The sequence below is a fragment of the Capricornis sumatraensis genome, chromosome 22 (genome assembly GCF_032405125.1).
Source record: "Capricornis sumatraensis isolate serow.1 chromosome 22, serow.2, whole genome shotgun sequence".
NCBI classification, from domain to species: domain Eukaryota; kingdom Metazoa; phylum Chordata; class Mammalia; order Artiodactyla; family Bovidae; genus Capricornis; species Capricornis sumatraensis.
Window position 1 is genome coordinate 9,479,177 of NC_091090.1, and position 253,418 is coordinate 9,732,594.

Sequence of the window (253,418 nt, forward strand, 5' to 3'; positions counted from 1 at the left end):
TCCCTGTGCTGTGTGAGATGCGTGTCTATGAAATTGTGAAAATGGAGGCTTTTCTGGTAGCAAAGGGGTTAAGTTCTTTTTGCTTTACCAGTTTCAAATTACAATGAGAAGCCTCTTCTTTCCCAGCAGGGTTGTGCTTACATTACTCTTTAGATCTCCCTTGAAGAGGGCTGGTATATTTGTGTCTGCTGGAGGTGGAATTAACACTAAGAAGGAGAAAGAGAGTGAAGGGACTTACAGGAAGGTTTGCAAGTAAATTCAGGAAAACACATTGACTTGAATAGTACAACCTTGAGTCTTGTTTTACACTAAGACGACACAAAAGATGTTAAAGTTATCACCAAGCTGCCGGACAAATATATATTCCAACACCAAGGTGCAGATCAGCATAGATCTGTGATTCAGAAATCAGGATTTATCTTGGAAAGAGCTCAAGGGTTGAGAAGAACTCAAGAGCAAGTGAAGATCACTGTGGGAACTACAGTTTATTAGAAGATCAACTTTCGTTCATTCCAATACCAAAGGCCTGATTATCATATACTGATATAGGAATGCATAGGTCATCTGATCAAATAATATTAGTCGCCTTCTGCTCCATCCATGCAGCAAAAGCTCTTAACAACTGTGGATAATTGGAAATTCGAGTTTCAGCTTTCTTAGAAATAACTACTCTTGACATATTTCAAAATACTGAAAATAGAGCAGGAAAATCAGTGAGGATGTGTGTTCAGAAATGTCACTCTCACTTCAGAAATGAAGAATAGGTAAATTTGTTTTTCAGCTACTGGAAAAATATACCTCCTAAGAACTTAGAATTTTTTTTTTCTTCTTTCTGGTAAGAGGACAAGAAGGACTAAAAATATCAACTTTTGCTTTTGGACAAAAATGCATCTGACTGTATTTTTACTTAGGGGTATTGTGGGTTTCCTCTGGAGCTGCTGGGTTCTAGTGGGTTCTGCGAAAGGAAGTTTGGGAGACAATCATGTTCACTCCAGTTTTATTTATAGAAGACTACGGAACCACGAACGACGGGAAATACAGAGGGAAATTCTCTCTATCTTGGGTTTGCCTCACAGACCCAGACCATTTTCACCTGGAAAACAAGCTTCCTCTGCACCTCTCTTTATGCTGAACCTGTACAACGCCATGGCCAGTGAGGAGAACCCCGAGGAGCTGGAGTACTCCGTGACGGCGCCCCTGGCTGCAGACTCCCGGGGATCCAGGAAGGGCTCCCCAGCCTCTCCCAATGGGTACCCTCGCCGCATCCAGTTGTCTCGAGCGTCTCCCCTGACCACCCAGAGCCCTCCGCTAGCCAGCCTACACGATGCCAACTTTCTGAATGATGCTGACATGGTCATGAGCTTTGTCAATTTAGGTATGTTGTTCATTTATTTGTTAATCTATGTTATTGCAACGTGGACGTTTTCCTAATGGCTAAGTAGCTGCTTGGTAGGTGGTCATGTTTATGTAAAGTCATTTTCTGTAACTCTCCTCTCCAGCTTCTGTTTCCTTTTTTCCGTTGATGTAATATCAGATTTTGCTTTAGGCAACAGAGTCATATGTACAGATATATATTATTTTAATATAAATAGTTAAAATTAAACATGTGGTTTGGGTAGATTTGGGTCTTTTCACATCTTGTTAAAATTTCAATTTTGTTTAAATGTATGAATAAATAGGCAATAGTCTAAAGAATTTATGAGGACAGCTAATCTATGGGCCAAATAATAATGCAGGTAGTTACAGATGGAAAGGTAAAAGTGACATTCTGAGCCTTTTTTTTTTGTTTTGGTTAGTAATTTAAAAAGCTTCTAAATGTAACTTAAATGCCACTTAAGAACTCTCATTTCAGGGCAGAAACTACTGTGAAAATATTGATGTGAAACTAATTTAGATCAAATAATATTGTAAAAGATTACTATCAGAGACTTTCAGGGACAGATTCTGAAATTCTGTGAAAAATATTTTGGAAAAGAATTTTCAATCTAACATTTTTTTACTAGAATGATTAAAATACATCATACTTACTTGATTTTTTTCAGAGGCAAGAGAAATGTAAAACATGCTATGATGGTCTTTACCTATGTAAAACTTTCCTTGTCATTTAAGATAAAAATATGTCAATCAAAAAAATTATTTAATTAAAATAACTCAGAGAATAATTTTTAAATTATATTTTACTGAGTGCTGATACTGACAATACCAAAAAATTGATCTTGGCAATATCAAATGATAAATTAATGCCTTGTTTTCATCTTGCAATATTACTAAAGAGTCTTCACTTTAAAATGATTTTGCAAGGGCTGTGATTTTCCTTAAATTTTTTGGTAGCCACTGAAGGTAAAAGTTTGCTATCTTTAGACTCTAAAAAAAGGAACTAAATAGAATCAACAAATGTAATCAATTCTTAATGTTAGAGTGTTTAAAACTTTGTTTTAAAGTGCAATCTCCTTGGAGTTAAAGTTGACATATTCTATTAGACACTTAATTAAAAACTTCCTCATATATTAAAAAAATATTCTTTGAAAAGTCAGATAGCAACAAATCTTAATGACACATGAAGCTTTTATAATATGCGTTGCTTAATATGCCCCGTTCATGTGCTCTGAGCAATCCTAGTAGGAAAGATAAGGTGCCTGATAAATCATATGTTTCATGTTATAAGAGACAAAGCTCTCATTATAAGCTGTAGTAAGTCATTGGTGGTTGCCTTAATCAAGTGTCCTGGGGGCCTTTTCTTCTCTATGTAATTAACAGGTTCCGTTTGGAACTTTCAAGCCATCAAAATATGTCTTAATTCTAAATTAGTTTGATTGCTTTTTCCTCGTAAGAGTGACAAGCAAATATGACTCATGGTATATTTGACTTTGTAGCAATTTCTCAAGATTATTCAATAACTTAACTTTCTTTTTAACATTTTTATAGAAAAAGTACAATCTAGCATGATTTACATATTCATAAATCACTGAAAAAGCAGTGATTACTTTATTGATTTATAAAACAATAGCTAAGTCTTCAATCTGTCCTAGTAATATATTACAATTGAATACTTTGATCATTCACAAGAGAAGTGTATTTGCTTTTTTAGAAAGGAATGAAATACTATTTTTGAACCCTTGTTCCATTGCTTTTTATAAATTTACATAGAATAAGAAAGCCAACAATAATAATAAACAGTTTTATTCAGGGACTTCTGGGACCATTTTTATCATTAAAGCATATTTATATTTTTAGATCAATAAAATTTTCATTACTTGGATTATAATTACAGAGTAGTAAATTAATTATATTATGAAATATAAGTATTAATTTTACACTAAAGAAACAATACTGGGTATGAGTTTCAGAAAATGTTTATTTATTTATTTATTCATATCATGCTTAACTTGCTGAGTAGTGATTTATCTTAAATAATAAACTGTGTTGCTTTTTCTTTAAAAATTCCAAACTAAATGTCTCACATGAAATTATTGACTAATTAATTGTGATACTAAGTGAGTTTTTCCTAGGAGTCTCTGAGGAAAATTAAACCACAATTTTATTTTATTCTCTTTAGACCATGCCTTCTAATACAGCCAAAGCTTGCACTCAATCACTACTTAGTAAAAAGCTTTGACTCCTGTATTTCTTCCATAATAAAACAGGTCAAAGCATACTTATTCAGTGTTTCTTACGGTAACATTAATTAATAAAGACTCAAGAGGATTTTATTTTATTTTTTTAGTGTCTTTAAAGATATGTATAGAGTGGAGACTGAGGGCAAATGATCAAATTAGCAAGAGGCAAGGGATTTGTATTGAGGAAGCCACCTGATATTTAAATATGTGAAAAGAATCTGTTGACATTTCCCATAATAAGTTGAATTATATAAAAAGGCTCTAGTAGCATCCTTGTTATTCATGCCTGCCTGGGTCATTTTCAAGTTACATAATGGATTTTCTACAATTATCTTGTCATTTAGAAACACTTTTTTTTTTTCAACATAAGTTTTGCTCCCCAAGAACAATTAAATTTAATTCAAACTGTGATTAATTTTATGTTCATAAGCAGAAAACAGATTGGAAATTACTAGAAGGAAAACATAAAATGTGAATAAGTTGCCTCAAAGGCAATGTAATAACTAAATGTGAAATTAAACACGTTATTCTATTCTGACCTTTAAATTATTTTTTGTGATTTGTTCACTTTGAAGAAACAATATTAATTATTGATTGTGTGAAGAGAAACTTTCCACCTAATTTTATTCATTATTCTTAGGCCAACTTTTGTCAGTCTCCTAGTCAACAGCTTTTACAGATTGATTTCTTTGGTTTGTCCTTAAAGCTATTTAATATCAGTGGAATTTTGCTTATTCAATTCCACATTATTTTGTTAGTAACAAAAACATCATTCTGGTAATTTTCTTTTAGCTATCACTTTTTCAAAAATGTTATATATCAAATGTCTTTGCAAATGAAAGGAATATTAGGTAGCTTGTTTGCAATATTTGAGTACATCTCTAGTTCACATAAAGACAAACAAGCAGTGTATTTCTAAGACCTTTTAGTTAGAAACTAACTTCACTTGATTACTTGGTTACTGTATAATTAAAATGATGTAACATTTGTAGACATTTCAGAGTAAAGTACAGAAAACAGCAAACACAGGAAATTCACTTTAATATTACTCTTTATCCACACGTAGTTCCCTGATAAAGAACTTTAGGTTTATTAATGGGCTTTGATCAGTTGGCTTGGAGTCAAATTCTTAGGTACAATTCAAGAATGTAAACTCATTCTCATGCATAAAAGTATGAAAATGTGGTGCTTACATTTTTTTTGTTTGTATTTTATAACAACATGTTTAGCATGTTAAGGTATGAAATAGAAAAATAGTTTCACAATTTTAAATGAAAGCCTTCTCCCTTACTCTCCCCAATCATTAAACTCTCCTGGTACTGGAAGAAAAAAAATGTGCTTATACTCTCAGTTGACAGATTTGAAAGACATCATTGATATTTATTGTTGGTTTTGGCTGACTCAAGTGCCCAGCGGAGAGGACCTTATACACAGATCTACCTAAAGAAGCCTATCCATGTAGTCCCTCCAACAGGGTTATTAACACTTGTGTAACATAAACACACCTATAAACACACGCAAGGTTTTTTTTTTTTTTTGAGGAAGGGGGGATGGGAGGAAAAAACATCTAAAACCATTATAGTACATATTCAAGGTTTATGCCTGGAATGACAAACGCAAATATTGGGTGAAATAGTCATTGTTTCCCCACTTTTCACTTTTGAAAATAAGTTGCTGAGGGTGGAGACCTCTATCTTTCTTCTCCGTGAACTCTTGGCATTCTTGACCATGCCCCAGGGGGGAACCCTGTTCTTCTCTAATGCTATGCCCTTGTTGATGGACGACATGGCTGCAGAGATAATTATAACCATAGTTTAATTAGAAGTGTTTTGCAGGTTTGAATGGTCACTCACAAATTGCTAGTTTTAGAAGTTTGATCAGGAGTCCCTGCTGGAGAGAAGGTATTGACATGACGACACACTCTGGAAGGGCTTGGGGCGGCTCACCTGCCGCCTCCAGCTCCTTCCTTTGCATCCTTGCATTTCTGCAGTACCACCGCCCTCTCTTCTTTGCCTCCCCTCCCCCACCCCCGTCTTCCGGCCTTTCCCCTGGAGTTCTAGGGCCTCTCCAGCTCCAGGCTGTCTTGGCATCCCTCTCCTCACTGCCCCACCTCTCCTGGGATCTGCCTTTGGTCCTTCTTTCTTCATGGCTGGAGGCTTAGATGAGCTGAAAATCAATTTGTCACAGCTCCATAATTGAGGTGCAGTCTCCTGTTTTCTCTCTCCTCGACAAGGAAAAGGATACTAAGGGCCCATGGCAGCCTCCGTGCATCAGGAGCAAAGCTCCCCAGGGCATCGGAACCTCTCCAGCAGGCTGTTGAGGCCACTTTAATAGCTCTCTACCATCCCCATTCTTCCTTGCCTCCTCACCTCTCCGTGAAGATCTCCTGGACTATATTTAATTGTTTGTGCCTCTCCTAATTTATAACACGATTAAAATTTAAAAGGGGGAAATTCAAGGACAAGTGTTACAAAAGGGAAAAACCGCACCACTGAACAAAAATCACGCTCATCAAAAATGCAACTCGTTTTTGAGTTAGAAAACCCTTCGACTGATAGAATTTTTGTGGAATACTCGTCGCATGTCTGTGGAGAGTGATGGTTTCCTTTTTTAAGTTGAGGAGAGATGTTGAGAAAATATAAAGAGATCAGGAATAAACTGGTGGAGGCAGGGAATAGGGAGGATGAGACGGAGACAGAAAAAGTATTTTTCTAAAGCCCTGTAAAGGAGGAAAATGAATGGAATGAGTGTGAGGGGCCGTCTCTGGGCCTCGCAGGTGGAGGCTGTGGGGAAACCCTCTGTCCGCCTCATCCTGAGATGGCAGCTCACGCCACATCCCCAACCGCATCAGCTCCGGGGGAAGCCCTTTCATCCCTGCAGACTGAAAAATACTGAAATACCGGAGCGGGGCGGAGGGAGGGGGCACTCAGTGTGTGTGTAGAAGGAGCACACAGACGGGCCACTCACATTTGCAGTCATAAATAATGTAGTAACTCAGCTTGAAAAAGCCACAGGTTCAAGGAAGAGGCTTCCCTGACGCAGAGAGGGGCTGAGATCAGAGGAGCCACTGAAAGGGTGGGAGGGAGACAATGCGTCCCTTGTTCTAGGGAATATTTATGAGTGCTTCTTTGCACCTTCAGTTCATATTTTATTGGCCGGGCTGTGGGGTTTCCCCATTTGCTCATCCCTTAAAATAATACCCTTGGCTAAGATAGCCTTTAAAATACACCAGTTAGTCCTGACAACTGGCTCATTTATTCGGGGAGAGGGAAAGGGAGCTGCTGATCTGTCCATGCCTGATGGGGGTGTTTAGGATACAGTCGTGGATCTTAAAAATTATGACTCAGATAAAAATCGTAGTGGGAGTATTCACCTGCCATTTTCAGAGATGTTTACAAGAATCTATGGAACCAAATAGCAGCCCAGGTTTGTGAGAGTCTTGTTTTAATGGCTGTGACAAAATTGATAATATAATAAGGTATTATAGAAACAAAATCTGTTGAAAAGTACAATGTTCAAAATGAAAAAATAAAATCATTTGTAAGTTAGTAAAAAGTCTGCTTAGTGGTTTGAGGAGAAAAGGAAATAACAAACCTTCATAACCAAAGAGAACACATATATTATACTTGGAAAGCAGTGAACTACCTACCTATTGTAGAAAATGTAGAAACCCAGATCTTGTATAAAGTTGAATTGTTTGGTTGGTATAAAAATTAAACCAAGGTTTAATTATTTTATAATTTCTAAGATGATGAAGGTCCTTGGCTTCACAATGATGTGTCCTTTCACCCTATTTTCCCTAAACAAGGCAGTCTTGGAAATTGCATTACAAAAAGAATGCTGCGTTTTAGAAATAAATCCATCTAATTACATTATCTCTTACATATTGTGTTTATTTAACTTCTTTCTGGAAGTAAAGAACAACTTTTATTGTGCTTGTGGTTTAATTGCTTTCTTGAAGTTGTTTGCAATAAAGAAAATAGTTTAAAGAGGTCAGATGCAAATCTCATTTAGATTTTATGCAGGCCTAGAAGACATGTCAACATTAAAAGATTTATTAACATTTACAAACCCCTTCAGCTATGCTGTCTTGATATGAGAAATTCAGTATTATTTGTTGTGCACAGATTTCCTGTCCTTAGTGTAACTTTGCAATTAGCCTTCCTATGCAGGGAGATGGTGTCTATTTGCAGAATCCTAAAGTCCATGGTATATTACTGCTCAAACAGCTATTAGGTTTAATTATAAATGAAATCTAATTGCAGAATAGCAGAAAAGAAGCCAGAATGCCTGTATTAGAATCCCATAGGCTACACTTTCTTTTAGGGTGACCTCAGGGAAGTTATCAATACTTACATTCTTGAAGTGCCTCTGGTTCTTTGACTAAGAAGTTCTGAAGATAATAATAACACCTTCTCCTTGAGTGCTGAGAGAACTAAATGAGTTAATTACATACAATTTTAAGAAGAGTATTTGGAGCATGCTGCAGCTAAGTTGCTTCAGTCGTGTCCGACTCTGTACGACCCCATAGACGGCTGCCCACTAGGCTTCCCCATCCCTGGGATTCTCCAGGCAAGAATACTGGAGTGGGTTGTCATTTCCGTAGACCTCTTGAAATGGCAGTGATTGTTGTTGGAATTGTATTTGTAGCCAACATCTGTATTGCATTTGCAGGAGCAGCTAAGTAATTTGTGGAGCTCAATGTAAAATGAAAATGTGGGGCCACTTGTTTAAAAGTTATCAAGACTTCCAAGATGGTGGCTGCAGGGTATTAGACCCCACATAGGGCCCTCCTAAGTGCATATTTGATGACATGTAACACTAGCAGGAATCAAGCCCTATTCACCCATTTTTATCCCCAGTGGAAAGAGACAACTTGCACAAACTGAGGCATTTGTGGGGAATTTAATTAAGGTTATAATGTTTCTAATGTAGTGGGTGGGGCTTTCTGGAAAGACTAGAGATAATGCGGCACCTGGACTTGCAGGGGAGCCCTCCTCCCCAACTGCTGGGATGGGATGGGAGCAGAAACAGCTACCAGCACAAGAGCTGTAGGGGAAGGCACCCTAGTGGGACTCGTGGTCTTTGTGAGAGGGGTGACGGGCAGCCAACTCTAGGTGCTCAGCAGGGAGCGAGGCCTGGGAGTAAACAGCACGCTTCACTCCTCCGCTGTATCTCCTGTTGGCTGGTCATCACTGAAAGCCCAGGGTCATGGGGCCCATTGGATCGGCTCCCGAAAAATCAGCCTCTTGGTGCAGACAGCTGAGCAGAGAAATGTGGAGAGTGGATCTTGAGGCATAAGCTGAAGATCTCTGGGACAAATGGATAAATGCGTATTGAGTGTCTAGTTAACAAGAGTTCTAGAATCACATCAACTTCAGTGCAACTTACTGATATGTTCGTTAATCCGTGTACAGGTTAATTACAAAATTTAAGAGAGAATGATTTATTGTGAGAGCTGATTACATCACAGATTCGTTGAATGGTGAAAACAGGCATGGGATGCTGAAAAAAGTTCTTAAATTGTATCTGGATCTGTGATTTTATATTATATATTAAAAGTATTGTATAACAAACTAAAATTAAAACCAAAGACCCACAGGAACTTCCGTGGTAGTTGAGTGGTTAAGACTCCAAGTTTCCAGCACTGGGGGTGTGGGCCCTATCCATGCTGGGTAACTAAGATCCCATGTGACAGGTGACGTAGCCAAATTTCTTTTTTAATTAAAAAAAAAAACAAAAACAGAAAACAAACCCACAATATAAACAGTAGACTACCATTGCCAATCACAAAACTGTATAGAAAATGCTAGCATAAATGCAGGGAAAATATAAAGAGCAGTATATGTTTGCAATCTCAGGCCTGTTGATTCTCAATCCTATGTCATTCTTCCTCACATGGCCCATGAGTGTGTGACAGGTTTTTGAATTCTGAGTGGAATCACGTGATGCCATCTACAGTTCCTGTTGCAGGCAGAAATCATTTCAGGTGGAGGTAAATTGGAATAATTGTCTTTTTCTTTGCTACCTCTCTTCCCCTCTGGCAGAGTTCCTGTGACTCCCAGATGTGTAATTTCATGGGGGGACAGGTGTGTCTGCTGTTTAGTTCTCATAAGTAACCAACCTCTAAGCCTGGAGGCCAGAGCATCCCCTATCCTTTAATCCCAGATGAGCATCAAGTAGAAGTGCTTCTTCCCAGTATAGACCCTCAGTTCAGTTCAGTTCAGTCGCTCAGTCGTGTCTGACTCTTTGCGACCGCATGAATCGCAGCACGCCAGGCCTCCCTGTCCATCACCAACTCCCGGAGTTCACTCAGACTGATGTCCATCGAGTCCATGATGCCATCCAGCCATCTCATCCTCTGTCGTCCCCTTCTCCTCCTGCCCCCAATCCCTCCCAGCATCAGAGTCTTTTCCAATGAGTCAACTCTTCGTGTGAGGTGGCCAAAGTACTGGAGTTTCAGCTTTAGCGTTATTCCTTCCAAAGAAATCCCAGGACTGATCTCCTTCAGAATGGACTGGTTGGATCTCCTTGCAGTCCAAGGGACTCTCAAGAGTCTTCTCCAACACCACAGTTCAAAAGCATTAATTATAGACCCTGCTCCCCTTTAAATCGCCAAAGAATGGTTGATTCTAACCTGAGTTTACTTCTGTAGTTATCAAAAGCAGAGGAAGAGAGAGTTACATTTGGAAATGTTGTAGGCTTCTCAGCAGATAATCTTGATGTAGACATTGACAACTAATTTCATGAGGAAGAAGTACAGGTCATCATTTATATGGGCCTTATGGTTAATATTTTGCAGATGTTTTCTTTGCTGAGAGTGAGGACAGGTTACTTGGTCTCCTAACCATCTCAGTAAAACATTTTGGAGTCGGAATGGCTTGAATATCAACTTTGCATTAATACCTGCGTATGTTGCTTCCCTGGTGGCTCAGATGCTAAAGAATCTGCAGTGCAGGAGACCTGGGCTTGATTCCTGGTCAGGAAGATCCCCTGGAGAAGGGATTGGCAACCCACTCCAGTATTCTTGTCTGGAAAATCCCCCAGACAGAGGAGCCTGGTCGGCTACAGTCCACGGGGTTGCAAAGAGTCAGATATGACTGAACACTAACACACACACATCTTTGAACAAATTATTTCACATTGTTGGGACTGTTGCCTTGTCTGTAAAGTGGAGATCATGATACAGAATTGTATTAATAGTTAGAACTTAACAAGGTGGGGTTATAGCTCTTTGAGCCAACATGAGTTTAGCTAACAGCTGTTGTAACAACTTCTGCTCGAGTAAGGTCCACAGGGTTCTAATGCTGGAGTTGGTGTTTTAAGCCCAGTCCACCAGATCTCATCAGATCACTTTCTAACTGAAACTGTGGGACGTTATGCACATGAATTTTGCTCTATCCAAAAGAAAATGAACTTGAATTTTCAGGGACTCTGTTTTCAAGTTGGACAGTTGATGGACTCTGCTCGGTCCTTGGGGTGTCCAGGGAAATGTCAGTTCACAGCTGAACTTTTGGGTAACAGGAAAGTCTCCTGTGATCATCTAAAGGCAACACTTTCTGGGAGGGGCTACTGAAAGATGCTTTTTAATTACTTTTGGACCCATTCCTAGAAGGAACCCAACATTTTACTTTCATTCCAGATATTCCCTGTTCCATTTCCTTGCTTGTTATGGAGAAGGGGAAATTGCTGGTAGGCCAGTGTTGTAATGAAGATGTGGTCACTCTCTAAAAGACCCTTTGAAAGGATGGAAAAAAATCTTGAGTTTGAAAGTTTGTTTTCAGAAGCTAACATTTTTGTTTTGTTTTAATTTTGAAAAAAAGTTGACTCATGATGAAAATCTCAGTGAGTAAACTTCTGAACTCTAAAAAGGAAAACCACTCTGTTCAAATAATCATGCAATCCTGGTGTTTTGAGTGTTATCTGTTTCTCAGATCATGTTTGAATTTATGATTTTCTAATTTCTAGCTGTTCTCATTACTGTTTGTATCATTGTTGAAATTTTCTTTGTATTTTACACAATCCAGCCTGAAGCATTTTGACTTTTCTAGACTATGAGTTTGAATTTTGTTTTGTTTTCTTTTTTTCCTGATGACAGTTGGATCTTTTTATTAATTTTTCTTGAATTGTTTCTTGTTTTAATATTTTAAAGCAAGATGGGGATGCATGGATTTTATCCAAAAAAGTCACACAAAAGGCCTTGCATGAACTGTGGACCTCTTCTGTTTACACGATCCATATTGTAAAGTCATCACATGGACTTTTGTTATTTCCTGATATGTTGAGTGGAAAAATATGGATTTATTGTTTTTTCATTATTTGATAACATGCTGAAAAATAAGTCATCATGATGCTCTTTGCTAAAGTTTTCATTGTGATGAGTTAAGTTCTTATAATATGGATTCCGACATGTTCTGACATGTGCAAATCAACAATTAAGATTTTTTTTCTTCTACACTTTCATATCAAAAATGGTCAGCATTTTACAGTTGTTCACTTGGAGGAAGAACTTATCAGAATTACGCAAGCTTGTTATCATTGTTTTTTGTGTACGTGATATATATAAAGTATACATTTTCACATAATTTTATTTTACTTAAAAAAAATCATTTATGTATTTTGCTGCACCAGGTCTTAGTTGTGACATGTGGGATCTTCAGTTAAAGTAGCATGTGAACTCTTAGTTGTTGTAGCACTTGGGATCTGCTTCCCCAACCAGAGATCGAATCTGGGCCCCCTGCATTAGGAGCACTGAGTCTTAGTCACTGGACCAGCAGGGAAGTCCCTGTCACATAATTTTAAATGATAGTGTAGTTGTAGCAGTAGTCTTTAAATCAACAATAACAACAATTAAATATAATTCCTCTGCCTGGACTGGACTAAGTGATTCACATGCTTTTTTTCGGTTAATCTATGTCTGAAACCCACTGTTATGGGTAAATATCTTTCTGTTCCCCCTTTTTTTTTTTTTTTTTTTTGGTGTGAAGATTGAGACTCATTAGAAGTTAAATAACTAAGTTCACTCAGCTGATAAAGGCAGAATCGGTACGGGGCGCACAATCTGTCTGGCTATACATTTTTTGTTCTTTGCCACTACTCTAGATAGGTAACCTACTTTTGAAATATATAGACAGCAGTGCAACTTCTAACAACAACAATAATCATGGTTTGCACTTTTGTACATCATCCTTGCATCCAGCACTCAGGGAAGCAGATAGGACCACAATACGCATCTGTGGGCACTGGAGAGCTGAGATGTTTGTTACCCATTCAGTGACTGGGCCGATGCAGCTGACTACTGGCTGTTGGGTCAGGCACTGTGGAGAGGCTCTGCCTGTCCCACTGCCGAGATCACAGGGCAGGGGAATAGAGGTCCAGGCCCTTGATTCTTATGCCAGGATTTTTCTTTTTTCTTTTTTGCTTAATGTCACTTTTCAAAAAATCGCAAAAATTCCAGCACCAAGTTAAAAAAAAAAAGCATTAACAAACATTCTCTAAAACAATGTGTTCCTTTGTTATTGAACTAACCAGGTAGAATTAACCTCTTGTGTACAGAAAAAAGTTTCCAAAGCCCCATCCCTTTAAAGAAAATTTTTAAAAAGAAGAGGAAAAAAAAGCTATAATCTTATCAGCAAACAGAACCTAAGGAAGCCCGTTAGTCCAAAAAGCATAATGCAGGGGTAGACTGAGGCTTCAGCACAGCTTAGAGGCTGTCTCTGAAATCTGCTCTGTATCACATAGGACCTTACTATGTGAAAGTCCAATGATTTTAGGGGCGATATATTTTGCACCACATGCTTACTGTATGTTCCAGAGAAGTGTGGCTTAAACATTTATTATTTATTGTGCTGTGCTTGGAGAAGGAATTGTGCTGTGATTAGAAAACAGGGGTAAAGATCACACAGTTTTTCAACATTAGATTATTGGATCTGTCTGAATTTTCACCCCACACCCTACGTTACTTCTTCACATGTGTGCTAACAAGCTTGTGTTTGCTCTCTCCTCTGGTATTGTACATATTGCACGTAGTATGGATTCAAGATATAATCAGTCACTGAAGACACACTTTGTCATGTGCAGAATAACGGGAATTCAAAAAACTGGTATACAGAACTTTTGGATATGCAGCTTTGAATCTTCTCAGGATCCTGGTCAGTAGACCATTATTATTTCAACTTGATTATTGAGAAACATTGCTCAGTATTTTATCACTGCTTGACTCTTTCCTAGCAATCTTCTGTGATCATGAAATGAACATATACTGCAAAAAGTGAATCTAAGTCTCCTGGGACGCCATCCCTGTGATTGGTGCTTACCCAAGAATTCATATCAACACAACACCAGATCGTCAAAGTGAAATCATAGAGGAAGGACTTAAGACTTGCCCTGATTTCTGCTCTAGTGGAAGGCACTGTCTTCCTCGGCTAACACTTACTCGGTGCTGCTAAGGTGCCGGCCAGTGTGCCAATCGTATTTCAAGTGCTAACATTTAATTGCCACACAATGACCTTATTTTACAGATGAGGGAACTGAGATCCAAAGATGTCACTGGTCCAAAGCCCTGCATCCTGTAAGAGGAGGAAGTGGATTCAGAGTGCAAGCTGCCCCCTGCTCCGCTGTGTCTCTTTTGTAAATGCTGTCAGGAAGGCTGTTGCTTGGGACACGGTTTGAACTTTATCAACTTCTGTAAATTTTTCCAACATTTTTCATATTGGACTTGGGATAGTTTCACTTCATTAGCAATGCTTTAGATTTTAGAGGGGAAAAGTCCCTAGGAATGAGCTTACTAAAAGTCTTCTCCCTGGAGCTGGGCTCCTCTAAGCCTTCTCCTGAATGGGGAGGCATGGACTTTTGAAGAAGGCAGACCCTCATGACACTCGCAAGGCAGAGGGAAGCAAGTGCTCTGCAGACCCCATGGATGCTGACCTTTGTGACATTTGACCAGTTGGCCAGTAATGAATGAGGTAAAGGGGATCTGTGTTGAGTCCTACCTTCAAAAGTCAGACTTGAGAGGAACAGGAGTAATGTTTGGCCAGAAAGAAAAGAGGTAGAATAGCAAAGCTGTAAACACTAATAGGCCTCAAAAGCAGAGGTTGGAGGGTGGAATAAAATTCATTCATTTGGATGCTGGAAAACTACCAGATTGCTGGTCAATGTCGAAGGGCACGTAACAGGTCTGCCCTGCAGCTAGGATGAAGGCCTTGTCACAGCTTTTGTGACCCAATCTTGGCCTGGCTAGCAAATGTCATGAAGAACCTGTTAAACTAGAAGTTTCGGCTGCAGGACCACGTGAAACTACAAGTTAGGAAATCCCTGCTATTGCAGATGGGAGCCCTGGCAGCTAGCCTCTGCTCCATCCTGCTGGTTATGGCTGAGGTCTCCTCTGTGTTCTATATAACACTGAACACTCCACGTAGAAAGCACGTCTCCTGATTTTTAGCAGCTACAGCCCTAATCTCTTGCATGTGTAAAGTGAGTGCCTTTCACGCAATTCATTCATGGCCCCTGCATCACACCAAAGCTAAATCTATTGTTTCTGCTTTTCACATATCTTATGAATTTAAAGCTAAGGCCTTGGGATATTTAGGGCTTCCATCTGGTGGCTCAGATGGTAAAGAATCTGCTTACAGTATGGGAGACCCGGGTGAGATCCCTGTGTCGGAAAGATCCCCTGGAAAAGGGAATGGCTACCCACTCCAGTATTCTTGCCTGGAGCATTCCACAGACAGAGAAGCCTGGTGGGCTACAGTCCATGTAGTCGCAATGGGACATTTAAATAAATAAAATATTTGTTTATTTAAATAAATATTAAATGAATATTAAATAAATAAATATTTATTTATTTTCTCTTGTTTTCCAAGAGAAAATATTTTTGGGACAAGGTGCCTGGGGACTCTCAGCTGCCCCCAACCCTCAGTGGGCTTCCCTGGTGACTCAGATGGTAAAGAATCTGCTTGAAATGCAGGAGTCCTGGGTTCGATCCCTGGGTCTTAATACCAAGCCAAGAAATCAAAAAAGGACTTGTAAAAAGCAAGGATGTTTATTTATGTATCAAATTTCAGCAATAAACCTGAGGACTAATCTCTGCTTTGAAAGGCAAATCAAGAAGTAGCTGCAGCATAGAGGTGAACATTTAGGATGGAACCTGCTTATTTTTAAAGATTCTATTTTCTTTCTCTCTCTCTTCTTCCCTTTACCTGACCACTCCCACCCAATCAACCCACAGCCTGTTTGTAACGTAAGAGGAAGTATGAACAATCTCAGTATCTGATTTTGAATTATTTAGACTGAGATATACTTAGAAGGTCAGAAGATAAAATTATTGTTTATGACTGGGTCATAAATCATATTTAATTTTAATTCCACTAACTTCATTGATATACAATAACTCAGTTCAGTTCAGTCGCTCAGTCATGTCCTACTCTTTGCGACCCCATAAACCTGGGGTTTACCCAAACTCATGTCCATTGAGTCGGTGATGCCATCCAACCATCTCAGTCTGTCATCCCCTTCTCCTCCTGCCTTCCATAGTTCCCAGCATCAGGGTCTTTTCAAATGAGTCAGCTCTTTGCATCAGGTGGCCAAAATATTGGAGTTTCAGCTTCAACATCAGTCCTTCGAATGAACACCCAGGACTGATCTTCTTTAGGATGGACGGGCTGGATCTCCTTGCAGTCCAAGGGACTCTCAGGAGTCTTCTCCAACACCACAGTTCAAAAGCATCAATTCGTCTGCGCTCAGCTTTCTTTATAGCCCAACTCTCACATCCATACATGACTACTGGGAAAACCATAGCCTTGACTAGGTGGACCTCTGTTGACAAAGTAATGTCTCTGCTTTTTAATATGCTGTCTGGGTTGGTCATAACTTTCCTTCCAAGGAGCAAGTGTCTTAATTTCATGGCTGCAATCACCATCTGCAGTGACTTTGGAGCCCCCCAAAATAAAGTCAGCCACTGTTTCTGCTGTTTCCCTGTCTATTTACCATGAAGTCATGGGAGTGGATGCCATAATCTTAGTTTTCTGAATGCTGAGTTTTAAGACAAAATTTTCACTCTCCTCTTTCACTTTCATCAAGAGGCTTTTTAGTTCCTCTTCACTTTCTGCCATAAGGGTGGTGTCATCTGCATATCTGAGGTTATTAATATTTCTCACGGCAATCTTGATTACATCTTGTGCTTCATCCAGCCTAGTGCTTCTCATGATGTACTCTGCATAGAAGTTAAATAAGCAGGATGACAATATACAGCCTTGACGTACTCATTTTCCTATTTGGAACCAGTCTGTTGTTCCATGTCCAGTTCCAACTGTTGTTTCCTGACCTGCATATAGGTTTCTCAAGCGGCAGATCAGGTGGTCTGGTATTCCTGTCTCTTGCAGAGTTTCCAGAGTTTATTGTGATCCACACAGTCAAAGGCTTTGGCATAGTCAAGAAAGCAGAAATAGATGTTTTTCTGGAACTCTCTTGCTTTTTTGACGATCCAGCAGATGTTGGCAATTTGATCTCTGATTCCTCTGCCTTTTCTAAAACCAGCTTGAACATCAGGAAGTTCACGGTTCACATGTTGCTGAAGCCTGTCTTGGAGAATTTTGAGCATTACTTTACTAGTATGTGAGATGAGTGCAATTGTGAGGTAGTTTGAGCACTCTTTGGCATTGCCTTTCTTAGGGATTGGAATGAAAACTGACCTTTTCCAGTCCTGTGGCCACTGCTGAGTTTTCCAAATTTGCTGGAGTGGGTTGCTATTCCCTTCTATAGACTATTTTATTATACTGAAATCTAAATTAAATCTAATATATTTACATTCTTAACTATCTTAAACCTTTTTTTTTCTGAATTTGTATTTCTTCTGAATTAAAAAAAATTCAGAAAAACTGGAAAACACTTCCATTATTTAACAGTTTGGGAAATATTTCATCCACATCCCTCTCTAGAAATAACTGCTTGAAGGTGCCATGTAGCTGATTACTGGAATGGAAATCACTAAGAATGGAAAGTACATAGTCTTCAAGGAACTATATTTTAGAATAAAATTCAGCAGAAGGAATAAATTTTGGCCTAAATAAACTAACGCCCTAATAATCTCCTGTAATTTAATTATAAACCATGCATTTGTAGCTAACCTAAGAACAGGGGTGGCAGAGGGGTGTAAGTATCTCTTTGATTACACTATTTAAATGTGGCATTTGGGAACTGGACGGAGGAGCACTAAGTAAACACACAAATGAAAAAAAATATTGTTTTATTTTTGGCTGCACACGGGCTTTCTCGAGCTGCAGAGAGCAGGGGCTAGTCTTGCTTGACATGCACAGGCTTCTCAATGCAGTGGTTTCTCTTGTTGGGGCACACAGGCCTAGCTGCCCTGTGACAGGTGATATCTACCCGGACCAAGTATCAGACTCGTGTGGACCACCAAGGTGGTCTCTACACAAATTATTTTTAATTGATTATCCATTGCCTGCATTTACCCACAAATTACATACCTTCTAGTTTAGTATCAAGTTTGATTATTGGTCTAAATCTTTTTCACAGAATCGCAAGATGTTTTGGAATCACTTCTTGCCATCAGCTGTTGTTTAAATGATCATATTGATGAGGAACATTCATGACCCACTTTCCTCAACTTGGCCTCTTTAGCATTTTCTAGGCTGATCTGAGGTTAAGAAGGTATAGGATATGCCTACAGTTTTGTTTTGGCTAAATCTGGTCTCTAAATCATGATTTTTCATTACACATGTTCGTCATCTTATCAACATCTCTTAGCCCTGAAAAGTTCAATGCTATATCATAGTGTAGTTTTTAAAAAAGACATTTATGCAACAGTTAGAAATCTAAGTATTAGTACAATGGTGTCCTATCTGCAAAAATAACTCAGCTGAAGTGACAATATTAAATAATTAGATAAATTCTGAATCAAGAAATAAGGTATATCAGAAACATACAAGCAAAAGAAATCAGGGGTCATAATTTTATGTTAGTAAAGTTTAAGATGCAAGGGAAAATGAATGACATAAAACAGAGCAAGTCAGTATAACACAGACTGTATAGAACTTGACAGAGCTCCAGGTTTGCCAAATCTTTGTATGGGAAGTAATAAATCAAAATGCATGGAATAAAAATTGTTAGACATGTAAGTAAAAACTGAAGCAAAGTTATAGTATGAAAACTTACTATGCAGTTAAAACTACATAATAAAATACATACATATACAAATATAAAACAATGATGTACTTGAATAATACAGCCAATAAAGTTAAATTAATTGAATTACCTCAAGGACTGTACTTTGAAATATATTTAGTTGTATCAAGTTGTGTATATACTTTTTCTAAAATTTAGTGGACTGCGTACATAAATCACTAATTGGATAGCACATACATTCAAAATATTATAATACTTATTGGTAGATATAGGCACAAACCATGTTCACCATCATCAGTCATTAGGGAAATGCTAATTAAAAGCACAGTAAGATAGCACTACACATCTTAAAAAAAAGCTAAAATGGAGAAAGGGGAAAAAAACAACAGCAAAACCTCCCTGTGCCTGTACTGGTAAAGATATGGAACTCTCATAAATTGCTTATAGGAATGCAAAATGACACAGCCTCTTTGAAAAAAATATTGGTAGTTTCTCATAATATTACACATACACTAGCCCTGTGACCCAGATATATCACTTCTAGGTATTTATTATAGAGAAATGAAATCTGTACCTGAATTCACATACATAAATATCTGTACATGAATGTTTACAGAGACTCTCTTCATAATTGCCCCAAAGTACAAAGAATTTAAATGTTCTTCAATGGCTTAACCATCTGTTCAATGAAATTCTCAACAGTAGAACTATTTATACATGCCAAGATTAATTAATGGTAAAACATGTATTCAGTGGAATTCTCAATGATAGAACTATTTTACACATGCTAAGATAGAGGGTCTTCCAAGGTGGCGCTAATGTTAAAGAACCCACCTGTCAGTTCAAGAGACACAAGAGACCTGATTTTGACCCCTGAGTTGCGGAGATCCCCTGGAGGAGGGTGTGGCAACCCATTCCAGTATTCTTGCCTGGAGAATCCCATGGAAAAATACGACATGACTGAAGTGACTTTACATACTAAGATACAGGTAAACTTAAATTATATTTTTAAAGTGCAAAACCACCAGACCCAAAGGCTACATATTGTATGATTGTGTTTATATGTAATTCTAGGAAAAGCATGGGGAAGGAAATGGCAACCCACTCTGGTACTCTTGCCTGGAAAATCCCATGGACGGAGGAGCCTGGTAGGCTACAGTCCATGGAGTCACAAAAAGTCAGACATGATTGAATGCCTTCACTTCACCAGGAAAAGCAAAACTATGGAGATGGGGAATAGATGAGTTTTTGCCCGGAATTAAAGATAGGAAGTGTTTGATTACAGAGAAGCTACAGTACTGAAGGGACTTCTGTGAATCTAGATTGTGGGGGTGGTTACAACCTCTGCATCTGTCAAAAGCCACAGAGCTAGTGGCAGCTTATTTGTGAAAATAAATTGCCAACAGGCAGATAGTTTACATGTCATATTTATAACTGAATATTCACAGACCATATAATAACTATATAAATTTCATGACTAAATTAAGAAGAAATTAGATGTTTAAGGAATCAGTTCAGTTCAGTTCATTTCAGTCGCTCAGTGGTGTCCGACTCCTTGCGACCCCATGAATCGCAGCATGCCAGGCCTCCCTGTCTATCACCAATTCCCGGAGTCCACCCAAACTCATATGCTTCCAGTCGGTGATGCCATCCAGCCATCTCATCCTCTGTCTTTCCCTCCTCTTCCTGCCCCCAATCCCTCCCAGCATCAGGGTCTTTTCCAATGGGTCAACTCTTGACATGAGGGGGCCAAAGTATTGGGGTTTCAGCCTCAGCATTAGTCCTTCCAGTGAACACCCAGGACTGGTCTCCTTTAGGATGGACTGGTTGAATCTCCTTACAGTCCAATCTCAAGAGTCTTCTCCAACACCACAGTTCAAAAGCATCAATTCTTCGGCGCTCAGCTTTCTTCACAGTCCAACTCTCACATCCATACATGACCACTGGAAAAACCATAGCCTTGACTAGATGGACCTTTGTTGGCAAGTAATGTCTCTGCTTTTGAATATGCTATCTAGGTCAGTCATAACTTTCCTTCCAAGGAGTAAGCGTCTGTTTATTTCATGGCTGCAGTCACCATCTGCAGTGATTTTGGGGCCCCCTAAAATAAAGTCTGACACTGTTTCCACTGTTTCCCCATCTATTTCTCATGAAGTGATGGGACCAGATGCCATGACCTTAGTTTTCTGAATGTTGAGCTTTAAGCCAACTTTTTCACTCTCCTCTTTCACTTTCATCAAGAGGCTCTTTAGCTCCTTTTCACTTTCTGCCATAAGGGTGGTGTCATCTGCATATCTGAGGTTATTGATATTTCTCCTGGCAATCTTGATTCCAGCTTGTGCTTCCTCCAGCCCAGTGTTTCTCATGATGTACTCTGCATATAAGTTAAATAAGCAGGGTGACAATATACAGCCTTTATGAACTCCTTTTCCTGTTTGGAACCAGTCTGTTGTTCCATGTCCAGTTATAACTATTGCTTCCTGACCTGCATATAGGTTTCTCAAGAGGCAGGTCAGGTGGTCTGGTATTGGTCATAAGTTTTAATAAAAACACCATTTAAGAAAATTTATCAAAACATAACAGTGGTTGCCATAGCTATACTCTAGGATAAATTCATGCCTTTAAAGCTTTAACACTAAAAGGAAAAGAATAGAAATGAAGGTAGATTAATGAATTAAGCATTTTATTGAACATGCCCCATTAAGTCCTAATAGGATAACATATAAAAATTTAAAAAAATCACTGAACAGAAGACAAAGTATGAATTGATTAATTTAAAACTATTAATTTGAAAGATGAAGTAATCAGTGAACTTCTGATAAATATAATTAAAATGGAAATAAAATAGATAAATGACATATAATTATTTATAAAATTTAACACTTTATGGAGTCTACATTAATTCTATGCCAATAAGTTGAAAATGAAATACCTTAACAATGAGAAGTATGAATAGGTAAGCATTGGTAATTATTGAAAATTTGATCAAAATATTTTTTCAGAGAATTGAAACTCTGTCATTTGGGGCAGAGGAGTGAAAAAATTAAGAAACAGAGAAGCGAATGCTAATAAACTGGTCCAGAATACTAAACAAAGAAGTCATCGAGTAATTTTTAATAATTTAACAAACATAGATATAAAATATGAAACAGGTTTTTTTTAAATTTCAATTAAAATTACTTGCAAATCAAAATAAGAATCCTGTGGCAAAATTTTAATTAAAATATGTGCAAATTGAAATTAATTTAAAATAGCCATGTATCTTTACAAAATGTTTAATTCTAAAAATGAATTGATATTTAATATCAGGAAATCTGTCAATTCAAAGAATTACATAATCTTGATTGATGGCACACATAAAATGCTCACACTCAGAGTACATGATACCTAGCTCCTCTGACAAAATATATTCAATAATAATCATGAAATGAATTCAGCAAAATAAGACCACAAAGAAAATACAGTGAACAATTTCCTTATTGAATGATACATGTGTATATATACATCTATGTCACTAAAATAATAAAAATATATAAAAATAATAAGAAAAGAGGTACTGGATTAACACTTTTAAGTTGCATTAAAGAGTTTGTTGAAATAAAGTGAAGTGAAGTCGCTCAGTCGTGTCCGACTCTTTGCAACCCCATGGACTGTAGCCTACCGGGCTTCTCCGTCCATGGGATTTTCCAGGCAAGAATACTGGAGTGGGTTACCATTTCCTTCTCCAGGGGATCTTCCCGACCCAGGGATCGAACCCAGGTCTCCCACACTGGAGGCAGGCGCTTTAACCTCTGAACCACAAGGAAAATAAAAATACTGACCAATATCAGTATTATATTTGGTAAAATCTTCTCAAATTCATAATGGTTCAGAATTTTTCAACCTCGATCTAGGTTTTATTTATGTCTCCAAGTCATGTGGCGCTATATAGTCTCCATTTAAATAGTGGATTTGGTATAAATGTACAGTGAATGTAAAGAAAGATATGTACTTGAACTTAATTTCTTACTCATGTGCATTAGGGCTCACTGTATAAACAGTAGTTCTCCACGTTAACATCCACAGAATAAAATGTTTATTTAAGGATACATAATAAAATGTGCTAATTTGAGGCTTACATATGTATTATGAAAATACAACAGTAGTAATAGCAACTTTTTGAACACTGATCAATACAACATTTTTTCTATGAGGAGTATTCTGTCACTGACACTGTTTAGAATTGTGAAGCGTGGTGATAATAAAAAGCAGAATGACTTATAGTTGGTTTTATTATTATCCTTAATTAATACCTTTCTTTCCTAGACCCACTGTAGATTGCTCTAACCGCCTGCTCTTGGTACACCAATGATCTTCATAAAATTAATGGTGTACAATAAAATTCAATTCCCAATCCTATTAGAGAGCAAGAGGAAGAGAGAGAGAGCTGAGAATAGAAAGATATTTTACTCACATGATAAAATCTATCACAAATCAAGAACAACATTTTAATACTTTAGTCCTTTTTTTTTTATGAACAAACTAAACAAGAAAACCACAACAGCAACAACAAACATTGTGCTGGTTATGATCATGAATAATAAACAGAAGTCTGGGAGTTCTGGAAAAGCAAAGTCTAACTATACACCATTAACATTATTGCTCACTTTAGAAATCAGCTGAAAAGGTACCAGGATAAATTGCTTCGGCTAAATGAACAGAAATAAAATGAAAAATATGCATACTTCTTGAAAATAACAGCAGCCAGTTAGAATCTATAATGAAAAATTATATCCCAATTACGGGAGAAGTAACACCACACACCAACACAATGAGGTAAAAAGTTCAGTGGCACCCTCAACTGAAACATGTGCAACCTTTGTGAATAAAAGGCTTTACATAAATTAAAAAATAGTATTAAAAAAGATATAAATCAATTTAGGGACAAGCTGTTCCCTGAATGAGAAGAGATATAAAGAATTGTCTTTTACATACACATAGGTTTATTATTAACTGTACTCACCATGCTGTACACATTAATGTTTACTTTGAAGGAAGAAGTTCTGCTCTTAGTGGGAGTGAAAAAAAACTTGGAAAAAAGTAAGATTTAACTATATCACAAATAAGCAATTTCTCCACCTAAGAAAAGGGAAATAGAAAAAGAAGATCAACAACCAGTTGGATTAAAAAACATTGGAATCAATATAAAATATAAATTTTGCATGCTAGCTATATAATGAGCTTATATAAATAAAAATAAACACCAAGACTCTAACTGAAAAAAGAGGCAATATATTATAGATATGGCTCAAACTACTGTTATGGAATATATAACTACTTATTAATAGGTTTTAAAAATATATCACAGAATGCCTGAAAAAAATGAACCAAGATGTTAAATAGATTAATCTCTGGAAATTAAATCAGTGATCTTCTAATTTTATTCTTTATATACCTTGTTACTGTTTTTTCAAAATATAATGAGGTTGTATTTTTATCATTACAAATAATTTTTTTTTAATACCTACACCAAAATCTCTTTCAGTCCAGTTCAGTCACTCAGTCATGTCCAACTCTTTGTGACCCAAAGGACTGTAGCACACCAGGCTTTCCTGTCCATCACCAACTCCCAGAGCTTGCTCAAACTCATGTCCATCGAGTTGGGGATGCCATCCAACCATCTCATCCTCTGTCATCCCCTTCTCCTGCCTTCACTCTTTCCCAGTATCAGAGTCTTTTCCAGTGAGTCAGTTCTTTGCACCAGGTGGCCAAAGTATTGGAGCTCCAGCTTCAGCATCAGTCTTTCCAATGAATATTCAGCACTGATTTCCATTAGGATTGATTGGTTTGATCTCCTTACAGTCCAAGGGACTCTGAAGAGTCTTCTCCAACACTACAGTTCAAACTCATCATTTCTCTGGCATTCAATTTCTTTATGGTCCAACTCTCACATCCATACATGACTACTGGAAAAACCATAGCTTTGACTAGATGGACTTTTATTTTACTTTATTCTAGAAAAATCTCTTTACTTTCTCTATTTTATATAAATTCCAGAGTTTACTCCATATCTTTTTCCTTCTATTTTTTTCTTCTTTAATGATCACTTATTATTTGCAACTGTATAGTAATTTCAACAATCTTTGGCATTGCCTTTCTTTGGGATTGGAATGAAAACTGATCTTTGCCAGTGGTGGGGCCACCACTGAGTTTTCCAAGCTTGCTGGCATAATGAGTGTAGCTCTTTAACAGCATCATCATTTAGGGTTTGAAATAGTTCAGTTAGAATTCCACCGCTTCCACTAGCTTTGTTTGTAGTAATGCTTCCTAAGGTCCACTGGACTTCACACTCAAGGATACCTGGCTCTGAGTGAGTGACCACACCATTGTAGTTATCTGGGTCATTAAGATCTTTTTTGTGTAGTTCTTCTGTGTATTCTTGCCACTTCTTCTTAATGTCTTCTGCTTCTGTTAGGTCCATAATGTTTCTGTGCTTTACTGTGCCCAGCTTTGCATGAAATTTTCCCTTGATAGCTCTAATTTTCTTGAAGAGATCTCTAGACTTCCCCCATCTATTGTTTTCCTCTATTTCTTTGCATTGTTCACTTAAGGCTTTCTTATCTCTCCTTGCTATTCTCTGGAATTCTGCATTCAGTTGGGTATATCTTCTCCTTTTTCCCTGACTTTCCCGTCTCTTCTTTTCTCAGTTATTTGTAAGATCTCCTCAGACAACCACTTTGCCTCCATTTTTGCATTTCTTTTTTTGTAGGATGGTTTTGGTCATCACCTCCTGTATAATGTCATAAAACTCTGTCCATAGTTCTTCAGGCACTCTGTCTCTAATCCTTCAAGCTAGGCTTCAGCAGTACATGAACTGAGAATTTTCAGGTGTACAAGCTGGATTTAGAAAAGACAGAGGAACCAGAGATAAAATTGTCAACATCCATTGGATCATAGAAAAAGCAAGGGGATTCCAAAGAAAATCTAAATTCTTTTACTGTGTGGAACACAACAGACTGTGGAATATTGTTGAAGAGATAAAAGCATCAGACCACCTTACCTTCCTCCTGAGAAACATCTATGCAGGACAAGAAGCAACAGAGAGAACTGAACATGGAACAATGGACAGATTCCAAATTGGGCAAGGAGAACATCAAGGCTGTATATTATCACTCTGTTTATTTATTTTATATGCAGAGGACATCATATGAAGTGATGGGCTGGATGACTCACAAGCAATAATGAAGATTCCTGGAAAAATATCAACAACTTCAGATATGCAGATGATATCACTTTAATGGCAGAGAGTGAAGAAGAGCTAAAGAGTCTCTTGATGAAGGTAAAAGGGGAGTTTGAAAAAGCTGGCTTAAAACTCAACATTCAAAAAACAAAGATCATGGCATCCGGTCCCATCACTTCATGGCAAATAGATGGGGAAACAGTGGCAACAGTGACAGACTTTATTGTCTTAGGCTCCAAAATCACTACAGATGGTGATTCAACCATGAAATTAAAAGACAGTTTCTCCTTGGAAAAGAAGTTATGACCAACCTAGATGGGATATTAAAAAGAAGAGACATCACTTTGCTGACCAAGGTCCTTACAGTCAAGGCTGTGATTTTTCCAGTAGTCATGTATGGATGTGAGAGTTGGACCATAAAGAAGGCTGAGTGCTGAAGAATTGATGGTTTCGTATGTGGTGTTGGAGAAGACTCTTGAGGGTCCCTTGGACAACAAGGAGATTAAACCAGTCAATCCTAAAGGAAATCAACACTGAATACTGATTATAAGGACTGATGCTGAAGCTGAAGCTCCAATATTCTGGCCACCTGATGCAATAAGCCAAAAGACCTTGATGCTGGGAAAGATTTAAGGAAAGAGGAGAAGGGGACAATAGAGGATGAGATGGTTGGTGTAACACTGACTCAGTGGACATGAGTTTCAGCAAACTAAGGGAGACAGTGAAGGACAGGGAAGCCCGGTGGGCTGGAGTTCATGGGGTCGCAAAAAGTTGGACATGACAGCTACTGAACAACAAATTATTTCAAAGCAAGATTTTATACATTATATTTACTGAATTGGATCAGTTTCAATATAGTGAGGGCAGATATATAAACATACATTTTTTCTTTTTTATCTTTTTTTACCAAAGATGTCTAGTACTTAAATTTATTTTTAAAAATTTGATAAAGAGATATGAAATTTTAAGTGTCTTTTTTTCTGAATTTATTGGGAAATCAATAGAATCTTCAACTTTTTTGTAAATTTATGCTCACAGGATATCTTTGCAATAAAATATGCCTCTTAAAAATATGACAAAGCCCAATCTTAAAGGTTTTTATAATTTTAAAGTCACTTTTAAATTTACTATAGGAAACAGGTAGACGAACTCTTTTTAGATGCTTTCTATGACATCTGATCAGTGTCATAACACTATAGACATGATTAGTGCTTAAAATGAACAAGTACCTTTGGAATTCTTAATCCTTCTAGGTTGATTTTGATTTTTACCAAAATTATACATGCACGTTTTAAACCATGATGCAAAGTCCTGTTAAAACCAAAAACATGCTCTATTTTCCAAGCCCACAGGTTCCTATAAAGTGCAATGTCCCTGTGCCAATCTGTCTCTTGAGAAAGATTCCAAGAACATTCCCTGGGATTGAAAGCCCACTTTCCATACCCTTTTCAGTGATGTTACCACCTACTGGCTCTAAGAAGGACCTGGCTCTGGACTCCTTCCACTGTCTTGGGGAATCTTTCTGCTCTGTCTGTGGTGCCTGTCCATCTCCACTCAGAAGCATTTTTTTAGCCTCTGTGTCCTCATATCTGACATACTTAGCATAGTCCCATCAATAACATTAAGTTGTAAGCCTAAAAAAGCCAGGAAAGGATTTTTGTTTGTCTGTCATGAAACACAATCATTCCCTGAAAGAGAAGTTTGCATAAAGCCCTACATAGCTTCTTGGAATGGGGAGAGGAAAATTAAGAGAAGAAAATTATGAACGGCTTTATTTTTTTCTTTATTAAAACAGAAAAATATGCAAGCAAAACACAACAGAAAGATAAAAACTATAACTTTGGTAATAACTACCTGTTAACATGCCCCTGGCTTTGCAATCCACAAAGTGACTGATGCTGCAGGTACATTTTATCCTTTGAACCAGTTCCCATCCTGTTGTGTAAGTCCTGGTGCTTATGCGATATTTGCAGATGAAGGAGTTGAGGCTTGAAAAGGCCAGGTAAACTGCCCAAAGTCATACTACTCATAGATTAAGAAGATGGGATTGGAAATTATTCTACCCATTCCCATGGCAGACAGCCTCGAGATAGATACATTGAGTCGATGCTAAATAAATATTTAATGAAAGAATTTATGATAATAAACACATAGCTGATAGCATATGACAGTGCTGCTGTCAAATAATTGTGAGTGCTTTTGTTGGAAAAGAGCATCTCCTGTGAGTAGACAGAGGAGATGGTGGAAAACACACACTGAATAAGGCTTACGTGAGGTCAGGTTTAAGGTGGATGGGAATAGCAGAGCTCTGTGGGGTAGAGTGGCGTGGAAATAAAGGAGTGTTGCATGTGTGATTGGGGGCAGCACCCCTGCTTAGGGATTTACACGGGGGAGTGATAGATTTTGATATAAAAAATCTGAAATGCAGATGTTGTCTATAAGGGCTTCCCAAGTGGTGTTAGTGGTAAAGAATCCACATGCCAGTGCAGTTACCAGAGATGTGGGTTAGATCCTGGGGTCAGAAAGATTCTCTGGAGTAGGAAATGGCAACCCACTCCAGTGTTCTTGCCTGGAGAATTCCATGGGCATAGGAGCCTGGTGGACTACAGTCCATGAGGCTGCAAATGTTGGACATGATTGAGCAACTGAGCACATTATCTATTCAGTTCAGCTGAGTCACTCAGTCGTGTCTGACCCTTTGAGACCCCAAGAATTGCAGCATGCCAAGCCTCCCTGTCCGTCACCAACTCCCAGAGTTCAATCAAACTCGCATCCATCAAGTCAGTAATGCCATCCAGCCATCTCATCCTCCGTTGTCCCCTTCTCCTACTGCCCCCAATGCCTCCCAGCATCAGAGATTTTCCAGTGAGTCAACTCTTCGCATGAGGTGGCCAATGTACTGGAATTTCAGCTTTAGCGTCATTCTTTCCAAAGAACACCCAGGACTGGTCTTCTTTAGGATGGACTGGTTGGATCTCCTTGCAGTCTAACGGACTATCAAGAGTCTTTCCCAACACCAGAGTTCAAAAGCATCAATTCTTCAGAGTTCAGATTTCTTCACAGTCCAACTCATACATCCATACATGACTACTGGAATAACCATAGCCTTGACCAGATGGACCTTTGTTGGCAAAGTAATGTCTCTGCTTTTGAATATGCTATCTAGGTTGGTCATAACTTTTCTTCCAAGGAGTAAGCGTCTTTTAATTTCATGGCTGCAATCACCATCTGCAGTGATTTTGGAGCCCCCCAAAATAAAGTCTGACACTGTTTCCACTGTTTCCCCATCTATTTCCCATGAAGTGATGGGACCAGATGCCATGGCCTTAGTTTTCTGAATGCTGAGCTTTAAGCCAACTTTTTCACTCTCCTCTTTCACTTTTATCAAGAGGCTTTTTAGTTCTTCTTCACTTTCTGCCATAAGGGTGGTGTCATCTGCATATCTGAGGTTATTGATGTTTCTCCCGGCAATCTTGATTCCAGCTTGTGCTTCCTCCAGCCCAGTGTTTCTCATGATGTACTCTGCATATAAGTTAAATAAGCAGGGTGACAATATACAGCCTTGATGTATTCCTTTTCCTATTTGGAATCAGTCTGTTGTTCCATGTCCAGTTATAACTATTGCTTCCTGACCTGCACACAGGTTTCTCAAGAGGCAGGTCAGGTGGTCTGGTATTCTCATCTCTTTCAGAATTTTCCACAGTTTATTGTGATCCACACAGTCAAAGGCTTTGGCATAGTCAATAAAGCAGAAATAGATGTTTTTTGGAACTCTCTTGCTTTTTCCATGATCCAGCAGATGTTGGGAATTTGATCTCCGGTTCCTCTGCCTTTTCTAAAACCAGCTTGAACATCTGGAACTTCATGGTTCACGTATTGCTGAAGTCTGGCTTGGAGAATTTTGAGCATTACTTTACTAGCGTGTGAGATTAGGGCAGTTGTGTGGTAGTTGGAGCCTTCTTTGGCATTGCCTTTCTTTGGGATTGGAATGAAAACTTACCTTTTCAAGTCCTGTGGCCACTGCTGAATTTCCCAAAATTGCTGGCATATTGAGTGCAACACTTTCACAGCATCATCTTTCAGGATTTGAAACAGCTCCCCTGGAATTCCATCACCTCCACTAGCTTTGTTTGTAAGTGATGCTTTCTAAGGCCCACTTGACTTCACATTCCAGGATGTCTGGCTCTAGGTGAGTGATCACACCATTGTGATTATCTTGGTTGTGAAGATCCTTTTTGTACAGTTCTTTTGTGTATTTTTGCCACCTCTTCTTAATATCATCTGCTTCTGTTAAGTCCATACCGTTTCTGTCCTTTATTGAGCCCATCTTTGCATGAAATGTTCGCTTGGTATCTGTAATTTTTTTTGAAGAGATCTCTAGTCTTTCCCATTCTGTTGTTTTCCTCTATTTCTTTTTGCATTGATCACTGAGGAAGGCTTTCTTATCTCTCCTTGCTATTCTTTGGAACTCTGCATTCAGATGCTTATATCTTTCCTTTTCTCCTTTGCATTTCACTTCTCTTCTTTTCACAGCTATTTGTAAGGCCTCCCCAGACAGCCATTTTGCTTTTTTGCATTTCTTGTCCATGGGGATGGTCTTGATCCCTGTCTCCTGTCCAATGTCACAAACCTCCATCCATAGTTCACCAGGCACTCTATCTATCAGATCTAGTCCCTTAAATCTACTTCTCACTTCCATGTATAATAATCATAAGGGATTTGATTTAGGTCAGACCTGAATGGTTTAGTGGTTTTCCCTACTTTTTTCAATTTAAGTCTGAATTTGGCAATAAGGAGTTCATGATCTGAGCCACAGTCAGCTCCCGGTCTAGTTTTTGCTGACTGTATAGAGCTTCTCCATCTTTGGCTGCGAAGAATATAATCAATCTGATTTCGGTGTTGACCATCTGGTGATGTCCATGTATAGAATCTTCTCTTGTGTTGTTGGAAGAGGGTGTTTACTATGACCAGTGCATTTTCTTGGCAAAACTCTATTAGCCTTTGCCCTGCTTCATTCCGTGTTCGAAGGCCAAATTTGCCTGTTACTCCAGGTGTTTCTTGACTTCCTACTTTTGCATTCCAGTCTCCTATAATGAAAAGGACATCTTTTATGGGTGTTAGTTCTAAAAGGTCTTGTAGGTGTACATAGACCCGTTCAACCTCAGCTTCTTCAGCATTACTGGTTGGGGCATAGACTTGGATTACTGTGATACTGAATGATTTGCCTTGGAAACAAACAGAAATCATTCTGTTGTTTTTGAGATTGCATCCAAGTACTGCATTTCGGACTCTTCCTTTGACCATGATGGCTACTCCATTTCGTGTAAGGGATTCCTGCCCACAGTAGTAGATATAATGGTCATCTGAGTTAAATTCTCCCATTCAGTCCATTTTAGTTCGCTGATTCCTAGAATGTCGATGTTCACTCTTGCCATCTCTTGTTTGACCACTTCCAATTTGCCTTGATTCATGGACCTGACATTCCAGGTTCCTATGCAATATTGCTCTTTACAGCATCAGACCTTGCTTCTGTCACCAGTCACATCCACAACTGGGTATTGTTTTTGCTTTGGCTCCATCCCTTCATTCTTTCTGGAGTTATTTCTGTACTGATCTCCAGTAGCATATTGGGCCCATACCAACCTGGGGAGTTCCTCTTTCAGTATCCTATCATTTTGCCTTTTCATACTGTTCATGGGGTTCTCAAGGCAAGAATACTGAAGTGGTTTGCCATTCCCTTCTCCAGTGGACCACATTTTGTCAGACCTCTCCACCATGACCCTCCTGTCTTGGGTGGCCCCACACGGCGTGGCTTGGTTTCATTGAGTTAGACAAGGCTGTGGTCCATGTGATTAGACTGACTAGTTTTCTGTGATTATGGTTTCAGTGCACCTGCCCTCTGATGCCCTCTTGCAACACTTAGCATCTTACTTGGGTTTCTCTTACCCTGGACGTGGGGTATCTCTTCACGGCTGCTCCAGCAAAGTGCTGCCGCTGCTCCTTACCTTGGACGAGGGATATCTCTATAAATGTACATAAATCCATCCCTATATATGTATAGGCTTCATGTTAGGTGAAAAGAGTTAACTTTTATCTACTTCTTATCATTCATTCACTAGGCATGTTCTAAGCAATTTATATCTACCATCTAAATCCTCAAGAGCATCATTATTATATAAATACAATTGTTAATCTTCATCTTACTGATAATCAAAATGAGATTGGAAAAGTTAAGTTATGGGAAATGCTAACTAGTAAATGTCAGCTCTGATTTGAATCCAAGTCCTCCAAGACAAGGAGATATATTCAAGAGAAACTGAAAGCTTCACTCTAGGTTGAAAACAAGAAGCAAAATGCAGCACTGACAGATCTTGACAATTACCATGTGTGTTTCAAAAGACTCCAGAATGTTCTTTCTCTCTAAGCTCAGTAAAAAAAAACACTTGTTAGAAAGTAAATGTGATTTAATGGAATACAATTTAAACTTTATTTATAGAGTAGATTATCAAAACTTGGGTGGAAATAGTCCTATTCTATGCGCTTCCCAGGTAGTGCAGTGGTAAAAAATATCTGCCTGACAATGCAGGAGATGTGAGATGTGGATTTTATTCCTGAATGGGGAAGATCCCCTGGAGTAGGAAATGCAATCTACTTGAGTATTCTTGCCTGGGATATTCCATTGACAGAGGAACCTGGTGGGTTACAGTCCATGGGGTCACAAGTCAAATATGACTGAGTGACTGAGCACACAAGTCCTATTATAATTTTTGATCAGAGAAATTAGTTTTATTTTCATTACCTTCCAGTCCCCATGATTTAAAAGACATGTAGAGATAGTTCAGTAAATTCATTGGAGATCACTGCTGGATGTGAGCCTGTTCTAAGCCATTTTGTTAGTTCAGGAGCATTTGAAAGAAATCAAAAAGCTTTCCATTACAAAGAATAAAATTTAAACTCCTCATTTGTTCAAAAAGACTTTAAGTAATTCAGTTTCTGGCTTGTTTTCTTACATTTCCCTTTGACTCTTCCTGCAGTTCACTTGACCCTTGTCTGATTGCCCTTGAGTGAGTCAAACACCATCGTGCCTCAGGACCTTTGCACCTGTCATTCACACCACCTAAATATTCTTCCCCAAATGTATGTATGTGGCTTATGTTCACCTTACTAAATTGCCACTTCTACAGAGAGCCCTTCTTTTACCAGAAAAAAAAAAATAGTACCTGTATTGCTGACTATTCACTTATTCTTTGTGAATGTATGCATATATACATGTATGTATATGTACACCCATAAATTGCATTTATCACCATCTGATGTTATTTCTGTATTCATCAATTCTTAGTCAATGTCATTGCTGCTTTCACTAGTGGAATATGAACTTGAACCCCATAAAAACTGGGATTTTTCATTGTTCCACCCACTAAAGCTATTTTTCCAATAATCATGTATGGATGTGAGAGTTGGACTATAAAGAAAGGTGAATGTTGAAGAATTGATACTTTGGAACTGTGGTGTTGGAGAAGACTCTTGAGAGTCCCTTGAACTGCAAGGAGATCCAACCAGTCAATCCCAGAGGAAATTAGTCCTGAACATTCATTGGAAGGACTCATGCTGAAGCTGAAACTCCAATATTTTGGCCACCTGAAAGAAGAACCAACTCAATGGAAAAACACAAAAAAACTTGATGCTGGGCAAGATTGAAGGCTGGAAGAGAAAGGGATGATAGAGGATGAGATGGCTGGATGGCATCACTGACTCAATGGACATGAATTTGACCAAGCTCGGGGGGTTAGTGATGGACAGGGAAGCCTGGCATGCTGCAGTCCATGGGGTCTCAAAGAGTTGGACATGACTGAGTGACTGAACTGAAACTGAATCACCCCTCCAACCCCCAGAACTGAGTGTGGCACACAGTAAAGCGAAAGTGAAAGTGAAGTTGCTCAATCGTGTCCGACTCTTTGCGACCCCGTGGACTGTAGGCTACCAGGCTTCTCTGTCCATGGGATTCTCCAGGCAAGAATACTGGAGTGGGTTACCATTTCCTTCTCCAGGAAATCTTCCTGACCCAGGGATCGAACCCAGGTCTCCCACATTGGAGGCAGACGCTTTAACCTCTGAACCACCAGGGAAGCCCTACTGTGTGGGACACAGTAGGCTCACAATAAATATTTCCTGGAGGAATAAATGACTGATCAAATGATCAGGCTGGAGTAGGTAAAATGCAGCATTATCCTCAAATATTTGAATTGCTTTTGTACAGATGTATAATCTGACATAATCAGATTATATAGTTGAGCTCAAGATGAGGAAGCACTCTAACAGTCCCAGCTGTCAAAGATGAAATGCACTGTTAGGGGAGTGTTCGTTCCCTGTTACCAAAGATATTCAAGCAGTGTCTGCCTAATTTCTTAATTAAAATTTACACACGATCCTGCTCAGACTAGAGGAACATCAAAAGCTCATTTAATCACCAGTCTTTTATGACTGGGTAGAAGAGGAAAATGCCTTCCACAGCACAGTCAGAACCATAACAGTTTAGGGCTGACAGACAAGAGAGATCTTATAGAAAATTAAGTTGCAATCCCTCTCTGCCCATCCACCAACCACAGATAAAGTCCTGGCTCCTCACTCAACAACAAACATTTATTAAGCTCCAATTACACCAGGCGTTGCTTTCAATCCTGGGGTTACAGCAGGGAATGAGATAAACAAGAACTTTCTTCTCATTGAAATTCCATCCAAGTTTGGTAGCCAGACTTACATATGTGTGCAAAATGTATGTGTATAATTATATTGAGTTTATCAATTGGATGAATATATCAGACTATAAGTGGTAGACAATTCAACTCAACTTTGTGTGTTATGATAAAACAAAAGATAGAGAATAGAATGTAGTGACTGGGATGCAGCATTTTCTCTGTTTACAGATTTGCATTCTTTTGGCCTTTGAATGATTACACCAAAGTGACAGCAATTGGTCAACCAGAAACCAGGAGTCAGCTGAATTTTCACAGGATATTTATTCTTACATTAGGGTGGTCTTCCAGGAAACAGAACAACAAACAGAACATTTTACAAGCAGCATTATAGAAGTATATACAAAGAAGCCTTCTGGTTGGAAAGCTGAAACTTGGTTTCACACTGGGAAGTCTAAATGGAATTTAGGCTACCCCAGAAATTTTGACTAAGAAAGTAAATAGATTCAGTTCAGTTCAGTTGCTCAGTCGTGTTCAACTCTTTGCGAAAAGTTATGACCAACCTAGATAGCATATTCAAAAGCAGAGACATTACTTTGCCAACTAAGGTCCATCTAGTCAAGACTATGGTATTTCCTGTGGTCATGTATGGATGTGAGAGTTGGACTGTGAAGAAAGCTGAGTGCCGAAGGATTGATGCTTTTGAACTGTGGTGTTGGAGAAGACTCTTGAGAGTCCCTTGGACTGCAAGGAGATCCAACCAGTCCATCCTAAAGGAGATCAGCCCTGGGATTTCTTTGGAAGGAATGATGCTAAAGCTGAAACTCCAGTACTTTGGCCACCTCATGAGAAGAGTTGACTCATTGGAAAAGACTCTGATGCTGGGAGGGATTGAGGGCAGAAGGAGAAGGGAACAAGAGAGGATGAGATGGCTGGATGGCATCACTAACTCGAAGGTTGTGAATCTGAGTGAACTCTGGGAGCTGGTGATGGACAGGGAGGCCTGGCATGCTGCGATTCATGGGGTCACAAAGCGTTGGACACGGCTGAACGACTGAACTGAACTGAACTGAATCGCAGCACACCAGGCCTCCCTGTCCATCACCAGCTCCCAGAGTTCACTCAAACTCACGTCCATCGAGTCGGTGATGCCATCCAGCCATCTCATCCTCGGTCGTCCCCTTCTCTTCCTGCCCCCAATCCCTCCCAGCATCAGAGTCTTTTCCAATGAGTCAACTCTTCGCATGAGGTGGCCAAAGTACTGGAATTTCAGCTTTAGCATCATTTCTTCCAAAGAACACTCAGGGCTGATCTCCTTTATTTATTTATTTATTTGCTTGTTTGTTTATATTTTAATTTTTTAAAAAAATTATTTATTTTAACTGGAGGTGAATTACTTTACAATATTGTATTGGTTTTTGCCATACATCAACATAAATCCGCCACAGGTATACACGTGTTCCCCATCCTGAACCCCCCTCTCTCCTCCCTCCCCGTACCATCCCTCTGGATCATCTCAGTGCACCAGCCCCAAGCATCCAGTATCATGCATCGAATCCGGACTGGCAATTCATTTCATATATGATATTATACATGTTTCAATGTCATTCTCCCAAATCATCCCACCCTTGCCCTGTCCCACAGAGTCCAAAAGACTTTCTATACCTCTGTGTCTCTTTTGCTGTCTCACATACAGGGTTATCATTACCATCTTTCTAAATTCCACATATATGTGTTAGTATACTGTGTTGGTGTTTAGAATGGACTGGTTGGATCTCCTTGCAGTCTAAGGGACTCTCAAGAGTCTTCTCCAACACCACAGTTCAAAAGCAAATTGGAGTATTTAAGAAATTGTTTTAAAAATAATGGTTTAAGAATCAAACCTCACATGTTAGAATCATTTATCCTTCTAAGGAAAATTAATTGGAATAGCATTAAAAGTACTCTTTATTGAGAATATTGGTGATCTCTATGAGAAAACTATCAGTTCAGTCAGTTCAGTCGCTCAGTCATCTCCAACTCTTTGTGACCCCATGGAAGGCAACATGCCAGGCCTCCCTATCCATCACCAACTCCTGGATCCTGCTTAAAATCATGTCCATCGCATCAGTGATGCCATCCAACAATCTCATCCTCTGTCTTCCCCTTCTCCTCCCACCTTCAATCTTTCCCAGCATCAGAGTCTTTTCAAATGAGTCAGTTGTTCGCATCAGGTGGCCAAAGTTTTGGAGTTTCAGCATCAGTCCTTCCAATGAATATTCAGGACAGATTTCCTTTAGGGTTGATTGTTTGGATTTCCTAGCAGTCCAAGGGACTCTCAAGAGTCTTCTTCAACACCACAGTTCAAAAGCATCAATTCTTTGGTGTTCAGATTTTTTTATGGTCCAACTTTCACATACATACATGACCAGTGGAAAAACCATAGCCTTGACTAGATGGACATTTGTTGGTAAAATAATGTCTCTGCTTTTTAGTGAGTTGTCTAGGTTGGTCATTTTGAGCATTACTTTACTAGCATGTGAGATGAGTACAATTGTATGGTAGTTTGAGCATTCTTTGGCATTGCCTTTCTTTGGGATTGGAAAGAAAACAGACCTTTTCCAGTCCTGTGGCCACTGCTGAGTTTTCCAAATTTGCTGGCATATTGAGTTCAGCACTTTCACAGCATCATCTTTCAGGATTTGAAATAGCTCAACTGAAATTCCATCCCCTCCACTAGCTTTGTTCGTAGTGATGCTTCCTACGGCCCACTTGACTTCACATTCCAGATTTCCCTAGGTCAGTGATCACACCATCATGGTTATCTGGGTCATGAAGATCTTTTTTGTACAGTTCTTCTGTGTATTCTTGCCAACTCTTCTTAGTATCTTCTGCTTCTGTTAGGTCCATACCATTTCTGTCCTTTATTTTGTTCATCTTTGCATGAAAAGTTCCCTTGGTATCTCTAATTTTATTGAGTAGATCTCTTGTATTTCCCTTTTTATTGTTTTCCTCTATTTTTTTGCATTGATCACTGAGGAAGGCTTTCTTATCTCTCCTTGCTGTTCTTTGGAACTCTGCATTCAAATGGATATATCTTTCCTTTTCTCCTTTGCCTTTAGCTTCTCTTCATTTCGCAGCTATTTGCAAGGCCTCGTCAGACAACCATTTTGCCTTTTTGCATTTCTTTTTCTTGGGAATGGTCTTAATCACTGCCTCCTATACAATGTCATGAAACTCTACCCATAGTTCTTCAGGCACTCTATCAGATTTAATCCCTTGAATCTATTTGCCACTTCCACTGTATAATTGTAAGGGAATTGATTTATGTCATACCTGAATAGTCTAGTGGTTTTCTCTACTTTCTTCAATTTAAGTCTGAAACTTGCAGGATCTTAGTTTGCCAACCGTGGATTGAACCTTTACCCATGACAGTGAAAGTGCAGAGTCCTAACTGCTGTATCACCGTGGGTGAACTTTAGAATGCATTGACTTTGCATCCAAGCTTCAGAACTTTCTAGTGCAAACCTGGACAAATAAATCCCTTGGAACCTCAGATTCTACACTTATAAAATAGAAATGTAATTCTCACTATAGGAGATAATGGAGTTGTGGTTACACAAGGCTGGGGACATGCCTGGTCCATAGTTAGCCATCAGGGGTCACTTCTTCTCCCTACTTTAGACTAGAGATTTCATCTTGAAATTACCTTTTAACTCTAAATATTTACTTTTCTGGAATGAAAAGCATCTCAAAACATAATCTGCTGCTACTGCTAAGTCACTTCAGTCGTGTCCAACTCTGTGAGACCCCATAGATGGCAGTCCACCAGGCTCCTCTGTCCCTGGGACTCTCCAGGCAAGAATACTGGAATGGGTTGCCATGTCCTTCTCCAATGCATGCATGCATGCCAAGTCGCTTCAGTCATCTCCGACTCTGTGTGACCCTATGGACAGCAGCCCACCATGCTCCTCTGTCCACAGGATTCTCTAGGCAAGAATACTGGAGTGGGTTGCCATTTCCTTCTCCCATAACATAATATACCTACACCTAATTATAAAATGTCAGCAGATGTTTAAATGTGGTTGATATATAGGAATAATAAAATGAAAACTTTCAAAATATTATATATTTAGATATATAAAACTTGAGTCTTGCTTCAGTAGATGAAGCAATAAAATAGTTGCTTGAACTTACTAGAAATGAAAATATTGAAATTGAAGAGACATGATGTCAGAAGCTATTCCATGGGGAAAAAAATAACCACGTTGAAATAAAAGAAGATATTCAGGGAAAGAGGAGCTGGTTAAGTAGTGTAAAGGGACACAAAACGGAACCATGTGCACAAGATAAGAGGAGGAGGATGGTCATAAGTGTGTGGCTCAGAGTTCAAGTTTAACTGAAGACAGAATACACACAAAACAATTACCAACTGTTGATAGGGAGAAAATGAGGGGCTATTAAAATCTTCCCAGTGAGAACGTAAACAATGCTCCTGTGAGCCTCTTGTGGTGCCGTCTGTTCTAGCCTGCCTAAGGTGGTCAGCATTTCTCTCTAATAATGTAGTGAGGATCCTCCCAAACAACTATCATGTGGCCTCATAATAATAAGCAAAATATGAACAAAGCAAAATTTATCCAATTAACACTTGCATTTTCCTTTCTATTTTATTTTACCATCAATGCATAGCAATTTAGATTATACGTTGGCTACAGTATAGAGTAGCAAGTCCATACTTCACCAATTTCAAGATATTGCCTTTATTCCACTTAGACTTCCCTTTCTGTGTTGAACTTTTGCTGAATTACTGGTGTTTTTTGTGTAAGTAGGACTTCCCTTGTGGCTCAGATGGTAAAGCATCTGCCTACAATGCAGGAGACCCGGATTCGATCCCTGGGTTGGGAAGATCCTCTGGAGAAGGAAATGGCAATCCACTCCAGTACTCTTGCCTGGAAAATCCCATGGATGGTGGAGCGTGGTAGGCTACAGTCCATGGAGTCGCAAAGAGTTGGACACGATTGAGTGACTTCAATGTCAATGTCAATGTCAATGTCAATGAAGATAATGGTGACCTTTTCCCATGGATTGAGCTATGGATCTACGCTGACTTGCTTTAGCATCATCTGTGTGCACAAGTTCCCTGAGGGCAGTAGCAGCTATGAATATAAACTTGTATGTTTTAGAATGATCTCCATAGTGTTACTGTGGCTAATATTTACCAATCTTAACTTCAGTATTAACTTTACAAATTTATGAGTCAGATAGGACTGAAGGAACTTAGCACACAAGCAATGAAACAATATACGCTTTCCAAGAAGACTGACCCTGGGAAATCCAATACATTGAGCGAAAAGGGTACGTAGTTTTCCCTCCAAATTACAGAAGGATGGAAGCAACATAGCCTTGTCCCTGTATGAGAGAAAAACCAATTCTCACTTTACATGAGTTTTTCTGAAAGGCTTCTTACTGTGGTTTTGTGATATATGTGTTAGTCACTCAGTCGTATCCAATTCTTTGTGACCTATGGACTATAGCCTGCCATGCCCCAGGCTCCTCTATCTGTGGGATTCTCCAGGCAGGAATACTGGAGTGGGTTGCCACTACCTTCTCCAGGTTTGTGATATGAGCAACCTCATATTTTAATCCAAATAAGTATTTTGGCTATTTAAGTACTTTTCAAGTAGCAGTACACTATTGCTATCATCTGTAGCTTTGCTCAGTAAGTGAAAATCATCTTAAGCTGGTAGAAGGCACTCATCTTCATAGTAAATGAAGTATTGCGTATCCACACATTCATGGAAATCCCTCCATATTCTGATTGCATCTCTCCATCAAACCATCCCGACCATAACTTGGATTCAAGAGTTGCTTTACAGACTCATTTAACTTTTCAGGTGAACTTGCTGCAGGATGACTCAGTTACTTACAGATGGCAACTTGTATGGTAAAATTTTATCTTGGAATAATTTATAAGGTTTCATGTTTATTTTTCATTGTCTCAACCTATCTCACTTGTTGTGAAACTTGGATTTCTTGGCAAAAACAGAAATCTCATTATAAATGTCCATTGAAGTAAATATGACAGCTCTGTTTCTCATTACTAGCATGTGCAGTGTAAAGACATTAGCCGTAAAATTTGGTGAATGCCCTCTAGGGATTTCAAATTTTACTGTGTTTCAAATAACTTGCAGAATAGCGTTTGTTTATAGTTTTTCATGTGTATAGGAAATAATAAATACAACTGACAGTCATGTACATGGTGAATTAAACTGAAGCTATGTGATATATACAAGGTGTTATGCTTTGGCTTTTGGAATAAACTTAAAATGAAATTAGCATGTCAAAATCAATATTTCAAAATGTACCTTTTTAGCTAAACATTTAAGTCTTTTGGAAAATATTTTGGTAGGTGTTAAACAGCGTTATTGCCTTTTTTTCTTAGATGTTTCATGCCAAATATTATTTGGTATGAAATCATAAGTATTTATCTGTATAATTTCAAAATTGCTTATAGGAAGAGTTAGACTGTACATTTACTAGATTTTAAAGGGCAAGAAAACAAAATTTCAAGGGATCACATAATTAATAAAATTGTTAACAAAAAGTATTATTATTACATTTATTGACAAGCAATTGAATTATAACAATATGCTGTGAGCTTTTTTGGAGTTTGAAGTTTGGAAAACAATGTAATCTCCAATTTGAAGAACTAAAAATATCACTCTCAAGGAAAAAGGTGATCATAAAAAGGACACTGCTTCTAGTTTTAATACATAACCTTAAAAATGAATTCAGAAATACACATAATCTGTGGCAGGTATAAAATTACATAACTTCATGATACTGTGTCTTCCCTCATCTGATAGTTTTGTTTGAATTTTGAAAAAGTTTGCACTTTTTAGATTGATGTCACAGAGAAGGAAACCTGAGGATGTTTTTATTCAGTTATCTAAATCAAAATTAGATTGATGAGTCATGGTGATAGCAGTGCAGTGGAAAGAACTGATAAATTATCAGTGGACTGTCTTCCAAACTCTGGTTGCAAAACTTATGAACGCAAAATCTTAGTGGGGAAAGTAACTTAATGGAGAAGACAGAGCAATCAACTCCTTGGCTCCTGCTGTGCAGATAAGTAATAAGATGCTTTATCCAAGGGCGGATGGAAACTTCATTAAACTAAAAGCAACTTATCCTGTAGTGTAAATACTGATTCCGCTAAAGACTCCCCCCCTGCCCTTTCCCTCAGTGTATGTGTTGGTAGAGACATGAAAAGAGCTACTGAGGGTCAAGTTTGGCTTTCATTAAAAACCTGGTCACTAAGACCTAAGTAAATTTAAGGATTTCCTTTTTTACTTAAACACAAAAGTACAATAATCTGAATTTTAAAACTATTCAGATAATTCAAGCTTCTTGCAGGATATTATTCATGCAGGATTTTGAGTCATGCAAACCTCCATTTGAATCTTGGCTCAGGCAGTATTGAAAAGTCTTGTCAGTTTATTCAAAATTCATTCATTAAGTGAATGCCATGTATCAAAGATTGCACTTGGTATGACAGAACACCAAACAAATCATTTCTATTCGAAATTAGTTATTTTTTTCTGAATATCAGATTAATCCACTGTATACTGTGAATACTAATTCCTCCATTTTATTAAATAAATACTAATTCCTCTATTTTATTAAATAAAATAATTATATAAAGCCTTAGCTCAAAACTAGTGCCTAATTTTTATTATTATTGGAATTAAAAAAATTCACCAAAGTAGATACTTGTCTAGTATCCATTTGTGTTTTTCAATTAGTGATGCTGAAATAACAAAACCTAGAAAATAAATGTATCAAATTCATATAGTGCTCAAATTATCTTCAGCTGTAACTTGACTTATTACAAACACTTTTATCCAAATATATTTATATCTATTTAAATTTTATAGCTTTTAATATTTTTAAATGATTGAACTTAGGAATCATGTCATTCTTTAAAGCAGTCTAAATGTGAAATAAAGGACATATATATTACAGTCATGCAGAAAAAATATAAATTCTGCACTTGGGAGAAAAACATTACATCAAGCATGATCAAACAGTTATGCCAGTATGCAAGTAATTGAAGTTTTTGCTCCAAATGTCATTATAGAGATGTACACTTATGCTTTAGTTGGCTATATTTCTTGACTGCAGACATGTATTTATTTATACAGTTTATAACATGCTTAAATGCTTAACTATTTAAAAGAAACTTAAAAAAAATTATACTTGTACCAAGCAATCCAGTGAATCAGCCAGTCTGCTTTCAAAGCTAATCTTTTATCAGTAAGTCTTAAAATCATGTATTTGAACTGAGGATACTTAGAGAAAAAAATGAAAAGGTGTTTTTACATGATGGAATGTTTTGTTGTTCTTGTTGTTCAGTTGCTAAGTCATGTCTGACTCTCTGTGGCCCCATGGACTGTAGCACACCAGGCTCTCCTGTCTTCCACTATCTCATGGAATTTGCTCAAATTCTTGTTCATTGATTCGGTCAATGATACTATTTAACTATCTCATCCTCTGCTGCCCCCAGTTCCTTTTGCCTACAATATTTTCCAATCAATTGGTTCTTCACATCAGGTTGACACAATATTGGAACTTTAACTTCAGCATCAGTCCTTCTAATCAATATTCAGGGTTGAGTTCCTTTAGGATTGACTGGTTTGATCTCCTTGCTGTCCAAAAGATTCTTAAGAGTCTTCTCCAACATCACAATTCAAAAGCATCAATTCTTTGGCACTCAGTCTTCTTTATGGTCCAACTCTCACTTCTGTATCTGACTATTAGAAAAACAGTAGCTTTGACTCTAGGGACATTTGTCAGCAGAATGATATGTCTGCTTTTTAATATGCTGTCTAGGTTTGTCATAGCTTTCCTCCAAAGGAGCAAGCGTCTTTTAATTTCATGGCTGCAGTCACCGTTTGCAATGATTCTGTAGCCCAAGAAAATAAAATGCATGACTGCTTCTACTTTTTCCTCTTCTGCTTGCCATGAAGTGATGGGATTAGATGCCATGATCTTAGTTTGTCGAATGTTGAGTTCAAGCCAGCTTTTTCACTCTTCTCTTTCACCATCATGAAGATCTTTAGTTCCTCTTTGGTTTCTGACATTAGAATGGTATCATATAAAAAGCCTCTTGATGAAAGTGAAAGAGGAGAGTGAAAAAGTTGGCTTGAAACTCAACATTCAGAAAACTAAGATCATGGCATCCAGTCCAATCACTTCATGGCTAATAGATGGGGAGATGATGGAAACAGCAAAAGACTTTATTTTGGAGCTCCAAAATTACAGGCAGATGGTGACTGCAGCCATGAAATTAAAAGACACTTGTTCCTTGGAAGGAAAGCTATGATCAACCTAGACAGCATATTAAAAAGCAGAGACATTACTTTGCCAACAAAGGTCCGTCTGGTCAAAGCCATTGTTTTTCCAGTGGTCATGTATGGATGTGAGCATTGGACTGTAAATAAAACTGAGTGCAGAAGAATTGATTCTTTTAAACTGTGGTGTTGGAGAAGACTCTTGAGAGTCCCTTGGACTGCAAGGAGATCCAACCAGTCCATCCTAAAGGAGATCAGTCCTGGGTGTTCATTGGAAGGACTGGTCCTGAAGCTCCAATACTTTGGCCACCTGATGTGAAGACCTGACTCATTTGAAAAGACCCTGATGCTGGGAAAGATTGAGGGCAGGAGGAGAAGAGGATGACAGAGGATGACATGGTTGGATGGCATCACTGACTCAATGGACATGGGTTTGGGTAGACTCCAGGAGTTGGTGATGGATAGGGAGGCCTGGTGTGCTGCAGTCCATGGGGTCACCAAGAGACGGACATAACTGAGCGACTGAACTAAACTGATCTGCATATTTGAAGTTGATATTTCTCCCCGACAATCTTGATTCCAGCTTGTGATTCATCCAGCCTGGCCTTTTGCATGATGTACTTTGCATATAAGTTAAATAAGTAGGGTGACAATATATGACCTTGTTGTACTCACAAAAATCACTTTCTTTTTTAATTTAATAAGTTTATGGAGAAAGAAAATTTTGAAAAATATTACTTTAATTTAATTTTTTGGCTTTAAAGCTTTCATAAGAAGCAATATCAATGTCCAGGGGATAGATTTAATGATATGTTTTCTTTTTTTTTTAATTTTGTTTATGATATGTATTCTTAAGAGACTACATCTGGTACAGGCAAGCAGTTAGGTTCTTTTCAGTCTCATAGCAAAGAAGTGAGTGGATGAGTGAAGAAAATAACTCTTTAATGTGATATATATTATTTTAGCTGGCCATTTGAAAAGCACATAAGTAATATATTTTTTCTTTAACTATAACATACTAACTGCTATTAGATCTAGAGCTTTAATGTTGAGAAACAAAATATAACCAAACAAAGTAACCTATAAAACTGGGAAAAATACATATAAGGCAACTTTTCCTAGCACTAGACATCAGGTGGTGGAAACTTATGATCACCAGTTGAACAGGGAATACGTAAGGGAAACTCACACCTGGTTCTCTGTGTGGAGCATCGTGGGGGCCTGATGCAGGAAGATGGAGTTCAGGCCGAGAGCAGCAGCCTGGGCACAGAGGGGGGAGCTTGGAGTCTGGGGCCCCTAGGGCAGCTGCAGTTTTCAGGGAAAAGCTGGGTAAATAACTGAGCTTTGTGGAGGTGCTGAGCTCCCCTCCAGAACTTGGTCAAATGTTGGCCTCTACATGTGCAGGTTGAGGCTCTGGTTAGACAGCTGAAAGCAGCTGCCACCGTTGAACCAGACACTAAGTCCTGGGCAGCTCAGGAGATCCAGCCCAGCCAGTGTGGAGAGACCTTGTTAGGACCCCAAATAAGCCATACCTTAGGAGTAAGGATGCTTAAAGTAGGGCTCACATCCTAGAACTAAGGACAAACTAAGATCTACTCTAAGAGATCATGATTTCTTAATCATGAAGTCTGATGAGTCTATCAGATTTATCAGAAATTTAATTTTCTATGGAAACAAAACTCAACAGCTTTTGAAGAATGAAAATGTACAGGCTCTTTATAATGCATCATTCACAATGATGGCTAAAATAATGATATATTTTAAATAAATGAAAGAGGAGATAGTTCAAAGCAAGGGAACTGCATCTTAAGAAATACTAGAAGAAAATATCCAGGGTCAGGCAAATGATATCACTCTTATGAAGGACATCTGCATAAAAGCTGCAGTTAATATTACAGGAGAAGGTGAAATTCTGAGTGATTTCTAAGTTAGGAAACAAGAATGCTTCCACTGTCTATTCAACATTGTTACTGTAGTTCATAGCCAGGAAATAAGCCAGGAAAAATAAAAGAAACAAAAGATTAAAAAAGAAGGAGTAAAACATCCATTATTTGCAGACAACATCACATTGGACAAAATTCCTTTAAAAATTCTACACCATCACTAACAAAAAAATGAGTGGGATTAATAGTCACAGAATACAAAGTCCGTATAAAGTGATAATTGTAAATTCATATCCTGGCATCAAATAATTGAAAAATTAAAATTTAAAACAGGATTTGCTGTAACATCAAAAATAAATTTAGCAAGATATATGACCTCTATACTGTTTTTGTTCTTGTTCAGTCGCTCAGTCATGTCTGACTCTTTGTGACCCCATGAACTGCAGCAGGCTAGTTTTCCCTGTCTCACCATCTCCTGGAGCTTGTTCAAACTTACGTTTGAGTCAGTGATGCCATCCAACCATTTTGACCTCTGTCATCTCCTCCTCCGCCTGCATTCAATCTTTCCCAACATCAGATTCTTTTCTAATGAGTCAGCTCTTCCCATCCGGTGGCTAAAGTATTGGAGCTTCAGCTTTAGCATTCATCCTTCCAATGGATATTGAGGGTTGATTTCCTTTAGCATTGACTGGTTTGATCTCTTTGATGTTCAAGGGACCCTCAAGAGTCTTCTCCAACACCACAGTTTAAAAGCATCAATCTCTCGGTGCTCAGCCTTCTTTATGGTCCAACTCTCACATCCATACATGACTACTAGAAAAACCATAGCTTTGACTGTAAGGACCTTTGTCAGCAAAGCAATGCCTCTGCTTTTTAATATGTTGTCTAGGTTGGTCATAACTTTTCTTCCAAGGAGGAAGCATCTTTTAATTTCATGGCTGCAGTCACCATCTGCAGTGATTTTGGAGCCCAAGAAATAAAGTCTATCACTGTTTCCACGTTTCCTCATCTATTTGCCATGAAGTGATGGGACTGGATGCCATGATCCTCATTTTTTGAACATTGAGTTTTAAGCCAGCTTTTTCACTTTCTTCTTTCACCTCCAGCAAGAGACTCTTTAGTTTCTGTTCACTTTCTGCCATAAGGGTGGTGTGTCTGCATATTTGAGGTTATGGATATTTCTTCCGGCAGTCTTGATTCCAGCTTGTGCTTCATTCAGCCCAGTACATCCATCATGTACTCTTCATATAAGTTAAAAAAGCAGGCTGGCAATACACAGCCTTGATGTACTCCTTTCCCAATTCAGAACCAGTCCATTGTTCCATGTCCAGTTCTAACGTTGATTCTTGACCTGCATACAGGTTTCTCAGGAGGCTCATAAGGTGGTCTGGTTTCCCATCTCTTTAAGAATTTTCCTTAGTTTGTTGTGATCCACACAGACAAAGATTTAGCGTAGTCAATGAAACATAAGTAAAAGTTTTTCTGGAATCGTCTTGCTTTTTCAAGGGTCCAACAGCTGATGGTAATTTGAACTCTGGCTCCTTTGCCTTTTCTAAATCTGTCTTGAACATCTGGAATTTCTTGGTTCACGTACTGTTGAAGCCTCACTTGGAGAATGTTGAGCATTACTTTCCTAGCATGTGAAATGATTGAAATTGTGAAGTAGTTTGAACATTCTTTGGCATTGCCCTTCTTTGAGACTGGAATGAAAACTGACCTTTTCCAGTCCTGTGGCCACTGCTGAGTTTTCCAAATTTGCTAGTATACTGAGTGCAACACTTGCACAGCATCATCTTTTAGGATTTGAAATAGCCCTACTGGAATTCCATCCCCTCCACTAGCTTTGTTTGTAAAGATGCGTCCTAAGGCCACTTGACTCTGCACTTCAGGATATTAGGCTCTAGGTGAGTGATCACACCATAGTGGCTATCTGGGTCATTAAGATCTTTTATATAGTTCTTCTGTGTATACTTGCTACCTCTTCTTAATATGTTCTGCTTCTTTTAGGTCCATACTGTTTCTGTCCTTTATTGTGCTCATCTTTGCATGAAATGTTCCCTTGGTATCTCTAATTTTCTTGAAGAAAGAGATCTTTCTAATATTTTCCTTTGTTTCTTTGCATTGTTCAATTAGGTAGTTTTTTTTTTTTTTTTAATCTTTCCTTGCTATGCTTTGGAACTCTGCATTCAGATGGGTATATTTTTCCTTTTCTTCTTTGCCTTTGCTTCTCTTCCTTTCTCACCTATTTGTAAGGCTTCCTCAGACAACTATTTGGCCTTTTTGCATTTCTTTTTCTGGAGATGATTTTGATCATTGCCTACTATACTCTTTCACAATTTCACACTTTCCAATGTTACAAATGTCCATCCACAGTTCTTCAGGCACTCTGTCTATCAGATCTAATCTTTTATTATTGTATCTATTAAGTATAAATCGGGAGTTCCCAGGTGGTGCAAACGATAAGAATTTGTCCGACAGTGCAGGGGACACAGGTTCGATCTCTGGTCTGGGACGAGTAAACACGCTGCAGAGCAGCTGAGCCCCTGTGTCCCAACCACTGAGCTAGCTCTCTGCCGCCTGCGAGTCACAGCCAGTGGAGCCCCAGAACCTACAGCCCGTGCCCCACAAGACAAGCCACCAAAGGAAGAAGCCTGTGCACCGCAAAGAAGAGTAGCCACGGCTTGCCACAACTGAAGAAAACTCATGCAAAGCAGCAAAGACCCAGTGCAGCCAAAAAGAAATTGATTTAAAAAAATCTGTTTAAGTACATAGCTGGAATAAACAAATGAAGGCCTAGACCTCACCAAAATCTCAATATTGTTAAGATGACAATCTCCCCCTACTTGAATTATATAGTCAACGTTACAACAAATGGAATACCAATGGTCTTAAAAAATATAAAATGACGAACTGTTTCTGAAATGTATATGGAAGCAGAAAAGACCTAGCATGGCCAAAATGATCTTGGGAAAAGGAGAAACAAAGATGGAAAGCTTCTATTAGTCAATTCAGGCTTTAGTGTGAAGTTACAATGATCAGGGCTATGTGGTATTGGAATAAGAAACTAACAAACAGAGTAAAGGAACAACAGATGCTGAAGCAAACCCACGGGATTACATTAAAGAGTGTTTGACAAAGGTGCCAAGGAGAGAAGGAAATTCAATGAAAAAGGATAGTCTTCTGGACAACAGGACTAAGACAGTTGGGAAACATTTAGGGAAAATGAGCTTCAATTCCTGTCTCACGCCATATAATACTAACTGGTAATTAAAAATGGATCCTAGAATTAAAAGAAGTTGAGTTATCTTGCTTCTAGCCAAAAATAGGACAGCATCTTTATGACTCTGAAAGAACTATGTAATTAAACCCCTTATCTCTCTTTCTATAGATTATGTGAATGGGTGGCTAAATCCCCCTCTACCATTGATGAAAACAAGCATGTTGTTAAGAGTGAGACTACTCATGTACTCAGAACAAAATGTTTTGAATGAAGTTATCAATATGTAGACTTTGGAATAAGTTTTTCTACAAAGAGATTTCCTTTCTAACTCACACACACATGTGTGTGTGTATATACATATAAATATATATGTGTGTGTATGTATATATATATATATATATATATACACAGAGAGAGAGAGAGAGAGAGAGGGAGAGAGGGAAAGATGGGAGGGTGGAAGGAAGAGGAGTGGAGAGACGGCAAGAGGGAAGGAAAGAGGGAGTTATTTTGAGGGTGGATGGCCTATAGTAGCTTTTGAACGAGTGAATAAGAATGAGTGTTAGTCTCTTAGTCATGTTGACTCTGCGACACCATGGACTATAGCCTGCCAGGCTCCTCTGTTTATGGAATTCTTCAGGAAAGAAAATTGGAGTGGGTAGCCATTCCTTTCTCCAGGGGATCTTCTTGACTCGGGGATCAAACCCGGGTCTCCTGCTTTGCAGGTTGATTCTTTACCATTTGAGCCTCCAGGGAAGCCCCATAGTAGCCTCTGCTGCTGCTGCTAAGTCACTTCAGTCGTGTCCAACTCTGTGCAACCCATAGATAGCAGCCCACTAGGCTCCCCCATCCCTGGGATTCTCCAGGCAAGAATACTGGAGTGGGTTGCCATTTCCTTCTCTAATGCATGAAAGTGAAAAGTGAAAGTGAAGTCGCTCAGTCGTGTCTGACTCTTAGCGACCCCACGGACTGCAGCCTTCCAGGCTCCTCCGTCCATGGGATTTTCCAGGCAAGAGTACTGGAGTGGGGTGCCATCACCTCCAAAATAGCCCCTAGTAGGTGTCGTTTTATTATATTCTGTTTGTTGAACTAACAGCAACTTTTATGTCTTTATATCCCCTATCCATTTCTTGACCTCTCTTAACATTTCAATTCATTACAAAGCTTTATAACAATACTGACACAAAAAATATAAAACTAAAAGTATTTTTACACAATAGATGATACTCAGCTTGCCAGTACTCTTGCCTGGAAAATCCCATGGACAGAGGAGTCTGGTGGGCTGCAGTCCATGGGGTCGCAAAGAGTCAGACACGACTGAGTGACTTCACTTTCATTTTTCACTTCCATGCATTGGAGAAGGAAATGGCAACCCACTCCAGTGTTCTTGCCTGGAGAATCCCAGGGACAGGGGAGCTGGGTGGGCTGCTGTCTATGGGGTCGCACAGAGTTGGACACGACTGAAGCGACTTAGCAGCAGCAGCAATAGTGTGTCCTAAAAGTCATAGAAAGAAAATGGAATATGTATCGGTGATGAGGATGAAAACAAATACTGTTGTCTTCATCATTTCAGGTTTTCCCTCTTTTTCGTGTTAGAAAATATTTAAGGCAGTCTAATCAAAGAGACAGGTTCAAACATCAAATGGAATAATAACTGGTAAAGAAGCTATGGTGAACATGTTACATTGGGAAAATCAGTCAATAGTCCCATAAATACCATAGTACACTTCAAACGCTGAAGGATCTTTTTTTCAAAGTAACTCAATCTAATGGTACTATTCTAAATTTATCCTTGCTGTCATTTCTATACATATATTTTTTAAAGCTTTCTTTATTTTTTTTGAGTTGTATGAAATTACAAAATGCAATTAAAAGGAAAAGAGATATGGAACATGTTGTTATTTATAATTTATAAAATTCCACAGAAATGCAGCAGGAAAAGCATCATGAAATATGTGATTTATTGATATTTCTTTGAGAAATAGTGAGACAAAGAAATCTATTTTTAAAAATATGAATAACTTGGAGTTATAGATCTGGAGAACATCTCCAGAATTTCTTAAAACATTATTTAATGTGACAGCTTAAAAAGGTTGGACTGATTTTAGTTCAAAATAACTACCTATCTTATCTATATTTCCATCTTCTATTTATCCATTCATCTATCTAACATCTATCTATTCATTTACATGTCTAAATTAGTTATAAGATGTAAATGACTAAAAATGTTTTGCAGTTACATAATTTTCAGTATTTCTTCCCATACTCTCAATACCAAAAAAAGCACATTTTGCTCTATTAAAGAATTTTGCTTATAGTGTATTTATTCTAGTCTTCTACGATATTTTTTTCTGATTTGAATTTTTGTAAACATCAAGTACAATGGAAAAAGTGTTTTTTAAATTGTGCTGTAAAATGGTACTTAAGGTAGGTCTGTGAACATCCTAACACTGATGTTTCATACTGAAATAAGAAATCACAAAGTCCAGCCACATGAGTCCAGAATTGACAGTGCTTTCTGAAATGTTGGGGTTTCCATGGTAAAGAATCTGCCCGCAAAGTGGGCGACCAAGTTTGATCCCTGGGTTGGGAAGATCCCCTGGAGAAGAGAATGTCAACCCACTCCGGTTTGCTTGCCTGGGGAATTCCATGGCAGAGGAGCCTGACAGGCTATAGTCCATGGGGTCACAAAGAGTAGGACACAGCTGAGCCACTAACACTTTCACTTTTCTGGAATGTTAGTTGGCACCAGGCTGAAGGAAGGAGGGCAGGCTAGATAATCTAGGAGGTCTTCCAATGAGTGATACCTACTTGTGTGTGTTTGCGGGGAGAGAGGTTACATCTCTACAGCCTAGAGCCTGTCAACAGGGAATCTGGTGTCAGTGGACAAAAGTCTCATTCTTATTATTGATTCATCATAAAACTTCATTCGCCAAGATTAGATTAGATTTTCAGTCTGGTGATTGGTACTCTGAGTTTAAGACCAAGACCCCGCTACAAGGATGGAGAAAGGTGCTTATTTGTTTTGCTTTCGAAATATGCACTCCAGTCCTTGCAGAAAGTTCTATGTGTGTAGAAGGTCCAGAATGTGGTTAATGTTTACTCTTTATTGTTAACAGTTTTGCTGCAAAAATGTCATAGCAATCACTTTTAAGGTTATTTTTAATTTTATAGATTTTATACAGTATTTAACAAAAAGGCATTTATAACCTTTAATTCATGGCATAGTTTACTTTAAATGCTGAATAAACACTTGTAATTATAATAATTATTCATTCCTTGATTTTTATGAACTTTTCTAGATATCAAAATCAACTTCACAGAGTGTCAATTTGACATTTGTTTTTGCTTTCTTTTGTTTTCGTTGGGAATACTGAGCTCTGTAGGCTATACTTAAATAATTAACATTGCAGTGTTATTACTCCACTTACTACTGAAGGAAGAAAGAACAGAATCAGTACTTTATTTGTGTAAAATCAAAATGTATTGCAAACATACCAAGAGTGATGTAGATGATATGTCTATGTTTTTTTTAATTTCTAAACTAGTGCCATTTACCTTTAAATTCAGCTCTCACTTTGGCTTTAAATTTAAATTGAAAACTGTTTGTAACACTTTTCCCCAAATAGTTTCTGACAGAAAATTCCTTTCTCAGTCCCTTGCCACCGAAGTGGTTTTCAAGTGTTGCAACTCTGCTCTCTCTGCTGCCTTTACTCTTGAACACAATGAAGGCTGGAGCTGGCATTCTGGAAGGGAAAAACAGGTTCCTGAAAACTGGACGGAAGCCGAGACTCAGACAGAGGGAGGCGGGAAAATAGAACTGTATACCCTTGAGCCCTGAACAATGTAATTTAGTCTCAAACCCAAAAGCAGTGTTTATAACACTTATTCCACTGCCCCTTCTGCAACTTCAAGTTGAGGAACTGATACAAAATAGGTGCTAAGTAAATATGAGTGAAATTCACTTTGCCACTTATTTTCAAGGTAGTAAGTAAAGCAAAAGGTAAAACAGCATCACTTAGCCAAATCCAAGTTGTCCTGTACACGTGCATTTACAGTCAAAGAGATCACCCCTGTTCAATTAGGAAGTTTTGCCCCAATCCATGTTACACTTGTTTTTGATGAAATCTTGCATTCTCTTATGTATTCATTGTTTGGAATTCAGTGGAGGGAATTTGGAATAGGGTCTTGGTTCTCATACAACTATTTTTTTAGATGGTAAATTAAGTAAACGGTGACTATTTCCCTGTCAATTAGGGAAATTGTCCTAATCATCCCTGTGTCAGAAACAGGAGACTAATTAGGTTAAACACAGGAGGCCTTAGGCTTCACTTACCCATCTAATCTCCATAACATCAAGTATATTTACTTTTATTGAATTCTTTTCTCCGAATATAACTAGGAGGGAAAGAAAAGCAGGATTCTAGGACAAAGAAGAGGCAGTGTTTGGGCATGAAATCTAACTGAAAGTAGCCCTAAGTGAACACACAATTTCATGTTTCAGTAATCAAGGGATTCATCACAGATGGAAAAAGTGCTCTGATTTAATTAACAGGAATTTCCTGTTTATCTCTGTGATCTTTATTTCTTCTGGACTTCCCTGGTGGCTCAGACGGTAAAGTGTCTGTTTACAATGCAGGAGACCAGGGTTCAATCCCTGGTTTGGGAAGATCCCCTGGAGAAGGAAATGGCAATCCACTCCAGTACTATTGCCTGGAAAATCCCATGGACAGAGGAGCCTGGTAGGGTACAGTCTGTGGGGTCGCAAAGAGTCGGACACGTCTGAGCGACTTCACTTCATTTATTTCTTCTAGTCAAAACAACGTTGGAGTATAAGTAGACACTTACAGGCAGATAACATTTAAAAAGCTTTATTTTATTGGCGGACAGTTGGTAAACAATGTTGTGTTCATTTCTGTTGTGCAACAAGGTGACCCAGTTTATACATATGTACGTATACACACATATGCATATGTGTTCTTTTTCATATGCTTTTCTGTTACAGTCTATAACTGGTTACTGAGTATAATTCTCTGTGCTCTACAGTGGGACCTTGGTGCTCATCCATTCTGTATATGATAGTTTGCATCTACTAATCCCCAACTCCCACTCCATCTCTCTCCCACTTCCTGTCCCCTTGATATCTACAAGTCTTTTTCCGTTGATAATTTTTTGTTTCTACCTTCTCCTTTCTGTCTGTTCTCCTTTCTGTTCCCTAACCGTCTCTGCTGAAAATGGTGACTGAATAACAAGCATTCAATTAATGTTAGCTGAATTTCTCTCTTCTCTCACTAAATACATATTGCATTAAATAAGATTATGTGCATTGGGTATAAAGTCTCATAAATGTTAGTTATAAGTTTATAATCATTATTATTACTCCTTAGTCTGAATAGTCTAAGGCTTTGAAGCTAATCTTCATAAGTTCATCACGATTGCATGACTGAATACAGAGTGTCCTGTATCATTTGAGTGAGAAGAAAGACGATCCTGACACAGACACTGCTTTATTTTTTCTATGTTGCTGTTGATTGACATATTCTTTTGACATCCTTGCTTGAAAGTATCAAGTCGTGAATATTAATAACCCTTATTAACCTCTTACTCTCTCACATGCAATTTCTCTTTCAAATGGGTTCCTCAACCATTTCCATGACCATTGTCAGCTCTCTTTAGGTGAATGATTCTTTCCATGGTTATTTTCAATTTTAGCTGGTTTCCTTCAGAAGCAAAAAAAAAAAAAAAAAGTAGGTAGTTTAACTGGAAATGCGTGAAACATCTTAGCTGTGGGATTGCTTTTGTTTTCAGTGTGTTAAGAGCAGTGCAGAATAAAACTGCTTGGTGATATTCCTATGCTTTCAGAATTATGCTTTGGTTGCCCTTGTGAATGTGCATCTAAGGATGAGAAGACAAAACAGAACTTCAAGTGTATTTTCTGTTTGCATGTAAGAGCCACTCTTGGTGTACTTAAGTGTAATTTAGAAATAACACTTGCATTTTGCAGAGTCTAAATATTCTGTGCTGGGATCAGTACATGAGGATGGCTGAAAATCCTTCCTAGTGTCGGATATTCCAAATCACACTATGGTTCCTTTATAAAGGAAATATGTCCAAAGGAAAAGTGAGGAAAAGTAGAGTTTTGGAATTAATATAAATACTGGTGCAGAGGATAAAGAGAAAAGTTCAAAAAAAAAATTCTGTAGCCTCTTGGAACTTTTCTTAAGAGGTGCTGATGTGGTTCAACCTGCCTTTGAATCCATGCTTTAAGAATCACTGTATATGTGAACTTGAATGAATATTTTTCTCTACCTCAATGAGAGTTTCTATTTTAATTGGATATATGTCACATAATAGCAAATATGAAACCAATTATTATTAAAACTGGTAGGAAACACAAGCTCCTTATTTAAGTGGAAGCGTTTGGTGAATGTTGACAGAAGATGAGCTAAGCACGCCTGCAAGTAACTTATGGTTCATTTGCTTGGCGGTTTTTAAATGCCCTTCCTAGGGAGTGGTGTCCTGGGAATCTGGGCAGCTGTAAGGTGGGGAGGCCGGGTATGACCCAGTCCACTGAAGCCAAGAGGGAGTATGGGCTGTGATGTCATCTCAGCTTCCAGGTTTAGTGTCAACCACCAATTTGGAGGAATATGGCAAAAGAAAAAAGGAAAACTCAAAATATTTTTATGGGAAAAGTGAGTATTCTCACGTGACTTGGGCAGCAGGACTTTGAAGAGAGAGCAGGAACTTCATAAATACATGTCAGGAAGGCTACGTCTGTGTCCAAGTGTGACTCAGGCTCACTCAGACTTTGTTAAGGTCAAAGGCTGGCACCAATGGGAAAAGAGATCTTTAGCCCTAAAGTGTCTTTCTGTGGAGTCACACTGCTTCAATTCGGACTGTTTGCCTCTGTACCCAGAGCACAGCTGTCATCCTGGGATTTCCTTCATCGTCATTCTGGGAATTATCTTTGCTTCTCCCACATCAAGCCTCCTTTTTTCCTGTAGCCTATGCCTTCACCTACTTTCTGTCTGATACTTTTGTTTGTTTGTTTTTAAGATTTTTTTTTTACTTGCAAAGAACTTTTTATTTAAATTTGTTTTTATTTTATTCAAGGACAGTAGATCTTTGTTGGTTATCTGTTTTATTTATTTTTTAATATAAATTTATTTATTTTAATTGGAGGCTAATTACTTTACAATATTGTATTGGTTTTGCCATACATCAACATGAATCTGCCACAGGTGTACACATGTTCCCCATCCTGAGTCCCCCTCCCACCTCCCTCCCCATACCATCCCTCTGGGTCATCCCAGTGCACCAGCCCCAAGCATAGCAGTATATACACGGCAATCCCAAACTCCAAATCTGTCCCTCCCTTCTCACTCTTCCCCCGGTAACCACAAGGTTTTTTTTTTTTTTTATGTGTCTCTGTGTCTGTTTCTGTTTTTAAGTAGATTCATTTCTATCTTTTTTTTTGTCTTTTAGATTCCACATGTAAGTGATATCATATGATATTTGTCTTTCTCTGTCCAACTTCACTTAGTGTGATGCTTTTGATGGACCAAAGTCTTCAGGTAATTCCTAAGAAATGTTTTATGGGAATCAAATTTTGGATACCCTGCACATCAGGAGGTATCCTTGTTATACCGTCATTTCAGTGGGTACTTGAGTGGAAATATACTTTCATCATGATTTTGAAGTCATTGTCTCCTTGTCTTGTAGATGGCGATGTTGTTTTTGAAAAGTCTAAATCCTTTTTGATTCCTGATCCCCATGTATGGAGCTTATATTTTGTGTCTGGAAACATGTAGAAACTTCTCTTTGTTGACAGAGCAGACATTTTCAATGTTGAAACTTTTGCATTTGGCTCAGTGAACTGAATTATTTCTTTTGTGATTTCATCACTTCATAATCTCTCTTTCTGGAACCACTATTATTAGGGCTCATTCTGAACTACTCCCCTTGTTTTCCCTTTCTTAATGTCTTCCTTCTTTCCTTTCTTTCTCTTCTATTTTGCATTCTTTTGACTAATTGCTCTGCTTTTTGAAAATTTCTTCAACTCAGTCTTTCAAGCTGAGACTGATTTTCAGCTTCATTTTCAAGAGATGTTTTAGCATTGAATATTTGTCTTTCATAGCATCTTGTTTCATGGATGTGACAGCATCTCTTAACTCTCAAAGGCTGTTTGGTATTTTTTAGTATTTTTTTTTTTAATTGAAATACCTCCAAGTTTATTTTTAAAAAAATCTCCTCATCTCTATATTTCAAGGGAGAGAATTTTCTCAGCTATCTAGTGATCCTTGCTTGTTAGCTCTTACTTAATTTCAAGAGATTAAAAGCTGATGAGAGAGTGGGTGGCTGAGTCCCTGATGTCTCAAACAGTGAAGTATCCACCTGCAATGTGAGAGACCTGGGTTGGGAAGATCCCCTGGAAGGGGGCGCGACAACCCACTTCAGTATTCTTGCCTGGAGAATCCCCATGGACAGAGGAGCCTGGCGGGCTACAGTCCTTGGGGTCGCAAAGAGTCAGACACAACTGAGGGACTAAGTACATCTTAGAGACTCTTAGCATAAGGGTGGAACTTGGTATTATTTTCCAAGGTATTTTTGCATTGCCATTTTGTGGAGACATTTTTTTCTTCTAGGAATGGTCAGATTTCAGTAAGAGGGCTCTTTTATTCTCTTGTTTGGTAGGCATGGGCCTGGTTGTCAACATTCTGGAAACTGAGTGGGGAAAGAAGCCCAGGACTCAGCATCAGTCTGCATGGGTTGGTCTAATTCCTCTGTTTGCAGAATACTACATTCTCAACTGTGCTGGTGATGCCAGTTCTCCAGAAAACTTCCGAACTTCTCCCCATGTGGCCAGAGCACGAAGTACCACAGGTGTGGAGGGTGATCTAGAGCCCACCAGCTTCTTAAACGTCTAATACTCAACCATTCTTGCTTTAGCCTCATTCTCACACCTGTTCTGTGCACTCACTTCCAGGTACTAGGTCTCACCAAGTGCTGCCATTTGGAGGAATATGTAGGTTAAATGAGGTTGATATCCAGCTTTTCTCATAGCTGAATTTGGTTCTTTATGTGACAGCATATATGGGTAGTTGGATGGATTATGAAATAACATTAAGAACAAATCAAACTATTAGCAATAAAAGCATCAGAAAACAGTTCATCTGATAATTAATATAAAATTGAATTGGAGACTCAGGAAGTTATTAAATTTGAATCTAAAATGGGATCATCAGAGCTGGATCTCAGAAGACTTATTTTCTCTCCAGGTGTGCGTCTGAAGAATCTTGGAGGCTTTGTATAGTTTGAACTCAAAACCAGATACTGCTCAATGATTCTTCACTGAATTTTGCTCTGGGTTTTGTGGTTGACCTGAAATCCCAAAACAAAGGAAAAACCCAGGAGTGTGAAACCAGATCAACCAAAATATGAAACTGTTCATATGAAAACTCCGTGACCTGAGACCACTAAGAATCTCTTGACTCTAATTACAATGTGGTCTCATTCCATAAATGTGGGAAGGTCATGTGATTTCTTTATTGATTCTGGCACCTGTTACATCTTTATTAAATCTAGCACATGTTCTTAAGTAGGTCTCCAATTATAAAAAGCATTTTTAATACAATGTATTGATTCATCTAACACTATTTTAATAATGTGTTGCAAAGAAATGTTTAAACAAGTCATGTATTATGTATTCCAGTTCCTATCTTTAAACACTCAGACTGATGAAATGAACTTTCACTTTCAAGGATGATACTAGAAAAACATACCAAATAAAAACAGTTCTAATAATTTTTATAATGAAAAAGAAACTAAAAAAACAAAGCATATTTCTGAAAGAAGCAACTATTTTCATTATTTTTGGTTATGAACATGTTACCAAATATTTGTTTATATTACATATTGCAGAGGAGAAATTCATGTTTTTATAGAAATAGAGAAAAATTAACAGAATATATAAATTATTATATTAAAATACATAAATACTCTTTTCTACAGCATATGATTCATTTTGCAAATTATTTTAAGTATAATTTTATTGATAACCATAAAATATACCAATGTTAATTTTTCTATTACCTTTTTCTTCTTTCATAAGAGTAATATATATCCATTGAAGAATAAGAGATTCTATTATTTCAGCATTTGTCTTTAAGTATCATTCTAGTTGGTGGAAACAAAATAAATATAAAATATTAGGGTTTTAAGTTATCCTTATTTATGTGAATCCCTTTCAAAGAAGAAAGGGAAAAGAAATATACCATTAGGAAGAATACTATTTTGAAACACGAGCAAGACTCATTTAAGAATAAATGGTTAAATTGTAAATCAACCAGACTTCAATTTTTTGAAAAAGAACAAATGGTTGAGGGGCTTTTGGCTTAGTTGGGTCAATGGAAAAGTGAAAGTGAAAGTCGATCAGTCATGTCCGACTCTTTGAGACCCCATGGATTATATAGTCCATGGAATTCTCCAGGCCAAAATACCAGAGTGGGCAGCCTTTCCATGTTCCAGGGGATCTTCCCAACCCAGGGATCGAACCAAGGTCTCCCGAGTTGCAGGCAGATTCTTTGCCAGCTGAGCCACAAAAGGAAGCCCAGTTGGTTCATTTATTGGAGTTTGTATTTATTCTCCCTCCTGAAACAAACAAAAAGAAACAGAATCAGACATAAATGCCTATATTCTCATATTTATTCTCTTCCCATATATATTCCCACCTACTATGTATCAGAGGTTGAAGAAGGAATGGAGTACACAGCAAGGAGACAAGCAGAACGATTGCTGTCAAGCTTAAAATCTGGTGCCAGGGGCAGCAATAGCAACTATAGGAAATCAACTTGGGCCCCCGTGACCACGTATGGGCTTTGCCTAAGCAGAACAGATGAATTAGTTATGGAGCATATAGGTAATACATTCATATACACCATTTTATTCCTTTATTAAAAACCTATAAAACCACATAATTGTGTTTCTGATAACTTGATATGGCTTTAAGTCCAATCACATTTCTCTGTGTCCTCCTTCCTATACCAGACTTCATTGGTGCAACCCATTAGGCAGAAAAAATATAGTTCGGCTTGAACCACAGATTGAACTTGAGCGAACTCTGTAAAAGTTATCATATTGATTTCAAATTTAAAGCCGCTCACTCGAGAAACACATTTATTTGTTCAGCTACAGAAATTCTCATATCCTTTAAACAATGCAAATGTCTTAAACTTCCTTCATTTCCCCCCATAGAGAAATTTTGAACACACTTAATGGCAAGTTTTCTAGTTTTCCTTTTTTTCCACTAAGGATGATTATTATTCTTTTCCTGGACAAGATGTTTCTGAAATTCTCCAAAATGAACAATTGAGTACACTAAAAATGTGATATGAAAACAGTATTTCTTTATTGTATAAATAAAAACTTGCAAACCCTAACGATTGATACACTAGGGTGAATGGTTTCACTTTGACATCGCATGTATCATGGCATCAGGATATCTCTCAATTATAACCAAAACAAGTGAGAATGGATTTCTGGCCTGGAGAAGAGCTCTTAAGGGGATAATAGACTTTTGATGTTTGCCTTTTCACAGCAGCACAATGGCTAATTCCTATAACTCTTGACCTTGTAGTGTCTCCTAACCAAGTATTGACATTAATCTACTGCTCTTCTGTCACCCATCACATTTGGGAGTCCTGCCTCTGTTTCCAATTATCAGTCATTAGCGAACACCCTGAGCAATTTCAGAGAAAACTCACAAAACCTTTGACCTGTTTTTGTCAGATAACCACAAGTATTTGCTGTAGATAAACTATCATTTCATTTCATGGTATCCAAGATGTTAAAGAGGGCTCTTTGCTGTATATCATTTACTGTAACCTCCGTCACCTTCAGGTGGTTAAAAATGAACTGTGTTATTTTACCAGTGGAGCAGACGGATTCATGAGGTCATTCAGTGAAATCTGGTGCGATTGGGATGGTTGACCTCTAGCTGCCAGGCAACCTACAAAGTCCACAGATTTTTCCACTAAAGAACACTAGATAAATATTTACCAAAAGGTGATTATCAGATAGTTGTGTTTTTACATTGAGTTCTTGAAGGTAAACACAAAATTTCTCAAATATTTGTACACAGTTTAACTGAAATCCATTATTTACATACTAAGTATATTCACTCATCATTAAGTAATCATTTTTTATTACACAGAATGAATTAATCAGGTACCATCCTCTGGGGATATTAATTCTAAACTGACTTTTGAAGTTTAATATTAACATCCAACCCACAAAAGATGAATATTTGTTTTAAAGTCCAAATAATTATTTCCTGTATAAAACATCTATCATAAAAAAACAACAAAATATTTTCTACATGTCAGGATGCATTATTGTCTTCAGGGTAAAAAAGCTAAGTGACTTTCAGACTCCTTTAAAGAGGAAATGTTTCAGGACCTGCTAATTTGACTGGATTGATGAGTAATGAATCTCAAATGAGTATGTTGAATGAGTATGAATGTCAAAATGTATGCTGCTGTGTCCTCTGTCTTGTAGATGTGAAATATTTAAAACAAGATATCAAGTAAATACAATTATTTTCTAACTACCCACGGTTGTAAAACTCTAGCCTGATTTTCTTTGTTGCTGTTGTTCAGTCACTAAGTTGTGTCTGACTCTTTGTGAGCCCTGTCCTTCATCATCTCCCAGAGTTTGCCCAAACTCATGTCCATGAATCCATGATACCATCACACCGCCTCATCTTCTGTTATCTCCTCATCCTCCTGCCTTCAATCTTTCCCAGCACCAGGGTCTTTTCAATTGAGTCAGCTCTTCATATCAGTGGCCAAAGTATTGGAGATTCAGTCCTTCCAATGAATACTCAGGTTGATTTCCTTTAGGATGGACTGGTTTGATCTCCTTGCTGTCTAAGGGACTCTCAAGAGTCTTCTCCAGCACCACAATTTGAAAGCATCAATTCTTCAGCACTCAGCTTTCTTTATGGACCAACTCTCACATCCATACATGACTATTGGAAAAACCATAGCTTTGACTATATGGACCTTTGCTGGCAAAGTCATGTCTCTGTTTTTTAATATGCTACCTAGGTTTGTCATAGCTTTTCTTTTTTTTTTTAATTTTAATTTTTACTTTATTTTACTTTACAATACTGTATTGGTTTTGACATACATTGACATGAATCCACCACGGGTGTACATGCATTCCCAAACATGAACCCCCCTCCCACCTCCCTCCCCATAACATCTCCCCGGGTCATCCCCGTGCACCAGCCCCAAGCATGCTGTATCCTGCATCGGACATAGACTGGCGATTCGTCTTCCAAGGAGCAAACGTCTTTTAATTTCACAGCTGCAGTCACCATCCACGATGATTTTGGAGTCCAGGAAAATAAAGTCTGTCACTGTTTCCATTGTCTCCCCATCTATTGGCCATGAAGTGATGGGACTGGATGCCATGATCTTCGGTTTTTGAATGTTGAGTTTTAAGCCAGCTTTTTCACTCTTCTCTTTCACTTTTATCAAGAGGCTCTTTAGTTCCTCTTTGCTTTCAGCCATTAGGGTGTTATCATCTGCATATCTGAGGTTATTAATATTTCTCCCCTCAGTCTTGATTCCAGCTTGAGCTTCATCCAGCCCAGCAGCATCTCATATGGTGTACTCTGCACAGATGTTAAATAAGCAGGGTGACAGTATACAGCCTTGATGTACTCTTTTCCCACTTTTGAAACAGCCAGTTTTTTCAAGTCCAGTTCTAACTGTTGCTTCTTGTCCTGCATACAGGCCTTTGTTCTGCATACAGGTTGCTCTGATTTTCTTAATGCCACTACAGCAACATATGAAAATTTAATTATATAACTATAACTAAACAAATAAAAGTTAAAAGGAACTATTACACTGTAACAAAATTACATAGCAAAATTAGAAACCAAAAAAATTTGTCTTTTCAACTTGATAACAAGTTAAACATTATAACAAAATTAAAACATTATAATAGTCATCACCTTTATTAATATGTCTATAGTCCAGATATAGAAATGGACTTTTTGATCATCAGCATGGCTGTGTTTCAGGCCAGGTAGCAATTTTGTGCAGTTAAATTTTTATTGATCATTTACTGTTTTTGTGATATATGTATAAATACAAAGAAAGGGGACAAGACAAAATGGGTATTCCTCTAAACTATCTGATTCAATGGGATTAATATAAAGTGACATAATAATTATAATGTAAATGGAAAGGAATTCACATGAGAGCTACTTCTTTTTGAGAAATTGTTCTGTTTCAGAAACTATGTAATGATCCTCTCTCTAAAATATTATTTAACCTCTATAGTACACTGTGGAGAAAGCCTTTCCTGATCGATCTCCATGTTAAAGATAGATAAATAAAGTCTCAGGGATGTTGAAAATCTCTTCTAATATCACCAAAGTATTAGAGCGTCAGTCCTTCCAATGGATATTCAGGGTTGATTTCTTTTAGGACTGACTGGTTTGATCTCCTTGCTGTCCAAGGGATAGATCAGGGAACTAAAGTGAAAGTGTTAGTCGCTCAGTCGTGTCCAACTCTTTGCGACCCCATGGACTGTAGCCTGCCAGGCTCCTCTGTCCATGGAATCTCCAGGCAAGAACACTGGAGTGGGTAGCTATTTTCTTCTCCAGGGGATTGTCCCCACCCAGGGACTGAAGCCAGGTCTCCTGCAATTAAGGCAGACTCTTCGTTATCTGAGTCACCAGGGAAGAGCTAGGAAACTAAGGCTTCCAGCAGGAGAAATTAATTTGGGGGAGATTTCGAAGTAGTCTTTGAAGAATTCGAACTAGAGATTTTAAGGTCAGTTCAGATCAGTTAAGTTGCTCAGTCATGTCTGATTCTTTGCGACTCCATGGACTTCTGCACGGCAGGCCTCCCTGTCCATCACCAACTCCCGGAGTTTAGAAAAACTCATGTCCATTGAGTGGGTGATGCCGTCCAACCACCTCATCCTCTATCATCCCCTTCTCCTCCCACCTTAATCTTTCCCAAAATCAGGGTCTTTTCCAATGAGTCAGCTCTTTGCATCAGGAGGCCAAAGTATCGGAGTTTCAGCTTCAGCATCAGTCCTTCCAATGAATATTCAGGACTGATTTCCCTTAGGATGGACTGGTTGGATCTCCTTGCAGTCCAAGGGACTCTCAAGAGTCTTCTCCAACACCACACTTCAAAAGCATCAATTCTTCACTACTCAGCTTTCTTCATAGTCCAACTCTCACAGCCATACATGACTACTGGAAAAACCACAGCCTTGACTAGATGGATCTTTGTTGACAAAGTAATTTCTCTGCTTTTTAATAGGCTGTCTAGGTTGGTCATAACTTTCCTTCCAAGGAGCAAGCGTCTTTTAATTTCATGGCTGCAGTCACCATCTGCAGTGATTTTGGAACCCCCCAAAATAAAGTCAGCCACTGTTTCCACTGTTTCCCCATCTATTTCCCATGAAGTCATGGGACCGGATGATCTTAGTTTTCTGAATGTTGAGTTTTAAGCCAACTTTTTCACTCCCCTCTTTCACTTTCATCAACAGGCTCTTTAGTTTTTCTTTGCTTTCTGCCATAAGGGTGGTGTCATCTGCATATCTGAGGTCATTGATATATCTCCTGGCTATCTTGATTCCAGCTTGTGTTTCCTCCAGCCCAGCATTTCTCATGATGTACTCTGCATATAAGTTAAATAAGCAGGGTGATAATATACAGCCTTGATGTACTCCTTTTCCTATTTGGAACCACTCTGTTGTTCCATGTTCAGTTCTAACCTGCATACAGATTTCTCAAGAGGCAGGTCAGGTGGTCTGGCATTCCCATCTCTTTCAGAATTTTCCATAGTTTGTGGTGATCCACACATCAAAGGCTTTGGCATAGTCAATAAAGCAGAAATGTTTTTCTGGAACTCTTTTGCTTTTTCGATGATCCAGCAGATGTTGGCAATTTAATCTCTGGTTCCTCTGCCTTTTCTAAAACCAGCTTGAACATCTGGAAGTTCACGGTTCACGTATTGTTGAAGCCTGCCTTGGAGAATTTTGAGCATTACTTTACTAGTGTGTGAGATGAGTGCAGTTGTGCAGTAGTTTAAGCATTCTTTGGCCTTGCCTTTTAAATAGAAGATTTTAAGGATATTTAAGTAGGAGATTTTAAGAAGTGGAATTTGAACTTTGAACATGTGGAAAGCATCTTAGAGGATCTTAGGTCTAGGATCTAGGTCCACCCTCAACCCACCATGTGCAAGGACAATGAACTATTTATTATTTACTCCTGTGGCCCTAAATTTCACATCTAATTCCACCTATACAAACTCCTTTGTCTATGTGGTGATGATTCTCTAAGGCCAAGTTCAGAATGACCTCCCCTTGAAGCCTCCTGCACCCTGCGTTGCTCCTTCCTTCCTTCCTCTGTCCCCACATGTCTTCCTCAAAACCCCACCCCACTGTGCCACATGGTGCTTCTCCATGTCTGTTCTTCTCATCCTGAGCTCCTAGCTCTTTGCTTCTCAGATCTCCTTAACTATTAGGGTCTGACCCAGAGCAGTTATGCAATGAATATTTTTGGCTTGAATAAAGTTACAGGTAGCACCGTGGCTATTTTCAGGATAATCAAGATGTGTGTATATGGAAGGCCAGAGAGAGAAAAGCAGCTCCCTGACAGCCAGAACTGGGACTGGATCAAGGAAGGGAGAAAAAGTTTAAAATGAAAATGTCTTAATCTTATGAAATCAACAAGTACTTAATTTATTGCTATTACTGTTTATTATTTAACATATCAGTTTTTATTCCAATTCCTGATTTAGCTATTATTATTGAATTCTAATAACCACTGATGGCTGAGTCCTGGGCCCCATCCAGTCTGAGAAGTGAGAGGAAACCTTAAGACAATCTTCCTTCCAGTTCCAAAGCTCTTTTTGTAGAAGACTTAATGAACTATAGTTGATTAACAAAGTTGTGTTTAATCTCTGCTCTACAGTAAAGTGACTCAATTATGCATATATATGCTTCCTCATATTGTTTTCCATATGATTTATCACAGGATTTTGAATTCTGCTCCGTGTGCTCTACAGCAGGACCTGTTGTTTATCCGTCCTATATATAATAGTGTGCACCTGCTAATCCCAAACTCCCACCCCCTCCCTCTCACACTTCCCTCCTACTTGGCAGTCACAAATCTATTCTGCATATCTCAGGTTTAATTTTTGGGTCCCTAAATTGCTCATATTTTTAAAGCAAAGTAATATATAAATATTGGATCAGTAATTTGATTTTGTCAATTTCAAAATTGTGTGCAGCATTCTTTTAATTAATTCAGGAAATTTCTTTACCTAGCACAGGACAAAATTTAAATAATTTAACCATCTCACGATTGTTTTGCAATTTTTCCTCCTTATCAAACTCTATTCATGAAGCATTTATGAGCACCAGTAGGAAGACTTCAACTATAGGACATTCAAAAGTCAACTGAAATTGTTCTTCGCAATAGACCATTCCGGGGGACGGTTTTCCCTTTTTCAAGTCACACATGGCTATGGTATTAAGAGGCTCTTAGGGTTTCTGGAATCTGGAGTTTACCACACTCTCTGGGATGGTTATCCTTTCAAAGAAACATGTAACGTGTGCATTCACTGACCAATGAATAGGCCTTTATAGGCCCAAGTTTATGTTTCTCGATGGACTAGTCAGTGAGGAATGCCTCGCAGAGTGAGACATCTCGGGAGTCACATGACAGCTATGCTTTTTTTTCTCACTTTAAAATGTAATACAGATTAATAATTCTATGAGTAATCTCTTAATGATTTTTTGCACTCAGCAGCAAACAGTGATCTGTATTCTTTCAACAGCTGGCTGTGCTCCTGGGAAAATGATATCTTTGCCTTGCAGCTACTGGTTCTGTTTGAATCTTCCAAGTTCCAGCCCTGTGTGGGAGATTAAGACTGATTACCCATGGATGCATCCCCTTAAAACGGCAGATAAATCACTAAATAGATAAAACTGCAATTCTCTGTTAATTAGCCCTACTCTTCAGATATTGCAGACAGCAAAATATTTAGTCAGGACATTTCTATCCAATTTCTACTTATGATAAAGTCATTCAGAGAGGTGTCTGTTTGGAAAAAAAGGGAATGCCATCAGTCATTGACTTCTGTAAAGTTATATCTCACCAAGAAAATGCCTCAGTGTATGTCTTGTCTTTGAACACAAGAAGCTTAATCTTTGCAGAACTTTGGCAATTTAGAGCATTTAGAATGTAGTTTGGGGCTTCTATAAAGGCAATCCTGTTTCTTTTCACTCTCAGCCCATTACTCATGGAATGTGAATCTTCTGATTCATATATTACCTCTTGCATGCTTTGATGTTGCCACTTTTAAAATAAACTATAAAAATAAATCCATTCTCTGTTTCTGTCAGTGTAGGTGACCTTTCAGTTGTTCTAGATGGTTTGTAGATGGAAACGTTTGAAAGACACAAAACATGCTTTCTGAAAGCAGAAGGAGGTACATTTTCCATCATCATTACAATTCTGTTTTGAGTAGTAAGCTGTATTAATTCTGCTGACTTTTTGATGTTTTTTTCTGTGAGTTGGTGTGTGTGTGTGTGTGTGTGTGTGTGTGTGTGTGTGTGTGTGCGCGCGTGCGTGTGTAGGAAGCAAATCTTTCATTTTTGTAGAGAGCTCTGTGGGCCACCATCAGCTCAAATGTTAAATAAACAACTCTGTGTTGATGCACTTGTTTAGTGTATGGCGATCTTCGCTGGTTTTCATGTAACAATCTTCGAAACAAGAGTGTATCCCAAACGACAGTGGGAGAGGAGCCTGTGGCATTTGGGTTGTATTTGTATGGCTGTTTGGCAAAATATAGCCCGTTGATCTGGTTAGATACATACCAGATAAGAAAATAGAAGTCTAGGCAGGTTGTCTTTTTCTCTTTTTAAATACAATTTTCAAAGGTGAATCAACTGATAAAGATGTATGTTTGAAGTCTAGCTATATTTGTTCCTAAGGGCTTCCCAAGTAGCTCAGCTGATAAAGAATCCACCTGCAATGCAGGAATCCCTGGTTTGATTACTGGGTTAGGAAGTTCCCCTGGACAAGGGATAGGCTACCCATTCTAGTAGTCTTGGGCTTCCCTGGTGGTTCAGATGGTAAAGAATCCACCTGTAATGCGGGAGACCTGGGTTCAGTCCCTGGTTTGGGAAGATCCTCTTGAGGAGGGTGTATGAGGCAGCCCTCTCCAGTGTTCTTGCTTGGAGAATCCCCATGGACAGAGGACCCTGGTGGACTACATTCCTTGGGGTTGCAAAGAGTCAGACATGACTGAGTGATTGAGCACATATTTGTTTCTATACTCTCTTTTGCATCTCATATGAGAGAAACAGTGAAGTGTTGTGGGATGAAGAAATGATCCCCACCAGAAACAAGTGTTAACCTCCTGGTCTCAGCCTGTTTCAACCCCTGTGTTATTTTATCCCCATGGACAAGTCTTGGTGTGACTTGAGTGAGCTCACTGTTTCACTTTTTGTTTTTATTTGTCTTGGCTGGCAATGAGATCTTTTCTTCTCTTGAATAGGAATGTATTGACAGTTATGGTTTTTATGAGATCTGGCAGACCTTAATCTTGTAATGCAGACTTTATTAGAAATGATAATAAGGTTGTATTGGAAACTCATGCATAGCATTTGTTGATGTAACACAGAAGTAAAATAATGAATTGAAAGATCCAAATATTTAATACATTGTGGATCAAATCAAAACCTCCAAATATTTTGTACACATTGTAATGATTTTTCTACTTGTTTAGTATCTTTTAAGCTTTCCAAGCCATTTACAATTGCACTGAGTTATGTAGCACAGTGTAATATACAGAGAAACACAATATATTTAATATAAAAGTAATCGCAACACGAACAAGGCAAAGATAGCTCCTGTAAAAAGCTTACATTTAAAGAATATGAAATGTATGTGTTCTCATTCATCTCTTTTGGAAGTGTTGCTTTGGTAGTAGTTCTGATGGAGAAAGCTAAAAGCTAGTGAGTTACAATTATTTTAAAATGTAGTTGTAGGAAAAGGATGACCTTGTTTGCTAATAGATATATTATATAAAGACTTTTCTGGCAGTCCAGTGGTTAGACTCTGTCTTCCACTTCACAGAACCCTATTTGGAGAACTGGGATCCTGCAAGCCATGCAATGTGGCTACAAAAAAAAGAAAAAGAAAAAGAAATATTATAAAATATTAATTCAACTTGTGAATACAATTGCTTGCTTGTTCATAAACATCTCCTTGGATAAGAAGGGGAGTAAGTATTAAACAAGTGAATATAATACAATGTTTTCTAAGATAAAGGCTGGAGGGAGTGATTTCTAGAATGTGTGGAGTTCAGAATGTAAAGCCTCCTTTCTAGGGCAGGAACAGCTCATAGAGGAGAATGAAAGCATTGAAAGATCAACTCTCCCGAGGGATAATTAGACAAAATGAACAAACAAAATGACATCCAGGAAAAGCAAAGACACAGTGTCTTGCTGGGGCTTGTGAAGTTGACATCTTGCTCTTGGGTTGAAATCTGCTCTCTCCCAATTATAGGCTGTGGGCCCTTGAGCAAGTAAGAGAAGTTTAAGGACATAAGTAAAGTTGCGAGGAGTAAATAAAATATATGTCCCCCTCCCCCCAAATGAGAGGCAAATAAATCAGGATGCCCTCAGTCAGTGGGAAATGTGGCTTGATGGTGCTGAAGGAAAAGACAGAAACAGCCTTTGATCTATTCATAGGCTTTCATTCAACCAAAGTTTATTAGGAGATTTCTTTGAATCAATATTTTGTTGGGTTAGATGCTGATTATACACTGGTGATCAAACCCTTGCTACTTCACCTGTCCTCCCCATTCTTGTGTATTGCTGATAAAGATTGTTGAAATATACAGTTGATCCCCAAAACAACACAGTTGGAACTGCATGGATCCACTAACATGCAGATGTTTTCAATAAACATATTGGAAACATTTTCGGAGATCTGAAGCAGTTTGAAAAAGCTCAGACATGAACATAATGACCTAGAAAAATCAGAAAAATTAACAAAAGTTAAGTATGTCATGAATGCATACAATATACATAGATATAAGATACAACATATGTGTTAATCAAAAGTTTATGATATAAGTAAGGCTTCCAGTCAACAGTAGGCTATTAGTAGTTTTGCAGAGTCAAACTTACACACAGCTTTTTGACTGTGCAGAAGGTCAGTTTTCCTGGCCCCTGTATTGTTCAAGAGTCACCTGTACTAACAATGAATGAGTCCCTAAGTAGGATGTCATTATGTAGGTGGTATGGACATTGAACAAAGATTTATAATGAGCTTTAGAAGACGGACATCTGTTACTGCCTAGCTGTCATCACCCAATTTCTTATTCTTAAGTTGGGGATATGAGTATTTGACACTTCCCTAAGTAACTGAGATTACCTTGTGAATATTTGTGAGCATCATTAGGAGTGCAAGGCTATATAAATACTACTTTTATTCCATTACTCATTGCAATATGTCCCCTGGAATTTACTGGTGCAATTATAATTCAAAGCAGTAGGATGTAGGAATTTGAATTGCTGGACAAATCTGCTCTGCAACTTTATTTTGTGTGGTATATTTAATATAAAATTTTATTAAACTCTTTGAAAATCTGCCCCCTTAAGGGGTTAGGTTAAAGAGCCTGGATTAGAAAACTGAAATTTTATAATAACAGCTGAAACTCTAGCTTTCCACTTTATTACACTAACATCTCACAGGGGATTCCAGAACAGTAGATGACTTTACATAATATGAATTCAATACTTGTCTGCATTGCGCAGGTGCATGCTTTAGACTGGACCTTAACAAACTCATGTCAAAGTTCTGATGTCCAAAATTACAGTTACTTTTGTCTAAATTTCAAAAGCAAAATTGATTGTTAATGGAAAATTGAATAATGGTTGTTATCACTCAGAATTTTGAATATTGACTTTCAGAATAGAGAATATATACTTTGGAATGACTGATGAGTGCTTAGAGTCTGAAGTGTGGAATTTCTCAAGCAGAGTCTGGATCAGTGCCACCCACTCAAACAAACAGAATATTTCTGCAGCAAAGCAATAAATATAAAGTGGGGATAAATGGGGACTTTAAAAATCATCTCAAATTGGTTAATTTTCAGTTTTTCTGCCAGTTGAAGCTAAAGCCAAAATTTCAGTTTACAGAGGTTTTTGGATTTTGGACTTGTAAATGCAAAATTTCAGATCTTTTATTTCCTTTTTTAAAAAATGAAATATAGTTTATTTACAATGTTGTGTTAGTTTCAAGTGTGCCACAGAATGATTCACATATATATGTATGCATATTTATATATATATATATTCTTTTTCAGATTCTTTTCCATTATAGGTTATTACAAGGTATTGAGTATAGTTCCCTGTGCTATAGAGTAGGTGCTTATTGTTTACCTGTTTTATATATGGTAGTGTGTATCTGTTAATCCCAAATTTCTAATGTATCTGATCTTTATTAAAGCATAAATACTTAGTTAGGACAAAGTAACAGTCTCTTAGCACAAGCAGCCCAGCCTCCTGTTAAGAATCACAGTTCGGTTCAAGTGCTTGGATCTCTCAGGTCAGTTTATTTCTCTTCCTCGGTTCTTATCTTGTCACAATAAAAATTTGGAGCCATGGAGTAAAAGGTGTAGACCAACAGACAAGTTACAGCTCAGTTCAGCTCACAGATCTTTTATAAGACAGACACTCCCAAGACATGGGAGCAGGCTGACCCCAAAGTAGTTCTCATCCTTCCTATTGATCCCTCTTGGCTTCCCCCCTTTCATACTTTCAGTTTCTACTTTTGTCTATGCCCTGTGCAAAGAAGGACTTGTACCCACCACCAGTCAATTAAAGGGAATTCAAACGGGCCTACCCCCAAGGCCAATTGAAAATTGCAAGTTATATAACAACAAGCTGTGTTGTTTATGTCTTCGCATAAGATATAAACAAGCTGTGTTGTTTATGTCTGTTATAATTAAATGTAAAATATTCAAGAGCCCTTAATGGACTCCTTTGCCCAAGGTTACTTAGAGGTTATTTTGCACCTCCTGTGTACCTAGGGTGCCTGTGCAGGAGTGGAAAAAGTCTCTGTGGTTACTTTGAAGCATATCTGTGAGCTCTCCTGGGTGCGCCTGGCATGAAGTTCAGAGATCAGCTTGCATCCCTTTTAGACAGGCCACCCCTTGTTGCTGATGCCTCTTTCTACCTAATAGATTCAAATTATTTGGTAAAGTTTCTCTACTCTGCCTCCTCAGTTTCTTCATCTTCAAAATTAGGATGATAATAGAACCTACCCCACAGATTGTTGTAAAGTGTAATGTGTTAATGTTAATAAAATGCTGAAAACAGTTTTATTTTTAATATGTTTCATTATGTCATCTGTTTTGTCTCAATTAGGATCAGAAAAGAAGAAATTTACAGTGAATTAAATGTAGTGCTATGTAAAAAAAGAGTTTTGGCTAATTTTAAATTCATATGTACACTCTAGCTATTAGAAATCCTGTTTGTAGGTAATTTTCTGCCCTTACACTTTGGAGGGGGAGGCTTGTTCATAGCAGACTACACTATAGCCAGCTGAAGTTTAGACAAAAAAGCGATTTAATTTATGGAACACAATAGGATATTAAAAATGCAGTCTCTTCCTTATTTAGGGAAAGGTAAATTAATTTCTCCAGGAATGAACCTCTTTTAGGACCAGTAAAAGTTGCTAAGTCATGTTCAGCTCTTTGCAATACCATGGACAGTCCATGGAATTCGCCATGCCAGAATACTGGAGTGGGTAGCCTTTCGCTTCTCCAGGTATCTTCCCAACCCAGGGGTCAAACCCAAGTCTCCCACATTGTAGGCGGATTCTTTACCAGCTGGGCCACAAGGAAAGCCCTTAGGACCAAGATAATGATATTTAAATAAAACAAAAGTTCATGAGTCATGGGAGATAGTGTTGGTGTAGCCAGGCAGCCTGAGAGCACTGTTCTCTCCAAGTTCATGGGATGAAGATGCCTCCAGGCATAGCTTACCTTTTCCTTTTTGCTGGGCTAGGTATCTAAGGTGGAAGTGGGGCTGAACTTCTTGCTCTCCTAAACCACCTGCTACTCCTCTAGGGAAAATAAACCAGAGATTATTTTTGAGGTTAAAGCAAAGAATTGTGGGTTTCTTTATCATGAGCTTCCTCTCAGACTTGGAACCTGTCTGATGCTGGTACTTAAGTGTCCAACAGCCTTGATTCCCCAAAATCACTCCTCAATGATCATGACTGCCTGCTCTCTGTCTTAATCCTGACCTTTTCTCTGGTTTAGGACCCCAATGTCATAAATTTCCAGCAACGTTGGTAATGACATTTTAATTAATCTCCTAAAAATATTCTTGTATCTTAATGCCATTAACAAACTTTGGGAGTCGTTTTTATAGCATACATCTTTTATCTTCTTTAATGACATTTTAGCAATGAAATATCACTGATGTATGTAAAAAATATTATTGTAGGTTTGTGAGACACTTGGAACACAGTACTTTGCAGTGGATTTTTTGTAACCTGTCCTATGCATGCTAAATTGCTTCAGTCATTTCTCTTTGGACCATCATCTGCCAGGCTTCATTGTCCAATATTATCTGAGATAACTGAGATTGTAAGAACCCTACCAATGCTGCAAAACTTAATTCCATCAAATGATATGTCATTACTAAACATGTGCCCTTTCATTAGGTGGCTCTTTAAGAAAGACTTTGGTACCCAGCATGAGACAAGGTGGGATGCAGGCCTCCTCACTGCCGTGCCTGCCCCTGGACTGGTCTTCTTGAGGAAAAACAATACAAAGAAACTATAAGGGGCTAAAAATAACTATGTGTATGCCAGTTGGGGCAAAATAGAGACAACCAATACAAAAAGATCAAAAACTCAACTGCCACTTCTAAAGAGCCTGGAGGAAAAACAGGGTGTTGAGAGCAAAAGCAGGGTCCTACACATGCCCTCTGCACACAGCACCACCTGAGCCATCCCTCTGGCCTGACCCCGGACCCACTTCTACCCTCAGCTCATATAAGGAGCCAGCTCACTGCCACCCTCTGCTCAGCACCAAGCAAGGGCATCTATTGCTTTTGCTCCCTGCTGCTGTAACAGGGGCCCCAGTAAAGCCTTGTCTGACCTCTGATCAATTTCTCTTGATTAGGGAAGGCCAAGACCCCTGGTGGATAACAAGCATAGACTGTATCAAGCAATACAGCATTTTATAAAGCCAGATTATGTGATGATATGCCTGACACTTCCTGTCCTGAGTTCAACACTCCTTCACATTCCCAAGAGGAAAAATTCTCTGACCTCTTTTGGTAGGAAGGTTGCTGAAGGCGGAATCATGTTCCTCTCTCAATTACAGAGCCTAAAAACAGGCGGAGGGCTTTAGGAGACTGGATGCTGCTGCACCAGCGGTGCAGAGGCCGGGGGCGCGGGGTTGGGCGGGGGGCGATTGGGGAGGTTGCACTCAGTAACCACTAAGAACTAATGAAAGTGCATTAAAAAAAAAAAAAAATAGAGCACTGCATTTGCTAAAAGGAGGAAAAAACTCTCCTGGGAAGACATTTTAGAAATAATCTTCCTTGTGAAAATGAATTTGTTTTATTTCCTTGACCTCTAAAATTTCATAAACACAGTCCCGCTGTGCCGGCCGCTCCCTGGGCCGCCTTCCGATTTTCCTCTCTTGGCTGGACTAAATCTCACCGCTGACCTCACCTGGAACTCCGGAGCTTTCTATCACAGAGTCTTAATTCTTGTATGAAGCCTCCTCTGTTCCGGTACTGGATACACACACTAGTAATAACTTCACAACCATCCCTTTAAAAAACATTTTTGGATAACCTTTCCATTTAGGAGCCAGGAATTTGTATAAAACCGCAGAGGTTATATTGCTTTTGAACTAAAGGCTGTTGGTTTGTGGAATTTCCTTTAACTAGAAACACGTATGAGTCTGTGGTTTTAGTGTTTTCCCAGTTTTATAACATCCTGCTTGTTTGTTTTCCAAAGTGAAAGAATTTACCATTAATTTCCATACTTAATAAAGGACTAACATTTTACTTCCTTTTCTGTTTGTTGGTTTCAGTTGAAAGAGACAAAGATTTTTCGCACCAGCGAAGGCATTACAAAGAATTCCGGTTCGATCTTACGCAGATTCCTCAAGGAGAAGCAGTGACTGCTGCAGAATTCCGGATATACAAGGATAGGAGCAACGGCCGGTTTGAAAATGAAACGATTAAGATTAGCATATATCAGATCATCAAGGAATACACAAATAGGTATCAATATTTCATTTGACTTACCATCCTAGCAGATGCACGTTACACTGTAGTAAAATCCGTTGATAACCCGTGTCATGTGTCGAATCATGCTTGTTTGCATGTGATGGCACCAAGGCATGTATAGACACGTGGAAGACGCATGTAACTGACTGAAACGTGCCTCGTATATTTCACAGTTTTTTCGTACTCCCGACGCCGTGTCTTATGCTTCCCTGTATGTGTTCTCCAGGCCCGTTTCCTCGTTTCTAAAATGAGAAAACTTCCATTTTAATTCTGTGCATATGGAATGTATGATTAACATTATTTAAATCACTTGTCTTTTAAGTAACAGTGACTTTATTTTTTCCTGGTGTTAAGTGTAAACTGTGTATATCTGTTAAGTGGGTTTTGTATTTGCAGTAAATTCGGACAGCTAATCTGTATGTCTTCTGTCTATAAAATGCTTAATTCAAAATGGTACAAAAATGGACAGAGAATCTGAAATACTAAATGTATGAAAACCTCAGCTGATAATTACTGCAAATGAGCTATCAAATATAAGAATTAGAAAGAGACTTTAGTGGTATTTTCAGACCTTCCACCAATATAGAAATTGGTAAACCTTTTATTTATACAAAACCTTTGACAACTGATAAGCCCTTTTGTTGGACTGCTCTTACATTTTTTTAAAAATTCTAATTGAGATATTATGTTGAGGTGGAATTTGTTCTCCATTCATTAAATCTAGATTTCCACTTTGATGAAATGTTATGTCCTTTGTTGACAAGACAAACATTTAGAAAGACACCTGTCATGAACCTGCGGAGGCCTCTCTCTCCTTATTGAATATTTCTAGCTCCTGACATTTGCTTTTTTGTTTTTTTGGTGTTAGAGTGTACAGGGTTTTCCAGTGAGTGTTCCATAGAAACTAACTCCTTATAATACTCAGTGAAAGAAGAGAATAAAATGCTCCTGGGGTCAAATGCATTTCAAAAGTCTACTTGTCTGACTGTGTTTTAGGTGCTTCACCATTAATATCAGAATAGTAAAGTCTTGTCAACAAAGAAACCTGTCAATTTGGTTTTACCTGGTCTTCTTCAAAATTATTCAACTACAGAATCTTTTCCTTTGGTTATCCTTAATATCCTATGAAACACTAGTTCAACAGGACACACCTTAATAGAAGCTTATCTCTGTACACTGTTATTTTCTGAGCAGTGATTTCAAAGCAGAAACATCTCTGCTCTTTTCTCAGGTGTAACACATACTAGCTACTTGTTTATGGGTGAGTTTTTTTGTTTGTTTTTAAATCTCAGTCTGGTGGTTCCATTTATAAAAAGATACTAATTATTTTCTCACTACTTTATTCTTTAAAAAATACTAAATAGTGGTGGTGTCTTTTAAAATTAAATGACTAGAATTGAAAATAATAATCCAGATACTATTTAATTATATTGCCATAGTTAAATCCTTCATTTATATTTCTCTTTTAACTATGGCTGTTTTGACATTTGGGCTTGTGACATCCTGAAAGAAGGGACAGTGTCTTAAGTAATTTTTTATTTTTAGAATCAGAACTATGAATTTGTTTGATATGATTTACAATTTTGAAATTATCATTAGCCATGAATGGGGTACTTCCTCCATGCTGCTGCTGCTGCTGAGTCACGTCAGTCGTGTCCAGCTCTGTGTAACCCCATAAATGGCAGCCCACCAGGCTCCCCCATCCCTGGGGTTCTCCAGGCAGGAACACTGGAGTGGGTTGCCATTTCCTTCTCCAATGTATGAAACTGAAAAGTGAAAAGTGAAAGTGAAGTCGCTCAGCGACCCATGGACTGCAGCTACTTCGTCCATGGACATATCCTAAAATGCTCGAATTATCTTACTTTTTGACTATTCGCAATATATTTTTATGTATGTTAAATCTGTAGTTGGTTATTCAAAATGCCAAGTATTTTTTACAGGAACTGTTTGTACACCAGGCCCCTATTAATTTGTTTGAATCCAAATATAGACATTTACACTGACCACAGTAAACGGTCCTAACTTTTATTTAGGTCCATTGCTCTATCTGCTCAGGATATTTTTGAATGTCCCCCACTGAACTAGCTATGCTTTGAGCTTGTTTTCATTCTATGTTGTAAGTATGTTAAATACAGTTACATAATTTGACATAATAACAATGATGAAAATAAAGGACAAATACACTTGTAATTAGAAAATAATGCTAATATTTATAATTATTTAATAATTATTCATTGATATTTATAGGTTTATTTATGAACAAACATATGCTGAGTTTTATTAATAATACATTTTGAAATATTTATGAGTATTGATGCTTAATCAGATATAATAGTTTTGGAAAATTTCATTTCTCTTCAAAAATGAAACATTTGTCTATTTTGAAACTATGGTATTTCTCTAATTATAACTGGTAAACATGTACTCTGTCTGACTGCTCTATCACTATTCTTGGGTATAATTTGGTTAAGTCTTTACTTATTTTAATATGTGTTTAAATCTACTATAAGATCCAGAATTTCACTGATATTTTTCCTAACTCTTTGATAATGATTTCTGAAATCTAAACTACATGTATCTCCTTGATTGATATTTTCTCACCCTACCATTCCAGACTCTAGAATGGCATAACTTGGATAGGATTCTATTCAATTTAATGAACCTTATTTTGAAATATCTAACTCAGTGAATTCAACTGAATATTAATTCAGTTCTACCAAGTTCACATTTTTTAATATTTACTATTAAGTATTGTTGCTGCTTTGTGATTTTGTCCTGTCCAGTTCAGTTCAATTCAGTTGCTCAGTATGTCTGACTCTTTGTGACCCAAAGGACTGCAGCACTCCAGGCTTCCCTGTCCATCACCAACTCCTGGAGCTTGCTCAAACTCATGTCCATCGAGTTGGTGATGCCATCCAGCCATCTCATTCTCAGTCTTCTCCTGCCTTCAGTATTTCCAAGCATCAGGGTCTTTTCAAATGAGTTAGTTCTTCATATCAGGTGGCCAAAGTATTGGTGTTTCAGCTTCAGCATCAGTCCTTCCAACGAATATTCAGGACTGATCTCCTTTAGGATGGACTGGTTGGATCTCTTTGCAATCCAAGGAACTCTCAAGAGTCTTCTCCAACACCACAGTTCAAAAGTATCAATTCTTCGGTGCTCAGCTTTCTTTATGGTCCAAATTCACATCTATACATGACCAGTAGAAAAACCATAACCTTGACTAGATGGACCTTTGTTGACACAGTAATGTCTTTGCTTTTTAATAGGCTGTCTAGGTTTGTCATAGCTTTTCTTCCAAGGAGCAAGTGTCTTTTAATTTCATGGCTGCAGTCACCATCTGCAGTGATTTTTGGAGCCTAAGAAAATAGTCTGTCACTGTTTCCACTGTTTCCCCATCTATTTGCCATGAAGTGATGGGACTGGGTGCCATGATCTTAGTTTTTTGAATGTTGAGTTTTAAGCCAGCTTTTTCACTCTCTTTCACGTTCATCAACAGGCTTTTTAGTTTCTCTTCGCTTTCTGCTGTAAGGGTGATGTTATCTGTGTATCTGAGGTTATTGATATTTCTCCTGGCAATCTTGATTCCAACTTGTGCATCATCCATCCTGGCATTTCACATGATGTACTCTGCATATAAGTTAAATAAGCAAGGTAACAATATACAGTGTTAACATACTCCTTTCCCAGTTTGGAACCAGTCTGTTGTTCCATGTTCAGTTCTATCTGTTGCTTCTTGACCTGCATACAGATTTCTTTGAAGGCAGGTAGGGTGGTCTGGTATTCCCTTCTCTTTAGGAATTTTCCAGTTTGCTGTGATCCACACAGTCAAAGGCTTTGGCGTAGTCAATAAAGCATAAGTAGATGCTTTCCTGGAACTCTCTTGCTTTTTCTGTGATCCAGCGGCTGTTGGTAATTTAATCTCTGGTTCCTCTGCCTTTTCTTAATCCATCTTGACTATCTGGAAGTTCTTGGTTTTCTCCTGTAGGGTTGTGCTATACTTACTGTCTTCTGTATATTTGCTAATGTGTATGGAATTTGTTCCCTATTTGTTTAAATCACTAAAACATACAAATGTACACGTGCATGCCTGACACTTCAATTTTATGTATCATTCTCCAGGTGGGAGAATCTCTTGCAATATGCCTTCCTTATATGTGAAAAAAACATTCATCCGCTGCCAATGGTTCATTAATCCAAAGTGTGCGTGTGTGCTAAGTCGCTTCAATTGTGTGCAACTTGGTGCAACGGTATGGACTGTAGCCCGCCAGGCTCTTCTGTCCATGGGATTCTCCAGCCAAGAATACTGGAGTGGGTTGGCATGCCCTTCTCCAGGGGATCTTCCAGACCCTGGGATGGAAGTGTCTTATATCCCCTGCATTGGCAGGAGGGTTCTTTACCTCTAGCGTCACCTGGGAAGCCCCATCCACAGTGCAATAAAATGCAATCCTATGCTGTGCTATTGTCTGTAAATCTAGGACCCCCTTTTTGGACTCCAGTTTCTCTGCCAAAGAAAGCCATTTAAGGGCCAGAAGCTGCAGAAAGGGCACATACACCTCGTAGTGTATTTCACGTTTCTATATAGGATTTCAAAGTCATTGTAGACGATGGTAGTGTATAGTAATAAGACCACAGTCTTCAGAATTCCCATATGGAGAAAGTACATCTTGAAGTTTCAGTTTATAAATCTAACCAAAAATAAAAGCAAAAATAAGACTTTCAGAACAATAAAAATATTTCAGATGTTGTTGGAAAGACTGGTGCTTATCACAGTGCTAAGACTAGAGTTGATACTTAATAAATATATCAACAGCTTTCTAGGATCATCTATTTTACTAGGATTTAGGGAGTTGTATACAAAGGGTAACAAAAAGTAGGTGGTTACTATAATAACAGTAGCTACCATTTGCTATTATTTATGTCAAGATAAAGTAAGCAAAATGATGATAGTTGATTTTCTTTAAAAAAATTACCTGATCCTTGATTCATATGAAGGGAATTGGTACATTCTTAAGTCTAATAATAAAATGAACACCATCCAGCTTATGAGCAGTTGAAGCTATTTGTGTGCTTGTTCCTGAAAACCCAAGTTGTAAATAAATAATCTAATTGTCCTGTAAAATACAGTCAAAGCAAGTGAGAGACTGCTTATCCATGAATTTATTTTACAGAAATATCAGAGATATGGAAAATTAGACAAAGATTCACATATAAATGTTTATCACAGTATTATTGTTTACCATTGCCTAAGTTGAGAATATTTCAGTTTTAAAGAGAAGATAAAAAGTTGTACTTTGTTTCCTGAAATATTGAAATGCTACACTTTATACAGCAAATAGAAATTATGTTTTAAAGATATTTTATTTAATAGTAACACTGGAAAGTGCTTAGGCTGTAATGTTAATTAGATGAAAGTGAAAGTGAAAGTCGCTCAGTCGTATCTGACTCTTTGCGACCCCATAGACTATACAGTCCATGGAGTTCTCCAGGCCAGGATACTGGAGTGGGTAGCCTTTCTCGTCTCCAGGGAATTAAATAAAAGTATGAAATAAATTTTATTTATACATTATACATATATTAGTTAGAATAAATTCATGCGCAAAACGAAGGAAGCAGCAAGCTTTCATTAACCGCTCGGTGGTAACTTTAAATTTTAATTCAGCCCCCTTTCTGTACTTTCTAAATTTTTATAGTAAAAATTATTTTTATAATCAAAAGCAAGCATAAGCATCGTTGAGTGAAAGAAGATAATGAAACAGCTTTACATGTTTCTTTACAAAATAACAATCCAACATTTCCAGGCAGACAGAGGCAAAGAGCTAAACTAAACTGAACAAAACACCAGGATTTTTTTTTTTTTTAAGTTTCTCTTATTTTTCTTAGGCCACGAGAGGCATAGGATGAACACAGATAATTTATTTCTTTCCATTTTTATGGAAAATGTTCTTGACAATTAAAAACCTTGTCTGTAATTCTCTGAAAGTGAGAAGAATGTATTAAAAATACTTCATTTATTTATCAGGTGATCACAGTTAAAATGCAAAGAATTTCAATTTGAAAAACTAATTTTAATACTGAATTGCAGTTATTATTTCTGGAGTGCTAATTATTTGTGGCTTCATATATTTCTCAACTTAAGAACTGAAATGGGAAAAGAAACTAGTACTTTCAGACAGTTTCAAGTCTTGGTCACCTCTTAAAACTCTTGTTGTCAAGCATGTGGGTTTTATGTATGTACTTCATTGTTGTTGTTCAGTTCCTCAGTTGTGTCCGATTCTTTGCGATCCCATGGACTATAGCACGCCAGGCTCCCCTGTCCATCACCAACTCCCAGAGCTTGCTCAAACTCATGTCCATCGAGTCAGTGATGCCATCCAATCATCTCATTCTCTGTCTTCTCCCCCTGCCTTCAAGATTTCCCAGCATCAGGGCCTCTTCCATTGAGTCAGCTCTTTGAATCAGGTGGCCAAAGTATTGGAGTTTCAGCTTCAGCATCAGTCCTTCCAATGAATACTCAGGACTGATCTCCTTTAGGATGGACTGGTTGGATCTCCTTGTAGTCCAAGGGACTCTCGAGAGTCTTCTCCAACACCACAGTTCAAAAGCATGAATTCTTCAGTGCTCAGCCTTCTTTATAGTCCAACTCTCACATCCATACATGACTACTGGAAAAACCATAGCTTAGACTATATGAACTTTTGTTGGCAAAGCAATGTCTCTGCTTTTTATATGCTGTCTAGGTTGGTCATAACTATACTTCCAAGGAGCAAGGGTCTTTTAATTTTGTGGCTGTAGTCACCATCTGCAGTGATTTTGGAGCCCAAGAAAATAAAGTTTGTCACTGTTTCCATGATTTCCCCATCTATTTGCCCTGAAGTGATGGGACTGGATGCCGTAATCTTAGTTTTCTGAATGTTGAGTTTTAAGCCAGATTTTCACTTTCCCCTTTCACTTTCATCAAAAGGCTCTTTAGTTCCTCTTCTCTTTCTGCCATAAGGGTGGTGTCCTCTGCCTATCTGAGGTTATTTATATTTCTCCTGGCAATCTTGATTCCAGCTTGTGCTTCATCCAGCCTGGCATTTCTCATGATGTACCCAGCATATAAGTTAAATAAGCAAGGTGACAATATATAGCCTTGATGTACTCCTCTAGTGTTTTTTTAAATTTTTTTTTCTTATTTAAATGCAGTTGATTTACAATGTTGTGTTAGTTTCAGGTGAACTGCCAAGTGTTTCAGTTATACATTTATACATACATATATGTTGTTGTTTAGTTGCAAAGTCATGTCTGACTCTTTTGTGATCCCACAGACTATCGCCTGCCAGGGTCCTCTCTGTCCATGGAATTTCCCAGCTAAGAATACTGGAGTGGATTGCCATTTCCTTCCCCAGGGGATTTTTTCAACCTGGGAATCAACCTGTATCTCCTATTTGGCAGGCAGATTCTTACCTCTGAGCCACCAGAGAAGCCCAACATGTTCATCTACATTCTCATCTATTACAGGTTATTAAAATATATTAACTGTAGCACTGTTCTTGTGCTATGCAGTAGGTCCTTGTAGGCTGTCTGTTTCATATATAGTATAAGATGTAATAGTGTTTTGAATTCAACTAAGAAAAAATTAACTTCTCATCTACTAAAAGGAAAACTCCTACAATTATGGGGGAGATCTACATGGTTAACACCAGGCTATGGTCATTTAAGTTTAAAGGCTCCCCTATGTTGGGAACGGTTAAATCATACTAAAAATGATCAACCTGGTAATTATGAGACAAGGCTGGGTGCTTTATGAACTATGTCTGTTATTACCCTTAGAGAGAGTGATTGGTGGAGAACTCAGTGGATTTGTGGCACTCATTTATGGCCTTGACATCTACAGGCATGATACGAAGGTGTAGCCTGGGATTCCCATGAATTTAAGGTCATACATGTTAACAAATTACAGGTAACCACAACCAATCTACCATTGGTATGATCCCAGTGGGTCAAAGATCTGTATTCTACTGGTATGACCATTTAGAAGCTTGTGTGTGTGTGTGTGTGTGTGTGTGCCTTCAATGGGGTTGGAGGATGTAATTGACCATATCTAAGCCTTGACAACTTGCATAAGCCTTAAATGATAGTAACCAGGCTATTAGCCTATTGAATTCTGAGATCTCTATGATAAGAAAGGCAGTGCTACACAACTGCAAGACCCTTGACACCTTACAGCATCTCAGCGACATATCTGTGCTATTCAGTTCAGTTCAGTTCAGTCACTCAGTTGTGTCCGACTCTTTGCAACCCCATGAATTGCAGCACGCCGGGCCTCCCTGTCCATCACCAACTCCCGGAGTTCACTCAAACTCACGTGAATTGAGTCTGTGATGCATCCAGCCATCTCATCCTCTGTCGTCCCCTTCTCCTTCTGCCCCCAATCCCTTCCAGCATCAGAGTCTTTTCCAGTAAGTCAACTCTTTGCATGAGGTGGCCAAAGTACTCAAGTTTCAGCTTTAGCATCATTCCTTCCAAAGAAATCTCAGGGCTGATCTCCTTCAGAATGGACTGGTTGGATCTCCTTGCAGTCCGAGGGACTCTCAGGCGTCTTCTCCAACACCACAATTCAGAAGCATCAATTCTTCAGCGCTCAGCTTTCTTCATAGTCCAACTCTCACATCCATACATGACCACTGGAAAAACCACAGCCTTGACTAGACGGACCTTTGTTGGCAAAGTAATGTCTCTGCTTTTGAATATGCTATCTAGGTTGGTCATAACTTTCCTTCCAAGGAGTAGGCGTCTTTTAATTTCATGGCTGCAGTCACCATCTGCAGTGATTTTGAAGCCCCCCAAAATAAAGCCTGACACTCTTTCCACTGTTTCCCCATCTATTTCCCATGAAGTGATGGGACCAGATGCCATGATCTTCGTTTTCTGAATGTTGAGCTTTAAGCCAACTTTCTCACTCTCCTCTTTCACTTTCATCAAGAGTCATATAATTCAAACTGAATGCTGTATTTTTTTACCTGGTAAATCCTTTAATGTAACACATTTGAACCACATGAAAAATCAGAGATCTGCTCTAAGTGACCCATTCCCTAGTCTTGACAATCTTTAAAAAAACACTCGTGTGGGAGGCTCATGGCTAAAACATTTACTTTTAATTCCTCTAATGTTATTAACTATACCATTTGTATTTTGCTTGTTTCACAAGATTATTATTTCTTGTATTACCAAGTATATGATTGACCCTTCAAAGGAAATGATGACTAGACTTGAAGCAGTTGATCAAAGGTATAGTTTGATATATGATTAATGATTGTAATAGTGTACCTCTAGAAGGCAGTGGCAATCCACTCCAGCACTCTTGCCTGGAAAATCCCAGGGATGGGGGAGCCTGGTGGGCTTCCGTCTATGGGGTTGCACAGAGTCGGAAATGACTGAAGTGACTTAGCAGCAAGAAACAATTGAAAAGTCAGTGCAGGCTGTACTCTTTAAGGCAGTGCCTTTGATATTGCAAATGTGCACGTGTGTGTGTGTGTGTGTGTGTGTGTGTGTGTGTGTGTGTGTGTGTGTGTAGGTGTCTGTGTGCTAAGTTGCTTCAGTCATGACTGACTCTGTGACTGTATAGACTGTAGCCCGCCAAGCTCCTCTATCCATGGGAGTCTCCAGGCAAGAATACTGGGATGGGTTGCCATGCCCTCCTCCAAGGAATCTTCCCTCCAAGAATCAAACCCACATCTCTTATGTTTCTTGCATTGGCAGGCCAGTTCTTTACCAGTAGCGCCACCTGGGAAGCCCATGTATGCATGTGCATATATATAATTTCGCATATTTAAAGCTTACTTCCCATAAGGTATCATCTAGGAGTGTCAGGGTGGGGGTCCTTGCAGTGATTTAGGTTTATGCTTTATAGATATATTTTATGTTCAAGACACTGTCTGATCTATTAACCCTCTACTCTATAAATACTTTGATAGTGTTATGTAATCAAATATGAAAGAGACAGACACATGATGTCATCTCTTCCAAAACTCTTAAAATTATATATTTTATTCCTATCATCTCCCACCTCCTTCATTTATTCATACTGCTATTTAAATGTGTGCCATTTAAAAGAGTGTTCTGATATTTATCCAAATCTTTATTTTTCTTGGTAAAAATTTAACATGCTTTGCATCATTTCACTTATTTAATCTTTTCGTGTGAGGCAGACAGCCTCATATTCTGTATAGAAAGCATCACATTTCAGTCACACCTCATATATCTGGCCTTATTGGGAAATGAGGTTTCCACATGATTGAATTTTCCAGATAATACATCTGAGTTGACCAGGCTTTTGCTGAGCACCTTGCGCATGGCCAGCACAGGGCACACAAGGCAAGTAAGTAAGATTCCCACAGTTCATAGCCTGAGGCTGGGGTTGAGGTGGGCTTGCCACACACAGGCTTTAATAACTGTAAAACAATGCGCTAAGCAGTATGATGTAAGTATGTACTACGCGTTGTGGAAATACAAATGAGGGTAATTAATTCTTCATGTTGGAGGGTGAAGAACCTTGGGGAAAGCCACTGGGAGGCATTTACTCTTGAGTTGGGCCTTTGAAAATGAGTAAGAGCTTTTTTTAATGTCTAACTATATTTTTCTGACTCTTTATTGAAGTATAGCTGATTTACAATGTAGTGTGAATTTCTGCTGTGCAATGAAGTGACTCAGTTATGTGTGAGTATATATATATGTATATATATATATAATTTTCCGTATCCTCTTTCATTATGGTTTATCATGGGATGTTAAATATAGTTCTCTGTGCTAGACTGGAGGACCTTGTTGTTTATCCATCCTATATATAATCGTTTGCATCTGCTAATCCCAAACTCCACTCCTTCCCCCACCCCGAAGTCTCCTCAACCTTGGCGACCACAAATCTGTTCTCTATGACTGTGAGTCTATTTCTGTTTCATAGATAGGTTGATCTGTGTCATATTTGAGATTCTGCACATAATTGATATCATGTGGATTTGTCTTTCTCTTTCTGGCTGACTTCACTTTGTATGGTATTCTCTAGATCCATCCATGTTGCTGCTAGTGGCACAAGTTTGTTCTTTTTACAGTTGAGTAGTATTCCATTGTATCTAGGTACCACATCTTCTTTATCCATTCCCTTATCGATGGAGGTGTAGATGGTTTCCATGTTTTGGCTATCGTGAATAGTGCTGCTATGAATGTATGGGCACATGCACCATTTTGAATTTTATCTTTTTTTCTGGATATATGCCCAAGAGTGGGATTGTTGTATCATATAGTAAATCTATTTTTAGCTTTTTGAGAAACCTCCATGCTGATTTCCAGTTGGCTTTACCAACTTATATTCCCATCAATAGTGTAGGAGAAACTTCTATACTGAGAAGGAGTGGGGTGGTGGTTGGGAGAGATGTGAGAGAGATCCTAGGAGAAATATTCCTAAGCACTGACATGTCTAAGTACATAAAGAGTTGAATAATTAAATGGTAAGAACAATGCCACCAGTCCTGGTACTAAGCAAAGCAGTCAGCACTTGTCCACTTGGGGGTGCTCACTGTGTGTCTAGCACCGTGCTAAGTGCTTTCCTTGAGTTAATGTTTTTCACAAAGAGATACATTTATATATCCCCTGAAGAAAATGTGCTGTGTAGAATTCAACCCCTTCCTAATGTTCTACTGTGAATATAAATGTTGGTGCCCCATTGCAAAAACATTTTAAGCCGGCCTGCTGGCTGTCATTCGGCACCTTCCCTGCTTGGATATATTTAGTTGAGCTGTCATCATTCCAATCCACGGTCAGTTTCACGTTGACATCATCTCACCCTCTGGCTTCTCTAGGATTTGTGACTCTTCTGTGGACATACTTCAGGATGCACACTGACAGTAACACCCGGGGGACCTCATGGGCTCTTGAGAGCAGTGGAAATAACACTCAGATGGGCGGTGCCCTTGGCTCTGAGGATACAGGACAGCGCCCAGGCATGACTTGCGTCCCTGCACTTGCAGAGATCAAGCTCTAGCTCCAGTTCTCCACCGAGGGGATTCACCCCCAGGAGACATTTAGTGATGTCTGCAGGCATTTTGGGGTTTCACTGTTGGCGAGGGTGGAGGCCTACTGACATCCAACGGGTCGTAATGCTGGGGTAACGAAAGATGCTGCTGAAACTTCTGCCATAAACAGGGTACCCCCACCCAACAGAGAACGGTCTAGTCAAAATTTTCCATAATGCTGAGGTCGAGAAATGCTGCTCTAGCTATAGATTTACATTATAAAGCTAAAAATGGGAATAATTCATGCTCTAAAAACTCATTTTCTCCTTGACTATTTCATATCCATTGGGGTCATAAGAGTCATAGCATAGAAGAATTCTTAGGAACTTGAACTGGGCATATCATTCATTCATTAGGGAACTTAAAAGTAGTTGGTTTGTGTATGTAACACTCTCACTTCTTTGTTTCTTGTTGAGTGAGGGACTCTCTCATTCTGTGCGCGCGTGTGTGTGTATTCAGTAGCCCATGTATAGATGTCTTTGCAAGGGAAAAATATGAAATGGTGTAGTGCCGGGAAACCTACTAATATTATCAGTATCTTGGCAATTTAAAAAAAACCTGCAAAGAGAAAAGTGGTTGAATTTTCATACTGGGAATTCAGCTTGTTTTCCATTTTTGCCATTTGAGTCCATGTTATATTACTATTTTACCAGTTTACATCTATACCTTTTCAATGTAAACACAGCATTGAATTAGATAATCTGAAAATGGGTGTTCTGTGAGATTTACAGAAGCTTATTATTTCTTATTTGTTTTGGGAGAAAAAAACAATTATTATCTGAAAATACCAAAGTCAAATTCTAACACTTTTAAAGTTGCTCATGATAGAAACTATCGACATTATAAACTCCAGAGAATAACATTTGCATCCATTGTTAATGTGTCCCATGCTTGAACTGTATGTCACATTCCTCAGATGGTGTGTATTTATGGTCGGATACCCAGAAAAAGATGGATGCTTTCTTCTTAGGTGGTCATCATTACATTTCTACTAACCATGGTAAGCTATTCAGAGACAAAGGAGATGAAAGGAGTTGAAAAAGTTATAATGGAGAAAGTTTGGGGAAAGTGGAGATATCACTGTGCTCTGTAAGGTTCTTGCCTCATGGAAATAGAGTATTTTAACTTTTGCCTGGAAATTTATCTCTGTATCTTCTAGACAGTTTCCCAAAACTTTTCTTGACCAGATTTAGAGCTTTTTGGTTAGACAGTAAAATGTCTATGCTCCTGGATAACTGCTTCTGCTTCACCTTGTTTCTGTCACTCTCTCTTTCTCTCTCTCTCTCTATATATGCATATTTGTGTGTCTATATATATATACACACACACATATACATGAGTACATATGATTGAAACTGTAACAATATGAAGACTATTTCTCTTTCACCATCTCATTGTTGATTACATGAATAACTTTACTTCCTTTGGATGTTTTCAACTTCATTTTTTCCTCTTGTGGCAAAAGACTCAACTATAATTTTCCTCTCTTCCAAACAGAGATCCAGATTATATTACATTTGGTCTTCAAACACTTTTTTAAAGCAGGGATTATCATACTCTTTTTCTGCATGGGGAAACTGAGGCTGAATAATTCCTTAATTGTTCAAGCTCTGTCTGCTCCCTACATCTTTATTTACTTCATTATAATACATTGATATTTATATAAAGATGATAAAAACTGGTTTAGCTCTTCTGATGTCAGAGTCTAAGATGTGCATGCATGCTCAGTCGTATCCAGCTCTTTGTGATCCCAAGCACTGTAGCCTCCCAGCGCCTCTTGTCCATGGAGTTTTCTAGGCAAGAATACTAGAGTGGGTGACCGTTTCCTGCTCCAGTGGGTCTTCCTGACAGCAATCAAACCCATGTCTCCTGTGTCTCCTGTCTTGGTAGTTGGATTCTTTACCGTTAGCACCACCTGGGAAGCCCAATGTCATAGTCTTAGATATGTAAGACTATTTTCAGATGTGTGGTTTTAGGATGATGATAACTCAACTCTTACTGAATTTGGCTCCTGCTGCTCAGTCCTTAGCTGAAGTTCCTACCCTTTTGGTATTTCAAGACTCCCAAGGCACCTTTCCTCTGTCAGTAAAATAAACTGTATTATTCTAAACTATCATATACAAGCCCACCAATTTCCCGTGAATAGACATGTTTAAACCTCTGGTCATGAATGAAGTAAGATATGCTCACATGTATTTGTACCAAACTCTAGCTGTATCTACACATTTATGTATTATTTTTCACCTGTGAGTAATTACATTTAATATATCTGTATATTTCATATCTAATATATCTATTTGTTCTGCAAATCCTTTATCTGTTTTGTGTGACTCTATATTTAACAACTCCATGATAGCTTAATTTAGCTTTATGAGGAATATGTATGCAAATCTGTATCATACTCAATACAAAGGTTCAAATTTTACCTGAAAAATAAAAATACAAATTTTAGTCATTATGAGTTATATTGGTCAATGTAAATTGACTTCCATGTATTAGTTTTTGAAAACATTTCAGTGTTGATAATTGCTATAATGTCAATAAACTGAATGCTCACATCTAGGATTATTCCTGCCTTTTAAAAATTTTTTCAAAAATAGTATTATGGGTTAAACTCTGCTCGCCTCTTTCCCCCATCCATATGTTGAAGTTCTAGCCTCTAGTACCTCTGAATGTCACATTACTTGGAAACAGTCTTTAAAGAGATAACTCAAATATTCTTTAAAGAGGTCATTTTAAAGTAGTCTTTAAAGAGATAATTCAAAATATTCTGCTATTTTCAGGGAGTTAAGTGCTGTTCTTTAGTGGACTAATTTTATACTTCTAAAGAAATCACATCTCGATTTCTATAGAATGGATAGGAATTTATTTTTAAGATGCTGCTGTGAAAGTTGCTCTATGACTGAAAACGATGTAATTATTAACATCGTGCTTGTTAAAAATAGATTTGATTCTCCTAAAGCATATTCTCTTGTCTGTAGTTAATGCAGAAGAGTTCTTTATGCAAAAAGAAAAAGGAGAAATTTAAAAATAGAAGTTAAGGGTCCAAAATAAAATAGCTTTACTCAAGCTTATGAAGGTAACTGAATGTTTGTAACTTTTCAGAGGTGGACTAGAAATATATAGATTTTTCAAATCATACTATTTGCCTAGATTTACCTTCTAATGCCTTGCGATTTGCATCACAGAAATTCAGGTATTTAGGCTTTGCTTGGATCTGTTGGCTGATGCTTCTTCTAAGTATTTTTAAAACTGAAACTATTTTCCCCATAGACTTGCTTAAAAGTTTTGAGACTTGAAGGTTAATAGTTTGGGAATTCTTTTTATCTGGAAAAGTAGCACAATTTAAAAATAATAAATAACTACCTAAAGGTAGAGCTTCCCTTGTGGCTCATCTGGTGAAGAATCCGCCCACAATGCGGGAGACCTGGGTTCGATCCCTGGGTTGGGAAGATCCCCTGGAGAAGGGAAAGGCTACTCACTCCAGTATTCTGGCCTGGAGAATTCCACGGACTGTATAGTCCATGGGGTTGCAAAGAGTTGGACACCACTGAGCGACTTTCACTCTCACTTCACTTTCACCTAAAGATATTTGTTAACTAGTTGAAATTGCTCTCAGAACTTACCTCTTTGTTCTGTTTTGTTATTCAAATATTTATTTATATCATGCCAAGGATTGGTAATGCTTTGCAGGGTTTATTAGAATAGCTTTACCACATTTCAAATAAAATCAGGCTAGCACTTGAGTAGTTTCAAAACTACAAGTTGGATCCTTCTCTTAGGAAGTTAGCAATGTGATTAAATTAATTACAAGATAACAGTCTCAAAGATAGTTTTAAAATATATCAAAATTTTAAAGATAATCCATATTTTCTTAGATTTGGTTTATTTGGTAGATTTTTCAAGTTATGAGAGGCACGGAGAATTTTACTTTTGTTCAACCACAGTGTGAATATGATAGAGCCTTAAAATTCAACTGGGAACAAATTAATCTTTCTTTGGATTGTATTATATGCTTGTTGTATATCTGTAGTAACTCATACTGAGTCCTGTATTGGACGTGAAAAAGTGTCTGTAACCCTTCTTTGGTAAGAAAATTGTGAAGGAGAATGAAAGCTGCATTTTTGGGTGTATGGTAGCTGGTCAATTTAATTGATTGTAACATTAATACATTTATTTTAACTTCTCTAGTTTAATGGAAGGATGATTTAAATCAAGTTTAAGTAAAGAAATGGAGCCCCTAAAATATTGACTGAGATTCTTTACTTCTTTTACGGTTCAATGTTTAATGATCACTGATGACTTTTTTCCTAAGGAAATAATAAATGTACATGATTTTATTCAAAATTAATTGTTTAAATTTTGTAAGCCATTGTTGAAGTGACTTCTAAGATACAGATTGATGGAAAATACAATAGAACAATAGAGCATAACGTATTATGACAGAGCTCTGGTCTTCCTCATATGGATGACATGCCGCCAAATGCAGCACAGTCATCAATGCATAATAGTATCTTTCTATTCTACTTTGATGGATTTCCTTTGTTTTTACCACCAAACTTCCCTAGCTTCAATTTCATCAATATAAGAGATCTACTGTAAAGACTAAATGTCCGATAGAGCACAGGTTTGTGATTGCCAAGAATGAGGGGGAATGGCAGAGGGATGGAGTGGGAATTTGGGATTAGCAGATGCAAACTATTGATATATAGAGGATGGATGGACAACAAGATCCCACTTTATAGCAGGATCTTGCTATATGAAAGAGAATATTATACAGATATATATATAAACATATGAAAAATAATATGTATGAAAAAGTATATATATATATATATATATATATATAAAACTGCATCTTGTTTCTGTATCAGTTCAGTTCAGTTCAGTCACTCAGTCGTGTCCGACTCTTTGCGACCCCATGAATCACAGCACGCCAGGCCTCCTTGTCCATCATCAACTCCCGGAGTTCACTCAGACTCACATCCATCGAGTCCGTGATGCCATCCAGCCATCTCATCCTCTGTTGTCCCCTTCTCCTCCTGCCCCAAATCCCTCCCAGCATCAGAGTCTTTTCCAGTGAGTCAACTCTTCACATGAGGTGGCCAAAGTACTGGAGTTTCAGCTTTAGCATCATTCCTTCCAAAGAAATCCCAGGGCTGATCTCCTTCAGAAAGGACTGGTTGGATCTCTTTGCAGTCCAAGGGACTCTCAAAAGTCTTCTCCTAGCCGAAATTAAAAGAACACCGTAAATCAACTATATTTTGATAAAATAAATTTAGAAAAAGATTAAATGCCAAAAATATGTAGCGTTTGCCTCAGAGACTGCCTATAGCAAGGAAATAATAAGATAATTCATTATACAGATACTCATACATTTGTAAAGTTAATACTAAAGTTAAAATTGATAAATATTAGCCACAGTAACACTGTGGAGATCATTCTAAAACATAGAAACTTATATTCATAGCTGCTACTGCCCTCAGGGAACTTGTGTACACAGATGATGCTAAAGCAAGTCAGGGTAGATCCATAGCTCAGTCTATGGGAAAAGTGAAAGTTGCTCAGTCATGTCTGACTTTTTGTGACCCCATGGGTTATACAGTCCATGGACTTTTCCTGGCAAGAATACTGGAGTGGATAGCTTTTCCCTTCTCCAGGGGATCTTCCCAACCCAGGGATCAAACCCAGGTCTCCAGATTCTTAACCAGCTGAGCCATCAAGGAAGCCCAAGAACTCTGGAGTGGGTAGCCTATCCCTTCTCCAGCATATCTTCCTGACCCAGGAATCGAACTGGGCTCTCCTGCATTGCAGGTGGATTCTTTACCAACTGAGCTACCAGGGAATCCCCAATCTATGGGACTTCTCCCTTAATCCAGTGATGTATTTGATGCCCTTCATTTGGCCTCTGGTATCCATAAAATAATTCTATAACAAAAACAGAAAATGAAATAAAAATGGGAAAAAGCATAAGAAAGTGGAAGTGAAAGAAACATGATCTCTAAAAGAGAAAATGATCTCTGGAAGGCTTGTATCACAGACTGCCTGCCCTGCACCTCCATGGAGAATCCACAGACACCCAGACTCGAGCAGCTTCTGTCACTTCCACTCTATTCAGGTCAACAGTTGCTCGTGAACTTGCAAGTGTCCTGTTCCTCACAGGTAGTGGTTTGGGGAAATACTGATTGCCAGGGACTAAATCAAGACCACTAATCCAGTTTGTAAAGGAAACTTGACAGTGAAGAGCAGGAAAATGGAAATTACTTTCAGATATTCCTAATCTGCGCCAGATTTGGGATGGGATTCTAGCAATAAAACGTCCTATATCTTATTACTCATCACTTGAGTCATTTGTTCCCCTTGTTCCTTAATCAACTCTTGTCATTTTAAGAGTGGTTTTGTAGTGTTTTCACTTAAGTGTAGGGAATGATGATTTTCATTCAAACCTTTGTTGTTTTCTTTCTCCTTAGGGATGCAGATCTATTCTTGTTAGACACAAGGAAGACCCAAGCTCTCGATGTGGGTTGGCTTGTCTTTGATATCACTGTGACCAGCAATCATTGGGTGATTAATCCACAGAACAATTTGGGCTTACAGCTTTGTGCAGAAACAGGAGATGGTAAGCACTGAATTTTGTTCTGATTTGTACACATTGAGAGTTACAGCTGTTTGTGGGGTTTAACCAATGTATTTTTTATACACACAATGTGCAAAGTGGTGCATTCTGTAAGACAGAGCAATATATTGATTAGTTAATTGATTTATAAACAACATGCATTTATTGTCAGGCTCTGCAATGGCTGTGGGAAGTGAAAAAAACTTAAGCCTTATTCTTGCTCTTGGGGTTTTTATTGTGTTGAAGGTCTGTATGTAATACACAGCACAACTGTAATATAGCAATACTGAAAGAAAGTGATGTGTGAAGTGCTATGGATCTATGTGGTGGTGGTTACACAGCTTTGTAATTTGTAAAAATGTATAGGACTGTACTCTAAAGAAGAATAAATATTACCATAGTCAAAGAATATCTCAAAACTTGACTTAAAAAAGAAATATATATCAAAGCAGGTGATAGGGAAACAGACAAATGACCTACCATAATACAGAGGAGGATGAGAATGGAACAAAAGACTCACGAAAATATGCAGAAGATGTTATCGACTTAGATCTTAACATACTGTAATATTTGGTCAAAAAACAAGAGCTCCAGGATCACTTCTGGGAGAGATTTGTTGGCTTTAAAAAAAGAAAAATGCAACCTAAAAGTTGAGAGTTATGTTTTACTTGGTGGACGAAACTGAGGACTTAGGCCTGGGATGCAGCCTCTTATATGACTAAGTTCAGTGCAAGTTCAGTCGCTCAGGTGTGTTTTAACTGTTTGCGACCCCATGGACTGCAGCACGCCAGGCCTCCCTGTCTATCACCAACTTCTGGAGTTTACTCAAACTCATGTCCATTGAGTCAGTGATGCCATCCAACCATCTCATCCTTATATGACTAAGGGACTGCTCTAAAGAGGTAAGGGGGGAGCCAGGATATACAGAGATTTTTTTACAACAAAGACCACGTAGTTGGAACATCAAGGGATTACTGTTAGTTAAAGAAAGCAAGACATCTCAAGTTAGTGAATTTAGTGCTTTCTATGTATGGGACGATGCAAGGGTCTGGGTTCATTGAAATCATTCCTCTGATATCCACCTCAGCTATCGGTGGTGGTCGGTGGGGGGCAGTATCCTGTACTTTCTCATCCGGAGCTCCTCAGGTGCACTGCTGTGAGGGTGGGGTGGCTGTGGCGGCTGATAGTTTGATAGGGAGGCATCCTGTTTCCCCCCTGAGTTCCCTCAGGGCTGATTGGGGCCACTGTAATGGGATGGCTTGATTCTGCAACGACCTCTGTTTACTGATACGGCAGGTGGCATTCTTAGTACACAGGTCTATAGGAAATCTTTTCTGAGAAGCTTCAGAAGTTATTTTTATGCTCAGAAGTACTCGTTGAATAAGGATGTGCTATGTGCTTGGCTTAATGCTGGAGATAAAATGGTGAACAAGTGCAGAGGTGGCTTCCTGAGGCTTGCAACTGAATGAGGCATAAGTAGTCCGCATGTAATATCACTGAGTGCATGTCGCTACATGCCGAGTGTCAAATAGTGAGAAAATTCTAGCTGCAATCATAATGTTAAGGAAAACGTGATTGCCGAAGAAATTGGAGGGCAGGCATTTTGGGCAAACAAAAGAGAGTTCACAAAGACTGATGAGAAGGATTTTGGCCTGTTTGATAAAGAGGTCAGGGAGTGCAAGGCTTTGTTCACCTTTAATCACTCAGAGTCTAAAATTTTAAATTCAAATCTAGGCTTCCAGGTCATTTAAAATTTTATTTGTCACAACAGGAGGATAAAACATCGTTTAATGATTTGTTACCTTGATCAGTACTTACAAAATATTCAGAAGTCTACCAAGTGGGCCTAACTTATGCTTTTGCTCCACACCCGAAAATAGTAGGATCATGGCTGCAGAGGGTGGTTTTAAAAGTGATGATTTATTAGAGAATGTGCCCTATTTTAGTTTACTGTCTTTAGTTTTTTGCAGGATCCAGCAATAGAAACATCGGCCCTAGAATCTGCCTCCGTCCTTTCTCCTTGCTCTATTACACTAAAACCTTGCTTAATAAACTGCTGAGTGAAGTAAAAGTTGTTAGGTCTGCCCTGGGTCTTTTTCAAGGTGGATCATTACTGATGCAATTGGACTTCATGGTAACATTGTTTTACCTACAACCAGATTCGTAGCCTGAGAATCAGACCATGCCCAGTGCTGTTACTCCAAAGATTGCGTATGTGGAGTGAGGTTGACAGACACAAATCAAATATATTCCAGAGTTTGTCTACTGAACATTTCACGTGCCTCAGATCTTGAGCTAGAAAAGGAAGGCTCTTATTGAAAGTGTGACAGACCAGGTGAGACATCTGCTCCCAACCCCTCCCAATCCAGACTTTTTCATAGATTTTAATTACAATGCTGACGTTTTAAATTTTCATAAGCAATTAAAATATTTTGAATTATAGGATATTTTCCATAATGGCTTTGAGACTATCATTAAAGATTTTCAGAGTTCAATCACTGTAAATGTAGACAGAAAGGCATACATCTAAATAATCTCCCTTAAATTTTTACAGTGCTCAACTATTCTACGTTTATGGTCAGAAATGTGACAGGGAAATGTGCCCGGAGGGGCTGAGCCGGGAGTCTCTTCCCTGGTATGTGGTCCAAAGAAGAAAAATTAAATTAGTGGTATGTGCTTCCCCCAGTCTTTTCCTTGGAGATATGCTGAAATGTCTAACTAAACAAAACTCAGGAGATCTGTGAAATATGACCCCTGTTTCTTTTTAACTTCCTCACCCTTCCCTCTCAACCAGAAAATTCTGAAATTTCTCCTCTATTTTTTTTTACTTCTTCTCTTATGTTTGTTCTCTTTCCTTTACACTCTAAACTGTTTAGTTCTTTCTTGCTTCCAATTCATCCTTTCCTTTGAGAACTACTTTATATTTTGTTTATCCTTTTCCTTTGATTGATTTCTCTTATATTTTAGGAGTAATTTTACTTTAAATGACTCATATTATTTATGGGTCTTTTTTGGAGCCTAAAATAAACTAACATTTAACTTATTTCAAAGGTTTCCAGATTCTTTATTTAAAAGTTAGGCTTGAGATAGCATTTTGTTGCTTTTCTTTGATTTTTTAATATCATCTGATGCAAAAGTGTTAAAAGGATTAAATATGCTAGGCAACCTGGCCTTTTGTATTTAAACGATACTTAACTTTTAAACACTTAACAGATTTTAACCAGCCATTAGAGCATATATGGCCCTGGGAAAGCAAGTGACCCTCTGGGGCCATCTTCGTTTTATTAACTACAACATCATGGAAACTAGGCTTGTGGCATATGCTTCTGTAAACATAGATAACCAGATGCCCCAGCTTACTGCTCCCTCATCACTGCTGATGTTTTCAGTGTTCTATTGGAATATTGCTATGGGAATATTGCTTCAAATGGATTAGACAGGCATCTTTTATTTGCAATAATGGATTCTGGATATGTTTACTTCTCAGCAAAGTAATTGGAAATCATAAAAACATGAAGCTCAGGAAAGTCCGAGTCAGCTTTCAAATGCTTTTGCTGACTATTATTCATTTATTGATTTGTTCGGCACAAAATCTTCTAGTGCCTATGCATGCAAGACAAAGTGTTGGGAACGTCCTGGCAGTCCTGTGGTTAAAACTACAAACTTCTAATGCAGGGGCCAAGGGTTTGATTCCCTACTTGGGGAACTAAGACCCCACACACTGTGTGACACAGCCAAAAAGTAAAACATAAATAAAGGCAAAGTGTTAAGGAGACTATGAACTGGGAGATAGACATTTGTAGTTACTTTAGAACGAATAAAGTGCCTTAAATCCTAAAAATAGTAATACAATCAAGACACTACAGGAAAATGTGAGAGAGATGGTTAAGTCCAAATGGAGCAAAAAGCACCATGGCCCAGGTGACTTTTTTGGGCTCAGTCACTTGGCTAAGATTTCAAGAAATGAAGATGAGGAGGGAGTGGAGGTGGTGTAAGGAAGGAGGAGGGAGTTAGTTCCTGGATGAGGAAACAGTGTGAGTAAACACGTAGAATGGCAAAATGGCATGGTATCCTTCAGAAAAACCAGAAGTCCAGACTAGGCTAGAACAGCTTTCACGTATTTCTACGGTTGCAAGTGCTGTTATTTTATGAAAGTGACTGGGAGATCAATTATGGACAAGCCGTGACATGTATGTCTATATTCTTGTAGCTTGACCACAAGTCACTGAAGAACTAGACTTGCTGCTTTAATCAGTCAGAGTAACACTTTCATGATTACATATTTGAATATCTGTTTCATAAGATCCTAGATGTGTATTTCTGGCTCACAGTGGTACCCTTGGTGTTTGGTACTATGCAGGTTGTAGGTATTAAAACCATGTTCTGAGTGATCACTGAATGAATTTGTGAAGGAAAAGATTCTTGCAGACCACCTGTCCTTGAACATGTTATTCTTTTTTTTTTTTTTTTTAAGTGGAAGTATAGTGGATTTACAGTGTGTTTGTTTCTGGTGTGCAGTAAATTGTTACAGTTATATAAATATACTTTTCCACTTTCTTTTCCATTTTGGTTTATTGCATGATATTGAATATAGTTCCCTGTGCCATATAATAGGACCTTGTTGTTTATCCGTTTTACATATATGAACATGTTACTCTTAAGAAGAAATTCCAAACTATAAATTTGGGTTGATTATTAACCAAACAATTTTGGTTTAACACAGGAGAACTTTATACCACAAACCACAGTACAGTAGTTAAAATTGCTTCAATCTTAAAGTGAGGAGGAAATCACTGATACGGATTGTTAAATTTTGTTTATTCTGCTTTCACAAAGAAAAAACAGCTAAGAAGCCTAAATATATTTTGGAAATCAAAAGACTGTTGAAATCAAAAGTAACATCATGATTCCTCAGAGGACATGTGGAAAGTATGTCAGTTTGTAAAATATTCTCTTTAGTAATTTGATAAATGAACTGCCATGGATTTGGCAGGAGAGTTTAAGGATATTCTATTGATTTTTTTCAGGCAGAAGAAAATTCTCTGAGTTCCATATGTCTGCTTCAGCTAAATAAAGCAAACATATGAGCAAGCAAATGGAAAAGAAACACTGCTACTTCTTAACAGCAAAATTTAGAAATTCCATACAAGTGGTTGTAGCAATTGTGCTAAATCAGTTTCAGAATTCTCGAACACTCTCTCATAGTAGTCAATAACCTGGTAAAATAGTTACTCTCTCTCTTTTTTTTTAGCAGGAAATGAGTAGGTTTAGATTTATCTTAAAATTTAAGATTTTCAGTTCCCTGATTTATAAAGATACATTAATTACATGCCTTGTTAGATCTTTATTAAAATTGCTAGTAAATCTGCAGTAATTATGATCATTTACATATATAAATATGTACATACTCACACACATATGCAAACACATAGACAAATGTGTATGTACACAGAGTTTATTATCCAGAGAGCAATTTACTCTAGCTTTTAAGACTTGGGTTTTCTCTGCAAACACTATAATTTTCCATTGTTTGATGCTTTATATAGTTTAAACCTTCCAAGTAAATTAATTCTTTTTTTTTTTCAAATTTGGGTTTATAGAATAATTTAAAGATGGAAAACAAAGATAGTATTTTTGGGACCATTAGAATGTCTTTTTAAAAATCCTATGTTTTCAGACGTTTTAGGTTTGGCAATACTCAGGGTAAATTTTGCCAATGACTTTTTCCTTTCTATTCAAACCCACTTATATGTCAAGGAAAATTCAATCCGTATGTTTCTGATTCATTTATATTCAAGTCATCAAAATGTTGTTCTGTCAGAGTATTGTTTAATGTCCAAGAAACAGTATAAGGTTCTTTAAAAAAAATAAGACTCTAAAATCCGTTTTTCTTTGAACAAAGTTTGTGGCATAATTTCCAAGTGTATCAAGGTAAAAAATCAGATTTTAAGTCAGGGATTTCAAAGTTTTAGTAAATTTTGTAGCTAAATCAAGGGCAAGAAAATTTCGGAGGTATGAAACTATCAAATTAGATTCATTATAATGTTTAATATAATATAAAGAAATTTATACTTTTTTTATGATAACTTAGATTTTAAGGTTTTGATACTTAGTTTAAATAAGGAGGATAAACAAAGTAGAAAGCTCCATTCTGGAAATACAAATTCTAGAAAGAAATCATGAGGAAAACTAGATTAAAATCGTGGCTCTGACAAACTGTTTTACATTTTAGCCATAGCATTAGCTAAATGAGTGAAATGGTAACACCTTTCAAGACTGGTGCACAATTATATTAGACAATAGTGCCTGAAACATGGTAGGACAAGAAAAAAATCTCTGGGTTGAATTGGATGAGAAAATACACAAAGACTTACTCCACATGACACTCTTTTAATTTAGGGTCAGTTCTTTTATTGTGGAGATTTTACAGATGATTTAATAGGGTTTCAGATGAATTCACAAATTATAGTCCACGGGAGAGAGGCTGCATTGCAGGAGGATTCTTTACTGTCTGAGCCACAAGGGAAGCCCTAAGATTATTGACATATGTTCTTAAATCTTGAGTTGGAAGCATAGTGTATTAGGTGCATGTCTAATAACTTCGGTTAACATAATGATTATTGGTAGGAAGCTTTTAAGTACATTCAGATCTAGGGTATGAATCCAACAGAAATGAACATTCAGTGATATGTGCCATGATCAGTTGAATGCTTATATTGGCTAGGTCTTCATAGGCATCCAAAAATATCAAGTTATTAATACTTAATATGATAGCTTTAAGACTCAACCATTTTATTCTTAAGAAAAAATAATATAGTTATTTGGGAAATAACTAGTTACATCAATGAATATAAGGGAAACAACTGCGTTATAGGGTAATGTGTATTGTACAAGCATAATTGATTAAAGGCTGAAAGGGCTGACCTATATAACTATAAGAAAAAAATTTCAACCCAGAGATACATCAGTGTAAATTACTATCATTTGGCTTCATAAACCCTTCATAAAACTATTAAGAAACCTTGCACATCAATATGGCTTCTTTCAAAGACAGTTGAATTACAAGCAGTATTTTAATGGTCATAGAACACATGATTAAAACACGCTGGTTGTCTTTGTTGAAGAGTTGGGCCCAAGAGCTCCTAATGTGTTAAAATTTTTAGCAAATTGTATAAAATCCCCACTACATAAATAATATTTTCCATTAAGAAAATCAGAAAACTGAAGATACTCTATGCATTGATTGGAAAAACATCATAGAAGACCTCTCTGAAAGTCAAGGAAACAAACTCTTAAAATTGTTGCTTTCTCAGGTTATAACCCATATTGGTTAGCAGCTGTAATTCCCAGACATTGTAAAGGGGTAAAGTCATGGCTTAAAAAATTTTTTTTCTGCTTACTGTGTGCTCAGTCTTGTTTGACTGTTAGCAACCGCATGCAGAAAGCTCAGGCCTGCCAGGCTCCTCTGTGCTTGGAATTTTCCGGGCAAGAACACTGGAGTGGGTTGCTGTTTCCCCCTTCAGGGGACCTTCCTGACCCAGGGATCAAACCCATGTCTCTTCCCTTTCTTGTGCCACCTAGGAAGACTATTTTTCCTGCTTGTTGGTGCACAAAAATTTCTCTATTCCATGTAGAGAAGGCTGAGTGTTGAATAATTGATGCTTTCGAACTGTGGTGTTGGAGAAGACTCTTGAGAGTCCCTTGGACAGCAAGGAGATCCAATCAGTCAATCCTAAAGGATATTAACCCTGCATATTCATTGGAAGGACTGATGCTGACACTGAAGCTTCAATACTTGGGCCACCTGATGTGAAGAGCCGATTCACCGAAAAAGACCCTGATGCTGGGAAAGATTGAGGGCAAGAGGAGAAGGGAGTGACAGAGGATAAGATGATTGGATGGCATCATTAACTCAATGGACATGAGTTTGAGCAAACTCCAGGAGATAGTGAAGGACAGGGATACTGCATGAAGGATACTACATGGCTTGCTGTAGTTCATGTAGTCCCAGAGAGTCAAACACGACTTGGCAACTAAACAGCATCAGAGCTTTTCTAAAAACACCAACAATTTAATCCTCTTTTATTTTCACCAACATAATTATTCAAACTATAAAAAAGGTCTTGAGTTAGTGCAATTAAATTGAAAGTGCATATTTTTAAAACTTTTATTACCCAAGTTTTCACCATGCTCTCTACTCTTCACTTGTGGGAATTTTAGGGTTCATTCCTGGAAATTGATAGCTGCCACACTTACATTGATAAGAAATGGGATTCCATTTGTTTCTCCAAAAATATGAATGGGTTGCTTATTTCTATTGTCACTTCTTAGGTGTAGAGTAATTTAACATACTGATAAATTTTTCTTTTCCAAAATTGCAGTATTTGTGAGGTCTTCTTAATGTGTTATCTTAAAAAATTAGATTTTTCAAAAATTCCATGATATATTTTGAATTAAAGAATATGTACTCCTAATTAGAAAAATCCATTCTAGTATCTAAAGTTTTCATGTCACCATACATTAAGCAAATGTGCGAGTTACTCACTTTGGCATTCTTTTCCTTTTATTAAATGTGAGCATGTCTGTCTGAGAGAGATGTGGAGTTCTAAATGCGATATCTGCTTAAAGTTAGTAAGTCCTGGAATCTGTTTCTTTTCAATGCAAGTATCTGATTAAATAAGTTTGCTGAGTTATCCCTGGATTCCCTAACACAATCTTTTTTACTTCAGGGGGAAATTTTCCAAATTAAGCCCCTGTGTTGTCAATGACTATCTATCTGTGTTAAGGGTCAGATGATCTATATGGGTGCTTAATCTATCAGCTGACATGGTGCTAATAAGTAGCAGAAGAAATTCAGAGATCATGTGTGATATTTTTCTTTTTGTCCTGCTGTTTTGACTACAATTTCTCACTATTATGCATCTCACTTCAGAAAGTTGAGGTATTTCCCCTTATCAGAAGATCTCTTAAACATTTTGAGATTTGATAATAGCTTTTCCCTTATCTGAACTTGACATTTTAAAGCAATTAAGTCATTTTTGTTCATAAAACCATATGCTTCCCTGCTGCTGAATTTATAGTGATGACAATTGGTTTCTCTCTACTTCCAAGAAAATGTAAGAATCACATATCTTGCTAAATGTTCTAATAGGAAAAAGGGACATGTAGTCCTATGATTTGTTTTCAGTAAATATTACTATAAGTGAAATGGTTCTTTATGTACTGTTTACTGTTGAGGATAATTAGAGCATACTTGCTTGACTTTAGGATGAACATTTAAGAATAAATTAGGAAGATAGTCAAGGAATGCCTGTGTGTGCGTAGTCGCTCAGTTGTGTCTGACTCTTTGCGACCCCATCAACTGTAGCCTGTCAGGCTCCTCTGTCCATGGGGATTCTCCAGGCAAGAATACTGGAGTGGGTTGCCATGGCCTCCTCCAGGGGATCTTCCCAATCAAGGGATCTAACCCAGGTCTCCTGCATTGCAGGCAGATTTTACCATCTGAGCCACTACGGTTAGTCAAGGAATCTTCAAAAACTTAAATGCAATGAAGAAGTAAAATTAAAATTTCCCCTTAGTTCAGAAATTAAATCTGTGTGTGAAAAAGGGCAGGTTGAAGGCATTAGATTAAAAAAAGTGCCCCAAGACCTGGGTGTTAATGGCTATGGAATTGTTGGTATCATGAAGGAGTGAGTTCATGTGACTAGGAGAATTCACTGTTTATTTGACCTTTGTCTAGGGATTATTATATCTCCTGAGATAATTTCTCAGATAACTGCAATTTATAAGCATATATTTATACTTTTAGCATTATGCATATATAAATATTATATTCAGAGAGGGTACAGTAAATAGATATATACCACCTTAAGGTGTCTAGTATCAAATAGTTCCATTCAAAACAAAACTCAAGATATTATATAAAATCAGAGATGGAGAAATAGGTAAAGGGAAATAAATGGTAGATATCCCATGAACTTTCTTTTGGGGTAAATGTGTGTGTATATGCAAAGAGGGGGAATACTTTGGCATAAACAGATTCCCAGCTAATCATGTGAAGGACCAGATAAGCTCACAGTTGAAAATCTATAATTATTAAAGTATCTAGAGAGCTCTTATTACAGCATTGAGTAGGATTATATTTTTTCTTTAAGTGCCACAATGGAAACCTAAATTTCTCCAAAACATTTTAAAAAGGCTTCTATTTCTATAAATTTTAAAACATTAAAGCATAAATACATCTATGGCAATATGTCATTTTTCAATTTTTTTTTTAAAATAAATCAAGCCAAAGTGAGATTTAGAAGATAGCTAAACAAAACAACTGCCTAGGTCAATTCATGTGAATGATTTAGAAGAGTTTCCATTGAGAAGATTTTTTTTCTGTATCTTTATGGCAAAAATGACTAGATTTCTACTAAAAATAAATATGACATAGATTTCCTTTGGGGTTTAAGATCAGTATTTGTTAATTTTCCAAACCCGTGTAAGCTGTGACCTATGGATTTTCTAACTTGTGTTATGTCTTAAACACATCAGAGAACATAAATCTTTCCTGGCTTTAGATTTTTGCTCTTTTCCCACTGCATAAAAATGAGCAAAATCATCAATATGCCTTTCATGGCTAGGGTAACTAAACAGAAACATTGAAGCACTGTTAAATTTCTACCTTGTTCAACCTAACCTCTTATTAATTCTCTTCTTAGTCATATACTATTTTTATAAACTATACTTTATGTATTTTCAAATTGACTCAACTTAGTAAAATGTTTTCTGTCTATGCAAAGAACTGCTTTTTAATAATCTGATTTTGTCAGTATGTTTAATAATTCCATACTAATATTTTGTATTTTTTTTAGTTTTCATGATCAATTCAGGTTTTATTTCCTAGGTTCATCTGTAGCATTCAAACCATGTATTTGCTGTGGTGGTCAACCAACATAATTTTAATAACTTATGGAAACTAACATTTCCTGAAAAGGTGCTAGATGTCAGCCATTTAGTGAGATTTTTAAATGGAATGTCTACTTTATTTTCACTATTTTCTCATTTTGTACATGAAGAAACAGTCTTACAAAGCCCAAGAATCTTGCCCATGAATCTCAAAATGATTTGTCTTCCAAGTCAGATCTTACATACTATGACTCTCACAAATGAGATGAATTTTATATAAATTCCAAACTGAAAAACAATGCATTTTTATAATTTCCAAACAGAACAGTGGATTAATCATGTTTGTTATGGAACAAAATTGAGCTTTATGTTGGATTGTTGGGAATTACCTTTGGGTTTTATATTGTCTGACTGGACTCTAACTGTGATCTGACCGACAAAAGGTAACTGCATTTTTGGCCATTTTTTTGTTTTTTAAAATCTATCTCCTTCAATATTTCTTATAGCTCCATACGCAGTTACTGTTAACTTGATAATTTGTAGACTGAAAAAAAGAAAATGTAACATTTTCTGCCAGTGATCAGCTTCAACATGTAATTAAATTTAGTCAAATTTCATTTCTTTATTTTGATAACAGATGTCTCCTTTTCTTTGTGCCCTGGGTTGCTCACGAATGTATTTTTCTAGGTTCTCCCTCCCACCCCTCGTTTCCTCTCCTTCTGTTTTTGTACCCTTAGTCCAAACTTCCCATCATGGAATCCTCAGGTCTGTTTTCCCATCATCCTTTATTAAGTCTCAACGGGTACCCAAGTTTGTAGTTTCAATCACGGTGCAGTGAACTCACTTGAGGTCAGTCAAGCATGCAGTTTCCACAGTTAATTAATTATTTGCAAAATTTCAGTATGAAATTCGTCCTGTGTCTTACCTCACCAATTCTCTTCCCAGCATCTAGGCTGATGGTGACCTGTTATTATTCCAGTCCTAAAGAGGATTCCCTGAATTGTATTATGGGGAGCAACAAATTGGGATAAAATTTTCCCCCAAAATTGAAAAAAACAAAGTATCTGGCAGTGAATCACATTTTTAATTTGTCAGTGCGCTTAGCTTTGCTTTCTAAGAGTTACATTGGGTTAGCCATAAAAGCCTTTCTGAAAACATCATATTTTGAACAAAATTGTTTCAATGCAAATTGCACATCCCTTAGTTCTTTTGGATATAACAACTCATGCTGCTGGTTTCTTTTTAAATATCTATTTTGCTATCTCTATTATTACATTTTTACTTAGTTGGCATCTGAAATGAGCCTCCATAGCCTAGTTGAGTTTTGTATAATGATCAGTAGAGGGAAAATAGGTTTTCTTTAAAAATAGATTTGACTATAGTATATATTCAGTAATAAATGGAAAATCTTGATTGTGGTGTTTTATGTCCACTATGTATATAGTGTTTTAAAACCAAAATTTAAATCAACTTATTTGTTTTATTTTATAGTATGTTTATATCTGAATTCGAGCCACTTGGAAACATCATTTACTTATCCACATTTTAGCATCAAAACTCAGAAACACACATGAAAAATAGTTTTGAAATCAAACAGGAGTTAGTGCTCTTCACTACCTGGTGAAAGAGGTATTTTACCATTTTTTAGATTTCCCTTAATGAAAAGGGAAATGGAAGTGTTTGGCGACATCTGTATTCCTGTTTTTGATTTTCCCTAATTCAAAACAGTAACTATGGAGCACCCATCTTGCCAAACAAATGCCAAGGTCAGGAACATACTCCAGTTTTTCTACACTCTAATTCTGCTTTGACTGATGATCTGAAGAGTAAATATTTTCATGGTAATATTTCATTTAGGGGCATGAAGAATGTGAGATTACCCTATTCTCATCGTGCAGAGAAGTTAACTCTGTTTCTTCCATTGTTCTTTCCCCTATAAGTTGAACATTGTTGAATGCATTTCTTAAAGACATATTGCAGAATAAGGGCAATGCTGGTTTTGCATCTTGAGTATGGAGCACAGTGGGAAGAAGTTAGATAATTAGTTCAGTCACTCAGTCATGTCCGACTCTTTGCAATCCCATGGACTGCAGCACTCCAGGCTTCCCTGTCCATCACCAACTCCTGGAACTTACTCAAACTCACGTCCGTTGGGTCGGTGATACCATCCAACCATTTCATCCTCTGTCGTCCCCTTCTCCTCCCACCTTCAATATTTCCAAAATATTCCAATATTTCTAAATCCACCTTGAACATCTGGAAGTTCCCAGCTCATGTACTATTGAAACTTGGCTTGGAGAATTTTGAGCATTAGTTTGCTAGTGTGTGAGATGAGTGCAATTGTGTGGTAGTTTGAGCATTCTTTGGCATTGCCTTTCTTTGGGATTGGAATGAATACTGACCTTTTCCAGTCCTGTGGCCACTGCTGAGTTTTCCAAATTTGCTGACATATTGAGTGCTGCACTTTCACAGCATGATCTTTTAGGATTTGACATAGCTCAACTGGAATTCCATCACTTCCACTAGCTTTGTTCACAGTGATGCTTCCTAAGGAGGCCCACTTGACTTCACATCACAGGACGTCTGGCTCTAGGTGAGTGATCACACCATTGTGATTATCTGGGTCACGAAGATCTTTTCTGTATAGTTCTTCTGTGTATTCTTGCCACCTTTTCTTAATAACTTCTGCTTAGGTTAGGTGCATATCATTTCTGTCCTTTATTGTGCTCATCTTTGCCTGAAATGTTCTCTTGGTATCTCTAATTTTCTTGAGTAGATCTCTAGTCTTTCCCATTCTGTTGTTTTCCTCTATTTCTTAGCATTGATCACTGAGGAAGGCTTTCTTATCTCCTCTTGCTATTTTTTGGAACTCTGCATGCAGATGGGTATATCTTTCCTTTTCTCCTTTGCCCTTAGCTTTTCTTCTTTTCTCAGCTATTTGTAAGGCCTCACCAGACAACCATTTTGCCTTTTTTCATTTCTTTTTCTTGGGGATGATCTTGATCACTGCCTCCTATACAATGTCACAAACAGGTCCATAGTTCTCAGGCACTCTATCAGATCTAATCCCTTGAATCTATTTGTTACTTCCATTGTATAATTGGAAGGGATTTGATTTAGGTCATACCTGAATGGTCTAGCGGTTTTCCTACTTTCTTCAATTTAAGTCTGAATTTGGCAATAAAGAGTTATGAGCTTAGGAAGAAGAGAGAGCTCTTAGTCCATGAAAGGCATCAACAGTCACTGGCGATTTGGCTAAACTTTGGCTCACTCACAGGAACAAAGGAAAACCATAACAAACTGAAGCATCACCCACCTAAGTCAACAGTGTGTCTTGTAAGTGAGGATCAAAACTTGAAATTAGAGGGAAGATGCTTCAATAGGAAAATTACAAGTCCCTAATCCTTACACATGGGTTATAATTTCTCTGTAGTTAAACTTGTCAAGTTTTAATTTGAAGGGAATGGAAAGCGGTAGGGGGCACCTGTGTTGCTGTGGGTAGAGGAAGTGTTGAGTGGTCTTCCCGTTGATGTTGTTGCTGTTCAGTTGCCAAGTTGTATCTGACTCTTGGTGATACCGTGGACTTCAGCACGCCAGGCGTCCCTGTCCTCCACCTTAAACTTCACAACACCAGCAACTAGCACTGCATCCTTGATAGATGCAATGTAGATGTCACTGCCAGACCCAGGAGATGTTTGGATTTCCTCCAGTCTTCTCAAGGTGGGGAACAGAAACCCAAGAGGAAGGCATTAGCCCTAAAGAATCCCTAACAAAAGGGAACTCTGTGTGCTGAAAGGGATAGAGTGGGCAGGGATGACTTAAAAACATGACCCTTCTCTGACCTTCATTTCTTCCTTTAAAAAGTGTAATCATTATTTTACTGGAAAGAATACATAAGACATTGTGTGTAAAACAACTGTTGAATTACCGAGTGTCAATACGGCAGCTACTGCTTCCTCTTTAACTTCAAAAAGGTTGAATCAGCTCCTCTCCTCAATACCCAGTTTCCCTGACCCCTCTGAAAGGCTTGCTGGTTATGACTTTTGGGGATCAGCACTATTTATGAGTGGAGGTACTCACATGATTTCTCTGTGAGGTGATAAAACGATAGAAGCATGACAGTTCAGGTGTGTTTCTGACTCGAGAGGACCAATAGGTAAACACCTGGGAAGTACCTGTTATTTAGCTTCTAGACAGCTCAGTAGGATGCTTTTGCTCTGGGGGCCACCATGGAATCATGAGGTCTCACTTGGTCCCTTATGTGTAAGTAAGTAAGGCTCTACTTTTCTTCACTCAAAAGAATGGTTAGTGATCCAACCATCATATGTGAAGGATTAAACTAAGTCCCAAATATCTTAACTCCATTTTTTTCTTTTTCGACAAAAAGTAGACACTTATCATGGTATATACATTAGGTATTCAGTATCAGGCCTTCACTGTGTGTATTTTGGAAAGTATCTTTTACTCCTTTCACTCTTTCTTTTTATTAAGTGTCAGAATGATTTATTTCTCTTGCATTTTGGTAGTCCTGCACTATTCTAAGGCTTCTAGAAGTAGCTTATGATCATTTCATAGGTTCATGTATCAAATTGAAAGGGAAGGTCAAACATTTAATGAACTATGTTTTTCTATATGATAAAAGTTCTTTTTGCATAATCTGTCATATAAGCTGGTAAAAAAGAATGTTTCCTTTAGAGACTCATAAATTTCCCAAGTAACTGCATTAAGTTCATTGCAAAGACCACTTTCATCCACTACAGATAAAATTCAGCGTCTGAAATTAATTTCAGTGCTATGAAACAAACCCAAACGAGCTTGACGTCTAAAAGCTTTTTTTCATTGATATCTTAACACGTAGTAATATATAGTTTTTTAAAACTTTTTGGTTGATTTCTGCTGAAATCCTGCTTTCATTATAGTTTTATTGAACTCTCCTGTGATTTTAAAGGAAAGAAGTGCATGCGTGTGTACACATTTCTTATTTTAAAAAGTCACATAAGAACTGGAAAAGATACTAAAAATAATTCACTCTTCCCATGGTTTTGTGAAAAGAATGTTTCTGCTTTCTTAAAATAAATGAGACCTGTAAGACCAACTGTAACCAAGCTTTTGGGGGCGTGTGACAGATGATGTCTGTAAAACTCTTAGGGCCTCAGGGGAAAGGCTCTATATATAAAGAGAAGAGCTATTAAAAAGTAAGTGCTTATGTGAAGGTAAACTACAGTTCCTAGTTTGAGATTCATATTTCCACTAGCTGAAAAGAGAGCCTCAGTAAAAAGCATTTGTGAGACTGGACCCGCCTGAGACGGTGAGTCGCTGTGTTTCAGACGATGTCCCTGGAAGGAGACTAATCCTTTTCCATCACTCGGTCCCACCCTAAGCGCAGTAAAACATTTGCGCATTCCGGAAAGCTTCCCCCATGAGGCACAAACCTCTGGCCCTGCTCCTTGACGTTTCTCTTCCTTTCTTCCTTCTGCCCCGGCCCCCCTCCAGAAGCCTCTTGAACTGCAGGTCTCAGCTGTTTGAGTTTCCTTCTATCTTGCCTTGAGCCATGATACCCATATTTCTAACCAAGCATCCCAATTTCTTTTCTCATCTCCATGATTTTCTCAGATGGTAGATGATAACGATTCCTTCCACAAACTTTTCACAAAGAATTGAAACTCCCTAAAAAATCTTTTCCTCCTTCAAACTTCTCTATCCTTCACATATCCCAGTCCTAGAGGAAAATGAATTTCTTCCATTGCAATGTTACCAAGAATTGCAACCGCATTTCTTGTCTGCCGGTATAGCTCAACCCCAGCTCATGCGGGCGCCTCAGGAGCTGGTCCCCAGCTATCCTCTGTAGACGTCATACCTCCAATGTTATATTTTCTTCTTTATCATCAGCCACAGAATTCTTTCCTTATTTGCACACGTATTACATTTGACCGTTCTTTTGTTGTTGACACTTTCTAGTAATGAACATATATATATATAATTGCTAATATATAATACTTAATATAAGATGAAGTAGTTATTTTTAATTTACTCTTTTAAGTTTAAGTATAGCAAAGGGATTGCATGAAGCGCCTGGCTTGCTAAATAGTGTTAAATAGAAGCTCAGAATCACCATGAAGAATCACTAAAAATTCTAACCACCTTACACTCTGAAGTTCAAGAATATGTATAATTTACCAATACCACATTACTGGGAGTTTTCAGTATCACTGAAATAGTTTAAAATCTCAGCTTTTCCTTGTTTTTGTTTGAGATTACAAGGCAATGTAAACCATCTTCACAACAGGAAAATTCTGAGCATGAATGTAAAATTCTATTTATGATACTTCAAATATCTGGCAATAGGTCTGTGCTTTTACTACAAAAATAGAAACTGCAAATTTTTCATCAAGTTATAACACAGTTGAAATTCATAGCTAGATTAAAAATTGCTTAGTTTAAGATTTCACTGAGTTAAAATGTATATGAAATTTAAGTAGACAAAATTCTATCTCCCCCACATTCCTTAAAATCTGATATAAAAATGATTTAGTCTATATGCCTGGTAGAGAATTCTGCACATTTTAAATCATCTGTTTCTAAAAAAGGTACAATTCCAGTATAATTTAGAGCCAGGGAACTATAATTTAAGAGCACCAAAATCAAATTTAATCACAGATTGAAACTAAGCAAAGAGCAAGAGAGTATGTGAACGAGAAACAGTGCAGTGATTTTTCTGTGAACCAGCCCACAGCAGATGCTGTGAGCTCTTCTGAAGTGAAGAATAGGTAATTTGTGCACAAGTTTCATCACAGGTGTTTTGGGTTAAGCATTCAATTACTGTGGGTTTATAGGGGAAAAAGAAAAAAAAGTGGAATTTATGCTAACATCTTAGAGTGATATCAATGTTTGGGCTCTGATAAATCCTCAAATGAATGTTTTTCAAATTGTGTATTCTGGAGGGAAACTGAATGCTCATATTTGGAACCACTTATCCTTATAACATCAACATGTCTCTAAAGAGCTGTTTTATGTCAGAAGCTCCTTTAATAACCCTGTTTTTAAAGAAATAAACATTTTGAAAGTCACATTTCCCCCAAAAAAACAGTCTGAAATACAAAATGAATCAGTTGGGGATGGATCCTTGGTTTGCCAATGTACCTTCTCCATGATTTTAAACTTTAAATAGTTGTGTTCAGAGGCAGACATGAATACAATACTTTGACACCCAGGACTTATATAAAGTCATACAGATCAGGGGAGCAAATCCGGAAATCTTGAATCTTTACCTTCAGTTATGGCAAAACGTGTAGGTTAAAGCTCCAGCATCACATACTTTCCTGTTGATTCTTGTGTGAAAAGAATAATTATTTCCTTAGAAGATACTATCCTGATTCCATCTTTATTCATTTTGCAGTTAATAAAACTGAGAAATGTGCCAATATTCACTTCTCAAATTCTTTCTCTTCCCTTGATACTGTACAGCAATTTTGGAATGAAAGCAAGATGGTCAAAATAGGAATAGTTCTAAAAAAATTCACATGGAAAGATTTAACAGGCATTCTTTGTTCAAATGTGAAAGATGATAACTCTGGACTCCCATATTTGTCCTCATCACCCTTTTTATTTTATAATCCAAGGATTCTCTGATACATAAACCTGGGATAATTGGGTACCATGTTCCTTTGGGTCCAGTTGCCATCAGTGAAATCCCTGGAATGCTGATATATCCTTCAGAGAAGCTTTTCTATCTCCTCTCCCATTTTGCGTGGGAGATTCCAAGTGATTTTAAACTGGAACAAATCCCAACAATCAAGTTCTTCTCCCTTTCTTGCTCTCACCCTGCCCATTTCCTCTTTCCAGTGAACAAGATCAGGACATGGATACGACGTAAAGAAAGTGTCTTCCTGTTCTAGGACCGTTTATTCCCATCACTTGCCCTGCCCCTCACTTTGAGACAGTTTTGGATCTACCTTAAAACCTCCAAAGCCATCAGATTGCTGCTTGGCTCACCTCTGAACTGTTGCAACTCTCTGAAGCTGGTGCTCTTATAGTAGACCATCTGAACCCACCTATATCCTGGGGCTGCCGTCTTGTACCAGTGTGGAGCTACTTGGAAACAGCTTTTCTAATGTAGGAAGAATCTTTGGCCATCACTTGTGTTACATCACTAACCAAACGCCAAAGTAGGGCTCCCTTGCTCTCTCAGGATTTTATAGGAGCTTTGGGTAGAAATAGGTCTGTTAGATTTCCGTGTATCCCCTTGGTTCTTAAGGAATTAATCCTGCAAACATTGGAGCAAGGCCAGAAGGAGGACTGAGTTACAGACTCAAAATCCCTGCTTCCTTATACTCACTGGGACATTATTCTGAATTTGTACTCTAGGGGTTCACCTTTTCCTTACAATGAGTTCTCTCCCTTTAGGTCTTTCTGTTCTCTTCCAAATATATGCCTGGTGAATTAAGCTTACCCATGTTCTTCCAGCTATGCCTAGACTTGTCTGAATCCTAAAATGATTAAGCTTGGATTCCAAGCTGGTGTCCCTTATCACCATTTTATTACTCTTTTTATTTACCCAGGTCATTTTTATTTCCAGTTTATATTTTTATTTTTTCAGTTATATATATATTTTCTTTATATTTCTTGTCTGGAGAGTCCCATGGATGGAGGAGCCCGATAGGCTGCAGTCCATGGGGTCGCACAGAGTCGGACACGACTGAAGTGACTTAGCATAGCATATATAGTATATAATGTGTATATTTACATATATATTCTTTTTCATATTCTCTTCCATCATGGTTTATCACAGGGTGTTGAGCATAGTTCCATGTGCTGTACAGCAGGACCTTGTTGTTTCCTACCTACGTTTTCTAATGAGAAGTCAAAAATAAGGATCAGCTTTGAAAAATAAAACCACTGTAATACCCGTCTACGTATATAATGGTTTTCCTAAATCACCATGGTTTAGATAGGTTTCTTTACTGATATATTTGCAGTATCTAAATTATCCTGTATCTTTAATAATAAAAGTCAGCATTGTTAAATAGACTTTATGAAAGATTCCCTACTTTTAATACCTGCAATAGAGTCTGGATTTCTTTAGCACTTCTAAGGAGAGCGACTGTTCAGCCCTATTCAAAAGGTTCAGTCAACATCATCAGTGGAGGTGCAATGTGTCTGAAGGAGAAGGCCGAATAATGCTTCCATGGTGTGGCTCAAGATCAAGACCCACTGAGAAAGTATTAACTTATGGAATCTTAATAGTCACCTCATTGCTGAAGTGGAAAGGAAACCAAGAGGAAACTTAATAATATCAAAAGTTATTTTAAAAGGAGTTCACGTTTGTTTGAAGGGGACTTTGCCTCACACACAATATCCCCCTTTGTAAAGACCAAGAAATCCGTATTTGTCACACATACACACACACATCTTTATAGTTTTCAAAGTGTAAATCTTGAGAGCAATCTTCTTTCTCTGGAGATAAAAATCAAAATATTGAAAGTCTTTCAAATAATTACAAAAGGTACCCTCTTATAAACCAAAGAAATTTGGAACTTTGGGCTCACTGCTTATTTAATGAGAAAAGGGTCAGTGTGTTGTAATGAATAGAAAATTGATTTTATTATATTCCATTTGTGCATCGTGTGGCAACCTATTTCAATATTAGAAAGATCATCTATTAAAAATGATTTCTGCAGTTATCCATGTATACAAGTAAAAAATTTCGTTCCTGTTAAATTAACACTTCATTAAAACATCAAACTCAAAGCTCAACAAATACTTTTTATGTTGTGTTCCAGGATAGGAAAAAAAAAAAATCCAAAATTTAAAGAACAGATCGCCAGTTATTCTAGTCCATCACAGTCAAGTTTCTCAGTTCTGTTTTTCTTTTTTTCTTTTGCTGTGCTCTCTGTCACTGGAAACATCTTAAACCAATTTCAAGTGCTACACCTGAATAAACATGTTGTAAAAGTGTTTATGTATTGAGGTGGGTCAGTTCAAGGTATGGTATTTGGCTGGAACTTCTAATTTCTCTTTTTACAGCAAAAGGGCTGCCAGAAGGAGGAAGTCTGAGCTGAATTAATACATTTGTTACAGTGGAAGTAGAATGGAAACTACTCTGACCACAAATCAAACTGCCTCTTTCATTTATGCCAGTGATAGAGTTTTTCTAAGAAATATAGACTCTGGCATGGAGCCACTGTAAGTTTGCATTTAAAAGAGAAACCCATAGGCTTATTTGTTTAAGGTTTACTGCTCTGATTATTTTGAAGTTCTTTCTCTGCTAGGATGAAGTGGAGTGGCATTTGGGAAGGGAGTAGCTATTTTCATGTTTGTAGGAATGTAACAAATTTTCCCAATGAGCAATTGTTGAGGACACCGGTGAATGCTGTCTGCATTGACACACATGCATTTTTTCAACCAATATCTCCACATTTGAAGGACTGCTGTGTCCCTTGCAACAGCTGCACCACCTCACTTAACACAGTCTCGTTTTCTGACGGTAGAAGGTCCCTGCACAATACAAGTATACACAAAAGTGTTTATGCTGCCAAAATAAATTGTGTTAAGAGCAAGAGTTTATTTGCTAAAATGCCATTGATGCCATTTCAAGGACTTGATTTCTTTCTTCCAAGGTGGGTTAGGTCTTATAATGCACTGAAGCTGCTGCACAGTCTTGACTGAATAAATATTTTAAGAAAACTTGCACATCCCTCCAGGGGCAAGGCATGGCCAATCATGCACGTATTTCTAACCACATGATATATTACTCTGAAAAAATTGGTAACTTTCGTATCTGGAGTAGAATTGTTTTTTGCATGAGCTTTGAGTAATTTTCAACTAAATGTACAACTTAAATACTTCATTCTCTCTGGGTAATTTTCATTGAATTTTTTATCAGTCAATGGTTTTCTTTATATATATGCACATATATACATACAAACACACACATGCACACATACACATACACACACACATATATATATAATTTTCTGGGATATTTATTTTAAATGAGAAGATCATAACAAGAGTGAATTGTAAAATGTATAACAAATGCCTAACTCCTAAGGTATTTGTGAAATCAAATCAAATAATGCATGGAAACCACTAAGAAAAATGCCTATCACAGAGTTAGAAAGTATCAAGGTAGATGCCAGTGGCTGCTGGTGTTGGAAGAGATGGGGAAGGGGAATGGGGACTAGCGTTTAATAGTGACATGAGTTTCAGTTAGGAAGGTGAAAAATTCAGGACATGGATGATGGTTGGAGTTGTGCAACAGTGTGAATGTACTTAGTGCCAGTGAACTGTGCAAGGTATGGTTAAAATAGTATGTTTTATATTAATATTATGTGACTTTTATCACAATAAAAATATTTTAAAAAGAAAAGAAGAATACCTAGTGTAAATAGCAAGTGCTCCAAATGCATTTGATGTTGTTATAGTGATGAGTATTATTTTTGCTACTCCAATGGGAGCAGCACTTTATCAACATCTACTTCTAGTCTCTAGGGCAGCTGACTTCTCATCCACTAGAGCGCAGGCCCTGTGCACACTCCTTTTCTGATAAACAACCACCACAGTGGACTCAGAAGGGTCTAGGACACAGACTGCTTTAGACTAAGCTCATCTGGAATTTTTCTCCTTTCTGAGCATTTCCAGGCTTGATTTGCATCCTCTGAAATCCTTTCAGTAAACATCATTCAAGTGTGTCCAAGCGCAGAGAAAATTTTGAAATTTTCATGTTTGCTTCGAAATCCTTTACATGGAGAAAGAGCTGGAGCTTGAAGTAAAGCTCCGTGCCCAGCAGGGGCCTCTGGAAGGATCTTTGAAGTGCTTTAAGTGGATCACAGCTTTGTAAAGTTTGCTGGGCACAGGTCCGAAGCGAGGAGGGGTTTATCAACCCTGGAAAGTCTCCAAAGAAGCAGGGAAAAGTAAAAACACCCAGCCAGCTATCCAGCTTTAATCACACGAAGGAAAATTATAAGGCATTTAATGCAGAAGCGCCCGTAGCTAATATTTCTGAAATCACTGGTTAACACGGACATTTCCAGGCTGGTGGTGGTCAAGTCATTTAGAACGTTACCAACTTTCAGGTCTGAGAAAGAGCCCATCAGTGAAGACCTGGGGGTGTTGTGTGGCTAAAGAGTGATACGAAATGGAAAACCAAGAATGGATAATCATCTGTAACAGTACATTTTCCACATTTATGAGATTATTTGGCCCGCAAATTAAAGGTTCTGATAGTGTTTTCAAACATTTACCTTTTCCCACGGACCCTCTGAGCTCACCCCTCACCAGGTGAACTTCATCTCTTCTTGATAAACCCAGTGCCCCTTCCTTGGTTCCAGGTCACAGCATCAACGTGAAGTCGGCCGGCCTCGTGGGACGACATGGGCCTCAGTCAAAACAGCCATTCATGGTGGCCTTCTTCAAGGCGAGCGAGGTACTTCTCCGATCTGTGAGAGCAGCCAACAAGAGAAAAAATCAAAACCGCAATAAATCCAGCTCTCATCAGGACTCCTCCAGAATGTCCAGTGTTGGAGGTAAGATAAAACCAGAGCTGCAGTTCTGCACAGAGAGTTATGGGGTCGTATGTTGCAAATCAAGAAGCCACAGTAAATTTACCCTCTGGTATACCCTCATTTGGTCTATTAAATCATCCAGCCGTCTTTCTTGCATCCCCCAAATGTTTCATTAGCGATCATGCAGCAATTCATTTTAAAGTAAGTGGGACTTACCTAAATCTGCTGAAAGGTGCAATTCAAATTCAAATCAAGCTGGCAATAATAAAATTATTACATGGCTACATCAGCAAAAGCTAGTCTAAACTGAACTCCACAGCTTGTGAGCTGACCTTTCCCAGGAATCTCACATATGGATGAGTAACAAGTAAATTCAAGATAAAAATATCACTTTGGTACTTAAAACAGTACATGTGAATCATGAGCTTAATTTTTCTGACAAAAGAAGCAGGGTAGATTGTATGGAAATTAAGATAATATTTATATTCCCATTAATTATTTAGAGGGATGTTATGTAGATAATTTGCTTTGAGTGTGTGTATATATATACATGCTCGTATGAAATCAAACAAAATGTTGTAAATGCACAGTTTATCCCACTGTGCTTGCAGTTTAATCTATTAATTGATAGAGAGATAAAAAATACACTTGATCTGCACTCATCTAACTGAGAAAATCTGAAGTAATTCAATCATATGCTTTGTACCGGTGAGTACCTTGTTTAGTTCTAGTTGCAAACAAATTTTTATAAGCTGTTCTTAGATGAAGATGATGGCTATTTTATTCCTAGGAATTGTCTTATCTATGAAAAATAAACCTGTTTGAGGGAGAAAACTTGCCCTAGAACATCCCTAGTTAGTGCGAAGTGTTTGTTCATTTGTAAGATGAGTATTCTTCTGTGTTGATGGCCACCATATGCAGTGTACTTGGGAGGCACCATGAATGAGCTGGTGAACAAAACAGATATGACCTCTTCGTAGGTATTTCAGCAAATGCGAATGTTTTGCTCTTCCAAAAAGACACATTCACACATTGTTTGCCATTAATGATTATAAATGAAACAAAAATATATAGACTTTTTTTTGATCCTGGGACTCAGAAAAAATACTAAGTGGAATTCCTTGGAACCCTCCTAGAGTGAAGGCACAGGAGAAGTGTGTTAGAAAGAAGTCTATTTTATGTCTCTAGCAACAGAAGCGCAGGAAAGAGTTCTATGAAATTGCATTATAGTAAATTACATTCTACTCAGAAATCATGCTTTAAAATAATTTTCCATCAAATAAGCTTCACTGTCTTTTTCACTTGAAAGTAAATGTGACATTAGTGCCTTATTACAAGGCTATTTTATAAAGATCTTCATAAGATATTTAGTTTGGCGAAAATTTTAATTGCTTAATATGAAAGACGGAGAAAAGTAACTTTCTAAGAACTTTTCTTCCTTGTAAATACTAGCCTGTCAAAGTTGTATATTTTTCTTTTCATATAGAATGGTTCTGAAATGGGTTGAAATGTTTTTAATTTAATGTAGCAGATTGCATTAAGAAAAAGATTTGTTAAATCTTGAATAGAATAGTAAATAATTTTTGAGAAAATTTCAAAGGGAAAAGTCACCTGCGTATTATTAGAGCTGGTAATGACTCTGGCAGAGGCATTCCAGCAAATGAAATCATCTAAGTCTTTCTCCCTATTGGTGAAATCTATTTATCTTCCCTTCCTGACCACAAGTAACAAATGTGCTTCTATAACTAGAGATGAATAAAACACATGAAGCAGAAATCACATAACTTTTCACCAGTTTCCTAACACCATTTAGAGTACAAAATTATTCTAATATAGACCAATATTTTCTTTTTAAAAAGTGTGTCATTGGCACCCATTTCTGTGAAATATGTAGTAGGTGGTTTTGGAACATGTTCATATTTTGATAATAAGAAGAAAGAAAGTAGTTGGTCTGTGTGTACGAGACTTAACCTTTCAATAGGTAGTAATCAAGCAGACAGGAAAAAGTCTCGTAGGATTTGGTCCAAAAGACAGGGGTTTAATATAAACATAAAATCTGATACTTAGGAGACTTGAAATGCTAGTGAAATTTTAAAATTATCCAAATATAAATAGCAAATGCTGTAATTCTACTAGGCTTTTACATTAAAACACTGTGTGAAGATGCCGTAACTAAGAAGGGGGTCAGTAGGGAGTAGGGAGAGTTGTTAGAAGTTTGCTTGGTTGCAGTTTTCTTTTTGCATAGCATATTCTCAAATGTTAAAAATCTCCAACAGTGCAGAATCCAGGTCATTCTTGCTGTCTTTACCTCATCCCTTTCTTCTTTCAAAGAGTCCTGTCTTCTGACTTCTCAGTGCCCTTTCACTATTCTGTGCTCCTGTGGGAGAACCTAGAACAGTGTCCAACACAAAACAGCAACTTCACCAACACACATTCAGGAAGTTAACATGGTCACTGTATGGGAGAACTAGCTTCCTTTTTCAGCTGTGTATACAGAACCACTGCCCCTAGATTTTCTGCAGAAACCCTCTATCTTTGCTGCTCTTTAGGTTTTTAGCAAGAACTTTGAGCAGACACTTTGTGAGAGATGTTACTTATTTTACAATGAGCCAGCACAATTGATTTTCCTTTGAACTTGGGTTTAGGGGAAAGGAAATGTAGGCAATAGCAAAATATTAAGGTTGCCACCCTTTGGGTTGGAGAGGCACTAAGTTGATAAGATTTTAAAGAACCTACCAAGAGCAAGATGCTATTTTAAGGACTATATCAGTATGCAAAAACAATAGAGCATTCAAAATTTAAAGTATTTGCAAGGCACAGAGCAAGTTCTCATTTACTGCAGAACTGCTTGAAAAGGTGCTTATCACAAGCTTGGTATCATGACCATTGGTGCCCTGACTATAACTCCCAGCTCTGACAGGTGTTATATCTTGCCTAATGGATACAATGTAAAGTCATTCCTCTTGGACAAACATTTTAATCAAAACCAGAAAGAACAATCTGTTGAAATTATTTGTTTAGAGTGTGTTGTTATGTAATTAGTACATAGTGTTATTTTTTAAAAATAATCATAAATAAAGCTAAAATTCTCCTTTAATCACCTAATTCTTTTAAGATAAGTTATGCTGATACACTGTTATCAACATAATACAAGTACTTCCAAGTTTTTTCCTCCCTATATGCGTCACTTTTGGAGAATATGATTTTATTATGCGTTATATAGATAGATATTCTTTTTCAGATTCATTTCTCTTATAGGTCATAATAAGATGCTGGATATTGCTCTCTGTGTGGTACAGTAGGTCCTTGTTATTTATCTGTCTTATATACAGTAGTGTATATCTGCTGATGCCAAACTCCTAATTTCTCTCTCCTTTTCCTGCCCCCTTTGGTAACTGTAAGTTTGTTTTCTATTTCTAAGTCTGTGTTTGTTTTGTACATAAGTTAATTTGTATCTGTTTGGTTTTTTTTTAGGATTCCACATATAAGTGCATCACATAATATTTGTCTTTCTCTGTTTTGCTTATTTCAGTTAGTGTGATAATCTGCAGGTCCATTCATGTTGCTGCAGATGGCATCATTTCATTCTATTCTACGGCTGAGTAATATTCCATTGTATCAATACATGTTTACTACTTCTTTTTTTATCCATTTGCCTCTTGTTGGACATTTAGACTGTCTCCATGTCTCAACTTTGTAAACAGTGATGCTATGAACACTGGGGTGCATGTGCCTTTTCAAATTAGAGTTTTCTCACTCGGAAGTGGGATTGCTGGATCTTTTTAAGAAACTTCCAGACTGTTCTCCATAGTGGGCATCAATTTACATTCTCCCCAACAGTCTAGGAGGGTTCCTATTTTTATGAACTTTTTCAAGGGCAGTTTTAAGTTCACAAGATTGAAAGGAAGGTACTTAGATTTCCCATGTACTCCCTACCCCACACATGCATAGTCTCTTCCACTATCAACATCACTCCCCATGGTGGTGCATTTCTTACCAAAGATGAACCTACACGGACACATCACAATCAACTACAGTCTCTGGTTTACCTAATGTTCACTCTTGGTATCATATAGTTAGTCTTATGGATTTTTTAAACAACATATTTCAGCCATATTTCAAATTAGTGACTTCATTTTTTTTATAATGCTGCAATATATTCAATACTGCTTTTGTCAGAATTTATTTAGTCGTGTCACTCTGAAAAAGACATTTTGGCTGTTTTTAAATTGGGGCTTTCAAAATCAATGCTGCAGTAAAAATCCTGCAAGGCTGCACCAGTGAGAACAGTTTTAATCCACATGGTTTTTATAGTAATTAACACTAAAAGCTGTTATCTGTGCTCTGAATATGCAAAATTTTGAAAATCCCTTCTCAAATGATAGTTATCTTGTTACATAGATCTAGTTCGATGCATCTTTTTATCTATCTATTCATCTGTGTGTGTGTGTGTGTGTGTGTGTGTGTGTGTGTGCCCGTGCATGTGCACACGTGCTCAGTTGTGTCTGACTTTGCAACACTATGAAATTATAGCCCTCCAGGCTCCTCTGTCCATGGGATTTCCCAGGCAAGAATATTGGAGTGGGTTGACATTTCCTTCTCCGGGGGATCTTCCTGACCCAGGGATAGAACCTGTGTCTCATGCTTGACAGGCGGATTCTTTATGACTGAGCCACCTGGAAAGCCCCATTCATCTGTACCTTTATCTTGCCTTCTATCATTTAACCCTGGGTCCAGTCCATGGGGTCGCTAAGTCAGACATGACTGAGCAACTTCACTTTCACTTTTCACTTTCATGCATTGGAGAAGGAAATGGCAACCCACTCCAGTGTTCTTGCCTGGAGAATCCCAGGGACGGGGGAGCTTGGTGGGCTACGGTTTAGGGGGTCGCACAGAGTCGGACACAACTGAAGCGACTTAGCAGCAGCAGCCACCTCTTAGTAGCTGGGTAATCTTGGACAGGGCATGTCACATCTCTCTATTTCCTCATCTGGAATGTGGGAACATTAATGATACCTGCCTCACAGGATAAAATTACATGAGTTGCAAGGATTAAATAAGTTAATGGGTATAAAGAATGGAGAACACTGTGTATACTTATTCAGGGTTAAACATAATCATTATTACCAAATTATGGTTTGATTTTTCTGAACTGCTGCCTAAAGAGTTCAGACTTTTGCATCAGTGCCCATTCCCCTGATCACTTATTGTCGAGTTTCTACCTAGAGAGAATTCTAGAGATGATATGTCTGGGTGTGGTTTATTGCAAAATATTTATTCCTTGTTAAATAAGCACCCACAGTGTGACACACCATTAACTATATGATCATGCAAGATTGGTAGCATCAGAATCTTGCTTCTGAAAAGGCATTCTCTTAGACAGTGGCAAAGACATGCATGTTAGTGATTATCAGGAGATCAATTCCACTAGAATAGGTACAAGGAAGTGTGAGAGCAGTAAGGATAGAGCCTGACCCCAATGAGAAAAAATAGACACTTTTCAGAAATGGAGGTGAAGCCATTTCAGAACTTATATGCAGTTACACAACCACATAGCAGTGTCTGATGGCCACATTGTGCTAGTATTGTTGTATGAGAGCAGTGTGCTATCAGCTAGAACATTTTGCAGGGACCAAGTCATAATGGTCAGTAACTGTGGTGTTTCCATGCAGGCATTTGGAAAAAGGAGTGTCACCATCAGATACGCATTTTTAAAAGTTCAATTTGGCATCAGAAAGAAGGATGGGATGCCAAGGGGAGAAACTGGATGCCAAAATATGATTAGGAATCTAGTCTAACACTCCAAGCAATGAAGATTATAGATTGGAGACAGGGGAAGTGGGAAGCAAAATACATGGAATGGAGCCAGCAGGACTCCAGAGATGGGTGTGTGAGTGGAATATATAGGACGCAGCCTTGAGCACAGAGGTTAGATGAAGCACAAGACTCGAAGCTGCTATAGAAACCGGAGTAAGAGAGAACCATTAAGGATGGATCCTCCACTGGGAACATTTGTACTTTAAGTAAAGACAAAAGGAAAAAAGCAATTCCAGCAACAAGGCAAAAGACTTGAGGTCAGAGAGCAAAGAGGAGTCAGGGATGAAGGGATATCCTAGGACCAAGTTCCTAAAAAGGATGTTGGGGGAGTATGAGGTAACCAAGAGTGCAAAGGACTTCTGATAGGTTAACTAGGCTAGAGGTTGGTCGCTTAAAGGGACTGTGGATGGATTTAATGTAGGGTAGGAGTGAGAATGAAAGAAAATCAAGAAATGTATTTATTAAATTTTCTGGCTTGAGACACTAGATCCTGTTAACCAAGTAGAAGGAATGGAAACAGTATGAGGTCAGAAGCCAAAATAGTGAGTTGGAGGCATTTGAGAAACTTTCATGCAGAGACATCTTGCAGGCATTTGGAGACAGGTTTGTGGATGGATTTTTATGTCAACAAGCTCTAAGGTGAGCATGTCCTCTGCATCACCACAGAGACACATTGCTGAGCAGAGTCAAGCAAACACACCAGACAGTTATTATGTTGTGGTGTCTGTTCTGTGTCACACATTTGTACACAAATCCCTACACAAATAAATAACTGTAATTCCTACTGCGTTATATGTCAGTTCGGTGAGAAGTTCACTGGATGTGGGACTTGGGGATTAAACTAGGGTAGCAGTAGCGTTTGAAATCCCTCATCTTTGGGAGTGGTGTTATTTGTTTGGGATTTATCATGATTTTCTCTACCGCAAAGGCCATGTCAAAATTTACATTGGTGAATAGTCCAGAGTAGCACTGCACCTGCCATTTTATAGCCACTTCATACCTTCCTTCATCTGACATTCTCATTTTCTATTAATTAGTGAAATATCCTGCAGTGTGGAGACTGATGTCTGTGACCTCCCCCAGGGTATTAAGCCAGAGATGTTGAACGTCTCCTCCTCTGTTTTGAGACACAGCATCTCAATATATTTGGCTTGTTTAAGCTGCTGATTGTTTAAATGTTGAATTCTATTTTGGACTTTTTCTTCTTCTCTTTTACAGATTTAACTATATTTTATTCCTCAAAGACACTAACGCTAGATTTTAAAAGACAGAGAATCCTGTACCTGTTTGTGGATTTCTTTTGGATTTTCTTTTGTGCTCTTCACAGCGTACCTAGCATGTGTCCATTTATCTGGTAGTTTCTTCAGGGACTAGTGGACAAACCATTGAGGCCGTGTGTAGACCTCAGAGGTTTTATTTACCATGGATTTCACTTTTTTTCTAACACAAAATGAATTTTAACAAATCAAACTAAGACAAAGATTAAATTTGTGTTATTGAAATGAGAAGGGGGAACTGGAAGAAGGCAGTCAAATAGTATAAACTCCCAGTTATAATAGAAATACTAAGGATACAGTATGATAAATACAATTAACAGTGTTGTATGTTATACATGAATGTTGTTGGAAGAGTAAATCCTCTAAGAGTTCTCATCAGAAAACAAGAACATCTTTTATTTCTTTAATTTTGTGTATATCTGAGATCATTGTTCAGTAGCTAAGTCATGTCCGACTCTTTGATGCCATGGACTGCACCACACCAATCTTCCCGTCCCTCACTGTCTCCTGGAGTTTACTCAAACTCATGTCCATTGAGTTGGTGATGCCATCCAACAATCTCATCCTCTGTCGTCGCCTTCTCCTCCCACATTCAATCTTTCCCAGCATCAGGGTCTTTTCCAATGAGTTAGCTCTTCGCATCAGGTGGCCAAAGTACTGGACTTGATCTCCAGCATCAGTCCTTCCAGTGAATATTTAGGGTTGATCTCCTTTAGGATGGACTGGTTTGATCTCCTTGCTCTCCAAGGGACTCTTAAGAGTCTTCTCCAGCACAGTTCGAAAGCATCAGTTTTTTGGTGCTCAGCCTTCTTTATGGTCCAACTGTCACATCCATACATGACTACTGGAAAAACCACAGCTTTGACTATATGAACTTTTGTTTGCAAAGTGATGTCTCTGGTTATTAATATGCTGTCTAGATTTGTCATCGCTTTTCTTCCAAGGAGCAAGTGTCTTTTAATTTCATGGCTTCAGTCACTGTCTGCAGTGATTTTGGAGCCTAAGATAATAAAATCTGTCACTGTTTCCATGTTTTCCCCATTTATTTGCCATGAAGTGATGGGACCAGATACCATGATCTTGGTTTTTTTCAATGTTGAATTTTAAGCCAGCTTTTTCACTCTCCTCTTTGTCCCGCATCGACAGGCTGTTTCGTCCCTCTTCACTTTCTGCCATCCGTGTTGCGTCACATGCATGTCTGAGGTTCTTGATATTTCTCTCGGCAATCTTGATTCCAGCTTATGATTCATCCAGTCGAGCATTTCCCATGATGCACTCTGCATGCAAGTTAAATAAGCAGGGTGACAATACACAGTCTTGACGTATGTTGACTCCTTTCCTGATTTGGAACCAGTCTGTTGTTTCATGTCTGTTCTAACTGTTGCTTCTGGACCTGCATACAGGTTTTTCCGGAGGCAGGTCAGGTGTTCTAGTATTCCGATCCTTTTAAGAATTTTCCACAGTTTGTTGTGAGTCACATAGTCAAAGGCTTTAGCGTAGTCAATGAAGTGGATTTCTTTCTTTCTTTTTTTAATTCCATTGGTTTTTCTATGATCCAGTGGATGTTTGGCAGTTTGATCTCTGGTTCCTCTGTCTTTTCTAAACCCAGCTTGTTCAGCTGTAAGTCCTTGATCATGGATGTTCACTAAACTTACTGTGGTGATTATTTCATGATGGATGTAAGTCAAACAATTATGTTGTATATCTTAAAGTTGTACAGTGCTGTATGTCAATTACATCTCAATAAAACTGGAAGAAAAAATAATCAAATAGCTTGTAAAACATAAAGTTGCATTTTTTACCAGAAATTGATCATAAGTTGGCAAAAAGTATTTAACAATAGTCATTATTTTGGCACTGGTCTCCCAATATTATTGCCATTAACAGGCAAACAGAAATACTGTGTCTGTGATACCTGCCTTGTGGGTGAGGAATGCTTTTCTAGTGCTGGCTGTGACTTCAGAATGTGTAGTGGTTTCTGGTGATACTCTTGAATTCTAGGCAGGTTTGTCAAGAGCAGCATCATGTCCGGCTCATTTTCATATTTGAAGGGTTGCCGATCAATGTTTTTAAAAAATATAAATCTAATTTCTTTGCCTTTCCTCTCAGAGGTTTTTCTGCCAACCATTTAGTAAAGCTAACTACAGACTGCTGGTTTGGTCAGTATCCATTAATTTTTATTTCTGACCAACTAAGCATATGGTCCTAACGCTCTATGAAATCAGACTCTTGGAACCAGATTCTGTTATAAATTTCATTGCTCGTTACCTTTATGTGATGTTGCAATATATACATCACTTAGCCTGCATGAAAAGCTGCATAGATGGAACAGATCTATTTTGACTTTTAAGTTTTACTTTCTTTTTTTATAAACATGGAATTCAAATGGTCATAGACATAGTTATGGTTTTTCACATATACTTGAATGTGTTATTGGATATAAGGTCTTTATTCATATTCAGTGTTTTTTATTGAAGACAAGGATGGATGAATAAATATTCCCATGACTGTCTGATGCAGGGTTTGGCAAAATAAGCCATTGCCTGGTTTTGTACAACTTAGCAATGGTTTCTACATTTTTAGATGTGTGAAAAACACTGAAAATAGAATAATATTTTGTTTCATGCAGAAATCACGCAAAATTCAAATTTTAGGATCCATAAGCAAAGTTTGTTTGAAATACAGTCACATCCATCCTTTTGTCAATACATCCTAAATCCTGCTTTCATGCTACTGGGGCAAAGCCGAATCATTGTGACGGAAACCCCATAGCCTGAAATATATGCTATCTGTCCTTTTTGAGGAAAAAGAAATTGCTCTCCCTTGCTCTAATGCATAGCTGACACTTTAAAACTGTTATTTATTTATTTAAAATGTCAAGAAGTTTATGCAGTCAAACTAATACCAGACTTGAGTTCTTCCTTTTCCCTAGAAATGATACAATGTTCAAACTTATCCATTTCATGGTATTGCACTTACTATTACTTTATGCTGCTTCATTGCTTGGGCGAAGTGAACTTTTTTTGCTATGTCAATTAAAAGTTTACCCAAAGAAGAAGAGTGCTAAATCTCAAACAAATTCTCTTTCCTCCATTTTCTGTCATTATCTATATATTTATTTTTTTCAGATCTTTTAGTTGATTGTTAATGAAACAGTGAGCATCTTAAGGACAGAAATTGTATTCATTCTCCTGTGCTCAGTGTTGGCATGGAGGTGCTTACTAAATGTAGTTAACGCATGATTGATTGTATGCGTGCATGAACACAGTGTCAGAGTTTCCTTGCTCGAGTTTTCTGTGTTTTCTTTGACTGATGTGTTTTTATGATAGGAATGTTTTTTAATTTATTTTAATTGAAGGATAACTGCTTTACAATATTGTGTTGGTTTCTGCCATACATCAGCATGAATCAGCCATAGGTATACATATGTTCACTCCCTCCTGAACCTTGTTCCCACCCCACCCCATCCCACCCCTCTAGACTGTCACAGAGCTCTGGTTTGAGCTCCCTGAGTCACAGCAAATTCCTACTGGCTCTCTGTTTTACATGGTTTAATGAAGGTTGTCACACATAGGAATAACACTGGTCTAGAAGGAAAAGGATTTCTGCATTCACATTGAACCTTCTTTGCTAGACTCACATTAATTAAATAATTAGCTGATGTCACGGTGAAAGGCAGATGACAGGATCTGTTAGAACAGGTCTCTTAGATCTTTGACGTGACTTCATTTTCATTAGAGGTTGAGGATAATTAAACTGGAAGGTGACACTTATGACAGGCTGCTTTTTATAGCAAACTTCTCTGTTGATTTGCTAGAGACAACTGTCAGAGTGAAGGTAGTATTTATTCCTAGAAGAAAACATTAGCTGTCTTCTTTTAAAATAAATTATTTCACAGTTCCCATCACCCTACATTTTTTTCTCTTTCATTTTTTGGGGTTGGAAATAATTAAAATGGGTTCCGTTATAAGGCATGAATAGACATTTTCTGTAATGCTCTGTTTTTCTTTTGTATTTTACTTTTCCCAGATGCAAGTGGAATTCTTAATTTTTTTCAACAATTATCAAAGGTTATGGATTTTTCAGATTATATTCCAAAATAAGTTACGGAAAGTGTGTATCTCCTTTGCGTCAAGCCATTTCTGGAACATTCTGAAGCATCCATTCTTCAATTCCTAATTATTTAGTATCTACTGTGTGCCAGGCCCTGTTTCTGACGTTTGAGGTATCAGAGAACCAAATGGGACCAAGCAAGATATTTACTCCTAGAGAGCTGACACTCTAGAGGGAGGAAACAGATAAGAAACAGGGTACATGGTGAATGAGTAAGTGGTATAACATAATTAAGGGATGGTAAGCAAAATGGAAAAAAAAAATCAGAGCAGGAGGGGAGAGAAATATGAGAGTAGGGGTGAGGATATGAAACAGGGGAATCAGTGAAGGCTTTGTTGACAAGATGATGCTTAAGAGTTGAGGAAGCTCTGAGTGTTAGCTAAGTAGATATTCAGGGGAAGAGCGTTGCAGGGAAGGGTGGGGTTGTTGAGAGTAAAGGAACTAAGGTAAGAGAAAGCAGACTTGTGTGCAAAACAGCGCGGAGGCTGTTTGGAGTAGAGTGAAGGAGAGCAAAGGGGCCAGAGAACCTTGGGAGCCTTGATGATGCAGGAACCACCGTGAGACTTTATGCTGGAGCGTGACACTTGGTCCACTTGGCTACTTTGATGGGATGGGGATGGTGCAGAGCCGGAGGAACAGCAGTGAGGATGTGGCAGTGATTCAGGAAAGAGAGGATAGTGGTGTGGACCAGAGCCAGTCATGGAGCTGGTGAGGGTGGCCGAATTTCAGATGAAGGTAAAATATGTAAGGATTTCCTGACAGATTAGATGTGGAGGTGAGAGGCAAGAGTATGTTTTAACTACAGTGTTTGTTTTGCCTGGGAACTTGTTTGCAGTTATTGTGAAATTGGTCTGGGGGTAGGGGCAATCAGAAGCTCCACTTTGGGGATCCTGAGTTTAAGATACATACTAAGATAACATGTACTTTGGAACATCCCAGTTGGTACTTTCCCAGTGCCTGCCTTGTGAAAGAATACAAAACATAGTGTTTGAATATTTTATATGCTTCAGCATAGTAAGCACAACGGTGGTTTGAGTTAGTTAATGAATGAGCACTCACTGAGTGGCAGGTATCAGGCTGCTGTTGTCACAACACAAAAGATCCAACCTGATCCTCGTCTGGACCCCTCAAGGTCTGCATTTTACAGAAGCAGAAACTCAGCACAAGTGACTTGCTTGAAGTTCACATAGTTAGTAAGCGGCTTTCACTTTGAGATTCAAACTCATGTTCTACAAGTTCAAATACAGCCTCCTTTTGACTTTATAAGTGACCTCACAAAAGAAATATTAATATACCCAATAGACTGCCATTTGTTGACAATCTGATTTTCACTTTCAGATTATAACACCAGTGAACAAAAACAAGCCTGTAAAAAGCATGAACTCTATGTGAGTTTCCGGGATCTGGGATGGCAGGTAAGAACGGTCGGTCAAATTGGTTGCTTCTTTTCTGCTTTGCATCAATCCTAAATCTCTTGTAATCTTTGTAATCTTTCCTATGCAGTTTGTAATTTATTTTACATTTTATTGGAGTATCATTGCTGTTAAAATGACGTGAATCAGTTATCCGTGTACCTGTATCCCCTCCCCCTGCCCTCCCTCCCACCTGCCCCCAGTCTCACATCTGAGTCATCACGGAGCACTGAGCTGAGCCCCACTCGCTGCCCATTCTACAGATGGTAGTGAACATAGGGCCGTGCTTCTCTCAGTTCGCCCCACCCTCTCCTTGCCCCGCTGTGTTCACACACCCTTTCCCTCCATCTATGCCTCTATTGCTATCCTCAGGATAGGCTCATCTGGACCATCCTTTTAGATTCTGTACGTGGATACTTGTTTTTCTCTTTCTGACTTCACCCTGTATACCAAACTCTGGTCCATCTGCATCACTGCAAAAGACCCAATTCTATTTCTTCTTTATCCATTCATCTGTCAATGGACACTTAGATTGCTTCTATGTCCTGGCTATTATAAACAGTGCTGCAATGAACATACCAATTATTTTTGACATTGACTGTTCCATATAAGGATTATCCACATCATTTTTGTTTCTGAATTATCCTTTCACTATTGAAACATAATTAATAAAGTTTATGGTAAAAAAAAAAAACTTATGCAGAAGAACAAATGCAACCTTAGAAAGTGAAAAAAAGAAGCCCTGTTGTTTAAATATACCCCAATTTCCATTTTAGTTTCCATTTGTCAGATTAACTCAAGCAATTTCCATTTGCCTTCTACAGTCACAAATAATTGGTGTAGGAAGTAGAATCCTTGACTATGTCTACGGTAAGTTAGACGTAGAGAAGAAAAATTTTCTTGTACTTAGAAGTCGTATTGCTATGTTTTACATAAGCTTCACAAACACAGTGAGGAGGAAGATTTAACCACAATAATTTTCATAACTATGCCAAAAGAGTTTAAATTAAATTGTTAGATTATTTCATTACAATGGATCCTCGGAATACAAGCTATTATATTGAGAAGTGATAGTAACATGTGAGCATTTTCAAAGTTATGACAAACCTTCAACATTAATTGTTCAATAATTTTACATCGGTGACAAGTTTTACATCTCTGGAAAAAAATATCAGGGCCACCATCTCAAGTGCCAACATTTTAGCTTCCTAAAATTTTTCATATACAATGATTAGGATTTTTCTCCAACTCATTTCTTCTTAAGAGACTATAAAGTTAACACATGATTGGAAAGAAAACAGAACAAGGAACAAATCTTAGAGCCTTAAGAGGTTGTCAAGCTTCTAAAGCAGGAATGAGTTATTAAGAAGTAATGAGAATTATCTCAATTAAGTTTATTCTTCTTTTCCTTTCTGGTTCAGTTGAACTTTGCAGAGTTCATCATTTCCTGTTTAAACAATATTTAGAATGCTATTCCATGATTGCAGCTTTATTCATGAATATATGGGCTAATACAGGCTAGGGATATCTTACGTAGTGACCTCTGGGAGAAATTACAGAGGACAATTCCTTGTGAAAATATTTATACTTTTGTTGTAAACTTTAACTTAATCATAAATTAAAGGCTTGGAGGAGCCTGTCTTATTAGAATAATTGTTGAACCAAAAGAGAAACCAATCCAGAGTATTTAATTTCATATTATATTATATTGAATTATATTAATTATATTTAAGTATTCTTTAAGAATTGTTTTTCTGTGCTTTTATGTTGGTGATATTATTTCTTCTGCTTTCATGCATTTTAGGACTGGATTATAGCACCGGAAGGATATGCTGCATTTTATTGTGATGGAGAATGTTCTTTTCCACTCAATGCCCATATGAATGCCACCAATCATGCCATAGTTCAGACTCTGGTAAGTTTTCTTTGTGTAGAATAGAAAGTGGTTTATGATGCAGGCTTCTTATAAAGTTACTTTAAAGAAAAGCATCTATTTGGAGTTAACAAATGCATTTTCTTCTCTTCTCAAACTCCTAACGTAAAAATTGTGCCAGAGTAAGAAATGTGGATATAGTAAGGAAATTCAGGCTGCTCTAAAGAAAAATCCTAGTTCCAAAATGAGGAAAGATTCAGCAAGGAAAATTGGAGCAATCACACAAAATGGTCATTTTGCACTGATTTCTTCAGTAGACAATATGATTAACCACACAGGGGCTGTTTCTAACCTAACCATTCATTAGCAGTCATTACAAAAACTTTGAATAATAGCTGTGCTGAATTTCATCTGAGGGCTTTTAACTCCATATTTAAGAATGTTCCATAACATACTTCGGTATCATGGAAGCTCTTCAGTGTAGAATATCAGTAGAAGATTGGTTTCCATTTTTTTATATCTTTTTCATTTATAATCATTAAGGTGGAAATTAATCTTCCCTCCCATACTTAGGAATGTACTACTGATTTAATCTCCACTCATGTAGGCTAATTTTTGTGAAGGAGATAATGAAATGTTAATCTCATGGTCTCTCAGTGATCGTACTTATCTAATGAACTCAGGAAAACTCTTGAGAGTCTGACTCCAACATCTGTACCTTTTAATGTGATGGGGGAACGGCTTCTGGCAGACGAGGAAGAGGTTCTAGAAGATACATAGGCTGTGTGATGTGACCCCACATCAAAGCTGGGTTCACAGGAGCATTTCAACTATAAGTAATCATGACGGAAGAGAACAAATAATTTTGGACTCAAGACACTGATGGGAGTAGCGTTATTTGGTAGATAACAGTAGGAGAGCAGTAGCTGTTAGAAAAAAAAAAATCTATCTTTGTGGGTGAGTCTTATTTATGACCAACAGAAAGAGCAGCTATTAGAATGTGTGGAGAGTTGACTCTTCAGAAGGTTCTCTTCTTTTGCAATTTATTCAAAACTTAAAGTTGATGGAAATAACATCCCAGTTCCCTTCTGAATAAGAACGGTGTATACACCTTGACAGATGAAATCCTTGACTTGATGTTTTGCTGGCATCTTACTGACCTCAGAGGTACTGGTGGATAGCAAGACCACAAAGATGCACACCTGTGGCAACTAGAGCATAGCTTTTGTCAAAGACTTTGGAAATAACCTTGGAGTAGAGAGGAAGCAGAGAGCTAAAACAAATATGTATTTTGAAAGGTAGTCACTTATAAATATTCTTTCCTCCCCCAAGTTTGAAGAGAAACATTTATTTCAGAATACAATCATGTAAAATTATCAAGTTGCTTTTTAATAACGAATGGAAAACAGTTGCTCATGTCTATCCTTCCCCAACACTCATCTTTACACCCTAAATTTCTTTAATATATCATACTCAGCAAACTTGTAGGTGTGGGGAGAAACTATTATTTCTTTCTTGATTGCAAAATTTATATAAAGTGAAAGAAAACCTTAGTTTGCTACAGCTCTTATTTCACTGTCTAAAGTGAAGAAATGGAGTCTAAATTTCAACCAGCATTTTCTTTCATGCTTGCTTTGTGCTGCCAATGCCATAGAAATATTCTTCTTTTGGTTGATTTTTGACCAATGAGGTTCCGTTATGCATGTATAGAATCAATTCCTAGGGGTATTTTAAGTTTTGATATGTCCATGCTATGTCTATGATATGTTTTTATGCTATCCATAAAAATAAGCACTTCTTTAAAAAAATTTTAGTGTTTTTTTTTTTTTTTTTGCCTGCCCTGGTTGTGCACTGCTGCACTTGGGTTTTCTCCAGTTGCATCAAGTGAGGGCTGCTCTCTAGCTGTGACACTCAGGCTTCTCATTCTGGTGGCTTCTCTTGTTGCAAAGCATAGGTTCTAGGTGCGTGGGCTTCAGTAGTTACAGTGTGCAGGCTTAGATACCCCTTGGCATGTGGAATCTTCCCAGACCAGGGATTGAATTCCTGTCCCCTGCTTTGGCAGGTTGATTCTTAACCACTGAACCATGAGGGAAGCCCTATAAGCACGTCCTGATATATATGGTATCAGTGTTGGGGCAAGAGAGCAGGTAGGCAGCACAAGAAAAGTTGTTATATTCAAATGTCCTCCAGTAAGATGAATGTCTGGGGGGGTCCAGCCTTCTATCAGCTGAAGGCCCATTGCAGAGAGAAGGATGCTTCTATTTCACGCCTTAGAGGAAGAGCCCTCCTCACTGTCCATCTGTAGGGCCGCAGCAGAACAGCCACTATTTATAGAGAAATGCCACTTAATTTCCCAGAAATTAAGCTCTTTGTACTGTCATTTCAATGACTCAGAGAGCTTTCGCTGTTTCCTTAGATATGCATCTAACACATCCAGGTTCGCTCAGGCTATGCAAAGCTTAATTATTGAAAAAACACTGTCAAATACCCCTATCTTTTTTTTTTTCTTTTTTTAAAAATAAATATATAATTACATACTGTCAGCTTTTAGGACTGTAGTCTAGAAGGCAGCGTCTAAAAACAAACATTTTTTAAATCGCTGACAGGGAGTTGGAACAGGCCCCTCGTCTGTATCGCTGTCCTGGGATGTGGAGCATAAGTCATCACAGAACTTGAAGGGAACATGGGAAGTTTGGTGTTTCTGTTTTTTTTTTTTTTTCCTGGCATTGTGCATTCTCTGCTTATTTTGTGACGGACATGAAACAAGAACACAGGCGCATTTGTTGTTAAAGGAAAGCAGGTTTGTGCCGAACATGTTTGAGACATGATGGAAGAACAATCTTATTATCATTATTATTATTATTTTTTCAGAACAATGGCTGGGTGAGGTGATCCTTGAGGCAGGGGGTTATCCATCCATCACGGGTGAGGGGGTTGAGGAGGATAAAGCCAAGGAGGGCTTCAGGCTGCCTCTGAAATTTGGAGAACCATCCAGCTTGCAGTTTTGTGAGGTCTTAGGAAATTTCACGTCCGTGTCGGATCACCTCATTTTTCCTGCCGTGTCTGTCCATAGGCAGGACTCCTATATCATTTCAGCCAGGGTTTTGCAGCCAAGATTCTAAGAGCTGTGTTTTCTCTTTGTCGATCCCGGAGGACTCTGCAGTGGGACTTCCCATAAACTCCTCTGGGGGAAGGGCCGGGAGAGGAGGGTGGAAAGCGGGGAACCGAGTTCTGGCTCCTTCTTTGATTGTTGAAGATCAGAGGTAAACGTGCCAGTTTGACGAAAATGAGAACAAATCCTTTACTTAAGCATTTTACTGTCCATGTTCAGCTACCTTTTCAGGCTTTGTAGAGAGAGAGGTAGGGATGTATATTCAAGTTGTAACGTATCTAGGCTTCTTTCTTCTGATTGAACTTAGCTTGATTTTTGGCGCTTGTCTAGGGGAGAAAGCAAGTCAAAGGATGTTAAACTCTGGCCAATCTGGTAAAACATTATGGGGAGAAGAGTTGAAATCATTGCTTTAAAGCAAGCATTGGGTTTTGACCTGGAGTTTATTTTGCTGTGATTTTTATGCTTCCTTTAGCAAAGGAAATGAAGAATTTGCACGCTTTTAATTTTATTGTTTAAAATGCATTGATTTAGTGTTTAGTTATCCTTTTACGAATAATTCTTAGATCCAGATCTTTCTACAGTCAAGTGCTGCTGCTCTGTTGATTTTGTATTCATAACTTACGTGTTTCTCATGATAGACCTAGAAGTGGCCATTTTAACTAAAAGCAGCCCAGTCCTAGTTGCCATGTTCTTTCCTCGAGGAAAATTTCCACTGAATATTCCATAGAGAGAGTTTTCCTTCCTTGGTAGAATGTTTTCCAAAGCCCCAACACGTAATTAGAACCAGTGGGTCCAGTCTAGGTGTTAATACTTAAGGATACATCCTTCACTACCAGCTCCCACCTCACCTCACCATGGAGCAAAAACAGAAGAGAAGGAGGTAACTTGAGAGAGTGCCTGATTGTCAGTGATAAAACAAGAATGTCACCTTAAAACTGCAGACAAAATATCTATTTTATTTCTTAAAAAGTAAATCATTTTCTTCCTCCCACCCAACCAGGTTCACCTGATGTTTCCTGACCACGTACCAAAGCCTTGCTGTGCGCCAACCAAACTAAATGCCATCTCTGTGTTGTACTTTGATGACAGCTCCAATGTCATTTTGAAAAAGTACAGAAATATGGTCGTGCGTTCGTGTGGTTGCCACTAATAGTGCATAATAATGGTAATAAGAAAAAGATCTGTATTGAGGTTTATGACTACAATAAAAAATATCCTTTCAGATAAAAGGGGAATTTAATAAAATTAGTCTGGCTCATTTCATCTCTCTAACCTATGTACAAGAGCATGTATATAGTCACTTTTATTTATTTAAAGGTATATATTCTCCTTTGTGGATGCCTTTGCAGTAAAATGTATTTTAGGTCACTTCATTATGCAAAAAATTGCCCAGTCTAATTTTTAGTAGGATATGCTGAGTCCAATTCTATTCCACTTCAATATTTTTAACGTAATTTTTATATGATTTTCTGAAATTAGACAGAACTCCTTTGACTGTTAAGTATTGTTGAAGGAAGCTGAATGCATTTGGTTATGCTGTGCCAATGTAAACTGATAGGATATTTATTGATATTTAGAATGAAACTTAAAAAAATAACCAGCCAAAACAAAAATGCTTGGAGGAACACAATTTTTCTTTGAGAGTTTCTGCTACTTTAGATAAAGTGAAATGTTGAGCTCGATTTGAGTAAATAAACGGGAGCAGAACACAGAAGCTGAAAGATTGCACATAATTATTTTAACTGTTTGCTTGAACAGAATTGGTTTAACTGTAGGAAAGCGTTCCTTCTTGGCTCACCGGTTGTAGATTTTGCAAAGAGCTCAAAGCTTCAGGAATTCTGTGGAGACAGACTTGAGCCTGTGTCCATAATTTTCCAAGTTAACACTAAAAAAGCATAGTACAACCTTCTTACCTCAAATAAATCATGTCTGCCTATTATCTAGAACACTACTACTGCAGTTTTTTTTTTTCAGATTTAAAAACAGTCCAAAATAAAGAAACATTTACACGTGCTCCCCTTGCCTTCCCACAGATCAGAGTCACTGCATGCATAAAATATACCCGAGCAAAGCGACCGACAGAGCCGTTTTCTGTAGCTCTCTTTTATAACTGAGTTTGCTGATTGATGTGATGCAAGGGATTTTATTTAGGGTAAAAGCACTGAAACTCAACTGGAGGAAATTACCCCAAATCCCAGAATGGCTTTGACAGAATTGCCATTTCGAAAGAACAGCTGAAATCCATTTTTCATATCTTGGAGAATGAGCTCATTGAAAACCTTATTTTGGAGGGGGATTTTGTAAACCTTCCTCCAAGCACAAATAATTCCAAGTGGGAAGGTTCTGTTGTGTGTATGTGCCTGTGTGTTCTTCCCTCTGAAATTAATTTATTTTCTCTCTCTGTTTCTCTCTCTGCCTTTTAAGGCTTGTCTTTAACCCACTGAACTTTTGGAAGAATGACATTTAGTGCATAAGTTGCTATTTATGTGGGCTCCACGGCTAGGATTATTTACAGTTCATCTAAAATACTCATAAAGCATCATTTATTAATCACCCTTTTGGACTTTTTAAGTAAAACTTGTATCAAAAATAGCTTAAAAATGTTATGGGTTTGTTCAGATTCAGGAATATTGCAATGTTGTTTTAAAATACAGATTATCTTAAAGTAAACTTGATAATAACTCTATTGGAGGTACATTAAGTAATATATTTTTGAATTAATGGTATACCATTATAAGAATAAGAAATGAAAGTCTATTATATTATTCTTTAAATGTGCTGTTTAAATATATTTCTATGTTTTAAAATATATTAAACTTGTGATGCTAGTTTCTATTGTGCTTCTTGATTTGGCTTTTTTTTTTTTTTAAGAGGGATACAAAATATAAGTATGTCCTAACTGAAACTATCAGCGTATCAGATCTAAAATGTTTGTGGATTACATGATTTTAATTGCCAAAACTAGTTTTTCTGTTGTTGATAAGTAACTCACTATTAAATGAGCAAAGAAACCATCCATGAGTTAAATATTTTCTTAATCTGTTCCAACAATAAGGAAAATTTTTAAATAGCAAAAAAATAAATGATTAGGATGGGAATTGACCTTATTTATTCTCTTTCATTTAAGAAGGGAGGTATTTAGCATGAGTATTTTTATATTTTCTCAAAATATGTATGCATATATATATATCTGCACATATGGTCAGTCACATTATTTTCAAATAACTATTAGAGTAAATGCTTAGTATTACTTTGAATACTCAGACTATTACAAGGAATCAGAATAATTTGGTTTGTTTTAACAGGATCCAAACTACTCAGGTCTTTTTGGCTAGTTATACATTGACTCTTCTGTTGGTGTGTTTTTAATTTTTCTGCTTTGTAAAGTGGTCCTAATCATTTTTGATACTAGAAGGGCAAAAATGACAAATACTCACTGTTTTAAGGCAAAAATAAATTTGTCTGTATTGAAGAAAGAAACAAACACAGAAAAGAAAATGCAAAAACATTTTTTTTCTCAAGTAAAGAACTGTCATTTAATAATTCCTGCATCACCAGTGTTGAATCTAAACCAGCATCTAGGGGCGACTGTATAGCCTGCAAATGTCATCTCTCGAGACATTTACAATAAATAGGTAGCTTATAGTGTAACTTCACTCAAGGCAGAAGAAATCCTCATTCCCAAACACAAGTCACTGTCTCATAACAATTCAGTCAGTTGTGCAGTCGATATGTGATCTGGCTCTCAGATTACCTGCTTTTCTATGTTCTTTCTTTTGGATTTTGGGGGGAGGGGTCTGGTGCTTTTCAAAGTTGCAAGTGAAGATACCTTTGTTGATAAAGCATATATATCACTACGTATTTATCTATAATCTGTATTTTATCATTTGCTTTCTTTTTAACCAAAGGAAGAAGTGGGAAAAGTAACAATCATTGACAATATTTATTTTTTTAATATAAATTTATTTATTTTAATTGGAGGTTAATGTATGACAGTATTTATTCATATGTAGGCAGAAAGGTGACACTCTATTCAAGTTAACAATTAACCTATGGCGGATTCATGTTGATGTATGGCAAAACCAATACAATATTGCAAAGTAATTAGCCTTCAATTAAAATAAATAAACTTAAATTAAAAAAATAAAGACAGGAAACAACAACAACAAAAAGAGCCAAGTTTTGCAAGATTACTTCCAAGTCTGTTGTCATACTTGTTAGAGGTTGTTTGAAAGATGGAGATTTCAAAGACAGAGGAACCAGGATCATACAGCCTTTAAAAGTACAAAGAAACTTCAGACTTCGAAAAACATGCACTTTAACCTTTGCATCTTAGTTTCAACTTTACAGAGGCAGCTAGCCTCCAGTCGGTGGGTAGAGGATGGGGAGAAGCAATTCAGCCTCAAATCCAGCGGCTCGAGTATAGGAGGATGAGAGGAAGCCCTGCAAAAACAGCTTCCAGACTAAGCATCTGGAAACAAGAGCAGAGCTGATGGTTCAGCGGGGTGTGGCTGGTGTTTTCTTCCCAGTTCACTGTGGCTCTGATGACATGATGAAATACAATAGAACCAACCTAAAAAAAAAAAAAACAAAAAAAAACCAAAACTAGACTGGTTATTTTCCTGTCAATACCTATAGGAAAAGCCCAAAGTAGGAGAATAATTTTCTACCTTGAGCCACAGGCCAATAAGATGTCTCTGATTATCTTTACTCTTTCTTCATTAAAACATACTTATTACACAATCACTTGTAAATAAGTGTATTTATTTAAACAAAATGCACACACTCACATATTTATAAAGACATATTGTTTTAAAGAAGAGAGAATAAAAACATGAATGTAAGTGTGTGCTCAGTTGTGGCCAACTCTTTTGTGACCCCATGAACTGTAGCCTGCCAGGTTTTTCTGTCTATGGAGATTTCTAGGCAAGAATACTGGAGCGAGTTGCCATTTCCTACTCCAGGGGATCCAATCCATGTCTCCAGCGTTTCCTGCATTGGCAGACAGATTCTCTACTGCTGGCTCACCTGGGAAGCCCGCAAAAACATGAATGCAAAATGTTTTAGGAACTCGCCTGACAGTTCAGTGTTTAACACTCTGCACATCCGATGCAGGGGCCACATGTTCCATCCCTGGTCAGGGAACAAAGATTCCACATGCTAACGGGGCGGCTGAAAAAAATTTTTTTAAAGCAAAATGTTTTAAATGAAAAACAGGACTTCTGTGAAGGAAAAATATAATACTGGATTTAAACTTTATAGGATATGTTATGGGAAACACAGTGAGTGGAAAGACAGATAAGAAAGGATTATCCAGAAGACAACATTGAAACAGATAAAGTGATGGAAAGTCAAAAAGAGTTTAAAGTTAACAAAGTTGTAATATCCATTTAATCAATATTGCAGTGAACTGGGGATAATTTAGGGGCAAACAGCAGACCTGTGAATCAAAGCTGGCTTCTCAACTTGGAAGGCAGAGAACAGACAGTCACTATCTTCAAATTGCTCAGGAAAAATAGCTGTCATTTGGAATTCTGTATCCAGCAACTCTATCTGTATCCAACAAAACAATAGGGCAAAAAAAAAAAAAAAAACATTCCTAGGCAAAAAAAAATTAGAATTTACCATCAATGGTAAAGCCACTGCTAAAGGTTTTACCTCAGGAAGAACCAAAATTAACCCCCAATGGTAATGTATACAAATATAATGAACAAGAAAATAATAAACAGGGGTAGATTAAAATTTTATTTACAAAAACAAGTTGTGAGTGGGATTTGATTCATTGGCTATTGTTTGCTGACCTCTATTCTAATCCAGTAGACGGAATAATTGCAACGTGGTAAAATGAAATCAGTTCAATAAGATGAAAGAAAAAAAGAGAGAAAGGGATAAAAAGAAACATAAGAAAAAGAAAGTATTGCATATAATAATATGATAGAATTATATCCAACATAATTGTATAATATTAAATGTAAATGGCCAAAAAAGATCACTATTAGCAGATTGGATTTAAAATAATAACGTTAACAACTAGCTACAGTCTGTTCAAAAGAGGCACACTTAAAACTTAATAACACAGGAAGGTTGAAAGCAAAATGAAAGTAAATATATATCAGGTAATACACATCAGAGGAAAACTGGATAAGCATATTAAGCCTTCAGGGAAATGAGATGCAAAACATATCAGTAAAATTTTAATCACTATTGTCATTTTCCAGCTTATTAAGTAAGAGAATTCTATGTTTTAGAACCACATAAATCAAAAATTGATAGAATGAATAAAAGGAATTAAAACTGCACCTTTTTAGTGAGAAATTTTAACAAATCTCTCTGATCAATTGACATACTAAGGAAAAGTAATCAGTGAAGCTAGAGCAGATATTGGAGAAGGCAATGGCACCCCACTCCAGTATGCTTGCCTGGAAAATCCCATGGACGGAGGAGCCTGGTAGGCTGCAGTCCATGGGGTCCCTAAGGGTCAGAGACGACTGAGCGACTTCACTTTCACTTTCATGCATTGGAGAAGGAAACGGCAGCCTACTCCAGTGTTCTTGCCTGGAGAATCCCAGGGACGGGGGAGCCTGGTGGGAGGCTGTCTATGGCGTCGCACAGAGTCGGACACAACTGAAGCGACTTAGCAGCAGAGCAGATATACCCAATTAACAAACATTGACTAATGAACATGTACAGAACATTTAAAAATATACATGATTTTCCAAAAAATATGGAAAATCTTTGAAGATTGATCATTTCAACCAACTTTAAAAAATAAGGTTCCTAAGTCAAGTCACTTTGGTGACAAGAATATTGGAAGAATTAATCTCTTCCTTGTCTGTCTTCTTTGAGATGTGCAGGTAAATAATGAAGAGAATATATCCTTAGAAAGATTGCAGCTTTGGGGATAGATTGCCTCCTTTTCTTTTGAATAGAAGGACATATATATTGTTAGACTAATAACTGTTTTTCTGTCTCCCCCACCACCACACACACACTAAATTCCTTCAGAAGGATATTAGTTAGTCGCTCAGTCATTTCCAACTCTTTGCAACTTATGGATTGTAGCCCACCAGGCTCTTCTGTCCGTGGGATTCTCCAGGCAGGAATACTGGAATTCGTTGCCATTTCCTTCTCCAGGAGATCTTCCCGACCCAGGGATGAAACCCAGGCTTCCCACATTGTAGGCAGATTCTTTACCATCTGAGGATGGGAAACACATTATTATACTTTGTGCTTCCTCCATTCTTCAAAATCATGATGTATTGCTATGTATTTTTTTAATTTAGAAGTATCTTCAAAAGTTTAATTATAGCATTATTTTAGGAAATAGGGTAAAAAGAAATAAAATAACTAAAATGCAAAATATAAAAGGACCTACTATTTTTGCCTATTCAACTTTTGGCATATCTTCTTGTAAAATAAGAGAAGGAAATTAGAGAATGGAATGGCACCCCACTCCAGTATTCTTGCCTGGAAAATCCCATGGACAGAGGAGCCTGGTGGGCTACAGTCCATGGGGTCGCGAAGAGTCGGACACGACTGAGCTGCCTCACTTCTTTCCTCATGAAATAGTCTCTGGAATGCCTTTTAAAATTGCCAGTTTAAAATGGGTAGAGAAAAATGATTTTAGTTTGGCGTATACTATCACACGCTTAAGGTTATTAGACGTCATTTGAAAACTACTTGTCTTTGAGATCAAGGTCTATAATATTCAATACCTGCTGATGTTAGTAAGTCTTTCTAAGTTATCCTACTTAGAACATGAAATAAAGCATTAAAAAATGAACAAGCAATTGTCCAAAGATGTTATGATAAAAAATAAGAATAGTGTAAAGTCATTAACCTCCAAGTAAAATAAATAAATTTATATTAAAAAATATATTTGAAAAGTCTTGGCCATTGACTGCAACGAATCCAATGAATCTCATCTCATACTAACCTCCTAGGGTTATTATTAAGTCAAAATAAAGTATTCCCAATACTTTTGTATTCCCAGTACGTTCCCAATACGTAATACTTTTGTATTCCCAATACATAAATAGATTCTGGACCTTGATAACAACTTTCCATTCCTGGGAAATATCTTCCCTAAATTCTGCTCACTGATATTCTGCCAATTCCTGAGGGCTCTTCTCATTTGCCATTTTCTTCAAAAAGACCAAATACACTAAACCACATGTGTTTGATCTGGCTCATAAGCCACTGCAGCCCCCTTGCTTCTGAGACATGCCAGTTTCTATAGTTATTTGGGAAAACCTTATACTCCTAAATTGTAAGATAAAGAAATTTACCATATCCATTTTAAAGAATTTATTAATTCCTTAAAAATTATCATAAAGATATTCTTGGAGTTGATGTTCTACAAATGACTTGGAAAAGCATAGCTTAATGTACTGCTTTATTGGGAAATAAGCAGCAAAGCATAAAGACAGTACTGTCAAAATTGAGATGGTAAAGGTACAAGAGTTCTTATTTTATAAAGAATGCCCCTAAAGTATCTTTCACTTTTAGGGCATTTGAACCTCCATTTTGTCAAGGTTTTGTCTGAGTTTTTATCTTGTTCTTTTGCTAGGAACATATTCTTCTGTTTCTTCATTTTGCTTGACTATCTGTGTAGGTTTCTATGAATTACATGAAACAGCTGCCTTCTTCCAGTCTTGTAGAGTTGGTGCTGGATAGATGAACATTGTTATTCAGCCCTGCCCTGGCTCTTGGCCATCTCTCAAATTTCTGTAATTTCTCAAGCAACATATTTTACTTTAATTGCTCCCAGTAGTTGAAGGTGAGCCAAGATAGTCAGTGTCCCAAAGGGGAAGATCTCAGTCAATACCTAGATTCAGGCAGATTGGCAGCTTGACCTTCAGGGAGCAGCTCTTAAGGGATGCAACTATACACTGTCCTGTGGGACCAGAAGCTTAAGCCCTGCTGGCCACTAGGGTCAGGAGATCTGGAGCTCTTCCTTGGCAACAGCTGCAAAAATCTGGGCTCCATAGGAATGTGTAAGCTTCTTTCTGGGAGTGAGCTGCATTGAGGCAGAGGGAGAGTGCAAAGCTGGCATCCCCTAGCTCATGTTCTGTGAGGGCACTCTTGTAGCCTCTAGACGTCTGTTGACTCTGAAGCCTGCCTCTCAGGTTAAGCCAGTACCAGCAGGTAGAAAGGAAGGTTGTGTGGTCTGGCTGCTCTCTGTGAACTGTCCTGGGGTGGAAACCAGTCAAGAACTCTCTGACAGTTTCAGTCCCATGCAGCCCAGGAAACACAAGGCCCCCTGGGCACCAGAGTCAGATGACGTAGATGCATCCCCTGCAGCAGCTGCAAAACTCAGGGCACCAGACATATACGAGCTCCTGTTCAAGAGATGTTGTGTTCCGAGGCAGAGCATCTGACATGAAATTGGTATCCACCTTCTGAGTTTTCAAGAAAGGCTTACTGTCAGCCCTCAGATATGTGCTTCATTAGGAGCCTACTGATGCTGGGCCGTGAAAGATGCTGGGATTCTTGGTCTCCAGAGGAGAGGAATTCAATCCAGGGCCAGTGATGAGGCTTGATCACTCAGAGTCTTGTGTGATAAAGTTTTATTAAAGTATAAAAGGGATAGACAAAGCTTCTGACATAGACATCAGAAGGGGGCAGAAAGAATGCCCCCTTGATAGTCTTCAGCAGTATGTTATATACCTACCAGCAGGCTGCTAATTACAGAAAGGAAATGTCTCAAAACTCAGAGAGTGGCACCAGACCTCTCACCCGCAACATGCATTTTGAGATAACATTGGCACAAGGTCAATCATCCTGGGCCATGAAATGATCGACCTGAATCTTGAAGAAAGGCAGGTTTCCAGGCAAATATATAGTTTCAGTAACATAGATTAGGAGAACAATTGCATGAGTAAAACATTCGGGTTTGCTGAGTTATTATCGGTTCTGAGTCTTAGGTGGAACCGACTTGAAGAAAGACAGAGTCTAGGGTAAATACATAGTTCATTGACATAGCTTAAGAAAAACACTTTCATAAGAAAAATGCATTGGTTAGCTCAAGGTCTGAGAAAAGTTAAGTTCAGGTGGAACCAGGTGTCCTCATGACAACAGAGAATTTTAAAAGAAACCTCCTTTTAACTTTGTATAGAGAATGGGGGGGGGGGGAATCTAACACTTGTAGTTTGTTTCCTCCTTCTGCTTAAGAGAGAGAGAAAAAATTTCTGACACTTGCAGCCTATTTCCTCGGTTTGGAGACCCCTAGCCTTCCTGCCCATTACCCTCTCAATGCCACACAGGCGGCAGCTATAGCAACAGGGTAACAGGTTTCATTCACTAAAAGACAGCTCCAGCGTCTGTGGCCTCTTGCTGAACCCTGGGGCTGCTAGATTTTTGATACTTCCTTCTAGGAAGCTTACAGTCCTAGGACCCCCTCAAGCGTAAGCCTGCCGGGCACCCAGAACAGAAATGCAGAGGTGAGCCCTGGCAGCCCCCACAGCAATCAGAGCATCAGACGAACTCCCTTCTGCAGAGAACAGAGATGGCATCCAAGGCCAGGAGCGCCTCATGGGACCCCTAGAAGAGACTCCCCAGCAGAGCTCCAAACCAGGAGCCTGCCCCCCAGGACAATGCTGCTGGATGAAAAAGAGGCTTCTTTCTCAGAAATGCTGGTGTATATCTCAGGCTCTGCCTGTGCAGCGCCCTGGGTTTGCAGCTGGCCAAGAACTACCTTTCAGATTGTCACAGTCCCCTGAGATCCAGGAACATAAGCCCCCAACCACCACCCCCCGCCTCAGGCCTCCAGAGCTATGTGATGAAAGGGCATCTGCCGGGGGGCAACCACGAGATACCTGGTCACCAGACGTAAAAACTGGGACACCAGACATTGGAGATATTGGAGCTCGGGATGGTGTGGAGATGGTGCCCGCTGGCTAGAGGGAAGCAGAGAGGCAGTGCTAAGATGGCCCTCAATGAAAAAAGGGGAAAAGAGTAAAAAAGAAGAAGAAAAGGAAAGAAAAAAATGGAAGGATAAGAAAAATAGAGGGGAGAAAAAAAGTGAAAAAGGAAAATCATTTGGGAAAGAAAAGGAGAAAGAAAACAGAGAGAGATGGTCCCTGCGGGGTGGCCCAGGAGCAGGAGGTGTGCCCCTGCCTCCACCGTGGAGAGTCTCAGCACGGCCCTGCCTCAAACCATTGCTTCAGAATGAGCAAACAGCGTCTCTCTTGGATCAAATCTGAGTGGTTTTCTTGGGCTGCCTCTGACTGGGCTGAGTCTTTGGCATCCTGGAAGAAGCGTCCTAGCACACCACGGGCCATGGGTTTCTGTGCAGGAGCCACTTAATCTTAAAACCCTGCGTTCTGTAGGCTCCTATCTTGGGAACTGGGTGTAGTGGAAGATGCTTTGCTCTTGGAGAAGCCATGGTGTGAGCTCCCTGCCAACTGCGGGCCCTGCACCTGGGGAGGTCAGGGAGAGACCGCCTCAAGCACTCATACCCCCTTCAGAGAGATTTCCCTCTCATTTGCCCCATGTGTAGGGGCTACTCTACCAGTTTTTAGGTCTTTTTCAGTGAACATTGTTCCCACATAGCTGTGGATTCAGTGCACCCCAGGAGGAGGTAAATTCAGAATCTTACCTGTCTTGAACCAGAACCTGTAATTCTACTCCGGGTAAAACAAAGAGCACAAGGAGCCCACAGGATGATTATTTCTTAATTGTAGGAGCAGAGAAAGACCTCCATAAAGGTAGGAAGAGCTAGCTGGTTCCTACAGAGAAACAGAGAGAACACACAGACAGGAGGAGTGAATTCTATAGTCCGTGGGAAGAGAGCTCCAGGTTCTTTCTCCCATGAACACAGCCTGGGTAAGGGGAAAGGAGCTGGGGAGAATTTCCCAAGCTTCAGCAGAGGCTGGATTGCCCCATGTTCTTGAGAGTGTGATTTGGGGCATGTTAATTTCTGAGTGAAATGTCCAGAAAAATAGTTTAAAACAGGAGACCTGAGATTTCTAGACAGGGCTGACCAGACATAAATCCATAGGTCATCAACAGGGGATGATGTTTAAAGCCACGTGATCAGAGAGATCCCCACTGCAGGCAGAGACACTGCTGTGAGTGAGACCTTCCCCCAACTTCTTACCCACAGCTCATTCATACCCAAGGTCTATCTTTGGGAATCAGGTACAAGAAGTTCCCTTTATATGACTCTTCAAGTTGTGACCTTTCAAAGATGTGAACGCGTGTTCCTGTGTCCAGTCATGTAAGTTCGCGTGTCTGGTGCACTTTGTCACGTGCACGCAGCCTCTGCAACTGGTTGGGCTGTTGTGTACTCTTCTGTACAGTGCTTGTGTAGCATGGGGCTTCCCTGGTGGCTCAGCTGGTAAAGAGGCCACCTGCAACGCAGGAGACCCCAGTTCAATTCCTGGGTTGGGAAGATCCACTGGAGAAGGGATAGGCTACCCATTCCAGTTTTCTTGGGCTTCCCTGGTGGCTGAGATGGTAAAGAATCCACCTGCAATGCGGGAGACCTGGGTTCGATCCCTGGGCTGGGAAGATCCCCTGGAGGAGGGCTTGGCAACCCACTCCATCTTCTTGCCTGAAGAACCCCCCATGGACAGAGGAGCCTGGTGGGTTACAGTCCATGAGGTCACAAAGGGTCTGACACAACCAACTGACTAAACACAGCACAGCGTTATACAGAGTACAGTATCTTTATTTCAAGCCCTGAATGTCCTGAAGCAAGTGTAAAAGCAATGGTGTATAGCCATTGTGTTAGCTGGGTACCTAGGCTAATTTTGTTGGACTTAGAAACAAACTCTCAGAATGGAACTCAGTCATATATAGAGGACTTACTGTACTGACATGAAGACAATCACTGTTCTGCTTCTGTCTTCCAGGGGGCTTTCTGAATCACATTATCTCTGTTTGTAGTCAATTGGAACTCGCTGAAATCTATGCAGAAAATAGAATGTAGGTATTAATTTACTAAACATATATACATTTTGTGATAATGCTTGCTGTGCATTTAAGAGTCCAAGGAGCTTTGGGATCATGAACATGGCAGTGAGATAATACAGATATTAATAAATGAAGCTCAGTATCTGGGAACATTGGTATAAAATGTCATTGATATAAATGCTATATGCATATGAGTTCTTAATAAAGGACACATTAAAAAGTAATGCATCTTGGCACTAATGAACCTATCTATAAAACAGAAGCATATTCACAGATATAGAGAACAGATTTGTGGTTGTCAAGAGAGAAGTGGAGAGGGAGAGGGATAGACTGGGAGTTTGTGGTTAGTGGGTGCAAGCTGTTGCATTTAGAATGGATAAACAACTGTGTTCTACGGTATAGCACAGGGAAATATATCCAGTCTCCTGGCACAAACCATAATGGAAAAGAATATGGAAAAGAAACACACACACACAAGCTTAGTTACTTTGATATACAGCAAAAATTACCACAACATTGTAAATCAACTATACGTCAGTTAAAAAATGTTTTTAAGGAATTCATTTTCTATCAATTCTGTATATGTAATAACAAGGGGAAAGAGCATTAGTGATAGCATTAAAGGTTTAGGAGAGATATAAGGGAGGCATTTAAAATTCTACTGAACACTGAAAAGGTTCTCCAAGAAAATACTTTGAAAGACTATAGAAGTGCTGTTGAATTTTCATCATCCCTATCTCTCAACTTTTAAAAAGTACAATTCTGACTTTTTGCTGTAAATTTCTTTGTGTACTATTAAAATTTCTTTTATTTACCCACTTTTATTTTGAACTAAATTTATAGCTGTTTGCTGAAACTTTTTCTGCATTAAGATCTACTTAGAAAGAAACTTTGTTTTTTATAAAACTGAATATATTGATGCAAAAGAATTTATATTATAAGGAAACAATGTAAATATCAGCCCATTTTTTCTAGCTATTGTAGCATTAGTGCAACTATCCTGTAAGTGAACACTATTATTGTTGGGTTAAGGAGTGTTATTTACCATTAAAAATAATCACATATTATGTGTTGATACTAATTATAAAAATAGAATATATGGATTTTTTCTGATACCTTTCTTAAATATGTGCTGGTAGCTTTTATTTCAGTTTTACTAGCTTTAAATAGCAATGCTTCAGCTTTTGTATTCAGAGCCTGGAGAAGTCTTTAAAATATATTCTGTATTTTATTTGTTTTATTATTCTATATTTCTAACAGTTCTCTTAGGAGGTACTTTATCCTACGTGATATCATGGGAGTTGATTTAGAAGAGTTTAGCTGAGTGTGTTGAATGTTTAACTAGAATGAACATTTTGAAGAAGTCTCTTCTCTCCTCACGAAGATGTGGAAAGAACCAAACCATCAAATCAGGACAAATGCTTTAACTGTTTGGAAATAAGTGCCACAAGCCCAAGTTTTATCTGTTAAAAAAAAAAAAATTAGAAAAATTCTCATGCTGAAAGGCTGTGTAAATTGACATGTGCCATTCTTTTTTATTTAGGTCTTTTAAAAATGTCTATTTATTTTTAATGGGAGGATAATTAGCTCACAGTACTGTGTTGGTTTCTACTGTACGTCAGCATGAATCCGCCATAGGTATACACATGCTCCCTCCCTCCTGAACCTTCCTCCCACCCCTCTAGTTTGTCACAGAGCATCAGATTTGATCTCCCTGCATCATACGGAAAGTTCCCACTGGCTATTTTATATATGGTAACGTATACTTTTCAATGCTACTCTCTCAATTTATTTCACTCTCTCTTTCCCCCACTGTGCCCACAAGTCTGTTCTTTATGTCTGCATCTCTATTGTTGTCCTGCAAATAGGATCATCAATACCATCTTTCTAGATTCCATATATATGTATTAATATACCATATTTGTTTTCCTCTGACTTACTTCACTCTGTATAATAGGCTCTAGGTTCATCCACTTTATTAGAACTGACATAAATGTGTTGCTTTTTATAGATGAGTAATATTCCATTGTATCAGTTCAGTTCAGTTCAGTCACTCAATCGTGTCCGACTATTTGCGACCCCATGAATCGCAGCACGCCAGGCCTCCCTGTCCATTACCATCTCCCGGAGTTCACTCAGACTCATGTCCATTGAGTCCCTGATGCCATCCAGCCATCTCATCTTCTGTTGTCCCCTTCTCCTCCTGCCTCCAGTCCCTCCCAGCATCAGAGTCTTTTCCAATGAGTCAACTCTTCGCATGAGGTGTCCAGAGTACTGGAGTTTCAGCTTCAGCATCATTCCTTGCAAAGAAATCCCAGGGTTGATCTCCTTCAGAATGGACCGGTTGGATGTCCTTGCAGTCCCAGGGACTCTCAAGAGTGTTCTCCAACACCACAGTTCAAAAGCATCAATTCTTTGGCGCTCAGCCTTCTTCACAGTCCAACTCTCACATCCATACATGACCCCTGGAAAAACCATAGCCTTGACTAGACAGACCTATGTTGGCAAGGTAATGTCTCTGCTTTTGAATATTCTGTCTAGGTTGGTCATAACTTTTCCTCCAAGGAGTAGGCATCTTTTAATTTTATGGCTGCAATCACCATCTGCAGTGATTTTGGAGCCCCCCAAAATAAAGTCTGACACTGTTTCCACTGTTTCCCCATCTATTTACCATGAAGTAATGGGACCAGATGCCATGATCTTCATTTTCTGAATGTTGAGCTTTATGCCAACTTTTTCACTCTCCTCTTTCACTTTCATCAAGAGGCTTTTTAGTTCCTCTTCACTTTCTGCCATAAGGGTGGTGTCATCTGCATATCTGAGGTTATTGATATTTCTCCCAGCAATCTTGATTCTAGCTTGTGTTTCTTCCAGCCCAGCATTTCTCATGATGTACCCTGCATAGAAGTTAAATAAGCAGGGTGACAATATACAGCCGTGACGTACTCCTTTTCCTGTTTGAAACCAGTCCGTTGTTCCATGTCCAGATCTAACTGTTGCTTCCTGACCTGCATATAGGTTTCTCAAGAGGCAGGTCAGGTGCTCTGGTATTCCCATCTCTTTCAGAATTTTCCACAGTTTATTTGCCACAATTTCTTTATCCATTCATCTATTGATAGACATTTAGGCTGCTACCATATGTCATTCTTGATGGTCTAGGAAAAGCTTTTCTTGTGGAAGATTTTAAGTTGCTACTTATGAAACTTACATGAGACATACTCTAAAGATAATAGAAATGAAATGAGAGTTCTCCTACTTTTTTGTATATTCAGTCTATTAATTTTTGAGAGTTTGATATTGAAACTCCAACTAAAAATCTTAATTTATCTATTTAAAAACAATTGCAATACATAGTGGAACTATGTGTAACTTTGTTCTGTATTTTCCAAGTCTCCCATAAGTGTGTTGTCATACCTTCCTAGCAAACACCCTCTTCCAAAGACTTAAGAGATAACTCTACACATGGACATCACCAGATGGTCATTATTTAATATTAAAATCAGATTGATTATATTCTTTGCAGCCAAAGATGGAGAAGCTCTATACAATCAGCAAAAACAAGACTTGGAGCTGATTGTGGCTCAAATCATGAACTCTTTTGCAAAAGTCAGACTTAAATTGAAGAAAGTATGGAAAACCACCAGGCCATTCAGGTATGACTTAAATAAAATCCCTCATAATTATACAGTGGAAGTGAGAAATAGATTCAAGGAATTAGATCTGATTGACAGAGTGCTTGAAGAACTATGGATGGAGTATTCATAACATTATATAGGAGGCAGTGATCATAACTATCCCCAAGAAACAGAAATGCAAAAAGGCAACATGGTTGTCTGACAAGGCCAGAAAAATAGCTGAGAAAAGAAGAGAAGCGAAAGGCAAAGGGGAAAAGGAAAGATATACCCATCTGAATCTAGAGTTCCAAAGAATAGCAAAGAGAGATAAGAAAGCCTTCCTAAGTGAATAGTGCAAAGAAATACAGGAAAATAATACAGTGGGAAAAACTAGAAATCTCTTAGAGAAAATTAGAGATACCAAGGGAACATTTCATGTAAAAATGGGCAATGTAAAGGACAGAAACAGTATGGACCTAACAGAACCAGAAGATATTAAGAGAGGTGACAAGAATACACAGAACTGTATAGAAACGGTCTTAATGAATTGGATAACCATGATGGTATAATCACTCACCTAGAGCCAGACATCTTGGAGTGTGCAGTTAAGTGGGCCTTAGGAAGCATTACTATGAACAAAGCTAGTGAAGGTGATGGAATTCCAGCTGAGCTATTTCAAATCCTAAAAGATGATGCTGTTAAAGAGCTACATTCAATATGCCAGCAAATTTGGAAAACTCAGCAGTGGCCACAGGACTGGAAAAGGTCAGTTTTCATTCCAAACCCAAAGAGCAATGTCAAAGAATGCTCAAACTACTGCACAATTATATTCTATTCATATGCTAGCAAGGTAATGCTCGGAATTCTTCCAGCTAGGCTTCAATAGTATGTGAACTGAGAATTTCCAAATGTACAAGCTGGATTTAATAAAGGCAGAGGAATCAGAAATCAAATTGGCAACATTCACGGAATCACAGAAAAAGTAAGAGAATTCCATAAAACCATCTACTTCTGCTTCATTGACTACACTAAAGCCTTTGGCTATGTGGATCGCAACAAACTGTGGAAAATTCTTAAAGAGATGACAATATCAAACCATCTTACCTGCCTCCTGATAAACCTGTATACAGGACAAGAAGCAACAGTTAGAACCGGACATGGAACAGACTGGTTCCTAATTGGAAAAGGAGTATGAAAACATGTACGTTGTCACTCTGCTTATTTAACCTATGTGCAGAGTACATCATGCGAAATGCTGGGCTGGAGGAAGCCCAGGCTGGAATCAAGATTGCCAGGAGAAATATCAATAACCTCACATGTGCAAATGAAACCACCCTTATGGCAGAAAACAAAGAGGAACTGAAGAGGCTCTTGATGAAGGTGAAAGAGGAGAATGAAAAAACTGGTTTAAAAACTCAACATTCAAAAAGTAAAGATTATGGCATCTGGTCCCATCATTTCATGGCAAAGAGATGGGGAAACAATGGAAACAGTGAGAGACTTTATTTTCTTGGATTTCAAAATCACTTCAGACGGTGACTGTAGCCACTTGATCCTTGGAAGAAAAGCTATGACAAACCTAGACAGCATACTAAAAAGCAGAGACATCACTTTATGGACAAAGTTTCGTATAGTAAAAGCTATGGTTTTTCAGGCGTCATGTATGTATGTGAGAGTTGGACCATGTAGAAGGTTGAGTGCAGAAGAATCGATGCTTTCAAAGTGTGGTACTAGAGAAGACTCTTGAGAGTCCCTTGGACTGCAAGGAGATCAAACCAGTCAATCCTAAAGGTAATCAGTCCTTAATATTCATTGGAAGGACTGAAGCTGAAGCTGAAGTTCCATTTTTGCATCCACCTGAGGCAAAGAGCCAACTCATTGGAAAGATTCTGACATTGGGAAAGATTGAAGGCAGGAAGAGAAGGGGATGACAAAGGATGAGATGGTTGGAAGGCATTACTGATTCAATGGACATGAGTTTGAGCAAAGTCCAGGATATAGTGAAAGACAGGGAAATCTGGTGTGTTGCCGTCCATGGGGTCACAAAAAGTTGGACAAAACCAAGAGACTGAACAAAAACATACTTTTATAACTTAAAAAATAAAAATTAAAAAAGGAATACAATATTGGGGATTTCTCTGCAGAAAGAAAGAAAATGCAATGAGAATAATAGTTGAGAAAAGGAATAGAAACATCTAGCAGAAAAATGAGTAAAAATTTGAACAGGCAATTCCCCCAAAAGGAAAGAGTTATGGCAAAATAATATGTGAAACAACGTTCAGCTTCACACCATTTATCAAAAGATAAATAAAGACCACTCTGAAATAACATTCATTTCACACCAGATTGCTAAATAATTTTATCAAGAAATGTTTTAACATTGACTGTTGGAAAAAATATGGATCAGTATGGTGCTAAAGGGGATGTAAATTGGTAAAAATAGTTTTGAAAACAATCTAGCTTAATCGCATAAATAATATTCACATATTCTACCACCCAGTGATTCCTTTTCTAAACGTTCATCGTGGAAACACTTCTGGAGATGTGAACTAGGAAACTGTCTTGTTGTTTAGCTGCTGAGTCATGTCCGACCGTTTTGTGACCCCATGGTTGTAACCCGCCAAGTTTCTCTGTCCTTCGGATTTTCCAGCAAGAATATTGGAGTGGGTTGTCATTTCCTTTCTCCAGGAGATCTTCCTGACCCAGGACTTGAGCCTGCATCTCCTGCACTGCAGGCAGATTCTTTACCATTGAACCGCTGAGAAGAGAAACTATACCAGAAGACTTTGTGACAAAACTATTTACTTTAGCAAACAGTAATAAATAACCAAACAAATGGCTGTATGTTACAGCTAAAAACCTGGACACAGAGATGTTTATTTACAGAAAATGGACAGATAAATTGTATTGTACTGCAGGGAAAATGAATAAGTGGTAACTTTATAGATAAATCTCATAAACATAATGTTGAAAAAACAAAGTGCATTGTAAAACACTATAGTTTGACGTAAATTTTATAAACCTCAAAGTAAAATAATTCTAAATGAAATATTTGTAGGCGTAAGAAAATAGTAAAACAAAAATTCAAAATTCAAGAAAATAATTATCCCAAAGGGATGGGAAAGTAGTTTTAATTGAAATAGAGCCACCTGTAATGTTACTTTTCAATATGAATAGTAGTATACATGATTGAGGGCTTCCGAGGTGGTGTTAGTGATAAAGAACCCACCTGCCAATGCAAGCTATGTAAGAGACATGGGTTCAATCCTGGGGTAGGGAAATCCTCTGGAGGAGGGCACGAAAACCCACTCTAGTATTCTTGCCTGGAGAATCCCATGGACAGAGGAGAATGGCGGGCTACAGTCCGTAGCGTCACACAGAGTTGGACACAACTGAAGGGACTTAGCACACAAGCACGCACATTTATGGCTGAGTTCATTAATATTTAAAAAACGTACATATACTCTGTGTTTCAGTTAGCTTTTGCTATGTAAAAGAACACCCTTGCATCTTAGTGGGACACAGCAATGAACTATTAACTCACAGATTTGTGGATCAGTCCATTCAAATAGATTCAGCTGTGATTGTTCTACTGATCTTGCCTGAACTCACTCAGTTATAGTCAGCCTATGCATCTGCTGGGGTTGAATGTTCTGTGACAGCTTCATTCCTGTCTGGTAGTTAGTTGATGCAAGTTCCTTGGTCGATGCCAGCTCCTTTGGTCAGTGCCAGCCGTCAGCCAAGAGTAATATGGTGGGCAGGCCTATGTCTCTAGCAGGCTAACACAGGCTTGTTTTCATGCTGATAGGCACAGAATTCCTAAGAGATCATGTGTATAACCTCAGATACCACGTTCCCTTCACCACTTCCCCAAATAGGCTTTTTGGAAGAAGTGTTTGCTCCGTGGTGTCTTTATGGATCAAGAAGGGTTTGGTCCTATTTAAGTTAATTGTGAATGGCTTGAGCGATGCATGGTATGTCTAAAAGCAAATGAAAACCAGCAGTAACAAATGCGAAAGCCCTCAGACCTATGGAGTCAGAGAAGAGGAAGGAAGCCAGAGGAGAAGCTGGAGCTGATTTCCATGTGCTACAAGCGGGGGTTATGGCAGATGGTGTTAACAGATCCACTTACCACCACCACCACCCCAGAATCCACATCTTGTGTCATGAGACTCTGAGGTTCCTCTCACTAAAAGGTGAGGTATGTTTCTACATTCGGTGCCTTTGAACTTGAACCCGTAACTTATGTTGTCTAATGGATGATTGGTGGATGTGATATGAAAAAAAGTCATTGGAATCTACTTGAATGATTGGGTTTTCTCCATTGCTCCCCCCCTGCCAGTTCCCTAAGGATGTGTTTAGCCTAGCTCCCTCTCCCAGGAGAAGGGTGTGTGCTTAGTCACTTCAGTCGTGTCCCACTCTTTGCAACCATATGGACTGTAGCTGCCAGGCTTCTCTGTCCATGGGATTCTCCAGGCAAGAATACTGGAGTGGGTTGCTATGCCCTCCTCCAGGGGATCTTCCTTGTATCTATCCCTACAGGGATCAAACCAGTGTCTCATGCATCTCCTGCACTGCAGGCAGATTATTTACCACTGAGCCACGAAGGAAGACCGGAGAGGATAAGAAACTGAGAGCTAGGGAACCATGGAAACACAAAAGAGCCCAGTCAATACCAAAAGAGCTGCTAGTCTTGCCCAGTTTAGATCAACTAACCTACAAGTTGGAGGAGACTCTTGAGAGTCCCTTAGACTGCACGGAGATCCAGCCAGTCCATCCTAAAGGAGATCAGTCCTGGGTGTTCATTGGAAGGACTGATGTTGAAGCTGAAACTCCAATACTTTGACTACCTGATGCAAAGAGCTGACACGTTTGAAAAGACCCTGATGCTGGGAGGGTTTGGGGTCAGGAGGAGAAGGGGACGACAGAGGATGAGATGGCTGGATGGCATCACTGACTCAATGGACATGGGTTTGGGTGGACTTCGGGAGTTGGTGATGGACAGGGAGGCCTGGTGTGCTGCGATTCATGGGGTCAGAAAGAGTTGGACATGACTGAGCAACTGAACTGAACTGAACTGAACCTACAAGTGACCTGCAGAAGCATGAGTCCTGTATGCTGTTGAGATGTTTGCGGGTGAATTTTAGACAGCATTATTATGAAATTAGCTCACTGATACAGAGCTATAAATATTTGGAGTTTTGTTCCGAGATCTCTCTTCTCTTCCCTGAAGAAACTACAGTTTGTTGATTAGGCCTAGTGTGAGCATCACTATGCTCTGGTTTCTCAGAAATGTTAGTTCTGGGCAAGGGCAGATATCTGTTTTGGCTTTTATTTGTTTCTTTGTTTTTTAAAGATTTCTTTTTTCCTTTTTATGTGAATCATTTTTAAAGTCTTCATTGAATTTGCTACAATATCACTTCTCTTTCTTTATGTTTTGGGTTTTTGTTTTTGTTTTTGTTTTTGGCTGCAAGGCAGGTAGGAGCTTAGCTCCCAGGCTAGGGATAGAACCTACATCCTCTGCTTTGAAAGGCAAAGTCTTAGTCCCTGGACCACCAGGGAAGTCCCAGAGATCTGTTTTGTATTGCTCTTTCTAGAATGTATGTCAATGTCCAATATGTCTCATATGTTTATTTTTTTGAAGGAAATTAAATTCAAGGTTTACTCTTAGAATCACGTCTCATGTTACATTATGATAAAAGAGAAAGAAACCAAAGTTGATTTTTGCTATACATGTCAGATAATTTTCAATAAGGCTATTAAATCACAAAGGTAAATATTATTATATTCTTTAAACAAACACCATTTACTTGCTGTTGAAATTATTTTCAATGTCAGTTCAGTCACTCAGTTGTGTCTGACTTTTTGTGACCCCATGGACTGCAGCAAGTCAGGCATCTCTGTCCATCAGGAGAGTAATAACTTAATCACAATTTTTAAATACCTTTTTAAAAAAATTAAAATTCTATTTGAAAAAAGGGGGAAGTTTGTAGTTTGATTACAACTAGTAGAAGAATAATGATTCTTGTATATTTTCTATCAGCTGGTGCATTTTGTTTTATGAACATCTGTACAGCTATTGGCCATTGTTCTTTATATGTTTTAATGAACATAAGATTATATTTTGACAAAAATGGTTATTTATCCTCTGATAGCACAAGCTGGAATCAAGATTGCCGGGAGAAATATCAATAACCTCAGATATGCAGATGACACCACCCTGATGGCAGAAAGTGAAGAGGAACTAAAAAGCCTCTTGATGAAAGTGAAAGAGGAGAGTGAAAAAGTTGGCTTAAAGCTCAACATTCAGAAAATGAAGATCATGGCATCTGGTCCCATCACTTCATGGTAAATAGATGGGGAAACAGTGGAAACAGTGGCAGACTTTATTTTTGGGGGCTCCCAAATCACTGCAGATGGTGACTGCAGCCATGAAATTAAAAGATGCTTACTCCTTGGAAGAAAAGTTATGACCAATCTAGATAGCATATTCAAAAGCAGAGACATTACTTTGCAGACTAAAGTCCGTCTAGTCAAGGCTATGGTTTTTCCTGTGGTCATGTATGGATGTGAGAGTTGGACTGTGAAGAAGGCTGAGCACCGAAGAATTGATGCTTTTGAACTGTGGTGTTGGAGAAGACTCTTGAGGGTCCTTTGAACTGCGAGGAGATCCAACCAGTCCATTCTGAAGGAGATCAGTCCAGGGTGCTCTTTGGAAGGAATGATGCTAAGGCTGAAACTCCAGTACTTTGACCACCTCATGCGAAGAGTTGACTCATTGGAAAAGACTCTGATGCTGGGAGGGATTGGGGGCAGGAGGAGAAGGGGACGACAGAGGATGAGATGGCTGGATGGCATCACCGACTCGATGGACGTGAGTCTGAGTGAAGTCCAGGAGTTGGTGATGGACAGGGAGGCCTGGCGTGCTGCGATTCATGGGGTCGCAAAGAGTCGGACACGACTGAGCGACTGAACTGAACTGAACTGAGGATACATATGAAAAACATTTCATTTTAGAAATGCTTGTAACTGAAAATGTTTCCAAAAGGGACATACTGTGATAAATAACATACATTAGAAAAGTAGTTGCTGTGTTGTGTTGGTCAACCCTGAGAAAGATGATAAAGTAGGAGAAACTACCCTGCCCTTCACCTGTGCCCATTTCTCTTCCTCAGTATCTCCTTAGACTATCATACCAGTTCCGGTTCAGCTCTCGTTACTTCTCTCCCAGGTATATGTACACCCACACCCCTCAAGAGTTCAGTTTAGACATGCCTGCGTAGGTCCCTGATACCAGAAGCCTCTTTTGTCTCTTTCTTGTTCTGCTGAAGCAACCAAATACCATATACTAATGGTTACCATTTTTGTTTGGTCCTGCTCTTCTTGTATTTATGTCTGGGAATTCATGAGGGTGGTGTCACTGGTTTAATGTCTTGTCCTAGCTCAAGTAATATAGTTCAGCTTCCACAGACTGAAGATTTCATTGGTGGATACAAACTGTAGTTACAATATGAAAGGGAGTGGTTTGATAATAGGAATTACAGAAACTACTCAGGGAGGAAGATATTTTTGTATAGGTGGGTCACATGCAGCCACTTACTGTACTTTCCTTGTCCAGGGCTCAACTCTCAGAGACTTATGCTCTGTAACATTGGCCTTGAACCACTGGCTATAACATCTTCCAGTTCAAAAAAAGTGACATTTTGTATGACGTTTTCTAGGATACAAACAGTATTGACAGCAACAGTAGCAATAAATAACCTCCAAAACAGCAGCAGCAATTCTCAACTATTGAGATTTAGTTAAAAACTCTGTATGCCATATGAAACCAGGAAAAGGGGAGTTCAATAAAAATAAGTGCTGTTAACAGTTTTTTATATATTATTACATGCTGAAAGGAAGGGTGTTAGATGCAACACAAAAAAAGAAAGAAGAGATCGATAACTGACCTATGTATCTACTTTACCAAGCATCTCAATTAGTTTAATTGAGATGAGAGCCTTTTACAAATAATGCATTAAAATTTAAAATTTTTGACCAGAATTTCTCCCTCAGAGAGAATCAATGTAATCAATCACAATTTCTTGCATCTGGATTTCAGCATATCTAACAGAACTGACAAACCAGAGCTCTAGAGCTGATTTATAAACATTTCATTAGGACACTAAAACTTCAATTTTACCTTAAAATTGTCAGATTCAATTTAAACTCCAGGAAAATTAAGTGCTTTGGATTTAAAATTTAACCTTGAATATCTTCAAGGAAAATCCTAATAAAGAAATGTAGCTTCTATTTAGTCAACTACACTAAATAGATACAATTTGAGGTTGTTTTTTAGTTGGAATACAAATGAGTATAGTTTATAGGATAGGAAAATAGTTTTATTTTGAAAATGGGATTCTTATTTAAAATTAACAACTTTAAGATCATATGAAGTGCTAATATGAAAAATTAATTTCAAACCTCATCTCCAAAACCAATGAGAGTTTTTAATTCCCATCATGCAGTTACCCAAGTTCCATAGTAATTGAATAGAAAGGAAATGGAATATGAGTGAAACAATGAGCAGCTGGTTAAATCTTTACATGTTTTAGCTCCACATTGATCTAATGAAATAGGCAATTACTTTTTCATATGGTGAAGATGATATATAATATGCTTTTCTATAAAAGCTGGTTAGAAATATTTTGTGGAATCAGAAGCAGTGTGTTGGTGGAAAGGAATTTGTACCTAGATTGGAAATTTTGACTGCCTCATAGTTCCAAGGTAATTCTTTAACCAAACATAGTATTTTTTGAGCCAATTTATCACTAATGATCAAATTGCTGGAATTATATTTTTTATCAATGGTAGCCTATGAGAATTTAATTGATATATCTAATGCATTAAATATCATATACATATATACATATATATATATTATATTTAGGATTCTATGTCTGTCCTACAGTATGGGGCTGTAAGCTTCCAGAAGGCAAAGACTGTTTGTGTGTGTGTGTTGAAGTATCCCTGTTATTTCTAGCAATGATCCAGGTGACAAGATATCATAGACAACACTCAGATGTCAATGAATTGATCAAAGAAAGAATGAATGGAATCATCTATCTCATTTAGGTTTTTTCACTTTTTAGGTAAAGTGCAGTGTAAGGATATGTATTACTGGAATTATTCTTTAAGCTTATAATTTAGTCTTTAGATTTGTGGGGGTTTTTCCCTATAAAATTTCCAAATCCAGATTAACTACTCATGTTTTAGTCTTTAATTTCTCTACACCATTTATACTGTTCCTTAGTACCCAACTAACTATACCCCCAGATCTTTGCCTCCAAAGGATGCTTGATAACTGATGTCCTTAGATAATACTTTTAATCAGATGCAATCACTTCATGTTGAGATTTGTTTCATTCCAACCTTGAAATATTAATGAGACTGTTGCTGCCTTCTACCCCATTTCAGTCATATGCCCAATACCAAATTTTTTTACATTTTTTGAAGGTTTTTTTTTACCAACCGTGTTGTGCAAATCTTATGTTGCAAAAAAATAGAAACTGACGTCTTAAGGGAAAAAAAAGACTGTTCAAGATTGAAAACTAACAACATCATAGAAAATCAATTGATTGCTGAAGAGTGAGACTTGGAAAATGGATGTTTCGAGAGGTGTTACTGCTCTGAAATCCTGAAAACACAATGGCAGAGTGTCTAAAAGGATGATGAGGTGAAGAGGAGTATAGTAAATGTTGTCAGTGCTTATCCGAGAACCCTTTCTACAGTTCTGTGTTTTCCTCACATCAGGCAGAAAGCCAGAAGTACCTGGGGATTCACGCATAAACTAAGAAGCAGCAAGGGCAGGCGAACATCTCCAAGCTGCAGGCCCCTGTCAGGTGAGGCAGTTCCAGCGCTGCAGGGACACCCGTGGGGCCAGGCCAGAGATGCTCTCTGATGGGCTTCCCTGCGCTTTCCCCACGCTGATGAATGAGTTTCCCATTGCCCTTCACAGATGACCACAGATTGAGAGGCTTAAAGCTACACAGGCTACACATGATGGGCTCAACACTCCAGGCTAATAGAGTGTTAACAGTGCTGTCATCTGCCAGGAGGCCCCATCCTGCTTCTCAGCTTCTGAGCCCTCCCTCCATCTTCGTCTTCAAGGGCATCTCCCAGAGTGGTCAGCTCCCTCTCAGTCTCCGACTGCTGTCTCCATCTTTCATTTGCAAAGGCCCTTGTGATGGCATTTGGCTCACTTGGATAATCCAGGTAATCTCTCTGTCTCAAGATCCTTAATTTAATCACTGCTGTGAAGTTCCTCCTGCCATGTGATATACCATACTCATAAGCTCCAGAGATGGAATGCGACGTTTTTGAGGGGAAGGAGTATTATTTGCTTATCACATTTGCCATCCTTCATCCTTGGCCATCCCCTGCCCCCAACTCTCATACAAGTTCCCTCCCACCCGAGCAGCGTTTCCTCAATAAATCACTTACATAAGAATCGTTGTCTAAGGATATGTTTTGGGGAAACATGACCAAATACAGGGCAATTGGAAATAAAAAATGATGAATATCCATTAAAGCCGAGGTTTGTAATTTATTCAGGAAAGCTTCCGGTATACATAAATACCTCCCCTCCTACCCGCAGTTTCATGAAAATGATTGGAATCAACATTTTACAAAAGCACCCAAACACAATCATGTTGGAAAACAGGAAATAGAGCTACCAGTGGACCAGAAAGTTTAAACAAACCCTAGAAGCTAAAAAAACAGGTGGGATGGAATTAATGGGGAAAACAGAGCAGAAGAATCGAAGCCAAGATTCCAGAAGTGAAAGCAATCAATCCTAATGGAGCCCATGAGAAATTCTAAGATCAGAGACAATACAAAGATGAGGAGAGGGTCCTGGGAATCATTGGGGAAATTAATTAATTAAATAACTGCTTTCGAAACAGCAGGGCCTGAAGAAACGTATTCCTTCTCCCTTCTCCTTTGCCATATTTGCAGATAAAATGACTGACAGCAGCGGTATTTGCCTCCAGGATAGAACCTAACACCTGTCTGGGGAGGTATTCTAGAATAAATTTGGGCCCGTGAGAGAAGTAGAGATGGTTTTGAAATGACTCCAGACCTTTACATCAGACACTGAGAAAACACTAAAAAAGAGAGAGTGAGAGAGAGACAAAAAAAAGCTCAATCTGGTATGAAATACAGTAAACTACTTTATCTCCAGAGAAAACTCTCTTTAAATTGATAATAAGTAGTTTGCCTGCTCTATAATCAAGCACTCTCCAGTATATTGACCTGTTGATATGACCCTACTCTCTAACAGAAACCAATAATTAGGTCTCTCAGTTAAGCTCCTGGGATAATAGACAACACAACCCAAGAGAAAAGCCATGAAATAACTATGAACTAAGAACAAAGATCAACACATATTTGGAAAATACACACACAGATACACACACAAATCATAAATAGACAGAAGAAAGTATTACAACTAATTCCAAAGGAATTCAAAGTGATATATGGAACAAAGGTAATTTTCAGTTTCTAACAGGTACATTCCACATTTCTCAACTTTGGTACTATGGACATTTTGGGCCAGATGCTTCTTCTAGTGCTTCCTATACATTTTAGGATATTTAGCAACACCTCTGACCTATACCCACTAGATATCAGTTAGTAAATCTCATCTGTGATGAGCAAATGTTGTCAAACTTCCCCTGGGAGGCTAATTCATGAGCAACACTGGGAGGATTCAGAGCGAGTTGAAAGGGTATATATAAATGAATAAGGAATTGATTGCTACTGAAGAATGAACAATTTAGAAATCAAGACAGAAATTTTAAGCAATGAATACCTTTTTTTCCCCAAAACTGTAACACATTAAGTGAACCAGATAAAGATTAAAATGGTTCAGGTTAAAAAACCAAATGAGTGATCTATCTTAAAGTATGGAACGTCCCCATAATGCAGAGCTACAGAAAAATTCAAAAATGACATGAGAGGAATATGAGAGAAGATTGAAAATTGGGGTGTTTATTAAATAAAACATGTTCAGAAGTGAAAGAGACAAGAAGATGGAATAAGACAATCAAATAGATAATAAAAGAAAATGTCCCCAAGCTATGGCAAGACATGGTTCTTCAAATTCAAAGGACCCAAAATGGCCCAAAGGAATGAAGGAAAAAGGGTATATGCATGCATAGTTTCAATCCCAGTGAAGAAAAACATTCCAAAATCTTGCCAATAAATTGATTAAACACAAGAAATTGATTACACACAGATGAGATCAATCAGTGGGTCAATCAATGGACCAAAGATAACATCAGGTGATAGGATACAATAGAGCAATTATTTCAATCTCTTTTAAACAATATTTTCAACTTAGAATTCTATACCAAACCATGTTATCAAGAAAGTAGGAGGACAATATACACACACTTAAAACTAAGAATATTTTCTGCTCATGTGTCCCTAAGAAAGATATAATTTCCCAAGTAAATTTGAGAGCACAATAAGAAGAGGATGCCTTCAGGTAAGAGTGACAGCTGATGATGACTTTGAAAACCGAAGGAAGCTGAAAAGCCCAGTAGAGTGTGTTGGACTTCGGTGTTTGGCACATTCCCCTGTGGGTTTCAGGGACTTAGTGACGCAGGAATGCACTTTCTTCTCCAAGCATTTGATTCCATTTCTTAATTTTGCATTAAGGTTCAGTTCCGTTCAGTTCAGTAGCTCAGTCATGTCCAACTCTCTGCAACCCCATGGACTGCAGCACGCCAGGCCTCCCTGTCCATCACCAGCTCCTGGAATTTACCCAAACTCATGTCCATTGAGTCAGTGATGCCATCCAACCATCTCATCCTCTGTCATCCTCTGCATTGATATATTTATATAATTCTAATATGCTAAATTTTATTTTTATTCTTTATATATGATAATGGTCAGTATCATACCATCTGTAAACAGTGACAATGTTACTTCTTCTTTTCCAATTTGGATTCTTTTTATTTCTTTTTCTTCTCTGATTGCTGTGGCTAGGGTTTTCAAAACTATGTTGAATAAAAAGCCGTGAGTATGGGCATCCTTATCATATGACCCAGAAATTCCAATCCTGGGTTTATATCCAAAAACAAAAACACTAATGAAAAAAGATGCAGCACCCCAATGTTCATATGTTCATAGTAGCATCATTTACAATAGCCAAGATATGGAAACCACCTGAGTGCTTATCAACAGATGAATGGGTGAAGTATATATATATACACATACATATACACACACATATATATATATATAGTCCATGGGGTCGTAAAGAGTCGGACACGACTGAGCAACTTTCACTTTCACATAAATATATATATATACCTACATACAGTAGATGCTTAAAAGACTCTTACTCCTTGGAAGGAAAGTTATGACCAACCTAGATAGCATATTCGAAAGCAGAGACATTACTTTGCCAACAAAGGTCCGTCTAGCCAAGGCTATGGTTTTTCCAGTAGACATGTGTGGATGTGAGAGTTGGACTGTGAAGAAAGCTGAGCGCCGAAGAACTGATGCTTTTGAACTGTGGTGTTGGAGAACACTCTTGACAGTCCCTTGAACAGTAAGGAGATCCAACCAGTCCAATCTAAAGGAGATCAGCCCTGGGTGTTCATTGGAAGGACTGATGCTGAAGCTGAAACTCCAATACTTTGGCCACCTCATGCAAAGAGTTGACTCATTGGAAAAGACTCTGATTCTGGGAGGGATTGGGGGCAGGAGGAGAAGGGGACGACAGAGGATGAGAGGGCTGGATAATGGACATAAGTTTGAGTGAACTCCTGGAGTTGGTGATGGACAGGGAGGCCTGGCATTCTGCGATTCATGGGGTTGCAAAGAGTCGGACACAACTGAGTGACTGAATTGAACTGAACTGAACATACAGTGGAATGTTACCCATAAAAAGAATGAAGTGTTGCCATTTGAAGAGTATGGATGGACATAACAATGGGCATTGTTCTAAGTGAAATAAATAAGTCAGACAGGATAACAAATTTATCAAATCACTTATACTTGGAATTTAAAAATACAACAGACTAGTGAATATAACAACAAAAAAAGAAAAAGCAGACTTCAAATATAGAGAAGAAACTAGTGGTTGGTTACCAGTGGATATAGAAGGGGCAACATAGGGGTGAGGAATGGGAGGTACAGACAACTAGCTGTGAGATAGGGTCAAGAGTACATTGTAGAGCGCAGGGGATATAGCCAATATTTTGTAATAATCATAAATGGAATATAATCTTTAAAAATTACATTAAAATTAAAATCAGAAAAAAAATAATCATCAAATCCAACAAAACTATGATGGAATTTCTGACCAGAATCCTGAGACAATAGCACTTAATGCAAAATAGAGATATAATTGTCCCAGTCATCTATTGTTGACCCAAAACCTAATGGCTTAAAACAACAAGCATGTTATTATTATCTCTCATGGTTTGGGTATTGACTTGACTCAGCTACTCTGGATTTCTCAGTGACGACTGTCACATGGTGACTGGACTTCGCAAGATCTCCAAGGCTTCCTCATGTGTCTGGAGTTTTATCCTGGCTGTCAGCGAGGACCTCAGCTGGGTTCGCTGGAACCCCTACACATGGCCCGTCTTTGTCATCAGCGTTTCTTCGGCATCTGGCGGGTGGGTTCCAAGAATGAATATCCCAAGAGAACTGTGAGAAAACTGTGTTGTCTTTTATGACCTACCCTTGAAGGTCATGCTACACTACTTCTGCTGTTTTCACAAGCATGTGAGATTCAAGGGAAGGGAATGAACATCCCACACCTCAGTGGAAGGAAGGGGAGTCAGCATCACACTGTCAGATAAGGGATGAAAGAGCTCATCTCGGAAAATAACATCTGCCATAATTACTTGGGATGTGAGTGAAAGGAGGCAGTGGAGTACAGTTTCAGTGAATTCCTCCTTCTTTGCAACGGCATAAGCAATAGGCACATTCTGCATCAAAACAGAGAAATATATTATTTAAAGTCATAACTATAACATTGGGATGATGTAAACAGGAGAATTTGCCAGTTCTGGGAAAGCACCGAGGGGTAGGAAATGGGGTGATGGAGTGTTGTCATTTTTTTTTAATGTTGCCAGTATTACTCTTACAATGTTATAGGAATTTTTATTTAAATACAAAATGGAATATAATAAGTAATATAAACTTTTATTAATATAATGTAGTTTTATAAGAGACAACTAAAAATTATATAAAGGTAGTATTTGCCAATCCTGGGTATTTATGTCTTCTCAAGCAACAAATATTCATTGGATACTAACTGAACAATTGTCCTGTGCAAAAGCCAGGAGATTTTAAGTATAGACACAGAACTGGAAAGAAAGTTAAGATATATTTGGTCTAACTTCTTAATTTTGCAATAGGAAACTGAGTCTAAGGGAAGGCTCTTTCTTTGCCCAGTATCACACAAGTTTTTCCTAGTAAAATTATTATAGGCAGAATTCCAAAGTCGTGTTCTCTTCCCAAGCCTTTCTTGCTTGGGTTATTTAATCATGAATGAATTTAGGCACTACTGTTAAGAGACTTTGCATATGAAATTAAGGTTGCTAGATAGGTAACTTTAAAATAGGGAGATTAGCTTGGACTACCAGGGTGTAACCAGTGTAATCACATGAACTCTTAGAAGCAGAAGATGGAGACAGAAGAGGCAGCCAGAGAAACGCAGCCAAGAGGAAGATGGACAGGGGTGGTGGGAGGAGGAAGGTAAATGAAGAGAAGCCCTCGACCAGTTTACTGGCTTGGAAGATGAGGAAGGAGGGCATGAGCTGGAGAATATGGACAGCCTTTAGAAGCTGCAAAGGATCACAGCTGATGAACAGAAAGAAGATGGGAAACTCAGTCCTACACCCACAGGGAACAATCTGTGTCACCCTAGATGCAGATCCTTTCTTGGACTCTAAGCATCCTAGTAAGAGCCTATTCCACTGACACTTTGATTACAGCCTGTGAAAAGAAAGGAGCTGATACTCCTGAGTTACAAAATTCAGAGCTAATAAATTTCGATTAGTTTAAACTAAATTACTAGAGAGCTCTTCAAGAAAATTAGAAATACCAAGGGAACTTTTCAAGCAAAGATGGGCTCAATAAAGGACAGAAATGGTATGGACCTAACAGAAGCAGAAGATGTTAAGAAGAATACACAGAAGAACTGTACAAAAAAGATCTTCATGACCCAGATAATCACGATGGTGTGATCACTCACCTAGAGCCAGACATCCTGGAATGTGAAGTCAAGTGGGCCTTAGAAAGCATCATTATGAACAAAGCTAGTGGAGGTGATGGAATTCCTGTTGAGCTATTTCAAATCCTGAAAGATGATGCTGTGAAAGTGTTACACTCAATATGCCAGCAAATTTGGAAAACTCAGCAGGGGCCGCAGGACTGGAAAAAGTCAGTTTTCATTCCAATCCAAAGAAAAGCAACGCCAAAGAATGCTCAAACTATCGCACACAATTACACTCATCTCGCACACCAGTAAAGTAATGCTCAAAATTTCTCCAAGCCAGGCTTCAGCAATACATGAACTGTGAACTTCCAGATGTTCAAGCTGGTTTTAGAAAAGGCAGAGGAACCAGAGATCAAATTGCCACTATCCGCTGGATCATGGAAAAAGCAAGAGAGTTCCAGAAAAACATCAATTTCTGCTTTATTGACTATGCCAAAGCCTTTGACTGTGTGGATCACAATACACTGTGGAAAATTCTGAAAGAGATGGGAATACCAGACCACCTGACCTGCCTCTTGAGAAACGTGTATGCAACACAAGAAGCAACAGTTAGAACTGGACATGGAACAACAGACTGGTTCCAAATAGGAAAAGGAGTGTGTCAAGGCTATATATTGTCACCCTGCTTATTTAACTTCTATGCAGAGCACATCATGAGAAACGCTGGACTGGAAGAAACACAAACTGGAATCAAGATTGCTGGGAGAAATATCAATAACCTCAGATATGCAGATGACACCACCCTGATGGCAGAAAGTGAAGAGGAACTAAAAAGCCTCTTGATGAAAGTGAAAGAGGAGAGTGAAAAAGCTGGCTTAAAGCTCAACATTCAGAAAACGAAGATCATGGCATCCGGTCCCATCACTTCCTGGGAAATAGATGGGGAAACAGTGAGAAACTTTATTTTTGGGACTCCAAAATCACTGCAGATGGTGACTGAAACCAAGAAATAAAAAGGCGCTTGCTCTTGGAAAGAAAGTTATGTCCAACCAGGACAGCATATTAAAAAGCAGAGACATTACTTTGTCAACAAAGGTCCGTCTCATCAAGGCTATGGTTTTTCCAGTGGTCATGTATGGATGTGAGAGTTAGACTATAAAGAAAGCTGAGTGCAGAAGAATTGATGGTTTTGAAGTGTGGTGTTGGAGAAGACTCTTGAGAGTCCCTTGGACTGCAAGGAGATCCAACCAGTCCTTCCTAAAGGAGATCAGCCCTGGGTGTTCATTGGAAGGACTGATGTTGAAGCTGAAACTCCAATACTTTGGCCACGTGATGCAAAGAGTTGACTTGTTTGAAAAGACCCTGATGCTGGGAAAGATTGAGGGCAGAAGGAGAAGGGGACAACAGAGGATAAGATGGTTGGATGGTATCACCGACTCAATGGACATAAGTTTGGGTAAACTCTGGGAGTTGGTGATGGACAGGGAATCCTGGCGTGCTGTGATTCATGGGGTCGCAAAGAGTTGGACATGACTGAGTGACTGAACTGAAGCTAAATTTGCGGCAATTTTTATGGCAGCAACAGAAAATAAACACAAACACTAAAACTAAAATCAAGTGCTTCTGATAGTTCATTTTAGTTTCTTTTCAATGGACAAAGACTAGAAAACATCGTATCTTTACTCAAATTTTTACAGTTTAGTTAGTTGGGGAAAAATAAACAGAGGTACATCTGAAAAGAAAATGTCAAATGAGATAGTCCAATGGACAGTCCTTTATATGCCAGACTTTCTATAGGTCACCCCTCACAAGTTCCTTTAGGCCCACTTGAGACAACATTATGTGACCACTCACAACCCTTACTTCTCTGTTAGATTATAGAGTGAAATTATAAGTGAATTGACTATTTCTCACACAGATTGGGGTTTTCCAGGTGGTACTAGTGGTAAATAACCCACTTGCTACTGGATTGAGAAGATCCCCTGGAGGAAGGCATGGCAACCCACTGCAGTATTCTTCCCTGGAGAATCCTATGGGATTGCAAAGAGTTGGGCATGGCTGAGGTGACTTAGCGCGCACACACACACATACACATACACACACACACACAAACACACACAGATTATGTTTTCCTTTGTGAAACAGGCATTTTAAAAAACAAGGTCACAACTATATAGATTACGGACATTGCAGTGAAGGGCATTCTATTTTTGCATGATTTATAGTCAAGTCTGTATTTTTGTACTACATTTAGTACATTTTGTACTGTGTGTATATAAATGTGCAGAAATGAATATAGTGTGATTTCAAGTCACTGATCTTCTAAATTAAAAAATAGGAAACTAATTTAAGTCAAAATCTGTAAATTATTGAAATGTTCACAGGGATAATGCTGGGCATATAAACATAAGAAGTATCTGTGGATTTGACTATTTCTAGAGTAAATGTTACTAATAAATCATTTAAAAATGCTAACAAAGTACTAAAGTACTTTTGTGGGAAGCACCATGTTTGAAAAAAGCATTGCATCTCCCAGCGTTTAGAGATAAACTTATCTCTTTTTTCTTCACCCATAAACTTCATTTGTTAAATATCCAACTCTAGTCCTAGTCTATATTTGTATTAATCATATAATTATGATTAATAATATTTGCACAGGAAAAAGCTCTGTGGAAAAGAGTTTTCAAAAAGCAAAAGTATGTGGTTCACAAGTCTGTACAAAGCTAGACATTTTTCTTTCTTGTCCCATCTCTTCTCCTTTATCTGTTACAGAGAGTTTATTACAGATAGTTTGAAATTAAGAATGCCTAACGCTTCCTCCTAACTCTTGGTGATTTCACAGTCATTCATGTTGTACCTGTACTGATCTCAGGTGACTTAATCATTCAGAAGGGAAGAAAAGTGTACTACTTTTCTCATTATTCCTACTACTTCCCTGGTGGCTCAGACAATAAAGCATCTACCTGCAATGCAGGAGACCCAGGTTCAATCCCTTGGTTGGGAAGATCTCCTGGAAAAGGAAATGGCAACCCACTCCATTATTCTTGCCTGGAAAATCCCATGGACGGAGAAGCCTGGTATGCTATGGTCCATAAGGTAGCAGAGAGTCGGACAAGACTGAGTGACTTCACTTTCTCATTATTAGAGATGTTCTCCTTGGTTTGATGCTTCTTTGAATGGAAGTTTATTTTCTTTTGACCTCTTCTCCCAAGGAACAAAATAAGATACACAGAAAACTGAAAATTGCTTCTTTTCTTTGTAGTATTGATGGTTTCTATTGGAGTAAAGAATTAAGAGTTTGAAGAATCTATTTTAATGCATTTGGACTGGGTCTGAATCAGCAGCATAAAGAATTCCCAAGCTGAGAATTCTATGGTGGTTAGAACTATTTGCATCCACTGCAGGTGGTACAGGTTCGATACCTGTTCTGAGAAGTAAGATCCAGGTGATCGGTGCAGCCAAAAAAAGAGGGGGTGGGGGGTGGGTGGCTGTGAGACAGACAGACACAGAGAAAGAATTCCTAAGCATTCTGTAGTGAATTATGTTTTTGTGTTTATTTCTACCCCCCACCCCCTATAAATGACATGGTTGCATAAAGTAACTCATTTTTTTGCATGTTAAAAAAACACTCATCAAATAATATTTCCTGGCACACACACACACACACACACACACACATCAAACTAAGCTGGTTTGCTATCCATACATATACTCTAAGAATTAATCATTCACTGGTATTCATTCTGCTTTCTTATATAATTAGCTGATATCTTTTGAAGGAATAAATAAAGATAGCTTATTATTTGGAATTTATTTTGGTGTTTTATTCACCTAAAAGATATTCTCTTTAAATAATCTCTTTGAGTTAATAAAATACGTAATCTTAGTAATATCACAGATAATTAATATATTCATTGCTAAATTCATATTGACTCATCCCTACCATATTGGAGAAGGAAATGGCAATCCACTCCAGTGTTCTTGCCTGGAGAATCCCAGGGACGGGGGAGCCTGGTGGGCTGCCGTCTATGGGGCCGCACAGAGTCGGACACGACTGAAGCGACTTAGCAGCAGCAGCAGCATCCCTACCATGACAACTATATAGACTGATTCTTCTCATGAAAGTAAAAGTTAGACTTCATTAAAATTAAAATTGTCCTACAAAGGTATTTGTGGAATGTATATACAAGACTCAGACTGGTGGAAATATTTGCAAAAAAAGAAGCATTTGATAAAGACCCATATCAAAAAATATGAAAACTCCTAAAATTCAACAATAAGATAAACAGCGTGATTTAATAAGTAAGCAATTGATCTGAACAGATCTCTCATCAAAGATGTAAAGGTGAATAAACATACGGAAAAATATTTAACATCATTTGTCTTTAGCTATATTTGTTTCCTGTTATTGCTCTAATAAACTTAGTGATATAATCCAACACAAATTTGTTCTTTTATAATTTGGACGTCAGATGTCCAAAGTGGATTTCTTAAACCATTTTAAAAAATTGGAATATAGTTAACTTGCAATGTTGTGTTATATATGTTCTTTCTCTGATTCTTTTCCATTGTAAATTATGAATGAGACCGATTTTTAAATGTCAAGTTTTATTTCACAACAAACATTATCAACTAAAATTTTTCATTTACTCAAGTAAGTGTTTTTCAGTAACTCCAGCAGTTTAAAAAATCGCACCCTTTAAGAACAGATCTTCTTTAAAAAAAGAGAATTATAATCCAAATTGGAAGCATAAAGTTCATGGTCAAATTTACAATCCTACATGAGGTCAAAACATGAAAGACAACTGATTTTATTATGTGATTGATGACCTGTCCCTGGAGATATTTAACACCCTGGAATTAAATACAGAGACACTACAGAGGGCAGCAGACAGTTGTGCTAAATTTATGAGTTATATTGATTTGATTATTTTAAACTGACTTTTTAATTTATAATGACTTTTAATTTATAATTTTAAGTGACTTTTTAATTATAATCATTTTCAGACAAGTCAAACTGCAAAACCTTCTCCCTGTGAAAACTTACAGAGAATAGAGTTTACCTCTTAATCTAGAACCTGTGTTTTTAATACAAACAAATGACATTTTTCTACATGGGTAAATAATTTAACTATTTAGAATTCACTTCCTTTGCTTTAGGTGCAAATAGCCTACCAAATTACATACATATAATTATAGTTCATCCCCTTAATTGCTTTCTCTGCGTGCAGATTTAACAACAGAAATGTTGCAACATAGCATTTCTTAGAGTATTAGCGCACAGAAAACCATATCCACAGGACATTAATATGTGTACTAGGAAAAAAGGGAGATATTTACATTTATGTTCGGGAAATATTGAGTTAAAGAAATTTAAATAGGTTTATTTATTGTAGGAATTCTCTATTCTTTTTAATAGACTAATGCACATTTTGAACTCCTAGTAAGAAAATATATACCACAAAAAATATTTGGCAATGAAATTCTTTTACCATAGGCACTTTCAAAGATAGTATTAATACTATTCTTTTTTGAACGCTTTTTGTGAAACACTGATATAAGGAATAAAGAATATATGACTAATTTATTTATTTAAAAATAAATATTGGAACATCTCTTACAAGTTTAGGTGATAAGACATAGTCTCTGTCTTCAAGAATTTAGAGTTCACTGATTGAGATCAACACATAAACTTTTAAAAGAATCACTGCAATAAAAATAATAATATTTTGAAATCTAGTGAAACACAAAAGGAGAAAACAAAAGAAAGATGGGCTGAGTCTGGTTGAGGCAGACAAAGAGAATTTCATAAGATAGTTGATATGTTGGCTGACTCTCAAATCATTTGCCAGGAAAAAAAAAATATACATGTTTCATGTAGGCAAATATAAAATATTTTGCAAGGTTCAGAACTACAGAGGACCTACCACAATAGATGTATACAATCTTATAAAGTACTGATCCTTCTAGGTTTGGGAGTTTGGGATCAACAGATGCAAACTATTACATATAGGATGGATAAACAATGAGGTGCTACTGTATAGCGCAGGGAATTCTATTCAATATCCTGTGATAAACCATAATGGAAAAAATCAAGAAAAAGAATAGGTATGTGTATAACTGAATCACTTTGCTTTACAGCAGAAGTTAACACAAAGTTGGAAATCAAAAATACTTCAACAGAATTCAAAAGAAAAACAGGAAGCATTCATCCTTCTAAATTCATTGCATTTCTGCTTGGAAATTCAGTTACTCATATAGTCTACATAACATACTGCTTTGTAACAAGTATTTCTAAGAGAGAAAAACCAGAAAATGTTTGTAAGCTTAAAGCAAGTGATAAAAATTCAGCTTAAAGAAAGAATCAAATTGTATGAACATGCAAAACAGTTACCTCATAAAGATGGTGTAAAAATACAAATCTGTGTGACAAAGGACATAGAACTCTAACAATTGTATAACTTCAGTTCAGTTCAGTTGCTCATTCATGTGCGACACTTTGCGACGTCATGGACTGCAGCATGCGAAGCTTCACTGTCCATCACCAACACCCAGAGCTTGCTCAAACTCATGTCCATTGAGTCAGTGATACCATCCAACCATCTCATCCTTTGCTGTCTCCTTCTCCTCCTGCCTTCAACCTTTCCCAGCATCAGGGTCTTTTCAAATGAGTCAGTTCTTCATATCAGGTGGCCAAAGTATTGGAGCTTCGGTTTCAGCATCACTCCTTCCAGTGAATATTCAGGACTGATTTCCTTTAGGATGGACTGATTGGATCTCCTTGCAATCCAAGGGACTCTCAAGAGTCTTCCCCAACACCACAGTTCAAAAGCATCAGTTCTTCAGCACTCAGTTTTCTTTATACTCCAAATCTCACACCCAAACGTGACTACTGGAAAAACCACAGCTAAAACTAGAAGGAACTTTGTTGGCAAGGTAATGTCTCTGCTTTTTAATATGCTGTCTAGGTTGCTCTTAGCTTTTCTTAAGGAGCAAGCCTTTTAATTTCATGGCTGCAGTTACCATCTGCAGTGATTTTGGAGCCCAAAAAATAAAGTCTGTCACTATTTCCACTGTTTCTCCATCTATTTGCCATGAAGAGATGAGACCAGATGCCATGATCTTAGTTTTCTGAATGTTGAGCTTTAAGACAACTTTTTTACCCTCCTCTTTCACTTTCATCAAGAGGCACTTTAGTTCTTCTTCACTTTCTGCCATAAGGGTGGTGTCATCTGCATATCTGAAGTTATTGATATTTCTCCCAGCTATCTTGATTCCAGCTTGTGCTTCATCCAGCCCAGCATTTCTCATGATGTACTCTGCATATATGTTAAATAAACAGGGTGACAATATACAGCCTTGACATACTCCTTTCCTTATTTGGAACCAGTCTGTTGTTCCATGTTCATTTCTAACTGTTGCTTCTTGACCTGCATATAGATTTCTCGGGAGCCAAGTCAGGTGGCCTGGTATTCCCAACTCTTTCAGAATTTTCCAGTTTGTTTGATCCACACAGTCAAAGGCTTTGGCGCAGTCAATAAAGCAGAAGTAGATGTTTTACTGGAACTCTCTTGGTTTTTCGATGATCCAACAGATTTTGGAAATTTGATCTCTGCTCTTCTGCCTTTTCTAAATCCATCTTGAACATCTGGAAATTCATAGTTCACGTACTGTTGATGTCTTGCTTTGAGAATTTTGATCATTATTCTGATAGTGTCTGAGATGAGTGCAATTATGTGGTAGTTTGAACATTCTTTGGCATTGTTTTTCTTTAGGATTGGAATGAAAACTGACATTTTCCAGTCCTGTGTCCACTGTTGAGTTTTCCAAATTTGCTGGCATATTGAGCACAACACTTTAACTGCATCATCTTCTAGGATTTGAATCAGATCAACTGAAATTCCATCACCTCCATTAGTTTTGTTCATAGTGAAGCTTTCTAAGGCCCACTTGACTTTGCATTCCAGCATGTCTGGCTCTAGGTGAGTGGTCACACCATTGTGGTTATCAGAGTCATTAAGATCTTTTTGGTATAGTTATTCTGTGTATTCTTGCCACCTCTTCTTAATATCTTCTGTTTCTGTTAGGTCCATACTATTTCTGTCCTTTCTTGAGCCCATCTTTGCATGAAATGTTATCTTGGTGTCTCTAATTTTCTTGAAGAGATCTCTAGTCTTTCCCATTCTTTTTTTCCCTCTATTTCTTTGCACTGATCACTGAGGAACACTTTCTTATCTCTCCTTGCTATTCTTTGGAACTCTGGATTCAGATGGATATATCTTTCTTTTTCTCCTTTGCCTTTAGCTTCTCTTTTTTTTCTCAGCTATTTGTAAGATCTTCTCAGACAACCATTTTGGCTTTTTCATTTCTTTTTCTTGGGGATGGTCTTGATCATCACTTCATGTACAATGTTACAAATCTCTGTCCACAGTTCTTCGGCACTCTGCCTATCAAATCTTATCCCTTGAATCTATTTCTCACTTCTACTATGTAATCATAAGAGATTTTATTTATGTCATGTATGAATAGTCTAGTGGTTTTCCCTACTTTTTCAATTTAAGTCTGAATTTTGTAATAAGGAGTTCATGATCTGAACTTTGTTCCAGCCTTGTTTTTGCTGACTGTATAGAGGTTCTCCATCTTTGCCTGCAAAGAATATAATCAATCTGATTTCAGTATTAGCCATCTTGCAATGTCCATGTGTAAGATCATCTCTTGTGTTGTTGAAAGAGGGTGTTTGCTATGACCTGGTAACTGATACTGATTTTTCTCACTACATGGGTAAGGACAAAATATCCAAATTTAATATTTTATGTGATTATAGGAAGATTTTTAGAACATTGGTCTCCAAACTTATAAAAATCATATGCTCATTAAAATTTTGTAGCATGATTATAATATATTGTATATTTTTGTTGCTGTTGTTCAGTTGCCCAGTCATGTCTGACTCTTTGCAACCACATGGGTAGCAGCACCTGAGGCCTCCCTATTCTTCACCATCTCCCTAAGTTTGTCCATGTTCATGTCCATTGCATTGATGATGCCATCCTCTGATGCCCGCTTCTTCTGCCTTCAAAATTTCCTAGCTTCAGGGACTTTTCCAATGAGCCAACTTTTTGCATCAGGTGAATCACTGCAGATGGTGACTGCAGCCATGAAATTAAAAGACGCTTACTCCTTGGAAGAAAAGTTATGACCAATCTAGATAGCATATTCAAAAGCAGAGACATTACTTTGCCAACAAAGGTCCGTCTAGTCAAGGCTATGGTTTTTCCAGTAGTCATGTATGGATGTGAGAGTTGGGCTGTGAAGAAGGCTGAGAGCCAAAGAATTGATGCTTTTGAACTGCAGTGTTTGAGAAGACTCTTGAGAGTCCCTTGGGCTGCAAGGAGATCCAACCAGTCCATTCTAAAGGAGATCAACCCTGGGATTTCTTTGGAAGGAATGATGCTAAAGCTGAAACTCCAGTACTTTGGCCACCTCATGCAAAGAGGTGACTCATTGGAAAAGAGTTTGATGCTGGGAGGGATTGGGGGCAGGAGGCAAAGGGGACGACAGAGGATGAGATGGCTGGATGGCATCACTGACTCGATGGACATGAGTCTGAGTGAACTCTGGGTGTTGGTGATGGACAGGGAGGCCTGGCGTGCTGTGATTCATGGGGTCGCAAAGAGTCGGACATAACTGAGCGACTGAACTGAACTGAACTGACCATAATACTGAAGCTTCATCTTTAGCATCAATCCTTCCAACAAGTAATCAGGGTTGATTTCCCTTAAGATTGATTGGTTTGATCTCTTTGCTATCCAGGGGACTTTCAGGAGTCTTCTCCAGCACCACAGTTCAGAAGCATCAATTCTTGGTGCTCTGCCTTCTGTATAGTTCAGCTCTCACAACCATACATGACCACTCGAGTATATGGACCTTTGTTAGCAAAGTCACGTCTCTGCTTTTCAACATGCTATCTAGGTTTGTCATAGCTTTCCTTACAACAGGTAACTGTCCTCTGATTTCACAGCTGCAGTCACCAACTGCAGTGATTTTAGAGCCCAAGAAGAGGAAATCTGCCACTAGTTCCACCTTTTCCCCTTCTATTTGCCATGAAGTAATGGGCCAAATGCCACGATCTTAGTTTTGTTAATACTTACTTTGAAACCAGGTTTTTCATTCTGCTCCTTCACCCTCATTAAGAGGATCTTTAGTTCCTCTTCACTTCCTGCCATTAGAGTGGTGTCATCTATGTATCTGAGGTTGTTGATGTTTCTGCCACCTGTCTTGATTCTAGCTTGTAACTCATCCAACCTGGCATTTCTCCTGATATGCTCAGGGTACAGGATAAACAAACGGGATGACAGCAGGTAGCCCTGTCGTACTCCTTTCTCAACCTTGAACCAATCAGTTGTTCCATACAAGGTTCTAACTGTTGCTTCTTGACCCGCATCCAGGTTTCTCAGGAGATGGGTAAGATGGTCTGGTGTTATCATCACTTTAAGAGCTTTCCACAGTTTGTTATGATCCACACAGTCAAAGGCTTTAGCACAGTCAATGAAACAGAAGTAGATGTTTTTCTGAAATTCCTTTGTTTTCTCTGAGCCAGTGAATGCTGGCAACTTGATTTCTGGTTCCTCTTCCTTTTCTGAACCCAGTTTGGACATCTGGGAGTTCTTGTTTCACATAAATGCTGAAGCCTAGCATCCAAGATATTCAGCATGACCTTAGTAGCATGGAAGATGGATGCAATTGTCTGATGATGGTCAGCACATTCATTAGTACTGCTCTTCTTGGGAACTGCGTTGAGGATTGACTATTTCCAGTCCTGTGGCCGCTGCTGGGTCTTCCAAATTTGCTAACATATTGAATGCACCACCTTGATGGCATCATCCTTCAGGGTTTGCATAGCTCTACTGGAATTCTACTGCTTCCACTAGCTTCATTAACAGCAGTGCTTTCTAAGGCCCACTTGACTTCACTCTCCAGAATGTCTGGCTCTGGGTGACTGACCACACCATCTTAGTAATCTGGTTCATTAAGATCTTTGTTTTTACAGTTCTTCCATGCATTCTTTCCATCTCTTTTTTTTTCTGACATTTTATTTTATTTTTAGAAAGAAAAGCACCAATACAGTATACTAACACATATATATGGAATTTAGAAAGATGGTAATGATAACCCTGTATGCGAGACAGCAAAAGAGACACAGATGTATAGAACAGTCTTTTGGACTCTGTGGGAGAGGGAGAGGGAGAGGGTGGGATGATTTGGGAGAATGGCATTGAAATATGTGTAATATCATATAAGAAACGAATCGCCAGTCTAGGTTCGATGCAGGATACAGGATGCTTGGGGCTGGTGCACTGGGATGATCCATGTCTTCTCGATCTTTTCGCCATCTACTAGGTCTCTCTCCCTTCTGTCCTTTATTGAGTCCACCCGCCTTTGGGCAAAATTTTCTCTTGATATTTCCAATTTTCCGGAAGAGATCTCTATATTTAATAAATAAATTGTACATTTATTCATATATAAATGATATACATAAACCACTGGAATAGCAGACAATAAACATTACGCAGTACACAAAATACACATTTAAAAGCAGAGAAAGTGATAATTTAAAAATTGACAGATATATAAATAAATGAATAAATTTGGAATAAAAGTATATATTTGAATTAAATATTTTAATAAAGTTTTAATTTACTTTATCTGTTAATGGTAAAACCAATTTATCAATACTAATACTGCAGTGAGCATAATGTAACTGAATTAATTTTATTACTTTTACACTCTGTTTAATAATGTGGGACAACAATAGAATGTTCATACTGATTTTAAGTTTGTTCTTTTCAAGCTTGGTTTTGAAGCTGTCAGCTAGAAAAAATAATTCAAAATGATCTATAGATCTAAACTTTTTTATGGTAATAGGGTTATTAAATTTCCATCTTCTTAGATGTCAGTTTTCTTATTATCATTACCATTTTGAAGTTTTCTCTGTATCTGTTCGTGATTATAACAAACTGGTTAAGTTCTCACTGAAAATCTGCATGTGAAATGTTTTAAAAGTACTTAATAAATACCTTTTTTCACAACTTTTTAAAATATGTATGAGATGGACCTAGAGATTATCATACTAAATGAAGTAAGTCAGAAAGAGAAACAAACATCATAAGATATTGCTTATCTGTGGCATAGAAAAATGATACACATGAAGTTAGTTATGAAATAGAGTCACAGATGCAGAAAACAAAGTTACGGTTACTGGAGGGGAAAAAGGCAGTGGGATAAATTGTGGAAATCAGGATTGACATATACACACTGCATATAAAACAGATAACTAATAAGGACCTGCTGTACAGTACAGGGAACTCTACTCTCTATTGGCCTGTATGGGAAAAGAGTCTGAAAAAGAGAGGCCATACGTATAGACATAACTGACTCATTTTGCTGTGCACCTGAAACTACAACAACATTATAAAGCAGTAAAAGTTCTTAAAAGTATATATGTATATAATTTTACAGATAGCACTAATTATGTTTAGTTATAAAAATCTTAGAATGGTAAAAACATTTTCTAAAATGAATTTTCAAAATTCTCTCATTCTTTTTAAAAAGAAAAAGAATGTGACCTTTATCTTGAAGGTCACATGAAACATGATCCTCATCAGTCACTCCACATATACCTTAAACAACATGTATTATTGAGTGATTGTTACAGAAAAGGTCAGCAAACTGAGTACACTTGCCTTTTTGTAAAAAAACAAAAACAAAACTGTAATTCATTCTCATGCTTTTTTTTCTCTCTCTCCTCCCTCCTTATTGCTTGGAGGGATTTTTTTTTTTAAATTATGAAATATATCATATGTGAAAGTAAATAAAAATGCACACATATAATTTAAAAATAATAAAAAGTATATATATCCACATAGCCACTGTCAAAGCGAAAGAATAGAAAAGAACCTTATTTCTAGAAGTTAATCACTCACTTTATTAGCTCTCTTTCAAAGTCATTTATTACCCCCACTAGTTAGCAGCCATCATACTGAATTCACTTGCTTTTCTCACAGCATTTATATATATATATATATAAATTATCTTGTTTCCCCTGTTTTTGACATTTATATAAATAGAATCATACTGTATATTTTATTTGTGACTTCTTTCATGAAACAATATGCTTTTTAGATTCTAATTTATTGCTGCATGTTGTAATCAATTTTCACTGCTCTTCAATGTTCCATAGCATAAATATACCATGTCTTATTTGTTCATTTCATTAATCTGTTTACCTTGCCTTCATTTCTTCTGCAGCCCATGAATCCATTTCTATACTTTTCTAGAAAAAAATCAGCAAAGAGTTGTCACCAACGTTCATTACTTGTTGGACTCTATTAATCAAAATCTTGGCAACTCGTTTCCCCACCCCCCCCTCCACAATCCGTTCACAATTCCTCTAGAATGCCTAAGCTTTTCTTGGATAAATCAAACGACAAAGTTTATACTGCATATACTTAAAATTTTTGTATCTATTTTCCTATTTGCTTGTTAGACACATGAATTATACTGAATATGTTATTTCATCTTCTCACTTACCTCTCCCCAAATACTCTGGGAAATGTAACTCCCATTTATGATTCCATCTTTGTTCCACATGGCTTTCTCAAATAAGCATTTTCATAACCTGGTGCTATTTCCTTGACTACAGTTGATTAGAACCAAGGAGGGACCCAAGGTAAGCTCCTCACACATTAGCCTGTTGATTGATCTATAAGCTTTGCCAAAGTTAAACCAGTCAGGGCTCTTCTCTCTGCCTCTGGGTCCCAGAGAGTGGGGCCATTCTCTCTTCAGTGTGTGAGTCTGTAAGAATTTAAGCTCCAGACCTGTTGGCAGCCATGTGTACCAGTGCAGCTGAGGCCTTTGGTCTCCGGAGAGAATCAGAAAAATGAAGCAATGAAGCAATAAAGATAAAAGAAATGGAGTTGTGACACATGCTACAACATGAATGAAGCTTGAAAACATTAGGCTCCTTGAAAGAAGCCAGATGCAAAAAGCCACATGTTACAGGATCCCATCGATATGAAATGTCCAGAGTAGGCAAATCCATAGGGACTGAACGTGGATTATTGGGTGACTAGGGCTGCAGGGAGGGAGAATGGGGAGCCACTGCTAATAAATATGGGGTTTGTTTTGGGATAATGAAAATATTCTGCAATTAGATGGTGGGAAACTTGCATAATCTCAGGCACTGTACACTCTAAAAGGATGAATTTTATGCTATACAAATTACATCCCAAGAAAACTGCTATTAAAAAATGAATGAGGGAGACGTTTGAAAACAGATGGGAAGAAGATAAAGTTCTGGTAACAAACAAGTGACAGGCTTTAGGTATATTTAAGATTTAGGGGCTCTCCTGATTCAAGACTGTGCCACAAATTGCTCATAAAACAGTTGGTTTTCCTTCATCTCAAGTGAAAGCGTCTAGCTTATATCATTTTTATTACCCTCATTTTGCATATGAGGAAACTGGTCTCAGGATAGCTTAAAATAAAGGAGAACATACTTTACCCCATATCCTTATTTTAATTTATTTACATTGCCCTCTTTACAAGTTTAAGCTTATTGTAGATATATATTTTTCACATTTAGTATATTCACTAATTATTTAATTTAATTGCTTTTCCCGCTTCCCAATGTAGGATTATTTTGTTCTTGGGATGATTTTTTTTCCTTCATTCCTTTTTTTTTTTGCTTCTGCATTCATCAGTAATCCTCCACCTAAGTTCTGCACTAAAGGTGCATTTTCTTGAAATGACTTCTTTAGGCAAAGTTCAAAGAAAGACCCAAGTAACAGATTGCGATGGTGCTTAGTGCTTAGTTTAATGGGAATTAATATAAGGGTACTATGTAATGTTTCCATACCTCATGGAGCCGTTGCATCAAGTTATGGAGAAGGAAATGGCAACCCACTCCAGTGTTCTTGCCTGGAGAATCCCAGGGACCGGGGAGCCTGGTGGGCTGCCGTCTATGGGGTCACACGGAGTCAGACACAACTGAAGTGACTTAGCAGTAGTAGCAGCATGGAAACCAAAGACTAGGAAGCCATAACCTTTCCTGTGTGTGTGTCCCTGGAGGAGACCTTTCCTCTCTTGCTCTGTAGACCAACTACCTCTGTTCTCCAGTCCACAAAGAATACATATCTTATTAATTCCAAAGATTATCCATTTCTTAAAAAAAAAAGAAAAAAAGTATAGTGAGGCCTATTCTAGCCTAAAATGCCTAAGCCAGGATTTCTCAACCTTCATACTATTGTTTTGGGTTGGTCAATCCTTTTTTTTTTTTTTTAATTGAGAAAAAATTGACATATAACACTGTATTTAGTTTCAGGTGTAAAACATAATGATTCAATATTTTATATATTTCAAAATGACCGCCACACATAGTTCAGTTCAGTTCAGTCGCTTAGTCATGTCCGACTCTTTGTGACCCCATGAATCGCAGCACGGCAGGCCTCCCTGTCCATCACCAACTCCTGGAGTTCACTCAGACTCACGTCCATCGAGTCCGTGATGCCATCCAGCCATCTCATCCTCTGTCGTTCCCTACTCCTCCTGCCCCAATCCCTCCCAGCATCAGAGTCTTCTCCAATGAGTCAACTCTTCGCATGAGGTGGCCAAAGTACTGGAGTTTCAGCTTTAGCATCATTCCCTCCAAAGAAATCCCAGGGTTGATCTCCTTTAGAAAGGACTGGTTGGATCTCCTTGCAGTCCAAAGGACTCTCAAGAGTGTTCTCCAACACCACAGTTCAAAAGCATCAATTCTTTGGGGTTCAGCCTTCTTCACAGTTCAACTCTCACATCCATACATGACTACTGGAAAAACCATAGCCTTGACTAGACGGACCTTAGTCGGCAAAGTAATGTCTCTGCTTTCGAATATGCTATCTAGGTTGCTCATAACTTTTCTTCCAAGGAGTAAGTGTCTTTTAATTTCATGGCTGCAATCACCATCTGCAGTGATTTTGGAGCCCCCCAAAATGAAGTCTGACACTGTTTCCGCTGTTTCCGCGTCTATTTCCCATGGAGTGATGGGACCGGATGCCATGATCTTCATTTTCTGAATGTTACATACCTTATTTTATTCATTATGAGAACTTTTAAGATTTACTGTCTCAGAACTTGCAAATATGCAGCACAATATTAACTATGGTCACCCTGTTGTATATTACATTCAAGGACTTGGGTATTTTATAGTTGCTAATTTGTACCTTTTGACCCTCTTTACCTATTTTGTCCACCAATCTGTTCTCTGTATCAATTAGCATCAATAATTCTATATCTTAGAAGAATATGAAACCTTGTAAATTAAATTTAAAACGAACAAACAAAGCAAGAGTTAATAAAAAGTAGGTAGAATTAAAAAGTCTTAATATCTGGGAAGTAGAAACCAAAATATCAACTGCGGTCATCAAAATATTAACTGTGGTCATCTCCAGGTCATGGAATTACATATGAGACTTTCTTTGTACTTTTCTAATTGTTTTTGCAGGCCATGTCTTGGATTTTAATCAACACGCAGTCATTAGCTTTGAGAAGCTAAATGAAAATATATTAATTTAATGAATTCTTTAGTAAAATGCTATCCATTTCTTTGGGAACATTTGCTTAGGTTAAATGTTTGGCAATCTTGAGCTAGTTTCAAGTCAGGTGTGACCTCTGGATGGTCATTTCTCAAGTGAGGAAGTAGTGGGAATAAGCCCTAGTGAACAATCAGAATGAAAACAATGGAGCTTCTGAAGTACTGCAAATTTATTTAGTCTGTGTCTGTGTGACACCCAGAGTAAAGGCAGTCCTGGCAAATTAGACTGTCCAGGAGCCAAATTCAATAAAATACAAAAATCAGCCCCAAGAGGTTCTTGACAGTTGTGAAATCTAACCTGAAATTTCCTTTATCGCCTTGTGTTTGACTATAACCTAAGGAGATAGAAAAAAAAGTGTGGCTGGATAATGTATTTCTTTTTCAGAACAAGAAGAGTCTGTTAAGTGGTTTTTTAAACACTAGAATAGGCCTCACTATACCTATTTTTCTTTCTTATTCATTAATTTATAAAGAGAAAGCTCTAGCCTTTTCATGCTATTCATGATCCATTGGGAGAAAAGGTTCAAAATATACTTAGGAAAACCCACAATATGTGTAGAATAGAGTCAGATCTCCTTACCATAGTCTCTAAGGCACAGTGAAAACTACTGCCTGTAAGTTCTCTGAGCTCAGGTTATGCTGGTTTTTGTCTGTTCCTTAGACACATCACACCCATTCCCCACAGGACTTTCGCACTTGTCATTCATTATGCGTATTATGAGAACTTTTAACTCCAGTTCTCTCATGACTGATTCTTTTTCATCCCTGAGTCTTACACAAGGAGACACCAATTTCAGGGAGGCCTACCTTGACCAGTACATCAGGACGCTCACCCACCCCAATCTCCCCACTGTTTCTCAGTTCTGTGGCTTGCTCATTTCCTCATTGACTGCCTGACTCTTCTCAGTAGCTAGAGTTACCCTCCGAGCCCACTGAGTTACCTTCTGTCCCGTTCACACTTGTATCACCAGTGTCTAGAACTGTGCCCAGCATGAAAGAGACTCTAAAAAATATTTCTTGAATAAAGGAATAATCTCTGAATAAATGACATATAAGGCTATTGACAATAAATATAAAATTTTGCACAGAATATTTTATTCATGTAGATTATTTTTCCTAAAATCAATATTAATAATGACATGACAAAATAAGGAAAATAAGAAAAGTCATTTTAACTATAAAAATTAATTTCATAGGTTACTACATCTTAAGTAATTTTCTTCTTATTTAAACTTTTGGTATTTCCTCTGAATATTAACTTCTAGTAAAAAAGTTATTGAAATCTATATCAAAATAGTATGTGTGTATTGTTTTAGTTTTCATCTTCTACAACAGTTTGATTTGTACAGATGGGAGATTTCCTTTTTGCATTTTGGCCACATTCAACCCCGATTTGTTATTGTTTGAAATTCTGAGAATGTTTTACACACGTTTACAAAAGAGAAACATTTGGCCTCTGATAAACGAATGACGAGCATGATATAAACTCTCTGGGAAGATGCTTCAGAATCCCAGCAGGAGACGCACACATCTGTCTCCAGCTGTGCCACTACTCAGAACCAAATGACTAATCCTGCTCTGACCACAGCCAGTAATTATTTTTACTGTTGATCTGAAGATCAAAGGTTATTCCCAGGAAGTAAGGCTAGGGCATTGGACTTTGCTATCTAATGACAGTGGAGATTTATGAAGCTATGGTGGGGCTCACGGCTTGCACTTAACCTGGCGCTAATGCATATGGACGACAGCAGAAATGTAAACAGCCTTGATGTGATATTCATTATAATTGGCTCAAAGTAAATGAATCTACTGGTCTTGAATCATCTTTGCCCTTTTGCCTGGCCTCGCATTCTGACCTCAAATGTTAGAAAAACTTACAGCAACTGCATCCCACTTTTAAAAGAAAATATGTAACGCTCTGAATCCTTGCTCCTGTTCAAAACGTTTTTGGCCTCCTCATTAAGATCAGTTTACATCAAAAACTCTTACTTTCAATGACTTGCACAGGTGAGAACAGTCTAATCATCCTTATAAATTCCTGAGAAATCCTTAAAAATGTAAGTGTTCAGTATTACTTTTACATCAAGCAGAGCATTATTTCTTCCAGTCAGTTTGCAGTATGATGTGCTCTATATTTTCATTGTTCTCTGATATTGAGCCCAACCATTCTGCAGGGGATGTTTCAATAAGAAATCATAAAATTTTGATCAAGGACCTGCTCTACTGGGGCCACATTTATAAATGCACATATACCATGTCATGCATATTTTCAAGATATACATATATCTTTAAAAATTATTTTAATCTTATCAAATGTTATACATAAGAGAAAATCATGTATGGTTAGAATAAACATTAAAATTGTAAGAGTGTATACATTCTATGTATACAGCAAACTCTTCTGTTTTTGAAATTTTAACTTTATTGGTTTACAACATTGTGTTAGTTTCAGGGGCAGCAAGTTCCTCTTTAGTAGGAACGTTAGAGACTATATACACATTGAAAAGAGCACAATTATTTGGGCACGTACCATACTTTACAGGGATGTTTTTATTTTGCTACATTGCCTTAATGCATTAATATTTCACTAGTTATCCCTGAAGAAACAGATGATTTATTGACCCCATAGTTTCATGGAGTCTTATTTACAAATTACTGTCACACAGTAGTAAATATATTAAGGATATACTCTATATTTAACTGTACAGAAATGATGCCAATTGCATTTAGTTGTCTTTAAAGTTCTATCTCTTTGAAATAAAGCAGCCCCGGACTTAACACTAATCTTGATGTTCATTAAACATCCAGGATAACAACCTGTACAGTGGGTATTTCTCAGCACTGTAGCTGGCTAGAACCATCACCTACTTGATGCTATTAAAGTTACCAAAAAAATCTAAAGCCCTCTCTTCTCTATTAGTATTCTATCCATTTGCTAGCTTTATGCTTTAAACTAAAAAGTCACTTATCAATGAAACAGCAGCTAATTCTCTGAGTTCACCATTTCAGAGATAACATTTGCTCTACAAAAGGCTGAGATTTAGAGAGTTACAATGATTTCTAGATACATTTGGGTTTTTTTTTTTTGGCAAAATGATACCAGCTAAATGAACATTTTTTTAAATTATTTTTCAAAAGTTGCTGGCATTAGAAACATTTCTTATTGTTTTTCTTTGAATTTTCTTTCTTTCTTTGCTTCCTTCCTTCCTTTTTTTTTATGCAGAGGATGTTGAAAATCATTTAAACACTTGTTAACTTATGGACTTTCAATTGCTGTGCAAGTTTGGCATGGTCTCATGATCTCTTTCTCATTTTTCTCATTGGCAGTAAAGTTATTGAAGATCCCAGAGTTACAATCAGTGATGTAAAATTTAATGAGTAGCCTTTATATGAATTGAAGAAAGGGAAAACCATCAGGCTATTCAGGTATGACCTAAATCAAATCCCTTAAGATTATTCAGTGAAAGTGACAAACAGGTTCAAGGGAGTATATCTGAGGGACAGAGTGCCTGAAGAATCATGGAATGTAGCTCGTAACATTACACAGGAGGCAGTGATCAAAACTAGCCCAAAGATGAAGCAATGCAGGAAGGCGAAATGGTTGTCTGAGGAGGCCTTACAAATAATGGAGAGAAGAGAAGCAAAAGGCAAAGGAGAAATGGAAAGATATACCAAACTGAACACAGAGTTCCAAAGAATAGCAAGGAGGTATAAAAAGCTTTCTTAAGTGAACAATGCAAAGACATAGTGGAAAACAATAGAATGGGAAAGATGAGAGATCTCTCCAAGAAAATTACAGATACCAAGGGAATATTTGATGCAAAGATGGGCACAATAAAGGACAGAAACAGCAAGACCTAAAAGAAGCAGAAGATATAAAGAAGAGGTGGCAAGAATACATAGAACTATACAAAAAAAAGCCTTGATGACTTAGATAACCACGATGGTGTGATCACTCACCTAGAGCCAGACATCCTGAAGTGTGAAGTCAAGTGGGCCTTAGGAAGCATCACTACAGACAAAGCTAGTGTAAGTGAAGGAATTCTAGGAATTTCAAATCCTAAAAGATGATGCTCTTAAAGAGCTGCACTCAATATGCCAGCAAATCTGTAAAACTCAGCAGTGGCCACAGGACTGGAAAAGATCAGTTTTCATTCGAATCCTAAGAAAGGGCAATGTCAAAGAATGTTCGGACTACCATACACTTGTGCTCAGTTCACATGCCAGCAAGGTAATGCTCAAAATCTTCAAGCCAGGCTTCAACAGTACATGAACTGAGAAATACTAGAGGTACAAACTAGATTTAGAAAAGGCAGAGGAATCAGAAATCAAATTGCCAATGTCTGGTGGATCATAGAACAAGCAAAAGAATTCCAGAAAAACAACTTCTTCTGCTTCATTGACAATGCTAAAACTTTTTATTGTGTGGATCACAACAAACTGTGGAAAACTGGTAAAGAGATGGATATACTAGACCACCTTACCTGCCTCCTGAGAAAGCGGTATGCAAGTCAAGAAGCAACAGTTAGAACTGTGCGGGGGACCGCCCGTGAAGGGTTAAGTCCTGGGAGCTGCTCCGCAGGTATGCAGAGCCTTAGGCGTTGTCCTAAGCTCCCTGTCCCGCCACCCTCAAGAATTCTTGTAGCCCTTAAGGCTCCAGGTTGTCTTGCTCCAGGATGTCTTGTTCCTGCAACATGTCCTAGAAGATAGATTATCTTATACACGTATCATAAAAGATAGATTATCTTATTGAATTCTGTACACAATGGTAGGGGTCTGGTGATTGTATTTGGAGATTAAAGAATAACCTTGTACATGTCTTAAGTCACGTACTTTACCCTATAAATACCGTGGCCTAATAAAGGAAGGCATCAGACATAGTGGGTCTGATCCTCTCAACCCCATCTTTTGTCTCTCTCTCTTATTTTTCCACGCGGGGACGCTCCGTTCTCTCCCTTTGCAGGTGCGACTCTTGCTTGTGCTGGCCGCGGCAGGTGGCGCCCAACGTGGGGCCCGAGATCGACAGCTTCTCCTCGCCACTGCTCATATTAAGTAGAAAAGAGTGAGTATATAAGTATACTAGCGACTATCAAGGAAGGAGCAGTAAGGTATATCGTTGAGAGTATAAATATGGGACAGACGCATAGTCGTCAACTCTTTGTACATATGCTATCTGTAATGTTAAAACACCGGGGAATTACTATTTCTAAACCTGAGTTAATCAATTTTCTTTCATTTATTGAAGAAGTTTGTCTTTGGTTCCCCAGAGAAGGCACGGTGAGCTTAGAGACGTGGAAAAAGGTAGGGGAACAAATTCGGACTCATTATACTTTACATGGCCCTGAAAAGATTCCTGTAGAAACTTTATCCTTTTGGACACTAATTCGTGATTGCTTGGACTTTGATAATGATGAATTAAAGTGTTTAGGAAACTTATTAAAACAGGAAGAAAATCCTCTTCATGTTCCCGAGGGAATTGAAGGTGACCCTCTGTTTTGTAACTTATCGCGTCTTTCAGATAGTGATGACTCACTTTCCTCCACAGATGAGGCAGAATTAGATGAAGAGGCTGCTAAATACCATCAAGAAGATTGGGGTTTTTTGGCACAAGAAAAGGGGGCGTCAACATCTAAAGATGATTTGGTTGAATGTTTAAAAAATCTCACTGTTGCTTTGCAGAACTCAGGAATTAAGTTCCCTGGTAACAGTTTAAAATCCCCTTCTGCTCCACCTCTCCCTCCTGCCTATGCTCCTTCCGTTGTTGCTGGTCTCGATCCCCCTCCGGGGCCTCCTCCTCCTCCTCCATCTGAGATGGTGTCTCCGCTACAAAAGGCATTGAGACAAGCACAAAGACTTGGTGAGGTTGTCTCCGATTTTTCTCTTGCTTTTCCTGTCTTTGAACATAACAACCAGCGTTTCTATGAAGCACTGCCTTTCAAACAGTTGAAAGAGTTAAAGGTCTCTTGTTCACAGTATGGTCCTACCGCTCCATTCACTATTGCTATGATAGAAAATCTGGGTACTCAGAATCTACCCCCAAATGATTGGAAACAAATAGCTAGAGCTTGTCTTTCAGGGGGAGATTATTTATTATGGAAATCTGAATATTTTGAACAATGTGCCCACATAGCTGATATTAATCGGCAGCAAGGTATACAAACCTCCTATGAAATGTTAATTGGTGAAGGCGCTTTCCAGGCTACTAATACTCAACTTGATTTCTTACCTGGTGCATATCCACAAATATCAAATGCAGCCCGACAGGCATAAAAAAAAAAAAAAAAAAAAAACTCCCTAGCTCCAGTACTAAGACAAAAGATCTTTCAAAGGTCCGACAGGGACCTGATGAGCCTTATCAGGACTTCGTGGCACGACTCTTAGATACTATAGGTAAGATAATGTCAGATGAAAAAGCTGGGATGGTATTAGCAAAACAATTGGCTTTTGAAAACGCTAACTCTGCCTGTCAAGCTGCTTTACGACCTTATAGAAAGAAGGCAGATCTGTCTGATTTTATTCGTGTTTGTGCTGACATTAGACCCTCCTATATGCAAGGCATTGCTATGGCAGCGGCATTACAAGGAAAAAACATTAAAGAGGTACTTTTTCAGCAACAAGCCAATATCTCCTTTTATGGTCTTACTACGCAATATCCTATGTGCTTTTCTTATCAATTACAGCATCCTCACTGTATACAGGTGTCAGCTGATATATCATATCCTCGAGTGACTATTTCTGGCATCGATGAAAAAACCGGGAAAAGATCGCACCGTGACGGGGCGGGACCTCTCGACATTCCGTTTTGTGACAAACATCTAAGCATCCGCATGGGAATAGACACTCCTTGGACTTTATGTCGAGCCCGGGTTGCGTCGGTGTACAACATCAACAATGCCAATACCACTTTTCTATGGGATTGGGCACCTGGAGGAAAGCCTAATTTTCCTGAATATCGAGGACAGCATCCACCCATTCTCTCTGTAAACACTGCTCAGATATTTCAAACAGAACTGTGGAAACTTTTGGCTGCTTTTGGTCATGGTAATAGTCTATATTTGCAACCCAATATCAGTGGGAGTAAATATGGTAATGTAGGAGTTACGGGATTTTTATATCCCCGAGCTTGTGTCCCTTACCCATTCATGCTGATACAAGGCCTTATGGAAATAACATTGTCATCAAATATTTATCATTTAAATTGTTCTAATTGCATACTTACCAATTGCATAAGAGGTGTTGCAAAAGGAGAACAAGTTTTAATAGTAAAACAACCTGCTTTTGTAATGTTACCTGTTAAAATAACTGAAGCTTGGTATGACGAGACTGCTTTAGAATTGCTACAACGCATTAACACGGCTCTTAGCCGCACTGAAAGAAGTGTGAGCCTGATTATTATTCTGGGTATAGTATCCTTAATCACCCTTATAGCAACTGCTGTTACTGCTTCTGTATCTCTAGCACAATCCATTCAAGCTGCTCATACTGTAGATTCCTTATCATACAATGTTACTAAAGTAATGGGAACACAAGAAGATATAGATAGAAAAATAGAAGATAGATTATCAGCTTTATATGATGTGGTTAGAGTTCTAGGAGAACAAGTTCAGAGCATTAGCTTTCGCATGAAAATTCAATTTCGTGCTAATTATAAATGGATCTGTGTTACTAAAAAGGCTTATAATACATCCGACTTTCCTTGGGATAAGGTGAAAAAACATCTACAAGGAATTTGGTTTAATACTAATGTCTCTCTAGATCTATTGCAGTTACATAATGAAATTCTTGATATTGAAAATTCTCCTAAAGCTACTTTAAATATTGCTGATGCTGTTAACAATTTTGTGCAAAATTTATTTTCTAACTTCCCTAGCCTGCAATCACTATGGCGAAGCATAATTACAATGGGCGCGGTTTTGATTGTTGTGCTTATCGTGATTTGTCTGGCTCCTTGTCTTATTCGTAGTATTGTTAAAGAATTCTTACACGTAAAAATTCTGATACATAAAAACATGTTGCAACACCGACACCTTATGGAGCTTTTAAAAAAATAATAATAATAATAAATAAATAAATAAATAAATAATAATAATAAAGAGAGGGGAGCTGCGGGGGACCGCCCGTGAAGGGTTAAGTCCTGGGAGCTGCTCCGCAGGTATGCAGAGCCTTAGGCGTTGTCCTAAGCTCCCTGTCCCGCCACCCTCAAGAATTCTTGTAGCCCTTAAGGCTCCAGGTTGTCTTGCTCCAGGATGTCTTGTTCCTGCAACATGTCCTAGAAGATAGATTATCTTATACACGTATCATAAAAGATAGATTATCTTATTGAATTCTGTACACAATGGTAGGGGTCTGGTGATTGTATTTGGAGATTAAAGAATAACCTTGTACATGTCTTAAGTCACGTACTTTACCCTATAAATACCGTGGCCTAATAAAGGAAGGCATCAGACATAGTGGGTCTGATCCTCTCAACCCCATCTTTTGTCTCTCTCTCTTATTTTTCCACGCGGGGACGCTCCGTTCTCTCCCTTTGCAGGTGCGACTCTTGCTTGTGCTGGCCGCGGCAGAACTGGACATGAAAAAATGAACTGGTTCAAAATTGGGAAAAGAGTATGTCAAGGCTGAATGTTGTTAGACTCTTATTTAACTTATATGCAGAGTACATCATGAAAAATGCTGGGCTGGATGAGGCACAAGCTGGAATCAAGATTGCCAAGAGAAATATTAACAACCTCATTTATTCAGATAATCCTGAGAAGGCAATGGCAACCCACTCCAGTACTCTTGCCTGGAAAATCCCATGGACGGAGGAGCCTGGAAGGCTGCAGTCCATGGGGTCGCTAGGAGTTGGACACGACTGAACGACTTCACTTTCACTTTTCACTTTGATGCATTGGAGAAGGAAATGGCAACCCACTCCAGTGTTTTTGCCTGGAGAATCCCAGGGACGGGGGAGCCTGGTGGGCTGCCGTCTCTGGAGTCACACAGAGTCGGACACGACTGAAGCTACTTAGCAGCAGCATATGCAGATAATAATACCTTAATGGCAGAGAGTGAACAGGAAATAAAGAGCTTCCTGATGAGGGTGAAAGAGGAGAGTAAAAAAGCTGGCTTAATACTCAGCATTCAAAAGACTAAGATCATGGCATCTGGTCCAATCACTTCTTGGCAAATAGCTGGGGAAAAAGTGGAAACAGTGGCATATTTTCTTTTCTTGGACTCCAAAATCACTGTAGATGGTGACTGCAGCCATGAAGTTAAAAGACGCTTGCTCCTTGGAAGAGAAGCTATGACTAACCTAGACAGTGTATTAAAAAGCAGAGACATCTGCTTTTTAAAGCCAACAAAGGTCCATATAGTCAAAGCTCTGGTTTTTCTGTTAGCCACGTACAGATGTGAGAGTTGCACCAAAAAGAAGCCTGAGTGCTGAAGAACTAATTTTTTCAAACTGCGGTGCTAGAGAAGAGTCTTGAGAGTCCCTTGGACAGCAAGGAGATCAAACACGTCAGTCCTAAAGGAAATCAACCTTGAATATTCATGGGACAGACTGATGCTGAAGCTAAAGCCAATACTTTGGCCCCCTAATGCAAGAGCTGACTCTTTGGAAAAGACCTTGATGGTGAGAAAGACTGAAGGCAGGAGGTGAAAGGGATGACAGAGGATGAGATGGTTGGATGGCATCATTGACTCAATGGACATGAGTTTGTGCAAACTCTGGGAGATAGTGAAGGACAGGGAAGCCTGTCATGCTGCAGTCCATAGGATTGCCAAGAGTTGGGCACAACTTAGTAAATGAATTCTAAAGGATCCGCAGGTGAGGTCTTAAATACAGATTTAGTTTGGAATTTGCCTATCAGTCTGTTGATTATGGTTAATTGCTATTGTGTGATAGACACAGTGCTAGACATTTAATATCATTATCCCCTTCAGTACTTGCAAGTGAAAGTGGGCATTATCCTTATTTACAGATAAATGAATTGAGATCCTGCTCCAAATGATAAGAACAGGATTAGAACCCGTATCTGCTTTGATTCAAAATGAATCTGATATAATATGGTCTCTGGCAAAGTCAAAATGATGATTTTGATGCTGACTTCTACAGTTACATGGGATTAGAAAATCTAGTCTGCTCTTCAGCAAATCTTCAGCATTTTCTTTGTTTTGAAACAATTACTGTTTTATGATTATGAGCATTCCATGAAGGATAAAAATTCCATGGGTGGCTAGACATTTTCTCTGCAGTCATTAGAATATAAAGTTTATTTATATAAGCTTCCACATGAATTTCATCTTCTTGGGAGTGATAGTCTTTTATTTTAATGAATTTTTTAATTGTGTAGCCTTTATAAAAATTGCATACAAGAAGCACTCAATAAATTCAACAAATGTTGAATTTTTTCACAAATTTATACAGCAAATATCAATTCAGGTTGACTTGAGAAAGAGGTCAAGGCAATTAGAGAATCATTTGAATTTTTTCACAAACTATTTGTAATTGTTGACAGAAAATGAGTATATATGGGCACAAGATTCTACTGTTCATTCTGTTATTCACAAATTTATATCACTCTTCCAAGGACTTTTCTCTGTGAGGATGTCTTTGATTCTATTAAGTCCAGAGACATTTGGAATCATTTGAAAAAGGGTATAAGTTTATGGCTTGAGAAAATTTTTGTGTTCAGTTCAGTTGGTCAATCATGTCTGACTCTTTGTGACCCCATGAATCCCAGCACGCTGGCCTCCCTGTCCATCACCAACCCCCGAGTCCACCCAAACCCATGTCCATTGAGTTGGTGATGCCATCCAACCATCTCATCCTCTGTCGCCCCTTCTCCTGCCCTCAATCTTTCCCAGCATCAGGGTCTTTTCCAATGAGTCAGCTCTTCGCATCAGGTGGCCAAAGTATTGGAGTTTAAGCTTTAACATCAGTCCTTCCACAATGAACACCTGGGGCTGATCTCCTTTAGGATGGACTGGTTGGATCTCCTTGCAGTCCAAGGGACTCTCAAGAGTCTTCTCCAACACCACAGTCCAAAAGCATCAATTCTTCTGCACTCAGCTTTCTTTCCAGGGGACCTTGGTTTTAGATAGAGGTGAGGAAGGGGAAAAAACAGTGCTTATTATGGAACTCATTGTTTTGTGTAACGGCTTGTTAAGTAGTAAATGATAACTTCCTAAAGAAATAAGGCCAGTGTGGGGAAATTAACAAGATGGTGCTGGTCAGGCTCTCACCCCAGCTCTCACGCCCTTTTGCCCCATGTTGTGTAAACAATGACTTTGCAAGGTTATGTAGCAGCTGAGATAACTTATAATACTGCACGTGCAGGTCATGAGGCACTTGCTTGGCCACAGGCTACTTTTGTTCTGTTAAGTATAAACAAGCTTTCCCTGGAAAGCCCTGAGAAGTTGTGTGGTTATGTTGTGTTAGGTTATGTCTGCTACTTCGGCTGCTATGCCAGCCAGGAGAGAATACATGCATCTGCACTTCCTTTGTCTCCTCACGTTTTCGTCCAGCCTCTTAACTCTCGCCTTGCCTACAATAGGTTCAGAGAACAGTGTGTACATGAGAGAACAGTGAGACAACTGGTGCTGTGAGCAGGATCAGCAATATAATTGGCATCAGTTCAGCTCAGTCGCTCAGTCGTGTCCGACTCTTTGCAACCCCATGAATCGCAGCACACCAGGCCTCCCTGTCCATCCCGAAGTTCACTCAAACTCACGTCCATTGAGTCGGTGATGCCATCGAGCCATCTCATCCTCTGTCGTCCCCTTCTCCTCCTGCCCCCAATCCCTCCCAGCATCAGAGTCTTTTCCAATGAGTCAGCTCTTCGCATGAGGTGGCCAAAGTACTGGAGTTTCAGCTTTAGCATCAGTCCTTCCAAAGAACTCCCAGGGCTGATCTCCTTTAGAATGGACTGGTTGGATCTCCTTGCAGTTCAAGGGACTCTCAGGCATCTTCTCCAACACCACAGCTCAAAAGCATCAATTCAGCTTTCTTCACAGTCCAACTCTCACATCCATATTTGACCACTGGAAAAACCATAGCCTTGACTAGATGGAACTTTGTTGGCAAAGTAATGTCTCTGCTTTTGAATATGCTATCTAGGTTGGTCATAACTTTTCTTCCAAGGAGTAAGCGTCTTTTAATTTCATGGGTGCAGTCACCATCTGCAGTGATTTTGGAGTCCCAAAAAACAAAGTCTGACACTGTTTCCACTGGTTCCCCATCTGTTTGCCATGAAGTGATGGGACGAGATGCCATGATCTTCGTTTTCTGAATGTTGAGCTTTAAGCCAACTTTTTCACTCTCTTCTTTCACTTTCAAGAGGTCCTTCAGTTCCTCTTCACTTTCTGCCATAAGGGTGGTGTCATCTGCATATCTGAAGTTATTGATATTTCTCTCAGCAATCTTGATTCCAGCTTGTGCTTCTTCCAGCCCAGCATTTCTCATGATGTACTCTGCATATAAGTTTAAATAAGCAGGGTAACAATATACAGCCTTGATGTACTCCTTTTCCTATTTGGAACCAGTCTGTTGTCCCATGTCCAGTTCTAACTGTTGCTTCCTGACCTGCATACAGGTTTCTCAAGAGGCAGGTCAGGTGGTCTATATTCCCATCTCTTTCAGAATTTCCCAGTTTATTGTGACCCACACAGTCAAAGGCTTTGGCATAGTCAATAAAGCAGAAATAGATGTTTTTCTGGAACTCTCTTGCTTTTTCCATGATCCAGCGGATGTTGGCAATTTGATCTCTGGTTCCTCTGCCTTTTCTAAAACAAGCTTGAACATCTGGAAGTTCACAGTTCATGTATCGCTGAAGCCTGGCTTGGAGAATTTTGAGCATTACTTTACTAGTGTGTGAGATGAGTGCAATTGTGCAGTAGTTTGAGCAGTCCTTGGCATTGCCTTTCTTTGGAATTGGAATGAAAACTGACCTTTTCCAGTCCTGTGGCCACTGTTGAGTTTTCCAAATTTGTTGGCATATTGAGTGAAGCACTTTCACAGCATCATCTTTCAGGATTTGGAGTAGTTCAACTGGAATTCCATCACCTCCACTAGCTTTGTTCGTAGTGATGCTTCCTAAGGAGGCCCACTTGACTTCACATTCCAGGATGTCTGGCTCTAGGTGAGTTATCATACCATCGTGATTATCTTGGTCATGAAGATCTTTTTTGTACAGTTCTTCTGTGTATTCTTGCCCCCTCTTCTTAATATCTTCTTCTTCTGTTAGATTCATACTATTTCTGTCCTTTATCGAGCCCATCTTTGCATGAAATGTTCCCTTGGTATCTCTAATTTTCTTGAAGAGATCTTTACTCTTTCCCATTCTGTTGTTTTCCTGTATTTCTTTGCATTGATCACTGAGGAAGGCTGTCTTATCTCTTCTTACTGCATTCAGATGCTTATATCTTTCCTTTTCTCCTTTGCTTTTTACTTCTCTTCTTTTCACAGCTATTTGTAAGGCCTCCGCAGACAGCCATTTTGCTTTCTTGCACTTCTTTTCCATGGGGATGGTCTTGATCCCTGTCTGCAGGATATCCAGCAGGTAGGGGGATGTGAGGCTCCACTGGATGGAGGAAACCAGTGACCACCATATAGCATGTGGTACGGTGTGGTCGCGATCCTCTCAGCTTGAGCTCCAGTGGAAGACTGGGAGGTGATGGACAGTTCACCAGATGGCATTGACAAAGCATGCAGACCTTGAGTTCCTGTTTGCTGAATAAGGTGGTATGGACTGCAGCTGGCACTGTGGGGTGGATTTTCCTGACTGCTCCGATAGTAAATATAGATCTCGCCCTATGCGATGCAGTGCAGTGCACAATATGAAGAGAAACTTGTAAGAACTGGAGCAGCGTATATTGGTGTTAGAGCAAAAACCCCGTGGCCCTGAGGAACCCAGCATCTCTGACAGCGAGGCGGTAAGTGACCATGATGATGAACGTTATGAGCCCGTGGGTCCCCACTGGCAGCGAGGCCTGCTGTGCAGCAGAAAGTGAAGCATGAGCAGCCTAAGGCCAAGGGTGGGGGGGCATCGTCAAGGGGCCCCAGTGTGAGTTCGTGATATATCGACCATATACTCAGGTGGAGTTGGTTGACTTGGGTACGCGATTTTGGCAAAAGCAAGGGGAACCTTTGGAAGCATGTCTCTCATGACTTTGGACACAAGGGTGGACAGTAGCATATATGCTGGGGACGAACTAGAAAGGTTGGCATCCACAAAGGTTGCCGAACACTAGGTGACTGACACAAGGGGCACCTAACGAAACGTGCACACTTACGGAATGGATTAACGCTGCCGTCCACATGGTGCGGTCAAACGCGGGAGAGCTCCAGATACTGTGAGTCAATGGCCTACCCATGCCGAGCTGACCCAAGTGGTGAGAGAACTGAGCACGAAGCAGTCAGTATTTAACCCAAACGCCCGAGGCCCAGATGACAGCGGCATTAAGGACGCCCTCTTGACCGCCGCCCCTTCTGCCTCGATCCCTGGCTGCTGTGCTTACACCCCGTATGTGGCGCCCCGTCTAGGTGGGGACCTCTGTGGGGGCTAGCTCGACAGAAAGAGGGGGACGGCCTCAGGCAAAGGGTATTGTAAGCATGAAGCCCCCGAAGGGGCCTGAGATGGTAAAGCCTCCCTTTGAGCGATGAGAATGGAAATGCGGGCTGATTTTCTGGCCTTTGGAGTTGACAGAAATAAGACTGATAGACACCCAGGGCTCTGGACCTAGAGCTATGGAGGCAGCTGAAACCAGAGCAACTTTACCAAGTTTGGGAAGCACCCACAGCAAGAGATATGGGCGCTTCAGTTAAAAGATTGCATGACATGCAAGGATGTTACTTTAGAGGATGCCCTTTTCTGCTTTGAAGAGGGCTCAGACCAAGGTGTCTTCCTGAAGAGCCCAAGCAGGGACTGGAGGCCTCCCTGTAAAACTTGCAATTCTCTGGTCACCAGCTAATGTACAGAGAGTAATGGCCCGGGTTGACACTGGTGCTGAATGCAGCCTTCTTTATGGCGAATCTGAGCAGTTTCCTGGCCTTAATGCGTACATTGATGGCTATGGCAGCCAAATGATTGAGATTTAGGCTGTGTCCTGTGATGCAGATTTAGCAGAAAAGTGTACAGTAAAGACTGTGTCCTCTGATTTTCTTGCAGATTTAGAACAATAGGAAAGCATTTGGAATTATGTGGGTCAGCTGTAAATGCCAAAAAAAGAAAAGAAAAATCCCATCTTTGAAGGGATGGGCTGAGTGCCTGTGGGGGGTTTTGTGGGTCCTTAATAAAAACTCCACAGGGATGGGGCTGCACCTGTAGAGGCTTTCCTGCAGGTTCACAAGGACAGACAGTGGCCTGAACTTGGCCCTGAAAGATAAAGGCACACTCCATGTGGTGGGGAATTGATTCTTCTAGCCCCATAAGGGCAGGGACTGCAACAGTAGTTCCAGGTGATACCTGGCATTAGGCTTTGCTGTGTATTGGGGATATAACTGTTTGTTGTTGTAGCTGCTGTTGTTGTGGGGTGTGGGTTCAAGCGGCGGCATTGTGCACTAGGAGGATGCCACAGAGGTTAGAACCTGCATAATCTGTGGGACAAGAGACCTTGAAGGGATGGAACGTGGGGAAATTAACAAGATGGCACCAGTCAGGCTCTCTCACCCCACGCTCCCATGTCCTCTCGTCCCATGTTCTGTAAACAATGACTGCATGGTATGTAACAGCTGAGATCACTTACAGCTCTGTGCGTGCACATCACGCGGTACTCGCTTGGCCACGGGTTACTTTTGTTCTGTGGGTGTATGTAAGCTTCACCTGGAAAAGCCCTGCAGGGTTGTGTGGTTATGTTGTGTTAATGTCTGGTGCTACGGCTGCTGTGCCAGCCAGGAGAGAATGAACGCATCTGCAGTTCCTATGGCTCCTTGCATTTTCTTCCAGCCTGTTAGCTTGCACCTTGCCTACCATGGGTTCAGCAAACAGTGAGCATAGTGAGAAAACAGCAAAGCAAGTGGTGCTGTGAACAGGAGCAGCAATACAGACAGCTCATCTCACCTCCTCCTGCCACGTGCATGCACGCGTGCACACACGCATGCACACACACACACACACACACAGAGTCCATGAAGCTTCTTACCCAAAGGCATAAACACCACAGATTTCCCCAGGGACAGATTTGTTTGAGCTGATTAACCACTCTTGGGAGGAGGAGCTATATTCTCCTTTTCCATTCAAAAGCCATGAAGCATTCATTAATTATTGACTGGTGGGGATTGTGCCAAAGCAGGGGGCCCCAGAACAAACTACATGTGGCTCTTAAAGAGCTCCAAAGAAGAGCCTGGATAGTAAAAAACTATTCCAAAAAGACACTATTTAAAAATTCTATGAGAGATAATGATCAGAGCATTTAACAGGGGCATCTTAATTCAGGACCATCATTGAAGGATGATGCATTTATGCTGGATTTTGAACCTGATTAAGTAGAAGTTTATAATTGCAGTGTTCAGTTCCTTTGAGTGACCTCAGCAGGTAATGGAACTTTCTTGAATGGAAATTTTAGTTAGAGGAGGATGAATGCTTTTAGAATATGAAATGCTTCCCCAGAGCACCTCTTTATCTCCACACCAGCTTCCTGGACCTGGAAAACATCTCTTCTGCTAAACGATATGAGCCTCTTTACTGGTTGCTTGAGGTCCACTTTGCCCCTTACTGCTTTTCCACACTGTAGTCAAGTAATAACCTGGCATGTTTGTTCAAGTACTTTCTTAACTCAAAAACTTTCAGGGATGCCCCAAGTGTCTTTAAGAGAAAACACCTTCAGATAGCTGACACCTCCCTGTGATCACTCTCTTCCTGCCTCTGCAGCCTTTCTGGCACCACGGTCTGGTCAGTTTGTGCAGTTGGCAGACCAGCCCTTTGAGTGCACTGTATCTATCCATCCAGCAGATGGCTGGATCCAAGCCCCCTCTGCCATCTACCAGCTGTCTCTATGTGGGCAAGTTGCCTAACTTCCCTGTACTTTAGCTTCCTGTCTGTATAAAGAGGATAACAATCTCCCCATGTACATCATAGTGTGAGGATTATACTCGTAAAAATGTAGATAGAAACATGATAGCAACTAAATGTTTTAAACTGTTATCATTTATTGAGAGCCTATGATATGCAGGAAACTCTGTGAGACATTTTGTATATTCTATACATTGTTACATTTAATCTTGATCCAGCCTTTCTTTCTTTACTTAGCTCTATTAATGCCCAAATTTCCTGTATACTGCATCCCTCTAAAGTGGAGGAAATCATGCCAAAAAAACAAGACAAAGCAAAAATTCATGAAAACCAAATGAGTCCTCAGACACTAGACAAAAAGTTACCTAACATTTTCACAATTTAAATGGCTAAATTACATATATGGTCCAAAGGTAGATAAAATCAAAACTGTTTATTTTCTTTAAAACTTTTCAGGGTTGAATTTTGCATTTGGAGAAGACTCTTGAGGGTTCCTTGGACTGCAACAAGATCCAACAAGTCCATTCTGAAGGAGAACAACCCTGATATTTCTTTGGAACAAATGATGCTGAAGCTGAAGCTCCAGTACTTTGGACACCTCATGCGAAGAGTTGACTCATTGGAAAAGACTCTGATGCTGGGAGAGATTGGGGGCAGGAGGAGAAGGGGACGACCCAGGATGAGATGGTTGGATGGCATCATGGACTCTATGGATGTGAGTCTGACTGAACTCCAGGAGACGGTGATGAATAGGGAGGCCTGGCGTGCTGCAATTCATGGGGTCGCGAAGAGTCGGACATGACTGAGCGACTGAACTGAACTGAACTGAACTGAAAAAAATTGAGATATTGTTGATTTACAATATGTTAAATTTTTACTGTACAGCAAAGTGACTCAGTTCATATTTATATTTGTTTTTATATATGTATTTACTGTTTATATATATATGTATCAGTCCTGTCCGATTCTTTGTAACCCCATGGACTGCAGCACACCAGGCTTCCCTGTCCTTTACTATCTCATGGAGTTTGCTCAAACTCATGTCCATTGAGTCAAGGATGTGATATATACATATGTATATACACACTTTTTTGGAGAAGGCAATGGCAACCCACTCCAGTGTTCTTGCCTGGAGAATCCCAGGGACAGAGGAGCCTGGTGGGCTGCCGTCTATGCGGTCACAGAGTCAGACATGACTGAAGCGACTTAGCAGCAGCATACATACTCTTTAATATTCTTTTCCATTATGATTTATCACAGGATATTGGATATAGTTCCCTGTGCTACACAGTAGGACCTTATTGTTTTCAAATGTTTTTAATATCACAGGCTTCCAGATCCAAAAGTCATCAGGCCTATATTGGCAATGGTTCCTGGCAAATTGAAAGAACATTTTCAAATAATTGTCAGCATTTCCTCCTAGAAGATTGTTAAGTACTTTTCAGATGTATGCTGCTAAGCTGCTAAGTCACTTCAGTCGTGTCCGACTCTGTGCGACCCCATAGACGGCAGCCTACCAGGCTCCTCCATCCCTGGGATTCTCCAGGCAAGAACACTGGAGTGGGTTGCCATTTCCTTCTCCAATGCGTGAAAGTGAAGTCGCTCAGTTGTGTCCAACCCTCAGCGACCCCGTGGACTGCAACCTACCAGGCTCTTCCGTCCATGGGATTTTCCAGGCAAGAGTACTGGAGTCGGGTGCCATTGCATTCTCCGGTATAGTCATCTGCCTTTTCAGATGTATTGTCCACTATTATCCCCAAACTTCATTCTATGAAGCTTATTCAGACCTCCTCCTGACCAATATTTACCTACATTCCTGAAAAAATAAGCATAGTTCCCTAATTAAGTATCAGGAAATTTGAAAGATACTATCCTGTTTTTAATAGAAAAAAGGGATCTAGTTACAATACAGTCCACCTACTAAAAAATACCCTGGGGCTTATGTGCACTCATGAGCTTAAGTTGAACACTTTTTAGAGAAGTGCCATGAGAAAAGTTCAGCCATTGAGAAAAATTACATAACTCAGCATTAATTTCAAAGGTAATTTCAAAATCATGTAATCATAAGATTAAAATCATCCTTAAGAAATTAGCATGTGTGCCAATTCACAATCTTTTAATCATTTTGTGTGTGTGTGTGTGTGTGTGTGTGTGTGTGTAATTGTGAAGTGATCTTGACAACTACCTACAGGATTCTAGGAAACAAAACGCAGCATGCCCAATCCATCTTAATGCCTCTTTGCCTTCCTGTTTCGGCTCCAAGGATGCTGGTGAGGTACATACCTCTGTCACTCAAGGCTGAAGTGGGCGTGGTGCCAGGGAGCGCTTCCTCTCTCTTTCCTCCCATTTGCCTCACATCTTCTACGGCGCACGCACTGCCTCATCTGACTGTCTGGCTTATCTCTACGACATTTTTTTACTGGCCTCAAGAAAATACTTCTCCTCATTCACTTCATGGGTAGAAGGCATAGATCAAATTGTTTAAAAATAGAGAATTTTCAAAATAAAGAGCATGAATTTGATCCATCATTGCTGTTGAATAGAATGGTACTCTATGAGGTTCAACATTAAGGCCGCACTGCGGAGATTTGGAAAGGGCCAGTGGAGGGCTTATGAATGTGGCCTTATATGTAAATTTCCCATGAGCCCTTGAATGGTGGCACTTTTCAAAAGGAAAAACTTAGTTTTCCTCTTTTTTTTTTTAAAGTTTCTTCTTGCTAAAAGAAGATGGGTTATCCACATGATAAGGTTTCAGCTCCTTTGAATGTGGTAGTCAGTGGCTTTTCTATGATAGAACTTCATAAATTCTCCATAATATATATAAATACATCATTTATTATTTTTTAATACATCAGTTAAAATTGAAAAAAAAAAAGTTGTGGAGAAAGTTCTTTTCCATTACTGCTTTTCAGTTCAGTTCAGTTGCTCAGTCATGTCCGAATCTTTGTGACCCCATGAACTGCAGCATGCCAGGCCTCCCTGGCAATGACCAACTCCCGGAGTCCACCCAAACCCACATTCATTGAGTCGGTGATGGCATCCAACCATCTCATCCTCTGTCGTCCCCTTCCCCTGCCCTCAATCTTTCACAGCATCATGGTCTTTTCAAATGAGTCAACTCTTCACATCAGGTGGCCAAAGTATTGGAGATTCAGCTTCAACATCAGTCCTTCTAATGAACTCCCAGGGCTGATCTCCTTTAGGATGGACTGGTTGGATCTCCTTGCAGTCCAAGGGACTCTCAAGAATCTTCTCCAACACCACAGTTCAAAAGCATCAATTCTTTGGCACTCAGCTTTCTTTATAGTCCAACTCTCACATCCATACATGACCACTGGAAAAACCATAACTTTGACTAGATAGACCTTTGTTGACAAAATAATGTCTCTGCTTTTGAATATGCTGTCTAGGTTGGTCATAACTTTCCTTCCAAGGAGTAAGTGTCTTTTAATTTCATGGCTGCAGTCACCATCTGCAGTGATTTTGGAGCCCCCAGAAATAAAGTCTGACACTGTTTCCACTGTTTCCCCACCTTTTTCCCATGAAGTGATGGGACCAGATGCCGTGATCTTCATTTTCTGAATGTTGAGCTTTAGCCAACTTTTTCACTCTTTTTCACTTTCATCAAGAGGCTTTTTAGTTCCTCTTCACTTTCTGCCATAGGGTGGTGTCATCTGCATATCTGAGGTTATTGATATTTCTCCCGGCAATCTTGATTCCAGCTTGTGTTTCTTCCAGCCCAGCATTTCTCATGATGTACTCTGCATATAAGTTAAATAAGCAGGGTGACAATATACAGCCTTGACATACTCCTTTTCCTATTTGGAACCAGTCTGTTGTTCCATGTCCAGTTCTAACTGGTGTTTCCTGACCTGCTATAAGTTTCTCAAGAGGCAGGTCAGGTGGCCTGGTATTCCCATCTCTTTCAGAATTTTCCAGTTTATTGTAATCCACACAGTCAAAGGCTTTGGCATAGTCAGTAAAGCAGAAATAGATGTTTTTCTGGAACTCTCTTGCATTTTCAATGATCCAGCAGATGTTGGCAATTTGATCTCTTGTTCCTCTGCCTTTTCTAAAACCAGCTTGAACATCTGGAAGTTCACTGTTTACATATTGCTGAAGCCTGACTTGGAGAATTTTAAGCATCACTTTACTAGCATGTGAGATGAGTGCAATTGTATGGTCATTTGAGCATTCTTTGGTATTGCCTTTCTTTGGGATTGGAATGAAAAGTGACCTTTTCCAGTCCTGTGGCCACTGCTGAGTTTTCCAAATTTGCTGGCATGTTGAGTGCCACACTCACAGCATCATCTTTCAGGATTTGAAACAGCTCAACTGGAATTCCATCCCCTCCACTAGCTTTGTTCGTAGTGATGCTTCCTATGGCCCACTTGACTTCACATTCCAGGATGTCTGGCTCTAGGTGAGTGATTGCACCATTGTGATTATCTGGGTCTTGAAGATCTTTTTTGTATAGTTCTTCTGTGTATTCTTACCACCTCTTCTTAATATCTTCTGCTTCTGTTAGGTCCATACCATTTCTGTCCTTTATCGAGCCCATCTTTGCATGAAATATTTCCTTGGTATCTCTAAGTATCTTGAAGAGGTCTCTGGTCTTTCCCATTCTATTATTTTCCTCTATTTCTTTGCATTGATCTCTGAAGAAGATTTTCTTATCTCTCCTTGCTATTCTTTGGAACTCCGCATTCAAATGGGTATATGTTTCCTTTTCTCCTTTTCTTTTCACTTTCCTTCTTTTCACACCTATTTGTAAGTCCTCCTCGGCAGCCCTTTTTTTTTTTTTTTTTTTTGCATTTCTTTTTCATGGGGATGATCTTGATTCCTGTCTCCTGTACAATGTCATGAACTTCCATCCATAGTTCATCAGGCGCTCTGTCTATCAGATCTAGTCTCTTAAATCTATTTCTCACTTCTACTGTATAGTCATAAAGGATTTTATTTAGGTCATACCTGAATGGTCTAGTGATTTTCTCCACTTTCTTCAATTTCAGCCTGCATTTGGCAATCAGGAGTTCATGAACTGAGCCACAGTCAGCTCCCAGTCTTGTTTTTGTGACTGTATAGAGCTTCTTCATCTTTGGCTGCAAAGAATACGAACAATCTGATTTCAGTGTCGACCATCTGGTGATGTCCATGTATAGAGTCTTCTCTTGTGTTGTTGGAAAAAGATGTTTGCTATGACCAGTGCATTCTCTGGGAAGAACTCTATTAGCCTTTGCCCTGCTTCATTCTCTACTCCAAGGCCAAATTTGTCTGTTACTCCAGGTGTTTCTTGACTTCCTACTTTTACAAGAAGAAAAAAATCTGTCTCTTTTTCTGTGAGTTTTTTACTACCATCTTGCTCAGGTAATCATTTCAAAGTTTTTAGAGGGTAATACTAGCTCTTCTTTTCTTTTCTTTTCTTTTTTTACCTTCTCTTCATTTAAAAAATCTAACCTGAGTTCCTGTTCTTAAATAAATTGAGAATATTTCAAATTTAAAAAATCACCATGTTGGATTTTATTTATTTACATGGAAAGGAGTTATATGAATGTGTATTATATATATATATATTAAAAAAACTTAAATAATGTTAATTTTTAAAAGAACTCCTCTGTCTATGGGATTTCCCCAACAAGAATACTGGAGGAATTAAGTATTTCTTAATTAGGAAATTACCATTTTCTTCTCCAGGGAATCTGTCTGACCCAGGGATTGAACCCAGGTCATGTACATTGCAGGTGGTTTCCTGCATTGCAGGCAAATGCTTTACCAACTGAGCCAATAGGGAAGATAAACACTTTATTTAATGGATATAACCCCTTGATGAAAGTGATAAAGGAGAGTGAAAAAGTTGGCTTAAAGCTCAACATTCAGAAAACGAAGATCATGGCATCTAGTCCCATCACTTCATGGGAAATAGATGGGGAAACAGTGGAAATAGTGTCAGACTTTAATTTTTGGGGTCTCAAAAATCACAGCAGATGGTGATTGCAGCCACGAAATTGAAAGACGCTTACTCCTTGGAAGAAAAGGTATGACCAACCTAGATAGCATATTGAAAAGCAGAGATATTACTTTGCCAACAAAGGTCCATCTAGTCAAGGCTATGGTTTTTCCAGTGGTCACTATGGATGTGAGAGTTGGACTGTGAAGAAAGCTGAGCGCTGAAGAACTGATGCTTTTAAACTGTGGTGTTGGAGAAGACTCTTGAAAGTCCCTTGGACTGTAAGGAGATCCAACCAGTCCATTCTAAAGGAGATCAGTCTAGGGTGCTCTTTGGAAGGACTGATGCTAAAGCTGAAACTCCAATACTTTGGCTACCTCATGCAAAGGGTTGACTTATTGGAAGAGACCCTGATGCTGGGAGGGATTGGGGGCAGGGGGAGAAGGGGACGACAGAGGATGAGATGGCTGGATGGCATCACCAACTCAATGGACCTGAGTCTGAGTGAACTCCAACAGTTGGTGATGGACAGAGAGGCTGGCGTGCTGTGATTCATGGGGTCACAAAGAGTCAGACACGACTGAGCGACTGAATTGAACTGAACTGAACTGAACTGAACCCCTAGTAATCAGGAGTAATACTGCTGAAGTGAGAAAATACTAGGTCACATGAAAGAGGATTTTGAATTTTCTTAGGAGAAGCCAAGTCAAGTGTTATAACAAGAAAAAATGAGAATGTTGACTGTTTATGGTTGCTTCTAAAATAAGTGATCTGTATTTCTCATTTTATGAATGAGGATTCATATTGCCTTCTAATATATTTTCACAAGGTCTTTTAGATTTGTGAAACTACAAAAATAACTTTAAAAAGTAGAATTTGGGATAAGTATTAATATCAGGATGGAACTGTAGAGAAAGGCATCTATCAAGGGCAAGGGAAGTAGATAACAGCCAAAGGAAAGAAGGAAAGAATTGAATGTTCTTGCTTTAGGGAAAAAGGGCTTCCATAAGCAACAAATACGATCCAGCAAAAAGCAGTATTTCCATGTCATGTGACTCTTTCTGGGTTTAGTAACTGATCCTAATTATCTTTAAATCAAATTCCTTTCACTGAGCTAGAGGAAAGACTGATTTGAAATCATTACACAAGGGCAGAAATAGCCATAGATTGAATAGATGCAAGAGATTAGATCTGGTAGACAGAGTGCCTGAAGAACTACGGACTGAGGTTGGTAACATTGTATATCAGGTGGTGAAGAAAATCATCCTTAAGCAGAAGAAATGCAAGATGGCCAAGTAGTTGTCTGAGGAGGCCTAACAAATAGCTGAGAAAAGAAGAGATGTGACAGGCAAAGGAGAAAGGGACAGGTATACCCACATGAATGCAGAGTTCCAGAGAATAACAAGGAGAGATAAGAAAGCCTTCTTAAGTGACCAATGCTAAGAAATAGAGGGAAACAATAGAATGGGAAAGACGAGAGGTCTCTTCAAGAAAATCAGAGATACCAAGGGAACATTTCATGCAATGGTGGGCACAATAAAGGACAGAAATTGTATGGGCCTAAGAGAAGCAGAAGATACTAAGAAGACGTAACAAGAATACACAGAATAACTATGCCTCAAAATGTCTTAATGACCCAGATAACCACAATAGTGGGATCACTCACCTAGAGACATCCTGGAATGTGAAGTCAAGTGGGCCTTAGGAAGCATTACTACGAAAAAAGCTAGTGGAGGTGATGGAATTCCAGCTGAGCTATTTCAAATCCTAAAAGATGGTGCTACTAAAGTGCTATACTCAATATGCTAGCAAATTTGGAAAACTCAGCAATGGCCATAGGACTGAAAAAGATCAGTTTTCATTTCAATGCCAAAGAATGTTCAAACTACCATACACTTGTGCTCATTTCAGATACCACCAAGGTAATGCTCAAAATCCTTCAAGCTAGATTTCAACAGTATGTGAACCAAAAGCTTCCAGATGTACAAGTTGGATTTATAAAAGTCAGAGGAACCAGAGATAAAATTGCCAACATTGGATCATACTTCTGCTTTATTGACTACGCCAAAGCCTTTGACCGTGTGGATCACAACAAACTGTGGAAGATTCTTAAAGAGATGGGAATGCGGGACCAATTTACCTGCCTCTTGAGAAATCTGTAGGCAAGTCAAGAAGCAACAGAATCAGACATGGAAAAATAGACTTGCTCCCAATTGGGAAAGGAGTACATCAAGGCTGTTTATTGTCACCCTGCTTATTTAACTTATATTCAGAGAACAGCCTGTGAAATTTCAAACTGAAAGAGTCACAAGTTGGAATCAAGATTGCTGGGAGAAATATCAACTATCTCAGATATGCAGATGATACCACTCTAGTGGCAGAAAGTGAAGAGGAACTAAAGAACTTTTTGGTGGGGGTTGAAAGAGGAAAGTGAAAAAGCTGACATCTCCTTCCATCACTTCATGGCAAATAGTTGAGGAAAAAATGGAAACAGTGGGAAATTTTATTTTCTTGGGCTCCAAAATCAACATGGAGAGTGTCTGTAGCCATGAAATTAAGACTTTTTCTCCTTGGAATAAAAGCTATGACAAATGTAGACAGTGTTAAAAAGCTGAAACATCACTTTGCCAAGAGAGGTCCATATAGTCAAAGCTAGGCTTCCCTGGTAGCTTAGACAGTAAAGTGTCTGCCTGCAGTGTGGGAGACCAGAGTTCGATCCCTGGATTGTGAAGATACCTTGGAGAAGGAAATGGCAAGCCATTCCAGTTTTCTTGTCTGGAAAATCCCATGGACAAAGGAGCCTGGCCAGCTACACTCCACGGGGTAGCAAAGAGACAAACATGACTGAATGACTGCTGCTGCTGCTGCTAAGTCACTTCAGTCGTGTCCGACACTTGTGTGACCCCATAGACGGCAGCCCACCAGGCTCCCCCGTCCCTGGGATTCTCCAACCAAGAACGCTGGATTGGGTTGCCATTTCCTTCTCCAATGCATGCAAGTGAAAAGTGAGAGTGAAGTCGCTCAGTCATGTCTGACTCAGAGACCCCATGGACTGCAGCCCACCAGGCTCCTCTGTCCATGGGATTTTCCAGGCAAGAGTACTGGAGTGGGGTGCCATTGCCTTCTCCTTCACATCAGGTGAAAATTTACTAATTTCAATAGACACAAAATTAAAGACTAGAATACATTTTGGGATTAGAAGATACTTTGGAACTATCCAGGCTAAGGAAACTTTTAGTATCATTAGGAAGAAAGATATTTATTAAGGAAATACTCCGAGCTTCACAGCTTTTCACCTGGGTAATAATAAACAGACAGCAGTGGTGGCTTGGTACTAAATCAATAGTTGAAATGGAAAACAAAAGAAAAAATAGCTCAAGTTCCAGAGTTTGGGTGTTTGAGCTTGAGAAATGGCCTAATACCACATAGGTATGAAAACAGATACTCTCATTACAATTTGTGTGGAAAGAAAGGTTTTCAGTGAGCTAATTTTACTCAGTAACAGACCACAGTTTCTCAGTGTCTACTGTCAATCATCCATCCATGTTGTCCCTTCGCCACCTGAGATTTACAGACAGCAGGTATAACTGCAGCATGTTGTGCTCTGGCACTTTTATCTTTACATCTTTTAATATAATTGCACTTTCTTTTCTTTTTCTGAAACCAGGAAGCTTCCTCTATTGCATCTTGCAAGAAAGAGGTGAAGTCTTCTTTTGGCTTAATTTCTTCTTGTAATGCTTCCTCTTTGCCATATAATCATTTTCAAATAATTTCAACTGTGCTTTTTTTTAATGCAGATTTAAATCAAGAAGTGGAGACTAAATGCTTGTTTTTTTATTTCACACATTTGAAGATTGAAAGGTAAGCATATTTTTAGCTGGACTCACCTTCCTAAATTCTTAGTCTTCTTACGTTTTAGGGAACAGAAAAGAAACTTGTGTTGGCATTCTACTTGGTGTCATTTGGATCCTTGATTTTCTGGCTTCAGTTTACATGCTAAGCATTTGGCATAGTGAGGCCAAGACCATTATAAATATACCCCTGGCTTCTGAAATACTGGGAGCACTATGCTCATAATGGAAAAGAGCTTAAATCATTGCTTTCATTATAATTAGAGCCTCTATAACAATCCTACAGATGTACTGTTTATATCTGGATTTATTTTTCTCAATATTTCTTTGTAAAAGCTTTACAATTTTATTTTGTAGATGGCTTTAAAAAATTGTTAAAATGAAATCAAGATGTGTGGATGCCATAAAGATGTGTAGGCCATGAAAAATATGATGACTTCAAGAGTTGATTTTGTCCCTACATCATTCAGTCTTACCACTTACACTATTCACACACATTGGAGACCTGCCATCTTTCTACTTTGCAGTAGGAAGAACTGGCCCAGAAGCTTCCTCTTTATATATTTATGTGGGTGGGAAAGGAAATCTTCTGGAAAAGTTACTTTGGTAAAATTATTGTCATTTCTGTGCAACTGAATCTCAGTACCTATAGAAAAGTTTAAATTGTTTTCTAAATTGATTTATTTTAAACTGAACTGAGCTAATAATTTGACTATCCACATGGACAGACTCAGTAACAAATGCTTAGGTAGAAAAGGTTGTAGTTACGATGGAGGCAAGAATTACATTTGTACTGAAGGGTGCTATTTACAAACAGAAGGAACACTTTTTAAACACAAATTAAGACATAACTTTTAGGGAAAATCATTGAAAATTATTTGCGTTAACCATCACATTAATATCTGTAGCTTGGCTTTCTGGCCCTAATTTCAGATTTGAAGGTTTTTAGCCAAAACAACTGGAAGAGTGGGCTTGTCTGAGGATGAACATCATAGATCATTAGGTGTATAAGGTTTAAATTTGTTAAACATTATCAGTAAAAATAGGAATTGGGACCTGTCAGCATTTCTGTGGTATTTATAGCCAGGAGACTGGCTGAGATTATCCAGGGAGTCAGTGCAGATGAAGAAGAGAAGATGAAAAATGAGCCCTGTCATTTTGCACAGGCAGTGTCTGGGGAGGAGGGCAGAAAAAATGAATGGAGCTGGAAAAGAAGAGTAAGTAGGTGAATCAGGAGGTAAATGAAGAAATTGGGACATCCTGGAAGACAAGTGAAAAAGTGCCTTAATGGGATTAAAGAGTTGAAGCTGAATCTGGTTTCTGTACCGTGGCACTGAGTTAAATCTTAGAGACAGAGTTGTGGGTGAATTAAAACAAAAAAAAAAACTTTATTGCTTTGCCAAGCAAAGCAGACCACAGCAGGCTAATGCCCTCAGACCTGTGTGTCCCACCCTGGAGTGGACAGTGAGAAGATGTATAGTGAGAATTCAAAGAGGGCATGACCAACTCATGGATGGTTTTCTGATTGGTTGGTGGTGAGGTATTTGGGAGTCAGCATCATCAACCTGGTTCCAACCAGTATGGAGTCTAAGTGCTTGTGGACAGCATGCAGTTAACTTTTCCCATGTAGTGAGGGTTTCAGCATCTGCAAACCAGCTTAAAGATACTGTTGTGTGTATCCTTTGAGGGGGAATCAAGACCCTGCCCCAAGGCTGCACTACCGTTTCTTGCCTACTCCTTCCTTGTTTTAGCATCCCCTCCCTTTCCTGGTTACAGCTGCTTGAACTTGCTTGTTGGAACTCAAGGAAGGTCAAGGAGGCTGAATGAAGCTTATTTTCTGTAATCAAGGAGTAGGGGACACAGGAAGACTTTTGTGAACAGGAGCCCCACAGAATCCTGCTTGGTGTTTAAGGTCCTGAGAAGTCAATTAAGATGAGGTGTGGAAGTTATGGTTACCCTTAATGGACAAAGGAAAGTGAAAGTCGCTCAGTCATGTCTGACTCTTTGCGACCCCCCAGACTCTTGTTCCATGGAATTCTCTAGACCACAATACTGGAATGGGTAGCCTTTCCCTTCTCCAGTGGATCTTCCCAACCCAGGAATCAAGGTCTCCCGCATTGCAGGTGGATTCTTTACCAACTGAGCCACAAGGGAAGCCCAAGAATACTGGAGTGGGTAGCCTATCCCTTCTTCAGTGGATTTGTCTGACCCAGGAAATGAACTGGGGTCTCCTGCATTACATGTGGATTCTTTACCAACCGAGCTATCAGGGAAGCCTAATGGACAAAGGCTTAGGGCAAATATTTGTTTAGAATGGGTTTGAAAAGAACTGAAGGGGGAGGCAAGGGTAGGCACTTGCATCCTTAACTGTTCCTCTTATCTACTCCATTGTCTCGTGGCCAAATTTCTTGAGACAGGAGCTGGAGTTATCCTTTTAAAATGGAAGTCAGATGTGGTCACTCTCTACTACAGACTCTCCTGTTTAATGGAGAACAAGGAAGGCATCTCCTCTGGCTCGTCCCCTCCCCCTCTCTCCCTGGTCCCCTCCCTTTCAGCCATCCAGGTGTCCTGCCTGCACATCAAACTTCAGCCCTTTTGTTCTCGTTCTGTTTTTTTTTTTTCGATAGAGATGCTCTTCTTCCAAATATCCACAACCTTCAGTCTTTCCACGAATACCATTTCAATGAGGCTTTTTGGGTGATTCTATAGAAAATCATACTCTCCTCTGTCACCTCCCACACTGACATTCTCTTTTGGACTTCAACTTTTGTCCTAGGCACTAGCTAACATTTTACATATTTATCATCTTTATTGTTTGCTTCTCTCTCCACCAAGTCAGCTCCAGAAGGGCAGGAATTAAATGCGTTTTGTGTCCTAGTGCACACCCTGCGCTTAAGAACACCATTCATCACCAATGGGAATGCAATAAATATTTGCTGAAAAAGTAAATGAGAGACATGCTATTCATCTCTGTATAAAATGAAACAAATCTCTGTTGTAGTTTTCCCATAACAAAGATAAACACCAGCAAATAACATCACCGTCTACTTCCAAGTCATTAGGTGAAACAAGTATGACTATCCTAAATGGCAATAAATATAAGTAATAATTGATGAAATTATTACAGAAGACCTGCGTTTTGAAGTAAATTCAAATGTAAAATAAAGAAAGATAAAGGTACCTTGACATAAACATATATGAAACTAGAAAATGGTACTTTTTGAAAATATTTATCCAAAGTGAAAAGATATGGAAACAGAAGACCGTTGATGATTATCTTTGCTTTTATGAAATTAATAAACTAAACTGCTGTTGTTTCTCACTATGCTTTGTCCAATTCTTTTGTGACTCCTTGGACTGTAGGCTGCTAGGCTCCTCTGTCCGTGGGATTTCCCAAACAAGCATACTGGAGCGCGTTGCCATTTCTTTCTCCAGGGTTCTTCCTAACCCAGGGATCAAATCCATGTCTCTTGTGTTGGTAGGCAGGTTCTTCACCACTGAGTCACTAGGGAAGCCCAAACTAAACTATTAGGAAGCAGCAATTGTTTGCAGACCACACTCAGGTACATTTTCTTAGACTAAAAATGATCTGAAATGTTTTTTCAATCATGAGTTCTGCTCTCATAAAGAAGTGTTATTGAATGGTATTATAATATATAAAACAGAAAAAAAATAGATTCCAGGAAATATAAAGATTTCTGTACATCAATAAGAAACAGCAAAAAAAAAAAAAAAAAGCTAATAGAGAAGTGAGTGAAGAATATTACAGCCAGAAAGGTTAATAAACTATTGACAAAATTCTCAATTTCCCTAGAATTCAGAAGAATGTTTATTAAATGGTAATGCAGTAGTATTTTATACACAGATTGACGCACATTTAAAGTCTGGAAATGCCAAATATTGGTTTGGTTAAGGAAGAAAACTCTGTCAGAAGGAAAGTAACTGATACAATCAATTGGACAGTTTCTACAAAAGCTGAAATTTATATATCATATGATCCAGCTTTTCTACATGAGTAAAGCACAGTGACCATTTTAAAACTTAAAACTCCAGTTAAGTTGACTTGATTACAATATTAGAGATACAGGAATGGAATAGATTTGGGACCAGAAAGCTAAAATTTAATGAGCTGTGTTTGTAGCCTGATTGGAGGCTTCTGAATGAAGGGTTGATAAATGATTAGCATGGAGGATAGAAATGGGGAACATAAAGGTTAAAAAAAAAAAGTATTAATGTACCTCCAGTACTTCCTGTGCAAGAAGACAGAGAGTTGGTTGGGATGAGTTGCTTGCATCAGTGGACTAATGTTTGCCTCTATTGCAGAGTTTTAAAATCTTGGCTCTTTGGATTTTGGGGCTGAATCATTGTTTATCGTAGGCAGGAATAGGAGGGTGCATATTATGCAATGTAGGATGCTTAGCTGCATTCCTGGTCTCACCTTACTAGATGTCAGTAGTAGCCCTTCATTGTGAGGATTAAAATCTCTTCTAGCTTAGCTAATGGCCCAGGAAGGTAAAAGAATTTGACTCCTCTGCAGAGAGTTGCCCTGAATATTTCATTTGACATGAAGGTAATAGTCCTGATTCCATCAACTGGCATTCCTACTTGAGGTTGATATCGTTCTCTCTGAACCTTGTATTCATGAATAAAAATTCAATTTCTTGACTTTCAAAACTGAGGACCTGAACATTGAAATGGTAAAACACACCCACATATGGTCACTCTTTCAAAGCCTGCCTATATGGCTGGCTGGTCTCCAGGATAATGATGTCATGGTTCTTTTAACTGCAACAATAGCCAGTAAGATTTTTATATACTCAGTTCCCTCTAGGAATCTATAACAAGGAAATAGGAAGAAATTAGGGCAAAGGTTTAAACACTGAGAATTCATAGCTATGTAATCCATAATAGCCATTATATTAATCTCTTTCTACCAATTTGATTCAAATGATTAAAAAAAAACCTTCTAAATCTACATAAAAAAAAACAAAAGCAAATGAAATAAACAAAAATAAAGTATGAGTGACATATTTGTATATTTAATAAAATTGCAGGGAGGGCAAATGGGGAACTGAATTTATGCAGCTGGATCCAGAAAACCAAATGATGTCAACACACCCTTGTTCTAACTTTGTCATCCTTGCTTCTCATAAATTATAGCTGAGTGTTCCTGTATGGGGTGGAGCAGAAATACTGTTGAAAAGTATTTTTAAGTCATCTGGCATCCAAAGATATGCACCACTAAGACTTTCCTTCCAGGATTCATGTATATAATTTTTTGCATACATAATACCCCAAACACACATACAAGCATAAATAATCATTTGGGGAGCAAACTGAGTATTTACAGTTTTGTAGCTTGCTTTTGTTACTTAGTACTTTTTAAATGAAAGTTATTATTAAATTTTATTATTAAACTTTATTTAAAGCTGATGCCCAAAGATGGCCTACTGATTCATTCTATCTATCCTTATGTAACCGTGTCCTGCAAGGTGCTTTCAATATTTAAGGTGATTTCAATGCTTCATCATTAAAACATAAAATAAAAGCAATCAGGTAAACATTTCCAGCTGTAAAATAAATGTCATGATGTAATGAACAGCCTGGAGACTATGGTTAACAATACTGCATTGCATATTAAAAAAGTCACTAAAAGAGTTGATCTTAGAAGTCTTTATCACAGGCACACAAAAAAAGAAAAGTTCTGTATTTCTGTATGGTGTTGGATGTTAACTAGACTTTTCATGGTAATTATGTCACAATGTATACAAATATCAAATCATGATATTATACACCCAAAACTAAAAATAATGTTAGGTGTCAATTATACTTCAGAAAATCTGAAACAAATTTTTCATTGTGTCCGAGAACAAATTCTTAGACACAGAATTCACGGGTCAATGGATATGTACATATTTGAGATTCATAAACATGATTCCCAAAGTTGAAGACGTTTTTCTGACTTAACCTTTCATCAGCATTATATGAGAATGATTTTATTACTATAAATCTGCCAACTTTGGGAGTTACAAATATGTTTGCCAACTTGACAGATATCTTAATTTGCTTAAATAATTCTTCATGTATTTATTATTAATTTTCATGTTAAATGTTGAGAATTGCCTAAGTCTGTGTTTGCCAACTTTTATTGAAATATTTTTCTTTTCTTTATTGATTTAAAACATGCATTTATTTAATAAATTTGCTAGCTGTTTATCATATATGCTGCAAACACTTTAAAGTGTGTTTGTATTGTAATTTTGTGGTTTTGGTACAAATAACTTCAAATTCATAGTCAAATTATCACTTCTTTCTTCTCCATTTCCCACAGTTTCCAGTACCCATTGTTGTATTTAGACATTATTATAACTGCAGTACATACCTAGATCTAATTTCAAATATATGTCCCTTTCCAACTTTCCAGCTCACATCCTCTTCCCTATAGGAGTTTCTGTCCATCAGTCCCTTTACTTTTCACTCTCCTTCAAGCCCGAATTTCCCTCCTTATCCAGCAAAAAGACCATCAGGATGATAACCTCCCAGAATACCTCCTAAACTCCCCTAGCCCTCGTATTTTATTTGTTCTATACAAAAACCTCTTGATTGGATTCAATTCTAGACTGTTGGCAGCAAGACTCAGTGTGATGGGAGAAAAAATACAGTGGTGTTGACTGGTTTCCCAATAAATCAATGACCACTAACCTCAACAGGGCCTTCTTGCTGCAGCCATATAATAGTTCCAAGGGGACTCAGTGGTAAAGCCTCTGCTGCCAATGCAGGAGATGTCGGTTCAATCCCAAGGTTGAGAATGAAATGGCAACCCACTCCAATGTTATTGCCTGGGAAATCACATGAAAGAGGAGCCAGGCAGGCTACAGTCCATGGGGTCACAAAAGAGAGGGCAAAGACTTAGTGGCAAAACTACAACAAAAAATTAATACCCTTCTTCCCTCCAACTACCAAATTTTGTTCCTATTACACTAAAAAAATAGAGTCTGCCATTGTTTCCATTATTTCCCCATCTATTTGCCATGAAGTGATGGGACCAGATGCCATAATCTTCGTTTTTCTAAATGTTAAATTTTAAGCCAGGTTTTTCACTCTCCTCTTTCACTTCCATCCAGAGGCTCTTTAGTTCTTCTTTGCTTTCTGCCATAAGGGTGGTGCCATCTACATATCTGCTGCTGCTAAGTCGCTTCAGTCGTGTAGAACAGGGAAAAGGAGTCCAAAATGGCAGCGGCTAAAAGACAGGAAGGGAAAACCCCGCGTAAATAGAACAAAGGCAGGTCCGAGGACCAGAGTGAGGACCTCACGTAAAACAAAGAACACTCCTGGTTGGCCCAATTTACATAGGACAGGCCCAGGGAGAAAAAAACATGAAAAGAGGAGCCAAAGCTAGCTCTCTCTCCCATGCGCTGGGAGGTCTTCTCTTCGCGTCTTTGGATTGACGTGCCCTCATGCCTCGAAGATGGATTTTCCTGCTATCTTCTAAATAAAATGGAGCTGTAACACTAAGCTGTAACACTGATTTGTCTAAGAGCTATAACATGGTCCTTTTGAGACCTGAGAGCTATAACATGGTCCTTTCAAGACCTGAGAGCTATAACACGATCCATCCAAGACCCAAGAGCTGTGACACGCTGAGGGGGCTTTAATGTCTGTCATTCCAAATCTTTGTTGTGATGAGACAAAAACCGAGGAACATACACTCTTGTGACATCTATGGTGTGGAAACCCACTCCAGTAATCCTGCCTCCCCCTCCAAAAAGGGGCTCAAAGAAATACATATCTGAGGTTATTGATATTTCTCCCAGCAATCTTGATTCCACTTTGTGCTTTGTCCAACCCAGCGTTTCTCATGATGTACTCTGCATAAAAGTTAAATAAGCAGGCTGACAATATACAGCCTTGACGTACTCCTTTTCCTATTTGGAACCAGTCTGTTGTTCCATGTCCAGTTCTAACTGTTGCTTCCTGACCTGCATACAGGTTTCTCAGGAGGCAGGTCAAGTGGTCTGGTATTCCCATTTCTTTAAGAATTTTCGACAGTTTATTGTGGTCCACACAGTCAAAGGCTTTGGCATAGTCAATAAAGCAGAAGTAGATGTTTTTCTGGAACTCTCTTCCTTTTGAGGATCTAATGGACGTTGGCAATTTGATCTCTGGTTCCTCTGCCTTTTCTAAATCCAGCTTGAACATCTGGAAATTCTCATTCAGGTACTGTTGAAGCCTCACTTGGAGAATTTTCAGTATTATTTGCTAGTGTGTCAAACAAGTGCAATTGTGTGGTGCTTTGGACATTCTTTGGGACTTCCTTTCTTTGAGATTGGAATGAAAACTGACCCTTTCCTGTCCTGTGTCCACTGATGAGTTTTCCAAATTTGCTGGCATATTGAGTGCAGCACTTTCACAGCATTGTCTTTGAGGATTTTAAAATAGCTCAACTGGAATTCCATCACCTCCACTAGCTTTGTTCATTGTGATGTTTCCTAAGGCCCACTTGATTTCGCATTCCAGTATGTCTGGCACTAGATAAGTGATCACATGATCATGGTTATCTGGGTCATTAAGATCCTTTTCATAAAGTTCTTCTGTGTATTCTTGCCACCTCTTCTTAATATCTTCTGCTTCTGTTAGATCCTTACCGTTTCTGTCCATTATTCTGCCCATCTTTGCATGAAATGTTCCCTTGGTAGCTTTAATTTTCTTGAAGAGATCATTACTCTTTCCCATTCTATTGTTTTCCTCTATTTCTTTGCATTGATCACTGAGGAAGGCTTTTTTATCTCTCCTTGCTATTCTTTGGAACTCTGGATTCAGATGGGTTTATCTTTCCTTTTCTCCTTTGCCTTTCACTTCTCTCCTTTTTTCAGCTATTTGTAAATCCTGCTCAGACAACCATCTTGCCTTTTTGCATTTCTTTTTCTTGGGAATGGTCCTTATCACTGCCTCTTGTGCAATCTCACGAACTTCTGTCCATAGTTCTTTGGGCACTCTCTTTATCAGATCTAATCCCTTGCATCTATTTGTCACTTCTACTGTATAATCATAAGGGATTTGATTTGGGTCATAACTAAATGGCCTAGTAGTTTTCCCTACTTTTTTCAATTTAAGTCTGAATTTTGCAATAAGTAGCTCATGATCTGAGCCACAGTCATCTCCCAGTCTTTTTTTTTGTGACTGCATAGAGCTTCTCCATCTTTACCTGCAAGGAATATAATCAATCTGATTTTGGTATCGACCATTTGGTGATGTCCATGTGTAAAGTCATCTCTTATGTTGTTGAAAGAGAGTGTTTGCTATGACCAATGTGTTCTCTTTGCAAAACTCTGTTAGCCTTTGCCCTGATTCATTTTGTACTCCAAGGCCAAATTTTCCTGTTACTCCAGGTATCTCTCAACTTCCTACTTTTGCATTCCAGTTCCCTATAATGAAAAGGACATCTTTTTTGGGTGTTAGTTCTAGAAGGTCTTGTAGGTCATCATAGAACTGTTCAACATCAACTTCTTTGGCATTAATGGTTGGGGCATAGACTTGGATTATTGTGAATTTGTATGGTTTGCCTTGGAAACAAACAGATCATTTTGTCACTTTTGAGGCTGTACCCCAGTACTGCATTTCAGACTTGTTGCCACTCCATTTCTCCTAAGGGATTCTTGTCCAAAGTAGTAGATATAATGGTCATCTGATTTAAATTAGCCCATCCCGGTTCTTTTTAGTTCACTGATTCCTAAAATGTTGATGTTCAGCTCTTGCCATCTCCACTTCTAATTTACCTTGATTCATGGACCTAACCTTCCAGGTTCCTATGCAATATTGTTCTTTACAGCATTGAACTTTACTTCCATCACCAGTCACATCCACAGCTGGACATTGTTTTCTCTTTGGCTCCATCCCTTCATTCTTTCTGGAGTTATTTCTCCACTCTTCTCCAGTAGCATATTGGGCACCTACCGACCTGGGGAGTTCATCTTTCAGTGTCATATATTTTTGCCTTTTCATATTGTTCATGGGGTTCTCAAGGAAGGAATACTGACATGGTTTGCCATTCCCTTCTCCGACGGACCACGTTTTGTCAGAACTCTCCATTATGACCAGTCTGTCTTGAGTAGCCCTACATGGTATGGCTCATAGTTTCGTTGAGTTAGACAAGGCTGTGTTCCATGTAATCAGTTTGGTTAGTTTCCTGTGATTGTGATTTTCATTCTGTCTGCCCTCTGAAGGATAAGCATAAGAGGCTTATGGAAGCTTCCTGATGGGAGAAACTGACTGTGGGGGAAACTGAGTCTTCTTCTGATGGATGGGGCCATTCTCAGTAAATCTTTAACCCAATTTTCTGTTAATGGGCTGAACTACGATCTTGCCCTGTTTGGCCTGAGGTCAAGCTGTGGTAGGGTTAATGACACCTCCTTCAAAAAGACTTGAGCTCTCACTGTCGTATTCAGTGCCCCTGACCCCACAGCAAGCCACTGCCCACCCACATCTGTACCAGAGACTCCTAGACACATGGGAAAGTCTGGCTTAGTCTCTCATGAGGACATTTCTCCTTTCTTCTGGCTCCAGTTGCACACAAGCTTTTGTCTGTGCCCTCCGAGAGTCTGTTTCCCCAATCCTGTGAAATCAAATCCCACTGACCTCCAAAGTGAAATTCCCCAAGGGTTCTCAGTCCCTGTGCTGGATCCCCAGGATGGGAAATCTGTTGTGGGTCCTAGAACTTTCTTAACAGTGCAACAATTTCTTTGATATAATTGTTCTTCAGTTTGTGGGTTGTCTGCTCAGTGGCTCTATGGTGGGGCAAATGGCAACCTCCTCCAAGAGGTCTTATGCCACACACTGCATGACCCAAGTCTGCTGTAGTCAGAGCTCCTTTCCCCAGGGCAGGCCACTGCTGACCCATGTCTCTGCAGAAGACACTCAAACACTCAAAGGCAGGTCTGGCCCAGTCTATGTGTGTTCCCTGGGTCCTGGTGCACACAAGGCTTTGAGCCCCCAAGCATCTCTGGTGGGTGGGGGGCTTGATTCTAAACGTGATTTTGCCACTCCTACCATCTTGTTGGGGCTTCTCTTTTGCCCTTGAACATGGGATATATTTTTTGATGGGATCCAACATTCCTCTGCTGATGAACAACTAATGGTTGTTAAACAGTGAGTTGAAATTTTGGAATTCTATCAGGAGAAGATGAACTCACATCCTTCTACTCCACCATCTTGTCCAATGCCACTGAAAATGGTGGCTGCAGTCACGAAATTAAAAGACATTTTCTCCTTGGAAGAAAAGCTATGACCAACCTAGACAGCATAATAAAAAGTAGAGACATAGCTTTACTGACAAAGATCTGTTTAGTCAATGCTATGGTTTTTCCAGTAGTCCTGTATGGATGTAAGAGTTGGACCATAAAAAAGCTGAAAACTGAAGAACTTATGCTTTTGAACTGTGGTGTTGAAGAAGACTCTTAAAAATCCCTTGGACAGCAAGGAGATCCAACCAGTCTATCCTAAAGGAAATCAGTCCTGAATATTCATTAGAAGGACTGATGCTGAAGCTGAAGCTCCAAAACTTTGGCCACCTGATGCAAAGAACTGACTCATTGGAAAAGACCCTGATGCTGGGAAAGATTGAAGGCAAGAGGAGAAGGGGACGAGAGGATGAACTGGTTGGGTGGCATCACTGACTTGATGGACATGAGTTTGAGCAAGCTCCAGGAGTTGGTGATGGACAGAAAAACCTGGCTTGCTGCAGTCAATGGGGTCACAAAGAGTGGGACATGACTGAGTGACTGAACTGAACTGAACTGAACTGAAGGAAATAGAAGTCATCAGCAGAGGATCCATGTTCCCCAACGATCACACAGAACATGCAGCCAAACCTCTGTTCCTATGGATGTCCTGTTCTTGTTTTTATGAAGGGACAGTTTTGCATTTGGTCACTTTATCCCAGTTCCTCTCCTTTAATCATTACTTAGTTCCAGAAACATTTCCCTCTGGATACTGCCGTGCAATTATATCTAAGTAATCACTGTCCAGGGACAAGATCAGACTTGTGAATCTGCAGAGAATCCAGAACACATTCAGAACTTACTAAATGGTCATGGGGGTTGCTTCTCTACCATACTGAGATAACTCAAGCCCCTCAGTCCTTCTATAGATTCAGACAAAATACTGGAGACAAGCCAAGGATGGGCGAGTATTTCAAAGATAGCCTCCCCCCACCCTCCGGAGTCTGAGTTACTGGTTAAAAAATACATCAAACAGAAGACGGTATCCTGCTTTTTCAAAAAAACCTTGAGTCCAATTTTCTCTATTCTCTTCTACTTAACTTGGTGTAGACATTTTTTGTTAGCACTTTTGAATAGTATAATAAATTTTCAACACACAAAATGAATTTCTAGTTAAAGACGTAGCTGAGTGCCAACTTTCTTATTCTGTCTGACTAATATTAATATGAACTGGTAAATACAATGATGTAGGTGCCAACTTTCACTGAATGGAAGTAAAGTAATTCCACCAGCTCTTTAATTAACTAAAAATATTTCAGAAGAAATATGTATTCTGAAGTAGCAACTTTATTTCTATAACAGTAAATTTGAGGCTATTTATTGCCACACTTACACAGAGCAGAATCCGTTATACATATTCTTTAATACCCCAAGTGAATATCCTCTTTCAGAAGTACATATGACCTACCAATATAGCTAGTGTAGGAGTCAGGTAGGGTCATTTGTAACAGTAAGTAGGAGGCAGAGAGACAGAAAAGTGAATTTTGCTCACAGTAAATTAGAATAAGTAATCATGCGCCTCTCCCTCCTTTCCTCAGGGTGTATCGAGGGTGGATGGGAGGGGCTCTCTCGTGTTCCTCCTGAGTGCGTGGTGTGAAGCCACTCCTAGTCTCACCAGTCCAGCTACAGTGCCATTAGCTGCATCATGGAAAAGTCTTTTCTTGATGACTGGTGACTGGCTAGGGCTTTCAGACCCAGGTCCCTAAACACATACTGCTATTCACCAGAAGAACCAGCAGAGAATCTGTTGTGGTGCGTAGCACCTTCAAATTGCTTCCTTCTCCATTTCTTCACATCACAACTCCTATGACTTCATGAGATTTTCTCTAAATTTAGTGGTATTTATAGGGATTCGACGCACAGGAAATTTAAGAAAACATAGGGAAATTTAAGGTTATTTTTTAATCTCATTTTCCCCATATACCATTTAGTCTACTTTTGGGAGCACCCATTTTCGAATTCAGTTTTCTCCACTGCCAACTGACATCCCTTGCTCACCCCCATCTGCTGTGGGTTATCTTCTAACCTCTATAATGCAAGTCTTTTAGGATGCCTCATCTTCTATCTGCAGGTTTGATTTTCTTGAAGACTCATCACATTCCCATCACAAAACCATAATCATCCTAGAGATGAATGATTCCAAAGCTCCGGGTGATTGGTCATAAAACCTACTTATGCCTGAATGGGGGTGGGCATGCCAGGCTCGATCCTGGGCACTAAGGGACCTGGCTGTGCTTGTGATACCAGTGACATCTCTCCACTGGTATTGTTTAGTCTCCATGAAGTCTAGAAAATAAATGGTGAAATTTGAACTTAAGTCAATGTGATTCTTTCATGCTTTGGGAGACAATGGAGGTAACCTCATTACTTTGTTCTTTCTTCAGGCTATGTCTTGTTGTATGGCTGCACAGGCCTGCTGTATGATCTAAGCAATCTTTTTTTTCTTTTTTTTTTTTTTTACTAAATGTTTCTTTTCCTGTGAGACTTACTAAAAAGCAACTTAGTGGCAGAAAGTAATGTTGTACTTACACTTCTGTACAGAAACGATAATGAGTTGAATATATGGTTTTGCATAGTAGATATCCACTTGTGAAATGTGCAGGTCAGGAAGCAACAGTTAGAACTGGACATGGAACAACAGACTGGTTCCAAATAGGGAAAGGGGCATCTTGCTTATTTAACTTATATGCAAAGTACATCATGAGAAACGCTGGGCTGGAAGAAGCACAAGCTAGAATCAAGATTGTTGAGAGAAATATCAATAACCTCTGATATGCAGATGACACCACCCTGATGGCAGAAAGTGAAGAGGAACTAAAAAGCCTCTTGATGAAAGTGAAAGAGGAGAGTGAAAAAGTTGGCTTAAAGCTCAACATTCAGAAAATGAAGATCATGGCATCTGGTCCCATCACTTCATGGGAAATAGATGGGGAAACAGTGGAAACAGTGGCTGACTTTATTTTTTTGGGCTCCCAAATCACTGCAGATGGTGATACCATGAAATTAAAAGACACTTATTCCTTGGAATAAAAGTTATGACCATCCTAGATAGCATATTCAAAAGCAGACATTACTTTGCCAACAAAAGTTAGTCTAGCCAAGGCTATGGTTTTTCCTGTGGTTATGTATGGATGTGAGAGTTGGACTGTGAAAAAAGCTGAGTGCCGAAGAATTGATGCTTTTGAACTGTGGTGTTGGAGAAGACTCTTGAGAGTCCCTTGGAGTGCAAGGACATCCAACCAGTCCATTCTGAAGGAGATCAGTCCTGGGTGTTCATTGGAAGGACTGATGTTAAAGCTGAAACTCCAGTACTTTGGCCACCTCATGCGAAGAGTTGACTCATTGGAAAAGACTCTGATGCTGGGAGGGATCGGGGGCCGGAGGAGAAGGGACGACAGAGGATGAGATAGCTGGATGGCATCACCGACTTGATGGACATGGGTTTGGGTGAACTCTGGGAGTTCGTGATGAACAGGGAGGCCTGGCATGCTGCAAGTCATGGGATTGCAAACAGTCAGATATGACTGAGCTACTGAACTGAACTGAACTGAATGTTAAATGAAATGTGTGAATTTTAAAATAAAGAATATTTATTAACATGCAAAAGAACATATCCCCCTCTCCTAAATATAAGTATTAATTCTCAAGGCAGCAGAGTTTAATTCTACAATGAATAAAGAAAATTATCTCTCCAAGTGTTTCATCCTTAAAATGTCTCTCACACGACACAAGTTCATCCATCTTGAGGAACGAGTTATGATAGACATGTATCATGTAAAATTTTACTTAAGCTTTGAAAAATGATTAAGTTCATAAAATGAACATTTCTTGAGCATCACTTACCTGTAGGCTGCTGCTGCTGCTGGTAAGTCTCTTCAGTCGTGTCTGACTCTGTGAGACCCCATAGATGGCAGGCCACCAGGCTCCCCCGTCCCTGCTATTCTCCAGGCAAGAACAGTGCAGTGGGTTGCCATTTCCTTCTCCAATGCATGAAAGTGAAAAGTGAAAGTGAAGTTGCTCAGTCGTGTCTGACTTTTAGCAACCCCATAGACTGCAGCCTTCCAGGCTCCTTCATCCATGAGATTTTCCGGGCAATGGGGTGCTGGCCTCTAAAACTGGAAATCTGGGTGAGATGCCCTTGCCCCAGCCTCCTGTACTCTTGGTCCGGCACTAAGGATGGCTCATTCCTTGCATGAATGTTCTAGCAGATTGTATGCATCATGGCGCTGGGGGTCTATACTTCTTTTCTCTCTTGTCACCATCACTGAGCAGAGTGTGTGTTACACAGTGTACATTTTGTGAATGTCATTAGCGCATTCAGAGTAGTTGTTTAAAACCTATTTTTAAGTGGATGAGTTATAAATTTCATAATAAGATCATTGACACTTTAAAGAAAAACAGGTATCTGTCTATGCAGCTGGTTAAAAATTGTGTGGAAGGGTAATATACTGAAAGGTTGTTTTGTGGCTTATTTTTGTTACCATAGGGACAGAAAAATATGCCAGATACTTTTGCCTTCTTGAAAGAGTCCATACGTGTCTATGTATACTTGTTTCTGAATCCTAGGTGGTCTTTTTTGTTTTTTAGTGGGAAGAGAAGCAAAAGTTTGTTTGTGTTTGTCAAAACTTCTTGATGAAAATTCCTACACGGATTGTATCTTGCCGGTTGAAACTCACTGAGAAACTCATTTCAGGAACTGATTAAGTGAAAGGTACTTTACCCAGCAGGGAAGGATGTGGGCTTCTCCTTCTCAGGACCGTGGCGGGGATAGCTGTGTGCAGTGTGTGGGGAGGCTGCACACTTGGCTGTGGTCCCAGAGCTCAAAACGTCTTCTTAGTGTGGAAGGAGAATGAATAGTCCTGGGCTTTCTCAGTGAAGTGAAGATGACCCTTGTCTGCCCAACCTAAATCCCTTATAATCCCTTATAATCTCAACAATTCTCTGGGCATGGCTCATATTGGGACCCACTGGCAATTGAGGGCTTGAAACCAAATTTCATGTGCTGCAAATTGTTCTAGAATAATCCAACCTCATGAACAACAGATGAAGTGATTTGGAGAGGGCAGAGAGCAATTCATTTTTTCCAATGACTTAAGTGTGAGAGGGAGGGATATGAAACAGAAGGAGTCTGTAAGCATTGATTAGACACAGAAGGGGAAGGGGCATCCCCTGGTGGTCTGGTATTTAGGACCCCATACTTCCATTGCAGGGGACAGGAGTTTGATCCCTGGACATGGAAGAAGTTCTACAGGTGTGTCTGATGAGAAGGTGAGAAACATGGGGATAGAGAGGGAATTATGAAGAAAGACTCATGGGACTTTAGCCAAAACTGAGACAGACCTGGATTTTGAAGAATGTTGAACATGTTCAAAATTTGGAGTCTGAATGAAGGAGATTGCATCATCTTCCATGTATTATATATATTTTATTATACCTGCTTATGCCATTTTTGTGTTTATATTGCTACTCACTTTATCAGAAGTTCCCCCACACTCCTTCCTTCCATCCATCATTTAATAAACACATTTTGAGCACCTCTTATATGTTAGACACAGATGTATGGATGTGGATGTAAAATAAAATAATCCTTGAGTTCAAGAAGTTCTTAGTATAGTTCTGTTAATACTTTACTAGACTTTTCATGAAAATTGAACCATTGGTTTGCAATTTAGAACTTATGTCAACCAATTGTATAGGGAAGCTTAATCTATTTCCAATGAAACCCCATATTTTCCCACTAAAACATTGAACATTTTCACTTCTGAAGCAAAACTATGCCTTTAACAGATATTTTAAGGAAGAAAACACTTATTAAGTCTTAAGATTATTGCAATGAAATTCTAAATGAAACTTTGAAACCCTTACCTCCCTGACTGGCCTTTGTAACTTAAATATTTACAAAACAAAATGAACATCTTTAAGAAATTTCACTCTTAGTTGTCTCTTAAAGAGTGATGATTGAAGTAGTTTTGATAGTGCCTTATTCTTCATAACTTGATATATGCAGTATGTAGGTATCTGGGTGTGTGCACTTCCAGGTAGAATTACAGTTACAAATAGTTTATGCTTTAGATTCAGGCCTCAGAAAATAATTCCAAACTCTGACACTTTCTCCTATTGTAGGTTTATTTTCTATAACTTTATTTTGAAAGCGTGTATTATGGTTATTCCACAATTTCTTCACTCAGAAATATCTCAAAAGTACAAAATATTAATCATAAGAGAACTGGAAGAATACATTTCTTCCCTTATGAATGTGTTGGTCAGTCACAAAAATACCAAAAAACAAAAAAAAAAAGCATTTTGTAAAATGCTGAAATAATATATGGACACTATGAGAGACTAAAAATACCACGCAATCAAAGGTAAATGTCCCATTTCTTTGCATCATGAGGGTGGTCATCAGTGTACAGAAGACACCTATTTTGATGGTGATTTTCTCATAGGAAGGAACAGTGTGTGGCCTGCATTCTCTTTAGTGAGAAGCACCAGAGGCCTTCCAGGTGTTCTGGAGCTGGAGCCCAGAAGTGGGTGGACGTAGGATGCTCCAGCAGGGCCACCTGCCGGCCCCACTCCTGGCTCCACGGGAGGTTTGTGTTCTTGTGGCCTGCTGCCTGCAGGACCCCTCTCACCACCTCCCAGCCCCCTGGCCTGGTTAACATCACGGCTGCCTTCCAGCCACAAAGCCTCTCTTCCGTATTAACATCAGCTCTCAAGAATGAGGGTTCCTGCCATGATTTCTTTGCTTGGAGTATGATGTTTTTACTTCACTGAAGCCACATGAAAGAAAAGGAAATAGTTTTCTACGGGCTGGATTAGGAACAAATAAATGTCTTCTTCCCTAAAATCACGAACAGATCATTTATCCTCTCATGTTTCGTAGAGGTAATGCTCCTCATTTTATTCTACAAATGGTGTAAGTTAGATAAAAAATAGAAATCTTCACAATATGAATATCCATGAGATGCTTTGATTTTGTTCCTTTATATCATTTATATATGTCACTTGAGTGTGTTAAAATCAGATGGCAAAGGTGGTGATTGAATTAACCTATAAACCTAAGACATTTCAGGTTTCAGAGAGGAGATACAATATCTACAATAGGTGGCAAGACGGTTGAGAAGATGATTCATAGCACTGCAGTGTGGAGTATATTGAACACGAAGAGAAAGAGGAAGCTGTCATCGAAGGAACTTGCCAAAGAGTGATTTTTATATTTTCTGAAGAGCAGCAAAACTATCACGAGTGTATACAGGTAGATTTGGTGCATTGCCCATGAGGAATTGAAACAATGGCTCATCCCAAGCACTGATGTCAGAAGGTACCGACAATATTTATGGGATGCAACTTGTTGTTTTTGTTAAATAATTAAGGCTTCATATTAAAATGGAAACATATTTAATTCTATACTTATAGGTTGAAATAAAATATGTCTGATTCATAAAAAAAGACCTATTTTGCATATATCTTTTTTGGTTTAAGGAACAATTACCTAAATTGAATCAACATTTTTAAAAATAAAACAAGCAATTCATGAGGGAACGCTTTGACTATTCTGAGGTTCTCTAACATGTCAATAGGTTTCATATACAAACCACTTATCATGGATTGAGAATTCATAGATAGAAGATAGGATTTCCATGCAACATTTAAACCTGATTGGACCTGGCTTTTAAATAATGTCACCTGTAACCTAAACAAGCATTGGTTTTGTTCATTGTTCAGTGCTCTAATAGGAAAATGGAGTAATAAGTCTAATACTTCAAATACATTTATAGTATTGTTTTCAAAATAATCACTGCCATGTTTCCTAAAGATAATTCATTTGAACTTTACCAGTAGTGACGTAATTTAAAAAATTTTAATATAATTGGAAATGTTATTTTATTACTTATATTTATTCCACAGAATACTATGATAATTTAATAGTCAAATTTATTTTTTCTACAAATTGTACATTTATTCTAATTAAGAATAATTTAAAAAGTATTAGCAAATTGAATTCAACAATATATATAAAGTATTATACAATGTGATTAAGTGGGATTTATTCCAGGGAGGTCATTCAATATCCTCAGTCAATGTGCTAGAACCACAGTAATGAAAAGAAAGATTAAAAACCACATGGTCATTCAGCAAATGCAAAAAAATCATTTGACATATTTCAACATCTATTCATGACAAAAATTGTCATCGAAGTTGGTATGGAGGGAACATACCTCAACATAAAGACCATTTATGTTAAATCCTCAGCTAAAATCATAGTCAATGGCTTTATAGCCATTGGCTAATAGCTTTTATAGACAATGGCTATAATCTTTATAGTCAATGGCTAATAGCTTTTCCTCTAAAAAATTGGAACAAAGACAAAGATGCCCACTCTCACCACTTCTGTTTAGCATAATATTAGAAGTTCTAGCCACAACAATCAGATAAGAAATTTAAAAGACATTTAGGTTGGAAGGGAAGAAGTAAAATTGTCACTGTGACATTTCCAAGAACAAAGAATTACCTGAATAAATTACAGCCTAACAACATACTGGGATAATTTGCAATGTCTTTAAAACTCAGGTGTTTCATCTGACAAATGAGGATAATGCCTACACTTGAAGCTGTTGTGAGGATTCTGTGAGGTTATATAAGTAAAATAGTTAGCATGGTACATTGTCAAAGCCACCCTCTCTTTTATACATTCATGTTTAGATGAATACAAATGTATTTGGAAGTATATAAAAGTAGGCATAGATTAAGGTTGACATTGAACAGCTTTATAACTTTTTAATATTTTTCTTGTATCTGGAAATTTCCTTATACTTAGAACTGTGATATTTTACTTTATATTTAAGTCATATGGACAACAATAACAACAGTAATTGAATGGAATCAGCCAAGAAATCAAAGCCAAGTATCTGTTATATAGAAGGATTATCTTATCTAGCCCCTTCCTTCTTTTTCCTATTTTTCAATTTATTGAAAATGTTCTAATAACATTAATATGAGTTAATATTTTTAAGATGTGCATTTTTATTTCATCGTATTTCTACTGAGCTCACATTTTACTACTCTTGCATATACACACATACTGATTTATAAACTGACTTAGTATGACTAATACAAATAGGGAGAAACAATATTTGAACGAAAATGAAATTTAAAAATCGAAAAAGTATACAATGCCTCAAAACCAACAAAACTTCTGAACAAAAGGTCAGAAGAGATGATAAGACTTCTCAGTGATGCTTCAAAGTTCAGTGGTTTGTGAGGAAAAAAGTGACCTGATTCATTTCTTACCAAATAATCATTTTGACAAAAACTTAAATTAAATAGTTTCTTCTACATTACTTTCCACTGAATTGCATGTCTTTATTTTGGAGTTCAAGAACCTAAAACAGAGTAGTCAAGAGATTTCTGTCACAGGATATGCTAGAATTCCAGGATATGCTTAATTCCAAATCTTAAACATTATATTAATAAAAATGTTCTATTTTTCTAAAACAGTGGAAAGCACTGAAGGCTTTATTGGGCAGGAGAGCAATATCAGAAACGTGATCTTTAAGCAAAATTACTGTTGGCAGTATGGTCAATGGACTGGAAGGGCAGAGTTAATTGAGTTGAAAACCAATATTGAGGAGCAAGGACTCGTTTGTGGTTTGTTTTATGTGTGAAACTCTAGTTTCAGGCGTGGTCTAATGTTAACAGGGCATTTTTCCTGGAAAAGTTGTTTTCACACCAGAGGGCTTTCCCAGAGGTCTTTAAAATAACCTTCCTAGCATCACTGCACATGGACACTGTCTGAAAAAAAGTTACTTTCTCTCCCATGGATCTGTCTCAGACATTTGTATATTAACTACACATAAGGATGAGGGATTTCACCTGAAAATCAAGACAACCACTGCCAAAACTCATTTAAAAAAAAATCATAATTCTGTAGCTCTCTAGTGTGTAAGTAGACAGCTTGCAGTTTCATAATTTCATCACTTTTATTGAAAGATTCCATTGCGAAACTACCTGCTTACTATCTGTCTTGAAGATAGTGAAGGGTTCCTGCTTATTACAGTGCGTCTGCAATGAGCCACTTTGATACTCTTATCTACTTAGAGTGTGATCTTAGTCTTTGAGGCTGAAAGTCCTCACTTGAAGTTTAGTTTAGGGAAAATACCCAACCCCTTTCTTGCAATCTATTGTGTAGCTTGTAGGCAGGTGCTATTAAAACCTTCAGTTTTAAGCTAATGTGAATTGTCAAGTAGCACTACCCGTAGTGTCATCTCTGGACCAGTAACACTGGCATCTCCTGGCAACCCAGTCCTCCTAAATCAGAGCCTGAACCTTACCCACAAAGCTCACATGACCCTGTGCCCATTAGCATCAAAGCAGTGCCGTAGAGAACACACAGGCACCTGAGCCCAGGGAGTGAGATGCATGGTATGCCCTGGCAGTGGGTATTCATAGGAGAAACTACACTCAGCTTATCATGGAAAACACTAAGAAACATTTAATAATACTTCTGTGCTGGGGCCTGTCCATTCATGTCCTTTCTCCTTTCCCCCAGCCCGCTCATCTGTTTTCTAATAGTTAATACAGAGAATTCTGGGGAAGGTTTGTGTCTTTTTTCAAACTTGTACCTTCCATGGACAGGGAAAAACTGCAAAGTCAATGAGATGGTTGTTTTTCTAAATGATAGAAAACTGTTTTTAAGCTAAACAACAGGGAATGGGATTGCATCCCATCAGAACAGCTACCTTCTCTTTGTGTCCTCTTTCCCTTTTTGCTCAGTGTCACTAGGCAGGTTGGGTGTGACAGGCTTTAAACCTGACAACACAAGTTCATTTCATTTATTTCCACTCCTTGTGCATAGGTTGGTGCCCTCAGGACCATAAATCAGCTTTCCAGGAATTTACTTTTTATTTTATTTATTAGGAATTCTTTTTTATTTTTTATTTATCCCCTGTGTTTCCTTTTATTCCACATGCTGTTTTTCTCATGAGTCTAATAAACTGCCTTGAGGCTCTAGGTCTTTTCCTATTCCTGGTAAATTTGAAAGTCTTCACAGGTATATCTCCATTTTTAATCTAGGTGAGGAATAATGATAAAGGATTTAGAAAAGAAAAACAAGGATGAATTAGGAATGACTTTTCCAGAGCAAATACATCGGGTCATGTCATATATTTAAGTCCCTGCTTATGAGTATTGTTGTAATAGGGAAGAACAAATCTGGCTCCGTATTAGGTCTGTTCCTTTTAACACTTGGGCTTTGCTGCCTGAGCTTGGGCATGCTAGCATTGCATCTTTTGTAAAGGAATGCTGCCTATAGCCTGAAATATACAGGATAGCCCATTCTCAGGGCTGTGACCTTTAAGATTCCATTCATATTGAGATAAAAAGCTGCAGAGCAGAGAATAACATTTGTTTTGTTGGTGGTTCACGTGAACATCATGACCTGACCTAAACGGACAGCTGCAAGAAGAAAGGATTTTGACACCAAGAATTTTGCAACAACTAATCACACCCCTCCCTCACTTTGCCTTTAAAAAGGCTTTGCTAAAACCCTTCAGGGAGTTTGGCTTTTTTGAGAATGAGTCACCTGTCTCCTTGCATAACCCGGTAATAAAACTTTCTCTACTCCAAAATCCAATGTTTGGCCTGACTATGCATCAGGCAGATGAACTTGTGTTCAGCAACATTACCTCAGTCCTAGCTCTTGACTCTCAAAATACCAGTCATGCATGTGGTGATGTCCTGATCTGGAGCCATTAATAATTCTCCATATACAGTAGCCTTCTGGCTGATAACATACCATGTAGCTGTTTTCAGCTTGACATTGTGGGAAGTGTCTGGAGGCTGGGTTGTGCCTCTGTGTCTGTGGTATAAAAACACAGTCTCACTGAGTGCCTGCAGATAAGTCATCATTGTCATCAATAGTGCCATCATGATCAGATATTGATCCTTACAATTTTAATAAGGATTGTCCTTATTATTAAGTCCTAATATTAAGTCATAATATTGTTAAGTCCTTACACATGACAGGTGGAAGCAGTGTTAGACAAGATGCCTAAAACATATGCCTTCTATCATTACCTTATGGGATAAGTGTGAAGATGAGACAAGATTCATGTCAATGGCCTTCAGAAAGAGAGCATCACCCCTGTGATATGATTGTTTGAAGGTTGCTTCATGCTTATACTCTTCATCTCTTGGATTTGACTATTTCCTTTTCCATGTTGGGGAAATTTTTGACTATAATCTCTTTAAAAATTTTCTCAGGTACTTTCTTTTTCTCTTCTTCTAGGATCTGCATAATCGAATTTTGGTGTGTTTAATATGTCCCAGGGGTCTCTCAGACGATCCTCAGTTCTTTTCATTCTTTTTCCTTTATTCCAACAGTCTATCTTCCAGCTCACTTATCCGTTCTTCTGCATCAGTTATTCTGCTATTGATTCCTTCTAGAGTATTTTTAATTTCAGTAATTGTGTTGTTTATCTCTGTTTGCTTATTCTTAATTTCTTCTAGGTCCTTGTTAAATGTGTTAATTCATTCTTGCATTTTTTCCACTCCATTTTTGCAGTTTGGGATCATTTTTACTATCCTCACTCTGAATTCTTTTTCAGGTAGTTTGTCTATCTATGTGAGTTTTATGTGAGTTTCTAGCTTGTGCCCTCATTTGGGCAATGTTTTGCTGCCTTTTCTTTTCTTTTTTTCTAACTTAATGTGTTTGAGGTCTTCTTTTCCTAAACTTCAATGTCAAATTCCTCCTTCCTTCTGGTTTCTGCCCTCAGTGATGGGCAGGGCCATGTGAAGTGGTAATCCTGTCTATTGATGATTGGATTTTTGTGTTTGTCTCATTTGCTGTGTGTGAGGCATCCTGCTGCTGGGTGCTGCTGGCCCTTGGGTAATGCCAGGTCTTGCAGGTGGAGGCCTTTGTGGGAGTTCTCACTAGTTAATAACCCCTGGGGCTAGGAGTTCTCTGACAGTCTAGGGTCTTAGAGTTAGTGCTTCCATTCCAAAGGCTCAGGGACCAATCTCTGGCTGAGGAACTGAGATTCCACAAGTGGTTTGTTATGGCATCAAAGAGGATTAAAACAAACACACAAAAGCAAGAAACAAGAGCCCCAGACAAATAGTAAACACAAAATCAGGCAAATGCTAACAAAAACAATGGAACACACACACACACACACACATACACATGCAAAAATAAACAAAATCAAAACAGTCTAAAAAAAGAAAGTAGATTGACCCAGTGAGAAAAGGAAACCAAAAATGATATAAACCAGTTAAAACCAAACTGACTAAAGAACAAATTGGAAAACAAAACCAAAGCAAGGTGCCAACTGGGAAATAAAGCAAAGAAAACAAAACAACCTACCATGGTGAGAAAAAGAAAGAAAAGAAAGAAAGACTAGAAAACAAAGTCAAATAGAGGTAGATAAAAAAGATTTATATATATTAAAGAATAACTATGACAGGAAAAGAGTAAGAAAAGCAAAAAAAAAAAAGAATAAATATAAAAATAATGAATTTTAAAAATTAAATTAAAAAGAGAAAAAAGAAAAAACCCCACAGAACTGCAAAAGGCCAATGTAGAGGCAGAAGCATATAAAGAAAATAGAAAGTGTGATTGTAAAAAAAAAAATTCTCAAAAGCTTAAAATAGATTTAATAGTACTAATAAAATCAACAACTGTGGCAACAGACGAAAAAAGAAAAAAAAATCCAGAAGCAACTATAGAACAAGTCAAAATATAAGAATAATGAAAAATGTTTTTCTTGATTCTCAACCATTAGTGTCCTTCCACCTTGCCTCCCTGAGATGCCCTCCAGTACTGGGCCTGTCTCTGGAACTGCTGTGTGGGCAGCTCAGACTCTAATCTCCTCCTCCTCCTGCGTGTTCCTGCCTCCAAGGTCCACAGCTGCCAGATAGAGTGTGTTTTCCTTTCCTTTCTCTTACTGTCTTTTTATACATTCCATAGGCATAGAGTCTGCCTAGTTGATTGTGTGGGTTTAATCTGCCACTTTTCAGCTGGTAGGAAACTTTTGGGTCCTCGTCCTTAGCCATACTGCCACTGGGTTTCAATTCTGGTTTTCTCTCCACCTCTGCAAGTGAGTGGTCCACAGAGGTTTGCTCCTGAGGGTGACCTGGAGGACTGGGGTCTGCTCTAATGAGAACTGGGAGTGGAGGGGGCGCAGCTGCCTGGACCGCAGGAGTTCTGGCAGCACCAGGTGTTCAGGGGAGCCAGTGGCCAGGGCAGTAGGAGATAAGGTGCTCTTGGGGTGTTGTCTAGGCTCAGCGGGCTCTGCCCCAGTGGGGATCGAGTGTGGAGGTGGCACGGTTGCTTGGATCCTGGGGAATATGCAGGAGTACCGGTGGCTATTGTCCCAGGAGATATGGTGCTGCAACAGCTTTTCCTAGCCTCTAACAGTTCTGCCCCAGTGAGGACTGAGCGTGGAGGTGGCATGGCTGCTAGGACTGAGGGGACCCTCATGGCATCAAGTGTTCAGGGACACTGACTGCCTCAGCCACAGGAGCTATGGCCCTAGCAGAGTCTTTTTCTAGCCTCTGTCAGCTGGTGGTCAGAGGGCCTATTTGGCTGGCCTTCTCTGTTGCTTGGCCCATTCAGGTATTAAAGGGCGCCCCCTGGCTGGGGTCCTCCATTGCTCAACATATTCAGTTCAATTCAGTTCAGTCACTCAGTCGTGTCTGACTCTTTGCGACCCCATGAATCGCAGCACGCCAGGCCTCCCTGTCCATCACCATCTCCCGGAGTTCACTCAGACTCACGTCCGTCGAGTCAGTGATGCCATCCAGCCATCTCATCCTCTGTCGTCCCCTTCTCCTCCGGCCCCCAATCCCTCCCAGCATCAGAGTCTTTTCCAATGAGTCAGCTCTTCACATGAGGTGGCCAAAGTACTGGAGTTTCAGCTTTAGCATCATTCCTTCCAAAGAACACCCAGGACCGATCTCCTTTAGAATGGACTAGTTGGATGTCCTTGCAGTCCAAGGGACTCTTCGGAGTCTTCTCCAACACCATAGTTCAAAAGCATCAATATGCTATCTAGCTTGGTCATAACTTTCCTTCAAAGGAGTAAGCGTCTTTTAATTTCATGGCTGCAATCACCATCTGCAGTGATTTGGGAGCCGAAAAAAATAAAGTCTGACACTGTTTCCACTGTTTCCCCATCTATTTCCCATGAAGTGATGGAACCGGATGCCATGATCTTCATTTTCTGAATGTTGAGCTTTAAGCCAACTTTTTCACTCTCCTCTTTTACTTTCATCAAGAGGCTTTTTAGTTCCTCTTCACTTTCTGCCATAAGGGTGGTGTCATCTGCATATCTGAGGTTATTGATATTTCTCCTGGCAATCTTGATTCCAGCTTGTGTTTCTTCCAGTCCAGCGTTTTTCATGATGTACCCTGCATATAAGTTAAATAAGCAGGGTGACAATATACAGCCTTGACGTACTCCTTTTCCTATTTGGAACCAGTCTGTTGTTCCATTAGGCACTCAAAAAGCCATGCTTTTTGGGGTCTACAGTGATGGCTCCACCCCCTGCACGTGACTCAGCAGGATTCCCTTGCCTCCACAGCTGCCTGGTTCTCCTCCACAGGCATTTCCCACCACAATCTCCTCTCTCAGGTGCCTGCAGACCGTCTCCCCACAGTCAGCAGCAGCCCTCACCCTGTGATTGCCCTCCAATCCCTACACTCCGGCTCCAGCAGCTGTGCTTTCTAGGGGACTTGTGTCCCTCTCTGGGGTATATAAGGCTGGGGAAAGGATTGTCCGTGTGATTCTCATTCCATTCAGACTGTCACAGATCAGCTCCTACACTCTCCAAAAGCCTCAAATGCTTCCCCTCTTTCCCAAACAGTTGCCCCAGTGTAGGGATCTGACCCCTGCTTCAGGTCCCCCACCCCCAAGAGCAAGTCCAGGCCTGCTCGCTCTCTTCTTTTTCTCCCTGCTTCCTTCATCCTCCTGAGTTTTGTGTAGGTCTGTGTGTTCTTCTCCAGTGGCCAGGTACTCCTGCATGCTCTCAGCTTTTATTCTTCAAGATCTTCTGTGTCTGAAGGTGTTTTCCTGATGCATCTGAGGAGAGAGACTTACTCCATGTCCACCCTCGCCTCTGCCATCTTGTCAAGTCTCCCCACTTAACTCGCAGTTACTAAAGATCGAGCTGTAAATAGACGTGATTAGGTTTCTTGGCAAAACAAATTTCACTCTATGCAATCATTTGAGAGCAGGGATAGTCTAAAGTAGGATTATAGCATTTTGTGGCACATTAAAACATGTCATATTTTAATTGAAGAATGACTATAACAGAATTCCCAATCAGAGACACCTCAACGATTCTTTTGACTCTGAAATAGCAGCCCAGGGACTTCTCCTGTGGTCCAGTGGCTAAGATTCCATGCTCTCAGTGCAGAGGACCCAGGTTCAACCCCTGGTCATGGAACTAGATCCCACAGGCCACAACTAAGGGTCTGCACCCCCTGCAAATAAATATTCTGCATGCTGCAAGAAAGATTGAAGATCTGGCAAGCCACAACTAAGACATGGAGCAGCCAAATAAATTAAAAAATGAGAGCTGGACTGTGAAGAAGGCTGAGCGCCGAATAATTGATGTTTTTGAACTGTGGTGTCGGAGAAGACTCTTGAGAGTCCCTTGGACTGCAAGGAGATCCAACCAGTCCATTCTGAAGGAGATCAGCCCTGGGATTTCTTTGGAAGGAATGATGCTAAAGCTGAAACTCCAGTACTTTGGCCACCTCATGTGAAGAGCTGACTCACTGGAAAAGACTCTGATGCTGGGAGGATTGGGGGCAGGAGGAGAAGTGGACGACAGAGGATGAGATGGCTGGATGGCATCATGGACTTGATGAACGTGAGTCTGAGTGAACTCCAGGAGATGGTGATGGACAGGGAGGCCTGGCGTGCTGTGATTCATGGGGTCGCAAAGAGTCGGACACGACTGAGCGACTGAACTGAACTGAACTGAAAATAAATATTAAAAATAAAATAGCAGCCCTTAGGTATCAGTAGTTTTTAGCATTATAAGAAAAACAGTCTTGGATTTAGATGTGTGGGTTTGGATGTGGTAAATTTCTCCTCACAGTATATCTCAGGCTGTAAAAGTATTATGTGGAACATATTGTGTAAAGTCATATCATTTAATTTTTCTATTCTCTGGGCTTGATGAAGCCTAGGAAATAGCAATTAGATGACATTTGCTAACACTCAGGTTATATCTACCACAATACCACCGCTTCCACCATTGTAACTAGGTGCTAACTGCCATTGTGTTCAAGTATATGAAGTCATAAATGGGCCCCAAGTGCCACGTGAATACAAAAGTAGACAAAGCGCTTTTCCTTGCATATGGGAACCATCTCTTATGAATTCAATTTCAATCAAGATAGGCGGTTTGAATTGTTTCTCTATTTCCTTTGTTAAGAAGCTCTTTATATTCTTGAAAACAAGCTTTCACTTTGGGTTCTTGTATAAACATAGTGGACAACTTAAATATTTTGCAAACTGGAGAGTTTTGGTCCATGGTGTTTGTCTCAAACACTTTTTGAAAGTGTATGAGGATTATTATGACTTTGAATATTTCAGGTGCTGTAAAGATTAGGCTCCAGTCAGTCCCAGGCTGTCCCTGCGCTGATGTTATTAAGTTTAGGCAAATGTGTGCAGTGAGTGAGGGGAATGTTTGGAAATGGGCCATGCAGAAGGGGTGAGGAAAAGCCAGACATTTAGGCTGTTGCCATCAGCACTTCCTCAGTGCAAGGTTATTTAATGAACTTAGCCTTCACAGATTTTTAATAAGTGTCAAAATTTTGGAAGGCATCTGTTTGAATATTAATGCTATTTTGCTTTTCTCATTAAAAAATTGAAGGAACATTTGCTACATCTCTGGATTGTTGGTACTTTACAGTAGTTGCAAGGTAGCGCCTTGGTTTTCATTTATTTTTGCCTGTTTTTGTGTTGTACCTTAAATGAGCATAAGAATATTGTTTCTCTGACATGGAGAATTGCACGTTGATAGTCATTAAAACTTGGGAAATGAGTGGTGTTTGGTATTAACCAGCTGTGGCCTTGAGTGATGAAATTCTGAAAATATGTAGTGTGCCTTCTCAGAAAGCATATGCCTTAAATATGTAGAAGTAATTAAACACATAAGAGCAACCTTCAGGCAAAGTTGGCTGAAGGTGGTATAAGCATTCGGTTCTTGACTCCAGGGACTATAGTTCAGGAGCTGGAGACTTTGATATGTAAATGGGAATAATTGCGTAACTAACAATTCTCAAATGAGCAATAAATAAAAACATTCCTATTTTATCTTATATGTAGATATAAAAATGAGCACATGCACACACTCAAAGAATGCCACAACTAGGTCAGATCTATTAAAGGAGTCTTAAGGATTTCAGAAAGGTTGATGCAAGACGGAAACAAAGCCAGTGTCCCTTGGTATGTATATCTCTTGCCTAAATTCATTTGCCACTTATTATTTCATATTGTTGATCTTTCAAATGGCTTAGGAATTTAGGTTTTGAAGAATCACAGTAAGATAGCTAGTCACCACAGCATTTAAAAAAACCCAGCATACATTAGTCAGCTAGAACATAGCCACTGACATCTGAGAAGATTCATAGTTTATTCCAAGAATGAAAAACTTTTTATTGTTACAAGCAGTGTTACTGTCAGTGTAATCTGAAAGAATAAGAATAGACCAGATAAAAATGTGTCCATTTTTCCTTTCACTTTTGTGAAAATAAAAAAGTTATTCTTGAAACTCCTTGTAAATAGTTTTTAGTACATTCTATGCTAAGTCTCTCAGAGAAGGGGATGACACTCCACTCCAGTACTCTTGCCTGAAAAATCCCACGGACGGAGGAGCCTGGTAGGCTGCAGTCCATGGGGTCGTGAAGAGTTGGACACGACTGAGCGACTTCACTTTCAATTTCACTTTCACTTTTCACTTTCACACATTGGAGAAGGAAATGGCAACCCACTCCAGTGTTCTTGCTTGGAGAATCCCAGGGACGGGGTAGCCTGGTGGCCTGCCATCTATGGGGTTGCACAGAGTCGGACACGACTGAAGCGATTTAGCAGCAGCAGCAGCAGCATGCTAAGTCTCTATTAATTCTATGTTCTACTTTATGGCTATATTTACATGGAACTTTTCATTTAAGTACTTTAATCAAAGTATTCATTTAGCATATTATCAGATGATGTAACAAAAAATACTACTTAGGTACAAGTAAATGTTTTTGTTTCCTTCCTGGAGAATGCATTGGAGAGAGTGGGGTTTTGTTTTTTATGAAATTCTTTACAAATATTTTAAAACATTAATTCATAGATTTTTTTCTTTCCTTCTTTCTTTTTTTACTTCCAAAAATATGGAGTCTTTATGTTAACTCAGCAGATGTCAAATCTAAATTTCTCTTGCCACAATTGAAGCCTGTCTCCTCTTCCTCCTGGTTCACTGGAAAAAGAGAACAGCTGTTGGATATTACCATCTAATAATAATAATTCTGCTCTTAACGTTCCCTTTTTCAGCTCATTTGAGAACTCCAAGCCCTAATTTTTCTCATAGGTCATATTATTCTTGCTAAAACTGTTGGATGCAGTCTTAGAGTCACACTGCCATGGTCTAACATGTGCAGAGTCCAAAATTGGGAAAAGTTGCCTTACAAAGACCATGTTTATCACAAAGGTACTGAGATCATGGCATCCAGTCCCACCATTTCATGGCAAATAGATGGGAAAACAGTGGAAACAGTGGCTGACTTTATTTTTCTGGGCTCCAAGATTGCTGCAGATGGTGATTGCAGCCATGAAATTAAAAGGAGCTTATTCCTTGGAAGGAAAGTTATGACCAGCCTAGACAGCATATTAAAAAGCAGAGACATTACTTTACCAACAAAGGTCTATCTAGTCAAGGCCATGGTTTTTCCAATGGTCATGTATGGATGTGAGAATTGGACTATAAAGAAAGCTGAGCGCTAGAGAATTGATGCTTTTGAACTGTGGTGTTGGAGAAGACTCTTGAGAGTGCCTTGGACTGCAAGGAGATCCAACCAGTCCATCCTAAAGGAGATCAGTCCTGGGTGTTCATTGGAAGGACTGATGTTGAAACTGAAACTCCAAAACTTTGGCCACCTGATGCGAAGAGTTGACTATTTGAAGACTGTGATGCTGCGAAAGATTGAGGGCAGGAGGAGAAGGGAACGACAGAGGATGAGATGGTTGGATGGCACCATGGACTCAATGGACATGGGTTTGGGTAAAATCCAGGAGTTGGTGATGGACAGGGAGGCCTGGCATGCTGCGGTTTATGGGGTCGCAAAGAGTCGGACACAACGGAGCTGCTGAAATGAACTGAACTGAACTGAATGGTTGCCTAGCTCATTTGCATAACATTTCAAGTATGATGAGACTATAGAGAGGGCTTCCCTGGTGGCTCAGTGGTAAAGCATATGCCTGCCAATGCAAGAGACAAGGGTTCAATCCCTGATCCAGGAAGATCTCACATGCAGCAGAACAACTAAGTCCACGTGCCACAACTATTAAGCCTGTGCTCTAGATCCTGGAAGCCACAACTGCTGAGGTTAAAGGCCACGTGCTTCAGCTACTGAAGCCCGCAGCTTGGAGCCAGTGCTTCATAACAAGAAAATCCACTGCAATGAGAAGCTAATGCACTGCAACTAGAGGATAGCCCTTGCTTGCTGCAACTGGAGAACAAGCCCAAGCAGCCATCAAGGCCCAGCATAGCCAAAGAGAAATAAATAGAAATGTAAATATATATGTATATATGAATGGTACATTTAGATTCCATGTTATCTTTTCATGATTTTGTATTTCATTTCATTTCAGTGAGGTATTCTTGTGACTTAGACCAATTTTTTTTTCAAATTATCCATTCCATTTTAGGTTAGGTATTTCATTTATAAATAGAGGTCAGAATGAGTCATAGGGCACCTCACTTTTCCTGAAAAGGTATCTGATTGACTCACTAAAGTCCTCGCTGGAGTTAGGATGTATAAAAATGATGACATTGTGAGAATAATTTGAAAATGGTGATAATTTATCCACATCATTTTCATAAACAAACATTGTGAAATACTAGTAACTTTTGAAGTAATCGCTTGCTTCCCTCATCACTCTCAAACTTATGAATCTATTTTTTATTCTCTTTGTATTCATAGATGTTAACAGTATGTATACTATACATATGTGCATGTATAGTAGTTAATAGTGTGGGTTTTGAGTTTTACCTTTGACATTTACTACCTCTCTTATACACATGGATGTTCTGAGTATTTTTTAACTTTGGAAAAAAATTGTGGGCAGTGCAAGAAACACGGGTTTGATCCCTGGATCAGAAAGATCCCCTGGAGAAAGAAAATGACAACCTAGTCCAGTATTCTTGCCTGAAAAATCCCATGGACAGAGGAGCTTGGTGGGCTATAGCTCAAAGCATAGAGAAGGGTTGGACAGGACTGAGCAACTAAGCATGCACTTCACCTGTAACACGGCAAAACCAAGGCTGACCACAATATCACAGTGTGGCTGCTAGAATTAAATGAAATTTGAAAACCTTGGAAGATACCTGACACAATGAGCATGCAATACATATTATCACAAGCCCTGCAATTCTATTATTTTTATTACTATCATTATCCCCCAAGTGACATCATCACTAATATAGAGTTCTCTGTTACACATTACTCAAGCCAAAGCTGTTGTGTATTAGTGACTTTACAAATATTTTAACGTGATTGCTTTCTAATCCTACATTTTCATTGCTATTTTATTTGTTGTTTTGTTTATTTGCTTGTTTCATTCTGTTGATGGTTCTTTACTATCTTCTCACAAGTTATTTGCCCTAGTACAGTTTAAACTGTTATTTCTAACTTCTTTATATATATATATATATATTCTTTTTTTTTTTTTTGCACTGCCTCATTTATCTTTATGTGGGTAATTTTTTTTTTTTAAGTTTGATAATTGTATAACACAGGAAGAGGACAATCACCATGTGAAACGCTGAGAACAGCTGGATTTCCCACAAAGAAAGAGACTCAATTTCCTCTCTCTGACATTTACACAAGACCTACAAGGAGGCAGAGCCTCATTCAACAGAGTTGGAAAACTCTGGACTTTCAAACTGACTCTGAACTCTTGTTAGCATGAGAAACACTTTCTATTTGGACAGTGACTTCCCGGGAAGTTTGTATGTTAGTAGTTATATCAATGTGGCCTTGGAGTCCACTTTGCTAAACTACTTTTTTTTGAATTGGAGGATAATTGCTTTAGAATGTTGTGTTGGTTTCTGCCATACAACAGTGTGAATCAGTCATAAGTATACATACACCTGCTCCCTCTTGGTCTTCCCTCCCATCACCCACTCTATCCCACCCTTTTCCATCACCATAGACGGCTGCGCTGGGCTTCCTGTGTTATATAGTAGCTTCCTACCAGCTTTCTATTTTACACATGATGGTGTATATATGCCAACGCTTCTCCTTTGATTCTTGCCACCCTCTCCTTCCCCCATTGTGTCGCCACAATGTAGACCATTGTCTTCATCTGCATCTCTATTCCTGCCCTGTAAAGCAGTTCATCAGTAACATTTTGCTAGATTCCATATGTATGCATTAATATATGATATTTGTCTTTCTCTTGCTGACTTCGCTCTGTTTAACAGGTTCTAGGTTAATCCATCTCATTTCAACTAATTCAAATCTGTTCCTTCTTACGGCTGAGTAATATTCCATTGTATGTATATACCACAACTTCTTTATCCACTCATCTGTCAGTGACCATCTAGGTTTCTCCCAGGTCCTGGCTATTGTAAATAGTGCTGCAATGAACATAGCGGTACATGTGTCTTTTTGAATTAGTTTTCTAAGGGTATATGCCCAAATGGGCATACGGGTCATATGGCCGTTTTGTTTCTAGTTTTTTAAGGAATTTCCATACCATTCTCCTTATTGGTTTTATCAATTTACATTTCCACCAACAGGGTAAAAAGAATTCCTTTTTTCTGCTAAGCAGCCTTTTTTTTTTAGAACTTCCTATGAAGAGTAGGGTCATCCAGGGGCCAAACTGAATTATCAATGATGACTATTGTTTGAGAAAATTGAAATTTTAGTCTGGCAAAACTTAAAAAATAATTCCAACATCCTTGTTCCTAAAGGTTTCTTTGCTAATGAGTAATGTGCCCTTATAATCAAGTAGTTTTTATGGAAAAATCAATCATTTTACATTTAGCATTCATGAGTACTAATTACTAATAATACAAATTGGAAAATTCAAATGAGATATAGGTTCTTAGAAACAGTAAAATCTGTAAAGATTTCATATAATTATGTAGTAGGATATAGTTACATAATAATAATTTAAATGAGGTATATGCATGCTTGAATAGTTCTCCTTGTGTTTAAACATGTTTGATAACAAGACACGTTGGTGAGTGTCAGCTGCAAAGTGTCTACATCCCAACTTGGTCTTGTTCTTTCCTTTTTCATTATTATATGCCTTAGTCTCTGAAAGAAACAAGTTTTTTTGTGTGTGTGTGATTTTTTTTTTTTTTTAGAAATAGTATGCCTGAGCTCTTTGGCAAGAATACACAAGATGTATTCCAGGAAAGAGGAAGTTTTTCCATTTGATTATAATAGGAGGCTTATTAGGTGGGTTAGGAAGATAGATTGATTAGGTATAAATGATGCAAAATCTGGACTGCTAAAGAAGGAATTAAAGTGTACTCTTTAAGCAAAGAATTTGAGTATAATAAATATACTTCATTTTATAAAACAAATTCATAAATTCATTTTTAAAGTTTATTCTAGACAACATGGAAGACATGGAAAAGCATATGGACTAAATATTAAGGAGTCAGAAAATTTTAAAAGTAGCACACGAGTTTATTTCTCTTTCCTCTCTTTTCTATAAATGTAATTTTAAACATGATCAGGATAACACTGATTTTTAAAAAAATAAAATTAGGTATTGATATTTGAAAAGGTAATAATCTCTCAAGGTTTAAAATTCAGAAAGCACAAACAGGGAGTGCACTGAAAATCTGCCTCTTAACTTCATTCCCTGGGGCCCAGGAATGTCCCCCAGCGTCGATTCACTTGCTTCTCAGGCTAATCATGAACATCTGTCCTCACAGCACAGGCATGCGTCCTGCTAGCTGGTGTTTACTTTCTTTTGCACGAAATCTTGCTCAACTAGCAATGTATCTTCAAGATCAGTCCACATCAGTATGAGACCTGACTCATTGATCTCATGTTCACATGGAATGTTATTATGTGAATGCTTTGTCCTTATTTAAATAGTACCCCACTGATGGACTGTACTGACCAAGAAATGCTTGATATTATTGTTTTGAGAGCAACAAAAATCCCCAAGTCTTAGTTTCTTATATAACAGAAGTTTCATCTGGGTATCAAACTCCATCTATTCCTTCTTCCAAGGACTGGGTTGAAAGCCTTCATCATTTAAATGTGAATAAATGACAAATCTCAAGATTAAGTTCTTACATATTTTTACTTGTTTTCTATATACTAGTTCTATCTACTGAGAAAGGAGCGTTGAAGTCTTCAACTAGAGACTGACATCTTTAATTCTCCCTTCAGTTTCATCAGTTCTTGCATTATGTCAAAGTTCTTTACTTAGGTGTTTGCATTACTTTTCTATTGCTCATAACAAATTACACAAACTTAGTGGCTATAATCCACTTCCATTTATGACCTAGAGTCTTAGGAGGGCTCATCTAGGAAGCAACAAGTCCAGGAGGGCTCATCTTGGTTCCAAAGAGAAGGGAAGGCATGGTCCAGTCATCATACCTTTGCCGATGCTTTGAATTCTGGGTCATTTCTTCTGCCCACCTGGTATATGCACTTTTCAGAGTCCTCCAAGGGTGACACATTAAACCTGTGCATTCTTTGTAGTTGTTCTCATGGAGGAAGGCAGGGTGCCATGTGTTTCAGTTCAGTTCAGTTCAGTCGCTTAGTTGTGTCTGACTCTGCAACCCCATGAATTGCAGCACACCAGGCCTCCCTGTCCATCACCAACTCCTGGAGTTCACTCAGACTCACATTCATCGAGTCCGTGATGCCATCCAGCTATCTCATCCTCGGTCATCCCCTTCTCCTCCTGCCCCCAATCCCTCCCAGCATCAGAGTCTTTTCCAATGAGTCAACTCTTCGCATGAGGTGGCCAAAGTACTGGAGCTTCAGCTTTAGTACCATTCCTTCCAAAGAAATCCCAGGGCTGATCTCCTTCAGAATGGACTGGTTGGATCTTCCTGCTACTTAATAGCTGAATAATCTTGAGCAAGTTAGTCAACATCTTGACATCCATGCTTTGCTTCTGTAAAATGAGGCTGATAATACCAGTTTCAAGCTTGTAGAATTACTGAGGGGATGAATGGAGATAAAGGTAACGCTTGCTATATAGAAAATGTTCAGTAAATTTTAGGTATGCTTTATGTTTTGGGTGCCTTTTTTCTTTTATATGATAATAAAATGTATTCATTTTACTTTCTAAGATACTGAAAAGTATCTTCCATGTTGAGTAAAATGAAACCATCTGTTGCAACCAGTGGATATATCCTGATTCACTGTGCACTCTTGAAAAGTGATTGGAAATAAATTGAAAGCCTTCCAAATGTTCAACAGGTTCACCCTGTATGCAGTGGTCTTAGCAAGTAGCTAAAATATGGATTATCTCTCCTGGAAACCTGCTTATGTTTATCTTCAAACACACACCACAGGGATATTCAAAGTTAAGAAGCCAGGGCAAAGGTCAATAGATAACCTAGTCTGTATAAGCACATGATGTGCAGAATGTTGAGTCTTGCCCCAAGGCCACAGGTGCAAGACTTTGTACCAAAGCCACAGACGTGGAGCCCAGAATCAAAGTCAGCTCCAAAGCTGACCGAGCCCCTTTGTAACTGTTGCCAAAAGCCCCCTGATCATCACTAGAAGGCTTCCAGACCCCAAATTAGGCAAAATGCCCACCCTGGTACTCACCGTATAGCAACCTAATCAATCACCTAATGCCAGCCTTGCAGCAGAAATCTTCCTTGAGGTCACCGGCTCCTAACCCGTGAAACACGTCGACTCTCCCCGGCCTGTAAGGAGCTTGGCCTGCTGTACTCTCAGTGTGCACACTATCTCTGTCCTTTGTTCCGAATAAACTCATTACTTTCTGAAATGCTCTATGTCTGGAAATTCTTTTCCAACCCGTGCTTGGACTGCCTCAACACAGAAGTCCAAACTTTTGAAAAAAAATTGTGAATGTTTCTTGGCTTCTGTGTCTCATGTTATGATAAGAGAGATTCAAGTGCAGTGTCTTTTGGCCCTTCCCCTCTGTCTGTTTAAGGGTGTTTCATGCTGCTTTGGCAGATGATGTTTCCAAAATTATGAAATGTTTAACTGGTGCAGCTTTCTGAACTGGCTGCTACCCATGCAGTAGGATTTGTTTCCTTTTGGTATAAATCAAACGTTTAAGATGATAGCTCAGAGAAAATAATTGGAGTTTTATTGCTTTGGAAAGTATCTGTATGAGTCCTTCATGCTCCGTTAGTCAGAAAATATTTTAAAAAATGTATGAGTCCTGCTATGAATCTGGGATAACGTGTGGACCGATCTCCCATAATAAAAAAATAAAAAAATAAAAACTCTAATCTTTACAAGGCTTTAACACGTACCATTAGATGTAATAACATGTAAGGTTGTTTTTTTTTTTTTTCCCTTTCACATGGTAACAAGTGAAAAAAAGAGAATGTAACCACTTTTGCTTAAGGTCTTACAAAATACCTCCCCTGACTAACTCAGGCACTTCACAAAGATCACTGACTTTTGATACTTTGAGTGGATAAAAATGTGGTTTTCCAGGAAGAGGGTTAACTTATTACTGAGGACCCTGTGGGTTAATTCTTGAAATGGGATCCTGTTTCTGGCATATTGCACAGTTTAGTTAATGCTGGTTTTAGGCCCTCTTTGTAAAAATTATTTGCATGGCTGGGTCATATTGGCCCCATTACATTTTAGCATACAGTTGTGCCTGCAGAGTCTCTACACGATTCAGAACCAAAGAATAGGGTTCATAAAACTGTATTCCTGTGGAGGGAAAGCTTGGGAGCTGAAAGTTTATGAGCGCAGAGGTTCCTTTCCTCTGCTTCTCTATGTCCCGTCATTCTCAGAAGCTTATATTCGTGTCAAGGGAGCAGTAGTTTCTTGTGTGGATATCGTGGGGCCATGTGGCCCTTCCTGTAGATTTCAGTTATTTAATAATTTACCAATTTTTCCAACTTCATCGTGGCTATATTACATTGTTTTGTCTTTATAATTAAATATATATACATTTTATTGAAAAATGATTCAGTTATAATGTGGTGTTAGTTTCAGGTTTATAGTACAGTGATTCAACTATACATACATGTCTATTTTTTCAGATTATTTTCCTTTATAGATTATTACAAAATGTTGAATATAGTTATAGTTCCACGTGCTACGAAACGTATACTTGTTAAGTCACTAAGTGGTGTTTGATTCTTTGCAACCCCATGTATTGCAGCACTCCAAAGATAAACATTGAAATGATATTTTCCACCAATTTACTTTGAGAAATTTTAGAATAAACTACATTTTAAAGAATTATTTTTAACAATAATTTTAAAAACTTCCTTCTGAAACTAGATCAGTTCACAGGACAATCTTTTGCACCATGGCTGAGATTTGAGACAGATGACTTTTCAGTAATGTTTTAATTCCAGTTAAAAGCTCAAGAGGATTTCCCAGCAAGAACAAAAGGAAGAGTTTGGAGCTGGCCTTGGATGAGGAAGCAACTTCTCCAGCTGCAAAACTGTCACATGGGGGAGGCAGACAGATCATGTGCCAGGGACATTAGCAAGAGAGGGCACCCCTTGTTTCTGCCTTGAGTCTCCCCCTAAATCTTATATTCCCCAGTCAACCATAATCTGACTGCCATTTTCCCTGTCCACAACATAAAGGAAATGTGTGCACTTGAAAATCACCTTGTAGCTGCTGTGATGAATGAAAACATCAATGACTCAACCACGGAATATATTCTTACTTTACAGTCACAACCCTATTTGGAGTAAATCACATCACCTAACACTGCTGCTGCTGCTGCTAAGTCGCTTCAGTCATGTCCGACTCTGTGCGACCCCAGAGACGGCAGCCCACCAGGCTCTACCGTCCCTGGGATTCTCCAGGCAAGAACACTGGAGTGGGTTGCCATTTCCTTCTCCCATGCATGAAAGTGAAAAGTGAAAGCGAAGTTGCTCAGTCATGTCCGATTCTTCGCGACCCCATGGACTGCAGCCCACCAGGCTCCTCCATCCATGGGATTTTCCAGGCAAGAGCACTGGAGTGGGTTGCCATTGCCTTCTCCATCCCCTAACACTATCCACCAGATTTTTCAGTTTCTCTTTAAGGAGATAACTGTTTGCCTCCAAAAACCAAACCAAAATCATCAAAAGGATAGCCCATGAAGCCAAAACTAAAATTCTCTTGAGTGATTTCTATATACACCTATTCCCTTAACACAGAGATGTAAAACCATGCAGTAGCTTCTAAATGGCTCCCTGTATTCATGCCCTTGTGTAACCCCTTCTGCTTGAGTATCGGCTAAACGTATTCACTCACTTCTAAATGACTGTATGTGGTGGAAGGAACAGGATGACACTTATAAGTTTTGCTTATTAAAGCATCAGGGCTTTGTCTTGGTCACTCATTCTTATTCTCCCTCTGGGAGAAGCCAGCGGCTATGTGGGTGAGGGGTTGCTATGTGTGTGGATAGACTAATGTAGGAAAGGACTAAGGGCTGCCAGCGACTATATAAGTGAGCTTGAAAGTGGATCCTTAAGCTAATGAAGTTTTGAGATAACTGCAGCCTGGCTATTAATCTATAGAATATCTTAAGAGACCTTAACTGAGACACGTTCCGGCTAAGCCTCATCCCAGATACTAAACCCGGAGAAATTGGTACATACATGTTTATTGTTCTAAGGCTCCAAGAACAATAATTGGGGATTTGTTACAGGCCATAATAGATAGGTCAGGTCACTTCAGTTTAGTTCAGTCACTCAGTCGTGTCCGACTCTTTGTGACCCCATGGACAGCAACATGCCAGGCCTCCTTGTCCACCACCAACTCCCAGAGCTTGCTCAAACTCACGTCCATCGAGTCAGTGATGCCATCCAGCCATCTCATCCTCTGTCATCCCCTTCTCCTCCTGCCCCCAATCCCTCCCAGCATCAGATGAGTCAAAATTCCAATGAGTCAACTTTTTGCATGAGGTGGCCAAAGCACTGGAGTTTCAGCTGCAGCATCAGTCCTTATAGACATCGTTTTAATAGTGTATTCACTAGTGCATATCTGCACATATGTAATTCACCTCTGTAGGTATTTGGAAAGTAAGTTTCTCTCTCATTCTGTGCTCTTCATTCTCCAGTGCTCTTTCTAAGATGTACTATTTCATGTATCCATCTGAATATCCTCCATACATACAAGTAGTTATGATTATACATCAAGAGCCATCCACATAATGATTATACATGTTGCTTTCTAGCTTACTGACATATTTTTGAATCAAGTTATCAATTGCCTTATTGTTTTTAATGTCTACATGCCATAATTTATCCATCAAATTCTAAACCAATGAACATTTTGATTTATAGTATTTTGCTGTCACAAAAATACCAAAATGAACATCTTGTATTTATTCCTATAGGACAACTTTTTAAAAATAAAGCTGCTTTGTCCAAAAATTAAAAAAAAAATTAGTTTAGATAGATGTTGCCCAGTTTTCTATGTAAACTTTGTTCCAACTTACACCCCCACCAACAATGTAAGACAGTGTTCATTTCCCCACAATTATATCAACATGGTTCTCCAATTTTTATCCTTGCCAGTCTCAAAGTCTAGATAAATAAGTTCTTATGATCTAATATTAATTACAAGTGTGGTTGGACATTACCTAAGATATTTAAAAACCCTTTCATTTCCTTTCCTATGGACTGCATATTCATATTCTTTGCCCCTTTGTAAAAATCAGATCACTAACTTACATTTCTTTGTGGTTTATAGAAACATTTCATATATAAGAACATCAGTTTTTTATGTTCGAAATATTTGCCCTCATTTTTCATCTGTTTCGCTACTGTGGCATATGGACATGGAATATTGAGATAACTGAATCAGGCATGAAAAGATGGTTAATGGGAGTTCATCTGTGCTTAGATCACTGTGTGTGTTTTGAGGGCTACCTACAAAGTCTCAGTTGCAGGGATCTACATATGATCCAGGCCTGGTTGCTTTCCGTTGACCATAACAATGTTCGGGGACATAGTGAAGACTCTAGGAAAGTGCTGTAGTTAGCATTTCATTTTGAAGAAGCCACAACAAAAGGAAGACAAAACTGTTCAGCAAAGGGAGAAAAGAAGATATTTGAAATGGAAAAACATTTTTAAAAAATTAAAAAGAAAAAGCAAACTGAGAGGCATTTAGTACACTGGTTTTGTCCCAGGGAAGTGTAGAAGGAATTCTGAACTACTCATTAATTACATAACTAAACTTACATAACTACTTACTAAATACTTACTCAATATTTGTTAGTCATTCACATACGTCAGGTGTATTACTGAGAATTCAGTTCACTAACCAGTTGTTCATTCAATTGTCTCCTTCCTGAAATAGGGAAGGTCTTGGCCGAATGAGAATCCCATGGACGGAGGAGCCTGGAAGGCTGCAGTCCATGGGGTCGCAAAGAGTCGGACATG

General features: G+C 38.6%; 2 protein-coding genes across 4 annotated transcripts; both read left to right on the forward strand.

The window, feature by feature from the left end:
• Positions 1 to 828: 828 nt before the first annotated feature.
• BMP5 (bone morphogenetic protein 5) lies at positions 829 to 137,753 on the forward strand. 3 transcript variants are annotated; one of them, XM_068994351.1, is made up of 8 exons: positions 829 to 1,185; positions 1,270 to 1,375; positions 75,280 to 75,472; positions 94,002 to 94,150; positions 117,370 to 117,564; positions 130,089 to 130,165; positions 131,967 to 132,077; positions 136,148 to 137,753. In XM_068994351.1, exons 1-8 carry the CDS (start codon positions 886 to 888, stop codon positions 136,295 to 136,297), a joined length of 1,281 nt encoding a protein of 426 aa, XP_068850452.1. In that variant the 5' UTR covers positions 829 to 885; the 3' UTR covers positions 136,298 to 137,753. The 3 variants fall into 3 exon arrangements, with proteins under 3 accessions (XP_068850452.1, XP_068850451.1, XP_068850453.1); XM_068994350.1 differs by having other exon boundaries at positions 829 to 1,375; XM_068994352.1 differs by lacking the exon at positions 131,967 to 132,077 and having other exon boundaries at positions 829 to 1,375.
• A 51,911-nt stretch (positions 137,754 to 189,664) lies between these two features.
• Positions 189,665 to 192,573, forward strand: LOC138069651 (uncharacterized; the record flags this gene model as incomplete). The annotated part of the gene is given in 2 exon segments (XM_068960979.1): positions 189,665 to 190,801; positions 190,804 to 192,573. Coding segments are annotated over 2 exon segments (2,907 nt in total), but the record flags the coding sequence as incomplete, so codon positions are not given.
• Between the last annotated feature and the right edge of the window lie 60,845 nt (positions 192,574 to 253,418).

Excerpts from the sequence above, each read along its gene's own strand:
- BMP5 (XM_068994350.1), top strand. The coding sequence starts at position 886 with ATGCATCTGACTGTATTTTTACTTAGGGGTATTGTGGGTTTCCTCTGG. Across the intron at positions 94,151-117,369 it reads TTGTGCAGAAACAGGAGATG|GTCACAGCATCAACGTGAAG; the intron begins GTAAGCACTGAA and ends CCTTGGTTCCAG. Across the intron at positions 117,565-130,088 it reads CAGAATGTCCAGTGTTGGAG|ATTATAACACCAGTGAACAA; the intron begins GTAAGATAAAAC and ends TTTCACTTTCAG.